This window comes from Staurois parvus, unplaced genomic scaffold, assembly GCF_062004578.1.
Source record: "Staurois parvus isolate SC_StPar_1 unplaced genomic scaffold, SC_StPar_1.0 ptg000195l, whole genome shotgun sequence".
Classification (NCBI taxonomy): Eukaryota; Metazoa; Chordata; class Amphibia; order Anura; family Ranidae; genus Staurois; species Staurois parvus.
The window spans coordinates 10,194,403-10,438,195 of NW_028317991.1; the positions used below are offsets into that span (position 1 = coordinate 10,194,403).

Genomic DNA, 243,793 nt, shown 5'->3' on the forward strand with positions numbered 1-243,793 from the left:
CAGGGCATTGTTGAAAACTGCATGAGAAGTAAAGGTACCCTATATGTGTAGAGTGATCCTGTTACAGTTACATTTGGCACCCAGTGAAGTGGGGAACATGGAGGGAGTGTCACACCCTACCCTACACATGCGTGTAATCAAAGTCCATAGGACAACAATGTGGTACAACTTCAGTCACCCACTGAAGGGTGCTGCACTGCTTCTCCCAAGGCCACAGAAGTCCATCCACAATTATCCAAAAATGGTGCCCATGCAATGGTAAACCAGCTTGACATTAGCGTGGCACAAGAGCAGAGACACAAGCTATAGCCCAACAGATGAATGCTCAAGTAGAGGAGTGTTGCCAGTCCCTGTGTTTCTTGTCCATTCCCAGTCCTGTATGATCATCCAGGGTGGAAAGAGGGGGTGTCCTGACAATAGTGGAAAGCCTGACCAGTTTCGCCAACATGATTTTTTTTTGCCAGGACCTATATCTTTTTCCACCAGATCTACAGACTCAATGAGTGAATGTAGAAGTCTACAATGCCACTTTACTAGTTTCTGATACTTCTTTAGCATTGACACAACATAAATGGGTCTGTTCCTTTCCACCTTGGGGTGCTCCAACCTCTCCTGACGCATTCTCCACAATATAAATAAAAAATTCAACAGGACGGTAGAAGCCTCTTGTGAGTTTAGTCGGATGTTTCAATTCCTGATAACTGAAGCCTAGAAATTCAATGACCGGACTCTTTGGGAGACATGAAGAAACAGTTGGACGATAAGGAAAACTTGTAAAATGTAACAGTTAACTTATTTGCCCACTTTTGGTCTATTAAATAAACCATAAAAAACATTTTGTTATATCTGTTCAATAAATGCAAACAAGACTCTCTTCCGTTGCAGGGGGAGCACTTACATAACCTGCCCAGGGAGATCCCCCCAATCATTCTACATTCTCAGTATGGCAACTGGGCTCCATGTCCACATATGATTTCATTTTCTGATAACTGCGGCGAACGATCATAAGGTTACCAGCATGTATACACACATTGAGGGTTCAAATTCTACTTTGTATGACTTATCTGTTCTGTGCAGTTGCCATTTTATTTTATATGTAGCATACCACTAAATAAAATAAATAAATAAAAGTAAACAAATAATTGTTTCTCTTGACCGAAATCCAGTGAGTTTCCCGTAGACCCTGCAGAAAAAAATTTAATAAAAGTAAAATTCCCTTATTAAATAAAATGCTTGGAGGGTGACTTGGCTTTTGTACAGCAGCAGCAACCCAATATGACTGATTTCCACCCCAAAAGAAATGGTAATAGGTAGTTTCTGCCAAAACATTTTTTTTTGTAGAACTAATAATTGAACATTGGAATTAGATGAGGCAATATAGCCAAAAGCTATCATAAGATATTCACTATAAAACAAAAAAGCTAAAAGCAATATAAATTGCCAAACTGGGAAAAAGAAGTCACAGAGTATAGCTTGTTGCGATCTTCTATTTAGTAACACAGTGTATTGTGTGCCAACCACAATCCACAAACCCACAATAAAACATGGCATTGGGATTATTTTTCTTGTTCAGCAAAACAACTGCCTCACCTCTGCAGAGACCAAAGCATACAATTTCACAGCAGCTAGAGAGTATGCAAGCAGTTTGAGAAGGGCCCAAGGCAACAATGTAAGTCACCGGTCACACTGCTGCGATTTAAAATTTGTGTGCAATTTCAGTGCGATTTCATGTGCGATTTCTGAAGACTTTGTTACTTGTGAAGATTTCCAATGATTTCTTGCAATTTGCAGTGCAATTTCCATTATATTCTATGTATGTGAAATCGCAACAAAACTGCAGAAAAAGTATTACAAGAACTACTTTAGAAATTGCGCTGCAGCAAATAGTACATGTTAAGACACTGACATTCATATTCATATTTTTTTCTATCTAAAAAAAAAGTATATTTCAGCTTATGTCACAGTAAATAGCCAGAAAATTTGTATAAACACGTGGCACACTATATAGGTGTTTTTCTTAGATCACAATGTAGGACAGAGAAGTTAGGCAGTTTGATCCTTCTAAAATAAAAAGAAGAATGTGCTTTTTTAGAGCAACAAGCCAGAAAACCTGAACTGGTTAGCTACTGGACGGTATGTACTCTATGTTTGCTAGGATTCTACGCCACGGGGAGATCCAGCAGATCTGATCTGGCATAATCTCAATTTCTACCTAAACAACGGTAAACATTTGATGCAAACTTCCTGAAACCTTTTTGCTTTTCAACTATTCCAGAGGGAGTGAGCAGGCAGATGTTTCACAACTTCAACACTGGGTCAATTCTGACTCTTCTCACATACATGCAAAAATCTACAATTTTGTTTGCTAGAAAATTACTTAGAACCCCAAAACATTTTATATTTTTTAAGCAGAGGCCTCGAAAATAAAGTGGGGGGTGTTGCAATTTTTTATGTTACATGGTATTTGCACAGCAGTTTTGCAAATTCAATCTGAAAAAAAAAAACACTTTAGTGAATTTTAACGCACAAAAACACAATATAATACCCAATTGTTTGGTAAAATATAAAAAATAGTACTATGCTCAGTAAATAGATACCTAACATGTCATGCTTTAAAATTGTTCACGCTTGTGGAATGGCGCCAAACTACGGTACTTAAAAATCTCCATAGACGACGCTTTATAAGCCTTTACAGGTTACCAGTTTAGTTACACTGGAGGTCTGGTGCAAGAAATATTGCTCTCGCTATAATGTTTGTGGCGATACATCACATGTGTGGTGTAAACACCATTTACATATGTGTACGCACCCTCAGGGGCGGGCTGACCATTTGGAAACTCGGGCACTGCCCGAGGGCCCAGGGTCAGTAGGGGGCCCCATGAGATGCCCCTGGTACCTTTTTCAAAGGCTTTTTTTAATTTGGGCAAGGACACAGGGGCCCCATGATCTCCTATTGCCCGGGGGCCCCATGAGTTGTCAGTCTGCCCCTGCGCACCCTATATATGCGTTCCCTTTGCGCATGAGTACATGGGGCGGGGGCTGCTTTAATTTCTTTTTTATTTTATTTAAATGTTTTTATTTTTACACTCTCTCTTTAAACTTTGATCAACTTTATTGCTACCACATCCCTTGTGATAGCATAGGCAGTGTCCGGTACTATTTACTATTAGACCCCAGATCTCTCCTCTGCTCCTAAACAACAAGATTGGTTTGATCAGATGCTTTCACAGGCCACTAATGGCCTGTGTACATTAGACCGAAACCAGAAAGGACAAAATGCTTGTCGCTTTCAGTTTTGTAGACCATAGAGATGATCGGGGACATTCCGGACATCGGGCATCTCTATGGTAAGTCAGCAGAACCACCAGCTTCAGTTCCAGGCTCCCCAGTGAGATGGGAGAGCCTGCGAAGGTGGCAGGATGGGTGGGGGGTAAATGTGAAAGCAATCCAGCTGCTTTTTAACATCTCAGAATGTATTTACATTTTTCAGCATCCCAAGCTAAAAAAGGTACCAGGGTCATGACTGCAGCTGCAACCATGGCCCCGGTATAACCCCTTCAACTCGAGACCGTACGGGTATGTCCTTTTAGGAAAGGGGATTAAAACAGAACATTTAGAACTATTTTCTAAGTCCGAAAACTGAAGACGGAACAATTTTAAAGAACACTTTTTAAGTCTTTCTCATGTAGGACACTGAAAGCTTGAGCGGGCATTTAGCATGCAAAAAAAATATTAGTGTCTTTTTTTTGGACACTGAGGATGGAAATAGCATACAGGTGTGCACCACAGGTAGAAAGCCTTTTTTTTTTTTTTGAACAGGCCACAATTTCTGAGAGACTGAGCAAGCATTTTGCATATATATATAAAAAAATATATATATACCGTATTTTTTGCTCCATAAGACGCACCTAGGTTTTAGAGGAGGAAAACAAGAAAAAAATATTCTGAACCAATGGACTGCAGACATTGTACAGGAGATGACCAGAGAGTGCGGACATAGTACAGGAGATGACCAGAGAATGCAGACACAGCACAGGAGATGACCAGAGACTGTGGATATACTACAGGAGATGACCAGAGACTGCGGACATAGTACAGGAGATGACCAGAGACTGCGGACATAGTACAGGAGATGACCAGAGTCTGCGGACATAGACAGGAGATGACCAGAGATGACCAGAGACTGCAGACATAGTACAGGAGATGACCAGAGACTGCGGACATAGTACAGGAGATGACCAGAGACTGCGGACATAGTACAGGAGATGACCAGAGACTGCGGACATAGTACAGGAGATGACCAGAGTTTGCGGACATAGACAGGAGATGACCAGAGACTGCATAGTACAGGGTTACCAGAGACTGCAAAGTACAGGAGATGACAAGAGACTGCAGACATTTGAGGAGCATGCTTAGTGGGCACCTGGCTGTGACAGCTTGCGGCTTCACACTAAAGATGCCGGCGCCAGTGAGAGAAGACGACCGGTGAAACCAGAGGTGGTGAGGAGAGTGCTGGACCGAGGAACAGGTAAGTGGCTGTATTTGACTTTTTTTTCTCAGCTGGAACTCCGCTTTAAGGGGCAGCTGCTTTGGGCCCTGCCTGGCACTGCCACAGAAGAGCAAAGAGGCCGGCCCGTTATTCTAACACTTTGGCGGCGACGGGAGGAACACCGGGCCGGTCGCTCCATATGACGCACAGACATTTCCCCCCATTTTTGGAAAAGAAAAAAAGGGTGTCTTATAGAGCAAAAATTATGGTATATTTGTGTCTTTTTTTTGGACACGAAGAATGAAAATAGCATAAAGGTTTGCAGCACAGCTAAAAAGCCTATTTGGACGGGCTGTAACTTCAGAGAGTCTGAGCAGGTATTTTGCATCTTAAAAAACGTTTTTTGGGGGGGAAAAAAGTGTACCTCAGCTATATAGCCTATTTTGAACAGGCTGCAATTTTTTATATATTGAGCAGGCATTTAGCATCTGTAAAAAAAATAAATATTAGTGTCTTTTTTGGACAATTAAGTCTAGTACACACGGGCCGAATGTCAGATGACATTGGCCAATTCAATAGAAGTCGACCGACATTCAGCCCGTGTGTACGGCAGTTGGTCCAACAGAAGCCAGCCATTCAGCCGGTTTCTGTTGAAGGGAATAAAGGTCTGGCATTCAGCTCCCAATCAGCGCTCTCAGCCAATGGCTGAGAGCGCTGATAGGAGTGTTCTGGTGGGGGGAGGCGTCCCCCCTGTCAGAACACAATAGCACTGCAGAGGATAGTTAGTACAGCAGTTTTTCCTGAGCTGTCAGGTTTTTTTTTTCGTTCAGCCCGCTGGGTTGAACGAAAATAAAACTAGTAGTGTGTTCCAGGCTTTAGGATGGGAATAGCATACAGGTGTAGTGTCATCTAGGTAGATATGATTTTTGTGGTTAGTCAGAGGCTTGTTAGAAGACTGGGTTGAGTCAGGTTGAGATTGAGGCAGTGAGGTTACCTCACGTCGGGCTGGGGGGCTCTACAGGTTAGGCAGCTGCAAACCACTAAACTGCAGGAGTAGGACAGTGTGAGTACTTCTACACTCTGGGCCACAGAAGGGAGAGGGCGGTCAGGTGCAATACTCAACCAGTTCTCATCTGGGACTGCTTCACAGTAGATTCTGGAGTTATTTGCCCAGGGATATCCTTGGGATGACCGTATGGATAAGGAGAGTTTAATCTGGAGTCTGAGGTGATACACCAAAGGAGACTCAGAGCTCCTTGTTAAGACTGTTGCTGATTCTGATCTACATTTTTGCTAAGAAGTTGTCCTCAAATTTAACAGTTTCTCAGGCATCCCATATACCCCTAGACCCCCATCCAAGTTGTTAACCCCTAATAAAAACAACAAAAACAAGCTCAAGGACTGATTTACTGACTCAGAGAGAAAGTGTGGAAAATGCATGTTGCATGGCTGTGCAAAGCTTAGGGGGACCCAGCAAAATGCAGTAGCCCTCAAGGGGGTAGCGCTACACAGGTTCCCTGTCAAACTCAGCAAGCCAAGTTAAATTTGCCATGGATGCAGAGCACCGAGGGTACAGCATGTGTACGCCCCCCTCTGGCTGTCTTTTTAGGCTTTCGGGGAGAACGGAAAAAAATTGTAATTTTTAGCACCTGTGTGTTTTGCTATATATGTTCAAATACTATAAATATGGGCAGCACAGTGGCTAAATGGTCAGCACTTCTGCCTGGCAGTACTAGGGTCATTGGTTTGAATCCCAACCACAGCACCATTTGCCTGGAGTTTGCATGTTCTCCCTGTGCCTGCGTGGGTTTCCTCCGGGTACTCCAGTTTCCTCCCACACTCCAAAGACATGCTGGTAGGTTAATTGGCTCCTGTCTAAATTGCTAGTATGTGTATGTATGAATGTAAGTTAGGGACCTTAGATTGTACGCCTCTTGAGGGTTAGGGACTGATGTGAATGTACAATATATATATATATATATGTAAAGTGTTACGTACATTGACAGTGCTTTATAAGTACCTGAAATAAATAAATAAATATACCTGTTGTACTGATAGGAATGTTGTAGGATGATAACTTCCTGTTCTCTCTGTCAGTTAGCATCATTCCCAATTCTCTCTGCGGACTATAGAACCAGGGGCGGACTGACAACTCATGGGTTCCCCGGGCAATAGGGGATCATGGGGCCCCTGTGTCCTTGCCCAAACTCAAAAAAGCCTATGAAAAAAGGTACCAGGGGCATCTCATGGGACCCCCTACTGACCCCGGGCCCTCGGGCAGTGCCCGAGTTTCCAAATGGTCAGTCCGCCCCTGTATAGAACACCTCTATTTCATGGATAAAAAAGTACACTGGAGATGTTTTATAGTTTTAAAGTGACAATAAACTATACCCTTACTCTCCAAAAATAATCGATACATTTCTACTACTTAATGGCCTTTTAATCTATTTACATGAAATTATTCCTTACTGTGTTTTTCTTCCTTCTTGTAACATCCTCCGTAAGCTCCTGAACCTCCCCGTTCCCCCATCACTTCCACTTCTGGAGTAAGCAGTGCATGTTATTTGTGGTCGGGTGCACTGCTTTTTGCACACTACAAGTCCCATATTCTATAATCCATAGTCCATTTCGGGAACAACCAACTGGGACAATGGAGAATGAATGTTAACAGGAAGTCAGATCGCAGGAGCAAAAAAAAAAAGGAATTTGGAGACTGAAAAGAGAATGAGAGCAATGGAAGGTATATTTCTGAGTTAAGAATACATAATTATGAATCAATTTTTTTTTTAAACCGGAGATTAGTGTCACTTTAACATATTCGCTTCCTAGAGTGACAACACTGTTCCTCCATCGATACTGCATAGTGAGGGAAGGTTGTCACTCTAGGACAGGAAGCATGTTACTGGCAGGGTCACTAGCTGAAAATAAAAAAAAATGAGCCTGAAAACAGAAAAAACTAATGCATCCAGCCTTATCTAATTATTGGTACATTGCAATATATTACATTTTTGTTTTTTGTTTAGAAGTTGAGTCTTCAAATTTCAGATTAATAAAAAAAATGAACAACAAAGCTTGGAAATCAAGTTTTAAAATATTTTACATGTTTTACAAATCTACCGTATTACAAAAAAGTTAAAAAATACAAATTAATAATTTAAGAGTCCATAGTCTTCACAATTTTTTTGAAATCCATTCCTCTTAGGAGAGCTAAAGAAGATACAAAACCAAACTCCAAAATTCACCTGTAAAGGATATAAAAAAAAAGACAATCATATAAAGAGAAAAGACCATGCATGCGTTTTCACAGCTCAAGATAACAAAAGTGCCTGAGAGTTGATGGATCATGCATGTAATTCTACTTGTCTTCTAAAATCTGTGGGCACCTTTTAGCTGGTCATGGGTATTAAAGTATATCCAAAGAGTAACTCCAATTTTGTTGGTAAAAAAAAAAAAAATCCCTTCTGGGTGTTCTATGTATGTTGCAAGAGCTTAAAATGGTAACTCCACTTTCATGGAAAAAAATTGCAAATATAAAAAAAAAAATTATATAACATACAATTGTTACATAGGTCAGATTGAAAAGGAAAAGCAATTTTTAATATCATTCAACTACAAAATTACAATCTGCAGCTCTGTACTTATCTGTGAAATGCAATATGGAAATCTAGAGGAGTTCTGTACACAGACGATGTACAGAATGTCCCCCAGAAATGTAATTTCCTGCTTGTGTAATTGGCTAATTTTCCCAGAAGTCTGCACTCAGATAAAAGTCAGATTTTGGGCTTCCCTTGCAGCAAAAATGTCATTTCTGCTGAGATACTCCCAAAGGGAAATAACATCTAAAGGGATGCAGACCCCGCCACTTTCCTCATTAGGACCCTGAAAGTGCAGCAGCTGATTGATAATTCTTTCATTTTGCACATGGACACAGACAAACAAACAGTCATTTCTCCAGAATAACAAAAAGTAGGAATCTGCAACAGTTTGTTAAAGGATAAGTATACCCCCAGAAAAAAATACACTTATCCTGTCTGCCCCTTTAACTTAACCAATCTCACCTCCCCTTTTCAGGCATGCATACATACCTTGCTCTGAAGGCCGATCCAACACCTGAAGTCCTCCGTCTGACTGTGCCTGTACAATGGAGCCCTGTGGAAGTCTATGGGGGCCATCTCCTGGCCAGAGACAGAGTTAAGTGGGCTCCATGGGCTCTACTGCACAGGCATTGCCAGGAGACGGAGGATTTGCAGTTTGATTGTCACTGCTGGGCAGCATAAATACCTCTCAATACCCCTAGATCCATCCACAAGAGGCAGAGCTTGGCCAATCTGGATACAAATATGAAAACAGCCATTGTGGACATGTTCTTGATGGTGCAACTCCTGGAGTTGTCACCTTCATCCCTGTGTACTACCTACTATGTCACTGACCTGGAACATGTATGGGCATATCAGGGGTTCTGACTCATAACTAGGTGTAAATTTGTGGCAGGTCAGTGATTAATGCCCCATGCACACTGGGTGTTTAGCCCACATGCAAGGGGCTCTGGTGTCTAGCTTTAGGTAGAGTTGCTCCTTCCATCCCTGCTATCTCTATGAGAGGCTGGCAGCTGCTGCGGCTGAATGGTTCACCTATCTGTATGGCAGTGTGTGCGCCAAAGAATGAATGCCGGAAGACAGACTTCTTGCATCCCAGGCATTTGTCCCTGGGCGCATACTGGCCTAAAGACCGACTATCCATCCAATTTCTGCTGCAGTAGCTGTCAGTTTGATAGGCTGCTGACAGCGGGGATGGATGGGGCAGCTGTGCCCTCTGCCTGCAGCTAAACACCACAGCCCCGTGCACTAGAGCAAAGCACCCTATATGCATGGGGGCCTAAGTGATGAAATATTGAAGGGGATGGGAGGCCCTGAACTTATATCTCCAAAAAAAGTAATCAGTGGAAGCTCCCATACTCCTATGCTGACAGGTCCTACAGAAGTGTAGCACTACCCTCATAAAGGCCGCTGGATTTGATCTGGGTCCCCCTATGCTCTGCACGGCCAGGCAACACACATTTCCCACACTTTGCAGACTGGAGTCAAAGAACAGTCCTTGAGTTTGGTTTTGTGATTTTATTAAGGGGTTAAGAGTTTGAATGGGTCTAGGGGTATATGGGATGCCCAACGAACTGCAGAACTTGAGGACAGACTCTTTAGCACTTTGTACAAAAATGTGAATAGCAACAATCTCTGTCCTTGAAGAGCACAAAGGACTCTTTCTAGAGTACCCCCTCAGCCCCCAGATTCCTCCTCCTGCACTGAGGCCATCCCTGGGCAAGGGGGCCCAAGATCTGTAATTTAGAACAGTCCCATATGAGAAGTTAATTGGGTCTTATCTGGCCCAGGGGGTGTAGGAGTACTCACACTGTCCTCTGATAGCTCAGTGGGTTGGTGGATGCCTTCAGTCCTTAAGCTGGGCTTGCTCCTTCCCTGCTACACAGGCTGTCCTCCCCAGGAGACTAAGGCAGTGGAGATCCTCTTTTCCAGCGACCTGCCTGTATGTGGGCTTCCCTCCCTGGGGCCCCTTCCCAGGCTCCACACTCCAGCTTTCCTCATCCCGTCTTCCACCCAACACTGCACACCTCCCCCCCCCCCAGGCTCTGCCACATTTTAGGGTTGCCCTGGCCTGGCACACCATGCCCAGCCTCCTGCCAGGGTTTTGGCCCTAGTCTCTCATATATGCAGATCTCGGCCTCCTCCCTTCCTCCACCCCTCTTCCAGAAACCTCTCAGGTTTCTGGAAAGGTGGGAGGCCTCCAGAAGCCTTCACCTGTCAGAGCCTCCCAACCTGTCCTGAGGCAACCTCACTACCTCACTCCCCAGGCTGATTCATCCAAACCAACTATCTAACTAACTATTACAGAAGTTTTATTGTAATCTTCCTATGGCAATTCATAGGGCTGATTATATGGTGTTTGTGTCTGTTAGGTACCATTCACATTAAGCGATTTGGAATTGCTGGCAGAATCCTGTTTGGGTGCCATTATTCTTAATGGCACCACAAACATAACGTAATCCTCCCACAATTATCGAATGACAAATTTGCTTGTTAATCGAGGCAAAGCATGCGTTTAAAAAATTGTGCTAAGCTTGTTACCCTAAAAGGAGCAAGAGCTTCTTTTGTGCAACAAATGGGCGTAGGGCACCCCACTGAAGTGAATAGGGTCCCCTTATGCACGCCACTCGGAAATGCGTGTTAATCCTGCTTTCAGAATCGCAGGCGGGAACGCTCGTTCTCAATCTTGGATATCAGAACGGGGCCTTATAGTGGATACTGGATAGACACAGTTACTGAGAGCCTGTCGACGTGTGGAAGGAAAGAAAATCGCTTGATTCCCACACAGTCAGTGTTGCTGAGGGAATTCCTTACGCGGAGCCATTGTGTTCTGCTGGTGGAGAACCTTCCTTGCTGGCAGAACACAATGATCACTGTTGGTAGCTATAGCCTTTGGCATTCATCACATGCAAATAATTTGATAGGCTGCTTGTAATGAAGTCAATCAATGGATTGACTTCAGTACAACCAGCTTGTCCATAGATGGATCGAATCTTGGCCGGCCCCTGCTGAACTGCCTGAGATTCAATCCATCTATGACTGGCTTTAGTCTGGTGACAGTTTGGTGCTGAAGTCAGCTTGTCTAGTAGTTGGGGGAATCTCCCTGACAAGGTCATTGGCAGCAGTAAGGCCTCATTCACACATACAGCCGAGGGATGGTAAAAATTGGCTGTTGATCTGCTTATTTACCACCCTGACCACTGAGATGCAAGTTAACATGGCCAGCGAACATGTTAATACACATTACCTTTTTTTGTAGCAAGGTAACATTTACAAAAGAAGGCCTAAATGTGTTACTAAACCCAGGACCCTGCATTCACTATACCTGGTCTCCCAGAGTACACAAAACATGAAAATACAATTATTTTAGTAAACATAAACTTCTAAATACCTTTTCTCATCAGCACTATATAGTAGTCATGTGACTTCTATCAGTGTCCAGCAGAGCACTGGTTAAAGCTTGTAGGAGGAGTTTTCATTCTGCCTGACTGTCCTGTGTTGTGGGTTTAGTAACACTTTAATGTTTTTAAAGGGTTGGTTCACCTGTAGCTCTGACTAAAGTTGGATAATGTTCTTGGTATAGGCGTAGGCCTATACAGAGGTCCCGTCCGACGATCGGTGTTTCACTGTGTCCGGAGGAGTTTCACTGTGTCTCCCGGGGAGTGCGCACAAGCAGGGTGGGGGGAGGCCGTTTATAAACGGCCACCCGACCCTGCACTGCCACCGTCCGGCCGTTTATATGCAACGGCCGGTCGGGAAGTGGTTAAGGGGACCATCTAAAATAACACACATGGAAGAAAAATATATTTGAAATATATTTTTAAAATATTCTTCCCAAATATATTGACACATATTTGAAATGCTACAATTTTGGCCATATTCAATATATTTCAATAAATACATATATACACACATATACACACACACACTGCATGTTGAAATGCATTTTTATTATATATTATTATATATATGAAAAAAAAATGCATTTCAGCATGCAATATATATATATATATATATATATATATATATATACACACACACACACATATACAGTGGGGCAAAAAAGTATTTAGTCAGCCACCAATTGTGCAAGTTCTCCCACTTAAAAAGATGAGAGAGGCCTGTAATTGGCATCATAGATAGACCTCAACTATGAGAGACAAAATGAGAAAAAAAATCCAGACAATCACATTGGCTGATTTGGAAAGAATTTATTTGCAAATTATGGTGGAAAATAAGTATTTGGTCAATATCAAAAGTTCATCTCAATACTTTGTTATATATCCTTTGTTGGCAATGACAGAGGTCAAACGTTTCCTGTAAGTCTTCACAAGGTTGGCACACACTGTTGCTGGTATGTTGGCCCATTCCTCCATGCAGATCTCCTCTAGAGCAGTGATGTTTTGGGTCTGTCGCTGGGCAACACGGACTTTCAACTCCCTCCAAAGGTTTTCTATGGGGTTGAGATCTGGAGACTGGCTAGGCCACTCCAGGACCTTGAAATGCTTCTTACGAAGCCACTCCTTCGTTGCCCGGGCGGTATGTTTGGGATCATTGTCATGTTGGAAGACCCAGCCACGTTTTATCTTCAATGCCCTTGCTGATGGAAGGAGGTTTGCACTCAAAATCTCACGATACATGGCCCCATTCATTCTGTCCTGTACATGCATTAGTCGTCCTGGTCCCTTTGCGGAGAAACAGCCCCAAAGCATGATGTTGCCACCCCCATGCTTCACAGTAGGTATGGTGTTCTTTGGATGCAACAGCATTCTCTCTCCTCCAAACACGATGAGTTGTGTTTCTACCAAACAGTTCTATTTTGGTTTCATCTGACCATATGACATTCTCCCAATCCTTTTCTGGATTATCCAAATGCTCTCTAGCAAACTTCAGACGGGCCCGGACATGTACTGGCTTAAGCAGGGGGACACGTCTGGCACTGCAGGATCTGAGTCCCTGGCGGCGTAGTGTGTTACTAATGGTAGCCTTTGTTACGTTGGTCCCAGCTCTCTGCAGGTCATTCACTAGGTCCCTCCGTGTGGTCCTGGGATTTTTGCTCACCATTCTTGTGATCATTTTGACCCCACGGGGTGAGATCTTGCGTGGAGCCCCAGATCGATGGAGATTACCAGTGGTCTTGTATGTCTTCCATTTTCTAATTATTGCTCCCACAGTTGATTTGTTCACACCAAGCTGCTTGCCTATTGCAGACTCAGTCTTCCCAGCCTGGTGCAGGTCTACAATTTTGTTTCTGGTGTCCTTTGACAGCTCTTTGATCTTCACCATAGTGGAGTTTGGAGTGTGACTGTTTGAGGTTGTGGACAGGTGTCTTTTATACTGATAACAAGTTCAAACAGGTGCCATTGATACAGGTAATGAGTGCAGGACAGAGGAGCCTCTTAAACAAGAAGGTGCAGGGCTGTGAAAGCCAGAAATCTTGCTTGTTTGTAGGAGACCAAATACTTATTTTCCACCATAATTTGCAAATAAATTCTTTCCAAATCAGCCAATGTGATTGTCTGGATTTTTTTTCTCTTTTTGTCTCTCATAGTTGAGGTCTACCTATGATGCCAATTACAGACCTCTCTCATATTTTTAAGTGGGAGAACATGCACAATTGGTGGCTGACTAAATACTTTTTTGCCCCACTGTACATACGCACATTGCATGTTGAAATGTGTTTTTTATATATTACAAAATATATGAAAAACATTGAAAAAAAAAAACTTTGTTAAATATATTCTTCAGATTTTTTTAACATATAAAAAAAAGTAATTTTAGCATATATTTTCTACATATATGTGTACATGCTTTTAAAAAAATGTGGATTTATATTTTTAAAGACATACGGTATATTTGAAATGTATTTTTAAAAATATTTTTCATATATATTGTAATAAAAATGCATTTCAACATACAGTATATATATATATATATATATATATATATATAAATATATTTTGAAATATATTGAATATGGCCAAAATTACAGCATTTCAAATATATGTCAATATATTTGGGAAGAATATTTTTCAAATATATTTTTCTTCCATATGGGAAGGCAATCAATTTCAGAATGATATATTCCTCAAAACATTTCAGAATTTTTTTTACCTCAATCTTCTTTTTTCTCAGTTTCATCTTTTTCTGCTTCCTCGGCTTTGAAGCGTTGAAGTCTTTCTGCCCGTTCCTGCTTTAGCTTCGCTTCAATTTTTTTACTTTGGTATATCTTGACACCGGCGAAGGCCAGACACAACAGCACAGTCTTTGCTGCTAAAATGTACATCAACAAGGGGAAATTCTCCAAGGCCTGCCGTAGGAAAACACATTTTAGTGATTTAAAACATTAGACCTCTTGCACATGGACATCTAAAAATGTGAGGATAGGCTGTATAGCACTTGCATGTATTTGCGCAAATTTGTGTGTATGCACACACACATACATACATTTTTTTTAAATTAAAATGTTACTAAATGCAGGACCCTGCATTCACTATATCTGGTCTCCCTGGACCCTGCATCCACTATATCTGGGCTCCCTGGACCCTGCATTCACTATATCTGGTCTCCCACAGTACACACAACATGGAAGTGCTATTATGTTAGTAAATATAAATTGCTAAATACCGTTTCTCATAAGCAGTATATAGCAGTCTTGTGACTTCTATCAGTGTCCAGCAAGGCAATGGTTAAAGCTTGTAGGAGGAGTTTTCTTTCTGCTGTAGGAAGATGCAGAACCCCTGTCCTCTGTCTGGACACTGCTGATTGGCTCTGTGCTGATCATATGCACAAGAAAAAAAAAACCTCTCTAGCAATTAGCAATACACACTGAGCATGTGCGTCTCCACGGTATGTCTTATCAGGAGATAAGAAGGGGGCACTGGAAGAAGGGGAGGATCAGAGAAGTCATGATCAAACAGCCATTTTACACAGTACAGAGGATTAACCCCTTAGGTTCCACAGTGAGTATAACAAGCACTGCATATACAGACTGATTTTACTGTTGTGGGTTTAGTAACACTTCAAGGCGCACTATAGAAACGCAGTCCAGATGCGTTTTTGCATGCACGTTTTGGACACATTTTTGCCTCGTTCCAATGTGGTTTTGATGCGGTTTTGTCGCATTCCAGTGCGTCTTTTATGCATTCAAGTTCATTCCCCCCCCCCATTCTTTTTCTGCAATTTAAAAAGGGACATGCGTTCTGGTGTGTTTTTTAATGTGTTTTACCGCGTTCCAGTACAGTTCTGTTAGAAAAAAATGCAGCAGCATGTTCTACTTTTTTTCCTGCAACTGGAACGCACTGGAACTACCAGCACTGATGTGAACTATGACATTGCCAACCATATAACCTACTTTCTGTGCGTTTTGGATGCAGAAAAAAAGCAACTGAACCGGATGTAGTGTGAACTGACGGGGTTATAACCCTCCCTACTGTATCCAAAAATGAATAAAACCTTTTTGCCTTTAGTTCTACTTTAAATGGTGTTTTGAATGTAGTCTTTGGTTCTCTTTTACATTTATGTTTCAGGAATGCTTTCAGCTTAAAAAACAAACACTAAGCGCTGGGCAGACGCTTACAGCAGTTAAAGAGTTAAACCTATGCTCCTCTTTGACCAATAGATGATGATTTCTTTTCAGCCCCTTGTGTATCCGTTTCAGCAGCCATTTTGGTTGAGTCCTCTCCTTACTCTTGCATTAGCGTGGTCTCCATAAAAATGGCGGACACCCCGGAGTTCAGGGCCCTGGATTGCGGACATATCAGTAAAATGGATCCAGCAGCCTTTACCACGTGTTTCATCTCTGCAGGCTGCAGGATGGTGTCTTTGTAATCGTTTTTATTTCCAAGGAGAAGGAGAAGATAGAGATCTGCTGATCCCTTATTATACACACGTGACAGCCCTGATCTGAGGTCAGTCAGGGACAGGCAGAGATCAGGAAGGGGATCTGGGGGTTTTAGAGACTTTATTGACCCCCCCCCCCTCCCCAGTCTGCTGCATCTTCCCATCATCTCCCCTCTATGAAGTCATGGCTGCCCCATTCTCTGATCCCTGAGCTCTCCATTCTCTGGTCTGTCTGCAGAGCATCATCTGGGTGAGATTGTCACCGTCTCCACGATCTGCCATTATCTGGGTGAGATTGTCACCATCTCTGCGATTCGCCATCATCTGCGTGAAATTGTCGCCATCTGTACGATCTGTCGTCTGTGCTTACCTTCCAATTGAACTCCATCGTCCTGGATTGTCAGCGAGAGGTCAGCACGGTGAGATCACAAGGCTTCCTATACCGATCAGACTTGTAGATGAACTGTATCTATATCCTCAGACTGGACCCACCACTGGGAGGAGCCCGACACCTTCCGGAATGTTCAGGCCTGCTCTGAAGATTGACAGGACAGATGTGTGTAGTAGTCGTAGTCACCATCTAGGTTCTGGTGTCCTATAGATCTATGGATGTCACAACGACAGACCAGAATAGCATCAGATGTACATTCCGTGACCTCCAAACTGAAACGTCACGGGCCCCGAAGAGTGATCAATTCTGATTTGTCTGATTATTGTATATCACACATTGCTATCCTACTACACAAGTAACATATCGGAATTTTGAGGATTATTAATAGCTTGCGGCGTTACTAAAAATAACAGGTTGAACTTTTTAATTCCAGGACGTTCCAAACTGATTTTCTGAAACCTGAACTTTTGGGTGATGTAGACAACAGAGGGATCTGAATTCAGTTGGTTGAAATCAATTTCTAGTCAATTTTCTATTGTTGGGTTTTGTTTTTTTTTTAAATAATTGTTGCTGGTTGTGTAAAGATGTCCACGGACCACGAGATCCAGTTCTGGTTGCTGGTTCTGGGTTATGTGGTGAACAAAAAGAGAAAGCGTAGACGGGAGACGGTGAGGAACTACTGGGTGCACCCGCTGACCAGCCAGAGGTTCTCCAAGGGACAGTTCCACCTTCGTTATGGAGACCTGCGCACGTGTCCCAAGAGGTTCTTCAATTACTTCAAAATGTCCATCGGAACGTTCGATGAGCTGCTGGAGTACCTGAGGCCGGCACTCATACGGAGCGACACGCAGATGAGACTAGCTATATCCCCCGAAGAGCGCCTCTGCGTCACTATAAAGTAGGTTGGTGGAGGATGTAAATGGATTTATGTAAATTGGTTCTGTGCGCATTTCCGGCACCACGTTCAAAACACACTGCAGATGCAATCTGCAGCAGGTGTCATTAGTAGGTTAATGATCTTTCAAATGCAGTGCATATGCCCGCACCACATTGAATGTTACCAGTATCATGCGATCCAGTTGCAGTGCATTTCTAAAAAGTAGGGTATGCACTACTTGTGTGGTGAGATTTCCGCCCATTAAAAATGAATAGTCTGAAATTGCATCGCACAGGAGTGCACAGCGTCTTCCTGTGTGGGTATGGTGTGAACTGGCCCTTAGTCCACAATAGGAACAGGTAGGTGGTTTTAAAGCGAACTTGTGCATCATACATTTAGTGCAAAGTGACAGGTTTGCTTTAATCCTCCACCCCTCCCCAACATATCCAATCGGAGCTGTCTCATAGTCCATAGTCTCCAAGAGACCAGCATGTTGTAATGGCAGTACAGTGGTACCTCGGTTTACGAATTTAATGCGTTCTCCGGGACATTTCTCATTGCGAAAAATTCATAAACTGAAATGCGGTTTCCCATAGGAATGCATTGAAAATCAATTAATCCGTTCTGAAGGTCAGAAAAAAGGGAAAAAAGTATTTTATCTCTTTATAAAGTGCACTTTAAAGGCATAAATACTGTACAGGGACATGTTAAAAAATGTCCAGAATGGCTCTAAAACTCGATGCAAAAACCTCTCCAACACCTCCACACTCGACGCCACGTGCTACCCACAGACTCCAACATGCACGGGGGCAGCCCTATAAACCTCCCAGGGCCAATGCATCCTGCGGAAACTTGCTTTGTATTGCGAAATTTTTTTTTAATAAACTGAGGCATTATTTTCAATGGATTTTCATTCGTAAATCGAACGTTACGTCAAACGAGGTGTTCGTAAACCAAGGTACCACTGCGTCTGACCAGTTCTGGGAGGGCATCATATGACATCCTCCCAGAACGCGCTTTCCTGCATGCCCCCGGCGATCTCCGTGATCACTGTGTCCTTAGGACACAGCTGATCACGTGGTGTGGTAAAAGGCCAATCACAGTGGCCAATGACACGCTGATCACCGGGAAATGTACTTGTCAGTTCTCAGCTGCACTTTCCTCACGCTGTCAGAGCGTGAGGAAAGTACTGCCGAGAACCGTCAGTTGTCAGAGCAGGGATCAGCACCAATCATCAGTGCCCTGATGATCGGTACCCTGATGATCGGTGTCCAGCAGTGCCACCCACCAGTTCCGCGCACCTGTGCCACCCAGCAGTGCCACATATCTGTGCCCAGAAGTGCCACCTACCTGTGTCCAGCAGTGCTACCCACCTGTGCCCACCCACCAGTGCCACCAGTCAGTGCCCAGCAGTTGCGCCAGTCAATGCCTAGCAGTGCCGCCAGTCAGTGCCCAGCAGTGATGCCAGTCAGTGCCACCTATCAGTGCTGTCTATCAGTGCTGCCTATCCGTGATACCGCTTTAGTGCTGCCTATCACATCAGTGAAGGAAAAAAATTACCTGTTTGAAAAATTTTATAATAGAAACAAAGAAACTTTTTTTTTTTTTCAAATTTTTTGCAATTTTTGTTTATAGCGCAAAAAGTAAAGCGCCCAGCAGCAATTAAATTCCACCAAAAAAGCTCTATTTGTGAGAAAAAAATGATAAAAATTTCATATGGGTACAATCTTGCATTACCGCGCAATTGTCAATCAAAGTGCGATAGCACTGAAAGCTGGCCTGGTAAAGAAGGGGGTATAAGTGCCCGGTAGGCAAGTGGTTAAAATGCATCTGTCGCTGTTTCCTGCATAATATTTGGGAGAGGGCTACAACCCTCATTAACTTTTTATTGCCGTCTGTATTCCCATTGGAGATCTCTTCTCACTTCCTGCTATGGTCGCATTATTATCACTGGAACAGGAAGTGCGGAGAACTCTCCCCAAAGGGGACATGGAGAGCAGAAAAACCTGACAGGGAATCTAGCTACAGCCTACTCAGACCCAAACAAAGATGCACTTAAAGTGGTATTGAAGTCATAATTTTCACTTTTCCCTACAGGTTTGCACTTATATAAAGCCTTACCTGTAGGTGCGGCCTGAACTCGCACAGTTTAGTAGATATTAACATTGGCTTCTGCTGACAATGTCACTAGCACTACTCTCTGCATTCTGGGCACACTCAGTGCAGAGAGCGCTGCCACAATGGTGACTCCTGTGCCCTTGCGAAGGAGTGGTGTCATCGTGGCTCAACCATTCAAATGGCTGGAGAGCCAAACCCAAAAGGAGGACTGGGTGAAGATGGCAGCGCTAGGAGAGGTGACAGCTCAGTGCTGGAGGGCTCTGTTCAAAAGTTAAGTCTGGTATAATGTGCCAATATGTGGTGCATATTTGTACGTTTTGGCATAAACCTGCAGGCAGTAGTGTATTTAGATCTTGTGCTGTCCTAGGCAACACTAAAATTAGGTGCCGCCTCTTGGTAATTGCTGCCCTAGGCAAAGACCGCTGCCTGCAGGGGGGCCAATTTTAACTATTTATTGTTGTAGAGTTTACTACCACTTTAAGGGCCTGTTCACACTTTAGTTTTGCGGTAATATGCACCTTACCCACGTTACATGCATTGGTGGCATGAGGTGCCATTTATTTGAAAGGCACCTCAAAGCACCTTGTTGACAAACACAGCAAGCACCAACGTAGGTGGTGGTGTGCTGCCAAAAAATGGTACATGCGCCATTGGTTAGCAGTGTATCACATCACCCATTAGGCTACATTCACACTACAGTAGCGTGTAAACATGCGCAAAATCATGTGATTTTTGTTCCTGTGCACAAAACACACAAAAAGTTATTTTCACGCTTGTGGTGTCATTCATTGTTAATAGCACTACAAACATGACCAGCAAAAAACAGTGTGAATAGGGGCTTGGTGTCTTGCAAGGGACTTCTGCAGGTAATGTGCACTGGGGTGCCATTGATTTAACATGCATTGACACGCTTTAACACAACATGATGCACAGCCACTGGTGTACCCACAGAAAGATGACCACCGGCTCAGGGAAATGATAATGATGAGACTGCAGACATAGTACAGATGACCAGAGACTGTGGACACAGTACAGTAGATGACCAAGAGACTGCGGACACAGTACAGGAGATGACCAGAGACTGCGGACACAGTACAGGAGATGACCAAGAGACTGCGGACACAGTACAGGAGATGACCAGAGACTGCGGACACAGTACAGGAGATGACCAAGAGACTGCGGACACAGTACAGGAGATGACCAGAGACTGCGGACACAGTACAGGAGATGACCAAGAGACTGCGGACACAGTACAGGAGATGACCAAGAGACTGCGGACATAGTACAGGAGATGACCAAGAGACTGCGGACATAGTACAGGAGATGACCAAGAGACTGCGGACATAGTACAGGAGATGACCAGAGACTGCGGACAGCACAGGAGATGACTACTGACCTTTGGGGAGGGGGGGGGAGCGGGTACCTGAATTTGACAGGTACCCGCTCTTACTTCCACAGAGTTGTTCTTTGATATTACCTGTTCCTCTATCCAGCGGCACGCTGTCTTCCCGGCTTCTGTAGTGTGGGCGCTCAGCATGACAGCCGGGTGCCCAGTGCGCATGAGCGAGAAGCACTTGTGATTGGTCCGGCGGCTTCTGGGATCTGTCATGTGTCCCAGGTACCGCCTTACCATTCACAAAAAGCACCGCTTCTTGCACATGCGCACTTGGCACCTGGCTGTCAAGCCCACACTACAGAAGCCGGGAAGACAGCGCGCCGCTGGATAGAGGAACAGGTAAGGTCAAAGAACAACTCCGCGGAAGTAAGAGCGGGTATCTGTCAAATTCAGGTACCCGCTCCCCACCTCCCCAAAGGTCAGCAGTCCTCTCCATAAGGTCCCGCTGCAGAGCTGAGCGGCCGGCCCGGTATTCTGACATGGCGGCGGTGGAAATACCGGACCAGCCGCTCCATATTCGCTCCATAAGACGCACTGACATTTCCCCCCCTTTTTTGGGGGGAAAAAAGTGCGTCTTATGGAGCGAAAAATACGGTATTTGATGTCCTGAATATTTTGTAAGTTTGCCCACTTACAAAGAAATGAAGGGTCTATAATTTTTATCATAGGTGTATTTTTAAATGATAGAGACAGAATATCATTCAAAAGTCCATAAAAAAACACATGATACAAATGTTATAAATTGAGTTGCAGTTCAGTGAGTAAAATAAATATTTGATCCCCTACCAACCAACAATAATTCTGGCTCCAACAGACTGCCTATGTGCTCATCTGGTACACAGATTAGTCCTGTCAATTTAAGAAGGTGATCCTAATGACAACTAGTTATTTGTATAAAAGACCCCTGTCCACAGAATCTCTTTCTTGGGCACCACCATGAAATGGGATACAAGACCATCAGCAAGAAGCTTGGTGAGAAGGAGATAACTATTGGAGCGATTAGTCTCAAATAGAAGAAATACAAAAAAACCATCTATCGCCCTCGGTCTGGAGCTCCATGCAAGATTTTGCCTCTAGGGATGCTCATGAGAAAAGTTAGGGCTCAGCCCAGAACTACATGGGAGAAGCTTGTGAATGATTTTAAGGCAGTTGGGACCACAGTCTACAAACAAACCATTGGTAACACAATATGCCGTTGCGCTTTGAAACCCTGCAGCAACCGCAAGGTCCCCCTCCTCAAGATGGCACATGTACAGGCCCATCTGAAGTTTGCCAATGAATATCTAAATGATTCAGAGAAAGATTGGGAGAAAGTGCTGTGGTCAGATGAGACCAAAATTGAGCTCTTTGCCATTAACTTGACTCGCCGTGTTTAGAGGAAGAGAAATGCTGCTAATGACCCTAAGAACACCATCCGTACAGTCAAGCACTGAGGTAGAAACATTATGCTTTGGGGCTGTTTCTCTGCTAAAGGTACAGGCCAACTTTGCCGCAGTGAACCAATGAACAGGGACATGTATTGTAAAATGTTGGGTGAGAACTTTCTTCCCTCCATAACACTGGAAATGGGTCCTCCAGCATGACAATGATCCAAAACATACTGCCAAGGTAACAAAGTATTGGTTCAAGAAGAAGCACATTAAGATCAAGGAGTGGCCTAGCCAGGCTCCAGACCTTAATCCTATAGAAAATGTATGGATGGAGCTAAAACTTTGAGTTGCCAAGCGGTAGCCAAGAAACCTTTAGGATTGAGAAGATCTGTAAAGAAGAGTGGACCAAAATCCCTTCTGAGATGTGTGCCAACCTGGTAACCAACTACAAGAAACGTCTTACCTCTGTGCTTTCCAACAAGGGTTTTTTCACCAAATACTTAGTCATGCTTTGCTTGGGGATCAAATACTTATTTTACTGAACTACAACTCAATTTATAACATTTGTATCATGTGGTTTTTTTTTTCTGGATTTTTGGTTGATTATCTGTCTCTATCATTTGAAATACACCTATGCTAAAAATTATAGACCCTTCGTTTCTTTGTAAGTGGACAAACTTACAAAACCTGCAGGGGATCAAATAATTATTTTCCCTACTGTGCAAAGAAAGGATAATGTAGGTTCCAGATGAACCGACCAAATTCAAGCCATTGGTTGCCCTGTTGGCATGCTCTGCCCAGCATCATTTGGCCTAAAATTGAAGAAGCCTGGTGGAAAACCATGCTTTACAGTGTGAATGGATTAATCTCCTGTTGTCCTGTACTGTCAGAAAAATTTCAGCTGAACAGCAGCTGTATCCAATTGGATGCAGCCATTGTTTGGAGCCAGTTGAAGCATGTCTGGTGGGAGTTGACCAACAGGGCCAACCACGTAGCAAATTTTGTCCAGCTCATCAGGAACTGGATAAAATTTGCATAGTGTGTGGTCAGCTTAACACTACCCCATCCCCAGATTGGCAATGCAGCTGGCTGAAGGTTTCTCCATTGCACCTCCATCCTAAGAGGACACACCCAAGACAGAAAGTGTGTTACTGGCCAGTTCGCCAGGTGAAAATAAAGAGGGAAAAAAAGACTAAAAAAAGAAAAGGAATGCAACCACCACATATAAGAATATATAAACTGCAAGGTATTCCATTTTTGCTTTTGGGTTCAATAATACTTTATACCATCTGAGGGTCTGTAGGCATGTTGCCAGCCAACATGTCAACAAACAGCTTTTATTAGAGAGCAGACCATATAGATTGTCAGATCACACCTTTCATTTTATCCCGTTCCTTTGGCTCTTTTCCAAGGCATCTATGCAAATACTATCCTGCATAGCCTGATTTGCATAGCCATAGGCATGTACAGAACCACTGCCTCCCACATTGCAAAGACCAGCCTTCCAATGGATCACTCATATTCTCAGAATTTAGCTTAAAGCAAAATTCCACTCACCCTGTAAAAAAATAAAAGTCAGCAGCTACAAAAATTGTAGCTGCTGACTTTTAAAAAACAGCCACTTACCTGTCCCACGATCCCGTGTTGCGCCCTCCGCAGGCAGTTTCACCGGCCGTCCTGTATTCCAGGTGCCGGCATCTTCAGTGTGGGCACCCGGCTGTCATAGCTTGTGGCTTCACAGCCGGGTGCCCACTGCACATGTGCGAGTAGCGTTGCACTTCCTGAATGGCCCCGTCGTCTTCTGGGACCTGTCACGTGTCCCACAAGACTTTGGGGGGGGAGGGTAGGAGGACAACTTCCGTGTTTCTGTTCGCATAGGCGATCGCAGCAGAAGTGGGAGCGTGTACCTGTCAAATTTCCCCCCCCCTCGCTCCCCAAAGGTGCCAATCCTTAATGGGGAGCAGAGGATCAATCTTTAAAGCGGATCTTCCCCTTTTGGGTGGAACTCTGCTTTAAAGTGTTAGTTCACATTTTCAGAAACAGTGGGGTGGGTTTGCTAAAGACAAATAGACTGTGCACCTTGGAAGTGCAGTTGCATTCATTTTCCCTAGAGCTTAGTGAATGTGGTGAAGCTTTGCTGATTTCCATCAATCATGTGCAAGCAAAAATGTAATTTTTTTATTTTTCCTGTACCTTATTGGGTATTCTTTGCAAAGTAAAACTTTACGACATTTCTGAAGCTCTGGATCAAAGTGTGCAGTCTTTTTGCCCCATGAAAAGGTGAGCTAACCCCCCATACACCCTTTCACCCCCCTCAAATCCCCACTGAACCTACCTCTTTGTTTGATGAGCTGACAGTACCCATGCAGCCTGTGTAGAAATCCTGGGATTTGAAATCCCTGTCCTCCCTCTTTCTGCAGTGATTCTGGGGTGGATCAGAGTGATTCTGATCAGTTAGCACTGGCACAGAGAATCGCTCTGATCCATCCCAATAGTACTGCAGAAAGAAGAGGGAAAAGAACAGGTATTTTAAATCCCCAGACTACTACACCAGCTGCATGGGCACTGACAGCTCATCACCCATGGAGGAAAGTATATAAGTACAGGCGGGGAAGGGGAAGATGGATAGATGTATGGTGTTAGGTCATCTTTTCAGAAAAAATGAAAACTTACACTTTAAGGATCAGATAGACAGGAGCAAGTCAGTTCTAGTTCTTGTGCTTATGAGCGTAAAGCGGTTGTAAAGGCTGAAGGTTTTTTACCTTCATGCATTATGTGCATGAAGGTAAAAAACCTGTGTGCAGCAGTGCCCCCAGCCCCCTCAATACTTACCTGAGCCTCATCGCGATCCAGCTATGTAAATGGCCTCGGCTGTCCTGGGTCTCTTCTTCCTCATTGGCTGAGAAGGCAGCCAGTCAGGAGAGAGAGAGGGGCGGGGCCAAATTGCAACTCTGTGTGTGAATGGACAGATGGAGCAGCGGGTGCCCCCATAGCAAGCTGCTTGCTGTGGGGGCACCCGACTGGAGGGAGCAGCCAGGAGAGCCTGCGGGGGACCCGAGAAGAGGAGGATTCAGGCTGCTCTGTGTAAAACCACTGCACACAGCAGGAAAGTATAGACATGTTTGTTTATTTTCCCCCCCCAAAAAATTAACCATTTAGAATCGCTTTAAACTTATAAAAAGTCCAATTGACCCTCTATAATGTAGTCAGGCAGCAAATACAAAAACATGCTTGTATGTTTGTGTGTGTAGCGGTTTTTTTTTTTGTTTTGTTTTTATTGTTACCTACTATGTGCTGCAGCTAGAAAAAAAATTCAAAAATCCTTTGGCAAGTAAAACATCTCTAATATATGTATTTTTTTTGTGTTTTTAACGGTTTGTCCAGAGTTCAGCTTTAAAGACAGTAGGTGTATTCTCTTTGCTTGTTTATGGTCTGTTCTATTAACTGATGATGTTATCGTTTGGCAGATACCTGGCCACGGGACACAGTTTCACCTCCCTCCATTTCCGATTTCTGATTGGAAAAGCGACCATCAGGTTAATCGTTCGGGAGACCTGCAAAGCGATATGTGACACTCTGTTTAAACTCTTTATGCCAGAGCCAACTAAAGAGAAGTGGATACAAATAGCTGAGGAATTCTATTCCACTACCAGCTTCCCAAACTGTGTTGGAGCTCTTGATGCCAAAGACATTCGAATGAAAATGCCACCAAATAGTGGGAAGAGGCACTGGGACGCCAGTAAACATTCCCTTGTATTGCTGGCCTTGGTGGACAGTAAGTACAATTTTATCACCATAGATGTTGGCGCTTACGGAGCCACAGGCTGTTGTAGTATTTTTAAGAAGTCTACCTTGGGTCGCAAGCTGAAAGAGGGCAAATTGAAGTTGCCGGAATACAAACCTTTGCCCGGGTCAAGTAGTGATCCCATGCCTTACGTCTTTGTTGCCGACGAGGCTTTTGGACTTTCAGAGAATATCTTGAGACCCTACCCCACCAGGAATATAACCCCCATCCGCAAAGTCTTCAACTACAGGCTGATCCGTGCCAGAAGGACGATCGATGGTGCCTTTGGGATCTTGGCCAACAAATGGCGGGTCTTCTATTCTCCCATTCAGTTAGAAGCCAACTTTGTCCAGGACATCATAAAGGCCGCTTGTGTTCTGCATAATGTGGTGCTTCTACGAGACGGTTTTGTGTTTGAGCACATCCTTAATAACCCGCTACATGACGTGTCATGGAGCACCGTCCGAGGGCCCGCTAGTGGCATGCTAGTCCGGAACACCTTTGCAGACTTTTTTGTATCCCCTCAAGGAGAAGTACATTTTCAGTATGAAAAGGTTTAAAACACTAGATGCTTTTTAGACCAACAAAAGACATCACTAGACATGACTTGCCTGTTTATTACTTTAGTAGCATTTAATTGGTGATTTTCCTGAAAAGAATTTAAAATCTTTTCTGTATTTTACCGTCCTCATGCTGTTAACATCCTTGAGAGAGCTGTGTAAAGTCTGAGCCGTTCCCTGAAATTATTTGGACTGGTTCTTAGAGAAATTGCTACTACAGCTACTTATTAATTTCCACATTTATAAATGTCACTTTATTATTTGATGGGAGTTTCTACCCAATGAAAAAGTTCAGTGTTGATTTTGCCATCCAGAATCAGTATAGTGTCATGCCAAAAACATGACCTTCACCCTAAACTAAGTCTCATATTGCCCTGCCTCCTACCCCTCTCTCTTTCACAATTGTAAATCATTTATTTTTTATTTAAGAGGTTTATGTTGCCCGCCCACTCTGAATTCTGCACATGGGTAGAAGTGCTGTAGGCCTTTGGCTCCCACTGAGACACTGAATCCTGTGGCACATCTCCAAATGCATGGTATTCCTCAGCACATTGCAAGGATGGCTATTATGGAATGCTCGAAACGTTGCCGCCTTTTCGTATGCATGTGCTGAAGGCCTCTGCTAGAGTCTGAAGACCAGGCAGAGTCCTTCCGACACATCTATGCACTTGCCATAATGGCGCCAGGGGCGGGGCCACTAAAAAGGGGACAAAAATTAGGGGATATTGCTATAGGCAGAAGAATATATAAACAGTATAAAAGTTGCTCCTGCTGACCTCCCTTCTAAAAATGCTAGTTGTCTGTTGTGTTCATTCACAGCCTTCAATTTCATAATTCCCAGGGCCAAAAGATGTATGTAAATTAGAAGCTCTGAATTTCCACTGACTTTACTTGCTGCATGTTTTGTTAAGGTCAGCGTTTCAAAAAGTGATTTGCTTTGGAGAAAATGTTAATTGTACCTAAGCAGTACCCTGAAAGTGTTTGTTTTGAATTATGCCTAAAAATAGTACAATTTCTTTGCCTTAGCACTACTGTGAATATGGCATCCATAGCTATCTGCAGTGTGAGGTCACCTAAGGCACTGCTGCCTCTGACTGCTAATCTCTCCAGATTAGGAGTGAGATTTGGTGATGTCAGAACTGTGCTGCTCACTGTTCTCCTTGCTGACGAGGAAGCTTTACCTGGGGACCTGCAGTGCAGGGTTCTCCATGCTTCTGCTTTATTCATTCTGTGGATCTGTGCTTCCTCCTGACAGTGCATGTTTACTCCCATTGAGCTAAAATAATGGACCATTAGTGAACATCCCTGGTCCTAGCTGATCTGGGAGGAAATAGCAATCAGCTGGTAAAATTAAGTCTGACTGAATGCTTGAAAGTACAGGGTGCAGCAACATAACTTCCATTTTTGAAATGCGTGCCATTCAGGCTGTAGCGGCCATAGCGGGGCGGGAGTGGTCTCAGGCAACAGGCGTAGTTCTAAAGTTTTTGAAATCAATTGTTACATGGATCACTACGTTCAGACAAACCGCGAGTACGACAAGACGAAGAGCTGGAGTCCCTCGACCCATCAGATCACCTGAGAACATCGAAGCAGTTAGAGCTTCAATCTTGCGATCCCTGCAGCGTTCTGCGCACAAACATGCGTCTGCCCTTGGATTTTTGGATCGTTCAGTGAGGCAAATTCTTCACGATGACCTTCATTACCATCCGTACAAGTTGGCGATTGTGCAGGAACTCTCCGAACGCGACTTCAATTCTCGGAGGAACGCATGTGAGGCAGTACTCGAAAACGTCCCTGAGGACGCAATTGTTTTTTACAGTGATGAAGCCCATTTTCACTTGACTGGATGCGTCAACAAACAGAACATGCGCTACTGGGCCGACACCAATCCTCGAGAATTGCATCAAAGGCCTTTGCATTCATCTAAAGTCACAGTGTGGTGTGCAATTGCCTCAGCTGGGATTATTGGTCCCTGGTTCTTTGAAGAAAATGAGGTCACAGTGACAGTGAATTCAGACCGGTATGTGAACATGTTGGAGGAATTTGTTTTCCACGACTTGATGAATTGGACTTAGGGGACATTTGGTTCCAACAGGATGGAGCAACGGCTCACACTTCAAGAGCATCAATGGCTGTTTTAAGGGAACACTTCCCGGAGCGCCTCATCTCAGTAAGGGGCGATTTGGAGTGGCCAGCCCGCTCCCCCAATTTGGCCCCTTGCGACTTTTTTTTGTGGGGTTTTTTGAAATCCCGCGTTTATGTAAACCATCCAAGGACCCTACAAGACCTGAAGGCCAACATCCGCGCAGAAATTGCCAACATACCCGCTGCTATGCTGGTAAGGGTCATGAAAAACGCCAGAAATCGGCTTATTCAGTGTATGGACAATGGGGGCGTCACCTACCTGATATGATTTTCAAAACTGTGTAAAACAGAACTTTAGATATGTACCTACATTATTAAAGACAATAAAAACAATTCTGATTCATAAAATGGGTTTTATTGCGTTTTGAAAAAAGGAAGTTATGTTGCCTCACCCTGTAGATAAGTGTAACCAGCTGGATTGTGTGATGATCATTTTAGATTTCTGGGATCCTTTTGTAGTCGGTTTGTGACTGTTTGGGCTCATAATGTTTCTTCCAGAGTAGCAAAGGTTTGCAGTGTTAAGCCTCGTGCACACGGGCATTCATGAGCATATGCCTATGTGGGAGCTGTGTTTGCTTGCCCAGGGATGCACAGGGGTTCCATGCATCCCGTACAGGCACTCCTATTCATGTCAATTGGGATGCAGCAGCTGCACAGACATCCGCTGTTCTCAGTTTGACATCCATTTGCAGGCGGGTGTGTTTCTCAATTCTTTCCAACAGTTACATTTATGTGTAGAAATAAAACCAAAAAGTAAAATGTCTAATGACTTGTAAGAAATCTACAATGCTCAGTAACTACTGGAAACTCCTATCAAGGCTTCAGTAATTCAGCGCAATCAGGCCACTGAAAGCTGGTGCCAATTAGTTGCATTGGGTTACTGTGCTCTGAATATTGCCCTCTGGTGCTACGACAGAGTTGCTTTAATCCTGCAGACATCTTGCAAAAGTGATTCCATGCAACAGGATATACTGTATACTCCCCTCTCCAGCGGTCCATATTTCCTACCTTCCCTCTATTCCAGCTCTGTAGCCTCCATCATCCTCATTATCATTTGACACTTCCAGGAGTGTCAGATACCTGTGCTGTGGTTCCTTCCATCTCACCTTGCATCGCTACAGGACTTGGCAGTGACATCGGGGTCAGAAGATAAAGCTGCAGTGTGTGGCAGGGGACAATGGCATTTGACACGCTTCATATTGTTGAATGCTGAAGAGTTTGATGGAAGCTGCATTGTGGAACAGAGAGAAGGTAGAAGGCACAGGCTGCTGGAGAGGTGAGTATACGGTTTCTTGCTTTTTTCAAATGTTTGATGTTTGGCTTTAACCAGAGGCTTTGAGCTGTGATGAGCAACGTACACTTATGTGCTATTTACTGTATACTGAAGCGGTTTTCTTGATGGTTCCACCTCCATTCCACCTCCAATGCTAATTGTTGTTACCAACTATAAAGGGAGTTTTAAAGTTGGTTCTCCTGAACCTGAAACGTAAATTTAATTCTTGAGCTATAGTGAAATCCACTGTTACATTAAGACTTAATGTTTTATGTGGGTAACCACAACTGTACTGTATGACATGTGGAGGTGTTGGTTATAAATAAAGTGACCAGATGTGAATAAAGATCTCCATTTTTTTCTGTTGCAGACTGAACAGACTACAAAAAATTTGGGCTGAGAATAGAGGCTGGCTTGCAGAAGTAGAATTTTAAGGGTCATAAAAATTTAGAATACCTTACCTTTCATATCAGCATGCCAATCAATTTGCTGACCCTGAAGACCCATCTGATTCATGTGCGAGTTGTCAAAGGCTCATTACAATATTCATTAATAAAACTGCTTAGTTGTCCCTAAGGCCCCTTTAACACAAGCAGACTCCTCCTGCTCAGCGGGGGATCTGGACACTGATCTCCACTGAGCTTTCCTCTATGGGCGGTTGGATGTAAATAGACTGTCTATCCGTTTACATCTGACTGTCATCCGATCCACTAGGTGGATGGGGAATGAATGGGAGGAAAAAAGGACAGCACCTCTGAGTGTATACTGTAATACAAGTTTAATTGTTAAAAAGTCCAAAGCCTTAATAAATTGTCGATTGTGAATCCATTGACAGAGAAGGGGATGAAAACAGTGAGTACCAGGGCAAGCTGTGGTAGAATGAAGCAGACTCTAATGTAGAGAAACAGAGGGAAAAACACAGCGCCTCTGAGTGCAGACTGTAATACAAGTTTAATTGTTAAAAAGTAAGTAGGCAACTCACATGTTCATAGTTATAAACAGGCTCATCATAAAAGGATGTACAGTCCGCCTCATCGCCAAGCTGGTAAACTGCAATATGATGTGTCAAAGTGGGACGGTAGGGAGCGCTGGAGAGGAAGGAAAGTGCTGGGTTGGTCCGCTGTGTTAGCCCACTGTAATGTTCAGAGCAGTGGTGTCGGCGTCTGACATCATAGAAGCGCGGCACGTTTCTGAGCATGCACAAGGTCCGGCATAGACCAGCGCGCTCCTTTGTCAAGCATGATGCCACCGCTCTGAACATTACAGTGGGCTACCACAGCGGACCAACCCGGCACTTTCCTTCCTCTCCAGCGCTCCCTACCATCCCACTTTGACACACCATATTGCAGTTTACCAGCTTGGCGATGAGACGGATTGTACATCCTTTTATGATGAGCCTGTTTATAACTATGAACATATGAGTTGCCTATTTACTTTTTAACAATTAAACTTAAAGGCACATGTTGGACACAACTTGTAAAAGTAGTAAAATAAATATTATACAAAATTAGTTACAACCACAGAGCAAAAAAAAGGTAAAATATTTTACATCAGTTATAGGTATAACCTCAAAAAAAGCACAGAATTGCATCAATAATGATAGAACAGCTAACAAATTTCAAGACAGAAATAAAATCTCTTCTTCAGAGGTACCTAGGTATAGACCATGATAGTCCTATATAGAAAAGCTGCTGCGAAATAACCGCCATAGTTTCAAACCAAGAAATATTTACTGTTGCCATCTGAAAATGTCTTCCAGATGGGGCCACAGGAAAAATTTACTGTTCTGGACCACTCCAGAGGATGGCTAAAAGGGACACAACTGGAGGGTTGTCATATGTAGAGCCCATGTATTTTGTCAAATATTAAATTTGGGAGAAAAACAGACAGGAGCCAAGCTGAATTTAAGGTGCCTCTATATGTAGGGCTGGAGATAGCTTGTTCAAAACCAAGGATATTGAAAAAAGGCCAGCAGAGGATAATTAAATCCGTCCGGTAATGGCACAGCTGCTGGGATACCTTGGGTCCTGCAATTCATGTGGTTGTTACTCTGACTGATATCACCTACCTAAATATCTTTGGTGACCAAGTACACCCTTCATGGGAACAGTATTCCCTGATGGTAGTGACCTCTTTCAGCAGGATAATGTGCCCTGCCACACTGAAAAGGAATGTTTGAGGAACACAATGAATTTAAGGTTTTGAGCTGTTGGCCTCCAAATTCCAATCCATCGAGCATCTGTGGGATGTGCTGAAAAAAAACAAGTCCGATCCATGCAGGCCCCACTTCACAACTAACAGGACTTAAAAGGATATGCTGCTGACGGCTTGGTGCCAAATACCACAGCATACCTTCAGAGGTTTAGTGGAGCCTCGACAGCTCAGGGCTGTTTTTGTGGCAAAACGGGGACCTACTCAATATGAAACATCACTACCAGTGGCTTTTCAGAACAGATGCCACCAGGAAGGCAAGTATAGAAATGCTTCTTTAACAAGTAGCCTTTTCTGTGAAAGTGATCCTGGGGTGACAGGACACACCAAACCGGTAAAAACAGTTCTTTACAGAGTGCTGAAACAACTGGTGGATGGCACCACTGCAATCACATGAAAATATATTGCCAGCACACCTTACATCTTTATTATTTCAGGTATTTTAAATGATGCTTTACATAATCAATTTAGTGCCTGCCCTCAAGATGCTAACAATCAAATGTCACATGCATACTAGAGTCAATTTACCTACCATGCCTTTTGTAGTATGGATGAACATAAAAAACATGCAAACTCCATGCAGGTAGTATCTTGGTTGGGACTTGAACGGAGGACACTATATACAGTGAAGGAAATAAGTATTTGATCCCCTGCTGATTTTGAATGTTTGCCCACTCACAAAGAAATGATCAGTCTAAAAATCGAATGGTAGGTGTATTGTTAAATCAAAGCTGTATAGGTAAAAGACACACAGTGAGCGCTCTCAAAGAAACAGCAGCTGAACATCCAGGATAAACACATGTAAAAATCCTCAGTAAAACATATACATATAAAAATGCAGCGCTGTAAAATTATCAAATCATGCAAATCAACACAATAATAGTCCTGAAAAAGTGCTCATTAATTCCCAGTGCCAATGGAAAAAATGCAAACTAACCAGAAGCGCATTTAAAATACGCATGTGTGTAAGAAATCCTGGAGATTCCCCTCTCTCCCTCTGGGCAGAAAATGGATATGTGCTGAAATGGATGACGATAGTGCCCTCTTGTGGGAAAACGAAATCCTGCAGGTCAGGAAGCTCCCAGGATAGGATATTCCTCTTCAATGGAACCAGGGCTGGGATTGAAATCACTCTGTGGCTGTGAAATTGGGGGAAAGACCCCTCACAGAGAACACAGAGAGATACTCATAGTGTAGTATATTACTTCAATTTATTTAAAAAAAAACAAGTAAAACATATAATCAGGTGGCAAGTGAAAGTGACCCACAGGTGTATTGTAACACTGAGAGACAGAATAGCAACACAAATTCTAAAGAAATGCATGTCTAACAAATGATGCACTGATTTGCATGTTCATGAGGGAAATAAGTATTTGATCCCCTATCATTCAGCAGGATTTTTGGCTACCAGGTGTCTTTCATAACGGTAACAAGCTGAGATTAGAAGCCGTTTCTTAAAGGGAGTGCTGCTAATCTCATTTTGTTACCTGTATAAAAGACACCTGTCTACAGAAGCAATCAAACAATTAGATTCCAAACTCTCCACCATGGCAAAGACCAAAGAGCTGTCCAAGGATGTCAGGGACAAGATTGTAGACCTACACAAGGCTGGACTGGGCTACCAAACTATCGCCAAGCAGCTTGGTGAAAAGGTGACAACAGTTGGTGCAATCATTCACAAATGGAAGAAACACAATACAAGTGTCAGTCTCCCTAGGTCTGGTGCACCATGCAAGATCTCACCTCGTGGAGTGTCAATGATCATGAGAACAGTGAGGAATCATCCCAGAACTACACGTGAGGATCTTGTCAATGATCTCCAGGCAGCTGGGACCACAGTCTCCAAGAAAACAATTGGTAACACACTACGCCGACAAGGATTGATATCCTGCAGTGTCCACAAGGTCCCTCTGCTCAGGAAAGCACATGTCCAGGCCCGTCTGAAGTTTGCCACTGAATATCAGAATGATGCAGAGGAGGACTGGGTGAACGTGTTGTGGTCAGATGAGACAAAAATCAAGCTATTTGGCATCAACTCAACTCGCCATGTTTGGAGGAGGAGGAATGCTGCCTATGGCCCCAAGAACACCATCCCAACTGTCAAACATGATCTTGGAAACATTCTGCTTTGGGGGTGTTTTTCTGATAATGAGACAGGACAACTGCACTGCATCAAAGGGACGATGGACGGGGGCAATGTACTATCAAACATTCTTCCCTCAACCAGGGCATTGAAAATGGGTCGTGGATGGGTGTTCCAGCATGACAATGACCCAAAGCACATGGCCAAGGCAACAAAGGAGTGGCTCAAGAAGAAGCACATTAAGATCCTGGAGTGGCGTAGCCAGTCTCCAGACCTTAATCCGATTGAAAATCTATGGAGGGAGCTGAAAGTTTCAGTTGCCAAATGTCAGCCACCAAACCTTAATGACTTGGAGATGATCTTCCAAGAGGAGTGGGCCAAAATCCCTCCTGAGATGTGTGCAAACCTGGTGGCCAACTACAGGAAACGTCTGACCTCTGTGATTGCCAACAAGGGATTTGCCACCAAGTACTAAGTCATGTGTTGTGAAGGGGATCAAATACTTATTTGCCTCATGAACATGCAAATCAGTGAATAATTTGTGAGACATGCATTTCTTTTGAATTTTTTGTTGCTATTCTGTCTCTGTGTTACAATACACCTACCATTCGATTTTTAGACTGATCATTTCTTTGTGAATGGGCAAACCTTCAAAATCAGCAGAGGATCAAATACTTATTTCCTTCACTGTATCTACCAACATGCCTGTGAAGTGTGGGAAGAGACCCGCGCAACCGCAACTTAAACATGCAAATTCCATGCAGGTAATTTTGTGACCCTAGTGCTGCAAGGAGTGCTAACCACTAAGCCACTGACGTGTCTTCAGAATGGCATACATAAAGTGTTTCAGGACCACCATGTTCCTTTGATGAAGGGAGCCCTGGTGGTTCCACTTTTTGCATGACATGCTGAGCAAATGTCAATAAAGGCAATTTGCAGAAGTCAGCAGTGACAGGGTCACTTTAAATTGTAGTTGCCTTTGGAAAACGTCTTTCTTAAAGATTTTATCACAGAGAAAAAATAATTACAAATTACTCCACATTTTTACCGTTTTAATACTCATCTCAGACAATGAGCCTATTATCTAAGGCACAAGACAAGTATTGTGAGAGCCTCCTCTGTATTCATTATGTATATTAGAATAAAAACCTTTATACTTCTTACAGAGCAGGGAAAAGACGATCAGCCTGAGTACAGATACAGAGACAAGTCTATAGGACGTACCCCAATTACAGTGAAACTCCGGCCAAAGCTTCTCTTCTGGACAGAATGAGACAGGGTTAGACTGCCTGTCAGGTTTTTATTGCTGTCCGTGTGCCTGCTAGGGAGATTTACACTCTCTTCCTGTCCCTGCATTGACAAATGTCGCACATAATGGTGTCCTCGTATGCGGATTTACCCTCTACTCCTGTTCCAGTAACAGCTTTAAGGGCCCTATTTATACTTATCCATTTTTAAGCTGAACTCCGAGATAAGCAAATATCTAAATACACGGCTCAAAAAATTAAAGGAACACTTTTTAATCAGAGTATAGCACCAAGTCAATTAAACTCCTGGGATATTGATCTGGTCAGTGAAGTAGAAGAGGGGGTTGTTAATCAGTTTCAGCTGCTTTGGTGTTAATGAAATTAACAACAGGTGCACTAGATGGGCAACAATAAGATGACCCCCAAAACAGGAATGGTTTTATAGGTGAAGGCCACTGACATTTTTTTTCCCCTACTCATCTTTTCTGACTGTTTTTCACTAGTTTTGCATTTGGCTAGGGTCAGTGTCACTACTGGTAGCATGAGGTGATACCTGGACCCCCACAGAGGTTGCACAGGCAGTCCAACTCCTCCAGAATAGCAGATCAATACGTGCCATTGCCAGAAGGTTTGCTGTGTCTCCCAGCACAGTCTCAAGAGCATGGAGGAGATTCCAGGAGACAGGCAGTTACTCCAGGAAAGCTGGACAGGGCCGTAGAAGGTCCTTAACCCATCAGCAGGACTGGTATCTGCTCCTTTGTGCAAGGAGGAACAGGATGAGCACTGCCAGAGCCCTACAAAATGACCTCCAGCAGTCCACTGGTGTGAATGTCTCTGACCAAACAATCAGAAACAGACTTCATGAGGGTGGCCTGAGGGCCCGATGTCCTCTAGTGGGCCCTGTGCTCACTGTCTGGCACCAAAGAGCTGGATTGGCATTTGCCATTGAACACCAGAATTGGCAGGTCCACCACTGGCTCCCTGTGCTTTTCACAGATGAGAGCAGGTTCACCCTGAGCACATGTGACAGACGTGAAAGGGTCTGGAGAAGCCGTGGAGAACTTTATGCTGCCTGTAACATCGTTCACCACGACCGTTTTGGTGGTGGGTCAGCATTTGGTGCACACAAACAAAATATTCGGCTGCTGATAACTTGCCACTCAATTATCATTGAACTAAAACCGTTTTAGTTTTTCCTCCAAGACTCAGCTATTCTCCTGTTGGGAGCAGCCATCTTGCCTTTTGCACAGCATAGAGAAGGTGAAGACAGACTCTCAATCAACGCCTGAGTGTCAAAGACACCCTACCCCGTCCCTATGACAGATACTTGGTATAAGCAGCATGTGCCTCAAACCACTTCCTTGCAGTTGGCTCTGGTGGTGCATATCAAGTAACTACTTAGGCTCCAACACCTTCAGATGGGAGCATGGAGAGGGTCCTCAGCCCTGGGTGGGCCCCAACTAGGATTGATCTTCAGTTTACACAGGACTTCTTCTCACTCCTGCAGACAGAATGGAGGGGGAGTGAAGGGAAGGTAAAGTTTCTGTGGTACCCAGCTTTAACTACTTCAGCTCTGGAAGGTTTTACCCAGTTATGACCAGACCATTTTTGCTATTTAGCACCGCCCTATGTTAACTGGTAATTGCGCAGTCATGCAACACAGTACCCAAATGAAAGTTATATAATTTTTTCCACACAAATGAGCTTTCTTTAGGTGGTATTTCATCACCACTGTTTTTTTATTATATAAATGAAAAAAAAGACCAAACATTTAAAAAAAAACAACAATATTCTTTACTTTCTGTCATAAAACATCACCATAACAGGAGGACATATTATTATTATTATTATTATACAGTATTTATAAAGCGCCAACAGTTTGCTCGGCGCTGTACATTACAATGGGAGACAGTACACGAGACAATACAATTCGATACATGAGGGGTTCGAGGGCCCTGCTCCTTGGAGCTTACAATCTAGGAGGGAGGGGATAGTGGTACAGGAGGAAATAGCTGTGGGGGATGGAGTGGTAGGAAGAGTGGAGGAGATCGGCAATTAGCTGAGGGCGGGGTAGGCTTCCCTGAACAGATGGGTTTTCTGGGTGCGCCTAAAGGAGAGGAGGGTAGGTGATAGTCTGATGGATTGGGGTAGGGAGTTCCAGAGGATGGGGGAAGTCCTGGAGACGGGCATGGGAGGAGGAGACCAGGGAACTAGAGAGTAGGAGGTCTTGCGAGGAGCGGAGAGTACGTTTTTGGCAGTATTTGGATATCAGGTCGGTGATGTAGTTCGGGGCAGTATTATGAATAGCTTTGTACATCAGTGTTAGGATTTTGAATTTGATCCGTTGGGCAATCGGAAGCCAATGGAGGGATTGGCAGAGGGGAGTGGCGGATATGGAACGGTTAGTAAGGTGGATGAGTCTGGCCGCAGAATTCAGGATAGATTGAAGCGGGGAAAGCCTGTGGTGAGGTAAGCCGGTGAGGAGGGAGTTACAGTAGTCGAGTTGTGATATGAGAAGGGAGTGAATGAGTTGCTTAGTAGTTTCCGGGGTTAGGAACGGACGTATTTTGGAGATGTTGCGGAGGTGGAGTCTACATGAGTTTGTCAGCGATTGGACCTGGTGCTGGAAAGACAGATTGGAGTCTAGGATGACACCTAGTACTCTGGTTTGCGGAGTGGGTCTGATGGTGGCATGGTTGGTCATGACAGAGAAGTCGGGGGGGGGGGGGCGCGGGGAAAACTAGGAGCTCGGTTTTGGAAAGATTTAATTTGAGGAAGAGGAGTGACATCCAATCCGATATGTCGTTCAGTAGGCTAGTGATTCGGGCGGAGACTGAAGGGGTGAGGCGAGGGGTAGAGAGATAGATTTGCGTGTCATCGGCATAGAGATGGTAGTTGAAGCCGTGAGAGTGTTGGCCAAGGGAGGAGGTGTAGATGGAGAAGAGAAGGGGCCCGAGGACAGAACCTTGAGGGACCCCAACAGAGAGGGGGAGTGAGGGGGAGGTGGCAGCGTTATAGGTAACACTGAAGGAGCGCTGTGAAAGATAGGAAGAGAGCCAGGAGAGAGCGGAGTCTCTGAGGCCAAGAGAGTGTAGTTTGAGGAGGAGGGGGTGGTCAACCATGTCGAAAGCCACGGAGATGTCGAGGAGTAGGAGCACTGAATAGTGGCCATTTGCTTTGGCGGTTAGCAGGTCCTTGGTGAGTTTGAGTAAGGCAGTTTCGGTGAAGTGTAGGGGACGGAAGCCAGACTGTAGGGGATCAAGGAGGTTGTTGTCGGTGAGGTGGGAACTCAGGCGATTATAGACTAAGCACTCAAGGAGTTTGGATGTAAATGGCAGGAGGGAGATGGGTCTAAGGTTGTTCAGGTCGGTGGGATCCAGGGAGGGTTTTTTAAGTATGGGAGTGATGTGCGCATGCTTCAGAGGGGAGGGGAATGCGCCAGTAGAGAGGGAGAGATTAAAGATGTGAGTGAGGGAGTGTAGGATGGAGGAGGAGGGTGATCGTAGAAGTTGTGAGGGGGCAGGTGGTGAGGCGGGCTTCAGAGAAGACCTTAGTGACCTCTTCAGTGGTAGCAAGGTCGAAGGAGAGGCATGTTGAGAGGGTTTTCGTGTGAGGGATGCTAGTTGGGGTGGAAGTCTGAGCAGTGACAATGTCCCTAGAATTGCGTCGATCTTGTTTTTGAAGTGATTGGCAATCTCGTGGGTGGACATAAATAAACAATGACCTCCAAACTATTTTTTTTTAGTACTACAATAAGAAAAATAGTAAATAAAACAAAAGATAGAGAAAAACAAGTTCCCACATCATAAATTAGCCATGCTGTGAAATTCAGAGTGGACATGCTAGGAAGGGTTTGGAGGTTAATGAGACTTTTGTTGTTGTGTGTAAATTCTTGGCTCTAAAAGGGAAATTAAATGACATATTAGCATTTTTTCTTTAGAGGATTGAGCCAGAGTTAATATTTTTGCTTCCTTGGTATTGTTATAATGACTTTAGTTTTCAGGCTATGAGCCTAGGTCACCCAATCAGGGGTACTAATGAGCAAGCAGTATAGATATTACCAGCCTGCTCTCTGTGTATGTGGGTAAGGGGCACAATGATCACATAGTCAGGACTAGGTAGAAATCTTAGTTACGGTCATACAGCAGATGATGAATTCTACTATATAGAAATCTTCCTATGTTGACACTCTGGGGAACTCTTCCATTGGGAAGCTTTACATGAATTGATCCTTCTGATCATTGCACTCGATTTAAATGATTGGTCCATATAAGTGTCATTGGTCTAAGCCACATGGAAATCATAGTTCCAAAAAACACATGTAGCTTTCCTCAGCTATGGGGACTCTGGCAGGACATTCTAAAAATTGTAGGAGTAAGATGCCTTGACCTTCAGAAGATGCTGACCTCCTGGTATTTATGGCAGCTCTCTGGCTCCATTGCTTTGGGGTCCGTTTATAAAACATTTGTTGGATAAATGCCACAAACATTCATCTAGATTGTGCATTTCCCCATATTTTGTCTAATACTTTGAGTTCCTTTGATTGTCAGCTCCATCTAGTGGCCAAAATGTATATTTTCTGATCAAGATTTTTTTTTAAATGCTGCATTTTGGCCACTAGATGGAGTTGCTACTCATAGGATGTCAGACTATTAGAGAAAATGTGGAAAAAAATTTGTGCAGCCTGGACCAATGCTTGTGACCTTTGTCTCACAAATGTATAAATAGACCCCATTGAGTCACTGACTTGGACCAGGTATGTAGATCAGAAATGTCATTGTAAGGCCCCTTTCACATTGATGCGCAGTGCGCTTCTCCCGCAGTGTGCTACTTACTCCTGACCCTTATTCTGTTTGTTACTTACTCCTGACCTAATCATTTTGTGCGTTACTTACTCCTGCATTCTGTGCATTACTTACTCCTGATCTGTGAACTTTTTGCATTACTTACTCCTGGCCCTGCATTCTGTGCATTACGTACTTCTGACCGGTGCACTTTTTACATTTGTTACTCCTGACCCCTGCGTTCTTTGCATTACTTACTCTTGACCCCTGCATTCTTTGTATTACTTACTCCTGGTCCCTGCATTCTATTCATTAGTTACTCTTTGTCAGGAATGGACTCACCACTGGTGGTGGGACTCACCTGCCGTGTGAGCTGCAGTACCAGGGCTGGCCAGCGGGTGCTCTCAGCAGCCAGAAGCTAACTCCTGCAATCAAGTCACCACCTGAGGCTGATTGCAGGAGGTGTATTTAAGGAGTGGCCAGGCCTGCAGTCAGGGCCTTGGTGTATGTTTCCCATGAGCCCCTGTACCTGCATCCTGTCTGCTTCCTGCCTGATCCTGATTCTGCTTTGATCCTGACTCTGAACGAACTCCGCCTTTCCTGACCTTGGCTATTCCTGACCACTCTTCCGCTCGCTCCTGGTACCCTGTTTGCCCGTTTGCTACCGACCCGGCCAGCCTGACTACGTTTGATTGTATATATGGTTATCTGTTGGAGGTTGGGTTGTTTCACTGCGTTATGTTTACCTTGCACTGCGTTTGTGTTGTTTAGTCTTTTAATAATTTGTCTTGTGTACTCTATACCTGAAGCCTGCAGTTCCCTGTGTCAGTCCACACACCTCTGGTCATACCCGGAGCCCTGACACTCTTGGTCCCCACATTCTGTGCATTACTTACTGCTGCCCTGTGCACTTTTGGCATTACTTACTCCTGATCCCTGCATTCTGTGCATTACTTATTCCTGACCCTGCATTTTGTGTGGTACTTACTCCTGACCTGTGCAATTTGTATGTTACTTACTCCTGACCCCTGAATTCTGTGCATTACTTAGTCCTGACCTGTGCACCTTGTGCATTACTTACTCCTGACCCCTGCACGTTACGTACTCCTAAGCTCTGCACCTTGTGCATTCCTCACTTCTGACCTGTTTACTTTGTGCTTTACTTAGTCCTAGTCTCTGCCGCCTGTGCGTTATGTACTTCTGCACTCTGTTTCGCACTCCTGACCCCTGCACTCTATAGGTTATGCACTCTTGACCCAAAGCAGAGTAGGCTCAGGTGTTATTTAACCATACCCCTTTAAGCGCCTCACACTCTTCCAGTGTGCAAGTTGGCCACATCCGGGATTCGGTACGGTGCGCTACTTGTGCCACGATCCTACTCCACCCCCAATCAGAAAAGCTGACTGCATGCAACAGGTGTGTGGGGATGGACATGGCCTTGCAGCATCATGGCCATACCTGCATCAATTACATGCGATTAGGACCTCTGACTGTCCCTGTGTTGTGGCGACTTGTGTTGGGTAAAGGTCTGTCACTCAAGAAAAAAAACATCTGCCGCTCACCAGCTTAGGACAATCACAAAGTGACAAGTTCCTTTTTTAACCATTTGCCCTCCAGAGGATTTACCCCCCTTCCTGACCAGGCCATTTTTTGCAATACGACGCTACGTTACTTTAACTGACAATTGCGCAGTCATGCAACACTACACCCAAATGAAATTTACGTCCTTTTTTTCCACAAATAGAGCTTTCTTTCGGTGGTATTTGATCGCCTGTGCATTTTTTATTTTTTGCGCCATAAACTAAAAAATACCAAAAATTGAGAAAAATATATATATTTTTGACTTTTTGCTATAAATTATATCCCATAAAAATTTTTTAAAAATTAAAATTTCATCATAAATTTAAGTCAAAATCTATTCTGCTACGTCTTTGTTAAAAAAAAATTCTAATACGTGTAAATTAATTGGTTTATGTGAAAGTTATAGTGTCTACAAATGGCGGTATATATACTGGGGGGAACTGACTAACTGCCACTGACATCCCCAGTGACACTAATACAGTAATTAGTGCTAATAAAAAGACTAACTTATAGTGGGACTGCGGTGGGCATTCTGACACTGGAGGGGAACAGTCACTGACATCCACACTGACACTAGTACAGTGACAAGGACTGACTCTATACTAATGGCACTGGGCAGGAAGGGGTTAACATCGGGGGTGATCAAAGGGTTAACTGTGTGCTGTGTGTGCATTTTCCACTGTAAGCACACTGCTATGCAGAGCCAAACCAAGCAGTGTGCAGGAGCTGACAGGGGAGAGATCTGTCTTGTTTACATACAGACCTCTCCACCGTCAGTGATACTCCGCGATCGCCCAGGTGCCGTGGAGAATCATCGGCCAGGACCCGGTGATGGACAACTGAAGCTGCCAATGGCGGTGCGGGTAGGACGCATGCGCCCCCTACCCGGAAATGCCAAATCATGTGTATATATATATATATATACAGACACACACACAAGATTTTGCGCAGCCGTGCCGCCCTGTAGCAGTATTTCTACTATAGGGTGGCGGGCCAGCAGTGTTTTCTCAGTGCAATGAACCCGAATATATTTCAGGACCAGGGGCGGACTGACCATTTGGAAACTCGGGCACTGCCCGAGGACCCGGGGTCAGTAGGGGGCCTCATGAGATGCCCCTGGTACCTTTTTCATAGGCTTTTTTGAGTTTGGGCAAGGACACAGGGGCCCCATGATCCCCTATTGCCCAGGGGCCCCATGAGTTGTCAGTCCGCCCGTGTTCAGGACATGATCCTTCTGCCATCCGGCGATCCACATAAACCCTCGGATTGGTGGGTCCCCACCTGCGGTGCCATCAGCGCACATTACAAAGCCGCGGCCGTGTTGATCTGGATAAAAGAGGTTTTCTTTGAATTCATTGGGCTGGAATTCCAGACTTTTTTGTGTGGGCTTGTTTATTTTTTTAGGCTCTTCGGCATATGACAAGCATCATCATCAGTCAGCTGTCCCTGACTCCTTCCATACATGGAGGGGTGGAGGAATCACAAGGCTTTAGGATTTTGTAAAATTCCACTGTTCTATCGGTCACATGACCACTTCTTTCTGGGTCTGCCAAAGGAACGCTGAACAAAACAAAAACAGAAAAACGACCCCCCCCCCCCGCCTTCCCCTTCCTCCCGTCCCTCCTCTCCGATTCATCGCGTCTTCATTTTGGGATTGGGGAGACGTGAAGCACTGCGTGTTATTTAACGGGCTGCTGTGTAAGGTAACACAGCCCCGCAGGTAGATGGGGCTTGATGTCATGACGCAGAGCTTGAAGGGTTGCCTAGCAACTCTGAAAGTCAGTAATTCACTGCCAATGAATCACATTGCCATTCAAGTCACTTTTTCAAATTGATGCAATTTCAGCTGCGATGTATTCTAAGTTGCTTGCAGGTTTACAGTAAATCTAGCAAGGATTCGACCAGATATAGTATACAGTGCCTTGAAAAAGTATTCATACCCCTTGAAATTTTCCACATTTTGTCAGGTGACAACCAAAAACGTAAATGTATTTTATTGGGATTTTATGTGATAGATCAACACAGAGTGGCACATAATTGTGAAGTGGAAGGAAAATGATGAATGGTTTTCAACATTTTCTAAAAATGAATATCTGAAAAGTGTGGTGTGTATTTGTATTCAGCCCCCCTTACTCTGATATCCCTTAGTAAAATCTAGTGGAACCCATTGCCTTCAGAAGTCACCTAATTAGTAGAGTCCACCTGTGTGTAATTTAATTTCAGTATAAATACAGCTGTTCTGCAAAGCCCTCAGTGGTGTGTTAGAGAACATTAGTAAACAAACAGCTTATAGGGTGGAGGGGAAGCGGTTACAGTGTTACTAAAGTCTACTTTTTTTTTAAATTAAAACAAACATGTTATACTCACCTGTTGTGTGCAATGGTATTACACAGAGCAGCCCTAATCCTCCTCTTCTCTGGTCCCCTGCCGGCAATCTTGGCTACTCCTCTTCTTCGTGTGTCCCCATAGCAGGACATTTGCTATGGAGGCACATGGTGTCTGCTCACTCCCTAGCTGTGTGAATGGGCTGCCATGGGCGGCCGTGACCAAGAAAATGCAGGCTGTATGGCCCGCACTAGTGTGAACCGAGCCTAAAAAAGTCTCAGTAAGTCACACTGCACTATAGTATAGGTTCATAACGCCCTTATTTATCTCCCTCCCCCTATGACCAATCCCTGCCATTATATTTTACCCTGTGTCCAATTCTCCCCCATTGTACAGTATATCCCCTGTGGCCAATCTCTGCCATTATACACTCCTCTGTGACCAATCTCTGCCATTATATATCCCTCTGTCACCAATCTCTGCCATTATATAATCGCACGGTGACCAATCTCTGCCATTATATAACCCCCCTGTGACCAATCTCTGAAATATATATCCCCCCTGCGACCAATCTCTGCCAATATACTGTATATTCCCCTGTGACCAATCTCTGCCATTATATATCCCCCTGCGACCAATCTCTGCCATTATATCTCCCCCTGCGACCAATCTCTGCCATTATATATCCCCCTGCGACCAATCTCTGGTCACGGGGATATACAGTATAATGGCAGAGATTGGTCGCAGGGGGAGATATAATGGCAGAGATTGGTCACAGAGGGATATATAATGGCAGAGATTGGTCGCAGGGGAATATATAATGGCAGAGATTGGTCACAGGGGGATATATAATGGCAGAGATTGGTCACGGGGATATACAGTATAATGGCAATCTCTGCCAATATATATCCCCCTGCGACCAATCTCTGCCATTATACTGTAAATCCCCCTGTGACCAATCTCTGCCATTATATCTCTCCCTGCGACCAATCTCTGGTCACAGTATAATGGCAGAGATTGGTCGCAGGGGGAGATATAATGGCAGAGATTGGTCACAGGGTGATATACAGTATAATGGCAGAGATTGGTCGCAGGGGGATATATAGTATAATGGCAGAGATTGGTCGCAGGGGGATATACAGTATAATGGCAGAGATTGGTCGCAGGGGGAGATATAATGGCAGAGATTGGTCACAGGGGGATATACAGTATAATGGCAGATATTGGTCACAGGGGGATATACAGTATAATGGCAGAGATTGGTCGCAGGGGGATATACAGTATAATGGTAGAGATTGGTCGCAGGGAGAGATATAATGGCAGAGATTGGTCACAGGGGGATATATAATGGCAGAGATTGGTCACAGGGGGATATACAGTATAATGGCAATCTCTGCCAATATATATATCCCCCTGCGACCAATCTCTGCCATTATACTGTATATCCCCCTGTGACCAATCTCTGCCATTATATCTCCCCCTGCGACCAATCTCTGCCATTATATCTCCCCCTGCGACCAATCTCTGTCATTATATACCCCCCTGTGACCAATCTCTGCCATTATATATCCCCCTGTGACCAATCTCTGCCATTATATATTCCCCTGCGACCAATCTCTGCCATTATATATTCCCCTGCGACCAATCTCTGCCATTATACTGTATATCCCCCTGTGACCAATCTCTGCCATTATATATTTTCCTGCGACCAATCTCTGCCATTATATATTCCCCTGTGACCAATCTCTGCCATTATATATCCCCCTGTGACCAATCTCTTCCATTATATATTCCCCTGTGACCAATCTCTGCCATTATATATCCCCCTGTGACCAATCTCTGCCATTATATATTCCCCTGCGACCAATCTCTGCCATTATATCTCCTCCTGCGACCAATCTCTGCCATTATATCTCCTCCTGCGACCAATCTCTGCCATTATATCTCCCCCTGCGACCAATCTCTGCCATTATATCTCCCCCTGTGACCAATCTCTGCCATTATACTGTATATCCCCGTGACCAATCTCTGCCATTATATCTCCCCCTGCGACCAATCTCTGCCATTATATCTCCCCCTGCGACCAATCTCTGCCATTATATCTCCCCCTGTGACCAATCTCTGCCATGATATCTCCCCCTGCGACCAATCCTTGCCATTAAATAATGTTATCCAAATCTATTAGGCATAAAATCATGTATTAATCTTGTGACACCCCTCTGGGATTTGATACAATCCCTGCAGCCTAACCTTGCTTTGTAGTAACAGGTACAGTAGTTCCGTTAGAAATTGGTAGAAGGATCCACAGAATGCTACCTGAAGATGGGCTGCTGGCCTGCTAGCACCTAACACAACTCTACAGATGTGTGAAAAAAACTACTATGATTTAAGTCATTGCACGTTTGTTTGCTTGTTATAGGAGGGAGGTGCATTGTAGTACGGCTCAGTTTGCAATGTGGTATCGAACCTTCCCATTTTAAGGAATACACTATTCAGAGTGGTATAAGTGGAGGAGATATTGAAGCACAAAGGGGGAGGTGTATTATAGTACCCCTTGCACTTACCAATTTATGCACATGTTTTGGTTCCATATATTTTTTTTTAAATATGTATTTTCAGGGATTATTGCACATTTGCACTTTCATTTGATTATAATACAGGGCAGTGCTTCACCATGTATTTTAACAGTAGTAACATTGCAGCTTAAAAGGCAAACTGATAATGTGTTGACATTAGGTAAATTGGCCTGGCTAGATTCCCATAGAAGAGACCAGGGGTGGACTGACCATTTGGAAACTCAGGCACTGCCCGAGGGCCGGGGTCAGTAGGGGGCCCGATGAGATGCCCCTGGTACCATTTTCATAGGCTTTTTTTGAGTTTGGGCAAGGACACAGGGGCCCCATGATCCCCTATTGCCCGGGGGTCCCATGAGTTGTCAGTCCACCCCTGGAAGAGACTCATGAAGAGGCCTTGCAAATGAAAATGCTATTCAGGAGATAACAGACAATCACATTGCCGCCACTGCTGCTTACATACTAGAGGGCTGGGCAACTGAGCTTGGCTGGTGAACTGGTGACAAAATTAAAAGCAACATTGCCGGGCAAGGTACGTCTATGACCAGTAACCTGATGTTGCCAAAAACAAAGAATGTGGTGAGTAAAGAGGAGGAGAGGTGTGTAGTAAAAGAAAAATAACTACAGGTGTTTTAACCAGTGACACCCAACATACCATTAACCACCATTTTGTGCTATTTAGCACTGCTTATACTGACAATTGCACGGTCATGCAACACTGTATGCACATTAAATTTATATCATTTTGTTTCACACAAATAGAGCTTTAATTTTGGCTGTATTTGGTCACCAAATTTGTATTTTTGTATTATGTTGGAAGAAAATTAAAAACAAACAAACAATATTTTCTGTTATAAAACAAATCTGATTAAAACAAAAATCTAATTGCTTCACAAATATAGGCCAAAATGTATTCTATATAAGACATGTAGATGTCTTTGGTAGAAAAAAAAACCCAATAAGTGTATATTAATTGGTTTGTGCAAAAGTAATAGCATCTACAAACTATGGTATATATATATATATATATATATATATATTGGAATTTTTACTTTTTTTTTTATACTAGTAATAGTGGTGATCAGCAACTTACAGTGGGACTGTGATAGTGCTGTGGGAAATCTGACAGTAACTGATGCTGGTTTGGAACTGACTAAAATAACACTGACATCTCCAGTGACACTAATACAGTGATCAGTACTGATAATACATACTGTCACTTTACTAGTGACACTGGCTGGGAAGAGGTTAACATCTACGGGAAATCAAAGGGTTAACTGCGTGCCTAATAATGTGTACTGCTTTTACTACTAGATTTGACTGTTTTATCTCCCTCCTTTGCAGGGAGAAAAAAACAGCCACATCTCTCTCTGATCAGAGCCCTGTGTTGTTAGTAAACACAAGGCTCTGAATACTGTGATTCACTAAGCCGATCAGAAGGTCCCGGCCATAAATCATTGGCTGGTCCTGCTGATTGGCTAGTGCTGTAGTGAATGACAACACAGACAAGTGCAAGGTGGACAAGTGCTCCCCCTACCCGGAAATGCCAGATCACATACATGTACATGATCTGGCTCAGCCAGTCTGCTCTGCCGCAGTAAAACTGCGGTAGGTGGTCCTTAATCACTTTCGTGACGCTCTATAGCAGAAATACTGCTACAGGGTGGCATGGGTGCGCAAAATCACGTATAGATGCGAGATTTTGCAGTTCCAGATAGAGGGTGCGCGCCATTTGCGGCCATGTCTGTCAATTCCCCGCTGGCACCTGGCGATTGCCGAGTATCACCGATGGGGGAGAGACCTGTGTATAAACACAGATCTCTCCCCTGTCAGCTCCTGGACACTGCGTTGTATGGCTCTGCATAGCAGTTTCATGGTTTGTTGTTTTAATATTTGCTACTGTTTTAAAATATTTATGTTTTTTGGGGGGGCGCAAGTAGCTGGTCTTGCCTAGGGTGCAAAATAGTCTAGCAGCGGCCCCGCGCAGGACCATTCATAGGGCAGCTCACGTATGTACAGTGAGGTGCCAGCTGTAAAGCCACACAGAGTTTCTGCTGTCTTCCCATAGTTAAGATGGCGGTGCCGGAGACCCAGCGAAGAACCAACCCAGGTAAGGACAGCGCTAGAACCCTGGACAGGTAAGTGTCCTTTTATTGAAAAGTTAGCAGCTACAGTATTTGTAGCTGCTAACTTTTAATGTTTTTTGGTGGAACTCAAGAACCTCTTCAAGACTCAAGCAGCTAGATCTTACACTGACCAAATTACAGTCTACCAACCACTGTCCACCAACAAAGTGGGGTACATTACCAGGGCTGGGACAAGGGGTTGGGATGCCGAGGCGGCTGCCCTGGGTGGTGGGGATGTGGGGGGTTGCAATAGAAGGGGTGCTTTGGAGGGGTTAATTTGTACCTGAAGGGTGGATTGATGTTAGGAAAGGAGATTTGGGGGAGAGGCATTGTACTAGCAGGAATGATTTGGGGGGATTTATGTTAGAAGGGGAAATTTGGGGGGGGGGGATTATTGCTAGCAGAAGGTTTTTATGGGGGATTTGTGCTCAGAGGGAAAATTTGTGGGGTAGAGGATTTGTGTAGGAGGGGGAATTTGAGAAGGGAGAGGATTTGAGGTGGGAGGGGGGATTTGTACAGGAAAAGGGGAATTTTTGTTTGGGAGAATTTTGGCTTACAAAAGGGAACTTATGCTTAGGGGGTACGTGTGAAGATTAGTGCCAGAATTTTGGGAGGGAGAGGGAGGGGATTTTGCTGACACGTAATGTTATACATTTTTTTGGGGGGAGGGGGAGTTGTTTGGCATCTTCGCCCTGGGCGCTAGATGACCTTGTCCCAGTAATGTACATTACCCCATAAAGACTGACAAGGAGGTAAAAGTAAAACAAGGAGTACATTGTTTTTATTGAGTCGGCCAACCTAATAATGCATATTGGGAAAAGCCACAGTAAAATACTACCACTGTGTAGCACTGCAAAGCAAGCAGCAGATCATGTAAATATAATGAGAAAATATACCGTTTAATTCCCAGACCCCATGGATCAAATTTGAATCTCAGTCTATACGCCCATTCTACGTACCGGGTATTCTATGGTCCAAACCCTCCCCCCGATCGCTTACCTTCCATAACTCCATAGTGACCCATTCACTGACGCTTTGGTCCAAATACAAAATTAAATTGAATCTAGTCTCTCTTATTCCCCCAGGTGTTTCATTTTTTGGTGATCCTACTTTTGTTGCAGCTTTTTCCTCCCCTCAAACGTTTCGTTGGTGGTATGATTGTTCCCTTATCAGATTATCTGATTTCCAGAAAGGAGGATCATACATTAATTTTGATATGCTGCACGAGCTTTTTGATATCCCTCTTCGTGAGTACCATCGCTACTGACAGATTAGACACTTTTTTAATTCACATTTTGGCCTTATACCATCCTCCCCGATTTCCTTTTTCGAACGTATCAGCCGTGACTCTCCCAGAGGTAGGGGTCTTATTTCTGATCTTTATCATCAATCTTTGACTTGTCTTTCTCATACACCCCCTTTATACAGACAAAAATGGGAGGAGGATAGTGGCGTCACCTTTTCGGATGAGGATTGGGATTCCATGGTGGATAACATATGTAAGTGCTGTTGATCCCTTTCTGTTTGTGAGACGGCCCTTAAGGTTTTGACCAGATGGTATTACACCCCATCAAGACTACATGTACTGTTCCCACAAACGTCCCCCTTCTGTTTCCGGGACTGTGGCCTTACGGGAACTTTGGTTCATATATTTTGGGATTGCCCGATAGTATCTGTGATTTGGTGCAAGATATCTGAGGTGGCTACCTCATTGGCGGGTACCCAGGTACGATTGTCTATGCAGACCTGCTTACTGGGGGCTCATATCCCGGGGGTCTCTGATGCCATTATGAGATTGATACATACTATATGTATTGCCATTTTATGGTCTATTGCCTTGCATTGGAAGTCCAATGCTGTACCCTTGACCTCCGTTTTACACAGAATTAATACTGTAATGCTCATGGAACGCATTCATTATACCCTACTGGATAAGATGCACTTATCTGATAAAAAGTGGGAGTCGTGGAGGGATTGTAGACATTTATTGCATGATTAATAACATTCCCAGTGAAAGTTGAATGGCATATATTGTTGACAGATGTATCATTTAATCTACCTCGTCATTTACACATTTCATGTTCCTGCAATCTTAATTTTTTTTTCTTTTCTCTCTCTTCTCCTTTTCTTTCTTACATTAATATACTTTTCTGTATTGTACTATTCAAAAATGCCTTGTTATTGCTGAAAGTTCTATTTGAAAATGTGCTGTTGTTTTACAGTCTACTTTCATATAACAAAATCGTTTGTAAACAAAAAAAAATATATACAGTAACTGCTCCAATGTATGTCTATAATAAGGATTATTAAACCTTTCATATTAGTAATGTAATTTACACCAAGCTGATCTTCATGTATATGAACATTAAAAAAATGACTGAAAAGTGAATACATTTCCTTTTAAAGTGAATCTGTGGCCCCCAGGTTCATAGAGCAGGCACCTCCAAGTGTTTTCTCCAATACTCCATGGCCGGATCTAGGGGGGTGCTGGGGTGGGCTATGCCCCCCCAGATTTTAGTTGTGCCCCCCCCCCCAGAGCCAATCCTAACCTTCCACTATACTACCCTAACCTGCCACTAAGCTGCCCTAAATGGACACAATACCACCCTAGTTTGACACTATACTGCCCTAGCCTGACACCATACTTTCTTGACTGACATTATACTGATCTCAGTTATGCATTGTGTGGGGAGGAGAAGCTCTGTTGCCTGTACCCAGGCTGTGTGCAGTGCAGGGATGGGAGAAGGAGCTGTGCCCCTGTCCTCTGCCCTGCCAGCAGCGACCCCTGTCCTCTGCCCTGCCAACAATGACCCCTGTCCTCTGCCCTGCCAGCAGCGACCCCTGTCCTCTGCCCTGCCAACAATGACCCCTGTCCTCTGCCCTGCCAGCAGCGACCCCTGTCCTCTGCCCTGCCAGCAGCGACCCCTGTCCTCTGCCCTGCCAGCAGCGACCCCTGTCCTCTGCCCTGCCAGCAGCGACCCCTGTCCTCTGCCCTGCCAGCAACGACCCCTGTCCTCTGCCCTGCCAGCAGCGACCCCTGTCCTCTGCCCTGCCAGAAGCGACCCCTGTTCTCTGCCCTGCCAGCAGCGACCCCTGTCCTCTGCCCTGCCAGCAGCGACCCCTGTCCTCTGCCCTGCCAACAATGACCCCTGTCCTCTGCCCTGCCAGCAGCGACCCCTGTCCTCTGCCCTGCCAGCAGCGACCCCTGTCCTCTGCCCTGCCAGCAGCGACCCCTGTCCTCTGCCCTGCCAGCAACGACCCCTGTCCTCTGCCCTGCCAGCAGCGACCCCTGTCCTCTGCCCTGCCAGAAGCGACCCCTGTTCTCTGCCCTGCCAGCAGAGACCCCTGTCCTCTGCCCTGCCAGCAGCGACCCCTGTCCTCTGCCTTGCCAGCAGCGACCCCTGTCCTCTGCCCTGCCAACAATGACCCCTGTCCTCTGCCCTGCCAGCAGCGACCCCTGTCCTCTGCCCTGCTGACCTCCCATCCTCTGCCCCCCTGACATTTTTTACTGCACCCCCACATTGGACAGGTTAGATCCAGCCCTGCCATACTCACATTATCATTATAGTGCCACAATATTTCCAAAACTCAGAATCTGTGTTCTGTATATATCAACCACAATTTCCACGGTTGACAATAACTAGCAAATAGAAAAGCCTATCCTGGAAAATGCAATGTCATGACAATACACCTGGTGTGAACTGGTCCTATAGTGGATAGCCCCTTTAATGACGCATACTGTGGAATGTAAACATGGAATGTCTCCTGATAATCCAGGCAGTTACATTTCACAATCTGTACCTTATACCCCATCAATTGATTATCCCATTGAGCGATGTGGAGGTACATAGTCCATGATAGCTATACACAACTTGATATCTGACCTGATGACATGGTGAAAATCAAAAGGAGAATGATGTTTGCTTTAAAAATGTTTCACAGGTAATCTTTGGGTGGATGCAACATATGCTCCTGCTGCTCGCTTTATATGTTGACATAGTTGTCTAGTTTGTTTGATGAACACTTGTCCAAGTTATAAATTCTAGCTGTCTAGAAGAAGGCAAAACCAAATTCTATGCCTTTCCCGGTGAATGCTGCCAGTATTAGGCTCCATGCACACTAGCGTTTTTTATAAACTCAAAAAAAAACAAATGCTGGATGAAAAATGCCGATAATGGCGTTCTTGTGCCGGTTAGAAGTAGCATTTTATTAGAAGTGTTTAGGAGTGTTAGCAGTTTATTAGCTTTTTTACATAAAAAAAAATAAAATAAAGCTCAAATAAAGCTGTTAGGAGCGGTCAAGTAATTTTTTTCTGCTGGTAAAACGTTTCCAAAAACTTTACAAAAACTTTTTTTTTCTTCTCCTAAACGCTGAAGCTTGAAAAATGCTTCTAGTATAAGATAGTGTGCATTGACACATAGGATAACACTATTAGCTTCTAGGAGCAGAAAAAAATGCTCATACTAGCTTCTAGGAGCTTAAAAAAGTTAGTGTACATGGAACCTTAAAGTACGAGCAGTCAAGTCAAACTGGGACTTTTAATTTTACAGGTATAAAAAGGGATGCTAGCGTGGAGGTACTACACGCAGTAGGAAACGGCGAAGGTTTCCGATTACTGATTGGCAGCACATATGTCAGGAGCCAGTCCAGAGACCGTTAATCAAGATGGCAGACAACAGTGTTAGTCCAAGCATGGAACAGCGTATGGTGATTATTGTTATTATACAGTATTTGATGAAGTTTCTTGGGAACAAAGGCGTAAAAGCTCCGGATATCTACAGAAGACTTCCAGCACAGTACGGTGATGAGGTGCTCGGTGGCAGTAAGACATTTGAATGGGGTAAACTTTTCAGAGATGGCCGTATGTTGGTCAGTGATGTTCCCGGCCATGGTGGTTCCCAGCACACAGCAGTCATTCCTGTGAACAATGCCTGATCCTGGATAGTGGACGCATAACGTGTCGGCGAATCTTTCTGTGGGAACGGTGAACGTGAAGCAGACTGTCGTAGGATGGTTCAGGCACGCTGACAAATCTTTCTATGCCGAAACTTTCCAGGCATTAGTTAAATGCTGGGATAAGTAAATAAATGTGGCAGGGGAGGATGTTGAAAATAAATGCAGTTTCCACTTCTTGAAATTAGTTTTTTTATTATATAAACTTAAAAGTCCCAGTGCCTGAAGTCTTCTGTAGATATCTGTGAGTTTTACAGCTTTGTTCACAAGAAACTTTATCACCACACACACTTCCATGTGTAGCACTAACTCTTTAGGTGTTGCAAGGAGATTTCAGGTCCTCCTATAGTCCTGCAAAGCCAGGCAACACATATCTTCACACAGGGTTGCATCCAGTGATGAGTCAGAGATCAGTTCTTGAGCTTTGTTTTTGTGATTTTATTGGGGTATTTGAACTGGGATAGGGTTAGGGGCATACAGTAGGCCCAATGGAACCGATGAACTGAGGACAACTTCCTGGAATTATTTACAAGCCTTCACTGAAACATAGTCTCTGTAGGAGATCCAGTCAGCGTCTCCTAATGTACCACCTCAGACCCTAGATGAACTCTTCTTCCTTTACTCAGCAATCTGGGAGGTATCCCTGAACAGGGAATCTGGTGCCTGTCTCTTTAAGAAATGGACAGTCCCAGGCAGGTGGCAAATCTGGTTTTGCACCAGACAGCTCCATCCTCTATGTGCCCAGGGGGTGCAGGGGATCCTCTTCTGTACTACTGCTGGGTTTGTGGCTGCTACCAGGCCTTCTAGCTGGGCCGCGCCTTCCCTGCTGTACAAGTGGTCCTTGCTCTGAGGGGGTCAGTGAAGCTCTGAGCTTTCCTCCTGTCCAGCTCCACTATCTGTCTGTGAACCCCTCTGTCCATCTGGGCCCCCTCCCAGGCTCCTGCCTTCAGCCACACATCTTTTTCTCTGTCTTCCATCTGAACTCTCCCACTAGCTGAGCAAGCTCAAACACTTTTGAGGGTTGTCCTAGCCCCTTGCCAATCCTCCTGCTGGGGATTGGCCAGGATCCCTTCAGAGTACAAGCCAGCCACTCCTCAGATCCACCCACTGCTTCTAGAGCTCTCTCTAAAACTCTAGAGCAGGGGGAAATTCCAGAGGGGCTGGCCTGCAGTGCCTCTCAGTCCTGACCACAATCTGACCTCCTGACTATTGCACCCAGGCTGCTATTCAGTCCTTCTCACTAAAAATCAGGACTCTAGCTCTCCCTAGCTAACTAGGAGGGTGCTACACATGCACACACTAACACTGTTTTTTTTTATTCCAAAAAAGTTTTATTGAAGTAAGAAAGACAAAACAGATCATAGACAGATACGGATCGCAGTCCGTGCACATCTTCATATATGTTCTCCCGTATCGCAGACGGGAATAGGACGTTAGAATAGATTTTAGAGCAACATGCATCCAATTCCCACAATAAAGCATATGCAAAAAGTATAACCATAGTAATAATATTTACCATCTGTAATGTTCGATAAATATGGTATACAGTAGTCTCTATGTAGAGAGAGCTCAAGCAGCAAGACTATGAGGCGCAAGACAAACGAATTATCTCAAGGCACATATGTCTGCTATATCCGTATCCAAAAATCGTGGGTTAATTTTCTAAAGTATTATCACACTTGTACATCTAGAAGTGTTCTGATCCTTGTAAATAATATTGCTATTTAGAATATGAGAAAAAGGGTTGCTAAAACGAGAAAGAAAAGAAAAGAAAGAGACTCGAGTGGAAATGGAAAAGGAGTATGGGAAGTAATATCAGAGTGAGGAGGAGTGGGATAAGGAAGACATATAAATAGGGGGGGAGAGAGAAAAAAAAAAAAAAAAAAAAAAAAAAAAAAAAGGGGGGGGGGGGAGTTGGGGATTAGAATTAAATAAGTATAACTAAACCAATCACATCACATAGTATCGGCCTGGTTATAACAGATGCTGTCTTAAATTAAGGTTATAATCTCTTTAAAGTCCAGTAAAGGAATTATTCCTGGGGTGAAAGTTCTAGAGGTTCTCCAGTTTACCAAATCTGCTCGCTCATTCCTTCATTAAGCCATGATAAGTCTCAGTAGATAGGAAGTGAGTCCAACATGCCCATGTCTTCCTGAATCGCTCGGGGTGTTCTTTCGCCACTGAGATCAGCTCCTCCATTTCCGCGATCTTATTGATCCTAAGAATCCACTCTCGCATGGTGGGAATATGGTCTGATCGCCAATGAACAGGAATACACTGTTTTGCCGCATTTATCATGTGTAAAGCAAGCGACTTACGATAGGTCTTCACAGGAAGAGAGGAATGATGGAGTAGACATTGTGCTGGGGTAAAGTCTAGGGCGTATGTAGTGACTTGTGCGATTATGTCCAAAACATTTCTCCAGAAGGGCTGCAGTTGCGGGCACTCCCACCATATATGCAAAAGAGTGCCTGTTGCCTGGCAACCTCTCCAGCATAAGTTAGGAACACTAGGATCAAATTTATGAAGCACAGATGGAACTCTGTACCACCTGGAAAATACTTTGTAGTTGCCTTCTTGTGTAGAAACACACATGGAACCTTTATGTATGTGATCATAAATCCGGTCCCAGTCCTCTGGAGAGAGTGGGATTTGTAGATCACGTTGCCAGGCTATACAAGCCCTCTGCAAATGAGAGGTATTGGAACTTTCCAAAAAAGAATATATCTTAGATATTACATGCCGCTGAGGGGAGTCTGTAAAGCAGAGCTTCTCAAATGCAGTAAGCGATCTTGACAAATCCTGTAAATGTGGGGAGTTACGCAAAAAGTGGTGTAATTGTCTATACATCCAAGGCGTTAGAGTGATGGAGGGCCACGCCCGAGTAATGTCTTCGCTAGATAAGAGCTTAGAATCTTTGAAGAGTTGACGTACTGTCAGGTCATCATCACGGTTATACCCAGCGAGAAATGTTGGAGACATCCCTGGAACAAAGTCTGGATTCATTTTGATCGGAGTGAAAGGGCTCGGAGAGGAAGAAAGTTCTTTTTTCTGGAATAATTGTGAGCTACAGCGTAATGTGGGACCTATAAGTGGATGACTCCGAAACTCAGAAGGGACGTGGGAAGTTTTCAGCCATGGGGAGGTAGAAAGAGGCGTCTGAGAAAAATCAGCCTCCAAACCAACCCAGACCTTAGGAATGTGATTCGTGGTCCAGTCTACTAACCTGGCTAGGTGGCAAGCCCTGTAATAACGGTTAATATCTGGTAATCCAATACCTCCATTCTGCTTGGGCATAGTGAGTTGGGCATAGCTAATTCTTGGACGTTTATTATACCACAGAAAGGAGGAGCAGAGCGTTTTATACGATTGAAAGAACGAATTTGGCAATTGAATTGGTATTGTCTGTAGTAAATATAATATTCTGGGGAGCACGTTCATCTTAAGAATTGCTGCTCTACCAAACCACGAGAACCAAGGTTTGTTCCATGTCTGGAGGTCTTTGGAGATGTTACGTAAGAGGGGAAGAAAATTTTTTGTATACAGTTCTGTAAGATGGGATGGTAGTTGGATACCTAAGTAAGTGATAGCTTCACGTTGCCAGGTAAAGGGAAAATTTAGTGTCGCCTGTCTAATCACATCTGGAGTCAATGATATATTAAGCGCTTGGGATTTAGAAAAGTTGATTTTAAAATTAGCCAAATACTGAAATAATTTGAAATCTTGTAACAGATTAGGTATCGTGATATGTGGGTCAGTCAAGAAAAGTAACACGTCATCAGCAAAGGCTGCCACTTTATGCATTTTGCCATTGATCAAAATCCCCTTAATGTTATCATTATCTTTTATGCAGTTCAAGAAAGGTTCCAGAGTAAGAATGAATAAGAGGGGTGATAGTGGGCATCCCTGTCTAGTCCCATTGCGGATTGAAAAGGAATCCGAAAGGCAGCCATTCACTCGCACTCGTGCTGTGGGGGCATTATATAAAGACAGAATAAATGACAAAAAACGCAAAGGTAGTCCAATGCCAATCAGAACTGCCTCTAGGTAATCCCATGCTAGTCTGTCAAACGCCTTTTCGGCGTCTAACGAGAGAAAGAATCCAGATCGTTGATTTTGGGTTAACCAATGATGTATATTCACGGCCCTTATAGTGTTATCTCTGGCCTCTCTCCCTGGAACAAAGCCCACCTGGTCCGGTGATATGATGGAATCTATTACCTGTTGCAAACGGGTAGCCAGAATCTTGGCAAAAATCTTTAGATCAACATTCAATAGAGAGATCGGACGATAATTTGCAGGTGATGTATGGTCCTTATTCTCTTTGGGTATAACCGTGATGTGAGCCTCGGAAAGATGGCGCATAGACTGCCCTGGCGTGTCTAGTGAGTTGAAGGCCTGTAGAAATGGAAGCCCCAAGACGTCAAGAAAAGACTTGTAGTAAGAATTGGTAAAACCGTCAGGTCCTGGACTTTTACCCGGTTTCAATTGCGCAATAGCTTGTTGAAGTTCATGCGACGTCAGAGCTCCCTCTAAATCCTTCACTTGTGATCTAGATATCGATTTAGGAAGATATTGTTTAAGGAATTGCTGTATAATGGTCTTACGTGGCCTAGTATCACCTGTTGGTTTGGATGGTAGGGGTAAGTTATAAAGGTTAGAATAATACTCCTCAAATTCCTTCGCAATATCCGACGACAATTTCAGTGAGTTACCAAATTTAGAATGGAGCAGATATACGTGCCGAGCAGCTTTTTTAGATTGTAAAGCCCGGGCAAGAAATTTTCCACTCTTATTGCCATGTTCATAGAAAAGTTTTTGTTGTAGAGTAAAATTGCATTTCGTTTTCTTTTCCACTAACTCGCGGAGTTGTTTACGTGCGTGCTCTAGCTCAGTAGCGCATCTTAAGGCCATTGATCGTTTATGAGAGCACTCAAGTGTACGAACTTTATGCAATAAAGAGTTGAACGATGCTAGAGCCTGACGTTTTCGTGTTGCTGAGATAGACATTAGAAGACCACGTATCACACATTTGTGTGCTTCCCACCGTATGAGAGGGGACGTTTCCATGGATGTGTTTTCCTGAAAATAGTTTTTCAGGGCATCACGGATCTGGGGGACAACCGATGCATCCGTAAGGAGAAATGGGTCCAGTCTCCATATTTTGGAAATACCTGGTGTATCCGGAAATTGCAAGGTTATCATAATTGGATGATGATCCGAAAGGATCTTTGGTTCGATCGAGGCAGACTTCAGGGTATATAGATCGTTTTGCGAGATGAAGAAATAGTCTATTCTAGAATAGCGGTTGTGAGGAGCAGAGTAAAATGTATAGTCTTTGCCCGATGGGTGAAGAGTACGCCAGGTATCATGTAGGAGAAGATCTTTCAGTTCAATTTTTATTTGTTTAAGTGCTTTGAATGGAATGGATGAGACCCCTGAGGAGGTATCTTCCAATGGATTCAGCGCTACATTAAAATCGCCACCAAAAATCAAGATACCTGATTGAAACGTAGCAAGTAACTTGGCGATTTTACGAAAAAAACATACCTGTGCTGTATTGGGACTGTAAATGTTGACTAAGGTAAGTGGTTTATTAAAGAGGGTGCCTTTGAGAAAAAGGAACCTCCCCTCAGGATCCTCGAGCGATTCAGTAAGTTCAAACGGGAGCGTTTTAGAGAGTAAAATGGATACCCCTTTGGCCTTCACCTCCGCATTAGCTGAATGATATGCCGTGGGATAGTGAATATTTGAGAATCTAGGGACTTGGTCTGCCCGAAAATGAGTTTCTTGGATAAAGAGCACATCTGCATGAAGGCTTTTCATATAAGTGAGAAGTTGCGAACGTTTTCCAGGTATATTTAGGCCCCTTGCATTAAGAGAGGCCACGGAGAGTGTACGAGTCGACCGATTAGATATGTGGTTAGTAGTCATCATGTCATTTACCCAAAAGGGTTGCTTAAGGGCTATAAGTATACCAGATGAGTATCACAGCAGCAGGGAGAGAGAAAAAAAAAAAAAAAAAAAAAAAGGGGGGGGGGGAAGGGAGGGGGGTATAGAGGGGGGTGGGTTAAGGGAGGACAGGGAAGGTGATGAGGAGGGGAAAGAGACTAGTATACAGATTAGAAAAAGGCTAGTAGAAAGTTTCAGAATGTTGGAGAAGAGGAGAAGTTATTACGGGAAAGAGTCAAGGAATGTGGCAAAGAAGAAGAGAAGTGTCAGGTGTATGTCATATAAACCCATATTCATGTATTGAGCTATCTTCTTTCAATTTCCTGTAAAGACTAGAATCCAGAGGCAGAATAGTCCAGCTATTCTTTCTCATAATACAACTCCCAATACTTAGTTGTTAGCAATATGATAGCTGGGAGTCTGAAATTACAGTCGGAGAAGTGTCAAACCCAGAGACGGCCGAATTGGCAATGTTAAGTACAATCTGAAAGAGGCCAAACTCTCCTGAATAAAAAGGTGTAGAGGGGAAATAATCCAACATGAGGCGTCCTTGACACATATACAGTCATGGCCGAAATTGTTGGCACCCTTGATATTTCTCCAGGAAATCATGTATTTCTCACGAAACGTATTGCATTAACACATGTTTTGCTATACACATGTTTATTCCCTTTGTGTGTATTGGGACAAAACAAAAAAAGGGAGGAAAGAAAGCAAATTCGACATAATGTCACACAAACCTCCAAAAATGGGCTGGACAAAAGTATTGGCACCCTTTCACAACTGCGGATAAATAAGAATGTTACAAGCATGTGATGCTCCTGTAAACTCACCTGGGGCAAGTAACAGGTGTGGGCAATATAGAAATCACACCTGAAAGCAGATAAAAAGGAGAGACGTTCACTTAACCTTTGCATTGTGTGTCTGTCTGTGCCACACTAAGCATGGACAACAGAAAGAGGAGACGAGAACTGTCTGAGGACCTGAGAACCAAAATTGTGGCAAAATATCAACAATCTCAAGGTTACAAGTCCATCTCCAGAGAACTAGATTTGCCTTTGTCCACAGTGCGCAACATTATCAAGAAGTTTGCAACCCATGGCACTGTAGCTAATCTCCCTGGTCGTGGACGGATGAGGAAAATTGATGAAAGATTGCAACGCAGAATAGTCCGGATGGTGGATAAGCAGCCCCAAACATGTTCCAAAGACATTCAAGCTGTCCTGCAGGCTCAGGGAGCATCAGTGTCAGCGCGAACTATCCGTCGACATTTAAATGAAATGAAACGCTATGGCAGGAGACCCAGGAGGACCCCACTGCTGACACAGAGACATAAAAAAGCAAGACTACAGTTTGCCAAAATGTACTTGAGTAAGCCAAAAGCCTTCTGGGAAAACGTCTTGTGGACAGATGAGACCAAGATAGAGCTTTTCGGTAAAGCACATCATTCTACTGTTTACCGAAAACGGAATGAGGCCTACAAAGAACAAAACACAGTACCTACGGTAAAATATGGTGGAGGTTCAATGATGTTTTGGGGTTGTTTTGCTGCCTCTGGCACTGGGTGCCTTGACTGTGTGCAAGGCATCATGAAATCTGAGGATTACCAAAGGATTTTGGGTCGCACTGTAGGGCCCAGTGTCAGAAAGCTGGGTTTGCGTCCAAGATCCTGGGTCTTCCAGCAGGACAATGACCCCAAACATACGTCAAAAAGCACTCAGAAATGGATGGCAAAGAAGCGCTGGAGAGTTCTGAAGTGGCCAGCAATGAGCCCAGATCTAAATCCCATTGAACACCTGTGGAGAGATCTTAAAATTGCTGTTGGGAAAAGGTGTCCTTCCAATAAGAGAGACCTGGAGCTGTTTGCAAAGGAAGAGTGGTCCAAAATTCCGGGTGAGAGGTGTCAGAAGCTTATTGATGGTTATAGGAAGCGACTGATTTCAGTTATGTTTTCCAAAGGGTGTGCAACCAAATATTAAGTTAAGGGTGCCAATACTTTTGTCCAGCCCATTTTTGGGGTTTTGTGTGACATTATGTCATATTTGCTTTTCTGCCTCTGTTTTATATTTGTTCCAATACATACAAAGGGAATAAACATGTGTATAGCAAAACATGTGTTAATGCAATACCTTTTTTGTGTGAAATACTTGATTTTCAGGAAAAATATCAAGGGTGCCAACAATTTCGGCCATGACTGTACGTAGGTGGGAAGTAGCTAATTTGTATCGAGAGATGAGAGGTGTGTAACAGGGGGAGTATGCAGACTAGAAGTAAAAGAAGTAACAGCATATTAAGCAAAATATTATAGGTAAGCACCTAGACCACATCAAGGCTCATAAACAAAGATGTGTAATGTTAGGTACGGGAGAGAGTGCATATCTAAGGATAAGACCTGTACGTTATGGATATACATCAGAAAACTTTGGCCAGCTCCAGAAAATGTAAAGTTCAGTTGCGTGAACCATAAATTTAAGTATTGATAAGTTATGTCATCAGTTAACCATAAAGTAATCTCTAAACTGTCTTAACCTGAAAGGTACATTAAACCATGCCTATTAAGTAAGTGAGTCACTTGAAAGTGGTCATCATAGGCCATATGCATTTCAACTACTAATATTTACTTTACATGAAACAGTGCATAACAGTAGCAATAACATCACTTATGATTGTTCTAGGAAGTAGGTCACCGACCAAACATTGTCAGTCACCCTTTCCCAGATACAATGTAGATCTTAGTTCCAAACGAGGAAACTTGTTTAGTGCCTCACTCTCCACCACCCACAAAACATAGATAGGTTATTAGAGGGGAAGAGTCCACGATCCGTGACCCAACACAAGCTCCCAGTCTAAACAGGTAACTGTGTAGGGCCAAGTTGGACCCGTCTACATAGTGAACTATAAACGAGAATATCAAATAGAACGATCCCAAATTTCAAATCTAAAACACCATCATAATCATAGCTAGATAGAGGGTATGTAACCTGTCAGAAACCACATTGGCAATTAAGGTATTCCAAATGCTATGTAGGGAGAGAACAATTTAGGAAGAGCGAAGGAATAGTGCGAGTATCAAACGAATACTTTGTCTACCTTGATCCAACTATAAGAGAAGGGTCAGGGGAAGGTTTGTATAATGGTACAAAAAAAAATGGCATTGAGTCCTATGAATCAACCCCATTATATCATCTCTCAAGGCACAGCAGGAGCGAGAGACACAACATATTACGAGATTGATCTGCGTAAGCCAATATCCCCTGCCACCTTAAGGATAGGTAAAATAAATGTAAAGGCTAGTCCGGAAATCTCAATGCTCCCACAGAATCTGTTTCCAAGATCATGACAAGGAACATTGCGGAACCATGATCCTAAGAAACATAAAACCTAGGATCCCAGAGACTCCCCATCCAAGTGCACCATGTACCCCTACATTGGGATTTGGAGAGGAAGGCAACAATCCAAAAGAGGGCCTAGCCCATGTCCCCGGAACTCAAGCCTAACTTCACTCCTGTAACCGGCAGGGTTCGTAAGGTAATGTGGTAGACCCTTACCGACCAAGCAGATAATCTTTAACACCCCTAGGTGCACAATCAAGGCCACCAGAAAACTTATCCCCACCTCGTTCTTTTTTATCACACAATAGGATACCTTAGCTGATATATGCCAACAAAACCAACATTTACCACAGATAGACAGCATACATATAAAATTTGACAATGTGATGCGATACACATACCCTTAAGTCCAGGCTTCAGAAGTATGAATGATGTCAAATAAAGCGTATAATGGAACCTTGGCTAAAATCAACAGAAAAGAGAAAGAAAGAGAAAACAACTAAAAAAAAACAATTCTTTCTTTCTCCTTTTTCTTTCCCCTAAACGCATACGATCCACCAGTAGAGCAGCTTCAGGGTACGGGGGAGTGTTTACTCAGAAGCATTGAGAAGTGATAACAAGGAGAAGTCATTCATGACGTGCCTTGCGGTGCGCAGGTGAAGATGGTAGACTGTCGCCGGTAATGAGCCTTCTACATACCGGAGAAGTTGAGGTTTGGTGAGATGATTTGCGTCGTCTGTCTCCGGTAGAGAGGCCATTAGACTGTGCCTCCATGGGGCCTTCATCTAGTTGCACTTGTCGAATAGGGTCATTGGACCAATTAGGTATGATCGGTAGTGGGATATTCATGGTTTCACAGAATGGTGCAAGATCTTCCGGAAATCTCATGAGAGCAGATCTCCCTAAATGTGTTGCAGAGAGGCCAAACGGGAACTTCCAACGGTAGGCAATACCTTTAGAGCGAAGTATATCTAGAAGAGGGCGCAGGTCTTTCCTGCGTTGCAGGGTGAGATGGGAGAGATCTTGAAACAATTTGATTTCAACGTCTTGGTATAGCAAGCGTTGTTTGTCTCGAGCTCTGCGTAAAATATCCTCTTTAAGGCGGAAGTCGACGAGACAGCAAACTATATCTCTCGGTGGGTCAGAATCTCTGCCTTTAGGCCGCAAAGCCCTGTGTAGGCGCTCGAACTCAATTGGAGATTCATGCGGCCTTTCTAAAAGATCATTAAAGATAGATAAAATAGCTTGGGTTAATTGGCTAGGCTCTATTGCTTCAGGCACACCGCGCACTCTTAAGTTATGTCGTCTACCCCTATTGTCCAGGTCTTCAATGTGACGATCGAGCTCTCTTAAGTGCGAGGTGTGCGAGTCAACCTGCGTGCGCATATCATGAAAAGCAAGACCTTGCATATGAACTGTGTCTTCTACTGCGTCCAGTCTGTGAGCCACTGCCTGCATGTCGATATGTAACTCAGCTATCGCCGCAGAAAGGGTCCCTTTAATATCTGATGCAATCGCTTTCAAATCCCCCATGGTGAGAGGGGGAGGATCAGAGCGTCCAGGTGCAGTAGCTGTTGACAAGCTCATTGGCTGCGAGGGAATTTCTTTTGCAGGCGAATGTAGTGGGGAGGCAAGGGTGGAAGAATCTGTTTGATCCGGAGTGAGAGAACGGAATAATTCCGGGATGCCTCGATTAGCAGGACCACCTGTACGGCGTGGGGATCTGGAGCGAGGAGCGTTAGCTTTCCTGTCTGCTTTCCCCATTTTAGCAGCGATTCCTTGTCATGTAAGCGTAGCCCCACCTACGTGTGTCAAGGCTCAGGGTATTAAGTTGCCATTTTCTTTGGGGTCATGCTGGAACCCCCAAAACAGGAAAATGAAGATGTGGGTAGGTAGATGCAAACACGCCCTAATTCGCACTGAAAACCTCCACGGGCTGGGGAGGATAGGCAAAGCAGGGGAGACACTGAATATTGCTGTGTGGATATAGTGATTATCACTGTCGTCTCTCTATATGAATCTACAGGGGAAGAATCTTCAGTAGGCCTAACCTCAGCACAGCTCCCTGCTGTGTGGGCTATAGCAAGGCCTCTACCATGTGCCGGTGGTCCCTGGGTTTGTGTGGGGGCTGCCCCGATGGGCCCTGGACTACTGACAGAAGACTTTGGGAGGAGGTATAGGTGCCTGGGTAGTGCGCTGACCGTGATTAGGATCACCTTCAATCTGTGCTCTGGTGGTGAAGGATCTGTGCTCACTGGGCCGCACTAGGCCTCACCACCCCTGTGTCACTGATGGGGGGGAGGGAGGAAGATGATGATGCCCCTCCGGCGCGGATCGCCAGACCCAGAGGGGAGACAAGTAAGCTGCTCCCTGCACGCGCGGAAGGGGGGGTGACCAGCCGTCCCCCTTCCCGCTCCCGACTCACCACCACCAGCTGATCCGTAGGAGGATGCCGCGGCTGCACCTAGCCGCAGCAGGCCGCACCGGGTCGTCACCGCAGGACGGCGCCCGAAGCGCTCAAGACTTCCCAACCGCACTGCAGCAGGGACGGGTGAGTAACCCGCTCGCCCCCGCCCTCCTATACGACCTGGATGCCCGAGGTTGGAGAGGAATCCCGCCGGAGCTCCCTGTCATGCGACTCGTCCGGTCGCCATCTTGGACACGCCCCCCACACTAACACTGTTGTCTGCCATCTTGATTAACGCTCTCTGGACTGGCCCAGGACATGTGTAACAACTATCAGTAATAGGACACACTTGCCACCTACTGCTGCATGTAGTACCACCATGCTAGCATCTCTTTTTATACCTGTAAAAGTCCCGGTCTGACTTGAACGCCCCTCGTATTTAGTAATAGCTTAAAAATGTTAAAACTAAAATACGATTGACCCTAAAACCTTAAAGTTTCCCTTTAAAGGATAAGGTCACCTTTTAACAAAAAAATAATAATTGCACATTTTTCGCAGGTAAACAAAATGTGCATTTATTATTTTTTGTTTCTGGAGCCATTAAAGCATTGCACCAGCGATCAGTAGATGCCATGCAGGTCTCCTGCAGACCTGTCAGTGTGTCTGTGTGCCTGTACATCGTACAGATAGTCACTGACAGGAAGAATTAATGAACTACCATGGAGTTGGGCAGCACTGTGGTAGTTAATTGAGAACTACAAGCCGACAGCCGCAAAGGTTGCTGGGACTTGTAGTTTTTTCGTAGCTTTAGAGTGACACAGCTGGTGCGAGTGCAGCCCCACACGGCTGCGTTTTTTAACACCTTCCCGCCCGGCCCATTGACGGGTGGGACACTCCACTTTGTGACTGGGTGCCATATGACGCCTGTAAAAACGAGCCGCTCATGCGGCCGCAGGCCCGCGCAGCCTGTCGCCATCTGTGTCCACGGGACACAGCTGATGACATATCACTACACCAGCCCATTGCCAGTGTCATGTGACCGCTGTGACCAATCACAACAGATCACATGTCAACACTGTGGCCAATCACAGCCCATCTGTATCATGTGATCAGCTTTGCCCAATCACAGCTAATCACAACAAAAGACTGAATGATTGAGTTTCATTCAATAACAATGATTGCAAATATAAATGAAATGCATTGGTATTAGCTATCATAATGTATTAAAAAAAAATCCTGACCACTTGCCCAGGGCAGTTCAATGTTACTATGTTAACATTGTATTGCTTTGGTCACAGTGTGTTGGAAAAAAAAATAGTAACAAAAAAAAAAAAAATAGAAAAATTTAAAAAAATATATAAATTAAATTACTATTTTTTTTTTCCATACTGTCACCAGTCAGTGTCTCTGATCACCACCACACCAGTTATATAATAACACTGCAGTGGACTGGTGACAACATGTAAAAAACATTTTCTACATTTTCCAAAAAATTGTAACAAAAAATTACAACCTCCAAAAAACTCACCATGCCTCTAAATACCTTGAACTGTCCATTTTCCAAAAATGGGTGATTTGGGGGGGGGGGGGGTATTTGTACTATCCTGGTGTTTTTGGGCCTCAAGAAATGAGATGGGCCGTCAGTAGATCAGGATTTATCAATTGTCAGATACATACACTTAGGTCCAGTTATATTTGGACACAGGCACAATTTTAGTTTATTTTTTCAAATATTTACCAAAACGTATTCAAGCTATAGTTATATAATGGATATGGGCTGAAAGTGCACACTCTCAGGTTTAATTTGAGGGTATGTACATCCAAATTGGAAGAAGGTTTTAGGAATTACAGCTCTTAAGAGTAGCCATCCCCCCTTTTTCAAGGGACCAAAAGTAATTGGACAATTGAATCAACAGCTGTTTTATGGCCAGGTGTGGGCTACTCCATTATTTCTTCATCAATTAAGCAGGTAAAAGGTTTGGAGTGGATTCTAAGTGTGGTATTTGCATTTGGAATCTATTGCTGTGAACCTACATCATGCGTTCAAAAGAGCTGCCCATGCAAGTGAGACAGGTTATTGTAAGGCTTCAAAAACTAAACAAATCCATCAGAGAGATAGCAGCAACATTAGGAGTGGCCGAATCAACAGTTTGGTACATTCTGAGGAAAGAAGAACGCACTGGTGAGCTCAGCAACATAAAAAGGCATGGACGTCCATGGAAGACAACAGTGGTGGATGATTGCAGGATCCTCTCTATGGTAAAGAAAAACCCATTCACAACATCCAGACACGTGAAGGACACTCTCCAGGAGGTGAGCGTATCATTGTCAAAGTCTACAATCAAGAGAAGACTTCACGAGACCAAATACAGAGGGTTCACCGCAAGGTGCAAACCATTCATAAAGCGTGATGAATAGAAAAGCCAGATTAGACTTTTAAACAAATATTTATGTCTTGCGAGCCAAACTATGTCTACTAAATAACCACCCTAAATATTCATACCATTGACAAAAATTCATATAGTGATGCACAATTGGTTTAATAATAATTAATTTTGTAATCACGGATATGTATTAATATTATGAGTTATTGAGGTTTTTTAATTAGAATAATTTTTTAAGTATATTAAGTTATTATTATATATGAATTTTTGTCAATGGTATGAACATATGTTTAAATATTTTTGCAAATTAGATCACTTGTTTATATATGATTATTAATTTTGGGTATAAATAAGGGATTATAAGTATTAAAGAGATATAAATTAATAAGGAGCGCAACACACTATGGTGAAACAGATTAGCCTTTTGCCAAAAAAATCTAAAACAGCCAGAACAGTTCTGGAAAAGCATTCTTTGGATGGATGAAACTAAGATTAATCTGTACCAGACTGACAGGAAGAAAAATGTATGGAGGAGGCTTGGAACAGCTGAACCAAAGCACACAAAATCATCTGTAAAACATGGTGGAGGCAGTGTAATGACATGGGCATGCATAGCTTCCAGTGGCACTGGGTCATTGGTGTTTATTGATGATGTGACAGAAGACAGAAGCAGCTGGATGAATTCTGCAGTGTTTAGAGAGATACTGTCAGCCCAGATTCAGCCAAATGCAGAAAAGTTTATTGGACGGCACTTCACAGTACAGATGGACAATGATCCAAAACACACTGCAATAGCAACCCAAGAGCTTTTGAAGGAAAAGAAGTGGAATATTCTGCAATGGCCGAGTCAATCACCTGATCTCAACCCAATTGAGCATGCATTTCACTTGCTGAAAGCAAAACTAAAGGCAGAAAGACCCACAAACAAAGAGCAACTGAAGACAGCTGCAGTTAGAGCCTGGCAAAGCATCAGAAAGGCGAAAACCCAGTCTTTGGTTATGTCCATGGGTTCCAGACTTCGTGAAGTCATTGCCAGTAAAGGATTCTCAAAAAATATTAATAATGAACATTTTATTTATGATTGTATTCATTTTTTCAATTACTTTTGGTACCTTGACAAAGGGGGGATGGCTACTCTTAAGAGCTGTAATTCCTAAACCCTTCCTCCAATTTGGATGTACATACCCTCAAATTAAACCGGAGAGTGTGCACATTCAGCCCATATCCATTATTATTATTATTATTATACAGTATTTATATAGCGCTAAAAGGTTTGCTCAGCGCTGTACATTATAGTGGGGGACAGAACATGAGACAATACAGTAACGAAACAAAACACGAGGGGGTCAAGGGCCCTGCTCTTTCGAGCTTATAGAACTATAGCTTGAATGTGTTTTCGTACATATCTGAAAGAAAAAAAAATGGTGCCTGTGTCTAAATATATGGACCTAACTGTATATGCCATGGTTTGTGGATTCTATAACTTTCCTACAGACTAAATAATGTACACTAATTTGGGGTAATTTCACCAAAGAAAATGTAGCAGAATACATTTTGACCTAAAATTTATGAAGGAATGTTATTTATTTGCAACATTTTATAACAGAAACAAAAAAAAATGTGCTTTTTCTTTAAACGTTTCAGGGTTTTTTTTTCTAGCATAAAATAAAAACTCAGTGGTGATTAAATAACACCAAAAGAAAGCTGTGTGTGAAAAAAAAAAGGATAAAACTTTCATATGGGTACAGTGTTGCATGACCTCGCAACTGTCATTCAAAGTGCGACAGCGCTGAAAGCTGAAAATTGGCCTGGGCAGGAAGGGGGATAAAGTGCCCTGTGTTGAAGTGGTTAAAATTGTAACAGCTAGTGGGAGGGGAGGCAGTGGAACCAATATGACCTCTCGATTATTAATGACACAATATGCTGGAGCTGTGCAGCGCTCCTAAATTAGAGCATTCACTCTCGCCATCTTCTGAGCATGTCTCTCACCATCTTAGAAGCAGGAGTCAACAATGTCACCCTGTACCCCTCCCACCATAGCTGGACCCTTTGATGTCTAGAGCCACCAACTCCCATTGAAGAGCCTACCTCTGGTCTGTCCCATTTTCTGCTCCTAGACTATATTGTGCAGAAGCAGGAAAGTGCAGCAATTCAGTTGTGCATATTTCCTCTCGTTCACCTTCCATGATGTATGAGAAAGTAGGCAAGAGAAATGGGAAGGAGAGTAACAAGCTGTTGATGAAGAAGTGGTGCAAATCTGCGAATAGCACGTTTTCTTCAGAGACCTGCTGACTTGAAACAGGAATGTGTGTGATCGTGCTGGAGGACAGTTAATCAGGGTCATTCATTGCCAGGCACGTCGCTCTTTTGGAGTTTGAGGCAATGTTGCAGGTGTGGAATAATGAAGGGCCCTAATGTGGATGGGACCAATAAGTTATGCTAGGTTTGTCAACATCGAAAGGTCTGCACGTTGTCCAGTGAAGAAACGGCTGAGGAGAGGACAAGCGTGGGCTACAAACCCATTCCCCACCATTTAGTCTAGATAGCAGAAGAAATCAGAAGAGATCAAAAGTAAAATAACTGCTTTTAAAATCATACGGAGGTCTCTGATCAATGCTCAATACATTTGGACATATACTGTATGTAGAAGTCACATGACATTATTTCACGGTACCTCTGCATCATAGGCATGGGCGCAGGGTGTGCCTGGGCACACCCTAATTAGCCCATGCACATCGCTCTGCTTGGCCCTGATAATTCAGCAGGGGGGCCTGGTGGCAGAAAGAGGAGCCTGACTAACAAATTCTGAGCACCCCCCACTCTGCAACTATTAAAAAAATGCACAAAAAACAAAAACTTCCCAGGTCCCATTGTTCAGCTAGGGGCCTGGGAGCAGAAAAGGGATTATTTAACCACTTTTACTGCACTGCAGTTCCTGACAAATGAAATTCCCAGCCTCTTCTTTAGCAATCTGCTGGGGCAGGCTAAGGCTTTAATATAATTGTAGAAAAATGCTGAGACAGAATACTCCGCCTGCACACGAAAGTGGTTAAATAGTCCTCTTTCTGCCATGCACCTCGTTGCCCAGCTCGGTTCCCAAGAGGACGGAATGTTACCGGTCCCAGCTCTCGAGGATCCTCTAGAAGAAGCACTACACATTCCCTGGATGCCACGTAGAGGAAGCCAACTGGACCAGGTGCTGGGGGAGACAGCAGGTTGCCACCTGTCCGGAATTCACCCTGTGATGGCTCCCTGCAGTGTTGCTGGCTTCCCTCCTCTCCCGCCAACTGCTGTGGGAGGGGGGGATAGAGCGTTTCAGGATTGAGAGCAGGGAAGGAGCCAGTAAATATGCCATTTACCAGCCCCTTGCTCTTCTAAGTGAACACAATAAGAGATAGATACCAACCACTCACTGTGTTGATTCATAACTGAAGCATAGTAAACTGTGATTATTATGGTTCAGTTTATGAATGTAGAGGACCCTCTGTCTCCTATTTAATCATCTGCAGTGCAGCTGAAGCTACAGAGAAAGGGACTGGGGAATGTATTCTCTGTCCTTTCCTCTGTCTCAAAGGTGAGACATCAGGAGTTTGTTTAGACCCCTGATATTTCACCAAGCCCCCTAATGGGGCTCCTAAAAAAATAAAAATAAAATATTGTTAAAAAAATAAAAAAAAAACAACTACTGACATCGTCCACTGCTCTAGTGACCCTATCAAATGAGCTATTGACTGACACCGACAACTGACCTACGGACACCATCCACTGCCCTAAGTGTGTGTTTACATTTATTTATTAGGAGAGCGTGTATACATACATATACACACACACACACGCATGTGTGTTTGAGCTTTGGGGTGCACACCCTAATGCAATAGGCTTCACACACCTTTGCCCTGCATTAATCTATGGGAGGGCCATAGGAACATACACACACATAAATTTATCCGAGGGTTGTACCAAAAGTGACCATAACTTTTTAAATTAACTTACATACAGTAGGTTTGTTCATAGTTCATCCAAATTTCACATGTAGGTAGCATAACTATACAAAAAGGTACTACTCAAGATAGTCTCCATAACAAGCGATGCATTTGGACCATCGTTGATAAAACTCTCGAATCCTCTTTGAAAAGATTCAGGTGTACACTGTTGTACTGGACGTACTTCTTCATAGCCACTTTCACGTCGTCCGTGTCAGCAAACCTTTGTCCCCGAAGGATGTCCTTCATTGGACTGAATCAAGAGGAAATGGGAGGGCTCTAAATCTGGGCTGTATGGTGGATGAGGGACCAGTGACCAGCTGAGTTTGCCAATTTCCTAATTTGTTGCCAAAGGTGTGTAGTTGTTCATTGTCATGGTGAATGAAGATAGTTTTCAGATTCTTGCTCAATCTCTTCCTTCTAATAGTATCTCTTAGGCTGGACATAGACAGATTAAAATTTGGCTGGTTCAGCAGGAACTGGCTGAATTTCGATCCATCTATGGGCAGGCAGGTTGTACCAAAGTTGATCTATTGATAGACTTCAGTACAACCAGACAGTCAGTTTTTTTGCATGTGATCACTGCCAACAGCTATAGCCGCCAACTGTGATCATTGTATTCTGACAGCGAGAAAAACTCCCACTGTCAGAATACAATGGCCCATTGGGAGGGATTACCCCATCAACACTGACTGTGTTGATGGGGGAATGGAGAAATTTTCTTTCCTTCACTCCGGGGTTGAAAGAAAGATAATTACATAATTCATGAATTGCTTAACCACTTCTGCACTGCAGAAATATTGCTACAGGGCGGCACAGGTGCATACAATCACGTATATATACGTGATTTTGTAGTTCCGGGTAGGGGGCGCGCTGCCCGTGCGCCCCACCCACGCTGCCATTCGCGCCCTTGGCTGTCAATAATCTGGTCCCAGCCAGTGATTCCGCACCACCACCTGTGCGATCTCTGAGGATTTCCAACAGGGGGGAGACCTCTATGTTAACAATACAGATCTCTCCCTTGTCCGCTCCTGCATACTGCTTAGCAGAGCCATACAAAGCAGTGCACTCACAGTGAAACACACAGCACACATAGTAAAACAACACAGTTAACCCTTTGATTGTCCCAGATGTTAACCTCTTCCTGCCCATTAGTACAGTGCCAATGCTTTTTATTAACACTGATCACTGTATTAGTGTCACTGGGGATGTCAGTGACACCAGGTTAGTTCCCCCCAGTGTCAGAATACTCGCCGCAGTCGCTGATCGCCGCCATTACTAGTAAAAGAAAACAAAATTCTCCTAGATTGTAAACTCGAAAGAGCAGGGCCCTCGAACATCTCGTATATTGTTTTGTTACTGTATTGTCTCATGTACTGTCCCCCACTATATTGTACAGCGCTGAGCAAACTTTTTGGCGCTATATAAATACTGTATAATAATAATAATAGTACAGTGAAGGAAATAAGTATTTGATCCCCTGCTGATTTTGAATGTATGCCCACTCACAAAGAAATGATCAGTCTAAAAATCGAATGGTAGGTGTATTGTACCACAGAGACAACAGCAACAAAAAATTCAAAAGAAATGCATGTCTAACAAATGATGCACTGATTTGCATGTTCATGAGGGAAATAAGTATTTGATCCCCTATCATTCAGCAGGATTTCTGGCTACCAGGTGTCTTTCATACAGGTAACAAGCTGAGATTAGAAGCAGTCCCTTCAAGGAAGTGCTGCTAATCTCATTTTGTTACCTGTATAAAAAAAAAGACACCTGTCCACAGGAGCAATCAAACAATTAGGTTCCAAACTCTCCACCATGGCAAAGACCAAAGAGCTGTCCAAGGATGTCAGGGACAAGATTGTAGACCTACACAAGGCTGGACTAGGCTAAAAATATTGCCAAGCAGCTTGGTGAGAAGGTGACTACAGTTGTTGCAATCATTCACAAATGGAAGAAACACAAAACAATTGTCAGTCTCCCTAGGTCTGGTGCACCATGCAAGATCTCACCTCGTGGAGTGTCAATGATCATGAGAACAATGAGGATCTTGTCAATGATCTCCAGGCAGCTGGGACCATAATCACCAAGAAAACAATTGGTAACACACTATGCCGACAAGGATTGAAACCCTGCAGTGTCCGCAAGGTCCCTCTGCTGAAGAAAGCACATGTCCAGGCCCGTCTGAAGTTTGCCACTGAACATCTGAATGATGCAGAGGAGGACTGGTTGAAAATGTTGTGGTCAGATAAGACAAAAATCAAGCTCTTTGGCATCAATTCAACTCGCCATGTTTGGAGGAGGCGGAATGCTGCCTATGACCCCCAAGAACACCATCCCAATGGTCAGACATGGTGGTGGAAACATTCTGCTTTGGGGTGTTTTTCTGCCAAGGGGACAGGACAACTGCACCGCATCAACCGGACGATGGACGGGGCAATGTATCGTCAAATCTTCGGTGAAAACCTTCCCTCAGCCAGGGCATTGAAAATGGGTCGTAGATGGTGTTCCAGCATGACAATGACCCAAAACACATGGCCAAGGCAACAAAGGAGTTGCTCAAGAAGAAGCACATTAAGGTCCTGGAGTAGCCTAGCCAGTCTCCAGACCTTAATCCAATTGAAAATCTGTGGAGGGAGCTGAAAGTTCGAGTTGCCAAACGTCAGCCACCAAACCTTAATGACTTGGAGAGGATCTGCCAAGAGGAGTGGGCCAAAATCCCTCTTGAGATGTGTGAAAACCTGGTGGCCAACTACAGGAAATGTCTGACCTCTGTGATTGCCAACAAGGGATTTGCCACCAAGTACTAAGTCATGTTTTGTGAAGGGGATCAAATACTTATTTCCTTCATGAACATGCAAATCAGTGCATCATTTGTTAGACATGCATTTCTGCTGAATTTTTTTGTTGGTATTCTGTCTCTCAGTGTTACAATACACCTACCAATTGATTTTTAGACCGATCATATCTTTGTGAGCGGGCAAACATTCAAAATCAGCAGGGGATCAAATTTCCTTCACTGTGTATATACCGCCATTTGTAAACGCTTTAACTTTCACATAAACCAATTTATTTACACGTATTGGGACTTTTTTTTTTAGCAAAGACATGTAGCAGAATACATTTTGGCTTAAATTTATGACGAAATGTGATTTTCAAAATTTTTTTACTGGACATGTTTAATAGCAAAAAAATCAAAAATATAGTTTTTTTCTTCAAAATTGAATTTTTTTTGTTTATAGCGCATAGTATATAGTGATCAAATACCACCGAAAGAAAACTATTTGTGGGAAAAAAAGGATGTAAATTTCATTTGGGTGCAGTGTTGCATGACCACGCAATTGTCAGTTAAAGTAACGCAGCGCCGTATTGCAAAAAATGGCCTGGTCAGGAAAGGGGGTAAATCTTATGGAGGCAAGTAGTTACAGTGGTTGTAAAGGCTCAAGGTTTTTTACCTTCATGAATTATATGCATGAAGGTAAAAAACCTTGTGTGTAGCAGCCGCCCCCCTAACACTTACCTGAGCCCCATCCTGATCCAGCAATATCCACGGTAGCATCAGTTCTCCGGGAATTCTCACTTCTGATTGGCTGAGGCCATTGGCTCTTGCTATCAATCACAGCCAGTGAGCCAATCAGGAATGGGAGGGGTGGGGCTGAGCCGAGGCTCTGTTTGTGAATGGACACGCAAAGCCGTGGCTCAGGAGCATGCCTGCTCGGGTGCCCCCATAGCAAGCTGCTTGCTATGGGGGGCACCGACAGGAGGGAGGGGCCAGGAGCGTGCCTGCTCGGGTGTCCCCATAGCAAGCTGCTTGCTATGGGGGCACCCGACAGGAGGGAGAGGCCAGGAGCGCCAGTGGGGGGCAATATTGATTCCTCTGTGCAAAACCACTGCTGTAGGACATGTTTGTTAAAAAAAAAACAACACAAGACTTTAGCATCACTTCTTACATGTATAAGTGTACGCCTCACTGGTCACAATATGGTGACATTCCGGAAAATCAAAGAGAATGACGCCCTTGTCATTCCAAAAAGTGGTCGCCATGACTTAGTGCTGATCGCTGGTTCTTGAACTTCTAGGCCTTGAGGAAGACTAGACATGAACTGATTCTTTGTTTCCAGATCATAAAGATGCACCCATGCCTTGTCACTAGATTGGCAAAACCCGGATCTGATAAAATGCTAAGTGCCAATCCCAAGATAGAGAAAGATGTTGATGCGATACTACCACTATATGGGTCAAGCGGACCAATCACTATATGATGTTCTGAATATATCCTATTACCACTGTAGAGAGTTCAATACAGATTGAAATTTGCAACTGACAGATCTTGCTCTGATGCCCAACCGGTAATCTGCAATATATTGCATTTTCTTCTTGGATTTATAATACTTTATCATTGCAAATTATATCTGATGCTAGGTCCATTTTAAAACATCTAAACCTAATCCCCTGAACAAAGAATGTGTTGTGCTCCTCATATGCAGTGGATGAGTTAATCCTCCATGAATTGTTATTCTGTCAGTGACATGTGTTTCCAATCCAGAGAGAATTTCATTTTACGGTTACAATGGGTATAATACATCTCAGTTTTGGATCTCACTACATTATTTGGCTCCTCGGTGGATCTGAAAGCAGAAACTCTCATAAATTAGCCCAGGGTCCAGCTTACAAGACTTGGATCGACTCCCTGACTGAGAAACAGGCACTCTGCTTCCAAATTAGTTTTTTTGTCACAAATATATGAGTAAGGGTGACCGGTGACAAATAATAATGACTGTAAAACAGCAGGGGATATTAAAGTGGGACTTAACCTGCAATGTATGAAGCTGCTAACAGATTGGTAGTTATAGTGAAGAGATTCTGTATGCCTCTTCTACCATAAAATCTTTATCCCTGCTTGATATTGTTTTTTTATGAGAGTAAGTGCCAGGATAAATGAATGTCCATGTGCATGCCAGTCAGTCATCGGGACCTGACCAGAAGACTCCTGAACTTAGAAGATGGAAGTGCTGGCAATGGATCAATGAGGAAGATCAAAGACATCACAGCACTGGAAGGGTGCACTTTACAACCCACATGGAAGAAAAATATTTTTCAAAAATATTCTTCCCAAATACAGTCACATATATTTTAAATACTACAGTTTTGGATATATATATATATATATATATATATATATATATATATATATATATACACACATACACACACATACTGTATGTTGATATGCTTTTTTTTTATATTTATTTTTAAAAATACATTCAAATATACTGTATGTCTTTAAAAATACATTTATTCTAAATTTTTGGAATGCATTTACAAATACAAGTAAAAATATATGTTAAAATAACTTTTTTATATGTAAAAAAAATCTGAAGAATATGTTTTAAAAATATATATTTAAAAAAATATTTTGTAATATATAAAAAAAAGGCATTTCAAAATACAGTGTGCGTAATATATATATTATATATAACATCATATTATATAATTATATATAACATCATATATATATATATATATATATATATATATACACATACACACACACACACACTGTATTTTGAAATGCATTTATATATATATATATATATATATATAAAATATATGAAAAATATTTTTTTTTAAATATATGTTGGATACACCTAGGCTTGCCCCTCTTCAGTTAATTGTGGATCAGCTTTTGCAGGTGTACATTTTTATGTCAGGCGTGTAGCTCCACTTATCCCCCTTAGGGGAGATCACGTACATCCCCAATTTTCTCTGATGAGTTGTCTCAGGTAAACAAGATGTTTTTTATTGATGGTATGTTCTTGGCTTTGTTCCTTTCCCCCATTTATGCTTACATCTAAAAAGGGGAAGAAAAAAAAGGTAAAAGGAATAAATAAGATATTGTCAAGATGGCCATGGATCCTGATGTTCTCTGTTTTGATTGTTACTATTTCTGTTATTCTGTCCAGTACGGGATCTGCGTATCCACATTGTTCTATTTATGTGTAATCCTGTTGTTGCAGTAACATCATTGTAGATTCTGTAAGCACTGTACCATTTTTTTAAATTTTCTTGGCAATAAAAGTTGTTTGGATTTAAAAAAAAAAAAACCTGGAAGGAAGACTGGGTGAAGATGGAAACCCTGTCAGTGGTGACAGTGTGCCGCTGGAGGGCTTTGTTCTAAGGTAAGTCTTTCATAATGTGCTAGTAAACGATTCATACTAGCCCATTATGCTATTATTTTGCAGGGGACCATTTTTTGTGAAATTTTTTTGGGCACCCTAACCATTTGCTGCTCCTAGCAGTAGATTTGCTGGTAGAGGGCCACAGCTGCAGGCTCAGCAGCGTATCCATGTGTCGCTTAGCACATGCACACTGGCGCACCTCCTGGGGCTCAAAGCGACGTAATCCTGTGACTGTAGTATCTGGTGTCCACAACGGACCACGGTGCTCAGTACCCAGCCTCTGTGAGCGGCCAGGGTAACATACGATAGCTATGTCCAATCATAGCAAGCACATGATAACTTATATGCAAATTGTTATGAATGGCCATCATTCATGACATTTTGCTTACTGTTGTGAAGCTGTGATTGGTCATTATTGATTACATGGTACCTGGGCCAATCATAGCACCCTGTACCATGTGATAACTTGTGACCAATCAAAGCATCACAACAGTAAACACAAGTTGTGCAGAATGTTAAAGGGTGCCTTGAGATTGTCCATAATTTTAAACGGTGCCTTGACTGAAAAAAGGTTGAGAAACAATGCCTTAGATCAGGGGTCTCCAAACTTTCAAAACAAAGGGCCAGTTTACTGCCCTTCAAACTTTAGGGGGGGACATTGTTGGTGTCACTGGGAGGAATAGTGACCCATCGTGGGCGTCGGTGGGAGGAATAGTGCCCCCTCATGGGCATCAGTGGGAGGAATACTGCCCTGTCTTTGGTGTCAGTGGGAGGAATACTGCCCCAAGGGCCAGGTAAAGGCAAGGAAAGGGCCACATTTGGCCCACGGGCTGCAGTTTGGAGACCCCTGCCTTAGATGATCTCACACTGCAGATATACAGCTATGAGACTAGAGTGTCTAGGCACAGGAGTGTCCAAGTACAAGAAGTACAATACTATCAAAAGAAATCCAACTCAAAAAATGTAAATCTTTCAGGGTAGTGCTTAGGCAAAATTAACATTTCTAGATGTTTCTTTGAACATCTATTTATTTATTGGATTAAATAGCGTTAGTTCAGAAATTGGGGTTACCCTTTATTCAGAAAATAAGAAGCTCCTTAGCCTTACATAGAAATATGAAAAACAGATTCCTCTATTTCTATTATTTTGAGCACTGTGCATTCTCAGCCAGCCTGCTCACCCAATGCGGGGATTCCAGCCAGCATTGGCTTAACACTTCATAAAATGTAACAGATCACTGCCATAACAACCACTGTGAAATAATCGTTTTAACAGCTAAAAGACTGGAACTTGTATAATAAAAACAAACATGCTCCATCTGCTGAGGGTAGACAAAAGTCAACCATATTGTAGCTCAGGGGTGTCAAACTGGTGGCCCTCCAGCTGTTGCAAAACTACAAGTCCCATCATGCCTCTACCTTTGGGAGTCATGCTTGTAACTGTCAATCTTGCAATGCCTCAGGGGACTTGTGGCTTGGCAACAGCTGGAGGGCCACCAGTTTGACACCTGTGTAGCTGGACCAGTACTTAAAGCCCAACTCCAACCAAACCATTTCATTTTAGATTTGGACCTAGGAAGGTATTCCTATTAAAGAATAGCTAAAACAACACTTTTTTTCATAGATTTGGATAGCATGGTGAAGAGTTAGAAGCGCTGCTTGATTTTTATTGCTGGTTGTGTCCCCATTAGGGTATTCGCCCTCTCTAACTGTCCTAATCACTAGAAATGAAAGAGAAGGTACATCCAAAATTTGGAGTTCCCTCCAGCACAGGAATAGAGGAGAAATCCTCCAATGGCGTCATTGGTTCCTGTGACAACCGACTAAGAGGGGATTGCTCTCACATGGAAAGATATCTTCTACTGAGTGTACAAGATGGGAAATGAAGGAAAACCTCACTAATGAGACAGGTGATTTAAAAAAAAAAAAAATTTTTTTTTTTTAAACAGTGGTTTGAACCCTCTCCTACTTTATCTAAAGCCAAAGCTTTTATTTTCATTTTAAAGATACTTTACTCCAACATTTCATATTCCTGATATGTGTCTGCTGCACCATGTACTTGCCATGTAAAAAAGTATCCTGTTCTCTTTGCTTTGCTTCCTTTGCGTGAAATACTTGGTGATCCTGACAGTTCCCCTGCTTTCCTATTTCAGACTGACTTAAGTCAAAGTCAAATCACCATGTGATCAGTTTTCTGGCTGTGCTGGGTGCAAAGCCTACCTGTCCTCCAATGGCCAAGACTTGTGCTGACATGCCCCCTGTAGAGTCATTCACCAGGAAGATCAGTGAATTGCTACTTCTCTGCCTCCTGCTGACACACCCTCTGCACTCTTCACCTCCAATACAGCTGAGGTTATGTGATCACTTATAACAAAGTTATTTCTAATACACACACACCTCAATAAAATATTAGAATAATTCAATTCAAAAAAGTGAAACTCATATTATATAGATTCATTACACAGAGTGATCTATTTCAAGCATATCTTTCTTTTAATTTTGATGATAATGGCTTACAACTAGTGAAAACCCAAAATTCAGTAACTAAAAAAATTAAAATATTACATAAGACCAATAAAAAAAAAAAAAAAGGACTTTTAATACAGAAATGTTGGCTTACTGAAAAGTATGTACAGTACAGTATAGTATGCACTCCTTTTACATGAATTACTGCATCAATGCGGTGTGACAGGCGATCAGCCTGTGGCACTGCTGAGGTGTTATGGAAGCCCAGGTTGCTTTGATAGTGGCCTTCAGATCATCTGCATTGTTGGGTCTGGTGTCTCTCATCTTCCTCTTGACAATACCCCATAGATTCTTTATGGGGTTTAGGTCAGGCAAGTTTGCTGACCAATCAAGCACAGTGATACCATGATCATTAAACCAGGTATTGGTACTTTTGGCAATGTGGACAGGTTCCAAGTCCTTCTGGAAAATGAAATCAGCATCTCCATAAAGCTCCTCTGCGGAAGGAAGCATTAAGTGCTCTAGAATTTCCTGGTAGAGGGCTGCGCTGACTTTGGACTTGACAAAACACAGTGGACTTCACACTGGACCTCATGCAACTTGGATTCTGTGCCTCTCCACTCATCCTCCAGACTATGGAATCTTGATTTCCAAATTAAATGCATAATTTACTTTCATCCGAAAAGAGGACTTTGGACCACTCAGCGACAGTCCAGTCCTTTTCCTCCTTAGCCCAGGTAAGATGCTTCTGATGTTGTCTCTGGTTCAGGAGTGGCTTGACACAAGGAATGCAACAGTTGTAGCCCATGTCTTGGATACGTCTGTGTGTGATAGCTCTTGATGCACCTACACCAGCCGTAATCCACTCCTTCCAATCAACTTGCCATTAATATGCTTGGATACTGCACTCTGAACAGCCAGCTGTTCTTTAGCAATGACCTTTTGTGACTTACCCTTCTTGTGGAGGGTGTCAATGACTGTCCTCTGGACAAGCAGTCTTCCCCATGATCGTGTAATCTACTGAACCAGACTTAGAGACCATTTAAAGGCTCAGGAAACCTTTATAGGTTATTGAACTTTTTCACAATATTCTAATTTTCTGAGAATCTGAATTTTGGGTTTTCACTAGCTGTAAGTCATAATCATTAAAATTAAAATAAATAAATGCTTGAAATATATCACTCTGTGTGTAATTAATCTATATAATATAGGAGTTTCACTTTTTGAATTGAATTACTGAAATAAATACATTTTCTGATGATATTCTAATTGAGATGCACCTGTATACAGTATATGTTAGGCATTGCATTTCATTTAAAACTGAATGGGTTGTTTTACAAGGTAAGGGTTCCAATATACTTTAACCAGTTGCAGACTCTGGACATGTGACACATTTAATGTTTTTTTGTTTTTTCATTAATATTTTTACAACTTTAACATATATTTACAAATTTCTCATTTAAAAAAGTGCATAATTGAAAAAAAAAAACAAAAAAACACACCACTTTATTTCATTTGTAAATTGCCAGATCCTCTGGAGATTTATAGGGATTATTCAAATTCACTGTATTTGAGTGTAGTCTAAAACTGACATTTTGGCCACAACCATCATGTGTGGTACATGGTACCCTTGGCTTAGCAACCCCAAAGCATGTAGAAGAAGCTTCAAGTTTTAATTTTGATATTTTTGTGGGGACCAGATACCAGCTCAGCATTAGTTTCACTTTTCATATACTAAAAAAATATTGGTTGAAAGTTTGGATATATCAGCCATCAAGTTGGTCCACTTAGAAAGCTCAAAGGCCTTGTTTCCAAAGGGTCATCTCATGTAATAACAAGTTGTGGAAATGTGACCTTTAATCTTGGTTTAATAATTTCTTACATAGCATTGCAGCTTGGTAATATGTAGTCATTTGTGGCAAACCCAAACCTCCAGGGGCTTTGGTGCAAACAGCGTCTTCTTATTCACTCGGTGACCCTTGGAACCCTAAAGAGTAAAGCTTTCTTAAATCCATCAAGGTCTTTCCTAACTAATGGGACAGGAGGATTCCTAAACAATTTATATAAAGATTTATCTTTATAACTGCGATTCTGCAGAACCAGGAGGGTGGTGAAATCATCCATTTCTGGAGGTCCTACGTAAGGCGTATAAACACCTGGGAATAGATCACTTTATAAACAGACTGCACCCCAGGTGTGCGATAAATACCTAAATAGGAAATGGTGGACATTTACAGATGGAAGTGAAAGTGTACTTTAACCCCTTGCCTACAGGGCACTTATACCCCCTTCCTGCCCAGGCCAATTTCCAGCTTTCAGCGCTGTCACACTTTGAATGAGAATTGCACGGTCATTCAACATTGTACCCATATGACATTTTTATCATTTTTTTGTGACAGATAGAGCTTTATTTTGGTGGTATTTAATCACCTCTGGGTTTTTTATTTTTTCTTAAACCAAAAACCACTGAAAATTTAGAAAAAAAAAACAAAAACGTTTTTTCTTAGTTTTTGTTATAAAATTTTGTAAATAAGTGATTTTTCTCCTTCAGTGATATACGCTAATGAGGCTGCAGTGATGGGCACTGATAGGCTGCACTGATGGGCATTGACAGGCATCACTGATGGGTACTGAAAGGCAGCACTGATACATGGCACTGATAGGCAGCGCTGATAGGCGGCACTGACAGGCACTGATAGGTGGCACCGATTGGCAGCACTGATAGGTGGCACTGATTGGCATTGATAGGTGGCACTGACTGGCACTGATGGGTGACACTGAAAGGCAGCTCATATGGGCACTGATATGTGGCATTGATGTGCACTGGTAGGCACTGATATGTGGCATTGATGTGGCACTGGCACGAGGCACTGATGAGCACTGACAGGTGGCGCTGCTGGGGCTACACTGATCATCAGGGAACACTGATGATCAGTGTACATGTTCCCTCCGCGGAAAGCCGATTACCGGCTCTCCTCTCCTCTCGAGCTGTCAGCGTGACAGCTTGTGAGGAGAGAAAGACATCTTCGGCTCTTTCTGTGAGCGGTGAGCCACTGTGCTGCGCGGTGAGAATGGGAGGACGTCATATGACATCCTCCCAGAATGAGAGAACCACCTTGCATCCGTCATATTACTATATGGCGGGCAGGAGGCGATTAAAGAAGAACTACACTGCATCTCGGATGGGGCGGCACAGTGGCTTAGTGGTTAGCACGTCTGCCTTGTAGTAAATGGGTCATGAATTTGATTCCCAACCATGGTGCCTCCTGCATGGAGTTTGCATGTTCTCCCTGTGCTTGCATGGGTTTCCTCCGGGTGCTCCGGTTTCCTCCAACACTCCAAAGACATGCTGGTAGGTTAATTGGATCCTGTCTAAATTGGCCCTAATATGTGTATGAATGTAAGTTAGGGACCTTAGATTGTACACCCCTTGAGAGTTAGGGACTGATGTGAATGTTCAATATATATGTGTAAAGTGCTGTGTAAATTGACGGCGCTATATAAGTACCTGAAATAAATAATCTGAACACCAAAAACATTTAATTAATTTTTATTACTCGAAGCAAACTCCCCCAACCATGTCTGCATGCTTTATTTTGCTGTGAAATCACTTGGAAAAAACACCCCCTAGCATTTCTGGCCCTGGCCATCTTGAGTAAGGGCAGATGAGTCATGCAGCATTTACTTTCTGGAACCCATCTGCCCTTAGCTCAGGTGTGTAGACAGGAGGAGTATGCTTAGCTGAGAAAGTCCCTTCCTTCCCCCTGAAGACTCCTGGGATGTATGACATCATTTGCCTAGGCATGGAAACCTTGAAGTAACTGAAGAAATATAAAAACAAGTTTAAAACAAGTAAATGATATATTTTCCTATCTATTTACTAATGGTAGTTGCATAAGGATTGAAAATAGTCAATGTTGTTTGAGAAAGTGAACTTCTACTTTAAGGTCTCATGCACACTGTGTGTTTAGCCCTGAAGCATGAGGTTCCGGAATTTAGGTGTGGGTAAAAGGTACAGGCTCACAGTACAGCCCTGCAGCCAGTAGCTTTTCAACAGCTGTCAGCCTCTGGTAGAGTTTGACAGGGTGCTGGAGGGTCAGCCTGTACCTTCTACCTGGAGCTTCATGACATGGCTCAATCCTGCTCCCAGCTCCCTCCTCATTGGCAGTGATTGACAGCAGCAGGAGCCTCAGCTCTCATGCACATCGCTGGATCGGGATCAGGCAGGTATTTGGGGGGCTGCAGGGGAAGCTGCACACTGAAGGTTTTTTACCATCATGCATAGAATTTCAGCCTTTACAACCACTTTAAAGTTCACATTGACTTCCATAGGCCAATGTCCACCATTTCCTGTTTAGGTATTGACCTCACAGTCTGTTTATAAAATGAGGTACCCCCAATTTTTTAAACCTGTTACATGGGACCTCCAAAAATGGTTGATTTCGCCACCCTCCTGGTTCTGCAGAATCTCAGTTATAAAGAATAATCTTTATATACTGCCCGCACCTAAACACTGAAGCCTCATGCACCGGGCCTAAATGCCCAGTGTGCAAGAGGCCTAGGAGAATCGGCTACTTCCCTAGGTAAATGAAGATTTAAAAAAGGATAAGTTCAGCTTTGCAGGTAAAAAAAAAATGTGCATTTACTATTTTTTGTTTTGGGATCCTCTGTAGCATTGCACCCACAATCAGCAGATCGCTGGTGCCATGCAGGACTCCTGCAGACCTGTCAGTGTATCTGTGTGCTCATACCTCATACAGGCAAGCAGATACACACTGACAGGAAGACTCAATTAACTACCACAGGGCTCCACAGTGCCATGGTAGTTCACTGAGAACTACAAACTGACAGCCACAAAGGCTGTTGGAACTTGTAGTTCTCATTCATAGAATACTGTGAAGGAGTGATGTGGCCGTGTAGGTGGAGCCCAGCATGGCCACTTTTTTTTAAATTGTGACAACTAGCGGGGGAGAGGATCCTCTGGTAGCTGTCAAAATGGGGGATCAGGGATGATTGGGGGCCAGTTCTTTTGTAACATATTACATGAATATGGGTTTAACATGTTACAAAAGGTGAACATGTCCTTTAATGTATGGGATCCATTCCTTGGGGTCTTCTTTCACTTTAACCACTTCAATACCGGGTACTTTCACCACCTTCCTGCCCAGGCCAATTTTCAGCTTTCAGCGCTGTTGCACTTTGACTGACAATTGCACGGTCATGCAACACTGTACCCATGTGAAATTTTTATCATTTTTTTCACACAAATAGAGCTTTCTTTTCGTGGTATTTAACCATGACTGAGTTTTACATTTTTTTTCTTAATAAACAAAAAAAAGAATGTAAATATTGAAAAAACGTTTCCTAATTTCGACAATAAATTATTGCAAATAAATCTTTATTCATAAATTTATTCCAAACTATATTCTACTACATTTCTTTGGTGAAAGTAACCCAAATCAGTGTACATTATTTAGTATGTAGGAAAGTTATAGAGCCCAAAAACCATGATCTATATATATGAAAATTGATCAGTCCTGATGGCCTATCCTATTTCCTGAGGCACCTAAAATTCCAGGACAGTAGAAATACCCCTCAAAATGACCCCTTTTTGGAGAGTAGCCAGTCCAAGGTATTTAGTAGGAGGCATGGCGAGTTTTTTATAAAGTTGTAATTTTTTTGTCACAATTTTTTGGAAAAATTATATTATAAAAATAGTTTCACAATTTTTTTTTCTTTACATGCTGTCACCAGTGCAGTACATCAGCATCATATAACTGGTGTGGCAGTGATCAGGGACGCCGACTGGTAACAGTATGTTTAAAAAAAAAAAAAGAGGATGTCATATGACATCCACCCAGAACAACAAATGTCCAGCCCAGCCATAGACGATAGGCTGGGCAGGAAGTGGTTAAAGGATAATGGAGTTTAGTTCTGTGTGTGTAGTGTATGGTGACTCTTAGTGACAGTGACTATATAGTTGATATCCAAACAGTTGGGAAGTTACAGATCCCAAGTCCGATAAAGTATTGCGAAATAAGATTTCTGATCCGTCATTGTTTAAGAGAAGATCTGAAACTTTGCCAATGGTTTTTAAAAAGCTTAGATTAGGTCATGTAATCCGTGTATGAGCTGAAAATCAACAGCGAAGATGTTTGCCTTGTATTCTCTGCTATTTATTTTATTCAAGAAAGGTATACATTACCAGGAATGTGAGGTAGGAGGTTCCATTGCAGGTGAGAACACGGCTAAGGAGAGGAGCAGCCATCCCTGGTGCCTCTGTAAATGATTACTGGGGTATGGTGGCAGCAAGGGTACCAGTATTTCAGAGTGTTAAAGTGTACTGTATGTAAAAACTACATTTTATTTCTCAGTATGTTTGGCATCATGCTGCACTCTATACAGTTTGACTGAGCAAATCTTTTTTCAGGAATCTGTTGCAGAGTTTCATACATGGAGATCCTGCCAGTAACAGCAGTTCCTGTTATCACCCACATGGAAGAAAAATATAGTTTAAAAAAAATCCTTTCCAAATATATTGACATATTTGAAAATACTACAATTTTGTCCATATTCAATATATTTAAAAAAAATAAATGTAAAAATTCATATTTATATATACACATACACACTATATGTTGAAATGCATATTTATTAGATTAAAAATAAATTTTCATATATTATGTAAATATATTCTTCAGATTTTTTTTAACATATAAAAAAAGTAATTTGAAAATATATATCTACATTTTTGGAATGCATTTACAAATACAGTGGGGCAAAAAAAGTATTTAGTCAGCCACCAATTGTGCAAGTTCTCCCACTTAAAAAGATGAGAGAGGCCTGTAATTGGCATCATAGGTAGACCTCAACTATGAGAGACAAATGAGAAAAAAAATCCAGACAATCACATTGGCTGATTTGGAAAGAATTTATTTGCAAATTATGGTGGAAAATAACTATTTGGTCAATATGAAAAGTTCATCTCAATACTTTGTTATATATCCTTTGTTGGCAATGACAGAGGTCAAACGTTTCCTGTAAGTCTTCACAAGGTTGGCACACACTGTTGCTGGTATGTTGGCCCATTCCTCCATGCAGATCTCCTCTAGAGCAGTGATGTTTTGGGGCTGTCGCTGGGCAACACGGACTTTCAACTCCCTCCAAAGGTTTTCTATGAGGTTGAGATCTGGAGACTGGCTAGGCCACTCCAGCACCTTGAAATGCTTCTTACGAAGCCACTCCTTCATTGCCCGGGCAGTGTGTTTGGGATCATTGTCATGTTGGAAGACCCAGCCACGTTTCATCTTCAATGCCCTTGCTGATGGAAGGAGGTTTGCACTCAAAATCTCACGATGCATGGCCCCACTCATTCTGTCCTGTACATGGATCAGTCGTCCTGGTCCCTTTGTGGAGAAACAGCCCCAAAGCATGATGTTGCCACCCCCATGCTTCACAGTAGGTATGGTGTTCTTTGGGTGCAACTCAGCATTCTCTCTCCTCCTAACACGACGTGTTGTGTTTCTACCAAACAGTTCTATTTTGGTTTCATCTGACCATTTGACATTCTCCCAATCCTCTTCTGGATCATCCAAATGCTCTCTAGCAAATTTCAGACGGGCCCAGACATGTACTGGCTTAAGCAGGGGGACACGTCTGGCACTGAAGGATCTGAGTCCCTGGTGGCGTAGTGTGTTACTGATGGTAGCCTTTGTTATGTTGGTCCCAGCTCTCTGCAGGTCATTCACTAGGTTCCCCCGTGTGGTCCTTGGATTTCTGCTCACCGTTCTTGTGATCATTTTGACCCCACGGGGTGAGATCTTGAGTGGAGCCCCAGATCGAGGGAGATTATCAGTGGTCTTGTATGTCTTCCATTTTCTAATTATTGCTCCCACAGTTGATTTGTTCACACCAAGCTGCTTGCCTATTGCAGATTCAGTCTTCCCAGCCTGGTGCAGGTCTACAGTTTTGTTTCTGGTGTCCTTTGACCGCTCTTTGGTCTTCACCATAGTGGAGTTTGGAGTGTGACTGTTTCTGTTTGAGGTTGTGGACAGGTGTCTTTTTATACTGATAACAAGTTCAAACAGGTGCCATTGATACAGGTAATGAGTGCAGGACAGAGGAGCCTCTTAAAGAAGAAGGTACAGGTCTGTGAGAGCCAGAAATCTTGCTTGTTTGTAGGTGACCAAATACTTATTTTCCACCATAATTTGCAAATAAATTCTTTCCAAATCTACCAATGTGATTGTCTGGATTTTTTTTCTCATTTTGTCTTTCATAGTTGAGGTCTACCTATGATGCCAATTACAGGCCTCTTGCATCTTTTTAAGTGGGAGAACTTGTACAATTGGTGGCTGACTAAATACTTTTTTGCCCCACTGTAACTTGCAAAATCTGCAGGGGATCCAATATTTTCCCTACTGTACCTTTGTGTCAGCAGCAGTGAAACTCCATGCTAGATAAAACAGAGCCAGACCAACATGTGATTAGGTCCGGCAAGACCGCCTACAAATACTTAGACCCATTCATAAATGAAATAACAAGTATTTGTTGACTTCTCTTTTAAAGCAGTATTAAACTTGAAACCAAAATGCATTGTATTGCAGCTTACCAATCATCAGGTTTGGTGGCTGCATTTTTTTTGTTTCCTTCTATTTTCACCTGGTGATCTGGCCAGTAACCCACCTCCTATATGAGGATGTGATGTATATACTCTGGATGACAGAGCAACAGACACACCCTTACACAGGGGTATTGTTAATCTGGGGGGAGGGGAGTGTTAGATGTACTAGCAGATTTAGATAGACTAAAAAATTGAAGCCAAACGCCAACTAACAATTTATAAGCAGTTACAGTAACAATTTTGTTCCTTTTGAGATAAAGGTTTTACATAAATAAATAAAAGTTAAGCATTGTAGGTGCATCTGTCAATAGTAAATGCTTTGTCTCAATCCTCTAAGCGCTACATCTTTTTCTATTGAAAAAACAACAGACTTACTGGCAGGATCTTTAGGTAAAATTAAGGAAAGGAAGCCTAAAAAAGAAAAACAAATGCAGCCATCACATCCAAGAATTGGTAAGCTGCAGTAAAACCGCTTTCCAGCCCTCCTATTGCAGATTTACTGCTACAGGGCAGCAGCTCTGTGCAAAATCACATAAATATATGTGATTCTGCATTTCCAGGTAGAGGGAGTGCACACACCACCCCCACTTACCTACGCTGTCATTGGTTCCTGTACATGTCTGCACCGTACATGACCTGGCGATCAGCAGAGCAACTGACAGGAGAGAGACCTGTGAATGTAAATACAGATCTCTCTCCTGTCAATGGGAAGGTGCTGGTTTTTAAATCTTCCTGCAAAACGGAGAGAAAAACCAGCACATCCTCTAGTCAAACACCGCACAGTAATCACACTCCCTAGCACACAGTTAACCATTTGTTCGCCCCATATGTTAACCCCTTCCTGCCCAGTGCCATTAGTACAGATCACTGTATTAGTGTCACTGGAGATGTTAGTGGCAGTTAGTCAATTTCCACCCATTGTCAGAATGCCCGCCATTAGATCACAGTACCGCTATAAGTTGCTGATCGCTGCCATTACTAGTATAAAAAAAAGTATTCCAATATCTATCCTATTGTTTGTAGATGCTATCATTTTCACACAAACCAATTAATAAACACTTTTTTTCTATTAAAGTTGTGTAGCACAATACATTTTGGCCTAAATTTATGAAGATTTATTTTTTATTGAATATGTTTTATAACAAAAATTAAAAAATGTTTGTTTTTAATTTTCTGTATTTTTTTTTTCATTTATAGTGATAAAAAAAAAAAAAAAAATTAAAAAACCCCAGTGGTGATCAAATACCACCAAGAGAAAGCTCTATTTGTGTGAAAAAAAAAAATTATATAAATTGCATTTGTGTCAAAGTAACGCAGCACCACAAAGCAAAAAATGGCCTGTCATGGGAAGATAAATCTTCTGGAGTGCAAGGGGATAATACATATTTGTTTTGGGGTTTAATACAGCTTTAAGCCATCATTGCAAGAACTGCTTAGTAAAATGTAGGATATTTCACATATAATATGCAATCATCAGTTACAATGCTCTCTGAATGCAATAGGCTCTTTTGATACTATTGCCGTAATGACCGTTCTTACATCCAATATGTGTTAGAAGCAATACACGCAGTCCAAGAAGGAAAAGAATGATGTTGTTTAATCCCGGAGTTGCGTCCAATCACAGCGGGGGGTTTGTAGGGGCACTCTGTGGCTCAGTGAGACTGCTACCATTAACCTCCCGCAGCGCAGAGACGCCAAAAGATTAAACAACACGTGTTTTTTATTATTTTTGGCCCCAACATTTTTTAAAAGTAATACAACAATTTAGGATTAATCATTCCTTGTATGATAAAAATATGTGCAGCTGCTGTACCCTGTTTAAAGGTTAGTTGTATAAAACATTGGATGTTAATGGTCTTAAAGCACAACTCCATATAAAAAAAAAAAAAAAGGAACCACGTCTTTTTCAATTCTCCCTTCCTACCTGCAAAATCTTCTTTTATTATGGATGTCCAGCATTGCAAGTTAAAGGTCACTGCCTTGTGAACAAAAAAAAAAAAAAAAAAAACCACCCAAAAAACACACATTTTGAACTCTTAAAATTTGTCATGCATAAAATAAAAAACATACTTACTAGTAAGTGCAGTTCAGCATGGTTTTGCTTTTAGGCAGGGCTGCTGCTGGAAATCACGGGGTTCTGTACAGCCTACCTGACAGCTCCCCCCCCCCACATTTGGGACTGACTATAAAATTCTTCAGTCCCTTTCTCTGAAGCCTCAGCTGCAATGAACAATGAATGAACGGCAAGCACTTTGAGGCTGTTCTTTCATAAACTAAAGCATAGTATAAACAGTTTACTATGCTTCAGTGACTAATGGACACGGGTGCGATCAGTATCAATCGCTCAATGTGTTCATTCAGAAAAAGAGAGCACCGGTAAATACATCTCCATCCTGAACCCAATCCTCCTGTGTGCTCTCTGCAGCTTCTGTCAGGAGTGGAGAGAAGGGAATCTGGCTGCAATGCGGGGGAAGTGGGGGCTCATAGGTGGGATTGAACAGTAAGTGGAACATGGCACAGATTCCAGAGCGGATCCCCCTGCAGTGCAGCTAGAGGGAAAAGCCAGTAACACTGCAGGGGCAGCCACAAGGCAGTACATCTAGCCCTCCTGCTTGGAAGGTGTCCGGGCCCCCCCTTTGAACTGATAGGTTCTGGGCCCAGTACAAGGAGGGCTGGCTGTACTTCCTTGTAGGAAAAGTTCTCCTGCTGATCAGTGCCCTGATCAGTGTAGATGTCTCCTCTGAAGATTGCTGCTTATTGGCTCTCCTCTCCCTTACGTGCTGTCAGCATGAGGAGAGGACTACCGATAACCAACATTTCCTGTTTGCATGTGATCAGCTGTGATTGGACACAGCTGATCACATGGTAAAGAGCCTACGTCATTGGCTCATTACCGTAATTGGTGATCTGCTGTGTCCTAGGGACACATCGCACCAGTGATCGCAGCGCTGCACGCCCCCGGGGCACGCAAGCGCGGCTAGAATGTTATACGACGTTCTCCCAGGACAAGAGAGCTCATTTGTCAATAAAATGCTAAAAGGTCTGCTTTAAAGTATAACTAAAAGAAAACAGGTTTTATTTGGATAAGAGTGGTGATGGGATAGAACTTGTCAGGCTTTTATTGCTGTATCCCCATTACAGAGGTTCACCCTCTCTAACTGTCCTGATCTCCAATGTCCCTAGAAATGAAAGTGAGGGGTAAATGCAAAATTTTGAGTGGCTACCAGAACAGGAAGAGAGGGGAAATTTTCCAATGAGGACACCTGTTCTCTGTCACACCTGTCAAACAGGTGATTTCCTTCACATTGGAAAAATATCTGAAGTGAAGGGAAATCTCCCTAATGAGAGACAGATTCCAAAAAAACTGGCAGCAGCTCTGCTCTGCTCTTTGCCACCACATGTTGTAACAAAAACACACACACCGTCCACAGCATCTGCTGTTGCAATAGTGACTTAAAAGAGCTGCCTGCCTCAATTGCTGCCACGCCCAAACAGAAATGTAACAGTTTACAATATACAGTGGTACCTTGGTTTACGAATGCTTTGGTTAACGTAATTTTCAGTTTATGAATGAAAATAATGCCTTGGTTTGCAAATTCTTTTTCACAATACGAAGTAAGTTTCCGCAGGATACATTGCACCTGGGAGGTTTATAGTATCGCCCCTGTGCATGCTGGAGTCTGCGGGTAGCAAGGGGCATCGAGTGTGGAGGTGTTGGAGTGATTTTTGCATTAAGTTTTGGAGCCATTCTGGAAATTTTCTAACATGTCCCGTTACAGTATTTATGCCTTTAAAGTGCACTTTATAAAGAGTTTTGAACAGATAAAAGACTGGTTAAAATTTTTAAATGATATAAAGTGCAGCGCTAAACCTACAATCCCATATAGAATAATAAATAAATATGTAAAGTGCTAAAAATATGTGCAAAATCTTGGTGCAATATACAATACACTAATAATGTACTCAAAATATCAATATAATAAATATACATAAAATAGTGAATAATTAATACAGTGCAACACGTGTATTCCCACCAGGGATATTTAAAGTGTTAAAAGTGATAACAATAAATAAAATCACTGCAAATATAATTAGAATGAATCCATATGAAACTTAGTGTCCAAACAAGTAAACAAAGAACTCTCAATCTTCATGCATGTGATCAGGTGTCCACACTGTGCAAATCCAAACACTAGCTACAGTGGCCCCTCACCTCCTTGCATAGACCCCACAGGGTCAGCTTGCTTTAAGAAAAAACCTCTGATGAATCACCGGTTCTCTCAGCAGCCTCCTCCTCGGTTCATGTATAGATAGAAACTCACATAGTGTAAAACTGTATTTATTCAATTTACTGCATAAATATACAAAAATGCCCACTCACATTTATATCTCCAATATCAGGCTTCTATACCACATGCTATGAGTCTCCTGCATGGGTATTGTATATAGGGGTTTCACAATATGGCCACCACGCCGGAAATGACGTCACCGCGCTCCCAGAATCCTCCTCGCGTACCGACGCGTTGCGTCACGATAAACACGTGACTTCCTCAGGGTTCAAATTTTTTCTGACCTCAGGAACAGATGAATTGGTTTTCAATGCATTCCTATTGGAAACCGCGTTTCAGTTTACAGATTTTTCACAATACGAAACGTCCTGGTGAACGCATTAAATTCGTAAACCGAGGTACCACTGTAGTGCTTTCATTTCTGGTTAGAGCATTCAGAGATTCAGCCTAACAATTTCTAAATAAATGTTTTAGTGAAAGAAACAAAGTTAAAAAAAATTGACAGAAAAGATTACACAACAAACAACTGTAAAACAAATGGTAGAAAAGTGAAGTCCAAAATTTGATTGTACATTTGAGCTATCAAACTTACTGGCTCTCATAAATGACTGTCACGGTCAGGGGTCAGGCTGGCAAACCAGTAGCTATAGCAGTAGAGAGACTACCAACTGGATAAGTACACAAGCAGGTCACCCTGGAGGATGACGCAGGCTCACCCAAGGAGTGGGGTCTAAGCACTAACTGGCATTCACCAGAGTTCCTGAAGGTGGAGATGGGTTTTGCTGTGTGTTAGTACCAGGCTGTGGTCCTTTAGGATTGACCCACCAGGAGGTGAGCAAGTCGGGATCCAGTAACTAATATAGCAGGTAGGGATCAAACAGAAGCGTGGTCATCAAACAAGCCACAGGTTGGTAACAAATGTGTCAGGAATGGACTCGCCAATGGTGGTGGGACTCACCTGCCTTGTGGGCTGCAGTACCAGGGCTGGCCAGCGGGTGCCCTCGGCAGCCAGAAGCTCACTCCTGCAATCAAGTCATCACCTGGGGATGATTGCAGGAGGTGTATTTAAGGAATGGCCAGGCCTGCAGTCAGGGCCTTGGTGTATTGTTCTCATGAGCCCCTGTACCTGCATCCTGTCTGCTTCCTGCCTGATCCTGACTCTGCGTGCACCAGGTCGGCTACTCCTGACCAATCTTCTGCCTACTCCTTGTACCTTGTCTGTCCGTTAGCTACCGACCCGGCCCGCCTGACTATGTTGTGCTCCATATTATATATATATATATATCTATCAGTTAAGGTTTGGGTTTGTTGTACGTATTTGTGTTAGTTTTTGGTTTGGTTTGTTGCACTGCGTTTATGTCTGTGTTGCCTTAATAAATTATATTGTTTTACACGCTATACCTGAAGTCTGTGTTTCCCTGTGTCAGTCCACACACCTCTGGTCATACCTGGAGCCCTGACAAAATGATTGCAGGTAGGGATCAAGAGGAAGAGTAGTTTAGGAACAAGACAAAGTTCAATAACAAAATGGTTGCAGGTTGGGATCCAGCAAAAGCTTAGTTAAAAAACAAGCCAAAATGTCGGTAACAAGCGGTAGTGGAGATAAGGACAGCAGCAGGTATGCAAAGGAGCAAGATATCGTCTGCAGAGAGCATAATAATCTGACAAACAGGGACTACAGAGACATGGCTTAAATCAGGAAGTTCATAGGAGGTGCAAGGAGTTTAAGGTTCACCAGAAACAAGAGACAGGGCAAGACTGTCCATAGAGTTCAGACAGGGAGCTGTCCAGCTTTTCGGGTGGCACAAGGAGAAGAGCTACAGCCAGACACCACAGAGGTCTGTGGACCGTGATAGACTCTTAGCCTTCCTTAATAGTTTATATATACTGTAGGTTAGAGCTTCAAATGCATTCAGACCACCCTATGTAAGGCCTACGTGTGATGCTGAGCTTCCATGATTGAAAACAGTCGAGAAGAGGTTTGTGTGGTTTAATGGTTGAACTGGATGGACTTTTGTCTTTTTTCAGCCAGACTAACTATGTGCGTCTAAACAGTGGTCATTTGCTGCATTTTATATTATATAGATTTAGCGCTTTATAACATTTAGCAGTAATGAATCTTACATAAATGCTTTTTTTATGTAATGATTTTTTATTGATGCAATTGCACTTTAAAGGAATGTGGAATTAATTTTGATCTATTGTACAAGTTAGGGGGTTAAAGGATGCATGTTACAGGTTACACCTATATTTGGCCACCAGCATTCTCCACTCTGTTACAGCGGGAGGGGAATCCTCTTCCCGCACCTACTGTCACAATTTGAAAACGGTGCAGCATTTTGGGGCTTCGTCCACATCATTCATTCACATTTATATGTGAATGAATAAACTAGAAGTACCGCCAACCATTGCAGCTGACCGCTTGCAGTTCTCAATGAACTGTGAGGGTGCTGGTGAGTTCATTGATGCTTCCTGCCATTCAGGAACTGCCTGCCTGTACAAGAGGTAGGGGCAGACAGCCGATTGAGAGTCTGCAGGTTCCTGGCATTGCACTCGTGATCTTCTGATCACGGGTGCATTGCTTTTCAGGCTGCAATGCAAAAAACTAATAAATGCACTTTTTTTTACCTGTAAAAAAATTTGCATTTTATATCTTTTTACAAAAGGTGAACTTAGACTTTAGATCATTTTTCAAGTGCTGTATTATTGGTTGGTCCCTGATTGAAATAACTCCAATGAATGAAAAGGGTGGGTCAAGAACAGTCAAGAAAATCAAAGTTACACTTACGGTAATGCCTTTTCCAGTAGTCTTTTAGGACAGCACCTTGAGAGACCTCGGCTCCTCCCCACCTGAGGAAACACCTCCATCCTAAATAAAAATACAGTCACTCCCCTCCGACCTCAGTTCTTGGCATAGTACCTCCGGTCACCTGGGGAGACATAATATGAGACACAAAAATACTATAAGAAATCTCTCCTAAATATTATACAACAGAGGGTGGGTAACCGGTGCTGTCCTGAAAGACTACTGGAAAAGGCGTTACCGTAAGTGTCACTTTGATTTTCCCCTTTCATCTTTCAGGACAGCACCCTCAGAGGATAGGCGAGTACTCACCCCTAGGGTGGGCCCACTGCTTGCAGCACCTTACGTCCAAAGGCCTGCCCTTGCACCGAGACCAGGTCAAGTCTGTAATGCCTAACAAACATCCCGTAACTGGACCAAGTCGCAGCCCTACAGATCTGACCAGGGGAGGCCCCTGCCTGTTCCGCTTGTGTGGCCGCCATGGCACGTGTAGAATGCACCCTGGTTCCCTCTGGGACCTCTAGATCCTCGGCCCTATAAGCCTGCTCTATTGCTAGTCTCAACCATCTGGCCTCTGTGCGCCTGGAGGCTTTTTGCCCTTTCCTAGCCCCCGCAAAAGAAATAAAAAATGAATCTGTACTACGATATTCCTTAGTCCTCTCCAGGTAAAGGAGTACACACCTTCTTACATCCAACATGTGAAATTTCTCTTCTTTCACCCGAAGGATTAGGGCAAAATGAAGGTAAAATGATATCCTGTCCCATATGAAAATCTAAAGCCACTTTGGGAACAAAGGATGGGTCAGTCCTGAACACCCTATCTGAAAAAATCTGCAAATAAGGCGCTCTGATAGACAGAGCTTCCAGCTCACTCACCCTTCTTGCTGTGGTGATTGCCAAGAATACTGTTTTAAACGTGAGGGCCGTAAGGGAACTGGAACCTAAGGGCTCAAACGGTGGCTCCATTAACACTTTAAGCACCTTCGCCAAATCCCATTTCGGAAAAGGTCTATTTCCCGCCGGTCTCTGTCTTGACAGAGCCCTAAAAAAAACCTCATGACCAAAGCCTCCTTTGCTAAAGGGGATTCCAGAAACACACTTAGAGCCGATATCTGGCTTCAGAGTGTGCTGATTGCTAGCCCTTTATTGGCCCCCGCCTGCAAAAATTCTAACACCGATACCAGGCTATGGGTATCTGCTGAGACCCTGGAGCACCATCCGTTAAAATACCTCCAACCCTTCCTATAGATGGCTTGGGTTTCCTTCATCCTACTAGTTAGGAGTGTGGACACCACCCTGGCTGAGAATCCCTTTGCTAGCAGGAGTTGTTCCTCAGAAACCACGCCGTCAGTTTCCATCTCTCCACCCTGGGACATAGGACCGGGCCCTGCGATAGCAAGTCCTTCCGTAGCGGCAACACCCAAGGTGGCCGAATAGCTAAGGTTTTCAACGCTGAGAACCACGCTCGACGGGGCCAATACGGACCTATCAAGATCAGAGAGGTTCTTTCCGTTCTGAACTTCCTTAACACTGGCGACAGTAAGATGACCGGGGGAAAAGCGTAACACGGGGAAATCCAACTTTTGCGCTAACGCATCCACCACCTGAGCCCCGTCCCACCGGTTTAGTGAGAAGAAACTCGAGACTTTGTTGTTTCGACCCGACACAAATAGGTCTATGTCTGGGGATCCCCATTTTCTTACTATGGATTGGTAAACCTCCCCATTGAGAACCCACTTCAACTCTCTCAATTGCCGTCTGCTTAGATAATCGGCCACCTGATTCAATTTCTCTTTTAGGTGGACGGCCGATAAGGAGGCGAGATTCACCTCCGCCCATGACAGAAGCACCACCGTCAGAACCCAGAGGGACTTGCTTGTCTGTTCACATAGGCCACTACCGTCGCATTGTCCGAAAGGATGCGGACATGATGGCCCCCAATCAAACCCTGAAAGGAATGAAGTGCTTCCCAAACAGCCCTTAGCTCCTTCCAGCTTGAGGATTCCCCAATTTCTTCTCGAGACCACGTGCCCTGTACCACCGACTCCCCCAGGTGCGCCCCCCATCCCTGGGCGCTTGCGTCTGTCAAGATCTCCCTGATCACCGGAAAACTCCACAGTAGCCCCTGAGATACGTTGGCTGTCTTCCTCCACCACCAAAGGAATCTCTTTACCTTGGAGGGAATCCGCACCCGGGAATCTAATGACCGCTGTTGCCGGTCCCAAATGCTCAAAATGAACAGTTGCAGGGCACATAGATGCAACCCCGCCCACTGTACCGCTGGAATGGATGAGCTTAATAGCCCTAACACTGACATGCCTCAAAGATATTCCCCCCCTTTCCAGTAGCCGCCTGATCCCCCCCCCCCGTCCAACTTGTTGAGCTTCTCCGGGGTTAGCAAAGACTTTTGACAGGCGGAGTCCAGTATATACCCCAGATAAGTCATCCTTTGGGATGGAATAAGACTGGACATGTCTAGGTTCAGCAGCCATCCCAAGCTCTCCAGATGGCTCCTCACCACCGCTATGTCCTGCACAAGCTAATCCTCCGAGCTTGCGAACAAGAGAAGATCATCTAAATGGGCTACTACTGAAATTCCCTTCAACTGAAGAGGAACCAGCACTTTGGACATAACCTTGGTGAAGATCCTTGGTGGAGGATAGTCCGAAGGGCAAGGCCCGGAACTGTAGGTGACACGTCCCTCCTAGACTCTGCACCGCTAGCCTGAGAAATTTCTGAAATGCCTCCGCGATGGGTATGTGCAGATAGGCATCTTTCAAATCAATTGAGGCTAGGAAGGCCCCGGTGGAAGCAGGGCTCTGACTGTGAAAATTTAGTCCATCCGAAACTTTTTGTATCGGATGGTCTCGTTCAGGGGTTTCAAATTTAGAATTAATCTGTACGCCCCCGAAGGTTTCTGGACCACGAACACATGTGAGTAGAAACCCTCCCCTATTTCTGCCTTGGGGACTCTTACTACAACCTTTTGTTCCTCCAACTCCCGTAGAGAGGCCAGTAAGGCCGAAGCCTTCTGTGGACATCTGGGCAGGCTTGTCACCAATAGCCTTCGCGGTGGTGGCCTCGAGAACTCCAGGCGGTACCCCCTTCTCATGATGTCCAAAACGAAGGGGCTAGAGACCTCCGCTTCCCACCGTGGGAGGAAGACCCCCAATCTTCCTCCCACTAGGGGAATAGAGTCACCACGGCTTCTGGGGCTGCTCAGGAGGATGGAATATTGCTCCTCCTTTGCCCCTCCCTCTCTGCCCCCATGTCCTCCCCTGAACTTCTGGTCTAGGGGTCTGTCTCTTTGGGAGACGAAACTTCCTTCCCCCTTGATCCTGCATTTTCCGCATCAGGGGAAAGGACTTCTTCCTGTCCGCCATGCGGTCTAACACAGTTTCTAGCCCTGGCCCAAACAGATTACCTGAAAACGGGATGCCACATAACTTCACCTTAGAAGCGATATCCCCCTGCCATGTTTTTAGCCAAAGGGCCCTACGGGCTGAGTTGGTCAGGGCCGCCGACCTTGCCAACAACCTCACCGACTCTGCTGAAGCATCCGCAATGTGCCCCGCCCCCTGCAATAACGTTTCAAACAACGCTAGGATCCTATCCTTAGGGGAATCGGCTACGATATGCGCCTGTAACTGTGTGAGCCAGTATTCCATATTCCTGGCTACTACCGTGGTGGCCATAGCGGGCTTCAAATTGGACAGGGTCGAGTCCCACGATTTTTTAAGGAGGGATTCAGCCCTCCTATCCATAAGATCTGGCAAGACTCCCATGTCCTCAAAAGCTAAATCCATCTTTCTAGCGATCTGGGAAAATGCTGCGTCCAGCTTGGGATTTTTGTTCCACAAGGTGGACGGATCCTCCTAAAAATGGAAATCGTTGTTTGAGGGACTTAGAAAAAAAAGGGCTCTCTCCGGATCCTGCCACTTCTTCCTTATTGTGTCCACCAAAACTTTGTGCACAGGAAAAACTCTCCGCTTTTGTTCCTCCATGCCCAGATACATCTGATTGTGTAGAGACAGGGTTTTTTTGTCTTCCTTAATGTCAAGCGTGGCATAGATTGCCCCCAACAAATCGTCTACCTCCTCCAGGGACAGTTTGTATACCGAGGGGCCTCTGGGATCATCTGAGGGGCCCTCCCCTTCTGAATCCTCTTCCGACTGGGAGTCCAAGAATGGCTCACCTTCCCCAGCCTCCTGGCCCTCCCTACCCTGACTAGTTGATGGAGTTGCTTGCTGGGGGGGGCGCCGCCTGGGGTGAGGCTAAACTCTCAACCAGAGTTTTGAAGGAGTCTAAGGCGTCGGTTAATTCCTTAACTGATTTAACCAAGTCACCCTGTACCGGACTCTCCTCCCTCACTAGCCCCTCTATACAGGGCCCACATAGCACCTTTCCATGATTCCTTGAGGGTCGCCTTACAAGACGGGCATTTCTGTTTAGGCACCTGGTGCTTAAGCTTTTCACGGGCTTTACCCTGAAATGACAAGAGGGGGAGAACCAGGGAACCTATTACCCCTTAACCAAGCCACCTGCCCCCCCCTTTTTCTTCCCTCCCTGGCAGGGAACAAGGGCCTGACCTTGCAAAAGACCGCCCCCCCGCCCTAGACCCTCTGACCACAAGGAGGGCCGGGGAACACCCCTTGGAGCTAGGGGCCCATAGGTAGGGGAAAGCCTCCACTGAGTCACCTACCTGTGCCTGTCTGGTGCTGGTCTCGCCTGGTCCCGGCGCCTCTGCTCCAGATATCTGTGCAGGAGGGTGGTCATCTCTTCCCGCAGTATCGCCTGCCCCTACAGGCTATCATACCGCACAGCACCGCCATCTTGCCGCTGTCCTCGGTGTATAGGGCCACGGCCGTAAGCAGAAGCCGCAACCCTGGGAGAATCCCTGCCCCTTCCGCCAGAAGGGACGTCTCCCGTCATCCAGCCCGGCGCGCTCCAAAGCCGGCACGTATGGGAGGAGCGGGACTCCTCCCCGATCCTCACCAGATCCCACTCGAGGACGCCCTGGCTCCTGCAACTCTCCAGAGTGGGCCGGGGGTGGCTGACAGGTTAGTGCCGCTCTCCTCTGTCCCCCAGAGACCGCAGCCCTGTCACGCAGCCTTCCCTGGGGGATAGCAGCCGGCTCTCCGGCCTTCACCCCACACTGCTCTGCCCTCTCATACCAGACCCCAGGTACCGCTGTCCCCTGACAGCACCTGGAGAGGCTTCCCAAAGATGTCTCCCCACTGGAGGAAACACCCAAAACTGAGGTCGGAGGGGAGTGACTGTATTTTTATTTAGGGTGGAGGTGTTTCCTCAGGTGGGGAGGAGCCGAGGTCTCTCAAGGTGCTGTCCTGAAAGACGAAGGGGGAAAGTGCTAGTCGATACTGGATGTCCTCCAGCAAGGCAATGAGGTAAGCTGTATCTTATTTGCTGCAACTTATAAGGTCTCATGAATATGGGTGGTGTGGCCTATATAAAAAAAAACAAAAAACAAAAAAAAGCATTTTGGGTGCATGGAGGACATAGTGTAAAGCCCGCTGGCAGCAGCATGTGAGAATCAATGACAGGTTGAAATATGTAGCAGGGGTATGGAAATTTTTGAAAAACAAAAAAAACTACTTGACCAGGGACTGAAATGGTGTCCCAATCTACTTGTCCCTCATGACAATCTATTTGTCCTGATAAAAAAACAAATTTTAACCAAAACCAAATTTAAATCTGCTTTAAGTAATGTCTGGGGCTTTTAAAAAACAAAAAGGGGCTTTATGGCAACTTAAACATTTAATATTTTTAACATTGCGCTGTTTATCTCTTCATCCCCTCCCTGCCCATCTCCAGCACCGGGACTAGCAGGGAGGGGAGAGACCTTGCAGTGTAATGAGCACCGATTGGCTGCTCATTAGGAAAGAGGAGTGTCCGGCTTATCCTTTATCCCTGTCACTGTCAAAGACGTTTTTGCACACGTTTAAAAAAATAATTTAAAGCCTGAAGAGGACACAAAACCCCCAACATGATATATGTTTTGAAATCAGAGATCCTAGAGAATAAAATAGCGGTAGTTTAAATTTTTTATATCACGCGATATTATCACAGGAGGTGTAGGAAACGCAATCTTTCAGTAAAAAATACACTGAAGTTAATTTTAGGGCAAAAAAAAGCAATGAATTATAACATTTTTAAAAAATATAAAAGATGAGGTTGCATCAAGTAAATAGATATCCAACATGTCAAACCTTAAATTTGCATGCGCTTGTGAAACAGCAACAAACTTTAGTACCCTATATTAGCATACATATGTGGGGGTGGGGGGGTGGAGTTATATGCTAGGTGTAACTTCCATTTTTTTACTTAACTACTTTTTTTTTTTTATCACTTAACGTACAAAAAGCCCCCTATGTGATGATTTTTTTTGGGTGACAGGTTCTCTTTTTTAAGACATCCGGGGTCTAAGAGACCCTGGATATCTCCCCTGTGCTCTCCTGACTGTAATGATGTGCACATCGCACCGCATTACATTTTTTCCCGGCCTCAATGACCGGGAATCTGTCAAACAGGACCCGGAAGTGACGTCACATCACTTCTGGGTCAGGACAAGGGAAGGGGAGGGGAGCAGAGCCTAGGACATAGCGGGTAGGGGGGGAGAGGCTGGCACCATAGTGGGTTGTGTGGAAGCAATCGGGCGGCAGCGCTGCCACCCGAATGCTTCCTCCTGAGAGGTGAGCCTGCTGCTTGCCCACAGCAGGGATAAAGGCAAAAAAAACCCTACCTGCCCCGGAACTGCATGTCCCGGGCGTCGGGTGATAGGAATTGCACATCCCTGGGTAGCTAGTGTACGCAGCTGAACAGGGCAATGTGAGTACAGGGAAGAATACTCAAAACATGGATGTTCTACGTATGGGGCACAAGTCCCTGTGTGCATATGGCCCTGTATGAAAGTGTCACACAGGACAGCCCTGCTGCTGCATAAATTCAGGCTGCCATTGATGTTGACAGGCTGTGGGCAAAAAGCTGTGCACTGGACCTCTACTTCTGGGGGTTCAAAAACAAACAACTTTTTACAGGCAACTGCCTACATACACCAGATTTTCCACTGCATGTGCAGCATGCCTCAGATTGCACTGAAGCCTCCTTGGATGGATGATGTGTATCTTTTGGGAGGGAAAATATATTGTTCTTGTCTATGTGAGATAGGGGGTCCCAAACCAAGTCTTCTGCCCTAGGTATTTAGGAAAAAATGTTAGTACCTGAATTTGTAACAATAAGTGGGGAGGAAGAATAATAATAATGTAACTTGGCCTGTAGCTTATAACTGCTGCAGAACCTTTTCCTTTGTTGCTGCTATATTATCCTTCTACATTGTGGACAGGGTTAAACTGAATATTCATTAATGCAGCAGCCATCTTTAAGGAGATCACGTTGCAATGTTTGTCTATGGAGTGTTTCCAGTGCAGAGGGCAGCCATATTGGCTGGGTCTGGATCAATTTTGAAGGACTGAGTCTGGTTGAGGAAGGGGGAGGAGTCAGTAGAGGAAAGGAGGAGCAAAGAGGGAAAAGAGGAGACAATCACAAAACTATCAGGGGTGTCAGAAAAGACTGTGCAGCTGGCTGAATAGACCCCTACCATAGTTGACTGCAATCGAGTGAGATTCGAGTGAAGTAAAGAGACTACTTATTGCACAGAACCTTTCAGAAACTGGGAACATTCTCCATTGGAAGGTGGGAGGTGTGATCATACCAGGGGCGGACTGATAACTCATGGGGCCCCCGGGCAATAGGGGATCATGGGGCCCCTGTGTCCTTGCCCAATCTCAAAAAAGCCTATGAAAAGGTACCAGGGGCATCTCATGGGGCCCCCTACTGAGCCCAGGCCCTCGGGCAGTGCCCGAGTTTCCAAATGGTCAGTCCGCCCCTGGATCAGACTGTCCTAGAAAGCACTCCCACTGCTTGTAAGGAAGGAAAAGAGGGACTGTCTGAGCAGGATTAAAAGAGAGAAATCACAGCATCCCCTATTCCAGGCCTTAAAGCAGAGCTGTACCCAAAAGGGGAAGTTCCGCTTTTATGCATCGTCCCCCGCTCCCCGTTAAGGATTGGCACCTTTGGGGAGCAGGTACCCGAATTTGATAGGTAACCGCTCCCATTTCTGCTGCGATTGCCTAAGGTGATCGGAAGTGGAAGTTGTCCTCCCCCCTCCCTGCCAGTAATCTTCTGGGATACGTGACAGCTCCCAGAAGACTACAGGAAAATTCACAAAGCGCAGCGCTACTCGTGCATGCGCAGTGGGCACCCGGCTGTGAAGACGCGTGCTGTCACAGCCAGGTGCCCACACTGAAGATGCCGGTGCTAGAGAGAGAAGATGGCTGGTGAAACCAGCCATGGTGAGGACACCACTCGATCATGGGACAGGTAAGTGTTTGTAGTTTAAAAGTCAGCAGTTACAGTTTTTGTTGTAAGGTGGGTATAAGTGAGCGCTAAAGGTAAGACAGCTGCTGGACACAAAAGGTACCAAAAAAACAACCTCCAAAATTCACATAAAGATAAGAGTGCAGCGCTTATAAAAACAAATAAAAACACACAAAATTACATATCAAAGTGCAAAGGTGTATAACTGCGAAAACGCAGGTATATTAAAGTTCTTATACTGTCACTAATAGAGTGACTCGATATGGTATAGGTGCTCAGTTCACAATCTCCTCAATAGGTGGAGTGAAGTGGGGGATCAGTTGGATCCCTGTTGGTATATGGTGATGACCAGAAAACGATATATGGCAATATCCAAAATTGGTATAAGATTGTGCACTCACCAGATGCACAATCAATATGCGCATGTAAGAGATAACCCCTCTTAAGGTATGACTCCAGGACTCATCTGAAGCAAGGTCTGGTCTAATTCTGCGTTGTGGACCCTCAGCTGTCATGCATGGCTCTGTCCCCTATTGCTCTTGACTCTGTAGGTAATTGGAAGCTCACCCAAGAGCCCCAGAGAGAAAAGGAGGCCAGAATAGCGTGATACCGTTTGAACATGCGTGTGTTTATTCCATCCAGCAAAAAGGGTATAAAAACACAATACTGACCAGACAAGAAAGTAAGTTGGCTGCCGGGACCCCAGTGGTGCCGGCGGCAGTAAAATGTCACTGTGCCGCAGTTCCTCCATGACGCGTTTCGTGCAACCGCACTTACTCATAGGGGGTATGCTCTGGGCACAGGACAATGCATTTATATACGAAAATTTGCGCACGTGCAATAATCGTGCGACATTTTGTGGTAGACAAATGTCTCTAGAAATGCGCCATTTTGTTGAAGTCCGCGCACGCGCAGTAGTCATATGCGGGGAACTGAAGTGTGCTAATGCGCCAAATCCACCGTCTCAATCGCGCATGTGCGGGCGCCATTTTACTGGAGTACAACAAAAGGGGGGACTGTGTCACCACCAACAATCGAGACAACCAAGGGAAGGGAAGAAAATTGTATTGAGTGAGATATCCTCACTATTACACACCAGGGTAATGTGTATGGACCACCGGATGTATTTCCCGGGATGGGTCATACGCAAATATTATGGCATCATTTGCGCATATATATATATATATATATATATATATATATATATATATATATAAAGTAAACACCATATATAAAATGACAGCAATCACGCGAATGTGTAGTAGAATCCCCTATATACACCAATATTGCTAGTTAAAAGCTGACAGGTATCGGGATTGTTTATAAGGATGCAAGAATAAAACCATCCTTATGTACTTAGGTGCTTGCATGGAGCACCTGCTGGATCTCACCCCAAAGATATATAAATATGAAAATAATGGTGATCTCTGATTTGGGATGGTGACACACGGAGACATACATAAAGATAGATAAAATCAAAAAAATACATAAAATATAGGTCAGAAAAACATAGAGTGTGGTCAGGATTATATCTCATGTACTTTGTAGCTGCTGACTTATTTTTTTTAAAATCAGCTTGAACTCCGCTTTAACCTGAATCAGAGCACGTGTCCGGAGACCCAGAAGAGGGTATCCTGGGTCTGGAAATAGAATAACATTGTACAAGTTAATCTGTTGTCTGTTGAGTATTCTTGTGCTTTATTTAAGGGCCCCAACTTTGCTGACCAACATTTTCACTCTGTTCTATCAAAATCTAAAAAAAAAGAAACAGTCCTTAATTATACTTTGGAGATGTGTGTAAGGACTCTATTACCTCTGAAAGGAAACAAACTGCTTCTTCCTTTTTTAATTTATAATAAAATAGAGAAGGATATACAGTAAGAGGCGTTCATCTTCTCAAGTCTGTTACATTATGCAAAGCACTTGTATGTGTAGGGCGTATAGATGATGAGCAGCCCCCACTCACATTGGATTATTTCATAACGTCTGGCCATGGCTTGACATCTTACTGCCATCTCTTGTGTCCAGACCGGTTTACAATTGGAATTTCTGGAATTGCTGTATGAATCAGCTTATGGTATTTTCTCTAGATAAGAGATGGAACAAGTGGTATTTGACGTGGGAATTGCCAAAAGCCAATAACTGGAGGTATGTTAGGTCATGATACAGTTTCATCATCATTGGTTTTCATCTGACATTTCTCTTTGGTCTTCAGATCTCAGACTAGATATACAGTATACCATCACAGTCCTAAATCTGACATCCAAGGGCGTAATTATAAACCGTCACACTAAAGTATTGCATGCTAATAAATCATCTTTAACTGACCCAACTGCTGACTAATGAGAAGTGAACCCTGACTGGCCACTGGGCATTTTTGTGATTTGTACATAATCACTGATCTCTAGACATGCCCTAAAGAGATCCCATCACAACATTGCAGGAGAAAGTACAGACAAATCTTCTGTACTCATGTTCCTAAAACTGGAGAGTGCAAAATCTGGTGCAACTCTGCATAGAAATCAATCAGCTTGCAGGTTTTAGCCCCCCGATCACATCAAAGCCGATTCTGAAATCGTGCCACTTACAGTGAAGTCGTACAATTTCAAAATCGGGTGACCTGTCAATTTCAGTTGCAATTTGCAAGATCTATGCAAAATCGCAACAAAAGTAGTGCATGCACTACTTTAGAAATCGGTGCGGTTCCAACCAAGTCGGAACAGCACCAATATGACCGCTCTAATAGCAGACAATAGGTACGATTTGCAAGTCATAGGGCATGCAAATCACATGCCAAGTCGCACCCGATGTGATTGGGGTGTTATTGCCAAAGATTAGTTGAACAAGCTGAAGTTAGAAGCGGATTGGCTACCATGCACAACTGCACCAGATTTTGCACTCTCCAGTTTTAGGAAATCAACACCCATGCGTACGTCTTGTATTTTCCTTTCCATAAATTATTTTTTATTCACTTGTATTGTTCCTTTGAATTTGCTAGTGTTTAAGATTCGGGCCCCCTCTTCACCCAACCTTCCATAATTATACCCTGTTCACTATATATTATACCTTCTGTATTACTCATACTATAAATGGCTGTAAACATATATGCAGGAATAGATTTAAGCTCTTCTACCTTCTGTATTGTTCCTTATACCACAATAGAGTGTAATCTCATCCATCTTCTGTATCCGCCCTAATCGATTGCAAGCTCTTCCATTTTCTGTATTCTTCTCTTCCAATTTCTGGATCCTCCCTTACCCCAAGTTCACACCTAAGCATTTTCCGCAGCATTTTGCAGAAAACGCACTACAGTCCATTTAACATTTTTCTTTGGGATACTTTCACATCTCCGTGTTTTCACCCAGTGCATGTTTTGGAAAGGGTCAGGGAGTTTTTTGAACGCAAAAAGTTGCATTTTTGGTTCTATAGACTTGAATGGAAACGCTGCAGAAAAGCATGTACTGCATTTTGCATTTTAAGCTGCTTAGCAACAAGAAGAAGAAAAAAAACAAAACAAAAAAAAAAACGCGGCAATAACGCACGTGCACAAACGCAAAATGCAATGCGGAAATGGGTCAAACGCAAACTGCATAGGTGTTAACCTACCCTAGTAGAATGTAAGCTCCTTCACATTCTGTAGTCTAGCTTATACCCTGAGAGAGTATACGTTCCTCTGCCTTCTGAACCTTCCCTTATACTATAATAGAGTGCAAGCTCTTCTGCCTTCTGTGTCCTCTCTTATACCATAATAGAGTGTAAGCTCCTCAGCTTTCTGTGTCCTCTCTTATACCATAATAGAATGTAAGCTCTTCCATCTCCTGTATCCTCCCTTATACCCTAAAAGATTGTAAGCTTCTTAACATTCTTTATCCTCCCTTTTACCATAAACACTTTAAGAAACGTAACTTTTACTATCCATAGGAGATGCTTTAAGCCTTTCACCTGCCAGGTCTGTATGTCATATGCAGGGGCGGACTGACCATTTGGGAACTCAGGCACTGCCCGAGGGCCCGAGGTCAGTAGGGGGCCCCATGAGATACCCCTGGTACCTTTCATAGGCTTTTTTGGGTGTGGTTTAAGTGTGGGCGAGGACACAGGGGCCCCATGATCCCCTATTGCCCGGGGGCCCCATGAGCTGTCAGTCCGCCCCTGGTCATATGGTAAATAAGAAAAGGATCAGAGGCTCATTAATATAATATAATGTAATGTATCGCCAGACGTACATTTTCTGCCCAGTAACCAAAAAACAGGCATACAAAAAGGAGGGAGTGAAAAGAGAAAAGTGGATACATTATGGACAGAATGTGATACAAAAATTAGTTCCAAAAATTATGCTTTATTACACAATACACATGTGAATCACCTCAGTATGAGACAATACAAAAACAGACCTAAAATCACATAAAAACAATATCAAGACCGGTCTTTGTAATGTGCTGCAGAAATAGTGACAAAATACTGTCTAATACATTTGCAGCACCAACACATCGGTTACACCACCATGTAGGGAGTGTATCAAAACATTATACCATATAGGCATGACATGCTTAGCAATAATGGCTGATAACAAGCACCAAGTAACAATTATGTTATTACCTATAAATCTAACCAGGCAATGTGGGTGAAAAATAGTAAAAACCAGGGGCAAACTGACCATTTTGAAACTCGGGCACTGCCCGAGGGCCCGGGGTCAGTAGGGGGCCCCATGAGATGCCCTGGTACTTTTTTCATAGGCTTTTTTGAGTTTGGGCAAGGACACGGGGGCCCCATGATCCCCATTGCCCGGGGGCCCCATGGGTTGTCAGTCCGCCCCTGGTAAAAACCATATATAGGGATGCGGATGCCTCTATTTAAACCAGATGAGGTATTGCAAAAATGATGATTTAAGGCAAGAGTAGGTGGTGAAATATAAGAGTGCAGTAGATATGTCCATATTGTGTGGATACAGAGTCAGTAATAAGAGAATCACCGTTTATGTCCTCAATATAATAGAGGTAGCAGGGCCCTGCTCCAAGGGTTTCTTCACCGCGACATGCGGGCTGTTAACCACCTTAGTATTGATGTGATTGTATAAATTGCTGGGTCCTCTGTGTCTTGAAATAAATGTAAGGTGCCTTGCACCTATATAGTAAGACATACTGTCCCCATCCTGTAACAAATAGGTAACATATGGACAGTCAATCAATGTATATTCCTTGTAGTAAACATATAAATGGCGGGCATGTGCCTTATTCCTTTTTGCTGTACAACAATTCACTCACCACCCAAGCCATAGGTAATACTCTGAGTTCCCTTCGTCTGGGTTACCAGGCGTAATTCCAGAGGCAGCCATTACCATCAGGACTATGATCCGGTAGGTTCTGCTCCTCACTTGGTGATTGTGCAGCTTGCACCGCTCGTGGCCAGCGTGCAAGGCACCTTACATTTATTTTAAGACACGGAGGACCCAGCAATTTACAGTATACAATCACACCCCTCCTTTTTGTATGTCATATGGGCCTGACAGCAGGGAGATATATATATATATATATATATTTTTTTTATAAGCAGCCGGGCAGCTGCCACCCAGTTGCTTCCACACACCCCGGTAATGGCACCATACACACGTCAGCTCTCCTACCCTTCTTGCTGTGACATGGAAAGTGTCATGTATGACGTCACCTCCAGGTCACAGCTGTCACTTTCCCTGGCTAGAATAGCCAGGGAGAGATGTATTGCAGTGCAATAGATTCAGTGGTTAGTGGTTCAGTGCAATAGATTCAGGGGATCTGTACATTATAATACAGTGTACACTTCCATAGAGGACACCCAGGAGGAGGACACGGGGAAGGGATTGTACATTATAATGCAGTGTACACTGCCATAGAGGACACGGGGAGGGGATTGTACATTATAATGCAGTGTACACTGCCATAGAGGACACGGGGAGGGGATCTGTACATTATAATACAGTGTACACTTCCATAGAGGACACCCAGGAGGAGGACACGGGGAAGGGATTGTACATTATAATACAGTGTACACTGCCATAGAGGACACGGGGAGGGGATCGTACATTATAATACAGTGTACACTTCCATAGAGGACACCCAGGAGGAGGTCACCGGGAGGGGAACGTACATTATAATACAGTGTACACTTCCATAGAGGACACCCAGGAGGAGGTCACCGGGAGGGGAACGTACATTATAATACAGTGTACACTTCCATAGAGGACACCCAGGAGGAGGTCACCGGGAGGGGAACGTACATTATAATACAGTGTACACTTCCATAGAGGACACCAAGGAAGGGGACAAGGGGAGGAGAACGTACATTATATTACAGTGTACACTGCCATAGAGGACACCCAGGAGGAGGACACAGGGAGGGGATCGTACATTATAATACAGTGTACACTGCCATAGAGGACACCCAGGAGGGGGACACGGGGAGGGGATTGTACATTATAATACAGTGTACACTGCCATAGGAGGACACCCAGGAGGAGGACACGGGGAGGGGATTGTACATTATAATACAGTGTACACTGCCATAGAGGACACGGGGAGGGGATCGTACATTATAATACAGTGTACACTGCCATAGAGGACACCCAGGAGGAGGACACGGGGAGGGGATCGTACATTATAATACAGTGTACACTGCCATAGAGGACACCCAGGAAGAGGACACGGGGAGGGGAACGTACATTATAATACAGTGTACACTTCCATAGAGGACACCCAGGAGGAGGACACGGGGAGGGGAACGTACATTATAATACAGCGTACACTTCCATAGAGGACACCCAGGAGGGGGACACGGGGAGGGGATCTGTACATTATAATACAGTGTATACTTTGCGAGAACTAACATCGCGGGTAGAGCTTTTGAAGCACACACACTTTGAAATCTCCAGATCCCAAAACGGACTTTACGAACAAATGAGGAAACTGAAATGTCAGTTTCCTCTGCATTAAATAAACACTATGGAGCCCCTCAATCTGTTTAGTTGAGAATCCTGGGATATAACCTTAATTCTCACAGTGACAGTGCCTAGAACTGCCACATATCCCCCCACCTTGTTTTGACCCAGAGGGGGTGGAACACAATTCTAAACTCCTTGCTTTAGCCCCTCTGTGCCGGCTATCACCTGCAAAGGTCCAATCCTGTCTGACTTCATTTTCAGCAAAGTTAGCCTCTACTCCCTGTCCCAAGAGGTGACTTCCCCTGTCTCTCCTTACTTGGGCTCTACGAGATCCCTGTGCCTTTTTACAAGTGAGCTTCCAAAAGCGCGGTCTTTCTAATTTCCTTGAGACTACATTAGTCCTTTTACCATTAGGGGTTTTACAAATCTCGGTAGCCTTTGTAACCTGAGGTGGACTCCTAAGCTTTAAGTGCCAGGCACCTGTAACGTTACAACGTGCTCCCTCAATTTCCTCTAGACCAGCCCTTTTTGCTTTATTTATTACTAAAGGGTTTAAAAATATAACCCCTTCAAAATTAGACGTGGGCTCTTATTTGGGAATCAAACTCTTTTAAGGTCACCTTGTTAAGCTTTGGGCCAGTTCCTTAGACCTTTAATTCTTAAAACATGGGAGTTTCCTGGACCTTTGGAAATCTTTCCCAGAATGACCTTCTTGAACCTGTAGGGGGCCTACTACTATAGGCTTTACCGCTCTCATGTCTGTTAAGCATGCACTACCTTTTTCAGGATGAGCAGCTACCATGTCAACCTGATCACCAGGCCTACCATTCTTTTTGTCACACACGGTAACCAAACATCAAAATTCACCAATACATTTACCTTTTTTATCATTGTCAAAAATATCACTTTTGTCAGAGCTCATTCCACCAGTAATTGGCATGGCAGTGTCTGGAGAGGAATTACACACAGCGGAGTAGATGTCTCCCATAGAAACTTCACTATCCACTGACTTCACTGCCACAAAAGACTCTGCCAGCAACTGTTCTGACGCCAACCCATCCTTACATAAATTCTACATTGGGGTTGACGACACAAATCACATATACATATGTCTTCTGGCACTTCTGCCCAAACCTGTGCCCTGTCCTACAGTACTCTGGTGTTCCTCTCATACAGAACACTGCTTTGAGGCAACCTGGCAATGCAGAGAGACAATTTTCAATATTACTAACAAGGGCGGCATCACAGAATTCCTATATTGGCCACCTTTGTCTTGTAAAGTGGTACCTTGACCTATGAGTTTAATTTGTTCCGTGGCCGAGCTCGTAGCTCAATTTGCTCGCACATCAATCCAATTTTCCTCATTGAAAATACTTAAAATGCCTTTAATCCGTTTCAACCCTCAAAATGCTACCCCATATTTTTACGTTTCAGGTTATTAAATAAGGAAAATAAATTTCTAAATAACAAATATTGTATAAAAACATAATAGAAAGAGTATGCAAAGAAATAATAAGGTTTTATACAGTGTACTTACCTTGGAGATGAGATGACTTGAGTCAACGAAGACTCTGGCGGAGGTGGAGGATAGAGGAGATAGACGGAGGAGGATGGAAGACTCGTTTTATGCTATCACAACTGTACACTACGTATCCCTAAAAACTTAATTGCTACTTAACAAGTGTTTTGTTTGTTTTGTTTTTTTTTTACACAAAGCAAGAAACCGCGAGAATAACGAATCACAGTGTTTACTCTACGAGGTGAGCACGGGAAGAGAACGAGAGAGCGTGTTGGAGGCTGGGGGATGCTGTGGCGTCACTGCTCACTACGCCATCTAGCAGCGGCGTCTCGAGGTCGTACCTCAATTTTTTGCTTGCGTAACAAAAAAAATAAAAAAATAAATAAATATTGACTGAGTGACGACTCGTACATGAATTCACTCGTAGGTCAAGGTACCACTGTATTCCCATCACTTAGTTCAGATACACTCTGGTCCACCAGAGCAACAGCATAGTTGTCCTGGGTTACCTTATCCACCATTGCTAGGGTAGATAACACATCCTGCTTAGTGGTCACTCCGACTACATTTAATTCAGCATTCTGTTTATATGACATTGGTGCAACCCCAATATCAGTACACTTCACATTGATGTTTTTATCCTCATGGCTACTCATTTTTACACCCGCATTTTTAACCCTTGCCTCCCCACTAAACAGAGCATGGTACAGAGGCAAGTCTGTCTCAAGATTACCCGCAGTAGGTTTCCCAACTGGGAGTACCCCAGGTATGGCGGTAACCAGGGTGCAGGCCAGGTGCAGGAACATAGGTGCAGCAGGCAGGTATGGTGGTAACCAGGGTGCAGGCCAGGTGCAGGAACGTAGGTGCAGCAGGCAGGTATGGCGGTAACCAGGGTGCAGGAACATAGGTGCAGCAGGCAGGTATGGCGGTGACCAGGGTGCAGGCCAGGTGCAGGAACGTAGGTGCAGCAGGCAGGTATGGTGGTAACCAGGGTGCACGCCAGGTTCAGGAACATAGGTGCAGCAGCAGGTAAGTATAGCGGCAACCAGGATACAGGCCAGGTGCAGATACAGGTATGTATGTGAAACAGTGTCAGACCAGCCGGGTCCGGATCAATTGAACGGATCAGGTACAAGGGAGCAGGCAAGTGGATAGTCAGGGGTAAGCCGGGGTTGGTGCAGGCGGAGTTCTTTTTTAGTCAGGGTCAGATCAGATACAGGCAACAGAATCAGTTTATGGAGTGCATAATGTTATAGACCAGAAGGCATAAGCTAAACTGTTCTGGTGGTTTAAATAGCCCACCTTGCAGTGACGTGTACGCTAGTACGTATGCATGCACTCCCACGCATGCACACTACTGCGGCCAGAAGGGATCCGGCACCGACGCAATGCTGCCTGAGGGAGAGATCCCTGACATCTAGTATCTCCCACATTTATCTCAATAGTACCAGTCTTACCTGCCACTGGAACAGGCTACATCTTCTTCACTTGAGTGTGTGGGATCTGGATCCGGTTATCTCCTCTGCTTGGCTTTGGCCAGCCAGTTCATCCATAGGATGATATTGTGGCAGGTATTTCTGACTCCTTGGCACCCCCTGCAGGCACAACAGGTACTTCCTCACTGTTGCCAGAGGTGGCTGCCAACATTTTTAAACAAGAATCTGGGCTTGAAGATGAAGACGGTTGCCCAGTAGCACCATCATCAGTGGTATTCCAGAATCTGGGGCAGGTAAAGATAGCATACCCCAACTGACCACATTTCAGGCAGGGTACGTTTCCACACATATCTTTCTTGGGACACTGAACCACATCTCCCTTGTAGCTCCTTCTCCTGGTTGGCAGGCTTTCTCCTGTTGGTATTGCAGATGGCACTCTACCAGCTGAACTTTGTGGATTCTTCCAGATGCGCTGAATTCTCATCTCTGTGTTGCCACAATCCTCTGCAGACGACACTTCTCTCACAAGGTCCACAGGCCTGAGGTTACAGGGGTTGATATGAGCAACCACGTTCTTCTGAAACTTTTGGGCAGCCTGTTGCTCATTCCTGGAACTCCAAGCAGGCTTCTCAATTGAACACCCAGACATTTGTCTGGTTGTGTCACCTTGTACTGGAAGCTGGGATAAAGGGCACTTGGAGACAATGTGCCCCCATTCACTGCACAGCAAATAGCGCTTTTGCCGCAGTATCTTGGCTGGACTTCCAACACGGCATCCTCTTTCAAGCTTAGTACTCCGCACAAAGAAAGCTGGTTTCCTTTCACCAACGTTGCCAGGGGCAACAGCATGCACTTCCCCTTTAATTGGACTCACTGCTGCCAGCAGGCGCTTGCACCAGTCCACAGCAGATTCACCCACATTTGCATTTCCCAGCTTGGCCGGGGCATGTGGTATATGACCCTCTACCCACAGGGCTCCTTCAGCAAGGATTGCATCCTTTCTTCACTTTGACCGCCTCATCCTTGCAGTCACACACACAGCATTTAGTTACACCGATCAGCAACACCATGGAACCTGGTCTCGTTAAGGTAAGTTCCTTTGCTCTTGCAGGTTCTCCTCACCTGCACACACCAATTGTGTCTCAAACATAAACACAGTTCATATATCTGATGAGCTTACTTCTTTCACAGGGATCGCCAATTCTGCCCACTGCATCTGCCACCATATGTGAGAACTAGCATCACAGGTAGAGCTTTTGCAGCACAGAGCCACTCACTTTTCTTTTTAAGGGCCATTTTTGCCCAATTTTATTTAAAAGTTCCACACAATACAGGCTTCCCACACAGGGGTATCCACCATCAATACAAACAAACATTCAGCCTCCTGGTTTTCAGGTATACAGCTAACAGCCCCTTGCTGCTCTGGCTCCCACCTCTCTTAGGTAGCGCCCCCTGGACTCCTAGGCTATGACCTGTCTGCCAGGGTGGAGCCCAGAACACTAGTCTGGTTATTATTTAAAGCCCTGCACACACCTGTACAATTAGTGTGCTGGGGGTTAAGAAAACGGGGACCCAGGATTGGAGATTTCATCCCTCCCAGATCACTTTGAAATCTCCAGATCCCAAAACGGACTTTACGAACAAATGAGGAAACTGAAATGTCAGTTTCCTCTGCATTAAATAAACCCTCTGGACCCCCTCAACCTGTTTAATTGAGAATGATGGGATATAACATTAATTCTCACAGTGACAGTGCCTAGAACTGCCACAACTGCCATAGAGGACACCCAGGAGGAGGACACGGGGAGGAGGACACGGGGAGGGGATCGTACATTATAATGCAATGTATACATCCATAGAGGACACCCTGGAGGGGGACACGGGGAGGGGATGGTACATTATAATACAGTGTACACTTCCACAGAGGACACCAAGGAGAAGGACACCCAGGAGGAGGACACAGGGAGGGGATGGTACATTATAATTATTATTAATATACAGGATTTATATAGCGCCAACAGTTTGCTCAGAGCTTTACAATATAACGGGAGACAATACAGTTCAATACAAGAGGGATTTGAGGGCCCTGCTCCTTGGAGCTTACAATCTAGGAGGGAGGGGCTAGTGGTACAAAAGGTAGTAACTGTGGGGGATGCACTGGTTGGAAAAGTAGAAGATTCCAGTATTAGCTGAGGGCAGGATAGGCTTCCCTGAAGAGATAGGTTTTCAGAGATCGCCTAAAGAGCAGAGTAGGTGATAGTCTGATAAATTGGGGTAGAGAGTTCCAGAGGATGGGGGAAGGTCTGGAGAAGTCCTGGAGATGAGCATGGGAGCAGGAGACAAGGGAGCTAGAGAGTAGGAGGTCTTGCGAGGAGCAGAGAGTACGGTTTGGGTGATATTTAGAGACAAGATCAGTGATGTAATTTGGGGCAGAGTTATAAATGGCTTTATACGTTATTGTTAGTGTTTTGAATTTTATCTGTTGGGCAATGGGAAGCCAGTGGAGGGATTGGCAGAGAGGGGTGGCAGATACAGAACGGTTAGTAAGGTGGATGAGTCTGGCAGCAGCATTCATGATAGACTGAAGAGGGGATAGCCTGCGATGAGGTCAGCCAATGAGGAGGGAGTAACAATAGTCAAGGCGAAAGATAACAAGGGAGAGAATAAGTTCCTTAGTGGTTCCCGAGGTTAGGAACGGGCGTATCTTGGAGATGTTGCGGAGGTGAAGTCTACAAGATTTGGACAGTGATTGGATTTGGGGCTGAAAGGACAGATGGGAGTCTAGGATTACAACTAGTACCCTGGCATGAGGGGAGGGACTGATAATTGTCTTATTGATCTTGATGGAGAAGTCAGGGGAGGGGCACGGGCTGGAGGGAATACTAAGAACTCAGTTTTGGAAAGAATGAGTTTGAGGAAGTGCAGTGCCATAAATGCCGATATGTCACTTAGTAGGTTAGTAATGCGATAGGAGACTGAAGGGGTGAGGTGAGGGGTAGAAAGATAGATTTGCGTGTCATCAGCATAGAAATGGTACTTAAAGCCGTGGGAGTTTATCAAGTGACCAAAGGAGGAGGTGTAGATGGAGAAGAGAAGGGGTCCATGGACAGGACCTTGAGGGACCCCAACAGAGAGAGGGAGTGAAGCGGAGGAGGCAGCGTTATAGGTAACACTGAAGGAGCACTGCGATAGGTAGGAGGAGAACCAGGAGAGAGCAGAGTCTCTGAGGCCAAGAGAGTGGAGTTTTTTGAGGAAGAGGGGATGGTCAACCGTATCAAAAGCCGCAGAGAGGTCAAGTAGCAAGAGTATGGAGTAGTGGCCATTGCTTTTAGCTGTTAGTAGATCATTAGTGAGTTTTAGTAGGGCAGTTTCAGTGGAGTGTAGAGAGCGAAAGCCAGACTGTAAAGGGTCAAGAAGGTTGTCGGTGAGGTGGGAGCTCAGGCGATTGTTGACTAAGCGTTCTAGGAGTTTAGAGGTAAATGGCAGCAGGGAGATGGGTCTTAAGTTGTTCAGGTTGGTGGGGTCCAGGGAGGGCTTGTTAAGTATGGGAGTGATGTGTGCATGCTTTAGAGGGGGGGGGAGGCACCAGTAGAGAGGGAAAGATTGAAGATATGAGTGAGGGAGCATAGGACTGAAGAAGAGGGTGACCGTAGTAGTTGTGAGGGGACAGGATCCAGGGGGAAAGTAGTGAGACGGGCTTCTGAAAAAACCTTAGTGATCTCTTCGGTAGTAGCGAGGTCAAAAGAGGAAAGTGTTGAGGGAGGTTTAGTATAAAGTATGTGTCAGGGATCCCCGCGGCGCTGGTCCCGGCGCAGACGCAGTGCGCCGCTCTCTGCAGGGACGCGGGCACCAGTTCCTGGCCGACCGCGGCATTCAGGCTTGCGCATGCGCAGTAGGAACCGCGGTCGCGCGCCGGGCACCAATGACAGCGCAGGGCGCGATATTTAAACGGCCCTGAACTGTCATTGAGTGCCTTCTGGTCTCTTCTGCATACCTGTACCTGTGATCCTGTTTCCTGTAAGTTGCTGACCCGGATTGGACCTGACCCTTGCTGTATTCTCCCACTCTGACCCCTGGCTTGCCTGACCTCTCTCCTGGATGCCCCTTACTAGATCTGACCTCCTGTTGCTGACCTGGCGTGTGACCCGACTACTCTCTGCCCGCCGCTTTGTACCGCACCGACCCCACTGTTACCGACCCGGCTTGTCTGACCTTCAACCTGCTCATCCATCCATCCATCCATCCCACCGGGGTCTCCCGACCTCCTCACATCAGGCTCTTCCCCGTGGGAGCCCCTGGCGAATACCCCTACCACTGACAGGCGTACTCAGGAGCCACGACCTGGTCTCAGGGTACTCCAAGTCCATCCCCACCATCAGGGGCTCTGGTGAACAAGTACCCTGGGGCTTAGACTCCGTGCCCTGGGAGCGCCTAATCAGTGGAGCGCTAGTGGTACCGCCAGGCGGTCCATTACAGTACCAGAAGGCCATGACTGAGCCTGGAGGAGGGTCCGCCCCGCTGGAAGAGATTTGCAGGCACCTTTCGGCCCTGACACAGGGTATAGCGGCCTTGCAGGACAAGTGCACGCATCTGGAAAACCGCTTCCAGACCCTCTCGGTATCTGATCCTACCCCACAGGCCTCTGACTCTGCGCCTCCAGCTGGAGAGGCTGCTGAGCCGGCCACAGAGGCGTCTGCTTCACCTGCTATGGCAGAACCCCGAGTACCCTTGCCGGAACGTTTTCGCGGAGACCGCACTCGCTTCCGGTCTTTTCATGATTCATGCCTCCTATTTTTTGAGTTACAACCCCGCACCTTCGTAACTGAATCGGTTAAAGTGGGATTTATCATCTCCCTATTACAGGACGAACCCCAGGACTGGGCCCATCGGTTAAGGGAAAACCATGACCCTCACCTGGGGACGGTAAATGACTTTTTTGGGGCAATGGCCATCTTGTACGATGACCCACAGCGGGCAGCCTCCGCCGAAGCAACGCTATACACGCTTAGACAGGGCCGCAGGGCGGCGGAGGAGTATGCCTCAGAATTTAGACGTTGGATGGGGGACACACGCTGGAACGAGGTCGCTCTGCGGCACCAGTTCCGTATGGGTCTTTCAGAATCCCTGAAAGATGAGCTGGCCCGAGTAGGGGTACCCGAGTCCTTAGAAGACCTTATTACGCTGACAATTCAAATCGACCGGAGACTGCGGGAACGCAGATGTGAGAGGTCCGGTCAGGGTTGCGGAATTACATGGGCTCCGGTCCAAGGGCCCGGTCCACTAACCAGACTGAATACTCAGAGCCCACCGTCCGGAGACACTCAGGGACCAATGCAGCTGGGTCTGGCTCGGCCTAAATTATCACCCGAGGAACACCAGCGGAGAAGATCCCTGAACCTCTGCCTTTACTGCGGCGAAGCCGGTCATATGGTGCGATCCTGCCCCCTAAAAATGAGTAAGTCAACCTCTTTTTCTTCCCTTTCTATTGGCAATATCAGTCCCTCCCAGTACTTGGTTGTCCCCCTCTCCTTTCAGCTCCCAGAAAGGATCGTGGAGGTGACAGCCATAGTTGACTCGGGGGCGTGTAGTTGTTTTTTGGATTTAGACTTCGCCCACCGGCAGGGGATTCCCCTTCAGCCCAGAAAAAGGGGTCTTAACATATTTTTGGCAGATGGCTCCCAGATTAAATCTGGAGTGGTTAATCAGGAGACCCCCCTTATTGCCACCACAATCGCCAATCAGCACAAGGAGTTCCTCCGCCTAGATGCCATTGCGTCACCTCTTTTCCCAGTCATTCTGGGGCTCCCTAGGTTGCGGGCCCATAACCCCCAGATTGACTGGGAGACTGGCTCTATACAGTTCCCTTCTCCATACTGTCAGGGACACTGTCGCACATCGGGCCCAGCAACCCCCCAGGTCTTGCTATGCTCTGAAGGGGACTCAGACCTTAAACAGGTTATTCCTGCAGTATATCATGATTTCTTGGATGTTTTCAGTAAGCGAGGGGCAGAGATCCTGCCCCCCCACCGCCCCTATGACTGTCCCATCGACCTGTTGCCTGGGGCCAAGATTCCTTTTGAGCGGATTTTCCCCCTATCTGAACGTGAATTGGGGACCCTGAAGGAATATATTGAGGTTAGTCTCCAAAAGGGATTCATCCGCCCCTCCACGTCTCCAGCAGGGGCGGGAATCTTCTTTGTGGAGAAAAAAGACAAATCACTAAGACCCTGCATCGATTATCGTGAATTAAACAAAGTCACGATTAAAAATCGTTACCCTTTGCCCCTGGTCCCAGAGCTATTTCAGAGCCTGAAGTCTGCGGCCGTATTTACTAAATTGGATCTGAGGGGGGCCTATAACCTGGTCCGCATAAGGGAGGGGGACGAGTGGAAAACGGCATTCCGTACCCGGTTTGGGCACTTTGAATACCTGGTCATGCCATTTGGGCTGTGCAATGCCCCAGCCACATTTCAGCATTTCGTGAACGATGTGTTCAGGGATTACCTCGACATTTTTGTAATCGTATACCTAGATGACATACTGATCTTTTCACCCTCGTTGAAGGATCATAGGATACACGTGGCAAAAGTATTAAGGAGGTTGCGCCAGCATGGGTTGTATGCCAAGGCTGACAAGTGCAGCTTTGAGCAGTCTAGCATCACGTTTTTGGGTCTGATTATCTCCACCACGGGGGTCGTGATGGACCCTCAGAAGGTCTCTGCAATTTTGGATTGGCCTGCGCCCACGGATAAAAAGGGTGTACAGCGTTTTGTTGGGTTCGCAAATTTCTATCGGAAATTCATTAGGAACTTCTCGGGTCTGGTCTCCCCCATAACTCAATTAACCAAGCTTGGAACCCGTTTCCGATGGACACCGGAGGCCCAGGGAGCTTTTGAGGCCCTGAAGAAACTGTTTACTACGGCACCCATTCTGGGCCATCCAGATGCTTCCCTGCCATACATCTTGGAAGTAGATGCGTCAGAGAACGCAGTGGGCTCCATCCTGTCCCAGCGGAGAGGCACCAAAGAACTCCTACTGTCAGGGATCTCCTCGATCCCCGCCGCGATGGGCTCGGCGCAGGCGCACTGCTCCACCCAGCGCACGGGCACTAGGTCCGGGCCGGCCGCGGCGTTCGAGTTCGCGCATGCGCAGTAGAAGCCGCGGCCGCCCGCTGGGCACCAATGGCAGCGCAGGGCGGGATATTTAAAGGTCCCTGAGCTGTCATTTCGTTGCCTTCTGGTCTTACCTGCTTCCTGTGTTCCTGTACCTGTGCCTAGTAAGTTATTGACCCGGATTGCCTTTGACCTTGCTGATTTCTCCTGCCCAGACCCTTGCTTGCCTGACCTCTCTCCCTGGATGCCCCTTATTAGATCTGACCTCCTGCTGCTGACCTGGCGTGTGACCCGACGATTCTCTGCCTGCTCCCTTGTACCTTACCGTCCTCTACAATACCGACTCGGCCTGTCTGACTACGCACTTGCTCAGCCATCCATCCATTCCATCGGGGTCACCCGACCTCCTCACATCTGGCTCTCCCTGGTTGGAGCCCCTGGCGAACACCACTACCACTGACAGGTGTGCTCAGCAGAGGCGACCTGGTCTCGGGGTACTACAAGTCCATCCCCACCATCAGGGGCCCTGGTGAACAAGTACCCTGGGGCTTAGACTCCGCGCTCTGGGCACGCCTGACCAGTGGAGTGCTAGTGGTGCCGCTCGGCGGTCCCTCACACCTACATCCAGTAGCGTTCTTTTCCAGGAAGCTTACTCCAGCCGAGAAGAATTATGATATTGGCGATCGTGAATTGTTGGCCATCAAGACGGCATTAGAAGAATGGAGGTACTTGTTGGAAGGTGCCACACACCCTATTCTGATCTTCACCGACCATAAGAACCTCGAGTACCTGAGAACTGCCAAGCGGTTACGCCCACGACAGGCAAGATGGGCACTGTTTTTCTCCAGGTTCACATTTCATATTACTTACAGACCAGGGTCCAAGAACACGAAACCCGACGCGCTGTCCCGCATGTTCGAGGACCCCAAGGAAGAACAAAGTCCCGATACCATTCTGTCCTCAGGGAACTTCTTGGCCCTCCAGACAGACCTACGGTCAAAGCTGATGGACGCATCCACGGCTATGTCACCCCTTTCTGGGGTGTCCCTCCAGAACAAAGGGGGACTCCTATGGAAGGAGGGGTTGATCGTGGTGCCTGAAGAGGTCCGAACCCAGGTTTTGGGACATTGTCACGACCACCCGATGGCGAGACACTTTGGTCCAGCAAAGACCCTGGAGCTTCTTCAACGTTCTTTTTGGTGGCCGAACATGGCAAGGGACTGCAAACGTTATGTGAATTCCTGCACTCTCTGCCAAAGGAACAAACCTTCAAGGAGCAAGGCTTGGGGACTGCTGCGACCTCTGCCGATCCCCGAACGACCATGGCAGAGGATCGCAATGGACTTTATAGTCGAGCTCCCTCCGTCCGAAGGCCACACCGCCATCCTCGTGGTCATCGATCGACTATCTAAGATGGCCCATTTCTTGCCATTGAAGAATACCCCGTCAGCATCCGAAACTGCACGAGTTTTTATCCAGGAAGTTGTAAGACTACATGGAGTCCCAGAAGACATTGTATTCGACCGAGGGGTACAATTTACGTCAAGATTTTGGAAAGCCCTATGCAAGGCATTGGATATCAAGTTATCCCTCTCCTCCGCATTCCACCCGCAGACCAACGGACAAACAGAGAGGACTAACCAGACCCTGGAGCAATACCTGCGTTGTTACACATCCTTCCTACAGGATAACTGGCTATCGCTCTTACCCTTGGCAGAATTTGCCTATAATAACACTAACCATTCAGCAACGGGGCAATCCCCGTTTTTTTCGAACTACGGATTTCATCCTGTCTTTCTCCCTGATCTGGTCTCGGAATGCCCAGTTCCAGCAACACAAGACGCACTTGCATTTTTCTCCTCCAACAACAAACTACTGCAGGAGGCCATCGCGAGGGCCCAGGAGGATAACAAGAAGGCGTTTGATAAGAAACGAAGGGGTGACCTGGTGCTGCAGCCTGGGGATAAGGTCTGGTTGGCAACGACAAATTTGAAAATGTTGTGTCCGTCAAGAAAATTGGGACCAAAGTTTGTAGGCCCTTTCTGTGTGAAGCGAATGATCAACGAAGTGGCATATGAGCTCATCCTCCCTGAGACGTTCAAGATCCACCCAGTGTTCCACGTATCCCTGCTGAAACCAGTTGTCCCTGACTCTTTTCCAGATCGAGAGTCCAGACCTCCGGAGGCCATAACTATCGAAGAGCAGGAGGAATTTGAGGTAGAAGCAATCCTGAAGTGCCGGGGAGGGGATGGTACATTATAACACAATGTACACTTCCATAGAGGACACCCGGGAGGAGGACACGGGGAGGAGGACACGGGGAGGGGATGGTACATTATAACACAATGTACACTTCCATAGAGGACACCCGGGAGGGGGACACGGGGAGGGGAATGTACATTATAATACAGTGTACACTTCCACAGAGGACACCCAGGAGGAGGACACGGGGAGGGGATGGTACATTATAATACAATGTATACTTCCATAGAGGAGGGGGGGTCAGACCCAGTTCCTAATTAAATGGAAGGGTTATGGTCCGGAGGACAACTCCTGGGAACCTACCCAACATGTCCATGCACCTAGGCTTGTCCGGGAGTTTCTTCGTGATCACCCGTGGTGGAGAGATCGGGTGGGCACCCGGAGGTTGCCCGTAGGGGGGGGGCAATGTCAGGGATCCCCGCGACGCTGGTCCCGGCGCAGGCGCAGTGCGCCGCTCTCTGCAGGGACGCGGGCACCAGTTCCTGGCCGACCGCGGCATTCAGGCTTGCGCATGCGCAGTAGGAACCGCGGTCGCGCGCCGGGCACCAATGACAGCGCAGGGCGCGATATTTAAACGGCCCTGAACTGTCATTGAGTGCCTTCTGGTCTCTTCTGCATACCTGTACCTGTGATCCTGTTTCCTGTAAGTTGCTGACCCGGATTGGACCTGACCCTTGCTGTATTCTCCCACTCTGACCCCTGGCTTGCCTGACCTCTCTCCTGGATGCCCCTTACTAGATCTGACCTCCTGTTGCTGACCTGGCGTGTGACCCGACTACTCTCTGCCCGCCGCTTTGTACCGCACCGACCCCACTGTTACCGACCCGGCTTGTCTGACCTTCAACCTGCTCATCCATCCATCCATCCATCCCACCGGGGTCTCCCGACCTCCTCACATCAGGCTCTTCCCCGTGGGAGCCCCTGGCGAATACCCCTACCACTGACAGGCGTACTCAGGAGCCACGACCTGGTCTCAGGGTACTCCAAGTCCATCCCCACCATCAGGGGCTCTGGTGAACAAGTACCCTGGGGCTTAGACTCCGTGCCCTGGGAGCGCCTAATCAGTGGAGCGCTAGTGGTACCGCCAGGCGGTCCATTACAGTATGCTAAGTGGGATGGATGTCTGTGCAGTGGCGATGCCCCTACGAATTGCGTCAATCTTGTTTTTGAAATGATTTGCAATCTTGTGAGCAGTGAGTGAGGTATTGGGTGGAGGTGGAGAAAGTAGAGAGTTAAAAGTAGAGAAGAGATGACAAGGAATGGATGAGAAGGTATTAATAAGAGTGACAAAGGCTTGTTTGGCAGCATGAAGGATGGAATTGTTTGTTAAGAAAGCAGATTTATATCGGGTGAATGCTTGTTGAGATTTGGTTTTACGCCACATTCGTTCCAGCGCACGACTATGTCGTTTAAGATTTCTGGTGTCGTCAGTCTGCCAAGGTTGTAACGGTCGGGACCCGATGCTTCGTGTTGTTAGAGGAGCAAGTGAGTCTAATGTGGATGAAAGCGAACTGTTATAGACAGCAGTGGCCAGGTCAGGGCAGGACAGGGGAGAGATTCTGTCATAGAGTTGTTCAGTTGCAGAGTGGAAAGGAGCAGGGTTCAAGTTGTGAAGGTTTCTGCGGGTAATTGTTTGCTGCTTGGAGGGATAGGTGTTTGAAGATGAGGACACTGTGAAGGTGATGAGATTGTGATCAGAGAGAGGAAAGGGGTGTTTGTGAGGTTGTAGGGAGTGCAAAGATGGGAGAAAATTAGGTCTAATGTATTCCCATCAGAGTGAGTGGAGGACTGTATACATTGTGCTAATGCAAAAGATGAGGTTATGTTGAAGAGCTGGGATGTAGCTGGGTTGTTCACATTAATGGGGATGTTAAAATCTCCAAGAATAATAGTGGGTAGTTCAGAGGAGAGAAAGTAGGGTAGCCAAGCAGAGAAGTCCTCAAGAAAATGGGACATCGGTCCAGGAGGCCGATAGATCACTGCAATCCTCAGAGAAATGGGAGAAAACAGCCAGATACAGTGAGTCTCAAATGAAGAGAAGGATAGAGAGGGAGGGTTATGGAGGACTTGAAAGGTGCTCAGTGGGGATAGATGCAAACCAACCCCACCTCTTTTCCTACCACTGGGTCTGGGTGAGTGGGTCCAGAGAATTCCTCAATAGGAAAGTGCTGCGGGAGAAGCAGAATCTGCTGCTTGAAGCCAGGTTTCTGTAATTGCTAGTAGGTTAAGGGAGCGAGAGACAAAAAGATCATGGACAGAGGTGAGCTTATTACAGACAGAGCGAGCATTCCAGAGCGCACATGAAAAAGGGAGGGTGGTTTTTGGGAGCACGGGGACTGATATTAAATTGAGGGGATTGCGGCTATTCCTGGAGGAAAGAGGGTGCCTGATGTGGGGGTGAAATAGTGGAGGACCAGGGTTTGGGGAGATATCCCCAGAGGTTAGGATAAGAAGGAGGGTGAGGAAAGTAAGATGGGAGCGGGATGTACACGAGTGCACATGCCTTCCAGTCCTGGTGTTTGGGTCAGCAGGAGAGTAAAGTATCAGCAGGAGGTGATGAGAGCAGTAGTAGGGAGATGGTGGCAGTGAGGGTGAGATGTATAAGCCTTGGGGTGGAGCAGAGGGGTAAAGAAGTGAGATTTTGGGAACGCAGGAAAGTAATATGAAAAGGAGGAGTAGAGGGGACATAATACAAAGGTACTCGGAGTGGGACTCAGACTTGTAAGAGATGTTTCCCGGGGTGTTTGCTTGCAGTCTGTCCAGCATGCAGTAGTTTCTTGCTGTTGTTGTATCTTCCTGCTGCTTGAGTTCCCCTGCTTTAGTTCAACTGCTGTGTTTACCTGCTTCTTCGCAGTCCATCAATGCAGCACTCACACAATACAGCACCCCCATCAGAGACTGTGCCCCCCCATCAGATAATACAGTGTACACTTCCATAGAGGACACCCAGGAGGAGGACACCCAGGAGGAGGACATGGGGAGGAGGACACGGGGAGGGGATGGTATATTATAACACAATGTACACTTCCATAGAGGACACCCGGGAGGGGGACATGGGGAGGAGGACACGGGGAGGGGATGGTATATTATAACACAATGTACACTTCCATAGAGGACACCCGGGAGGGGGACATGGGGAGGAGGACACGGGGAGGGGATGGTATATTATAACACAATGTACACTTCCATAGAGGACACCCTGGAGGAGGACACCGGGAGGAGGACACGGGGAGGGGATGGTACATTATAATACAATGTATACTTCCATAGAGGACACCCTGGAGGGGGACACGGGGAGGGGAACGTACATTATAATACAGTGTGCACTTCCATAGAGGACACCCTGGAGGGGGACACGGGGAGGGAAACGTACATTATAATACAGTGTGCACTTCCATAGAGAACACGGGGAGGGGATGGTACATTATAATACAGTGTACACTTACATAGACACCCGGGAGGAGGACACGGGGAGGGGATGGTACATTATCATACAATGTATACTTCCATAGAGGACACCCGGGAGGAGGACACGGGGAGGGGATCTGTACATTATCATACAATGTATACTTCCATAGAGCAGCGTTTTTCAACCACTGTGCCGCGGCACACTAGTGTGCCGTGAGATATTGTCTGGTGTGCCGTGGGAAAAATTCCAATTTCATCTGTAACATGTGGCTTCGGCTCACAAATAGACCAATCATTAGAATCTAATGATTCAGTGGTCGGCAAGCCGCGGCTCGCGAGCCACATGCGGCTCTTTACCCAGTCTAATGCGGCTCTTCTGTGTGCCGGGCGCCTGCTCCCCTCCCTCCTCTCGGTCGGCCGCTCCCCTGCCTCCTCTCGGTTGGCAGCCCCAAAAGTCCGCGCGGACCTTTTAATCCGGCTTGCGGATGTGGCTGTCAGGATGTGTGTAGGCGGGGCAGCGTGCCGAACGTGAGGGGAGGGGAGCTAGGCTCCTCTCACAGTCCGCCCTGAAGACCCGAACGGCGCGGGAAGACAGCGAGAGGAACGCAAAAGGTAAGTGAATTGACACGGGGGACTTGGCTTACTAGAAGGGGGGGGGGGGAATAGTACTGTGGGGGATGAAATACTATATGAGGGATGAATTACTTTATGAGGGATGAAATACTATATGAGGGATGAATTACTATGGGGGATGAATTACTATATGGAGGATGAATTACTATATGGGGGATTAATTACTATGCTTACTATGGGGGAATATTGCTATACTTACTATGGATGACACATACACATCATTCATCTACTCTTGGTCCGGCCCCCGGGTCCAATTATAAAATACTTTATTATTTCATAATAAAGTAATTATAAAATAATTTCTTTGTGTTTGATTCCTATTCAAGAGAATTACTTTATATATAGTCAATATAGGCACAGAGGTAAATTTTTTTAACATTTTCTAATGGTGGTGTGCCTCGTGATTTTTTTCATGAAAAAAGTGTGCCTTTGCACAAAAAAGGTTGAAAAACACTGCCATAGAGGACACCCAGGAGGGGAAGTATTGTATATGTTATATGACACTGAATGGGGCGTGCACATGAGGAGGGGCAGATATGACATCACAGGGGTGTGTGTACAGCCATTCTCCCGACAGGGAGGAAGGGGCGTGTCCCCAGGAGGAGGGGGGCGTGTCTTGTTGTCATCTCTGTCCTTCCTCTAGGCGCTTATACCGGATCGCTCTCACTCCTGTCTGGGCTGAGCTGGGATCGCAGAGTCCTGCTGTCCTCCACCCGCCATGCCCAGATATGAGATGGCTCTGATCATCAAGGCCATGCAGAGGGTGAGTGTCATTCATTGTCCGCCTTCTACCCGACAGGCAACGTGCTCGGCTCTGATTGGCACACGGCGGGGCTCCTTCCCAGGGGCCTCACGTGTCTCGTGCTGCCAACAGGTAAGTGTCCCCGGGTGAAGCGGTATGTGATCCCCGACTGTATGTGGTCAGGGGATCGGAGCCATGCTGGAGAGGGGCGACAGACACCAACCCCACCGGTGTCATACAATGTGATCCACCACTGTATACAGGGAGCTCTGTCCAATGCCGTGTGTGTGTATATATATATATCATACCGTGTATGGACACTATACGTCACACCATGTGTATATACTATATATAATAGCATGTGTATATACGATGTGTATGTACTACATATTTTATACTATACACACACTGTATGATATAGTATATACACATTGTGCTTCATACAATGATATCTACTGTACACATGGTTCCATACATAATATTGTGGATGTATACTATATATGAAAAAATAAATAAATGGATTTATACCATAGATATAATGTATATACTATATATGATACAATTGATATAAAATTGTGAGATTTAATGTACACTGGGCTTCATATATGATACAAAGTGTATAGATATTATAAATGGTGGGGGGGGAATATATATATATATATATATATATATATATATATATATATATATATATAGATGTATACTATAGATACAATGTGTATATATAATAGGTTTAATGTACACATGGCTCTATATATGATACAATGTATATGTGTATATAAATTGTATGAAATCGGATATACAGTATTATACAATGCATATATACCATAGACTCAATGTGTATGTATATATTTATTACATTGTGTCTATGATACAGCGAGGTTTACTGTACACAGGCCTATGATAAAACAATGTATATACTACATATGATAGTGACATGTACTATACTTATGGCGGGATGATATATACCTATATAATACAATGGGATGTACTTTATACTATATCCATGGCAATATTATGACATCTTCTATAGCCAGAGCTTTGTGATACAATGTATACACTATATATGATATGACATGTACTGTACACATGGCTCTGTATATGGCATATACTATAAGCAGGCTGTATGATATCTGATACAGGGTGATATAGTATATTCATGGCAGTACTATTACATTACAGAAGAGTGGGATATACTATATAACATACAATGACATGCACTATACATGTCTCTTTCATATAAAGTTTTTTTGATACCATAAGGTACTTTATGTATACATGGCTTTAATACACACACAGTATATACAATGTATGATGTAATGAGATCTATACTATGCACATGGCAGTATATCTGTATGGCAGTATACACTACATATGATACAATGTATATACTATATATCACACAGTGGGCTATACGATATTCATGGCCTTATTATGACCTCTACTATATGTGGAGGTCTGTACTGTAGTGGGGTATACATACATATCTCAATGCCTCCACATTATATTCCTAGTGGAAGTATATTATCTATTCCGAGGTGTGTGGTATAATGCCATTTACATTATATCATGCAGTAATGAGGGATGAGTGAATATGCGTGTTCAAAATCCAGCAAACCTGAATATAGTGGGGAATCCAATTGAAGTCAATTGGGGTGCGTGTGTCTCTGGGTGGGTGGGGGGTAAATAACATTGGGCCATTTTGTGGGCTAATATGTAAACAGTTGTGGAAAAAAAAACCAAAAAACGCTGGAGGTGGGCATTACTATAGGGCACATGTACTGATGCCAATACACTTTTATCCAATGGGGAGCGTCTTTTTATGCAACTTCAAGGATAATGCTGAAAATACACAAATCCTCTAAATTAACATACTGGAGGAATGTCTTCCAGCTGTACATGGTGTCATGGAACAGTACGGGTGTCATGGACAGTCTCTGGCTATGGAATTGATGTTTTTTTTCACTTAGTTCGGTGTATATACAGCACCCCGATCTGATCCATTCCAGACAACCTGTCTGCCTAACAGAGTCTTCCTGAGTAAAAAAGAAAAAATAGAGTATCCTGCCCAAAAAAAAAAGAAAGAAAGAAAGAAAATAGTTTTCCTCTTGCCACTGAGCATATGCACAGTTTGAGGAGGGTCACTGACAGTTCTGGGTCTTGTACTAACAATCAGGAGGCGGGAGGACCGCCTCTCAATCAAATGATCCCTGTGATCGCCTCCAATTGGCTATCGCAGCAATCAATAACTGCACAGTCTGCCCCTGTCATTTTTTTTCCTCTTGAATATAGAAAAAAAAAAAGATACATTGTGTCTCTTTCTCCTTGCTTAGAGGATTAGAATGTAAATCAAATACACTGTGTGAAAGAAATAAAACATACAAAAAAGGTAAAACAGATCAGGGTGTCAGATAGGTCTGTATCTGTGCCTAGGTCAAAGGTCAGGGTCAGTATGTTTTAAGTAACATAAAAAAATTAAAATGCAGGCCATAGTTTCTGGGTCATACTGTGGCTACAAACAACAAATAATATACACATGTGGTTTTGCTGCGATTGTCAGGAGTGGAATTAATTACTTTGGGTCGTTCTTTGGTGGTTGGTTATGGTAATGGAAAAAAGCAATAACAATTTGGTAATAATATAAACTTAATATTTTTTAAATTTTTGGGGGGAATTGACACCATTACCCTAAGATCATACCTGTTATCTGGTTTTGATAGGTACTTGTTCCACTTTCGCTTGAATCACCTAGGCGATCTGAGCGGAAATTCTTTCCATTAACACCCCCCACCCCCCATCTCATCGCCATCCCATACACTGCTACCAGGTGCAGTCTTCTGGTGGGACACGTCACAGGTCTGAGAAGACTGTACATGTACAGTGGGCACCTGGCTGTGAAGCCAAAAGCCAGGTGCCCACAGTTGAGATGGCGGCACCAAGGACCGAACACAGTCCACAGCAAGTCCTTGGGTGAGTACATCACTGGATCCTGTTACAAGTAATTGTCTGCCTGATTATTAAAAGTCAGCAACTACAGTAGATGCTATCTTTAGTCTTCAGAAAACTGACTGGAGCTCCTCTTTAATGTATTATCTGCATTAAGGTAAAAAAAAAACCTTAAGCCACCCCCCCCCCCCAATATTCACCTGAGCTCAATCTTGATCCAACACTGTACATGAGAGCAGTGGTGCTGCCCTATTTTTCCCTCCTCACGTAATTCAGTGAGAGCAGTGGGAGCCATTGGCTGCTGCTGCTGCCAATCAATTCCAGCATGGGGGGGGGGGGATGTTGAGTGAGACAGTGTCACACAGTGAGGCTTAGGATTGAACTTGCACAAGTGCACCCCTAGCAAGTGGGGCAGGAGTACCAGCAGGGGGCCCCTAGAGGAGGATCGGGGCTGCTCTGTGTAAAACCATTACACAGAGCACGTAAGTATGACATGTTTTTTTGTTTTTGTTGTGTTTGTTTTTTTGAGTGTTTGTGTTTTTGTTTTTTTTTCCCCAAGATCCTTTACAATTCACTTGAATTTTTTAGTAAACCTCCCTCTCTACCTCTGAGCTTTTTGCAGTGAATAGGGCAGTAATGACTTTTAAAGTGCCATTACCCACAAGAACCAATGAAAAGTCATCTTAGCTGATCAGCTCATAATAAACTGAAATCCGCCTGCTGGGGAATGTAATATTTCCTCGTATCTTTTAAAGCTTTTTGTTTTATAGTGGTTTTATTGCCTTTATAGGATTCTGTGTCAGTGGGGGGGATGTTGGCATGGGTTTTAATTGCATTCAGCAAAAGCTTTCTTGCGGAGAAAACTTGCCATATTTCTCAGGGGTCGTCTAGATTAGAAGATTACTTTCATCAACAGATTGACTAAAAACCAACATAAGTTTGAATTTTGAAATTCATTATTATTATTTTTTTTTTTTTTGCACTGTGAAGAGAGTAGAAAGTTCCCGACCTGCTGTTTCAAAGCTGGGATGAAATGTTGTATTCCAGGGTTAGGGTAGAATGCGTGAACGAATGTGTAGTGCAATTAAAGCGTGGATGACTCTAATGGCAATACTTCATTCCTGTCTTCCTGTTTAATGTTTAACTTGGTGTCCTAATATCTAAATATAGAAGTGCTATAAATATCAAACAATGAGATAGCCCTATTACCTGGATTCTTGGGTTACTACGTATGACACTGATGGCAGTCCCTGTGTTATTACACGTCAAAAATCGTGACCGTGGTCAGAAAGTGATCTGATATCCTATCTAGTCGGCATTTTTAATCAGCAGATAGATGGCCCTATTGGGTGACAGCGTCAGGTCCATGGTGGCAGGTGATTGGACAGGTTAGAAAACGTGTTCTTCTTCCAGATTATTTGGCACTGCTGCCATATCCTGAAACACTCGCCTCCTTTCTGCGGTGATATAAAGTTTACAAAGTGCTCTGCAGTGATGGGATGTAGTGTGGTCCTGAGCTCAGTCCAATTGTCTGTATGCCTATGCACTCTCTAATGCAGTCTTTGTCCGCTAGGGTCCTGTGAAGTCTTAGAGTTCCTCCAGAGATTAGTAGGGAAACATTGAGCAGTAGCAAACTTGATCTCCCATATGATGGCGCCTGCTTAGTTCTGGGGCCGTTGCTACTTGGTACAGCCATTGGATTGGGTCTACTGGTGTTTCTCTTTTCATCTCTCAGGTAAGTGACCACTGACACCAAATATCCTTTTAGCAGTCTGTGAAGGGGAGCATGCTTCCTTCTAAGAACCAAAGTCAAAAGGGCATACCTCCCAATGACAACCAAATGACCCTTCCTCGCCAGGCCCCACTGTAAAGGGGGGGGACCCTTCCTCGCCAGGCCCCACTGTAAAGGGGGGGACCCTTCCTCGCCAGGCCCCACTGTAAAGGGGGAACTCTTCCTCACTGGTGGCCAGTATACGGGAGGGGATCCTGCCTCACCGGGCGCCAGTGTAAGGGTGTGGGGACCCTTCCCCACCTGGCGCCAGCATGAGGGCAGAGATAGATGAGCTCTGTAAGTCTAAATGCCAAATTGTTGTTCTTGATTGCCATGTCCCTCCTAATAGGAAGTCTGGAATATACAGTGCCTTGCAAAAGTATCCATACCCTTTGAAATTTTCCACATTTTGTCATGTTACAACCAAAACCGTAAATGTATTTTATTGGGATTTTATGTGATAGACCAACACAAAGTGGCACATCATTGTGATGTGGGCAGGAAAAAGATAAATGATTTTCAGAATTTTTTACAAATAAATATGTGAAAAGTGTGGCGGCATTTGTACTCAGCCCCCCGGAGTCAATAATTTGTAGAACCACCTTTCGCTGCAATTCCAGCTGCAAGTCTTTTTGGGAATGTCTCTACCAGCTTTGCAGATCTAGAGAGGGACATTTTTGCCAATTCTTCTTTGGAAAATAGCTCAAGCTCTGTCAGATTGGATGGAGAGCATTTGGGAACAGCAATTTTCAAGTCTTTCCACAGATTCTCAATGGGATTTAGGTCTGGACTTTGACTGGGCTATTCTAACACATGAATATGATTTGATCTAAACCATTCCATTGTAGCTCTGGCTGTATGTTTATGGTCATTGTCCTGCTGGAAGGTTAACCTCTGCCCCAGTCTTTTCAAGACTGTAACAGGTTTTCTTCTAAGATTTCCCTGTATTTGGCTCCATCCATCTTCCCATCAACTCTGACCAGCTTCCCTGTCCCTGCTGAACAAAAGCATCTCCAAAACATAATACTGCCACCAGCATGTTTCACGGTGGGGATGGTGTGTTCAGGGTGCTGTGCAGTGTTAGTTTTCAGTCGCACATAGTGTTTTGCTTTTAGGCCAAAAAGTACAGTTTTGGTCTCATCTGACCAGAGAACCTTCTTCCACATGTTTGCTGTGTCCCCCACATGTCTTCTCGCAAATTGCAAACAGGACTTCTTATGGCTTTCTTTCAACAATGGCTTTCTTCTTGCCACTCTTCCATAAAGGCCAGATTTGTGGAGTGCACGACTAATAGTTGTCCTGTGGACAGATTCTCCCACCTGATCTGTGGATCTCTCCAGCTCCTCCAGTTACCATGGGCCTCTTGGCTGCTTCTCTGATTAATGGTCTCCTTGCCTTGCCTGTCAATTCAGGTGGACGGCCATGTCTTGGTAGGTTTGCAGTTGTCCCATACACTTTCCATTTTTGGATCATGGATTGAACAGTGCTCCATTAGGAGTTCAAAGCTTGGGATATTTTTTATAACCTAACCCTGCTTTAAACCTCTCCAAAACGTTTTCCCTGACCTGTCTGGTGTGTTCCTTGGCCCTCATGGTGATGTTTGTTAACTAATGTTCTCTAACAAACCTCTGAAGGCTTCACAGAACAGCTGTATTTATACTGAGATTAAATTACACACAGGTGGACTCACACATTGGTGGATTTACTAATTTAGTGACTTTTGAAAGCAATTGGTTCCACTAGATTTTAGTTAGGGTTATCAGAGTAAAGGGGGCTGAATACAAATGCACGAGACACTTTTCAGATATTTACTTGTAAAAGATTTTGAAAACCATTTATCATTTTCCTTCCACTTCACAATGATGTGTCACTTTATGTTGCACTATTGCATACAATCCTAATAAAAAGCTTTCATGTTTTTTGTTGTAACATGACAAAATGTGGAAATTTCAAGGGGTATGAATACTTTTTTCAAGGCACTGTATAATTTATAGGGCCAGTTTACTATCCTTCAGACTTTAGAGGGGCCGGACTGTGGCCAGTAGGAGTAAAAAATGTCCTGCCGTAGGTAACCATTTCTCAACATTAGTGTCAGTGGAGGGAATAGTGCCCCATCATTGGTGTCAATGGGAGGAGTAGTGCCCCATTGTTTGTGTCAGTTGCAGGAATTATGCTCCATTGTTGGTGTCAGTGAGGTATTGTGGCCCAAGGGCCTTCTAAAGGCAGGCAGCCTCTGGGCTTCTGTTTGTTAACCACTGCTCTAGTTTATAGAATATCTTGGAGTTAGAACTATTTATTGGTTAAAGTCCTTATTGACTGGCCATGTCAGCATTATCAGCCGTGGGCAGTTTTTAGCATTTACTTCAACATTCCTATAAGCTGGTCCAAAGTTCAAACTATATTTTTAACTGTTTAGTTTAGCAAATAAATATAAGTGCATACTTCACTGGTAACCTCTCAGAGGCTACTGCAGAATAGATGAGCTCGGGTTAGAGGGAAATTTGGTTAGTTTTTTGCTGGTTTCTGATGAACCATCCAAAATCCAAGTAGTTGGTGGCCCTGTCGGCACCCTTCTACCCAACATTCTTCGATCTGATAATTAGAGGAGCTGGGTGGCTAATTTGTGACTAAACAGTGACTGCAGCCAATCGGCTATGGTCACTATTTGGCGGTGACCAATGTATTCTTCTAGCTGTCGGCACTACGTGTATTTTTTTTTTTCTTTTTTTTTTAGAAAATAACCGCCTCAGCGGGAGATTTGTCTGCAGGTGGCACAGGAAAAATTATTATGAGCAGCTATACATGATAAAAGAAGGGTGGCCATGTCTTCCCATTGGGGTAGTGAAGATTCATAACACCCTGTCACACAAGTTGCAGAGCTGCACTATCTTTAAAATATTGGTGTCAGCCCCCCAGGAATGTAGCTTGGCTGGCCTTTGTAAATATAGTTTGGCTGGTACTATGCTTTAAAGAGAAACAGCTGGCACTGCAGTTTTCTCACCCTACCAATCCTGCCAACGACTGTTCGTTCTTTGATCACTGAATATGAAGCTATGAATGTTGGGTGCAGTTATTAGCCCTCCTAGCAGGTAATAATGTGGTTTGGTGTGTATAAGAGCAATGAGTAAAAGGAATCCTTTCAGTTGGCCATAGATGGATCCGAAATTCAGGACCGGACGAATTTCGATCCATCTATGGCCGTTCCCATTCCAGGGGAGTCAATCTAATGATGGACTCCTCTTGGATGGGACTATTGGTAAATTTTTGTTCGATCAGCGCTTGCAGCCAATCAGCTATTGTGCTGATCAGTGTATTCTGACTGAAGGAATCCTGCTGTCAGAATACAATAGCTCATTGGGTAGGATTCCTCCATCTACCTTGAATGTGTGGATGGGGAAATCTGTTTACTTTTTTTTTTTTTTTTATTAGCAGGCTGGCTGATTAAACAAAAATAAATAGAAATCTATGGCCAGCTTAACAAAGTATTTCCAAACTTTTCAGCCTTGTTGGGAACATCTCATATAGGACTCCTTTTCATGCTTAGGCAATTCCAAATAGCGGCAAAATGCACATTTGGGTGCCATTCATCCTTAATAGCACCCCAAACGCAGAGCGATACGTAAAGTGTGAATGGGGCCTGAAGCTGGCCATGCACTGATAGAAAATCAGCCACTTCAGCAGCTTTTTCCTAAGAAATTCGATCATTTTTAGTTGTATTACAAAAGGTAGATAATGCAATGTATTTGGATTCTTGATAATCCATAACTATAATGGAATTTATTATAATCGGTGTTTCTATAGTTACTGGATAGCACCTTTTTCTGATTTGATTTAGCAGCCAAGCAATGAACTAAAACAGGCTTGCAGACGCCCTAAGCAAAGTTCACCTGCCGAGAAGAACCATCAGCCTCAAGGTGATGAGACTTTAGTCTTCAGTCACACCAATCTGATTTTGAAATTGTGCGACTTCCAGTGAAGTTGCACGATTTCAAAGTCTGATATCGGTCTGACTTCAGGTACGACTTGCAAGATGTCTGCACCTTGCAGGACACAGATGTGTATGCAAGCCGCACCTGAACTTGAAAAAAATAGTGCATGCGCTACTTTCAAAATTGGTGTGACGCCAGCAAAGTCGGAATTGTACCAATATGATTGCTTCAATTGCGGACAATAGGCTGCGATTTGTGGTGCGATTTTTGTCATGCGGTTTGAAACTATCAAACTGCATGATTAAGTCCCACCGGTATGACTGGGCACTTAGGATGAAATCATACCTACAACTGCACCTGTAGTCCGATTAGATGCAAGAACCCAAGCAGGAGTTCCTGCAATTAGCTGAGGGAGGCAGCCCCATTGAAAGCAATGGAAGGCTGCTGGCTCCCGCCACTCATCACATCACTTATTCACATGTAATCTCTCATGCAGCAGTCACATGCAAGTGATTGACCCTAAAAGCAAGCAGTCTTCGTCCAGAACCAATCGCTGCATGAGCCTTTACATGTGAGTTGCCATGGGAGCCAGCAGCTTCTCATTGCTTTCAATGGGGTTGCTTCCTTGCAGCTAATTGCAGGGACCCCCGCTGGCTGTGAATGCACCCTTTGTATGCTGGAACAGTGCTGGCCATTGTTTGATGGTTCTGATAGACCCAAAGCCACGTGTTTCCAGCCTCTTTTGGAGAAACCTATTTTCTAATTGCCGTATTAGGAAATCTGATGGGGCAGGAAAATAAAGGCTTCCCTCACTTACCCCTGACTTCAGTGTTTACACGTCTAGAACAGCTATATAAGGCCAGTAAGGTCTATAAAATAATTAAAAAAAAAAAAAAGGGGCGCACAAGCCTTTCGCATTGCGTCAATAAACACTTTCAAACTTTTATCCTAAAATATAGCAGAAAGCTTTATATATATATATATATATATATATATATATATATATATATATATATATAGCTATATACTCAGAAACATCAAATGTACACAGGCATATCATGACCGACAATGGTCCATGGTCTGGAATAGAGCGTGAGTCCCATAAGCAAGAGGATGGTTGAAAAATTGCTGACGGGTATCGAGGGGCAATCCAATATAGACTCTGAGGAAGAGGGGATCGCCCCTCGAAACGTGTCAGACATTTTTCAAGCGTCTTCTTGCTTGTGGGACTCTCACACTATTCCAGACCATGGACCTTTGTCGGTTATGATATGCCTGATGTACATTGGATTGAATTCTGAAGTTTATGAAGACCCTTCCACATATGCCTTATCCGGCCCTTTTGAGCGCAGAAGGGTTTTTCCTCTTCTTTTTGATGCCAGTATGGTCCTCTGATGCTTCTTTAATGCTTGTGATCTACTTTCTTGTTCTGCAGAAGTTTCGCAATTAATAGTTACATATTTAATCTGGCTGAAAAAAGACCACAGTTCAACCATAAAAAAAAAAGTTATAATCCTACACCCACAGTTGATCCAGAGGAAGGCAAAAAAAACCCAGCAAAGCACGATCCAATTTGCTCCTGCAGGGAAAAAAATTCCTTCCTGATCCCCTAAGAGGCAATCGGATATTCCCTGGATCAACTTTACCTATAAATGTTAGTATCCAGTTATATTCTGTGTATCTAGGAAAGAATCCAGGACTTTTTTAGAGCAATCCACTGAGCTGGTCAGAACCAGATCTTGAGGGAGTCTATTCCACATTCTCACAGCTCTCACTGTGAAGAAACCTTTCCGTGTTTGGAGATTACATTTCTTTTCCTCCAGACGTAAAGAGTGCCCCCTTGTCCTCTGTGATGACCTCAGGGTGAATAGCTCTACACCGAGTGCACTATATGAACCACTGATGTATTTATACATGGAGATCATATCCCCCCTTATGTATTCTACATGGAGATCATATCCCCCCTTATGTATTCTACATGGAGATCATATCCCCCCTTATGTATTCTACATGGAGATCATATCCCCCCTTATGTATTATACATGGAGATCATATCCCCCCTTATGTATTATACATGGAGATCATATCCCCCCTCATGTATTATACATGGAGATCATATCCCCCCTCATGTATTATACATGGTGATCATATCCCCCCTCATGTATTATACATGGAGATCATATCCCCCCTTATGTATTCTACATGGAGATCATATCCCTCCTTATGTATTCTACATGGAGATCATATCCCCCCTTATGTATTCTACATAGAGATCATATCCCCCCTTATGTATTCTACATGGAGATCATATCCCCCCTTATGTATTATACATGGAGATCATATCCCCCCCTTATGTATTATACATGGAGATCATATCCCCCCTCATGTATTATACATGGAGATCATATCCCCCCTCATGTATTATACATGGTGATCATATCCCCCCTCATGTATTATACATGGTGATCATATCCCCCCTCATGTATTATACATGGAGATCATATCCCCCCTCATGTATTATACATGGAGATCATATCCCCCCTCATGTATTATACATGGTGATCATATCCCCCCTCATGTATTATACATGGAGATCATATCCCCCCTCATGTATTATACATGGAGATCATATCCCCCCTCATGTATTATACATGGAGATCATATCCCCCCTCATGTATTATACATGGAGATCATATCCCCCCTTATGTATTATACATGGAGATCATATCCCCCCTTATGTATTATACATGGAGATCATATCCCCCCTTATGTATTATACATGGAGATCATATCCCCCCTTATGTATTATACATGGAGATCATATCCCCCCTTATGTATTATACATGGAGATCATATCCCCCCTTAATCTCCTCCTCTCAAGAGAGAATAAATTCAGTTCCTCTAATCTTTCCTCATAGCTGAGCTCCTCCATGCCTCTTATCAGTTTGGTTGCCCTTCTCTGTATTAAATCCAGTAGGCCAGCCAGGCAAATAGCATTTTCAGACTCCACCTACACCCTTAAATAATGGCCAAATACTTAGACCTTCATCTGAGCCTAACACTTAAAGCAGAACTCGTTTTTGTTTTCCCCGTGCTGTGGGGCTGTGCCCACACTGCATAGGTTTTGTTCTAGGGGAGAGGACCGTGCAGATATACTTACCTGATGCGCTTATCCTGCCTGCGCAAGACTGGTCCCTTCTGGCTCTTTTGCTCTTTGCCCTGAATCCTCAACGTTTTATCTCCACCCTAAAACTTTCAAATATAAAGTGAACCTGTGGCGGAGTTATGGAATCAAAGAAATGATCATAACAGCATAAATAACTTTTAAACCAGCATGAATATTTAAGCTTTACGAAAGGCATTTTTTTTTTGTACTATAACATGTTATGTACCTGCTCTTTGTGGCCCCAATCCTCTTCTGGGGGTCTCCAGCTGGTGCTGTCCATGCCTTCTCTTCTGTGTTTACCAGACGTTTCGGGCTCGTTCCCAAGCAGGTTTAGCATATTTCCTAAAGTGCATTGTTGCACTTTAGGAAATCTGCAACAATCACGCAGGTATTACAGGTTGCTGATGAACGATACCAAAACTTATCTGTCAAGGCGTTCTCATTGCAATATGTGTCGTCTTGAATAAACCTCCGTTGTCCTTCATTGCACTTGTAGACTTGATTTTCCTGTATGGTTGGGTTACTGAGCTTGGTATACCTAGTGTGTCTGAACAGTCTGATGGGGTGGATGTGCACGGTTTCCCTTATAACAGTGTTTCTCAACTCCAGTCCTCATGGACCCCCAACAGGTCATGTTTTCAGGATTTCCCTCAGATGAAACAGCTGTGGTAATTACTAAGGCAGTGAAACTGATCAAATCACCTGTGCAAAATAATGGAAATCCTGAAAACATGACCTGTTGGAGGTCCATGAGGACTGGAGTTGAGAAACACTGCCTTACAGGCAGCAGTCCTTTCTCTGTACATTGTGATGGCAAACACAGAGCTCCATATTAACTAAAGCCGGCCATAGATGGATCGAATCTTGACCAGTTCAGCAGGGACCGGCTGAGGTTAGATCCTTCTTTGTGCAGGCTGGTTGTACCCAAGTCGATCCATCAATCAGCTTGGGTACTACTAGCCTGTTAGATTTTTTTTTCTACATGTGATTAGTGCCAAGGGCTCAAGCCACTAGCTTTAGCCATTGTCTTGCTGGCCTTGAAGGTAGTCCCCCCCCTCACCCCTTGGCAGAACATAATAGTGGTCAATGTTGATGGGAGAATTGAGTGATTTTTCTTTTCTTCCATGCGTGGTGAAAGAAAATTGCATACTGTATGGGCTTTAAGGCTCTATTCACACTAGTGCAATTTCAGATGCGATTTGAGTCGCACAGGATCTCATGACGATAGAAATCACAATGTTTTCAATGTTGGCCGTTCACAGCAATGCAACTCAGCACAGCAATGTTTTTGGAAAAGGTTCCTGTATTACTTTGGTGTGATTTTTGGCCCTATAGAATATGCAAAGCACATGCAAGTTGCACTGTATAATCGCACTGAAACTCAGATTGCACTAATTGGAACCTTGCCTAAGGCAAAGGGCAGGAATCGTCCAGAATTCATCTTTCCAAAGTTTTGAACAGCCAGGAAATGTGGAGTGAGGGGGGGAAGTAGGGTTACCATGCCTGGCAGATGGAGCAGCTTGAATGCAGGTTGTTCTGGCTCTGAAATACCAGATTCAGTGTTCAGCGTCTTTGGGATTTGGAAATGGGAAGAACATGCAGAACTGACCAAGCCTCTTTGTAAAAAAGAAGAAAAAAAAGATAGAAAACACTTTTAATTAGTTTTTTTCTTTTTATATCTGTCTAGAGTTTAGCTTTGTGATATCAGTAGCCTCCCACTTAGGAAAATATCTAACTTCAAGATAGGCAATGAATCACTCCTTAGGACACTCCCTACACAGATCACTAATCCGTTGATACAATTTTGAAAGTCCTTACCATTGAGGAGAAAAGTCTAATTGAATTTTCATGACCTCTAAAAGGAAACTACAGTTCCCATCAACCACAGGAAATTGTATTGAATGTGGGCAGGTACACTAGGCCTGTAAATGTTGAATGTGTCTGAGAGTCTCGGTCTGCCCACCACTGCAAGTGGGGCTGAATGACATCACTGCTTCCCGGAGAAAGAACTACAGAAGGGATGTGCCAAGACCAATGGCTAGGGGTATAGGAGGCATAGCAGCCACTGGTCTTGCAACCTGAAACCAAAGAGAATTAATGGTTTGATTTGAAAATGAATAGACTGTCAGAGCAACTACTCAATGAACCAGATGGATTACATATTCTATAAAGGTAGGAAATCCGCAACAAGGACATGTAAAGACATTTTTGCCCGGGGTTCTGCTTTAGTGCTTTTATACATGCAGCGATTGTCCACAAGTATAACAGCACACCCAACAAGTCTTTCCTCATACCTCACTTGGGCAGGTATGTTCATCAACAACTCAGGTCTTAGATATTCAAGCTGTTTTATTTGCAAAATCTGATCTTGCGTGTAAAGAATTCATAAATACTCTCTTGACTTCTGTCACACTATCTGCAAACATTCTGTATCTGCAACCTCTTTATATGGAAACATCCGGTATACTTGAATTTGTTGCGGAAGGCATAGTGGGGGGTACTTTGTGCAGCTCGGTAATGCACTGCCTAGTGTTGCTCCCTGCCCGTCCACTGTGCCTGTCGAAGCCTGATGGTGAAGTTGAGAGACTAGTTCCCTGCCAGCTTCACCTTCCATGTGATTGACAGCAGATGGCAATGGGTGGATTCCATAGCTTCTGGACAGCCGAGTAGTGGCTATGGAATCTGCCCACTGCTGTTCACATTCCATCACAAGGAAGGCAGACCTAATGAGAAACTCTGAGAGATTGTGCCCCATTCAGCTGTTGACCAGGAGATGATTGTCATTGCCGTGTTTGGGTAATGATGCTGGGCATTCTCGGCCTCTTTGTCTACTGTCTGGTGCTGGCCAGATCCAGTGACAACGAGGGATTCCCTCTCTTTGAAGGGATTTCCCCTCACTTCCTGTTTTGGCTATGAGACAGGAAGTGAAGGGAAATCTCCCCAATGGGACATACTGTAAATGGCAAAAGAACCAACAGGGGTTACGCTATCCAAAATGAAAAAAGTAGTTTTGCCTCTAGTTCTACTTTAAGCCTTCTGTGGCTTCCAAAAAAATGCTGTAATAAGGAACAGACATTGTTTCACCTATAAGAAATTTTTTATTTACTAAAATTTTGTTGGCATGCATTTTTTGCATTAATTATTAAAAATGAGTATCCTTTTGTCATGCTCTTTATTTTCACTTTCTAATGAAGGAGGTTTGCGCTGTTAAGAGTAGCTTACTGAATGCAAAAGAAAAACAAAAAGAGGGCGCACCGGCCTAGTGCATTATCATTCAAAATATTTAATGAAAGAATAAAAAAGGTATCATGCTCACAATGGACATATAAAACACAGGCACATCACAATGAACAAAAGTGTTTAATCCATATAGCATCTGAGTCCACAATGATGGAACCCTGGATGACCAACTGACTGACGCGTTTCGAGGACTCGGCCTCTTCCTGAGAGCTCTGAGGAAGAGACTGAGTCCTCGAAACGCGTCAGTTACCCCGGTCCATTGAGGGCAACAAGCAGTGCATATTCCAGAACATATACATTTGTCATCCAAGTCTCTGTTGAGTCCATCCCCAGTGCAGCTGTAAAGTGTTTGCTGTTTTAGAGCAGCTTACATTGCGTTGTCAGTTTTTCAGGTTTTAAAATGATTATGACTGCGGAGAACATCTGTCCATTGTGTTTCTTGCAGTTTATTACTGTATGCTGGCAGTTTATATCAAGGCTCTTCAATATTTTATTGACAGCTCTTAAACCTTCATTAGATCCATTAACAGAAACTGTGAGCGTGCATGGGAATGTTCTGCCGCTGTGCATGTTCCTGTGTTCTGATTGTCGCTAACAGTGATGGCCAGAAATATGGGGCCTGACCACCATTATCCAGCTGGTAATCTGTCATTTGTCAATGATCATCTATTAAAATTGTTAGCTGGACAGACTGCCATCTGCATGCTTTGTACAGGCACTAAGGGGTAGTAACTAATATTGCACAGTGCAATATATGTTGCAGCTCTGCACAGAAACCAATCAGCTTCCAGGTTTTATTTTCAAAGTTTAATTGAACAAACTGAAGTTAGAAGCTGATTGGCTACCATGCATAGCTGCACCAGTTTTAGTAGATCGCCCCCTAAATATCTAGTATCCAACCTGCAACCCATTTTGGCCTTCGGCACCTGTTATGAGGCACTTGGGGCCTTTGAGGATAGGAGCCAGTGTTTTGATGCTGACCCCAAGAAAATATTCTTTAGGGCTCGTTCACATGGGCAGCCTGGAGGCAGTAAAAGCAGGTGGTTGAGCCATAGGTTGACTGCCCACCGAAACAAGGGCATGAAGCTGCTCTCGGGGCTCTATACATGCTGCTGCAAAAATTTGAAGGAGACGTTCGAGAGCCGGAAAACACAAGCAAACATACTCCCTTCTGTGCTGCAGCACCAGTCTGATGCTGCAACTGTCCCCCGCCAGTACAAAAAAAAGGCCGGGAAGTCCACCAAAGGTAAATGTAAAGTGAGGTGCCACCAGATATGTCTGGTAGTATGTTGCTTAGGACAATACAAGAAAAAAACTAAAAGGAAAAGAGAGGCTACACACCTGAAAGGCTACTCTCAAAAACATTTATTATAAGTCAATGAACCATACAAAGTAAAAACCCATTGCATCGGAGGTCCAGGAGCTACGCCCGGCCATACAACCCCCTACCCCCCACACAGGAGGGGACCACCCAAAATGAGCACTCCCAAGATCTTACCACTTTTTTCTTTTTGCTTTTTTTTTTTTCCCCCGCCAGCTTAAGCCAGAGAACTAGCAATTGCATGACCACCGATCGCTTAGTTCTTGGTCTTCCCAGAGCAGAGAGCAGTGACTATCTGCTGTTCTTTACTCTGCCCCTCCAGCACTGGGCGGGGGAGGAGGCAGGAGTGGTATGCTGAGAAGGCCGAGCCAGCTGCCGATCAGTGTTCTGGGTGGATCCTGACAATATGGTCAGGATCCTTCCAGAGACTGAAACCGTTTTTGTGATGTCAGCTGACGACTGACTTCAGTCCATTGTCAGCTGATTCTGGGTGACAGGAGAGCACAATTAAGTACATTCCTGTAAGCCACAAGAAAAGTATGGTCGAAAACGTTTTTATTCTTTCAAATGGTGGTGCCACTGCCAAACACGACCCTTTCAATGCACATGGTTGTGGCACAATAGGTATGCACTTTCATATTTAAAACCGGTGGAAAGGAGGAAACATTATGCCTCCTCACTGCCTGTCAAACACCCGTAAAAACCTGATACTGTGGATCACGTGTAAGACAGTTGGCATGGGCTTTCGCATGTAAAAGAGTGAGACATTAGACTAGCTTCTTGTGGGTAAATAGTTGCCTTCATTTCTTTTACAATACTGTATCTTACTTTTTTCTGTGCTATCAGTTTTTATATTATTTATTATAGGTACTCTTCTAGAGTCAATTTTACACCGTTCTTTACATTAATATTGTATATTCGCATCAGTTCCTGCCCTCGACAAGCTTACAATCTGAGGTCCCTAACTTACATGCATGCTAGGACCAGTTTAGACAGGAGCCAATTAACCTACCAGCATGTCTTTGGAGTGTGGGAGGAAACCAGAGGAAATCCACACAGGCACAAGGGCGAATATGCAAACTCCAGTCAGGTTGGGATTCAAACTGACAACCCTGCCAGGTGGAAGTGCTAATCACTTAGCCACTGTGCTGCCCAGTTTTTTCCTTATGTTTTCTTGTTTTGTTTTTTTTTCTCTCCTGATCTTTAAGTTTCCATGCATACGGGGCATTTTAATAACGCTGGTAACGTTAGCTGTGTAAAGTCCCATTAAAAACGTATGTTTTTCAGCGTATTTGTATTAGTGTTTTAGCTGTGTTTTGTTTAATTTTTTTCACATTTTTTTAGAGGTTCGGTTTTTTTTTTTTTTTTTTTTTTTTGTTTCTTGACCCCCAGAAAAATGTTTTTGTAGTCCAGAAATGCTAGTTTGCTGCATTTTTACCACATTTTGCCACTTTTTTTTTTTTTTTTTCAGTGTCAGAGCGTTTTTACAGCTAAAAAAAAAACCCATCAGTTCTGTTTTTTTTTTTTTTCCAGCTAAAAAACGTCCCTGCCAAAAAATGTTGATTACAGTCTGTGTGCATGGACACATTCTGGGGTGTTTACTTGCTGTAGAAAAAAAACGTCAAAAGCCAAAAACAGCCGCTGTAAAAACATCCAGGGTGCATGAGGACTTCTATTGATGAGAAAAACACAAAATATGGCCCAAGTCAATTTTTATGGGGCTGTTGGGAGCAAAAAAAGTGGAAGCATTAAATTATTGATGTAACATGGCTTCAGTCTGTCTCCCGAATTATGTACCCAGCTCCCAACAACTCCTACATCATGTTTGTAGTCTGACAGTCTCCTGTTCTATTTTTGTACTCTCTGGCAATTTTCTGCAGCATTGCATTCTTTGAATATTATGTGCAGAACTTTGGGATATCAGGGGCTGCACTCGAGGCCCCTATATCAAGTAAGTTGACCAGCTGTGCACCCAATGTACCTAATAATAAGGTGGTTAAAGCATATCTAATCCCGAAACAGAAATGTAGTATATTGCAGTGTACCAATCTGTAAATATTGCTGCATTTGATTTCTTTTTTCAGACTTTTTCATTTTTTATTTTCACCTGGTGCTAATAACGCATGTCCTGTCTTCATGTTTACTTTTTTTTTTTTTTTTCCAAATTGTCCACATAAGCAGCCATGATTGTCACCCTGGCAGGACTTCAACACATCTTTGTTCATTCCCATTACATGATGGATTGATGGGACTAGTAATATTTCTGGCAAGATAAACAGGAATTTTTTTGTACTTGCTGAGAATGTTTCTAGCCTGAAAAGTGAAAACTAATGCATCCACCACAACAACTGGTAAATTAAAGTATATTACATTTTTGTTTTGGGCGTGGATACTCTTCACCACTGATGTTTATGATAAGATATATACAATGTGATGTGCCTAAGCAGTGCAAGCATTTTGACAGTTATGTAGTACCTGGTGCTGGGTGTGAGAAATCCAGGCACTGGAAGGCCACTTATTACTGATCTTTTATGGTTTTGAAATTATCCATGGCAGAAGTAGGAAGCAGCAATCGAAGCAGAGTGAGGATTGATAGGACTTCCTATTCATCAATCACTCAGGGGTTGATTTACTAAAGCAAGAGTCTTCAGCTTTCTAAGCAAAGGGCCAGTTTACTGTCCATTGAACTTTAACGGGGCTGGATTGTGACCTGCGAGAGTAGACAATGTCCTTGTGTCAGTTTGAGTAATAGTGCCTCATCCTTGGTATCGGTGCGAGGATTAGTGCTCCATTGATGTTATCAATGGGGTGGTATAGTGCCCGATCAATGGGAGGAATAGTGGCCCTTCATTGTCAATAGGAGGAGTTGTGCCCTATCATCTGTTTCAGTGAGAGGAATGGTGCCCCACCAGTGGTATCAACGGGAGGTGTGGTGCCCCACCATTGGTATCAACGGGAGGTGTGGTGCCTGGTATCAACGGGAGGAGTGGTGGCCCACCGGTTGTATCAACGGGAGGAGTGGTGGCCCACCGGTTGTATCAACGGGAGGAGTGGTGGCCCACCGGTTGTATCAACGGGAGGAGTGGTGGCCCACCGGTTGTATCAACGGGAGGAGTGGTGGCCCACCGGTTGTATCAACGGGAGGAGTGGTGGCCCACCATTGGTGCCAGTCGGAGGAATAGTGCCCAGTCATTGGTGTCAATTAGAAGACTAGCGACCCATTGTCAGTGGCAGGAACTATGCCACACTGTTGCTGACAGTGGAGTTTATAATGCCCCAGGGGCTGGGTAAAAGCAAGCAAAGGGCCACATCTTGCCCCTGGGTGCAGTTTGGAGACCACTGTACTAAAGGAATAGAGACTATGGGGTTGATTTACTAAAACTGGAGAGTGCAGAATCTGGTGCAGCTGTGCATGGTAGCCAATCAGCTTCTCACTTCAGCTTGTTCATTTAAGCTTTAACAAATCCTGGAAGCTGTTTGGTTTCTGCGCCAGATTTTGCACTCTCCAGTTTTAGTAAATCATCCCCTAAGAATGTTCCTTGAGATTTAGTAAATGAGATAAAGCTTTGTTCACTTTAGTCACCCATTCCTGGATGAAAAATCCTGTTTTTCCCATTGCATATGATTGGGTATTCAAAGTGAATACTGCTTCACCTTATTTACTAAGTTTCGGGAACAATTAGCTTGCTAAGTGAACAGATTCTCCTGCTTTGTAAGTCAACCCCACTGTTGAAGTGTCAGAACTTCAGTTACGTATTACTGCTTGGTTGGGAAGATTCCCCTTCATTTCTTGTCTTGGTGACATGTCACCTGCACAGGAGGGTAGTAGAGAAATCTTAGAGGAAGACAGACCATATATCTATCTATCTGGCTGACATTGTCCCCTGGGGCAGGAAGTGGGATAGTATCCTCCTAACAAGGCATTTGTTGGCTGGAGTAAATCTTTTATTAGCTGTATATCATAATACAATGTAATGTATTACTTTTAGAAGACTTACAGACTAAGAAGAGGTCTGATTGTCTTTTTAGTAGGTTTAACAAATAGAACGCCTGTGGGTAGCCAAATATCCTTTCCACTAATTATGCCTCTAGACATTGCTTTAACTGACTTTTTCTAATTAGTCTTTAATATCACGTCCACCTAAAATTGATATTTTAACTATGTCTGGTCTCTGCTGGACCAAAATATGATTTGTTACGATTTGTTGGGCTAACTTTTTGTATAATAGATCGTTTGGGGGGGGATAAGTGACAAGACATCTTTTAGCAATGCCAAAGCCGAGAGATCTCTCCATTGAAGGTCCCAGTCCTTCACGATATTCAATTAAATTATGTAAAATTATTGAAAAATCTAAAATACTGAAATTCACTTGATGACCTTGTAAGATGGATAGATATGAAATCTTGGGCTTATGCTGCTGAAGTCCATACATTATATAAGAAGCCATTAGGTGACTGTGATTAATACACTGCTAAGATAAATGTAAGAACAGATATAAAAATAGGTAGACAGACCATAGAGAAACAGAAAAAAAACAAGAGCGCCAGACCAAATGTTCAGCAACCTTGAAGAGTTTTTTTTCCATCATAAAACATCGAAAGGACAGCATGTTCCAGAATGTTCAGCTGCTGAAGTTTACTCTTATTACTGAGATTTTAATGTTTTCAATTTTTTTCAAGTCCAAGACTATCCAGATTCTTATTCCCTAATAAAGAGCACCCAGTAGAACCCTTGGAAATAAAACATTGGCTTGGGCTTTTGATATTTTGTTATGAAATAAACTCCTCATGGCCTTTCAATATTTGGTTTGGATCTCATACAGGTGCCCCTAGATGGGTTTCCCTTCTTTATTTTTTTATTTTTTTTTTTTTTAACTTGGGATGTCACCTGAGCCCTGTGTATGGTTTATATGTTTAATATAATTTAATTCTTGACTATAAAATCAGTCTACTGTTTGAACTAGCCATATTATTGAACCTGACATTAAGATATTTTACATTGTTGTATACTGGTTTTAGGAAATGTATAATTATAACCCAAAAAGTTATGTTGGGAATGTGTTAAAGTTACTAAGAACGCCTTCACTTATCTAGTGCAAAGCACAGTAGAGCCTTCTTAGAAGAGATGTGCTATGCACTGGTTCAGTGGAGGGCATTTTGGTTCTTCTCAGTCCATACTTTGTTTTGTTGGTCCACAAGCCCTACCCCATAGAAGCCATGATTTCTGTACACTGCTTTGATGATGGCCTACAAGCTTGAAACTCCTGTTTGCAGGTGGGAATAATTGCTTTATATTAGGCTGAATCTGTGTTATTCACAAATGGCTCTGGATGCACAGTTGGCTATGGGTATAAAGGAATCATTTACATGGTTTCATCTGCTATCCTTAAATGAGGAATAATCCCTTTATTTTTGTGATATGATGGAATGGGGCATATGAATTCCTTCTGTGCTAGGACATGTATTGAAAATTTAGCCTTTGCTCTTTTAAATTGATAATCCAGTGATATATTTATCTGATATACCATTTTGCCTAACTCTTCTCAGGAAGTTGTGCCCTGTCTTCCTTTATTTTGGCATGTCTTAGCACCCTATGACATCAGTTGCCCATATGATGGAAGGAGGCATAAGACACCTTATCCAAGGATAGGATTACTTCCCAGCTGAGGCATAAGTGGGAGTTCAACAGAGCAGTACCTGATGTCAGGAGGATGTAGATAAACCTGGTAATGGAAGCAGAGATACAACTCTTTCTTGAAAAATGTCTTCTCTTTTGGGTTAAGAAATCCATGCTGTTATCATTTCAAGTTACACGTAATCAGGTGCTTCATTGTTCAGCATATATACATATATATATATTTTTTTTTTTAATTGGAGTGTCATTGTCTCCACAATGACTACCTTTTCTAATTTTTGTCTTTTTGTCTTTTTTGTTTTTGCTACCTTGCAGGGTTCCTTGCCATAAGTCCTGTCTTCACGTTCAAAAAGCCGATGGCTTTGGGAATGGTCGATTTAAATAAAAACTGCATGCTAAGCATCGGATATTGCAGGAACCAACATCAAGAGAGCAAACCAAAGGACAAAGACGTTTTTTGCACTGTTTTACATTAAAGCACCTGTCCTTTTTAAAAAGGATTGTACAAAAATTTAAAGAACAGCAGCATCTAATCATGAGGGCTTCATTGGAAGCGGCAGATATCGCCATAGTGGCGCTGTACTTTGTGTTGGTGTTATGCTTTGGATTTTTTGCAATGTGGAAGTCCAACAGGAGTACTATAAGTGGATACTTCCTGGCAGGTCGATCGATGACCTGGGCAGCTATTGGTGCCTCCTTATTTGTAAGCAATATCGGTAGTGAACATTTCATTGGACTCTCAGGATCTGGAGCAGCAAGTGGATTTGCTGTAGGGGCCTGGGAACTAAATGCCTTGTTACTTTTGCAGCTTCTAGGATGGGTCTTCATTCCAGTCTATATACGTTCTGGAGTTTACACTATGCCGGAGTACTTATCTAAACGTTATGGAGGACATAGAATCCAAGTGTACTTTGCTGTTTTGTCTTTGATTTTGTACATTTTTACCAAATTATCTGTAGACTTGTATTCAGGGGCATTGTTCATTCAGGAATCTCTGGGATGGAACCTTTATTTATCAGTGATTTTGCTCATTGGGATGACTGCTGTTCTCACAGTGACAGGGGGCTTGGTGGCTGTTATTTATACGGATACACTCCAAGCCTTCCTCATGATTATAGGGGCCTTGACATTGACAATAATAAGCTTTGTGGAAATCGGAGGATTTGAAGAAGTTAAAAGGAGATACATGCTTGCAACACCCAACGTCACATCTATATTGCTGACCTATAACTTTACCAATACAAATTCCTGCCATGTCACACCAAAGCCAGATTCACTAAAAATGCTTCGTGAAGCTACCGATGAAGACATTCCATGGCCTGGATTTATATTGGGTCAGACGCCAGCTTCAGTATGGTACTGGTGTGCGGACCAAGTCATCGTGCAAAGGGTTTTAGCAGCAAAAAACATTTCTCATGCCAAAGGATCAACTCTTATGGCGGGCTTTTTAAAGATACTGCCAATGTTCTTAATAGTAATTCCGGGAATGATATCTAGAATTATGTTTGTGGATGACATTGCTTGCATTAATCCAGAGCACTGCATGGCAGTGTGTGGCAGCAGGGCCGGGTGTTCCAACATTGCCTACCCTCGGTTAGTTATGAAGGTCCTCCCAGTTGGCTTGCGTGGTCTCATGATGGCTGTAATGATTGCAGCTCTTATGAGTGACCTTGATTCCATATTTAACAGTGCAAGTACCATCTTTACTCTTGACATATACAAATGTATCCGGAAAAGTGCAACATCTCGTGAACTTATGCTGGTGGGGAGGGTCTTTGTAGCATTTATGGTCATTATCAGTATTGCATGGGTTCCCATCATCGTGGAAATGCAAGGAGGTCAAATGTACCTTTACATTCAAGAGGTTGCGGATTACTTGACTCCTCCTGTTGCTGCTTTGTTCCTGTTGGGCATATTTTGGAAACGCTGCAATGAACAAGGAGCCTTCTATGGTGGCATGATAGGTTTCATACTTGGGGTAACTCGCCTCATTCTTGCCTTTATTTATCGTGCCCCAGAGTGCAACTTACCAGATAATAGGCCCAGTTTTATAAAAAATATTCACTATATGTATGTGGCAACTGCGCTGTTTTGGATCACTGGTATCATTGCTATCGTAGTGAGCCTATTGACAGCACCTCCAAAGAAAGATCAGATCAGAACCACCACTTTCTGGGCACTAAAAAACAAAACCATAAAAGAAAAAACGCTCAAAGACCATTCTTATAAAGAATGTGAAAAAAATTCCTCACCAATCACAGAAACTAATATAAAGCAAGCGCTGCCCAATGGGAAGTCTGATGATCACATTAAGAACATCCAAAATGAAGATGTTAACCTTCTAATGACTTACAAAGATGACTCTAACCCTCTGAGCTCCTTGAGTGTCTCTGAGGCTGAGACACCCGTGGATTGTTATTCCAATGGGCAAGCAGCTCTTATGGGTCAGAACCCCACTGATAGGGTTAACGAGGACCAGGGCAGGTGCTCCAAGTTTTTGGACTGGTTCTGTGGCTATAAAAGCAGCACAGCCAACAAAAGAACCATAAAGGAAGAAGCAGAGGATGAAGCAGCATGTCTAAAAATGCTCGAAGAGAAGCCAGCTATTCAGCGAATTCTCAACACCGGACTGGTCTGTGTGTGTTCTGTAGGAGTGTTCATGTTTATTTACTTCTCTTTGTAAGGGTAAAATGGACCTTTGTATGGAGCAAAAGAAAGCAATCTGACTATTACAAAAGCATAGCCTTTGAAATGCCGAACAAAGGTAAAGGGCCATTCCATATTTGGAGGTGTTGTTTACTTTGAAAAGGCCTTTTACCAACTTGTTAATGACCATGCAGAGCACTTCCACACGTGGAATCCCTTAAGGACCTATGCTTATGTCTACCAAATAAATAATTTATTTAAATGGAATGTTTACTGGCAGGCAGATCAACTTCAAAATAATCTTTCTGTACTTGGTCCAAAAGAAGGAGTTATTTGGCACACCCAAAATGTCATTTATGTATATATTTTAAAGTATTTTTACTTTGCCTTAGTTTTTAATCATGAACTAACAATGGGTGTTCAGTGTATTTTTACAATGTGAATTTCAAAACTACATGATTATTTCTACAACGTGCTAAATTCACGTTGGTTAAGAAAGAACTGGACTTGGGTACTGTTGACTTTTAAGTTGGTAACTAATTTAATTTCAGGAAAGAACTGCATAAACGCCCATAGACATATTGAAGAATTTATCATGGGAGGAAAAGACCTGCTTCTGGGTTTCACTTCTGTCCCATGTTATAGCTGTTGGTGGTGGGAGTGCAAGGACATTGCATGGCCTTCACTGATGCCTGTTGATTTTAAAGAGACCCTGTTAATAGTTTATTAATTTTAGCAATCTTCCATTAAAATGATACTTTTATGCATGTTATTTACCTGTAGAATAGAATAGTACCTGCCTTCTTCCAAAAACCCTAAGACTGCTGCTTGGCACCACAGTCTTGGATGTGATGTCAGCGGCTCCAGTGGACTCAGAACTGTCTCTCGGGGACACTCTATAGAATTCCCTTTGCTCATCCTTTCAACAGCTGCATAACAGTTATGTAATGAGGTGTAGTAAGCGGTGGAGGTGCTGGGTCCATGGAGATTGTAATAGGACACTTCCAATGGTAGAGAAGGATGTGCTGTGCATGGAGAGTGGGGGCTGAGCTAGAAAGTCTCTTCCTGAAGAAGTCAAATTTGCTAGCAAGTTCAAAGGCATATTAAAGTTGAATAAAAATGTATTTAAAGAAAAATCACCAAAATAAACTTTCAAAATACTTGATTTTCTGTGCTTATACCTGCAATATTTAAGTTGGTGACAGGGTCTCTTTAAAGAAAGGCACAGACAATTTTTTTTTTATCGGTCAGGCTTAGAAGACCAATTTAATAGACACGTCAACAGCCTTTCCGGTTTCAGAAACCGACGAAACCTGTCAGAGAATCATGGCAGTTGCTGTTGTTAACTTCACCTTCTGAAAATGCTAGTTGCCTGGATGTTATAGTAATGAATAGACTTTCATGCTTCCTAAGGCAAGCCATAGATTATACAGGAAAGAAAATTGCTCGATTTCCCCCATCAACACAGTGTTGGGGAAATCCCTCCCACAGCACTTTTATGTCCTGCCGACAGGGAACCTTCCCTGCCGGCAGAACACAATGCTCACTCTGGCTGCTATAGCTGCCGGCAGTTGTTGCATGAAAAAAAAAAAAATAGGCTGGTTGTGCTGAAGTCGATCGATGGATTGACTTCAGGACAACCAGCCTGCTCATAGATGGATCAAATCCCGGCTGGTCTCTGCTGAACCAGACGAGATTCGATCAATCTATGGCTGGCTTAAGTTGCTCACTTGGAACTAGTACAGATATAAGCAATTCTGACACGTATACAGTATGTATGTTTTCAAGATTTGTGACTCAAAGTATTGACCTTAAGACACAACCAAGCAACAAGCATCCCTCCTAAGGAGCCCACAAGGGCAGGTCCCAAAAAACGAATTTAGTTGACCTGCGTACTCTGAAGTAAATGGTTATTGGGTGCCATTTGGTTGTTGCAAAGCACTGCTCTGTGTAATAATGGGATATACCAAGGTCATATGGGTAAGGCCATCATGAAGCACACAATTGTGAAAAATTTTAAATAATCAAGGGCCCCGGTTAGATCAGGATTTTGCATCTTTGTTACTTTGGCATTTTGTGTAAATGCTTGCGTGCATTGTGTTTTGGTCTCAAAGTCATGTATCCTGGCTATTTGGTGGGATTAAGCACCTAAATACCACTGTGTGCGCACAGCCATAGTACTGCTGTTTTTACGTAGCCTGTCTGAATTTCTATAGAAGTGTGTGTCCCTATTTTAATTCTGTGTGTTTTTTGTGTTAATATTTATTTTCTTATATATTATAACAATTGCACTTATTGCAGTTGTTTTTTTTTGTTTTGTTTTTGGGGGTTTTATATTTCTGTGCTTTACTTCTACTGATAGTTTTTACATTTGTTATGTTTTTCTAATTACCGAAAATATAATTGCCTTTTTTCAACTTTTTGATTTAAAGGATTACAAACTTTTTTGCAAACATTGGTGTTGCCTGGAGTTTACGCATATGAAAAAGGATAATATTTGATGTGTTACTTGGCTGCCAGTAAAGTGAACCAGTCATACAAATATGGGCATTGCCATTGGTGACTGATTTTAGAAAGACCAAGAAGGTACACTCAATCTCCACTTCTTAGGGAATCATTTGCATTGATAGGCATGTAGCCAGTAAGAGACCCTATCGTCTGACCATTAATTTTTTTTGCATTACATAGTTCTTTAGCTGTAAATTCCTCCCTTGTGTAAAGGCCTGAAATTGCTGTTGGGACACCAGCATCTTGGATGTGATGTCAGCAGCCACAGCAAACTCAGAGCTGTCATTCAATAACCTTCTATAGCAGTGGTCTCCGAACTGTGGCATGGGAACAGGGTTGGGCCCTTTGGTTGCCAGTGTCTGTCCCTTGGCACACTATACCTCCCACTGACACCAGTGATGGTGCGCCATTCTTCCCACTGACACCATCAATGGGGCACTATTCCTTCCACTGAAACCAATGATGGAGCATTGATTACTCCCACTGATGCCAGGGCATTTTCTCCTTCCATTGGCCACAGTCTGGCCCTCTAAAGCCTGAAGGATTGTAAACTAGCTCTTTGTTTGGAAAGTTTTGGGACTCCTGCTTCATAATATTCATCTTTGCTCCTTTCCAGGCAACTAATTAAAAAGGTTATATAGGGCAGTGAGGGGAGGAGTGAAGGACCAGGACCAACACGGACAGTAACTAGATTCTCCTGGAAGAGAAGAGGGCTATGGTGTGCAAGGAAGGAGAGGGCTATGCTAGAGAATTAACTTGCCTGTAGTAGGCACATTATCTAGCAAGTTTAAGGGCATTTTTATCAAAAGGGTTTAAAATAATGTATAGAAAAGAAAAACGCTTAAGTAAGCATTTAAAATACTTTAATTTTTCTCTACATTTGCCTGTAATTTTTTAAGTTGGTGATAAGGGGTCCTAAGCATAGGGAGTCAATAACCCAGACAACTACATATGTAATAAAGCCGAAGGCTAAACATGACTGCCAGTCAGTTAGCAACTGCTTTAAATAATCAGTAGCAGCACCCATATTCTGTTATGACAGGTTCACTTTAAAGGGAATTTACAACATTTAGGTTTACGCCAGAACTTCAATGTTTATTGGAAAATTATTATAACTGGGCAGATTTACATTTAAAAGTAAAATTCTCCCCCTATTTAGCTTTGCCTACTTAAGGAGAATGCAGAAGCTGAGAACCCGCCTGAGTACTGAGCATTGCTGTCAACTTTGTAACCTTGTGTGCGCTCTCTCAAAGGTCTAAATTGTGCAGTATCAAACCGATCTCTGTGGTTGGCCTGAATTCTTTGTTGTTGGAAACTGTTGTGCCCATTCAGGAGCTGGGAGTCTCTCTACTCCAGAGTTATCCTTAAGTACTCATACGCTAAATAAGGGAACAAATGTGAATCTAAGTAAGCTTAGACAATTGCACAATAACCGTTTTGGGTAAAAGTAGAAACACCCCATGGTAATTGCTGACATTTTATATTTTTTTTAACACTATTTAAACAGACTAACACTAAAAAGTCATTCAATCAGTACCCACAGATGAAGATGATATACTTTTTAATTAAAAAAAAAAAAAAAAGTCAATTTTGCCTTTACAATTACAAATTCAACAATATCTGTCTATCCATACATACACAGTGGGGCACAAAAGTCAGCCACCAATTGTGCACGTTCTCCCACTTAAAAAGATGAGAGGCCTGTAATTGACATCATAGGTAGACCTCAACTATGAGAGACAAAATGAGAAAAAAAAAATCCAGACAATCACATTGGCTGATTTGGAAAGAATTTATTTGCAAATTATGGTGGAAAATAAGTATTTGGTCAATATCAAAAGTTCATCTCAATACTTTGTTATATATCCTTTGTTGGCAATGACAGAGGTCAAACGTTTCCTGTAAGTCTTCACAAGGTTGGCACACACTGTTGCTGGTATGTTGGCCCATTCCTCCATGCAGATCTCCTCTAGAGCAGTGATGTTTTGGGGCTGTCGCTGGACAACACGGACTTTCAACTCCCTCCAAAGGTTTTCTATGGGGTTGAGATCTGGAGACTGGCTAGGCCACTCCAGGACCTTGAAATGCTTCTTACGAAGCCACTCCTTCGTTGCCCGGGCGGTATGTTTGGGATCATTGTCATGTTGGAAGGCCCAGCCACGTTTCATCTGCAATGCCCTTGCTGATGGAAGGAGGTTTGCACTCAAAATCTCATGATACATGGCCCCATTCATTCTGTCCTGTACATGGATCAGTCGTCCTGGTCCCTTTGTGGAGAAACAGCCCCAAAGCATGATGTTGCCACCCGCATGCTTCACAGTAGGTATGGTGTTCTTTGGATGCAACTCAGCATTCTCTCTCCTCCAAACACGGTTTCATCTGACCATATGACATTCTCCCAGTCCTCTTCTGGATCATCCAAATGCTCTCTAGCAAACTTCAGACGGGCCCGGACATGTACTGGCTTAAGCAGGGGAACATGTCTGGCACTGCAGGATCTGAGTCCCTGGCAGCGTAGTGTGTTACTGATGGTAGCCTTTGTTACGTTGGTCCCAGCTCTCTGCAGGTCATTCACTAGGTCCCCCCGTGTGGTCCTGGGATTTTTGCTCCATACTGGTTGCATCATGGTTGGGATTTGAACCAATGACCTTGGTGCTGTATGTCATTAGCAAGAGGAAAACTAGACCCTTGATATATGCGGTTTAAAAAAAGACCAATTCCACCTTGCATATTCCCTAAGGAGGTTCTAATCATTAACGCCTAATCTGAAACAGCAGATTCTAATTTTTTAGTTAGTGGTGGTAACTGTAGGGGCACACTTAATTTTTCCACACGACAAATCAGCATTTTCATTCATTTAGATTTGAGACTGAATACATCATGTCAGTTTTATGAGTTATTTGTTTAGATGTAGATCACCTTTACGTGAAACCACTCTGAAGAAGGTTTAATGTTTTCCTGTTCAAATATGCTCAAGTCAAATCCATTTGGTGTACTTACTCTTTAATGTGACTTTGTAGTAATTTAAGAATGGTTATTCAAGTTGTTGTGTAAGTCCAGGTTCTCTCTGAAGTTTTCTTGGTGTGTCATTGCACTTCTGCTTCTGTTTGAGGAACTCAAGGAGTGATGGCGAGGTTGTCAACCACATGTAGTTCCCATTCAATGAGCTGGGAAGCAGCACTGGATGACCTTTAACAGGATTGTGTTGGTAAGATCGAGGAGCACAGTTGAAGCCTATGATACATATGAGGTGCCTATAGAATTTGTGGTGTTCTGCCTTTTGACAGGTTTTTGGTTATACAGTTGTGACCAAAATTATTCAACCCCCACTGAAATTGAGTGTTTTGGCCAGTTTGACATTGCTTTTGATCATTCAGTCATCTTGCTTACATTTACATTAAAGAGGCACTTGTAGGTCAGACAAATATAACATAACAGTTATAATGAAATAACCACAAATGTCTTTTCTGTGCTCACAGCATTATCAGTTTTATTCAACCCCCAAGTGACATTCAATCTTAGTACTTAGTACAGCATCCTTTTACAGTTATAACAGCTTTTAAACGTGAAGCATAGCTTGACACAAGTGTCTTGCAGCGATCTACGGGTATCTTCGCCCATTCTTCATGGGCAAAGGCCTCCAGTTCAGTCACATTCTTAGGCTTGCGCACTGCAACTGCTTTCTTTAAGTCCCACCAGAGGTTCTCAATCGGATTTAAGTCTGGTGACTGCGATGGCCACTCCAAAATGTTCCAGCCTTTCCTCTGCAACCATGCTCTAGTGGACTTGGAGGTATGCTTGGGATCATTGTCCTGTTGAAAGGTCCAACGTCTCCCAAGCCTCAGGTGTGTGACGGACTGCATCACGTTTCCATCCAATATCTCCTGGTACTGAAGAGAATTCATGGTACCTTGCACACGCTGAAGCTTCCCTGTACCTGCAGAAGCAAAACAGCCCCAAAGCATGATTGACCCTCCACCATGCTTCACAGTAGGCAAGGTGTTCTTTTCATCATAGGCCTTGTTCTTCCTCCTCCAAACATAGCGTTGATCCATGGGCCCAAACAGTTCTAATTTTGTTTCATCAGTCCACAGAACACTATCCCACAACTTTTGTGGTTTGTCCACATGGCTTTTGGCATACTGCAGTCGACTCTTCTTATTCTTTGGAGACAGCAAGGGGGTACGCCTGGGAGTTCTGGCACGGAGGCCTTCATTACGCAGTGTGCGTCTTATTGTCTGGGCTGAAACTTCTGTACCCACATCTGACAAATCTTTTCTCAGTTCCTCAGCAGTCACACGGGGACTTCTCTCCACTCTACGCTTCAGGTAGCGCACAGCAGTCGAAGTCAGCATCTTCTTTCTGCCACGACCAGGTAGCGTTTCAACAGTGCCCTTTGCCTTGAATTTGCGAATGATGCTTCCTAAGGTGTCTCTTGGTATGTTTAACATCTTTGCAATCTTCTTATAGCCATTGCCCTTCCTGTGAAGAGAAATCACCTCTTCTCTTGTCTTCCTGGACCATTCTCTTGCCTTCACCATGTTTGTAACCACACCAGTAAATGTCTAGAAGGAGCTGAGTATCACAGTCATTTTAAAGCTGCCTAATTGGTGCTTATTATGCTTGATTGCTGCTCGGTGACATCCACAGGTGTTTTCAATACCTGATGGAAAGCACCTGTATGAACCTCTGTTCTTCAGAGTGGTAGTCTTTAAGGGGTTGAATAATTGTGGCAATGAAGAAACCACATAAGAACCATTTACTACTGTATTACATAAACAATTGATGTCATTTTAGTTGCATTTGGGTAGTTACAACGTCCTTGTAGGATTTGATTCTGAATACAATTCCAAATGTACACTATAGTCCCTAAACCCCTTTACAGCATTGGGGGTTGAATAATTTTGGTCACAACTGTAGTTCACTGAAGTCTTCACTAATCTTGTATTACAGCTTGACCTTTTTTATTTAGTTTCAAATTGCACAGTAGTACTTCCGTAGACACATCAGAGGCATTGTCTGAGCAGCTGAGAGGCTGTTTTGGGTCATAGCCTTCTCTAAACCAAACTTCAACTCTTCTACAAGTATGAGTAATGACAATTGTGGGGGAGAAGCCAAGCCTGAATCATGTTCATATTTTACAGTTTAATAAGGAAAATGTATTCGTTTAACAAGTAATGTTGCACATGGAAATCCTTTTCATTTCGTCATGGTCTAATCAGAGTATATTGGTCTTTAATGGTGGTTTTGTATAGAGTGTCTGCATTATGCAGTTTCAGCATTGAGTGGCCTTATCTAGAATCACGCAAAATTGACAGGATTCTAAAAACATATTTGAAAGTATTAAAACTAAACATTGAACGTATGATACTGTACCCAATAATGAGCACAGTTTAGTTATTAAAGCAACCAATCAGAATTCACTCTAACGTCTTTAAGGCAGGCCATAGATGGAGCAAATTTCTTTCATGCAACCAGTGTTGACAGAGTAATCCCTCCCGCTGAGCCATTGTGTTCTCTCTGTGGGTGAAGCCATCCCCGCTGAGAGAACACAGTGGTTATTGCTAGCGGCTATCCGACAGGCTGGTTGTACCCAGATTGATTGATCAACTTGGGTACATTCAGCCTGCCTATACATGGTTCAAATCTCTGCCTCTTTCTGCTCAACTAGCCGAGATTTGAACTGTCTATGGTCAGCTCAAGAGTCTTTATGGGTTATTGTGGTTAATGATCATTCATAACTGAGTAAGGATAAATATGGCCCCAACCATGCCACCATTTATAATAGTTCCAACCTAAAAAAGATTCATAACTTATCAACTAAAGATATTTCTCATTGTAATTAACGTTTCCTGTAGTTCTTTGCACTATGATATAGAATAGAGGCCTTCGTGTGTTGCTGAGTACAGCTGCTTGTTCTACTCATTGATGAAGCCATTTTATGCTCTATAAAGGCTAATCTCAGGTTTCTGAACTACTGTTTTTGGAGCTCTTGGTGTCCTCTAATGGAATATGTCCACAGAAAGTCATCATGTATCCAAATATTCCTTCTCCTATAATAACCATTTTAAATATTGTAATGCTCCGTTGTACCTGGAGTTTAACTTTGCTAGATACATTCAAGTTGCTACAAAACAAAAGGTGTTACATTTTTTACAGTTTTTCTTTCTAAAACAGCTACAGCTTAAATAGAAAAGCCTGCCCCTTCCAGCAGCAGAAGAGTAGAGCTTTCTGTCCGTACTAAAGCGGTGGTTTCACTGCAGGAGTCTGACCCCCCCCCCCTACTGAATCGCCTATAGCTTTGCAACAAGCAGAATTCCTGATCTATGTTGATTGTAGAAGGTCCGTAACATACCTGGCCATGCAGAAGACAGCCCCTCCACTGCCAAGGGTGGGGGGATTGCTGGTGCGACTTGACACCCTCATGGGGGGGGGTGCAGCCTTGGTTTCACCAATGCTGTATGAGATCCTGTCCCTGGCCTGGCTCTCCTCCCTCCCCTTCTCCTTTGTGACCACAGAAAAGGAAGGGAGAAGGGGAGAGGGTGCCCTCTGGTGGTGGGAGGGTGGCAGTGCAGGTTGTGCTGGCTTACTCTGCTCACCACCAACCCCCACCCCTGCCACACAGCCCGGCCCCCAGCAGGCCCAAGGACTGGCACCATCCAGGGCTTGGGGACCCCTGTTGTAGATTACTTTCTCAGTAGGGTGGGAGGGGTTTCAGACTTCTGCAAAAAAATTAAACAAAAAGATCTCTGCTTCCCCACAAAGAGCAAGGGTCCAACTCTGGCAGGGGACAAATTTTTTTTACTCAAGATAGAGCTGGAAAAAAAAACCCTGTAAGACTTTGCGCACCTCCCTTTTTTTTTTTTTTTTTTTTTTTTTTTTTTTTTCTTGGAATGTGGAAACTAGTTTTAACTGAAGGTTCAATGAACTTGTGATACTATCTGTAAAATGTTATTTGTGTTTTCTTTATTAATGGAACTATTTGTACTATGTGTATTTCCTTATCCGCATACCTGACAGCACCACCATGAGAGATACACAGAGGATCTGTTGAGTGTGGTTAAATTGTCCCTCCCACTCTGCCCCCCCCCCCCCTGTCTTTTCAGAAAGAACGTACAAGTAGTTGTAGCAATGGCAACCAGGGGTCCTACACAGTCATCTCTTTGAGGCTCCATAGACAGTAGTCTCTAATGGTGAACAGACAAGGATTGCACCCACAATTTCTCTCTTTGTAGAGTCATGTAGGACCTTTTTCATTTTGAGGACATTAAGATTTCTCTGAAACTCCGTGTAGAAGTCGCAGGGTTTCCAAGACTATGGAGAATGTTGATCTTTTTTTATTTCAGACATCTTTGCAAACAGAAGTAGCTTACCTGGCTTATTCTGGCCAGTTTGGGTTGGCTCCAAAATTCAAATCTGTCTCATACCCATAAGAATTTCGGATTTGTGGTAGATCTGAATTTGGGATTGCTGATCTACTTTCAGAAGAAAAGATAATCCTAGCTAAAAAAAATTGGGTTAGACATTTTCCAAAAACTCAAGAAAGCAATGCTGTGGATGTGGAGATATGAAGATTGCCGGCACCACGATACGTTGCAGTAAAACATCAGCCTTAGGCAAGAGTGAATACAGCACAAAACTGTGAACACGTTTCTGCCAGGATGGCCTTACTCATGTGACTGTTTTGTGCTGCATTCACCATTGCCTAAATAAAGCTATTTTACTGCATCATACTCTTGGCGATCTTCGTATCTTGGTGTGGCCAGGAGGACAAAGCAAATCTTTAGAAAGTGGTAGTAGGCAACCCTTCAGTGATTACCAAATGTGAGCAAGTAATGCTGTGGTGGCATTCCTACCAAAATATTCTGGGAAAATAATTTTTGGGATAATCTAACTATAGGGTCATGATAAATGCAGATCAAACAAAAGTAAAATACCATAGGTGATTCTGAAACCTGTGGACAGCTTATAACTTGGAAGCTACTTGAGGGTTATTGAATCCTGTATCATCTACCACTCCAGCTGGTTATGGTTGGTTCGGGCATTGAATTTATACATATAGGCCCTCTTTGAGCCCAGCTTGGATAAAGAACCGATTACCCTAGATTTTCCTTGGTGATGACTATATTGGTCCCCAAGGCATGTCAGTGCCTGATTTGTCATACTTTAGCCATCAAGCAAATATTTGTCCAGAAGCTTCTTTCATATGGAAGAATATTCAGTGGTTAAATTATGCCCACTTGCATTCTGCTATCTAGAGCAGGGTTCCTCTGTGTTGAAAAGGTTGAGAAAGGTTGGTCTAGAGCAGCGGTTCTCAACCTGTGGGTCGTGACCCCTTTGGGGGTCGAACGACCCTTTCACAGGGGTCGCCTAAGACCATCGGAAAACACACATTTCCGATGGTCTTAGGAACCTAGACACCACTCCTCTATCTGTCTCCAGGCGGGTCTGGCCACATGCAGATACGCCCACATACGAGTACCCGGCGTGATGATATCATCACGCCAACACCATCACATACACCCCGTACAAATACAGGTGTATGTGACAGGATTGGCGTAATAATGTACTTATGTGGACCAGTCACACATGTTTAAAGAGCAGATACTGTGTAGAAAGCAGCTGCTGTGTTGAAAGCAGCAGTGTTGGAGGTAAAATGACGCTTCATGAATTATAATTACTGGGTAAATGTAAAATCATGTACTGTAAAATCATCTTCAAAAAAATAAATCCTGCATATCAGATATTTACATTACGATTCATAATAGTAGCAAAATTACAGTTATGAAGTAGCAACGAAAATAATTTTATGGTTGGGGGTCACCACAGCATGAGGAACTGTATTAAAGGGTCGCGGCATTAGGAAGGTTGAGAACCACTGCTCTAGAGGTACCTTAAAGGATAAGTTCACCTTTTGGACAAAAGTAATGGACATTTTATTGCAGGTAAAAAAAATATGCATTTATTTTTATCCAAAGGAGCCTGGAAAGCATTGCACCAGCGATCAGAAGATCGCTGATGCCATGCAGGTCTCCTGCAGACCTGTCAGAATATCTGCTTCCCGTACAGGATGTATGGACAAGCAGATCTACTGACCGGAAGCTTCAATGAACTACCACAGCGCTGTGGTAGTTCCTTGAAAACTACAAGCCAACAGCTGCTAAGGCTGCTGGAACTTGTAGGCACTCATTCACAGAACTCTGAATGAGGGATGCGGCCGTGTGGGCGGAGCCCTGTGCTGTTTGCAAATCTGACAGCAGAGGGAGAAGTTTCCCCGTACTATCTGTCAGAGGGAGGGGGGGCGGCATTCGTGGCTGTTGCTATGGGAACATAAATGTGAATAAGTAGGCGCTAAAACACCCATGCAGCAAAATTGTGAAAACAAATCAACTCTGCATCTTATAGCAGATAATCGTACCAAATTAAATGTGATATTACATATTCCCAATAACATCTAGCCAATAATAAACATCACAATTTTATGTGTGTATATGTGTGTGTGTGTGTGTGTGTGTATGTATGTGTATATATATATAAATAAAATTAGTGACAGTCCCATTATAGATTAGTTGCTGTAGACCAAAATCTGCGCTCTCACCACGTGCTGATGAAATAAGTGAATTTCTCCCTCACCAGAGATAGTTGACCCCAATTAAGGTGGTCAAATGTTGCATTGTTATAATAAGAATAGGAGACCAACAGCAGGCTCTCCTGGGATGTTCCATTCGTTCATCATAGATATTGCCCCCAGTTGGATATTGACAAGATTCCAGATATAGCAGTAGTGAATGGGCTCTTAGTACCAGGCTCTCCTTACCATGGCGGTGATGCTCCAAGCAGCTCAAATTAATTAAATAGGTTAAGCTTTCTAAGTGTAATATTTATTAAAATTGCATAGTGAATATGCATATGGCTTTACACTCACATGTAAAAGGTGCTCAAACAGACCGGCACTGATGCGTGATCCCGTCACTTCCGGGTTCCTGTGACGTCACATCCGGCCCAGCGAAAGCAAGGCTTGGAATGCACTCTGGCCATTTTTTTGGATTACACTGGCTATACAAACTGGTGCCGGTCTTTTTGGGCACCTTTTATATGTGAGTGCAGTCATATGTATTTTCACTATGCAATTTTGATATACTAGTACTGGTATTTTCATATTTTCAGTTTCCATATTTATTTCCATGATAGGATTATCGTGTGAAACAAGACAGAAATGACTTGTGGGTTAACTTTTATCTACAGTAGAAACTGAATAATAGGAAATATTTTAAGTGGGAAAACCCTTTAACTGCATTTGTGCTGCCCTGTAGCAGAAATACTGCTACAAGGTGGCACGGGTGTGCAAAAGCACGTGTATGTATGTATGTATGTATGTGTGTGTGTATATATAAAATATATTTTGCAACCGGGTTGGGGGCCGCCATTCGTGGCCTTGGCTGTTAATCACTGGGTCCCGGCCGGTGGTTCCTCGCCGACACCTGGTGATCGCCGAGTATTACCGATGAGAGGCAGACCGCAGAGTAAACAGCAGAGATCTTTCCCGTCAGCTCCTGCACACTGCTTTTGTATGGCTCTGCTATGCAGAGCCATACAAAGCAGTGTGCGTATAGTGAAACACACACACAACCCCCATAGTAAAATAGCACATAGTTAACCCTTTGATTGCCTCACATGTTAACCCCTTCCTGCACAGTGCCATTAGTACAGTGTCAGTGCTTTTTATTAGCAATGATCACTATATTGGTGTCACTGGGGATGTCAGTGACACCAAGTCAGTTCCCCCCAGTGTCAGAATGCCCACCACAGTCCCTCTATAAGTCGCTGATTGCCGCCATTACTAGTAAAAAGTAACTAGTACTAATTACTAGTAAACGCTATAACTTTCACGTAAACCAATTAATTTACATGTATTGGGATTTTTTTTTTTTTTTAGCAAAGACATGTAGCAGAATACATTTTGGCTAAATTTATGACAAAATTAGATTTTTTTTAAAACAAAATTTTACTGGACATGTTCAATAGCAAAAAGTCAAATATAGTTAGGTGTTTTTTTTTCAAAATTGTTTTTTTTTGTTTTATAGCGTAAAAATAAAAAAAAAAACACAAGCAATCAAATACCAGCAAAAGCTCCATTTTGTGGGGGGGAAAAAGGCTGTAAATTTTCATTTGGGTGCAGCATTGCATGACGGCGCAATTGTCAGTTAAAGTAACGGAGCACCGTTTTGCAAAAAATGGCCTGGACAGGAAGGGGGGTAAATCATCTGGAGGGCGAGTGGTTAAGTAGTGCCCTTTATTTACAGTCCTTTATTTTGATTCCAGCTGACTATCCGAAAACTTTTGGGCCAGTGAATACAATGAGATAAGTAGAAGTGCAGCTGGTATTTTATTAGCTGTCAAAAAGGCAACCTGTTTATTTAGATCTGTTATATCACTAATGTATAGCCTAGTCATCAGATGGAGACTGTCAACATCCCTGTACATACAGCCTAGCCTTTCATGAAAGATGATTGGCATGCAGGCTATCCCTTCAGGAGACCAATGACATCAGAGAATGCAGCCCATCCGTTCACTGATTACCGCATTTGCCGGCGTATAAGACGACTTTTTGACCCTTGAAAATCTTCTCAAAAGTCGGGGGTCGTCTTATACGCCGGTACACATGTTAGGGGGGCTGCGGCATTAAGTACAGGGGTTTGCAGGGGCTGACGTCTCTTACCTGGATCCAGTCCCACGACGATCCGGTCCAGGAAGCGCGGCGTCTCCTTCAGTTCGGCCACTGGATGTTCGTGCGGCTGCGCGGCTCCGCCTCCTCACCGGTGATTGGCCGCCAGAACTGTAGCTCAGGAAAGGCACACAGGCGGCCAATCACCGGCGAGGGGGCGGAGCCGAGCGGCCCCGCGAAAATTGAGTGCCGAAGCAGCAGGTAAGTGCTCTGTGTAGAGGTGCTGCTGCAACCACATATGCTGGCTGCAGCAGCACCATACGAGAACAGGGTCAGCAAGTCTCAGTGGGAGGAATAGTGCCCGATCATTGGTGTCACTGATACCAACGATGGGGCACTATTCCTCCCACTGACACCAACGATGGGGCACTATTCCTCCCCCCCACTGACACCAACGATGGGGCACTATTCCTCCCCCCCACTGACACCAACGATGGGGCACTATTCCTCCCCCCCACTGACACCAACGATGGGGCACTATTCCTCCCCCCCACTGACACCAACGATGGGGCACTATTCCTCCCCCCCACTGACACCAACGATGGGGCACTATTCCTCCCCCCCACTGACACCAACGATGGGACACCATTCCTGCCACTGATACCAACGATGGGGCACCTATTCCTCCCACTGATACCAATGATGGGGCACTATTCCTCCCACTGGTGTGCATTGGAAGAGGGGTAGTCTTATACGGCGAGTATAGCCCAAACACTACATTTTAGCAGGAAAAGTAGGGGGGTCGTCTTATACGCCCAGTCGTCTTATACGCCGGCAAATACGGTAGGTAGTTTCTCCATTCATTGGAGACAGGTGACCTCACTGATTATGTGGCCTATCCATTCATTAAAGAGACAGGTGACCTCACTGATTATGTAGTCTATCCATACATCAGAAACAGGTGACCTCACTGATTATGTAGTCTATCCATACATCAGAAACAGGTGACCTCACTGAGCATGTGGCCTATCCATTCATTAGAGACCGGTGATATCACTAATCATATAGCCTATCCATTCACTAGGGACTAGGGCTGCACCAATACCGGTTTCTTATCAGCAGGGACAGATACTTGTGATCAAGTACTCGCCGATTACAGATTACCGATACCTTTTGCGGTGCGATTTGAGCCCATACATAATGAACGGGATCAAACTGCACTGCAAAGAATCGCATGTGGTTTGAACAGGAATGCAGTATGATTCCTGATATAAAAGCAAACGAATTTCTGAAGCTCCTGTGCTGGACGATGACCTCCACAATGTCAGTGACTCCACATGGAGTAATTATTGGGAATGCAAGCCTTGCCGCCCTCAACGGACTAGGGGAATCCAAAGGAACTGTGTGCAAAGAAACAGAGGGCTCACAGACCTAGTGCATTACCTTCTAAAAAATTAGGATTTATTGAATAAAAAGAGCTTCCTCAGAGCTCCGAGGAAGAGGTTCTGCCTCGAAACACGTCAGCCATTTGGAGGTCTACAGTCCCCTATTAGCTACCATCTAGGGAGATTGGACCATGCTGTCTTTCTTGTGATGTGCCGTTGTTTTTATTCTTTTGTGAGTATACTACTTTTTATTCAATAAATCTCAATATAAAATGTTTGTTTCTTTGCACACAGTGTGATCTCTGAGTCAAATGCGGTGTCCCTTTGGATGCAGTTGAGCCATACAAAATGAATTACTCAAATCGTATCTGTTTCAGGTATCTGAGCGAATACCAGAGTACTCATGCAAATACTTAGTATCGATATCGCAATCTGTGCAACCCAACTAGGGACCCATCTGTTCTCTATAGATCATTGACTTAAGTTTATCCATTCATTTTACAAAAGTCGTATAATTAAGAATGTGGCGTATGTATTCATTGGAGACCATTGACCACGAAGAATTATTAAAAGAAGAATTTGTGAGAAAAAAAAATTTTTTGTAATATTGTCAGGTCAGTCCAGTCCTCTGATCTAAGCATGCATGCCAGATACCACAGCCATGTCTGTGACCTCTTCCCATCTTTTTTTTTTTCCTCTCTGCGTCTGAGAAGCAAAACGTTTTGGTCACTGACCTGCCTGCTGATTGGACTGTGAATGAGCATAATCACAGTGATTTAGAGACCTCACTCTGCTTTCTCCTCCTCTCAGTGAGGTCCAAGTGTTTATTACCAACAGTGTGCAATACATTACAGTCTGACTGTCTTACAGTGCAGTTATTCCTGCACCCAATCTGGCTGTGCTGGGATTTTAAAAACCAAAATAAAGATTTGGCTACTTACACTGCATTGAAAAAGTATTAATATCCCTTGAAATTTTCCACATTTTTTCATGTTACAACCAAAAACATAAATGTATTAAATTGGGATTTTATGTGATAGACCAACACAAAGTGGCACATAATTGTGAAGTGGAAGAAAAATGATAAATGTTTTTTTATTTTTTTACAATTATCTGAAAAGTGTGGCGTGCATTTGTATTCAGCCCCCTTTACTCAGATACCCCTAACTAAAATCTAGTGGAACCAATTGCCTTCAGAAGTCGCCTAATTAGTAAATAGTCCACCTGTGTGTAATTTAATCTCCGTATAAATACAGCTGTTCTGTGAAGCCCTCAGAGGTTTGTTAGAGAACATTAGTGAACAAACAGCATCATGAAGGCCAAGGAACACACCAGACAAGTCCAGGGATGAAGTTGTGGTGAAGTTTAAAGCAGGGTTAGGTTATAAAACAATATCTTAAGCTTTGAACATCTCGTGGAGCACTGTTCAATCCATCATCCGAAAAGGGAAAGTGTATGGCACAACTGCAAACCTACCAAGACATGGCCGTCCACCTAAACTGACAGGCCAATCAAGGAGAGCATTAATCAGAGAAGCAGCTAAGAGGCCCATGGTAACTGGAGGAGCTGCAGAGATCCACAGCTCAGATGGGAGAATCTGTCCACAGGACTACTATTAGTCGTGCACTCCACAAATCTGTCCTTTATGGAAGAGTGGTAAGAAAAAAGCTGTTGTTGAAAGAATGCCATAAGTCCCATTTGCAGTTTGCAAGAAGCCATGTGGGGGACACGGCAAACATGGAAGAAGGTGCTCTGGTCAGATGAAGCCAAAATTGAAGTTTTTGGCCTAAAATCAAAATGCTGTGTGTGGCGGAAAACTAAGACTGCACATCACCCTGAACACACCATACCCACCATGAAACATGGTGGTGTCAAGATCGTGTTGTGGGAATACTTTTCTTCAGCAGGGACAGGGAAGCTGGTCAGAGTTGATGGAAAGATGGATGGAGCCAAATACAGGGAAATCTTAGAAGAAAACATGTTAGAGTCTGCAAAAGACTTGAGACTGGGGCTGAGGTTCACCTTCCAGCAGGACAACGACCCTAAACATCCAGCCAGAGCTACAATGGAATGGTTTAGATCAAATCATATTCATGTGTTAGAATAGCCCAGTCAAAGTCCAGACCTAAATCCAATTGAGAATCTGTGGCAAGACTTGAAAATTGCTGTTCAGACGCTCTCCATCCAATCTGACAGCTTGAGCTATTCTGCAAAGAAGAATGGGCAGAAATGTCCCTCTCTAGATGTGCAAAGCTGGTCGGGACATCCCCAAAAAGAGTTGCAGCTGGAATTTCAGAAAGAGGAGGTTCTCCAAAGTATTGACTCAGGGGGCTGACTACAAATGCACATCACATTTTTCACATTTATTTGTAAAAAAAAATTTTGAAAACAATTTATCATTTTCCTTCCACTTCACAATTATGCGACACTTTGTGTTGGTCCATTACATAAAATCCCAATAAAATACTTTTACAGTTTTGGCTGTCACATAACAAAATGCAAAAAATTTCAAGGGGTATGATAACTTTTTCAAGGCACTATATACCAGTTGTTTTTAAAATACATTTATTTTGATGTGAACCGAAAGGTGTTTATTTGCCTAGAGATCAATTTTAAAGGGACTGTGTTTTGTCATATATTTCATATTTCCCATTTGCAGTCAGCAGGTGGCAAAAGTGATTCTGGTACAGCAGTGTTAAAGCTGGAATACTGCTGTTTTATAAATATAGACCTAAATAACAGGATCTCAGAATATGCATGAATAATGCTGAAAGACTCATTGAATAGAACAGGGGCGGACTGACAACTCATGGGGCCCCCGGGCAATAGGGGATCATGGGGCCCCTGTGTCCTTGCCCAAACTCAAAAAAGCCTATGAAAAAGGTACCAGGGGCATCTCATGGGGCCCCCTACTGACCCCTGGCCCTCGGGCAGTGCCAGAGTTTCCAAATGGTCAGTCCGCCCCTGGAATAGAAACGCTTCCCTCCTCCTTTCAGACAAGTCAATTTTGTTTGCATCTAAAGTTTGCAGGAGAAATCAAGAAGTGCTTAGCTAGTCGTGGGCTTTTTCTGACAGAATACATGCACATCCTGAAGCACCGCATAGCAGGGTTTTCTTCTCTGGGAATAGGTGCAGGTACTATCCCCTCCCACACTCGTCTCCGCCCCTACACACCTCCGAGCAATATCCCCTGATTCCAACACTCGCCCAACTCCCAGTACCGCTCCTCCGAGAGAATACAGAACCAAGTAACATTTTATGGTGGTAAGTAATATATATGGAATTTGTTGATAACAAGAAAAGCAGTAAAATAGATCCTCAGCAACAGAAACAATAGACACCATCAGCAACAATAGACCCTACAGCAGCCAGCAACAATAGACTCCTCCCTCAACAGTAGATCCCTCCCAGGAACAATTGACTCCCCTGCAAAATAAGACCTTTAATCAATAATCGTTCCGCCACCCTCCCCAGCCATTAAATACATTCCGTATTGGAGGTTACTGGAACTGCGTTCCCCTACATTCCTGATGAAAAAATAAGTCCTGCCCCATAATAAATACTCAACTTGATGAAAAACCGCCATATTTTACCCTTTTCAAATGCCAGTGCTTTATTACTGTAGATCAGAAATGCCAGAAGTCTCTCTCCCTCTCATATCACTAAAAATCGGCAATTGGGAGCAATTGTAATGATGGCTGGTACCAGGAAACATTTAATACGTGTCAAGGGTGGACATTTTCAAATCTTCAATTGTTCATTTTATTAGTGGATGTTTTTATAAGCAAATCAAGTTCCTGATAAACAGAATTAGTAATGGGTGTATATCAAAGTTCCGCTTTTGAAAATTTTCTATTAAAGACACATATCCGTATGTAAGAAAAAAAGCCTTCGCTAGGCACTTGGTTGTAAAACACATTGGTATCTATTTAACCAAATGTGCCGGTCTTTTCTATTGCTTTTTCAGTGTTGAGCACAAAACAATATTTCATACTAAGTATTGTGGCAATGTTGCATATGTTGCACTATGTTCCTATGACTTTATGTATATTTTATTCGCTCAAGTGCCCTAAAAGCAGATATTGGCAGACCATTCCTATTGTCAAGGATAATGTTTGATAAATTGGTGAAGGATGAATGGTGGAGTGGTCCATAGCCGCCAAATGGAAAGTAAAATAATGTCATTTGGTTACCATGAGCACCCTGGCCTTATGGCTTTAACCTCCCTGGCGGTCTGATTATGTCAATATTTTTGAATGTCAAAGTGGTACATTGTTTTGCATGGAAATTTGTTTTATATTGTAGGCTTGTAATTCTTAAGAATAACTCACTTAAATCTGCCCAAACGAGTCTAGTAAACATCCCGGGTATAATAAAGTTTGAAACACAATCATAAATTTATAATATAATAATTATAAAAAAATAATAAAATTTAGTTCAATAATGTAATCAAACCAAAAACACTGAAATTTGTCCAAACAAGGGTGCAATATTACTAGACACTGCATATTGGTTTGGTAAACATCCCGGATATGAAAAATTTAGAAACCTGGGACAGCACAAAGTCCAACGTCACAATCAGGCGCTTCCTGATCTGTACCACAGTCAATAGAGCACCAAGTTCTCCTATCACTGAGCTCAGTTGCAGAATCGTCACTGTCTCCACTTTCAATGTCTGATGACGACTTTCCCCACGAATCATCGCTCAATTCTGCAAGTGATTCTGATTCACTATCGCTGTTTTCTAGCTGGTCACTACCTCACCTTCTGAACACTTGTGATGAACCAGAGCTCTCATCCAAACAGTACCTGACCTCACAAATGTATTTTTTGGTTGTATGGGCACAAATTCCCATAGACACTCCAAAATCTTGTAGAAGGCCTTCCCAGAAGAGTGGAGGGTTTCCTTCCCTGCGTTGCGGCCCTCGCAGGGAAGGGAACCTGGAAGACTGATGCTGGCATTGGCGGGAGGACATCGGGGGGATCGCACGGACAAGGTAAGTTACACTACAGTGTAATCCTGAGTGTGGCTCGGGGTTACCGTTTTTAGTACTGAAAATTAATCCCGAGCCACACTCTGGAATACCACAAGGGAGGTTAATGACGCTGACTACACACATTACTTTATGATGGTACATTTTTTTTATGGTTTTTGAACAGAGATTGTACAAAGTTTTATATCAACTTAACTATACGTTCTTGCTCTTTAGTTGTTGGAAAATCTAAAGTAGGTTACGCAATTCGATTTTAATCAGATGTGCACCTTTATTACTGTATGTATGTGGCCAAGTGTTTGTGGACACCTGACCATCACACCTAGACATCATTCCAAAACCATGCTCATGAATATAGATTTCCTTCTTTGCGGCTACAACACCCTCCACTCTTCTGGGGTGGCCTTCTACAAGATTTTGGAGTGTCTAAAAAATTCATTGCAGGCCACTCCAAGTTTCTCTACATTAAACCATGTCTTTATGGAGTTGGCTTTGTGCACAGGGCAGAATCCTACTGGAACAAAAGAGCCTTCCCCAATCTGTTACCACAAGGTTCGTAGTACGCCATTGCCTACAATGTCTTTGTATGCTGTAGCATTAAACATTATCCCTCACTGGAATCACCTGTACTCAATCATCTGGAGATGTATCCACATACTTTTGGATATATAGTAAGATCAATGGTCAAGTGTTCACAAAGTTTGAGCCATCCACTAGAGGTTCATATAACAGACCTGGTAATCATACATGATCAGAGAGAGATTGAGATACCTGAGATTGGAAGTGTGGTGATCTTTACATTTTGGCTTGTGTGTGCCTGAACAGCATATCCAAAGTGGACCTGTCTCAGATGCACATCGGTGGCAGATAATTTATATGCAAGACCAAGTTTTCAAGCTCCAGTTTCGTTATTGATTGGAGGCTTTTTTAGAAATGGTTGCTCATACAATATTACTTTCCCCACGCACTTTAGTTGTCTATCTTAAGCAGGGAAAAAATGTAAAGTGTATATCAATCTTTCTAACTATTTTTGAATTTCATAACTACTTGAGAACATCAGTCAGGGCAGTGAGACAACTACTTTGTAAATAGCATACATTTTGCCCTGTAAAGTGGTATCTACTCTGTCAGCAGCGGTCTTTGGTGGCCCATAGTGGAACATACATGGACACGTGTTTCAGCATTGTAGAGGTTTCTTTAAAATGAGCAGTGGATGGTAGTTGTGGTCATGTGCATTGCTCTATGCACACTACAAATCCCATAGTCTTTAGTCCATAGTCCATCTCAGGAGTGCGCAAGAGAGGGCAGCTACATTCCTACTTATACTGGGACCATGAACGTAGTCATCCTCTAACAGACAAAGTCGAATCTCAGCAGCAAAAAAAATTGGTAGTTTGGAAAAGACTGAGAGCAATAAACCGTAATAGGAGGCCATAGTTCTACTTTTTCATCAACTGCTCCTTCATTGTTAACAAAGAAGGTAAAAAAAGTTTTACCTGATGCTGGCCATACACACAAAATCGGTCGAAAAAAACCTGTTAAATTTATAAAGATCTGTCGAATGTGGATGTGATAACGCCATCATTTGTATCAAAATATTTCCCCCAATTGTCAACATATTGTTGATTGTTAGCAACAAAAATGTTAAATTTTTGTTGTTGCTTCTACTTCTGGGGTAATATTTTAACACGTGCATTGGCTGTAGATTTTTTTCTGTTTTCAATTGATTCCACTACTAATGTTTTTAGAAAATTTATTGTTTTGGCTCAAAAAATCAAACTTGACGGTTCTTCTTTTTTTTTTTTTTTTTGCCATAAAACTTTGCATTTTGATAACTGAAATTGGCCCACTAACATTTTGAAAGTCGAATGATCGAGCGTATCAAATGATTTTTTGAACAATTTTCTAACCATGTTTGGCCAGCATAATTGTATTTTGGTTCTTTCAAAATCATCTTGTTTGTTAATTTCCTCTTCTCTCCTTAATCAAGAGTTCTTTAATAAGTAGAAATGTGAGTGTTTTTCTAACCTTTTTGTAGTTTAATATGTGTCTGGCAAATAAACTGTGCCTAAAGAGAAAACGTTGAAAGAACAAACCTGTGTAACTGTAGTCATCACCCTAGTCAGCTGGGGTGAATATTATGGATTAACAAAAAATGTTTTCACAGTTTTTTTTTTGTTTTTTTTTTGAGGGGGGGGTGGTTGGTTGTGTTCTTTTTATATTATTTTTTTTCTTTTTTTGCTCAAAAAAATGCAAGAGGCCTTTTTTCAATCAATCTACCAGGTTAGAGACTTAGGGTGGAAATTGCCTTTATCTGCAGCAGGACAGGCCTGCCACTGCAACTGCTTTACCATGGTGGAGCAAGGCAGTATTTTTTTCAACCACAGCATTGTATGAAAAGAAGAAGAAAAAATTGCTCCCAATGAGTAATTTATATTCTGACAGTGTGGAGACTTCCCCGCCGTCAGAATACAATGATCAGTGCTGCCAACTATAGCCTACAATACTGATTGATTGGGAAAACCAGATGGGGTGGTTGTACAGAAGTCCCCATATATGGCCACTGTCCCCATACATGGATTGAAATTCAGCTGCTCCCTGCTGACTGGCCAAATTTCAATCCTTTTATGGCTGGCTTAAGTAGCTTGAGAGTCACAGAATAGAAGTTTTTGTTCTTCATTTTTTTAGGGGCACTTTTTTAGAACGCATGCTTCCTTGCCATAGACCCCCCCCCCCCCTTTTCACTGCAAGGGCTAAATGTTTGTTTAGGTCTTACCAATTTTTTTTTTCTTTTCTTACCCAATCCTTCGCTGCTACAGGTTCCCTCCAGGCTGTAAGTCCAATCCTTGCAGCCTCCTCTTCCCTATGGGCTGACAGTCACAGGTCCTCTGACATCATCAAGTCCAAAGCAGAATCTGTAGCTCTGCATTGGACTTAAAGGATAATTTCACCTTTGGGAACATGTTACATGTTCCACCTGTATTTTTAGGGTGGAACATGTAACATGTTCCCTTAACCGCAGCCGTCGCCCCCCCCTTCCTCTGACATATAGTATGAGGAGAAGTTTCCACGTACTATCTGTCAATTTTGAAAACAGCGGCCATGCAGAGCTCCACCCACACAGCCCATGTCATTCGTGAATGAATGAACTGCAAGTCCCGACCGCCTTAGCGGATGTGGGCTTGTAGTTTTCAATGAACTACCACGCCGCCGTGGAGTGCCATGGTAGTTTATTGAAGCTCCCCTTTAGTATATCTGCTTGGCCATAGATCCCATATGGCAAGCAGATATTCTGACAGGTCTGCAGGAGACCTGCATGGCATCAGCAATCTACTGATCCCTAGTGCAATGCTTTCCGGGCTCCTGTAGACTAAAATAATAAATGCACATTTTTTTACCTGCAAAAAAAGTGCATTTATTATCTTTCTCTAAAAGGTGAACTTACCCTTTAAGGGCACCTAGTCTAAGGCTGAAGTGGAGGAGAGGAGAGCACTGGCTCCCATGGGAGGGATCAGGTAAGTAAAGTTGCTTTTGCAGCCCCCCAAGATCTAAACCAACATTGCACCCTTGCAGTGCAGTGGCAGCACCAGTGCAGAAGTGGGTTTTTTTCTTCTTTTTTTAACCCGCAGGTGAGCATTTAATACATCTGCAGTCAGGTGTTGTGGCTCAGAAGCTAAACAAGCCAAGTCCATCCATTAAGAGAGAATTGGAGCTGCAGAGGGAAGTTGATGATATGGGGACAAAACCCAAACTGCTGTAGACACTGGAGGCACGTTTTACTAAAGAGTGGACAACCCGTTTTAAGTACATTGCCGTTACACACAGCAACAGGTTTTAAACACCTTAAGGTAGACTTGTAACAAGAAGCAACATTCACAAAATAAGGTTTACTGTTAAATTTTCATCGGTTAGCTAAGAATATCTAGTATGCAAAAGACAAAACATATTTGTATCCGGGATTCACTCTTAATATAAAGGAGTTTGACACAAATTAGCCTTCTTGTCATTCCATTATTGTTATATAACAAGATCGTTCTATTTTTAGGGCATGTACATGGAAATGTTAGATGGGGAAAGTCAAACATTTTCACGGCAGGAGAGAAGAAATTTACATTGGGCAGATACATAGTGCCTGCCCGCCATAGCCATGTGTACTCCACTCTCCAGCTTGGCACAGCAGTCTTTCCAACCCCAAATTTACCCATTCAATACCGGGCACTTTCACTCCCTTCCTGCCCAGGCCAATTTTCAACTTTCAGCGCTGTTGGACTTTGAATAACAATTGCACGGTCATGCAACACTGTACACAAAGTTCTAACTTTTTTTTTCACACATTTCTTTTGGTGGTATTTAATCACCACTGTGTTTATTTTTTGCTAAATCTATGAAAAAAAGACTGAAATTTTGGGGAAGAAAATGTGTTTTTCTTCATTTGTTATATAATTTTGCAAATATTTTTTTCATAGGTTTAGGCCTAAATGTATTCTGCTCTATTTCTTTGGTGAAAGTAACCCAAATCAGTGTACAGGCAGTCCCCGGGTTACGAACATGATGGGGTCTGTAGGTTTGTTCTTAAGTTGAATTTGTAGGTAAGTTGGAACAGGAACATTTTTTTTTAGTGTAGCTCCAGGCAAAAATAAAAACATTTTTAAAATGTTTTTGGTATCCCTGTTCAGAAGATTTCACCGCGCTTTTTGTCCCTGTGACAATTGGATTTTGAAAATTGTGTGTAATTGTGGAGACAAGGATGCCTCATGTCGAGTCAGGAGGAGCAACTGTATTGGGAACTGAGGTTCCTGTGAGGGCTGCGTTTTCCAAAGAAGTGCAGGGACTTCTTCCCTGCGTGTCACGGGCATGGGAGTCCATTCAAATGAATAGGCGTTTGTGCCCATGCAAAACGCGGCCCGCACGGCCGCATAGATGTGAACCGGGGGTAAAAATTGATCATCCTGTTGTACTGAAAGCCTATCTCAGTTCTTGAGGCCCAAAAATGTCAGATCAGTACAAATATCCTACAAATTACCCCTTTTTGGAAAGTAGACCATCCAAGGTATTTAGTAAGAGGCATGGCTAGTTTTATTTTTTATTTATTTTTTTTGTCATACATTTTGTTTTGCTTACATACGGTCACCAGTGCAGTATAGAGTCATCAAATAACTGGCGTGGTGGTGATCAGGGACACTGGCAGGTGACAGTACGGAAAAAAAAGTTGTAATTTGCTTTTAACCAGAACAGTATAATGTTACCACAGTAATCGTACTACTCTGGGGACGTAATCAGGAGTTTTTTTTTGTGTTTTTTTACTTTTTTAAACATTAATTGCTTGTAGCTTGAATTTCACTGCTATAAGCAATAATTTTTACTGAATTAATTAAATTACTTCCGTATGTACTGTGATTGGCAACAGCTACTCACATGGTACAGGTGGGCTATGATTGACCCTGTCTGTACCATGTGATCACTGTGACCAATCACAGCTAACAACACAATTGTACACAGTGTCTGGTAGACACAGCTGGTGACAAATTGTGCTTGCAACACATTTCGGGAGGATGTCATATGATGTCCACCTGGAATGGCGAAAATCCCATCCACCCATCATTTTGCTATAGGCGGGGCAGGAAGTTGTTAATGGACGCTTGACAGGCATTGGAACCCTATGAAGAGCGTTCCATTTCAAAGCTCGTATGAATGAACAACTACAGCCAACTCCTTTCAGTTTTGGTTTGTTATGACACCTATTTGAACAAAACATTAGGGGAAATCTTCAAGATCCTGGCAGAGGTTCTAAAATGTCATCGCTACAAGAAAATGTAAATGTACAGGACTGAAAGCTTGTATTCATAGGCCATGGGTTATATGCAGGCTACCTTCAGGTGATCGGACACCTTGCTAGGGCTGCTCCTAGTGTACGCTCATATAATCCTGCACAAACCATGACTCCGTTTTTTTTTTTTAGTTTTTTTTATTGCTGTCTGTGTCATTAAACCTTAAATGAGTTTTCCCTTCAGTTCTTGATCCGGCTGTACCTGCCGAATGAGGCAAGAGACGGAATCTCCAAAATAGGGACAGCGACCACAATAAAAAGTTGATAGAAGTCTTATCCTTTCCAGGTTTGCATGGATAATGACTTTCTCTTGATCTTGTTCCACTGTACTTTATCTATTTTTCTGGTGAGATAAAACTTTGATATGTTAAAAATAAAATGTATCGGCTTAGGTTGAACAGAATAGATTTACAGCACAGCACCTTCCAAGGTAGAAGAGATGGATTTCAATACTGGGTTGGGTACTAAACACTTAAGCTGGCCATACACGTATAGATTTTCATACAAGAATTTTCGTTTGATTTTCTAATCGTTAGTGGGGTCAAATCATTGTTTGTTTTTCAACCACAGTGACGGGAAAATTCGAAGGGGCAGGAAGGAAAACTTTTTTCTCGATCAAACAAATTTTCGACCAGTATATGTGGTTATCATTCAGAAATTACATTCATTTTAAACTCGAATGTTAAAAGCAAAAGACAGTTTTCGAACAACATTTGTCAATTCACCGAATGTTCAAAAAATTCTCGTACGACTTTTTCGTACAAATATTCTCGTCAGAAAATCTACACGTGTGGCCAGCTCTAGTTTATTATTACTCTCCAGTGGTCAGGATTACCAGTAGCATCTACATTTCCTATAGTAGACAATGGATGTGACCCCACCTTTTTGGTTTTGTAGGGACCTAGGCAATTGGGAGGAGAACTGTAGTGGAGATTTACCAACCTTTTAGGCTGTGTTTTAAGTTTATGGCTCTTGTATACCAGCATTTTGTTGTGTTTAGAAGCTACAACACATCAACTAATGTAGTTCTGTATTTAAGAAAAAAAATTTTTTTTTAAACATTTCTAGTATAGGTATTTTTGTCTTGAGACTTGCCTCCTGTGATCTGTCACAACATCTCTGGCTTCTAGTGCTGGCGTTCCTTCTCCTAGCCAATCAGGCCCTGCTGCATGCACATGAGCTGATGGTAATCCATAGTTGACAGAAGAGTGATCTTTGTCCAGTCAGTAGTTAAAGGTTCTCAACCAAGCCCTGTTATTGTGGCTGCGCTCTCTGTTAGGGGTGTCTAGTTGCCTGAACAGAATTACAAACCTTTGGTGGGCAACATTGTTTACATATATGTATTGCAACTGTGCTTTTAACAGCTTCCTTGGAGACCACCTTAAAGATTCAAGTATCTTGTCCATACCGGACTGGATGTAAGAGAACAGACATAGTTTTTGGTTTCGTTTGTTGTGAACAGGAACAGATATTTATCATTTTTCGTTTGTTGTGAACAGGAACAGATATTTATCATTTCTCTGTACCTTGACTGACAGTGGCCCTCTGTAAGGACTGAACTCCAACAAGTTGGAAAAACTTTCCAGCCAATATCTTTTTCTTTTTTTTTTTTTTTTTTTGTTAGTGGTTGGCATTCATTTTGTGCTTGGAGCCATTTTTTTTTTTTTTTACATTTGTCAGATTTTTTTGAAAAATTGGAACTTTAATGGTCAGCCTAATAGAATGAGTTTAACAGTCAACTAAGGCAACCTGCAGCTCTCTAGCTGTTGTGGAACTACATTTCCCATGAGGCATTACAAACGTGACAGTTACAGCTATGACTTGCAGAGGCATGATGGAACATGTAGTCCTGCAACAGCTGGAGAGCCACAGGTTGCCTACCCCTGGGCTAGCCTCACTGGTCTTAAAGGGTCAGTCCTCTAAAAAGGAATATTTTAGTTATGGCCAATACTTATAATTTTTGGGCATTCCTCCAGAGGGATCTCACTGCCGTGATTTTTTTCCACCTATCTGGGAGTTATGGGTGTTCCTGTCCAATTTTGTCTGTGTATTTCATATCCTTTTGATATATTCTTCATAATGTGAAAAAAAACATTTGAAGATATCTCATAAATAGATTATTCAAGAAATCCAAGAGAGGTAGTTTATCCATTTGCAATCTACCAAAACTGAAATACCAGCTTTGCATAGAGTGACCCTTTAACAAGGTGTACATCTTTGATTCAAACAATTCTTGGAACACACTGAGATCAACCAAAAAATGGCATTGTAGAGGTAAAAGTTGGTGGTCCATTTTTGGTTGGATAAATGGCCTTTCAAGGTGTGTTTAAAGCCCATGCCAACCATGTTTTCAGCTTTGGGTAGGGAAGGTGTTAAACTTTTGTTGGGTTTTGATGCTTTCTGTCTTCACGTTTGGAGATATTTACCTTCACTTCCTGGTTGGGTGACTACTTGAGAAGTAAAGGAAATTCTACTACACAAAAAAAACCTTACCTTTGTTCTTATCCTGCCCTACTCTGCTCAACAAATGTGCTTTAAATAATAGAGAGAGATTTCCCTCACTTCCCATCCTTGTGATCCCTCAAGAAGTAAAGATCTCCAGTCGGGTTACAAGCAGCAATGAAAGGATGATGTAGGTTCTAATTCTTCCCAACTCCATCCAAAATTAAAAAAAAATAAAAAATGGCTGGGCTTCAAGGAAAAATTGATGATGATGTAAGACAATTGCGTGGTTTCTGTAGATGGAAACCTTTTTTTGATGATATTTGGTAAAGCTGTGTGTAGTTTTTGGAAAGCACAGTTTTTCTGGTACAGAGAAAAATAACTGTTGATTAATTGACCTTTTTGTTTGTTATTTCGGCCACAAGTCTCATGAGGTGCCCTTTTATGTCTTGGTAGCCGAGGTACTATCAGTTAACCATCCTTGGCAAGCCGTATGATCTGCCTGTTAGTGGCGAGTCTTGCAATGTTTCTGGGCATAGGGTACAGGACAATGTTTAAATATTTTTTTTTATATATATACATTGCAGTTATTTGTGTGATTTTTTTTTTTTTTTTTGTCTATTTAATACAGTGGAGTTGTTAACCGTATTTCTTGTCCATTTTAACTCTGTGGACTATTTTTTGTGAAACAGTTAACAAAAACATGACTTTGTATTGTTGATGTTTATTACTAAGTAAAAAAAAAAAATAAAAAAAGTTCTGTGTTTCCCCAAGTGCCAAATTAAAGCAATTTATATATATATTAATGTTGTGCATAGAAGTTATTTTGTGTGTTTTTTTTTTTTTTTTTTTTTTTTTTTTTTTTTTTTTTATACTCCCTAATAATTTCTAAAGTGATAGATATCTCATCAACCAGTAGACAGGCTCTGAATTCTCAAGAATTTGCATGGCCATCACAAATAATCCCTGTGTTTTGCATAATAAGTTTATCCTAGTGGCCATAGTGCTGTATTTTCCTGCTTGAGGTATTTCAGGAAAATACCACATTATTACCACTAGATGGAGCTAACAGTAGAAATCTGCCCACATCTTCAGTGTGGGCACCTGGCTGTGACAGCTTGCGGCTTCACAGCCGGCTACCCACTGCGCATGCGCGAGTAGTGCTGCTCTTCCTGAATGGTCCTGTAGTCTTCTGGGACCTGTCACGTCTCTCAGAAGACTACTAGGAGGGAGGGTAGGAGGACAACTTCCGCTTCTGATTGCCTAGGTGATTGCAGTGGGAGTGGGTACTTGTTAATTTTGGATACCCACTTCCCAGGGGTGCCAGTCCTTAATGGGGAGCGGGGGACCAGTCTTTAAAGCAGAACTTCCCCTTTTGGGTGGAGCTCCGCTTTAAAGTGGTTCTAAGGGCTGAATGTTAGAAGGTTTTTTACCTTTATGCATAGAATGCATGAAGATGAAAAAAAAAAAGTGTGCAGCAGAACCCTCCAGCCACCACAATACCTACCCAAGCCCCGTCCATCCAGCAATGTGCATGGGAGAGGAAAAAAGATGATAGTGCAGAAGCCCTATGCTGATTGTCAACACAGGGCTCTGGACTGTGATTAGACACAGCTGATCAGCAGATCCTGGAGCTCAATAAGTGGCCAGGATCTGCTGTCAAAATCCTAATCGCAGAGAGAGTTAGCGGGGGCACACTCCCTGTACCCAGAAGTGCCCAGCCACTTAGACACGTTGAAGTGCCTGTATGGGCCGCCCATCCGCACTACATTGAGGACAGGAGATCCTTAAGTGGTTAACCATTCTAACCAAAATGTAAAAAAAAACTGTGGCAGGTTTCATTGCTGACTTTGAAATTGCTAGTTGCCTGGCTGTAACCCTGATCCAGAAATGACAGTGCTCTGAATTCAGACAAGTACACACTATAGAGGGATATGCTTTGTTCATATTTCATGTCCGAGGTTTGCAACCTCTTTAAGTGCAACACAGATGATGCTTTTTATTTGATGTTATTTTTACATCCTAATAACACCCAGTTGGTCTGGGATAAAAATGACAAAATTATCATGCAGTTGTGGCAAATCACTTCTTTTTCTGTAAAAGTCTGTTTGTCTGTATAGAAGCGTGCTGTTCTTCTGCACTCTAATAGCTTTGACATTTACTTTTCAATTTGCAGTTGCAACCTGCAATCAGCCGCAGTCAGATTTGTCCATACTGGAGACGTGCGAGAAGCAACAAGTGCTGTGAAGGAGAGACTCTTCCATTCCAGGCTTGTTCACTAAAGCTGGCTATACACTGATAGAAATTCAGAGGGTTCAGCAGAGGGGACCGGACAAATTCCAATCGGTGTGTGGCCATCCCTGGGATTTGCTGACACTTTTTTTTTTTTTTTTTTAAATCAGCAGCTGCAGCAACTGATCTATATATTCTGACAGCAGCAAGAGCTGCTGTCCAAATGTCAAGTCCTAGCAGGGATGAGGGAATTCCTTCCTCCACCTTGTTTGTGTGGATGGAGGAAACTTTGTTTTTATAGTGTGTAATGCCAGCCTAAAGTCATCGTTCACCTTTACAAAGTTTACTTAAAGAAGAACTCCAGGCGAAAAATTATTTTCCCATGCAGTAGGGCTGTGCCAGCACTGCATGGGTTAAATGCTTGTTTCTGTCTAGGTGCTTGAAAAACAGAGATACTTACCTATTCCACCGATCCTCTGAGCGCAAGACCGGTCCACGCCGCTCCTGTCCCCCCTCCCCCTCTTCCCCATATACACACACACTAGCAGTCTTGTGAATGGACTGTTCGTGACATCATCACGGTGAAAGACCGGCTCCGGATGTGAGGACGGTAGGAACAGTCCACCGATGGACCGAGGACAGGGTAAGTATAGCTTTTTCCTTAAACCCTGGACAAAACTAGCAGTTAACCCATGCAGTGCAGGCACAGCCCCAGTGCATGGGGGGAAGGGGTTCTTGTGTGCCAAACTGGAACAAAAATATTCTCATTCTTGTGTAACTAATCTTATCACCCCCACGTATTGAAGATGAGCAACAATAAATACAGTATGTTTAACCTCCTCGGCGGTATGATTATTTCTGATTTTTTTTGTGCTGAAAGCGGTACCATTTTTTTGCATGGAAATATGTAGTTTTTTATTGTAGGCTGTAATTTTTAGGAATAACTCACTGAAATCTGTCCGAACAAGAGTCTAGTAAACATCCCGGGTAGGATAAAATTTGAAACACGAAATCATAAATTATAATTTAATAAATAATCATAAAAAATAATAATAAATTTAATTCTATAATATAATCAAACCAAAAACACTGAAATTTGAAATACAGAGGCAAATTTGCACATCGCTGAGTAAAGTCGCAAAATCGTTTTCAGTGTCTGATGAAGAATTTCCCCCACGAATCATCACTCAATTCTGCAAGTGGTTCTGATTTTACTATCGCTGTTCTCTAGCTGGTCTAAAACTGCTTTTGACGTAAAGGGACGCTTTTTGGACGCCATGGACTTTTCTAAGTATGCAGGCAGGGCACAGGACAAAGCAGTAGGGACAAAATGTATGTGAAATGCATTGAAACAGCAATGTTTTACTATGTAATCATTTTTAAAAAAATGACATTTTTTAAAAATTTCAAATTTGATGCTGGTTCCGGCGCCCGTACGTCCCGCCGTCACAGGGACTGGATGCCGGAGGAGATGGCCGGGGGCGCTGCAGGGGACACATCGTGGGAACGAAGGACAAGGTAAGTGCTGCAGGGACTCCCTGAGCAACGCCGCATGGTAAGCCCGAGTGTAGCTCGGGGTTACCGCTCTTGGTACTCAAATTTTACCCCGAGCTACACTCGGGAATACCGCTAAGGAGGTTAAAGTCCAGCATGGACAACAGCCATGGCACCTTCCATAGATACAGTGGAGTAGTGAACATTACCACCTTTTATAGGCATAGTTCACCTTTACAAAGTTTTATTTAAATAGCCACTGAACTGGAACAAAAATATTACAGTTTCTTGTGCAAATTACTAATCTCATCATTCCCCCCCCCCCCCAACCCAAATACTGAAGATACCTACATATAGTGTATATGTTTACAGTCCAGCCTGGATAACGGTCATGGCACCTTCCATAGTTACAGTGGTGTACTTAACATAGTCACCTTAGGACAGAAAATGTGGTATTGGCAGAGTCACCAGGTAAAAATGGGGAAAAAAAAATTTAGCAACCACATGTACAAACCTAGTATGATTCAATATATTTTTGTTGTTGGGTTTAATCTCAACCTAATGCTAAAAATTGAACCGAACACTAATCCTAAACCTGGAAAAGTTATTTTATCTCAACAGTGTGTTGACAATCATGTAAGGTTTGCTGCCTACACACATTATTATTATACAGATATTATATAGCCCTCTAATCCCTCTTGTATTGAACTGTATTGTTGCTGTATTGTCTCCCACTATCAGGGTGGATAAAAATCAATGATTTTTTTAAAAAAATAAAAAAAATCGGATTATTTTTATTTAAATTGGATTTTTTTTAAATAAAATGCTTTTTGAGGAAAATATATTCCCATCCAAAGGTTATTCCATCATGAAATAAAGATTAGTTTTTTAATTATGTAGAATAAGGCTGTATATGTTTAATTTTTTTGGTAAATAAATTCCATGAATCCATTCACAATGTCATGCTCTTCCAGAGGTTTCTGTAATATTATTGGGCAGTTTCTCTGCCTACAAGATATTATCACAGATGATTGGTTTACTTTTGCAGTTCTCAAAACTGAATTTGACTCAGCGGAGATCACATGCCTCTTCTTCACAGCAAAAATGTTATAACATGAACAGAGTTAAGAAAAAGACCTTCATCCTAACTTCTACAAACCTATGAATACAGAATCAACCCCTTCAGTGCTAAGTTTCAAGAAGTTCAGTGAATAGAATAGAAACAATATTTTTCTGATTGTTTGGAGTAGAATAGATCTGCACAAGAAGAAAGTGAAACTAAGTGTGAGGAGGAAGGGGCTGACAGTCTACGTTTCTTAATATATATATATATATTTTGTTTAGCCAAATTAGTTAACAAACATGGATGTTTGTTTAAGCAAATAACATATGCTGGAATGTTATTGTTTCAGCTGAATAAATCTATTGAAATTGTTATTAAGGTAATGATTATTTTTCTCCTTCCTAAGTACAACAGAAAAGTTGTCCAAATATGAATGATTAACCTATTAAACTGGGGATAAAAAAACTAATATGAAAAGTTGTTATTCTAAAAATCTTCATCTACTTGCATATTAAAGTTATACCAGCAAGAATTAGTCTTTATGTACAAAACTAGGATTTAAATCAAGCCTTACTGACTAGTGATTTAAATCGTGATTTAAATCAGTTTGATTTAAATCAAATCCACCCTGCCCACTATAATGTAAAGCGCTGAGCAAACCGTTGGCGCTATATAAATCCTGTATAATAATAATATAGCGCAACAGTTTGCACAGTGCTTTACAATATAAAAGGAGACAGTACAGTTACAATAACAATACAAGATGGTTAAGGGGGCCCTGCTCAAAAGAGCTTACAATCTAATAGGGTGTGGCAAGTGGCAAAAAAGGTTGTAACTGTGGGGTGAGCTGATAGAAGTGATAAAAGTTCAGTTGGAGGTGTGATAGGCTTCCCCTAAAGTCTCCTAGCCAACATTGCATTAATTACATTGCAAACATTGTTGCAATTCCTCATGAGCATAATGGATAATGTTGCCCATGTACACATTGTAACTACTCACAAACTGATTATTTTTCTTTTCTGTCCCTCTCGATTCCCGCTGTGGCCATGCAGGATCTAGCCAGCCTGGCTTAATTTCCCCGATTTCGTGCAGCTGGCTACCCAGCATACACCTCTGCATCTCGCACCTGCGCAGTAATGACACTGCAAGGCGTGCTTTTGTACCTGCATTAGATACCCAAAGGATCATGGGATCGGTGAAGCAGATATCCCAGGAGTCAATGGGCCAAGCTGAAAACTTAATCGCCTAGGTGGCTGAAACCAGAAATCACAGGGGATACTACTGAATAAAAAGGTATTTTCTGCAGAAATTTCTACAGATCTATATCCAAACCTTAATTCTTTGTTGGTGTACATTAAAAAGTAATACAAACCAACATATATAAAGTCAGCACTCCCTACTAGTGTAAAAATAAACAGCTTGTAAATACAGGTAAATATACTGTACACCACGCTTCACGTGAACTCTAATTAAAATTGCAGCACTATAAAGTCACATTAATAGCCAAAAAATGACAGTCCCATCAACTTGATATATCCAAAATTAGTTTGTAGTCCCTCTGTGCAATATATGTGGTGTTTGTACTCCAATAAAAATCGGACTATCCTCCCCTGGAAATCAAAAGAATTGCCAACTCACCACAAATATGATAAAAAAAAGTGCAGCATCAGTTTTAATTGATCATCACAAGACCATCCATCTGCTTGTGTGGCTCCTGGGGGACTGCACCACTCCTTCCTCCTTTGCAGTATTAGATTTTTATCCATGTGACATCAAAAACAAATAAAAAGATATAGTGTAGCCCTCTTGGGGTCTTCATGAGGAATTTGAGGTGTGAATGGTCATTAACTTATCTTTTGTTTCCAAGCGTCGGAGAGGTCTGAGATGTGAATTGGTCATTACAATGTGTGACAAGCTTGGTAGGAACATCCTGTGTTCAGTGTTTTGTCCATTTGAGTACCTTGAAAACGCTTTGCATGCATTTTTTATGAGGAAAAAAGGCTCTGGACAGCATAGGGAACTGGAAGAGTTAAAACAAAAACAAAATTTCAGATGCAGACGCTTATAAGCGTGATTTGCCACGTTTACAAGCATTTTGCGTTTGAAACGCTGATAAAATCGACTACTAAACGCAGGTTTTCTGCATTAAAAAAAGACTGTAAACTGAAATGCCTGTAAATGACTGTAAACGAAGATGTGTGCATGGACACATAGGAAAACATTAGGGAGAGTTCAGGGACTGCTGAAAAAAAAAAACGCTGAACAGCTCCTAAACGTGAGTTTATCAGCTGCAGTGTACATGAGCCCTAAGACTGAAGAGTCCCTGTTTTTGCTGTGTGGACATTGAGAACTCGTACTACAATAAAGGGTCACAAGGGGATATCTATTCAGATTGGAAGTCGGCAGAATTGTAAGTTCTACTGCAGCCAGTCTGTTCTACAGATAAAACACAGTTTACAAACAGGAGGGATTTTAAGACCAACTGTCGCCTTAAACAGTCTAAGCTGCTGCCCTAGTTATGTCATCTCTGGAAGATGTGTCTAGATATTGTGATAACTCCTCCATTATTCCTGTCTGGGCATTATATAGTTTAGTGGGTCCCATTCTAGATGGAGGCTGGCTGATAGAACAGGTACGTGGCTCCTGCAGAGTTTAAATTATTGGCTACTTTTCTTTGTAATATAAAGAACTTTAGGGATTGCATATGTTAAATATACCCTTCAGAATGAAAACTACTGCTAACAACTCACTGTTCAATATCACGATAGTGGGGTGGACAGACTGCATAGGACTGCGGGCTCCTTCCCTAACTCCACCATTAGGGCCGCATGGTACTCTTCTTTTTCTTTTTTTTTTTCTTCCTTTGCCTTGTCTGCACACCCAACGGAGAGCACCTTCCTCCCCTTTTTCTAACTAACTTCCTCCTGCCCCTCTCCATTCCTTTCAAATCCCCAACCTGCAGGCAAGCAGCAGGGCTCACTGTTTCCACAGTGCCCCCCTGCCCACTATGTCTCCCAAGCACCGTTCAGGACCTGTTCTGTGGGTGCCGGCAGGTATGGGGGAGGGAGAAAAGACATATCCATTCCCCTCCCCTTCTTTTCCTAGCCTGGAAATGACGTGACCTCACTTTCGGGTCCCCGTTGACAGATTTCCTGGCCATCGAGGCCAGAAAAAGAATGTTATGCAGTGTGGTGTGCACTGTATTACATCCAGTGGAGTACAGGGGAGACATCACCAGTCACTGAAAATCATCACATGGGGGGAAAAAAAAAAAAGGTAAAAAAAAATGTACTTACACCCAAGCACATAAACCCCCATCCCCACATAGTATGTACACACGTGTGAACGTAAACACACACGTCAGGGCGCCTATACATGAAACCTCTGATTGCAATACACATTACATATTGCTACTCACACTGGAGTAAGAGCAATCATTCTAGCAACACTAAACTGATGACCTATAAGGGGATTTAAAAGTGTTGCCTATAGAAAATATAGAGTATTAAAGTTTGTCGCCATTTCAGTAGCGCACGCAAATTTAAGGTTTGACATGTTGAATATCTATTTGCTCGGTGCAACCTCATCTGGTATATTTTACCAAAAATTGGGCAATTTATTGATTTTTTGTGCCCTAAAATTAACGCAAGTGTATTTTTACTGAAATTTGGTGTTTCTTAGACCATTGTGATATCGTATGGCATACAAAAAATTGGATTTACCACTATTTTATTCTCTAGAATGTTTGCTTTCAGTAAATATATAATGTTTGGGGGTTATGTGTAATCTTCACTCCCTAAAGTAATTTTTTTTTTAAACGTGTGCAAAAAATGCAAAAGGAGCTCTGGCAGCAAAAGAGATAAAGGATAAGCCCGACACTCCCCTTTCCCGATGAGCAGCCAATCAGTGCTCATTACATTGCATGGTCTTTCTCCTTCCTGCTAGTCCCTAGGTGCGGTGCTGGAGACAGGCAGGGAGGGGAGGAGGAGATATACAATGCAATGTTAAAAATATTAACCGTTGTGTATGTCGCTATAAAGCCCCTTTTATTTTTAATAGCCCCAGACATTCCTAAAAGCACATCAGAGATTTAAATACGGCTTTGGTTTAAATGTATTTTTTTATTATCTTGGCAAGTAGATTGTCATGAGGGACAAGTAGATTGGGACACCGGTTTAGTCTCTGGACAAGTAGTTTTTTCAAAAATTTCCACACCCCTGCATTATATTTATAGCTATTGCATGACAATTGGTAGGTTCAATTGGACACGACATGCCCAGCTTTTTTGGAAAAGGGCCCCTGGATCTCCATTGTCATACCTACCACTCCACAATTGTATTCCCAAGATCAGGGCTGTTCTTCGTCTGACTTTACAGTGTCTTGGATCGAGTGGAAAAGGTTGCACCACTTTAGAGTTGTCATCATAAGAGAAAGAAGTGAGCGGAAATCCTCCAATAGGGACAAGTGTTCCAACGACAACTAAGATGGAAATTTGCTTCACTTCACTGGAGAGTTTTCCTCTCATTTTTGGAGAAATTTGGCTATCATGCGTCTTCAAGACAGGAAGCAAAGGGAAATCTCCCTAGCAAGCTGCAAAAATAACCTGATAGGAGCTTTAACCATTCCCTACTCTCAACCACCAAAAAAGGTTTGGGCTTTTTATACCATATAATCCAGGAGAAAGCAACCCGAAAAAAAAAAATTTCAAAGATAACTGAGCATTGAAAAGGTAATTTTGGTCCCTTTCAAGGCTCGCAAACATATTCTGCTTTATTGGAAGTCCACAACTCCACCTACCCCCCCCCCCCCCCCCAGGCCTGGATAGAACATGGGTGTCACCTAAAGATACAAGCGCCTGATTAATCAACATCGTGGTTGCCCAGCCAAATATGATAAAGTGTGGGGCAGTTGGTTGGCTACGCCCGATGTGGCACCGCTGGACCTGGTGATGGATAGACTGTTACTTTAACATATGGGTAAAATACGTTGAGGCACTTGGGATCTATGACGGGGTGAGGTGTCCTGCATAATGTATTCATAACATACTATACATAACTCTGTGGCTGAATGGATATTGAATCAAAAATTTCTACTGTTAATGTTTGATGACTGTTATAGCTATGTGGTCCATACAGACCGTCACTGTATGGACACTCTGGCATGTTATGTCTTTGTTGCTGTTTTTGAGTATGTTTAGCCTCCCTGGCGGTATTCCCGAGTGTAGCTCGGGGTAAAGTTTCAGTACCACAAGCGGTAACCCCGAGCTACACTCAGGAACACCATGCAGCGCTGCTCCGCGATCCCTCGATCACTTACCTTGTCTTGCGCTCCCGCGATGTCCCTCCTGTAGTGTCCCCGGCAATGTAATCCGGCGGATGCTGGCATCTGGCATCTGGGTTACGTTCCCTGCAAGCGTCGGGACGTATGGGGGACGGAACTGGCAGGAAATCTGAAAATGACAAAAAGTGACATTCACTAAAATCACATAGTAAAACATTACTGTATCAAACCATTTCACATACATTTTGTCCCGAGTGCTTTGTCCTGTGCCCTGCCTGCATTTTTACTCTTCTTTCTGCCTGGAAACTTAGAAAAGTCCATGGCGTCCAAAAAGCGTCCCTTTAGGTCAAAAGCGGTTTTAGACCGGCTAGAGAACAGCGATAGTAAATTAGAACCACTTGCAGAATTGAGTGATAATGATTTGTGGGGAAATTCATCATCAGACACTGAAAACGATTTTGCGACTTTGCTCAGCGATGTGCGAACTTGGCGCAATATTTAAAATTTTCAGTGTTTTTGGTTTGATTATATTATTGAATTAAATGTATTATTATATTATTATTTTTTTATGATTATTTATTAAATTATAATTTATGATTTCGTGTTTCAAGTTTTATCCTACCCGGGATGTTTACTAGACTCTTGTTCGGACAGATTTCAGTGAGTTATTCCTTAAAATTACAGGCCTACAATAAAAAAAATACATATTTCCATGCAAAACAATGTACCGCTTTGAGCACAGAAATATGGACATAATCAGACCGCTAGGGAGGTTAATAAAAAAAACTCTTTGATTTAAAAAAAAAAAAAAAAAAAAGTTAATTTCAAAGTGTTTAGGGGTCATTAGTAAGTTATCCACCTTCAAATAGCCAAGGGCAGGACAAATATGGGCTGATGGATCTATAGAGAGCCTCAAATGACCTTTCCTGGCCAATAACGAACCCACGTGTGTGGATTCTGTAAAATGCCTCATATAATGCGATTAACAGGGTTCACCTTGTTCTGATGGTGGTAATAAGACGAGAACGATACAATCGCTATAAATTCAGATTTATTGTTTTAATAGTGTTTTGTCCTGTCAGGCGATAGCTAGATTTTAGAATGATTTACCATAACATCTGTCACTGAGACAGCAGTGAAACAATATTTTCTTTAACTCCAGTCTAAGCTATGCCAAAAACTAGTAACTGGTCCAGTTTATGAGTGAGAATCTGCAGTTCGCTGTGCAAAAAAAAATAGACCGATGTTTAGCAGTTGCATGATACTCTGTGGGTGGCTTATCTTGTTCTTGATGTTCTCACACTAGGCATTACCCATGGTGGGACCCATGCTCTGTAAAAGGGCAGGATCTGTGTGTTTTCACAGCAATTGATGTCTGATACTACTACTTGAAAAGGAACTATATAGTCCATGACAAAAAAAAAAAAATCAATCAAATGGATGGCCAATGATCAGTCACTAGCATTGCCTGTAGGCTCCTGCAGCTGATCTTTTCCCTATTACCAATCTACCATGCTATGTTCCGCACTGTATTTCGGTGTGGAGGTGGCCATATTGATATTGGCAGGGCTTTGCTTCCTCATGTCAAGAGCTGTCTCCCTGATGAGTGGTTGACTGATGTGTTGTGTTGGGTGGGGGGGGGGGGGATCAAGAAGCAGCAGGAAAAGTGAACCCAGCAAGGGACATTCACTTTGATTTATATTTTGAATGTATATTTGGTTCACTTTATATTTATTTATACATTGCAGGTTTATTCATTTTATTTAACACTTGCTGGGAGTAGGTGTTTATCTTTTGGAAACTGGGAGTTGGTGATAGGTAGGCACAGCTGTTTTATCTTCTTATATATAATTATCTAATCATGTAAAAAAGCAAATTCCTGTTCATTTCATGCACACATGCAGGGGCGTATTTACTACAAGGCAAACAAGGCATTTGCCTAGGGCAGCATTTTTTCAGGAGGGGAGCGGCATTTTTCTGAGGGGACGTGCCGCTCCCCCCAAAAGAAGGGATGGAAGAAAGAACACAAGCAGCCTGGGGACCAGGTGGGATCTGAGAGGGGCTGCTTGATGGTGTATGCAGAGCCTGACTCTTGTTCCTGGGGATGATAGGCGCTGTGAAGGTAAGTGTCTTCTCTCTTGCCGGGGTGGGTTACCAGTGTATGGGGGGCGGTGGTAGTGGTAGGATCTCTCAGGTGGGGTGTTTTTGGTCAATGTCAGGCTCTTTTCATGGGGGTTGGGGGTGTTTGTCAGGGTCTCTCTGTGGGGGGGAGCCAATTTTTGTGTTGCCTAGGGCAGCACAAAACCTAAAAACACCACTGCACACATGATTGTGTACCCCAAAGTGAACCGATTAGTCCTTTACTCTCTGCTTGCCTTTTCCAGGCACGGCTTCCACAGTCCATGTCCTTTTAAAGGTTTCCAAAACTTGGGTCCTCACCTTTTAAATCCAGTACAACGTACAAGTCCAATTGTGCTACTTATGAGACTTTCAGCTTTCCCTGAAAATTTCAGACCCTCTCTAAAACACGAAGGTGTCATTTCCAGCTAGATTCAAGTATTCGCTATTCTGTTTATTCGAATCGAAAAATCATTTACAAAAAATGACTTTGGGAGTAAGGTTACCTTCACCCTGATCTGTTTTTCTTCCACTTTTGCGTTAAAAAAAATCATGTGACCATGGATTGCTATGGAATTCTTCACACTGATTCATTGCGGGTCTGATTTGTTTGTGTTTTTTTAAAATCTTGCTGCTTGTTTGGTGCAGTAAAAAAACCCCACCAAAAACTCACCTCCCTATTAAAATTCTTTTAAAACGTGGCAAAAACGCACCTGTGTTGTGTTTTTGTTGTGGTTTTTGAGTCACATGTCATGTAAAAAAAAATGGCAAAAATGTATGTGTTTTTGACTCGTTTTTGCAGCAGATCAGTGTGAAATTAGCCTGGAGGGCTAAGCAATTAAGACACTAGAAAAACCTGATTTTCACCCGTTATTGGACACCTTAACCATATTTACACTATTAAGCAAATACCGCCCTGACTTCTTTAAAGAATTCTGGTGAAAAGCCAATCTTCATTCAATCATCTTTTACAGATCATAATTAAACAGGAACAGCAGGCAAGGAGCCAAATCCCACGGCCAAATACATACTGAACAGTGGCGTCCCGAGGCAGGTGCGGGGGGTGCGGTACGCACGGGGGGACACCGACACCGGACCTGCTCCACAAAAAGGTAAGTTGTAAAGCAAGCCGACGATCATCTGCTTTCCTTACAACTTACCTTTTCTTGGAGCGGGTCCGGTGTCACCCCGTATAGGTTGCATACGGACGATCCTGCGGGGTGACACCGGTGTATCGGTAAGACGTGTCTCCCATGCGGGGGCGTATCCACCACGAGGCAAACAAGGCGTTTGCCTAGGACACCCGAAGAAGGGACCCTTTGAGCAGCGGAGGACAGCAGGAAGATCGATGTGGGGGAGGGCAGTTGCAGAGCGATGATCGTGCACCTCTCCAGCAGCTGACAAGCCAGGACTAGGGGAATGCCTGGAGCAGGAAGAGAAGCGATGAAAGAGCCCAGAGGAGGTGAGCTGTGTTGTCTTCTGTGGGCTCTCCCTCCTGTCATCCATCCAGCAGATTACACTGATCACTGACAGATCGTATGGGACTGCACACACCCCCCTTCCTGCTGCATGGAGATCAGCAGCCCTTGGAGAGGGGGGAGGGTTGGGTGTGTGTGTGTGGTGGCATACGATCTGAGGGAGAGGTGGGGGGGAGAGAAAGAAAGGTGAGAGGAATGGAAGAGAGAGAGAGAGAGAGAGAGGAAAAAGAGGGAGGGAGGGAAGGAAGAGAGAGGAAGGAAAGAGTGAGGGGGGGGGGGGGGAGAGAGGGGAGGGAGAGGGGGATAAAGAGAGAGAGGGGAGGGAGAGGGGGATAAAGAGAGAGAGGGGAGGGAGAGGGGGATAAAGAGAGAGAGGGGAGGGAGAGGGGGATAAAGAGAGAGAGGGGAGGGAGAGGGGGATAAAGAGAGAGAGGGGAGGGAGAGGGGGATAAAGAGAGAGAGGGGAGGGAGAGGGGGATAAAGAGAGAGGGGGATAGAGAGAGAGGGGGGGAGGGAGTGGGGGATAAAGAGAGAAGAAGAAGAGGGAAGACAGAGAGGGAGGAAGATAGAGGGAAAAAGAAGAGAGAAGGATGGGGGAGAAAGAGGGAGAGATAGAGAGAGGGGGGAGAGAATCATATGTACAGAAACACACTTATTGAACTCTCTCATTGGGGGGGGGGGGGCGCAAAATTTTTGTGTTGCCTAGGGCAGCACAAAATCTAAATACACTACTGCTCCCATGTAGATATGTCCCCCTGAAACAACTGCATGTTCCAGTTTCAGGCACGATCAGTTGATGATAGAACTACTGCTATCATCGATTGATCGTCCCTGAAACCGGGACGTGCGCAGTTGTCCCGGACCCGATCCAAGAAAAGGTAAGTTGTAAAGAAAGCCGACGATCCCCGCAGGATGGATCGGATCTGTGGATTGAGCATAATGAATCGGAGTCTGATCCATTATGCTCAATCCGCAGATCCGATCCATTCTGCGGGGATCGTCGGAGGGGGTGTCACCAAGTGTTACCGCACCGGGTGACACCAACCCTAGGGACGCCTCTGATACTGTATATACATAAACTGCATTTGCAAAGGGATTTTATGATTCTGTTCAGCCAGTCTTGTACAGCCATTCAAGTGATACTAGTATTTTCGTGTGCCATATAAAGCTGTAAATCTAGATTCAAAATAGTTCTCACCTGCTTGGTTATGCAGGGTAAAGAGAGATCTGTGAATCAAAAAACAGAATGTTATAATAATATTCCAAATTTCATGAAGCAAGACATGGCACCTTTGTGTTTTAGAAAGGAGTAGATGGATCTTTAGATAAATCAGAAAAACCTATTAGTAGCACACATGGAGTTTTGATGGTGATGCATGACAGAACCAAGTTTTGGAAAATACTTGTTAGGCAGGCCATAGATCGGTGGACAGCAACCAGTAGATCTTGGGTAGGTGACTGGTAGATCATGTTCTGGGCTTGCTGACCCACTATCCAAGAGCATCAAACAGAGCCACATAAGTTTATGTCTTCTCTGTAGTGCTGGCTCTCCTATGCCCTGTCATGGTTGGTGGGTGTAGCACCTTGGACCCTACAGAAGCATGCAGTTGAGGGGCACTTGCAGAGTGGCCCCATTTACTTGAATTCGTCTCCACACAGTGGACACAGACAAATCCCGCCAGGCGAAAACAAACTGGTTGTCAGTTTACACCCAACTGCCCTCTGATCCAATCCACCTAGACGGACAGGTCCTCTTCTTTTACACTTGCCAGTCCATAGGGATACATGGACCATCTGACCAGGTCTACCTCAAACTGACAGGTGGACCTGATCAGCTCGACCATGTCAAAGGGGCCTTACTGACTTACAGACACACCACAGAACAAGGTATAGTATGTGGATATGGTCATCTTGGTAGACGCAGGGCTGTGCTTTCTCATCTCAGAACTGCCCCCTGACGACTGGTGATTTAATAGGGGTATATTGAAGAAACAACAGTAGCAGTGGAGGAAGCACACATCCACAAAATGAATGAGGTGGAGGCAGGTGGATCCTTGAACTGCTGGTCCTCAGGTACAGTTCCTCTCCAGCAAATCGAACAGTTAGCACCATCATAGTGACATCAAATGTCTCTAAATTTTCTGAGACAAGCAGTCAGGGACAGCAGTACCTTAGATGAACTCAGATATACAGATATGAGGTTTGCCTAGGCCAGAGGGTCTCCAATCTATGGCCCTCCAGGTGTTGAGGAACTGCAAGTTCCATGAGGCCTTGCAAGACTGACAACCACAGGCAAGATTCTCAGAGACATGATGGGACTTGTAGTACTTCAACAGCTGGAGGGCCATAGTTTGGAGACCCCTGTCCTAGGCTAACCGAAAGCACAGACAAAAGGTAACTTTCTAGTTTTTGGATAGGCACATTAACATTTCTAGCTGTTCCCTATAAGATAGAAAATGTATTTTATTTAAATTTAAGTCCATTCTAACTAAGCATGTCTCTCAGAGCCGATATCTTAGTCATTTGTTCTTATGCCTCCTGCAGAAACATGATTTGGATGTTTGAGAAGTCACAATGGCCTGTTTATTGTTCTGCAAGTAAGGGGAAAGCCCCATGGGAAGCTAGGGGGCCATTTATTAGGTTTGTCAGTAGCGTTGGCAAAGTGCAATCAGTGCAACACAAAAGTAGGACCAGCTTAGTAGCTTGCCAAGCAGATATACCATTTGCTCTTCCATCAATTTGTTTTGCTGCCCAGGGAATAGCCTGCCTTTTCTATTCCAGGGCACTCCTCTATGATGAATAAAGCCCAGTTGCAAGAGATTTGTGATTAAGTATTTCTCTGAATGACTTCAAAAATGTAGTCTGATGATCAACTGTGTTAGAAATAAACCATTAGGCAAAATGTCATTATGTTACAAGTTTAATTTATAAATGAACAGGTTTATCTTAGTTTACCCGAAGGCAGGCCATATGGTCCAATTTCTCAAACACTGGGAGGAAGACTTATGAACCACCCGCACTCCAGAAAAATGCCAAAAAACTCTTCACTCTAAAAACCTCATTATGTGCCAGATTCCAAGACCCAACTATAAAAAAACATCTCAATGGTATCAACCCCGACGGTTCTCCAGAAATACAGCCCAGAGGTTTCTAATAAATGCTTCCACTGCAGGACTGAAAAAGGGCTCAACCCTCCATGTGTTGTTGGTCCTGCCCAAAATTCAGACCCTTTCGGATGAAGATTAGAGAAGTCTCCTAAAAAAAAAAAAAATTTAACCAGATTCCGCAGGCCTTCTTCTTTCTATGTCATTCTACCATCCCCACTACAACTCTGTCCACACCTACCTCAAATGCTGCCAAATTCTTTATCCCTCTGAAATGGAGACCCTTCTCTCCCTATATTCCTGTGGCTACCTGAAATCGAAAATGTTAGAGAAATAGACTTAAAGCCTTACACAACTTAAAGCCTGACACAAAGGCCACACCTAGCCTCCTAATTGGCCCCCTCCTCCCCCAGATATCCCCAGTCTCCCCTACCCCCAGTTTCTCTCACCCTTCTTCCTCTGTAGCTCCATCTTGCCCCACACACTCCGCCGCCTCACAGATGTTCTATGGGCGCCGCCATATTGGCCGCTTCAGGCATGCACTGCATGAATGGATCCTCCGGGGGACCAAAACTGGCCAATTCACGATAGGCTGTGGAGGTAGGGGTAGGACTGAAGAGGCAGAGTGTCCAGAGAGGCAGAGAATTAAAAATTTTGACCCAATAAAGGTTCCAGGAGCCTTTCATGTGGCAGGGACCCCTACTGCCCATGGGTCCTCAAGCAGTGCCCGAATGGTCAGCCCGCCCTTGGAACAGTTTATTTCTGAACCATTAGGTTCTCAGTAGAACATGTATCCGTTTTAGTCTATTTAAACTGAATTTCTACAGAATTTTGGAGTTACCGTAAAATTATGCCACAGTAGAACTCTAGGCAAAGAAGTAATACACAGTTAAATCCATATACGGTAACTGTTTTCCATGCCAAGGCATTGTCAATGCTCTGCAGCTAGTTTTTTGAAGCACAGACCTCTGATATGCTGCATAAACAGGCAGGTAAGAGCCCTACTTCCTATGGCACATCTTTGACTTCAGCCAGCTAACTCCAGCAGGTATCCAGGATAAGGGTCCAATGAACAGGTTTCTTACATGGGAACTTCAGAAAGAAATATTGGTATTGCTTGACTGACTGTGAAGTGTAGCAGTGAATCACTGGGCTGGCTGAACAGAATCATTATTCTGACTCAACTACGAGGCCATAAACTTTCTCCAGTGACGTATACAGCTATACCACGTGGTGTTGAATTAATCCCTTGCATTGGGTCAGATAGTTTAACTCAATGAATAAACTCACATGTTGAGGAAGTCAGATGAGGAAATACATTCGAATGTTCCGTTTAATGGAGAAAAATCATAGGTAGAAACGTTAATGTTGTAGCCTCATGGAAAGACGCATTCAGTAAGACCGGATACAGTGGAATGACTACCAGAGAGAGGCAGAGGGGAGGGATATACACAAGTATGGTGAGAGACTTCAGCTTAGACAGAAGGAGAAAGACACAGAGCAATAATAAACAAGTAATGGTCACAGAGAAATAATCAAATAGTAGCACAACACTCCCCGTCTGAAATCTTTAGATTTCATAACTTCAAAATATATATATTCAATAAGTCCAATTCTGAAGAATGTCTTGGAACCTGTAACAAGAAATATGCAACAAGCAAACCTAACATAAGTTCAACTGGATGGCAGAACATGTAGTAATCCAGCATAGGGCATCTTCAGAGAATACTAAAGTTCCAACTAAAAAAAAAAACCATGGTTATCTGTAATCTACTCCCTTCCGTCCAATAGCATGGCATAGTGGTTTCATAAGTCAGTCACCTGGCAAAGGGAGTTCTAACTCTGTAATTGGTCAAGTAAATATTTGTGTTGATCCTCCCTTGGTTACCTTGTCCTCTACGTTCTGGACTTTGTCATCACTGGGCATAACTTTAGTAATAAGATGCATAGGCCATTCATTCCGACAAACTTCCTTGTCCTTTAGGAGAATGAGATCTCCAACCTTAAGGTTAGGCTTAGATGTTTGCCACTTGTGACGACCTTGAAGATGATGAAGATACTCCTGCCTCCAGCGATGCCAAAACACATAGGCTAGATGTTGCAGCTGTTTCCATTGACAGCTGTAGATATTCTGAGAGTCAATTTCACTTGAAGATATTGCAGAATTCTTCATGCTACTCCAATCATTCGTTCCGAGGATCCTCCCATGTGTGAAGAATGTGAAGGGTTAAACAACCAAGTACATCCATTGTTGGCCAAGAAATTGTCTAATTGCAACTCTTTACATGCTCCAACAAAGTTAGTACCACAGTCAGATCTCAGTTGTTTGACTGGTCCTCTAACAGAGAAGAATCTTTGTAGAGCACAGATGAAGGAAGAAGAATCCACAGACTCAATCACTTCTATATGTATCGCTCGGATGCTAAGACAGGTAAACAATACAGCCCACATTTTACTATTGGCAGCTCCACGACGCGTTCTCCGAGTGATGACAGACAATGGACCAAAAACGTCTGCTCCAACGTAGGTGAAGGGTGGATCTGTACTTAGGCAATCAGCTGGGAGACTCGCCATTTGTTGCTGCTGATGTCTTCCTCTTAACTTGTGACACTTGACACACCGGAAGAGCAGGGAGGAAACCACCTTTTCATACCAACAACCCACAAGCTGGCTGATCTGGTAGCACCTTCTGTAAACCGACGGCCTTGGTGTTGCACCCATTCATGGTGGTGACGAACCAGAGGAGTAGCAACCTGATGTTGATTTAGTATGATTATAGGATTCTGTTCCTTGCTGCATAGGCCAGATTTCCCTATACGACCACCAACTCTCAGTAGCTGATTGGTGTCAATTATAGGGTTTAGATTCTGATCCTGATACACCTCTTGTTGCACACAACAGATAATTACCTCTTCTGCGTGTGCAATATCTGCTGCTGTGGGGCATCTGGAACAAATGTGCCAGCCATGACACTCTGATGTAGAGTTCTTCGCAAAGCAACAAGCAATGTGAATTAGGCGAGCCAATCAGTACTGTTAAATCACCTATTAAGAAGTGGAAAGTTCAGGATCTCTTGATACCAAGCCAAGGTCAGGTAGACCAAGAAAGATTGCAGCCACAACTGTCAGAAGAATTGTTTGGGATACAAAGGGAAACCCATAGGTAACCACAATAAAAATACAGGCTGCTCTGGAAAAAGACAGTGTGGTTGTGTTGAAGGAGCACAATATGATACTTGAACAAATATGAGCTGCATGGTCGAGGTGCCAGAAAGAAGCCTTTACTGTATCAATGACACAAAAGGCCCAGTTAGGCATGTTAAGGTGTTGTCAGGCATATTGTAACCGGGCTTTTTTGTGTCATTGGTGCAGTAAAAGCTTCTTTCTGGCACCTCCACCAAACAGCTCAATTTTGTTCAAGTATCACCGTATTGTACTCCTTAAAAACAACCACACCATCTTTTTCCAGAGCAGCCTGTATTTCTATTGAGGTTGCCTGTGGGTTTTTCTTTGAGTCCTGGACAATTCTTCAGTTATGGCTGCAATCTTTTTTGACCTACCTGACCTTGGCTTGGTATCAAGAGATCTCCGAACTTTCTACTTCTTAATAGGTGATTTAACTGTACCGATTGGCATATTCAAGGCTTTGGACATCTTTTTATGTCATTTTCCATCTTTATAAAGTTCCATTACCTTGTTACGCAGGACTTTTGACAGTTCTTTTCTGATCCCCATGGCTCAGTATCTAGCCTAGTCAGTGCTTCCACATAAGAACTAACAGACTCACTGACCCGAATTGCAATTTAAAAAGCCACAGATGTGGGACATTAACCTCTAATTGGCATTTTAACCCATGTGTGTCACCTTGTGTGTCTGTACCAAGGCCAAACATTCCAGGGGATGTAAACTTTTGATCATGGCCATTTGAGTGATTTTTGTTGTTATGTTTTAAAAAGGAGCCAAACAACTACTTAATAATAAATGGCTTTATGTGATCATCATCCTTCAATAAAAGATCATTTTTTGGCATGATCTGTCATATTTTCAATACCAATGCCAAAATTTCACAATTTCTGCCAAGGTATGTAAACTGTCGGCACAACTGTATACATATACAGGGTCCAATTAGACAGGAGCCAATAACCTACCAGCATGTCTGTGGATTGTGGGAGAAAACTAGTGTAGCCAGAGGAAACCCATGAAGGCACAGGGAGATTATCCATGCAGATAGTGTCCTGGTCAGGATTTTAACTGAGGACGCAAGAGCAAGAATCTGTTCTTATTTAATAAAGACCCGAAGGGAGTGGAATTTTCAGACACCACCTGGGGCCAAATTATTGACTAGAGACCAGTGTTATCAGACAACATCTTCTCTTAGCACTATTTATTGCCTATGAGAGGCTTCAGCTGTCAGTGCTTGTGGATATCTCCTAAACTGGAGATTTATTCTAAAATTTGAAAAAAAAAAAGTTAAGGCAAACTCTTAGCTGCAAATCGAACATCAAAATGTTTTTAATTCTTTTGATTTATTTATTTATTTATTTTTTTACAGCCTGAGACTGTAGCCACTGTGAAACGTACAATGGAAGCTCTGTTTGAAAGAGGAGCCATCATTCGAAACCTGGAGAGCCTTGGAGAGAAGAACCTTCCTTTCAGGATGTCTAAGCACAGCCAATATCACAGTCGAGGAGGGTATGACACCCTTTTTTTTTTTTTCTTCATCATACTTTAGTAAACGAAAACGTATTTTTTTTTTTTAAGTGTTGGGTTATTGTTTGCTTCCTGTGTCTTGTTGGCGAGGTTTCAAATGACTTAGTGATTTTAACGGTTATTTTTTTTTTTTTAATAAAAAACAAGTCTATACTTACGTGCTGTGTGTAGTGGTTTTGCACAGAGCAGCCTGGATCCTCCTCTTCTCAGGTCCCCCACAGGCTCTCCTGGTTCCTCCTTTCTGTCGGGTGCCCCCACAGCAAGCAGCTTGCCGTGGGGGCACCCGCTGCACTGTGTGTCCATTCACACATGGAGCCGTGGCTTGGCCTTGCCCCTCTCTCTCCTCATTGGCTGACTGGCTGTGATTGACAGCAGTGGGAGCCAATCGCTCCTGCTTGCTTTTTCAGCCAATGAGGAGGCAGAGACCGGGGACAGCCGAGGCTGTTTACATCGCTGGATCGCGAGGAGGCTCAGGTAAGTATTGAGTGAGCGGGGGGGGGGGGCACTGCTGCACACAGAAGGTCTTTTACCTTCATACATAGAATGCATGAAGGTAAAAAACCTTCAGCCTTTACAACCGCTTTAATGTCCTGGAGGTACAACAAGAAACCAAAGGAAATCCTTACAAAGTGAAGAAAATAGGTGTCCCCATGGGAAGCCTTCCACTCACATGCTGATTTGGTGACTTCTTATAAATGTTGGATTCCCCATTGCTTTCTGTTTCAGTGGCTATGGTCACCAGGACAAATATAGAGAGTGAATGCCTCTAGTATGGCTATAGATGTCAATAAAAACCCGACTGGCTTTGTTACTCCTCTATCCAAAACTAAAGAAAAAATGGCTATACATATACTTAATTAGGTGCATAGCTCCCAACCTCCTGAGATAGGTTTTCTTTTAGCAAGTGTGTGTTGGTAAAGGCTACACCATCCACTAAGAAAGTCATGAATAATTCATATGTAGAGAATGATTGGTTGGTTGGCTGGCTCATTTTCTTACTTTTTTGTGTTTGTACCTTTTTGCTGGTAGGTCAATTGACCCCTGTCTAAAATTTGCCCTATGATATTCTACTGAGCGCACCCAAGGTGGCTACCCCTGTATACAACTCTCTTGGGTGCGCTCAGGTAAGCATCTGAAGTGTATAATGCAATAATCCATCCGCTATATTACTTCCCTTGTTATTTACAGGTTTACACATTGGATCTAAATACCATTGAAGATGGTAGCGAAATGGGGGGTTGGTTTGACAAAGAGGAATTGTCCTTCCAAGACAGATAGGAGCTGCATACAGGGGTAGCTATCTTGGGTGCACTCAGTAGAACATCATAGGGAAAAATTAACCTGCCACCGTGTCTTTGCAATGTGGGAGGAAACTGGGGTACTTGTAGGAAACTCATGCAAGCACATGGAGAACGTGCGGATGGTGGTTGTCCTGACTGGGAATCAAACCAAGGACCCCATTGCTGCCAGGCAGATGTGCCAACCACTAAGCCACTGTACTGCCCATATCACAGTGATCACGTTCTGGAGGCCACCTACTGCCCTCCAGCATAAGGTACCCCTCAAAGGGCTGTCGGAAACCTGCAGTAAAGGATGCAGCAACATGGAAGCTCTGACCTTTTACCTTTTTAATGGACTGCTGACAATCACACAGATATGAGCTTGCTGGACATCTCAAAGCCATATAGTGTATAATTGTGTAGGTATGTTTGTGATTTAAAGGGTTAGTTTACCTTAACCAAAAAACTGCCTGTGCAGGAGGTAAGGGGAGACTGCTTATATAACCAAAATGTGCAGCTTTGACTAAAGTTAAATAATGCCTTTGCTATAGGTGTAGATCATCTATGTACCTCCCAAAGCCTGGCTAAAAAAGCTCCCAGCGATGGTAATGTCTTGTTGCTAGGAGGTTGCTAAGGCACTACCAGCGGTTGCTTGTCATCCCCTTCATTACAGGAGTGAACTCTCAAACCTCTTTCTCTGTCATAGCATCACTGAGCTTAGAGCTACTACACCGGGGAGTAGTTGCAGGGGGAGTTTGAGCTTGCTCCTGTGATGTTGGAGGAGAGCAGTAATGGCTGGGAGTGTCTCAGCAACAAGGGAGGACAGATTGACCCATCTCTGGGAATTTTCCATTCATGCTTCTAGAGGTTTGTGAACCGCCTACACCTATTGCAAGAGCATTATTCAACTTTGGTCACAGCTGCACAGTTTTTTTGTTTGTTTTTTTTTACCTACAGGTGACCCTTACCTGCATAGGCATTTTCTGAAAAAGATGAACTAATCCTTTAACTTAGGTTTTTGTTAGGTTGTAGGTCAAAAGAAAACAATATTTTATTTATGTTTAATATTAAAAAAAGGATCAGAGCAAGGCATGCTGCTAAATAAACAATATCATATGTTTCTGTGAACTGAGCAAGTCATGGATCCTCTATGATGTGGAAACTTCCATTTATCTGGGCCTGACGGATTTAATTAGCACAATTTAGTCCCTTTTGTAAATTATCCGTTGTCACTTTTTGTTAGTTGCTAAAGTCTTTGTTAGTGCGGAGATGTAAGACCACCTCGGAGGGTATCCCTGGTGGTTGCTTGGCAACTGGTAATGCCATGAAGTCAGCTGATCAGAAGTGTATAGCGGGAGGAAAGGGGTGTCTGCTTTGGGTTTAACCCTTGTATACAGTAAGGGGGGAGGGCAGCGTCCTATCTCAGGACAATAGCACACACTGGCATTCCAGGCTTGTATAGTAAGACCGTGATGAAATAAATTCCCAACCCACTAGAAAAGCAGAAGTCTGATTGTTAGCTGTTGGCAACTCTTCAACTCTGCTGATGTAATCCTATAATTAAGGGGATTTTTAGTGAAACAATGCTAAGAACTGGGATAGCTGGCGATCCGAAATGACCCCTTAAAGAGGAACTTTATCCTCTCCTTTACCTTTTTTTTACAGGGTTTTTTTACAGGGTTATCCCCAAGAAAAGCATACTCACATGTCCGATGATCCAGAGGTGTCCTGTAGGGATCCGGAGCTTCACTGCTTTACACCCAGCCCCATGCTGCCATCTTCTTCTCTGAAGACCACAGGAGCTGGCTCTAGCTTCTGGGTTCTTGCAGCTAGCCCCCTGATGACATGCACTGCAACACATCAACAGGGGGAAGTTTACAAGAACTCAAAAGTGACCCCCCCCCCCCCATCCTCCCAGCTGTACATTCACAATAGTATACTAGAGTACCCAGTAGAGACATGAGTCCATGGTGTCGCCAACATCCCCACCTTTTTTTGTTGCTTGCAGCTGCAGGATAGGGAATCCAATGGCCATAGTTGATTGAGCCCATGTCCTGCTATCATGTGACCGTTTTCCGTAGGTTTGCCCATATAGTAGCTCATCCCTACTCCAAATCTGTTATAAAGAGGCACATAGGATTCAAGGTTTTAAAATTAAGTCAGTGTATTAATACCATCCCAAATGAAAGCAGCCCTCTTTTGCTCAACTGCCATGAATCCAAGTTGTGTTTCTCTATTGCAACTGCCAATTTACAATTTCCATGGCAGGTTTGAACCTGATTGGTGGTCAAGGGACAATAAAGGAAGTTCTTCACACTGCCACCTGGACTGAAAGGTGTGAACGTGGCCAAAAGTGTCTTCAGATCTATTGGTTTACACCTGAGCTGGCCTGGCTCAGGTGTAAACTGGGTATAAAGCAGTGAAGAGCCAAGGATATGGTTCTTCAGTGCTTTACACCTCAGTCTGACTCCGCCATCATTTTCTTTGAAGTTGTTGGGAGCAAGATGTATCTTCTGAGATTTTCCATTACCTTCCAGAAAGTGAGGGGAAATCTCTCCCAACAGGAACACAGACACCCACAACAACTAGATAGCAACTCTAACATTTACCTGTTTTAACCAAAATTGAATAAAAAGTTTTGGCTGGAGTTGGGCATTAAATCCCATCAATATACCCCGCCTCTTTCTGTCCATCAATGAACAGAACAATGAAAGTTTCTTGAAAAAATGAAGGGAAACCCCGCACTAATGGTAGTAACAGTATAGGAATACAAAAATAAACCAGAAAGAAATATATGAATATAAGGCTCATATGTTACCATTGCGCAGCTACCACTAAAGTGCACTCACCACACTCCTACAGTCGTAAACCAAAGCAACTGGTAGCTGGTTTATGGCAGCATTATAAACTTGGGTTTTAAACTGCTATGCTAACTAAAAAAAAGTGATTACCGTAGTTTAGAAGCAATGCCTAGGTCAGTTTTATATGTTTAGGCTATTGGGAGCTGTATTTTAAAGTTATTTTCTATCATTTATTTGTAAAAGCAAATGAATTATACTAAAAACGTCTGTTTGGCAGCTACTCATGGAACAAGTGCCAGGGCTTTGGTCATGTGGTTACTGCTGGGAGGTATTGCTATCCAGGCAAAGCCTGCCATTCAGTATACAGTATCATAATATGCCTAAATAATTGACTCAATTTCTAAGGCAATGGAGCCTTGGTACTGGTCACATGCTCCCCCCCCCCCAGGCTTTTTGAGTTAGTTTTACACCTCTTTAGTTTAGGTTAACACTTGCTCCTGCGCATTAGGGGTACAGCAGCCCATTCATTTGAATAGGCAGCTTTACCCACAAGAAACGCAGGGAAAGAAGTCCTAGAATCTTTTTTGCAAACATGCCAAACGGAATCTTATGGCACCCCTGTGTGTCTGCTGAACAGCAGTGCATTTTGCCTGCAGGTTGGGAACGCGTGCGGTTATGCACACTGTCGACTTGCACGTATGTGCACCTGGTGTTAAGAAGACCGTGTTGCCAACTAAAATAATTGCAAAGTAATTGTCACAGAGAAAAATCTATTATTTTAAATGCATACTTGCAGATTTTTTTCTCCATAAATTTCCAGATATTGCAAAGGAATGTCCCCCTCTCCTCTGCATTGCTTGGTTATTGGGACTGCTGGTGTCCTAACAATAAGTGATGTAACATAGGTCCCCAACCCCCAGCATCATCATAGGAGGATAAAAGTAGAACTTCCATCCAGACCTGCAGCCTGCTCCACCCTCTGCCTCCCTGACACTAAAAAGATGTAGGGGCACTCTGATGGGGACACCCAGTGTAAGTGGGCGCTCTGATGGGGACACCCAGTGTAAGTGGGCGCTCTGATGGGGACACCCAGTGTAAGTGGGCGCTCTGATGGGGACACCCAGTGTAAGTGGGCGCTCTGATGGGGACACCCAGTGTAAGTGGGCGCTCTGATGGGGACACCCAGTGTAAGTGGGCGCTCTGATGGGGACACCCAGTGTAAGTGGGCGCTCTGATGGGGACACCCAGTGTAAGTGGGCGCTCTGATGGGGACACCCAGTGTAAGTGGGCGCTCTGATGGGGACATCCAGTGTAAGTGGGCGCTCTGATGGGGACACCCAGTGTAAGTGGGCGCTCTGATGGGGACACCCAGTGTAAGTGGGCGCTCTGATGGGGACACCCAGTGTAAGTGGGCGCTCTGATGGGGACACCCAGTGTAAGTGGGCGCTCTGATGGGGACACCCAGTGTAAGTGGGCGCTCTGATGGGGACACCCAGTGTAAGTGGGCGCTCTGATGGGAACACCTGATGTAAGGGGGCGCTTTTATAGGGAAGCTTGATGTAAGGGGGCGCTCTGATAGGGAAGCCTGATGTAAGGGGGCGCTCTGATAGGGAAGCCTGATGTAAGGGGGCGCTCTGATAGGGAAGCCTGATGTAAGGGGGCGCTCTGATAGGGAAGCCTGATGTAAGGGGACGCTCTTATAGGGAAGCCTGATGTAAGGGAGCGCACTGATAGGGAAGCCTGATGTAAGGGGGCGCTCTGATAGGGAAGCCTGATGTAAGGGGGCGCTCTTATAGGGAAGCCTGATGTAAGGGGGCGCTCTTATAGGGAAGCCTGATGTAAGGGGGCGCTCTTATAGGGAAGCCTGATGTAAGGGGGCGCTCTTATAGGGAAGCCTGATGTAAGGGGGCGTTCTGATAGGGAAGCCTGATGTAAGGGGGCGCTCTGATAGGGAAGCCTGATGTAAGGGGGCGCTCTGATAGGGAAGCCTGATGTAAGGGGGCGCTCTGATAGGGAAGCCTGATGTAAGGGGGCGCTCTGATAGGGAAGCCTGATGTAAGGGGGCGCTCTGATAGGGAAGCCTGATGTAAGGGGGCGCTCTGATAGGGAAGCCTGATGTAAGGGGGCGCTCTTATAGGGAAGCCTGATGTAAGGGGGCGTTCTGATAGGGAAGCCTGATGTAAGGGGGCGCTCTGATAGGGAAGCCTGATGTAAGGGGGCGCTCTGATAGGGAAGCCTGATGTAAGGGGGCGCTCTGATAGGGAAGCCTGATGTAAGGGGGCGCTCTGATAGGGAAGCCTGATGTAAGGGGGCGCTCTGATAGGGAAGCCTGATGTAAGGGGGCGCTCTGATAGGGAAGCCTGATGTAAGGGGGCGCTCTGATAGGGAAGCCTGATGTAAGCAGGGTGCTCTGATAGGGAAGCCTGATGTAAGGGGACGCTCTGATTGGGAAACCTGATGAATAGGGGATACCTCATGTATAGGGGGGGGGGGGACACTCTAATGGGGGCACCTGATGTAAGGGAACACTCTGATGGGGACACTCAAATGGGGACACCTGGTGTAACGGGGACACTCTGATGTAAGGGGGCACTCTGATGGGACACCTGGTGTAACGGGGATACTCTGATGTAAGGGGGCACTCTGATGGGACACCTGGTGTAAAGAGGATACCCTGATGGGGACACCTGGTGTAAGGGGGGCACTCTGATTTGGACACCTGATGTAAGGGGGCACTCTGATGGGGGCATGCGATGTAAGGGGGCGCTCTGATGGGAACACCAGATGTAAAGAGGACACTGATGTAAGGAAACATCTGATGGGGGCACTCTGCTGAAGATGCCTGATGTTAGGGGGTGTTTGAATGTCTAGACAAGAATGGGTTCTTCAGGTAAATATGTATAAAAAATGTTATCTTCTGCATATAATCTTGAAGTGAATGGTTTGGAAACCAGATGTCATTAACTCTTGCTTGTAGCAAGGGAACTGTGGATTGTTTTTTTACTAGGTGCATTTGGAAATATAAGCAGCTGGCCATGTTACAGGTAATTAGATGCATCCATTGATTTTTTCACCTCTACTCCCTTTTGTCATTGGTTGCCCCACACCTTCACTAGCCACCTTTATTTTGCTTGCTTGTCTTCTGGGAAGGATGCTGGAAGTATGCCCCCCATCATCCTCCTCCTGCTCAGCACATTGCCATCCAAGTCTCGGAGCGGTGGGAAAGGCACACAGACAGGCTGGGTGAGAGAGGGAGCACAGGGGCCAGCTCATTTCCCCGCCGCCCTCGCCCAGCTCTCTCCTCGTAGTGGAAATTTCCAGTGTCTTTGTGTTACCAGCTGCCGCAGCTCTGACACGGCTTCTCAGAGGAATGAGGCATTGCAGTTTCCTGGCATTGCGGCTGCGGGCAGAGCCGTGTTCCCTGCCCATAGTGTGCTGTGTGTCTCCTCGCCTAAATGGCTTTAGCTGTCAGCCTGGCTAAGAAGACAGAATATAGATTTGGATAAGAAGATTTGTCCGAATATCGTCAGGGATTTACAATATTTATTCAAGCTTAGCTCTTTCCCACAAATGGCCCTTTTATTCTACGGCTGAATATAAAGTGGACCTGTCGCTCGGTCGCTGCTATGCTATTTAGCTGCCTGACCCAGCAAACCGTTCATAAAGAAGTGCCAGGAATTGTATTGTGTGTGTATTCAGGTCGGCATCTCCACAATCACAATATATCTACACAAAAGAACAAAAATGTGCGCCTATTACATCTTACCAGTTCTTAGATTGGGTAGCTGGTTTCATATCCTTTTTTTTTTTTTTTTTGACTTTTTCTGCTCCTTTTATTTTACCCTGATGATCCTGCCAGTAATACACTTCCTATCCTAGGGTGACAACACTCACTCACTTTACTGTATATGGAGGAGCAGCATTGTCACCATTGGCTGCTTGTAGTACAAGACTACAGTTGTTTTGACAGCCCTGTTCAGCTCACCTCTGAACTACAGGACACCATTATTATGGAGATGAGTATATGGGGAGGTGTTCTGTAGATCAGACTGATGGCACAACTGAAGAGTTCAGTTAAGCGCAGGTAGAGCGTACAGGAAGATACAAGCCCACTGGATTACTAGCAGGATCACCAGCTTTTTTTTTTTTTTTTAGTTATCAACAAGATAAAATGCTTTTAATAATATACAGTCCAGTCCATAAATATTGGGACATTGACACAATTCTAAGATTTATGGCTCTATACACCACCACAGTGGATTTGAAATGAAACTAATAATTCCTACACCGTTCACCTGATTTGGATGTAAATACCCTCAAATTAAAGCTGACAGTCTGCAGTTAAAGCACATCTTGTTTGTTTCATTTCAAATCCACTGTGGTGGTGTATAGAGCCAAAAATCTTAGAATTGTGTCGATGTCCCAATATTTATGGACCTGACTGTATTTAACAGACCAAAAGGGAGCAAAGAGATGTTTCAGTTTTTATACCCCTTAGGGCAGTGGTTCTCAACCTTTCTAACGCCGCGACCCCTTAATATAGTTCCTCATGTTGTGGTGACCCCCAACCATAAAATTATTTTCGTTGCTACTTCATAACTGTCATTTTGCAGTAGGAGGAATAGTGCCACGTCATTGGTGTCAGTGGGAGGAATAGTGCCCCATCATTGGTATCAGTGGGAGGAATAGTGTCCCGTCATTGGTGTCAGTGGGAGGAATAGTGCCCCGTCATTGGTGTCAGTGGGAGGAATAGTGCCCCGTCATTGGTGTCAGTGGGAGGAATAGTGCCCCGTCATTGGTGTCAGTGGGAGGAATAGTGCCCCCTTCATTGGTGTCAGTGGGAGGAATAGTGCCCCGTCATTGGTGTCAGTGGGAGGAATAGTGCCCCGTCATTGGTGTCAGTGGGAGGAATAGTGCCCCGTCATTGGTGTCAGTGGGAGGAATAGTGCCCCGTCATTGGTGTCAGTGGGAGGAATAGTGCCCCCTTCATTGGTGTCAGTGGGAGGACTAGTGCCCCGTCATTGGTATCAGTGGGAGGACTAGTGCCCCGTCATTGGTATCAGTGGGAGGACTAGTGCCCCGTCATTGATATCAGTGGGAGGACTAGTGCCCCGTCATTGGTATCAGTGGGAGGAATAGTGCCCCGTCATTGGTGTCAGTGGGAGGAATAGTGCCACCTTCATTGGTGTCAGTGGGAGGAATAGTGCCCCGTCATTGGTGTCAGTGGGAGGAATAGTGCCCCGTCATTGGTGTCAGTGGGAGGAATAGTGCCGCGTCATTGGTGTCAGTGGGAGGAATAGTGCCCCGTCATTGGTGTCAGTGGGAGGAATAGTGCCCCGTCATTGGTATCAGTGGTAGGAATAGTGCCCCGTCATTGGTGTCAGTGGGAGGAATAGTGCCTCGTCATTGGTATCAGTGGGAGGAATAGTGCCCCATCATTGGTGTCAGTGGGAGGAATAGTGCCCCATCATTGGTGTCAGTGTGAGGAATAGTGCCCCATCATTGGTGTCAGTGGGAGGAATAGTGCCCCATCATTGGTGTCAGTGGGAGGAATAGTGCCCCATCATTGGTGTCAGTGGGAGGAATAGTGCCCCATCATTGGTGTCAGTGGGAGGAATAGTGCCCCATCATTGGTGTCAGTGGGAGGAATAGTGCCTCATCATTGGTATCAGTGGGAGGAATAGTGCCACATCATTGGTATCAGTGGGAGGAGGAATAGTGCCCCGTCATAGGTGTCAGTGGGAGGAGGAATAGTGCCCCGTCATTGGTGTCAGTGGGGGGAGGAATAGTGCCCCGTCATTGGTATCAGTGGTAGGAATAGTGCCCCGTCATTGGTGTCAGTGGGAGGAATAGTGCCCCGTCATTGGTGTCAGTGGGAGGAATAGTGCCCCGTCATTGGTGTCAGTGGGAGGAATAGTGCCCCATCATTGGTGTCAGTGGGAGGAATAGTGCCTCATCATTGGTATCAGTGGGAGGAATAGTGCCTCATCATCGGTATCAGTGGGAGGAATAGTGCCCCATCATAGGTGTCAGTGGGAGGAGGAATAGTGCCCCATCATAGGTGTCAGTGGGGGGAATAGTGCCCCATCATTGGTGTCAGTGGGGGGAATAGTGCCCCATCATTGGTATCAGTGGGGGGAGGAATAGTGCCCCATCCTTGGTGTCAGTGGGGGGAGGAATAGTGCCCCATCCTTGGTGTCAGTGGGGGGAGGAATAGTGCCCCATCCTTGGTGTCAGTGGGGGGAGGAATAGTGCCCCATCATAGGTGTCAGTGGGGGGAGGAATAGTGCCCCATCCTTGGTGTCAGTGGGGGGAGGAATAGTGCCCCATCCTTGGTGTCAGTGGGGGGAGGAATAGTGCCCCATCCTTGGTGTCAGTGGGGGGAGGAATAGTGCCCCATCCTTGGTGTCAGTGGGGGGAGGAATTGTGCCCCATCGTTGGTGTCAGTGGGGGGAGGAATTGTGCCCCATCGTTGGTGTCAGTGGGGGGAGGAATTGTGCCCCATCGTTGGTGTCAGTGGGGGGAGGAATTGTGCCCCATCGTTGGTGTCAGTGGGGGGAGGAATTGTGCCCCATCGTTGGTGTCAGTGGGGGGAGGAATTGTGCCCCATCGTTGGTGTCAGTGGGGGGAGGAATCGTGCCCCATCCTTGGTGTCAGTGGGGGAGGAATAGTGCCTCATTGTTGGTGTCAGTGGGGGGAGGAATCGTGCCTCATTGTTGGTGTCAGTGGGGGGAGGAATAGTGCCCCATCGTTGGTGTCAGTGGGAGGAATAGTGCCCCATCATTGGTGTCAGTGGGAGGAATAGTGCCCCATCATTGGTATTAGTGACACCAATGATGGGGCACTATTCCCACTGACACCAGTGATACTTACCTTGCAGACCCCTGCTCCAGCCTGGGCTCGCTCGCTCCCTCCCTCTCCCATGGTACCGACACTTACCTGTCAGCTGTCTTCCTTCTCCGGCCGCTCTCCTCCTCTTCACTCGCTCGATCTTCGCGGTGCCGCTCGGCCCCTCCTCTCCAAGCTCCACCTCCTTGCCGGTGATTGGCCGCCTGTGTGCCTGAGCTACAGTGCCGGCGGCCAATCACAGGTGAGGATTGATCTCGAGGTGTGTCCAGATGACAGGGGCGGCATGTCATCCCGCCCACACCTGGAGACGGCGGTGGCGGCGGCGGCGAGGAGCGGTGTCTCGGTTCCTAAGACCATGGGAAATATGTGTTTTCCGATGGTCTTAGGCGACCCCTGTGGAAGCGTCGTTCGACCCCCAAAGGGGTCGCGACCCCCAGGTTGAGAACCGCTGCCTTAGGGCCTTTTCACACTGCATGTGATTCACATGATTCAATGCAGAGCAGTTTCAGCGCATTCATTTTAATTGGGCTGAAACTGCACCACACCGCACCAAAATTAGTGCATGCACTAGTTTTTGAAATGCGCGGCAACCGCAGGGTACTTTTGTACTATGCAATTCTGCGCGGACTGGTGCGGGCAAACATACTGCGTTTGCAACCTGCGTTTGGAGTGTTGTTAACTTTGTTTCGACACCTGCTGCAGATCGCAAAGACTGTGACTGGAATGCGGTGTGGGAAACTGCACAGGAACATGGGTTTCCCGCACCGCCTTACGGTGAGAAAGGGCTATTTAACATACCCTGTATGACCAAAGACTGTTCTAGACAGCATTCTTTATTATTATTATTCTGCAGGATTTATATAGCGCCAACAGTTTACAATACAATTCAATATAATACAATTCTAAGGGGTTGGCTTTTGAAACCTTGCAGTCTTTTACCACTTGCCTACCGAGCACTTATACCCCCTTCCTGCCCAGGCCAATTTTCAGCTTTCAGCGCTGTCGCACTTTGAGTGACAATTGCGCGGTCATGCAACACTGTACCCATATGAAATTTTTATCATATTTTTCACACAAGTAGAGATTTCTTTTAATGGTATGTACTCGCCACTGGGTGTTTTATTTTATGCGCTATAAACAAAAAGCAAAGAGCAAAAATTTTGGAAAAATAATTTTTCTTTGCTTCTATTATAGAATTTTGCGAGCAGGTAATTTTTCTCCTTCACTGCTGTGCGTTGATGAGGCTGCACTGACGGGTAGCACTGATAGGCGGCACTGATTTTATTTTCAGGTACTTATATAGCACCATCAGTTTACACAGTGCTTTACATTATACATTCACATCAGTCCCTAACCCTCAAGGGGCGTACAATCTAAGGTCCCTAACTCACATTCATATACAAGGGCCAATTTAGACAGGATCCGATTAACCTACCAGCATGTCTTTGGAGTGTTGGAGGAAACCAGAGAACCCGGAGGGAACCCATGCAGGCACAGGGAGAACATGCAAACTCCAGCCAGGAGGTGCCGTGGCTGGGATTCGAACCAATGACCCTAGTACTGCCAGGCGGAAGTGCTAACCATTTAGCCACTGTGCTGTTCATATGATATGTAACAATGATGGGCAATGATAGGCGGCACTTGTGGGTGGCACTGCTGGGTACCAATCATCAGGGCACTGATGATCAATGCCGATCCCTCCTCTAACAATTGCCGGGTATCGGCAGTACTATCCGTTGTGACAGCGTGAGGAAAGTGCAGGCAATAACCAGCAACTGCATTTACCGGTGATCTGCTGTGTCATTGGACATGGCTGATCACGTGGTAAAAGGATGCTGTGATTGGCCTTTTACCACATCACGTGATCAGCTGTGTCCTTAGGACACACCGATCAAGGAGATCGCTGGGTACACGCCCCCGGGGGTGCATGGGAGGGCGCGTTCTGGGAGGACATCTTATGACGCCCTCCCAGAACTGGCCGGCCGCAGTGAAGCCGTCATTTGGCTATCTGCGGCTGGCAAGTGGTTAAAGAGTAACTCCACTTTTATTGAGAAAAAAGCTTTCCCCTCTATGTACAATGCAAGGGTTTTAACAAACTTTGTTGCAGATTCCTGCCTTTTGTTATTTTGAAGAAATAGTGGTTTGTCTGTGTCCATGTGTAGAGTGAATCAGTATGGGAGTGACTTTATAATGCTCAAGCAGTTGCTGCACCTGCAGGGCTCTAATGAGGAAAGTGGCAGGGTCTGCATCTGTTTAGACATGATTTCACTTTGGGATTATATCACCAAAATTGACATTTTTATTGCAGAGGATGCCAAAAATTTTATTTGTATCTTAGCGCAGACTTCTGGGGAAATCAGTGAGCCAATCACACAAGCAAGAAATGACATTTCAGGGCGGTGTTCTGTACCCCATCTGTGTACAGAACACCTACAGGTTGCCATTTTGCATTGCACAGAAAAGTACAGCTCTGCAGATAGAGAAAAAGCATTTCCTTTTCAGATAACATTCAATTGCAATACGACTTGTATAGCAATTGTATAGACTAGTATTTTTTTTTTTCCCCACAAAAGTGGACCCTTTAATCCGTTGCCACCTACAGTATGTAACACGTGTGGCAGAAAAGGGGGCTTTAACACCCATATGCTACACCTATGTTTTTGTGCTCCCAACACAGAGACTGAGCTGTGAAATACAGCTCATGTTCATTTTAATGATCAGCACGTGGTCACATGATCGGCCAATCTTTAATAAGAACAAAAAAACAAACTGGATTTTGTGACCTGTTGTCTCTGCGTTGATGCTGGTTTTGTCAAACTATGGAGTGTCTCATATGGAGGATAATCCGTGATCAGGTGCGTTTGGTTCTGAATCTGCTGCTCCTCTGGAGATAAGGGATGTCTTAAAGAAATAAAAAGAGGAATCAGAGAGGGCGCAGCTAAGTGCAGTATTATAAAACGTTTATACTGTTATTATACTTAAAAATCGTCAATCACATGTCCAATACTTGATAAAGGGATCCCCCAAAAACACATAGCCATACCCACAGACATTCTCTGGTCTGGATGACGTTACGGGGCTTCCCCAGAGCCGTTTGCATCGGGTCCAATCAGTGGGAGGGACCTCCTGACAGTGGTGATCCTCCTTCCGGCTTGTTGAGCAGATTTAGGCTGGATGAGAAGCTGAATGGCGCTTGTACATTGGAAAACATTTATGTGCTTTTGCCTTGCAATGTACATGTGACTAGCTATTTTTAGGTATAATTGTAGAATAAAAGTTTTATAATACTACACTTAGCTGCGCCCTCTGTTTCTTCTACATAACACCTGCCTCTCTACTCCATAACAAGTAGAGGTGTTTTGTAGTCATGGAAATGACTATATGATAACAGTCCAGAGGCGGAGAGTAAAGCTGGCCATAGATGGTGCAATCGCTCGCTCGATTCCTTACTGTGTTGATGGGGGAATCCCTCCCGCAGCGTCATTGTGTTCTCCTGTCAGGGACAGTAATAGCTGCTAGCAATAATCACAGACAGCACATGTGTGAACCAAGCCTAGGAGAAATTTATTGTGAGAGCTTGCATACACTTAAAATTGTATATCACTCTCATGGGAAGTTTTTTTTTTTTTTTTTTTTTGTTAATTACAAACCCTTTATGCTCAGGTCATATTATGTGCACTACATGTTTAAAGAGCTACCTGCAGATTTTCTCTGTTTAATGAAAGTGAAGCACGAAGCTGTGAAATTGAAGAGGATCCAACTGATGTGTCAGTAAATGTTTGAGGTTTCATGCCTGATTACTACCCTCAAGCTATTAATTGCGGAAGCTCAATTCACAAAGCCTGAACACGTGTCTTTTGCTGTAGTAATTGTTCTATTGAGCACTGAAACTTTTATTTTTAGCCCTTACTGAAATATTGTTCACTGTAGTTTTATGAGCTCAGCCTCTGCTTTAATTCCAATGAAAAAAACATGCTGTACACCTGTAGATTGGTAATCAGATCATTTTCTTGTATGTGTATATGTGTGCATGTGTATATATATATATATATAGTGTGTGTGTGTATATGTATGTAGATAGATAGTGTGTGTGTGTGTGTGTGTATGTATGTATGTATATGTGTGTGTGTATATATATATATATATATATATATATATATATATATATATATATATATTATGTATGTATGTATGTGTGTATGTAGATAGAGAGTGTGTGTATATATATGTGTGTGTGTGTGTGTGTGTGTGTGTGTGTGTGTGTGTATATATATATATATATATATATACACACCAAATATGAGTTCAGCGTGATGAGCATTTGAAAAAACTAGAATACACTGTGTACACATGCATTTTAGTTGCTTTTTTTTCTGCATCCAAAATGCACAGAAAGTAGGTTGTAGAGCATGCTGCATTTTTTTCTGCATAGAACTGTACTGGAACGCATCAAAAACGCACCAAAAATGCCCTGGAACACACGTCCCTATTTAAATTGAAGAAAAAAAAGGGGAACAAATGACCTGGAAAGCATAAAAAACGCACCTGAACACACCAAAAACATGTCAAAAACCGCGCATGCAAACACGCATTTGGACTGCATGTCAATAGTGTACACCGGACCCTAAGGGCCAGTTCACACTACATGCGTTTCAGTTGCTTTTTTTCTGCATCCAAAATGCACAGAAAGTAGGTCATATGGTATTCATATCATAGTTCACATCAGTGCTGACAGTTCCAGTGCATTGCGGTTGCAGAAAAAAAAAAAAGAACAGGTTGCATTTTTTTTTGTACAGAACTGTACTGGAATGCAGTAAAACACATCAAAAACACACCGAAATGCACCAAAAATACACCGGAACACACATCCCTATTTGAATTGAAGAAAGAGAGTGGTGAAAAAATGACCTGGAATGCATAAAAAATGCACCTGAACACACCAGAAATGCGTCAAAACACATTCGGAACGCATCTGGACTGTTTCTATAGTGTAAACAGGCCCCAAGGACCAGTTCACACTACATGCGTTTCAGTTGCTTTTTTTTCTGCATCCAAAATGTACAGAAAGTAGGTTATATGGTTGTCAATGTCAGTTCACATCAGTGCTTGCAGTTCCAGTGCGTTCCGGTTGCCTTTTTTTTCTGCATAGAACTGTACTGGAAGGTGGTAAAACGCACCAAAATGCACTGGAACACACATGTCCCTATTTAAATTGAAAAGGGGGGGGGGATAATGAACTGGAATGCATAGAAAAGCACTGGAGCGCATCAAAACGGATCTGGAGTGCATCTGGACTGCGTTTCTATAGTGTGAACCGGCCCTAAGGGCTAGTACACACTAGATGCAGTTCAGTGCTCTTTTTTTTTTGCATCAAAAATGCATGCACAGGGTTTTCCATGTATTCCAATGGCCCTAGTTCACACTAGTGCAGTCAGTTTCCGGTGCAGAAAAAAAAAGTAGAACAAACTGCATCAAAACTGCGCCGGAACTGCATGTGGTGTGAACTGTAAGCAAAAATGTGTGCGGAATGCATCCAGAGTGCGTTTTTGTAGTGTGAACTGACCCTTAGAGCGATTCACACCAGAATTGCACAAGAACATGGTCTGCATTCCTGTGCGACTTAATGCAGGGTGATTTTCAGCCATTTCATTTGAATAGGCTGAAATTCCACAAAAAAGTAGTGCATGCACTACTTTTCAAAAACAGCCCCACAAAATGCTACTACGGTACCATCCGATCTGGTGCGGGCAAATGTACCGTGCTTACGATCTGTGTTTGGAGTGTCGTTGGGGATATATTGACACCCGCAGAAGATCGCACCCCCAATGCATTTAGAATGTGATGCAGAAAATACACGCAGAATAAGAAATACACAAGCTAGTAAGGTTTTTGCGGTTTGTGAACAAAGGAAATGTGCAATGGGGGTCCTGTTACTGACAATGTTACTAGCATGTCACTGATCACGAATTTGGTTTCCATACCCCCAAGGAAGGTATTGATACTCCCAGTTGGGGAAAAAACAAAAAACACCCTACTGTAGATGTTTCATGTAGGTTTTCATTCTGAATGGCACCCCGACATAACCTCGTAGCAGGTTGATATTGCACCGCGCCACAACGCAGGATCACTAATGTGAGTTATGGTGCGCTGCACTTCAAAAAATGGTGCAAGCACATTATTAGTGCTACCTGATGCATTGGTACTCCATTCAAATGAATCGGCTGCTACATTTTAATGCATGGTATAATGGACAGCACAGTGGCTAAATGGTTAGCACTTTCACCTGCCAGCACTAGCGTCATTGGTCGAATCCCAACCACGGCACTACCTGCACAGAGTTTGCATGTTCTCCCTGTGCCTGCGTGGGTTTCCTCCGGATTCACCGGTTTCTTCCAGCACTCCAAAAATATGTTGATAGGTTAATTGGCTCCTTTCTAAATTGGCCCTAGTATGTGTATGAATGTGAGATAGGGACCTTAGATTGTATGCCCCTTGAGGGTTAGGGACTGGTGTGAATGTATAAGTGAAGTGCTGCGTAAATTGACGGCGCTTTATAAGTACCTGAAATAAATAAATAGTGTATGTTAACAGAATGCACCAGATACAATGGTGTGAATGGGCCCTCAAGGAATCACTGCAGTAACAAGAACCTAGATCCCAACATGTCATTCCTAAAAAATAAACATCCCTCTTTTGGCTCCCCTTTATCTGTTAAATACACAATTGGAGGTTGTTATGTCTCTCCAATCTAAGCATTGAAAGTGTGATCTCTGTAACTTACAGTTGTGATGAGATAGCGATAACTTCAACCTCAGCTGGATACCACAGTCAGTGATTCAATCGATAAGACATCTTGTAGATCTTGTGAAGTTTATTCCATAAACTGAGAGAATCTTACAACAATGAACATTCGATAGGTCAAAAGATCATAACGTTTCCTGCTCCATGACATGAGGCTAGAGATGCAATGCCTTCCTGGGAAAAGGGGCGGGATATCTATAAAGCATTAACTAAACCAAAGGGAAAGGGAGGAGCAAGATATAGAAAACACTTCAAGGCATATGACCGTCAATATGACAGTCATGTGAAACATGACAGAGGTATTTTGTTAAACATGTTTGATAATTAAAAAAAAAAAAAAAAAGAAAAGTCTGTAGGTCCTGCCAGAAATCAATCTTGTTCTGTTGTCTTGATACAGTACAGCAGCCTTTCTCAATCAAGGTTCCTTGGAACCCAAAGGTTCTTCCAGTAGCTGCTAGGGGTTCCTTGAACAATAGACCCTGAGATCTGAAGATTGTTTCAACGGTTCCGCCATTTGAAAAAGGTTGAGAAATACTGCCGAACATGGAGTAAATGTTGTCAGCCTAGAACAAGAAGTGTTAGTTTCAGAATCACCAGAAGAATTTCCCCACCATCATCCTCGGGGACTTCAACATCCCCATCAACGACAACACCCCGGCTACTTCCCAATTCCTCCACCTAACCTCCTCTTTCGCGCTCACACAGCACACTCAATCCTCCACCCACCTCGGAGGGAACACCCTGGACCTCGTCTTTTCCCACCTCTGTACCCTCAACCAGTTCGCGAACACCCCCTTCCCTCTCTCCGACCACCACCTCATCACCTTCTCCATCTAATCCTTCCCCCAACTCCCCCCCTCAAAAACGCCAAACCATCACCAGCCGCAACCTCCGCAACCTGAACCCGGCCCCCCTCCACTCTGCCGCCGACTGCCTACACGACAGCATCCTCTCACTGTCATGTCCTGACATAGCCACCACCTTGTACAATGACTCACTGTCAGCTGCCCTAGACTCTCTGGCACCCCTTACCACACGCATCATCAAACCCAGACCGCTTCAACCCTGGCAGACCGACAGCACTAAACGCCTCAAACGTCGCAGTCGCGCACTGGAGAGACTGTGGCGCAAAACCAGGTCCCCTCATACTTTCTCCCTCTACAAATCTGCATTTCTTATCTACACCTCCTCCCTCCACGCCGCCAAGCAGGCCTACTTTGTTAACCTAATAAACACCCTCTCCTCCTGCCCCCGCCGACTCTTCTCCACCTTCAACTCCCTGCTCTCCCCCCCCCCTCCTCCACTCAGTACCTCTCTCACCGCCCACGAAATTGCCACCCATTTCCACAACAAGATTGACGCTATCCGTAAGGACATCGTCAACTTGCAATCTACCTCCCCACCTAGCCTCCTCGCCCCCGTCACCCCTTCATCTCCCCCCTCCTCTGCCCTCACAACCGCACTGCCCCCCTCCTCTCCCAATGCCCCGCCCACCATAACCCCCCCCCGCACTGCACTCCCTCAGCCCTGTCACTACTGAGGAAGTCGCCAAAGTCCTCTCAAAAGCCCGCCTCACTACCTGCCCCCTGGACCCTATCCCCTCTCAACTCCTCCGGTCACCCCCCTCTTCCCTCATCTGCTCCCTCACCCACATCTTCAATCTCTCCCTCTCTACTGGCGTATTCCCCTCCCCCCTAAAGCACGCGCATATCACCCCCATCCTCAAAAAGCCCTCCCTGGATCCCGCGGACCCCAACAACCTCAGACCCATCTCCCTGCTGCCACTCACCTCCAAGCTCCTTGAACGCTTAGTCTACGATCGCCTAAGCTCCCACCTTACTGACAATAACCTCCTTGACCCTCTACAGTCCGGCTTCCGTCCCCTACACTCCACTGAAACCGCCCTCCTCAAAATCACTAACGACCTACTCAACGCCAAAGCCAAGGGCGACTACTCTGTCCTCCTTCTCCTGGACCTCTCTGCGGCCTTCGACACAGTTGACCACCCCCTCCTTCTTAATAAACTACTCTCCCTTGGCATCGGAGATGCTGCTCTCTCTTGGTTCTCATCCTACCTATCCCGACGCTCCTTCAGTGTCACCTACAATGGTGCCACCTCCCCCTCCCTCCCCCTCTCTGTTGGGGTCCCCCAAGGCTCTGTCCTTGGACCCCTTCTCTTCTCCATCTACACCTCCTCCCTGGGCAAACTCATACAATCTCACGGCTTCAACTATCACCTCTATGCTGACGACACCCAAATCTACCTCTCCACCCCTCACCTCACCCCCACTATCTCCGCCCGCATCACTCACCTCCTAAATGACATCTCAGACTGGATGTCGCTACATTTCCTCAAGATTAACCTCTCCAAAACCGAGCTTCTCGTCTTTCCCCCTGCCCACACCCCCCCCCATCCTATCCATCATCACCAACAACTCCACTATCACTTCCGCCCCGCAAGCCAAAGTCCTTGGCGTCATTCTTGACGCGAACCTCTCCCTCCAACCGCATGTCAAATCACTCACAAACACATGCAGGCTCCATCTTCGCAACATTGCCAAGATCCGCTCCTTCCTCACCCCAGACACCACCAAACTTCTAGTACACTCCCTCATCATCTCACGCCTTGACTACTGCAACTCCCTCCTCGCTGGCCTACCCAAGTGCAGGCTCTCCCCGCTCCAGACCATCCTGAACTCAGCTGCCAGACTCATCCACCTTACCACCCGCTCCACCTCTGCCACCCCCCTCTGCCTCTCCCTCCACTGGCTCCCGATTGCCCAACGCATCAAATTTAAACTCCTTACCCTGACCTACAAAGCCGTTCACAACACTGCCCCTGACTACCTCACCAATCTGATCACCAGGTACCACCCTACCCGTACCCTTCGCTCCTCACAGGACCTCCTTCTATCCTGCTCCCTGGTCTCCTCCTCCCATGCACGACTGCAGGACTTCTCCAGGTCCTCCCCCATCCTCTGGAACTCACTGCCCCAATCCATCAGACTGTCGCCTTCTCTATTCACATTCAGGCGCTCCCTCAAAACCCATCTCTTCAGGGAAGCCTACCCCACCCTCACCTAACGGCCATCCTCCCTCATTCCTCCTACCACTTCATCCCCCCCAGCCACTTCCTACTGTACCTTTACCCCCTCCCTCCTAGATTGTAAGCTCGTAAGAGTAGGGCCCTCTTACCCCTCGTACGCTGTCTGTCTTTGTTGTACTGTGCCATGTATTGTCCCCCCCTATTGTACAGCGCTGAGCAAACCCTTTGGCGCTATATAAACTCGTAGTAATAATAATAATAATAATAAGAATAAAAACATAAGAAAAAAGTTTGAAAAAAAAGAAAACTAATGCAGCCATCACAATATAGGACTGCTAATTTGCAATATTGTTTTTAGGATTAGATATGCTTTGTTGTAGTGCTGTGCCTTGTGCCTGTATATACACTGAAATGTACTTTATTTACTAACGATATATAACTTAGAATTGGCATTTTCTTATTTTCTAGGTACTTCTTAGTTGACTTCTATGCTCCGCCCACTGTCATTTCCAACTTCCTGGATCACCTAAGTCGTGATACTGACATCATTAGGCCAACTATACTAAAACATGAAGAAGAGAAGAGACCAGAGACTTCTTGCACAGGAATGGTGCCCCCCAATCTGGAGGAGAAGTTCAGGACCAGAAAGCGGAAGTGACTCCTATCCCTCACGTGGATCTACTGCAGCTGTGTAGCCATTTTTCTTTTGTACAAATCAGTATATGTATTTTTTTTCTTATACCTATTAAAGGAATAAATATTAAACTACTATCATATGAAGTGCTGTATTAATAAAATTCTATAGTGGAATTTTACCGCATACTACAGAAGGGTTCCGGTAGGGTTTTTTGTGTATGTTTTGGGTATAATATACGGAAATAAACATTTGGGGGTACAATTGCTCAGGCTCCCTACTGAAATCCCTATAATCTGAGACATACAAAGAGAAATCACAAACCTGGCATTTTTATGGTACTCTACTACAGGGCTTTAAATTTCAAGTCTAGACCTACTAGCCAGGCACAAACCTTACTCTCCACCAGTTGCCGCACCCAACCTTGCCCAGGTTTGCCTCCAACCCCACCCCCAGACTGCCCCCCAGCCCTGCCCCCAACCACGCCCCCTTAAAGCTTATGAAATTACATTTTTCTTTAGAATAAAGAGTCCAAAATATAAAACTGTACACAGTAATGTATATCCCAGCTCCCCTGTACTCCATTATAGTGATATGACATGTATACAGTAATGTATATCCCCCCTCCCCTGTACTCCATTATAGTGATATGACATGTATACAGTAATATATATCCCCCCTCCCCTGTACTCCATTATAGTGATATGACATGTATACAGTAATGTGTATCCCCCTCCCCTGTACCCCATTATAGTGATATGACATGTATACAGTAATGTGTATCCCCCTCCCCTGTACTCCATTATAGTGATATGACATGTATACAGTAATGTATATCCCCCTCCCCTGTACTCCATTATAGTGATATGACATGTATACAGTAATGTATATCCCCCCTCCCCTGTACTCCATTATACCATGAGACCTAAACATTCAATAAGTTCAGGAAGATATAGGCTGCAGAGCAGGGGCGAACGGACAACTCATGGGGCCCCTGGGCAATAGGGGATCATGGGGCCCCTGTGTCCTTGCCCACACTCAAACCACACCCACAAAAGCCTATGAAAGGTACCAGGGACATCTCATGGGGCCCCCTACTGACCCCGGGCCCTCGGGCAGTGCCCGAGTTCCCCAATGGTCAGTCCGCCCCTGCTGCAGAGGTTATATGCAAATTTTGAATTTTCCTGTAAAAGGTGAGCTTTCCCCTCCTTCCTCTCACATACAGTGGGGCAAAAAAGTATTTAGTCAGCCACCAATTGTGCAAGTTCTCCCACTTAAAAAGATGAGAGAGGCCTGTAATTGGCATCATAGGTAGACCTCAACTATGAGAGACAAAATGAGAAAAAAAATCCAGACAATCACATTGCCTGATTTGGAAATAATTTATGTAAAAATTATGGTGAAAAATAAGTATTTGGTCACCTACAAACAAGCAAGATTTCTGGCTCTCACAGACCTGTACCTTCTTCTTTAAGAGGCTCCTCTGTCCTGCACTCATTACCTGTATCAATGGCACCTGTTTGAACTTGTTATCAGTATAAAGGACACCTGTCCACAACCTCAAACAGTCAAACTCCACTATGGTGAAGACCAAAGAGCTGTCGAAGGACACCAAAAACAAACTTGTAGACCTGCACCAGGCTGGGAAGACTGAATCTGCAATAGGCAAGCAGCTTGGTGTGAACAAATCAACTGTGGGAGCAATAATTAGAAAATGGAAGACATACAAGACCACTGATAATCTCCCTTGATCTGGGGCTCCACGCAAGATCTCACCCCGTGAGGTCAAAGTGATCACAAGAACGGAGAGCAAAAATCCCAGGACCACACGGGGGGACCTAGTGAATAACCTGCAGAGAGCTGGGACCAACGTAACAAAGGCTACCATCAGTAACACACTATGCCGCCAGGGACTCAGATCCTGCAGTGCCAGATGTGTCCCCCTGCTTAAGCCAGTACATGTCCAGGCCCGTCTGAAGTTTGCTAGAGAGCATTTGGATGATCCAGAAGAGGATTGGGAGAATGTCATATGGTCAGATGAAACCAAAATAGAAGTGTTTGGTAGAAACACAACTCGTCGTGTTTGGAGGAGAGAGAATGCTGAGTTGCATCCAAAGAACACCATACCTACTGTTAAGCATGGGGGTGGCAACATCATGCTTTGGGGCTGTTTCTCTGCAAAGGGACCAGGACGACTGATGCATGTAGAGGACAGAATGAATGGGACCACGTATCGTGAGATTTTGAGTGCACCCTCCTTCCATCAGCAAGGGCATTGAAGATGAAACGTGGTTGGGTCTTCCAACATGACAATGATCCCAAACATACCGCCCGGGCAACGAAGGAGTGGCTTCGTAAGAAGCATTTCAAGGTCCTGGAGTGGCCTAGCCAGTTTCCAGATCTCGACCCCATAGAAAACCTTTGGAGGGAGTTGAAAGTTTGTGTTGCCCAGCGACAGCCTCAAAATATCACTGCTCTAGAGGAGATCTGCATGGAGGAATGGGCCAACATACCAGCAACAGTGTGTGCCAACCTTGTGAAGACTTACAGGAAACATTTGACCTCTGTCATTGCCAACAAAGAATATATAACAAAGTACTGAGATGAACTTTTGATATTGACCAAATACTTATTTTCCACCATAATTTGCAAATAAATTCTTTCCAAATCAGCCAATGTGATTGTCTGGATTTTTTTTTTCTCATTTTGTCTCTCATAGTTGAGGTCTACCTATGATGCTAATTACAGGCCTCTCTCATCTTTGTAAGTGGGAGAACTTGCACAATTGGTGGCTGACTAAATACTTTTTTGCCCCACTGTACTTGGCTTGTAGATGATGAGTGACAGTGATGTTGGAAAATGTATGAAGAAAATGCAGAGAAACTACAACTGTGTGTCCAAACCCTTACTACTCATGAAATAGTTCACTCTCTTTCAAGGGAGGACTAACAACTCATGGGGCCCCCGGGCAATAGGGGATCATGGGGCCCCTGTGTCCTTGGCCACACTCAAAGCACACCCAAAAAAGCCTATAAAAGGTACCAAGGGCATTTCATGGGGCCCCCTACTGACCCTGGGCCCTCGGGCAGTGCCCGAGTGCTCTAATTAGTTAAACATATTAAAGAAGGAGAAAGGGCAGGATTACTTAACAAAAAGGAAGGTAAATATCTGGTACCTAATGCTCCAAGAGTACCGTTCATATATCAACTGCCAAAAATTCACAAGAATTTGGAAAAACCACCTGGAATACCCATCATTAGTGGGATTGACTCCCTGTTTTCCAGATTGGGTGAATATGTTAATAAGTTTTTGCAACCCCTGGTCCCTAGTTTTCCTGCATACTTGAGGGACAGTGGTGATCTGATTAACTCACTTAAGGGTATTAGAGAAGAAGAAGATTGCATCATGGCAAGTGTTGATGTAAATTCTCTCTATACGAACATCAGACATGGTGATGCACTGGGGTCAGTCAAGTGGGCATTGGAGACTAAATCAGGACTGAAATTTGAGCAAATAAATTTTATACTTAAGAGTCTTGATCTAACTATGACACACAACTTCTTTTGGTATTCCAATAAATTCTATAGGCAGGCAATGGGTGTGGCCATGGGAGCCAAATATGCGCCGTCAATGGCGAACCTGTTCATGAGTAGGTGGGAAAGTAAAGCCATTTTTGAGAATAGGAACCAGGAACTGCTCGTATATAGAAGGTTTATAGATGATATTATTATTATATGGAAAGGTAGTAGAGAAAGATTGGAACAATTCATTCAGGAGATGGGTAATAACCCTTTTAATATATCATTTACTAATAATATCAGTGATAAAGCAATAGATTTCTAGATCTCACGGTTTATAAACAAGGTGATAAATTTTGCACTAAAACGCATTTCAAGGAGGTTGACAGGAATGGTTACATTCCGAGTCACAGCTACCACATAGGAACTGGTTACAATCCATTCCCAAGAGTCAGCTTATCAGATTGAAACAGAATTGTGATGATGAAAGCATATTTCAAAGTCAATCAGATATGTTGTTAAACAGGTTTAGAAAGAAGGGGTATAAAGAAGAAGTTCTAGCATGCTCTTTAGAACAGGTTAATAAAATCAAGAGGGATGACTTGCTGGTGAAGAAACAAAAAAATAGAAAAGTAGGGGATTTGGCCTTTGTTACAGGTTACTCAAGTCAATTTAAACTGGTTGAAAAGATCATCAAAAAGTATTGGCCAATTTTAAAAAGGGATGAAGTCCTTAGTAAAATGCTATCGAGGAAGCCCATGTTCATTTATAGGAAGCCACCAACACTAAGAACTAGATTAGTAAAAAAATGTCCCTGATGCACCTAGGAAGGTGGTAACTTTCTTGGATAAGGTTGGGTTTTTTAAATGCAAAAGGTGTATAGCATGTAACAATCTGAAAGGCGATAATAAAAGATACTATGATAGCTTCCAATCGTGTTCCAATGGTTCATCATATAAAGAAGTTCATATCGTGTGACAGCACCCATGTTACCTATCTGCTGGAGTGCTCTTGCAACTTCCAGTATATAGGTAGAACTACTAGGAAACTCTCTGTGAGACTGGGAGAGCACATTAGAAATATAAAGAAAGGATTTAAATATCACAGTTTGTCACACCATTTTAGATTATATCATAATAGGGATCCGACATCTTTAAGGTTTTGTGGGATCGATAGGATCGATGTCCCATGGAGAGGGGGTGATATGGTTAGAAGTATATCACAAAATGAAACGAAATGGATCTACTAAATGGGAACATTAATCCCCAAGGGGTTAAATGCAGAGATCGATATAAATTGTTTCTTATCTAATTGGTAAAGGATATGCAAATTATATTTTTCATATGTCTTATTTTGTCTTATTTTTTCTTTTATATTTATTTTTGTATTTATTTATTTTCTTTTTTTATTTTTTGTTATTTTTCTCTTTTTTTCATATTTAATTTTATTTATTTATTGATATTTAATTTTTTATTTTATTTTTTTATTTTATGTTTATTTTTATTTAATATTTTATTGTTTATTTTTATTTTTTGAATTTTATTTATATTTCTGTTTTTGGATTGCGGATATGGGGACAGATGTGTGTGTACATTGAGTGTACAGAGATCATGGATGAGCACACATTATATGTGGATTCGCAACTTATATTGTTTTGTGGGAATTCCTCTGTTTTAAATATATAAGTATGTGATTTAATCATTGGTCAAGTGATTTTTGGGGTTATTTTTATAATATTATTTTAATAATAAAATAGGTCTAAACAATTTTTGTTGAACCGTACATCGGGTTACCGAGTGTGAAGGAATCTCACGCTGGTGAGCAGAGGATGACAGCTAAGGAGTAAGCGTCATATGGGGAATTAGCATATGGGAGAAGAGGGGAGGGGTCCTGTGCTGTATAAAAAGCGGCTGATGACAGGAAGTGATGTCTTGAGAACGCCCTGTGGGAGGGGCGAAACGCGTTGACGCACTTCCGGTCTGCTGTCCATACATCCAGTGTCACTTCCGGTGAGTGGAACGCACGCTGAGCGGTGCGTTCCAGGCAGCCATCTTTGTTGTTGGAACTGTGTGTTGTTATCCTCTGCAAACCAAAAGGCAGTGAGGTCTTTGGATTGAACGATGGTTCTGTGGATCTGTGTGAGCCGATGAAGGCAATAAATCAATGCTTTTAATTATCCTAGAACATGTGAGTGGCCTGGTATTATTTTAATACTGTATATGGTATTGGCAATATCACAATATGGTATTATTTTTTTCTCTTGCACTGCTGGGGAGCTCTTCCTAGGAGTTAGTGGAAGGAGAGCATCAAGCCATTCAAAGCGGATAAGGAGCTCTGGAGAACATAAAGGGGGTTTAGGATCCCTAAAATCCTAAAAGGCGCAATACTCACCAATATCTGGTGAGTGCGGTTGATGTTGATACTGCACTGGTGGATGATGGAAGCACATTTCTTTGGGAGAAGATTATTTTGATTATATATTTTGGGAAGAAGGGCTTTTTATTATATTTTTTTATTTTTGTATACACACTATATATATTTTTTGGACACATTAAACTTATATATATATTTTTATATTTTATTATTGAGGTTTATTGATGCTATTTTGGTGAGGAGGTTTTTTTGCGCTGTTTATTCATTATTATTTATACTGCTTGGTGTATTGCACCGGTGCGCAGCAGCATACCTTTATCACTTATTGTAAGGTTTTCTTGTGCGCTGGGGTTTGTGACATATTTACAAATATGCATATTGCCTTGTTTAGCATACAGTATTCCATCAACATCCAAAAAAAGTGTGAGGTTTACACTAGAAAAAGTTCTGAAAAGCAATTCATAGTGGATCGCTTTCAGAGCGTGGCCAAGCAGCCCCTATGAAGTGTTCAGGAGACAATCCTGCCGCCTCTTGAATGCCTGTCTTTTTCTCCTGTTAAGGCAGTTTATAATGGGGCTGATGCAAGCGATTGGCTTTTGGTTGCTGCGCTGCCCCATTGACTTTAATGACCAAGTTTGACAGGCAGTGCCGTCTGTCCACAATCCACAGTATGTTGTAGCCGCTGTATGTGAACAGCCTCCTCCAGCTGTTTTTTTGCCTTTAGGTGGGTTGCCAAGCGCCCCCCCAGACTGCCAGGCTTCTGAGTATTTATGGGTTGTTTCCACCCCTGCTGTGCCCTGCCTCCCCAGGGATTGGTGGAAACTCTATGAATATTTGGGCTGCACCCTCTGTCCCTCCACCCACTAGGTTCTAAAACTATCCAGAGAGTTCTAGAAGTTGGGAGAAGGAAGGGGGGGGGGGGGGGTTAACAAGGCCATGGTCTGTGAATCTCGGCACAGCCTCCCTACCAATTAACCCCTGCCCCTCTGCCTACAGAGGAGCTAAAATAAATGTACCTACTCTAGCAACCTAGCAGGGTGCTACATAAATGCATGCAGTTAATTACAATGTCCAGGCTAGGTTGGTCACCCACAGAAATAAAACTTTATGGAATGCTGGGTCCACATTGGATACTCAATCATAGCAAATTTCATTTGTAAACCAAAGGATGAAAACAGCTTATGTTGACACAATCCCTGAACTAAAATACCACATACTGTATTTTATTTATAATCCAAATATCATGAAACCATCATAGGTTGGTAAATCAGGCATAGAGACAGGATATGTCCTTTAAAAAGGAACTTCAGCCCATCCCCCTCCCATTTTTTTCCCTACTTACCTTTTACTGTCTTCTGCACAATAAGGATACTCACCCAGCCATTGGATCCAGTGTTGAGCTGCTGGGATCCTCCTCTTTGCAGCCACTGCACAGGTCCGATGCCGACATTTTTTCTGTGACAGCGGTTGGCTCTTCTGGATGAAGGCGCCTCTAGGCCCACCCCCAACTCCTAATGAATGGAACTGCACGTAATGCATCCCAGGAGGCACTGGGGGCACTGCGCAATTTGCCTAGATGAATTATGCAAGTTGGGGGTTGGGCCGAGCCTTTTAAGCCAAAATAACCCCAGTACGTATGTAGTATTACCCCTTTAGGAGTCACTAGAAGATTTCTGTCCCCCTACAGTCCTGCACAGCCAGGCATCACGCATCTTCACACAGGGTTGCATCCAGAGTCAGAAATCGGTCCTTGAGCTTTGGGTTTGTTGTTTTATTTAAGGGATTTGAACTGCGATAGGGTTAGAGGTGTACAGGATGCCCAAGGGTACCGATAACTGAGGACAACTTTCTGGAACTATTTACAAGCCTTCTCTGCAGCACAGTGTCTGTTGGAGAGCTAGCCAGTGTCTCCTTAGTGTACCAACCCAGACCCTAGATGAACTTCTGCTCTTCACCCAGCAATCTGGAGGTATCCCTGAACAGGGGATCCCATTCCTGTCACTTTAAGAGTTGAACAGTCACTAGGAGGTGGCTAATCTGGTTTTCCACTAGAGTGCTCCTTCCCCTGTCTGCTCAGGGGGTGCAGGTGTACTCACTCAGATCTTCTCCTGTACCCCTAGTTGGTTGGTGGTTGTTTACAGACCTTCTAGCTGGGCTGCTCCTTCCCTGTCATATAAGTTGTCCTTGCTCTTGCAGCCATTGAGCTCTGAGTTTTCCTCTTTTCCAACTTCAGGCCTGCAGGTTGGCCTTATCCCACTAGGCCTCCTCCCAACCTCCTGTCTTCAGCCTCACATCTTCCTCATTATCCTTCATCCGAACTCTCCTCACTGGACAGGCTCACTCATATTTAAGGGCTATTCTGACCCCTTGCCAAGTCTCCGGTTGGGGATTGGTCAGAGTCCCTTGAATATGCAGATCAGTCACTCCTTACATCTGCCCACTGCTTCTAGAACTTTCTCCAAAGTTCTAGGCAGGGGGAAGTCTCAGAGGGCTGAGTCTGCAGAGGCTTTCAGCTCCTTACCAAAATATGACCCCTCTGACTATAATACCTGGGCTGCTATTCAGCCCCTGTCTAACCATTGGAGTCAGAAGGCCCGTCTCGTAGGAGCTTACAATCTAAATAGGAAGGGGCAAGTGTGAGCGATGAGTTGACGGAGAAAGTAAAAGTTCTGTTTTTAGGTGGAGGTGGTATAGTTTTGCCTTTAGATCTACTTTAAATTATTAAGACAATGCTTTTTTTTTTTTTAACATTGACATGTCTCCCACTCTGCACCCTCGCAGTAAACTGAGATTCCTCTGATCCACAGACATTGCACCATTGCCAAGATATAGAAGGTGTGATCAGTAAGAGGAGACGTGGCAGAACAAAGGAGAAGAGGCAGGGGAGAGAGCTCACATAGGGTAGTATTGGTTTTCCCATGATCTCAGTGTGTGCGCTGCAAGTACTACACTGCAGGAGCCAGACATACAGGTCAAACTCGAAAAATTAGAATATCGTGCAAAAGTTTATTTATTTCAGTAATGCAACTTAAAAGGTGAAACTAATATATGAGATAGATTCATTACATGCAAAGCAAGATAGTTCAAGCCGTGATTTGTCATAATTGTGATGATTATGGCTTACAGCTCATGAAAACCCCAAATCCACAATCTTGGAAAATGAGAATATTACATGCAATCAATAAAACAAGGATTGTACATAGAACAATATCGGACCTCTGAAAAGTAGAAGCATGCATATGTACTCAGTACTTGGTTTGGGCCCCTTTTGCAGCAATTACTGCCTCAATGCGGCGTGGCATGGAAGCTATCAGCCTGTGGCACTGCTGAGGTGTTATGGAAGACCAGGATGCTTCAATAGCGGCCTTCAGCTCTTCTGCATTGTTCAGTCTCATGTCTCTCATCTTTCTCTTGGCAATGCCCCATAGATTCACTATGGGGTTCAGGTCAGGCGAGTTTGCTGGCCAATCAAGCACAGTAATCCCACGGTCATTGAACCAGGTTTTGGTGCTTTTGATAGTGTGGGTAGGTGCCAAGTCCTGCTGGAAAATTAAGTCAACATCCCCATAAAGCTCATCTGTGGAAGGAAGCATGAAGTGCTCCAAAATCTCCTGGTAGACGGCTGCGATGACCCTGGACTTAATGGAGCACAGTGGACCAACACCAGCAGATGACATGGCTCCCCAAATCAACACAGACTGTGGAAACTTCACACTGGACTTCAAGCATCTTGCAGTGTGTGCCTCTCCATTCTTCGTCCATACTCTGGGTCCATGGTTTCCAAATGAGATGCAAAAGTTGCTCTCATCAGAAAAGAGGACTTTGGACCACTGAGCAATAGACCAGGTCTGATTTTCTTTAGCCCAGGTAAGACGCTTCTGACGTTGTTTGTTGTTCAGGAGCGGCTTGACAAGATCTGTCTGTGTGTGGTGGCTCTTGATGCACTGACTCCAGCCTCAGTCCACTCCTTGTGAAAGTCCCCAACACTTTTGAATGGCCTTTTCCTGACAATCCTCTCCAGGCTGCGGTCATCCCTGCTGCTTGTGCACCTTTTTCTTCCACACTTTTCCCTTCCACATAACTTTCTATTAATGTGCTTTGATACAGCACTTTGGGAACATCCAACTTCTTTTGCAATTACCTTTTGAGGCTTTCCCTCCTTATGGAGGGTGTCAATGATGGTTTTCTGCACAACTGTCAGGTCAGCAGTCTTTCCCATGATTGTAATTCCTACTGAACCAGACTGAGAGACCATTTAAAGGCTCAGGAACCCTTTGCAGGTGTTATGGCTTAATTAGCTAATTAGAGTGGGACACTTTGAGCCGAGAATATTGCACCTTTCCACAATATTCTCATTTTCCGAGATTGTGGATTTGGGGTTTCATGAGCTGTAAGCCATAATCATCACAATGATGACAAATCACGGCTTGAACTATCTTGCTTTGCATGTAATGAGTCTATCTCATATATTAGTTTCACCTTTTAAGTTGCATTACTGAAATAAATGAACTTTTGCACGATATTCTAATTTTTTGAGTTTCACCTGTAGACAGGGGAGGATAACATGTAACATGGTCCTCTGTTATGCTACCTTTTCTACTCCTAATGGCCACAGTTTGGCCCCCGTAAAGTCTGAAGGACAGTTTACTGGCCTTTTGTTTAGAAAGTTTGGAGACCCTTGTTCTAAATACAACATATCACAGGGCACCTGCATAGGTATGATGGGAGCCTTAGGCCGAATTCACACCCTGTGCCATGTGACACACTTTTCACTGCGTTTTTTGGAGCACAACAGCATAGGGCGGTCCATTGAAAAATGTGTCAAAGTAGCTCATGTACCTTTCTTTGGCACTAAGCCGAGCACATTTTGAGATCGACATTTTTTCACATTTGTTTAGCAGGTTTTGTTGCACAGTAAACACACAAAATGCACGTCTGCTGTCCACATTTGGGGTGCCATTAAGAATGAATGGCGTCGCAAGCACGATGTGCGTTTTGCAGCTTTTTTCACACCTTTCTGAAAATGAAACGCGTGTTTCTGTCCACATTCCCAGAAGGCTTAGGTGTGGATGCAGCCTTAGACTCCGTTTCTAGGTGTAGTTTATTAGTGATGAGAGCCCATGTAATGTGGAATTACAGACAGTATATGCTTTTTTCAGAACACTATTAAGGTCTGATGGCATGGGGCGCTTTACTGTGGGCCCTGTGCAGATCCATGTTTTCCCGGCATGGAGATACACAGGTGTTGGGTGCATCCCCGTGCCAGCATCCCATTTATTTTGGGACATGCAGCTACATGGTAACAGCCAGGTTGATAAAGTCCGGATGTGACGAAACGCGTCCGGGGCACATGACGTAGTGACGCATTGACGTTGCCGAAAATGCCATGGTGGCCATTTTGGAGTCTGGAACACATGGTTGGTCATATCCCTGGGACTTTCAGTCTCTATCTGGCATCCCTCTAGAGCTTAAGGACCATCGTTTTGGATCCATCGTTGGGTATTATCGCTGTATATACAACCTATATGATCTGGAAGCTGTTTTTATCTATTTTAATGTTTTTTTTCTTTGAGGTATATGAAGAGTGTTTGGGGATTCATCACCAATCATCTGGATCAGTGTGTATCTATTGATCAAGACTGAGGACTTTATGTGCATATCTTTTTCAAATTTTGGACTTTTTTTGGACTTTGGGTGTATTTATCTACGTCTGTTTGTATAATTTTCTTTTTATGTTGGTACTTCAGGGGAAGGATTGTAAAACGACTTGTTTTTTTTATTAAGGTGGGTGCGTGCTGTTCCATATTTATTCTACATGGTAACAGCCGCTGTGTCCTAATATGACATACAGGCGGGTGCTGGGACCCGTACCTGCGTTCATCCGCATGTCATATTAGGACACATCAGCTATGTCCGTGCAGCCTTGTTTCCCGATAGAAATGAATGGGACTCTGAGACAAAGTTGCAAATGCTAATCTCCTTATATCTTGTTTATTCTGACAGCACGGCCATATACTGTTTTGGCAGAATCCACAGGCAGCTTAATTCTTCAATAAGAAACAGATGTTGAATCCAAAATACAGTAGCTTTGCTTCAGACAGGTGCAATACAAAGGATGTTTTTTTTTTTTAAAGTGTAAGACGACATTGACCTTCCTAAGTCCTGTCTCTGTAGTGAAAACCTGAGACTAAATGAGGCGCATGAGAAAAACAAGGAGGGACCAGCTAGATCTAAACTAATTAGCACTAAACAGGAGGGGAGAATACAAAATTCCTCAGATAAACAGGTTGTAGCAGCAAAGCACTACCACAAGGTGTCAGTAGATCCCTGAGCATCCTCAATACAAAGAAATACAGCAGCTATTGTAGGATAGGTGGGACACAAGTAGAAATCAAACAATTTCCTGTGTGGTTGGTCCCAGTCCATGTGTACAGATTAGTGTGTTTTGAAAATGGAAAGTTATATGGCACCATTTGCACGTACACATGCGTGTTACACATGGGCACTCGGCTTCCAGTGCGGCCTAAGCAGCAGCATCTCCAGCTACATAGAGCAGGTTTGCTGGTCTCCTTCCACATCTGCAGCCATACAGAAAGAGTTCACCGGTCGGCCCTCTGCATCTCCAACCATACAGAACAGATATTCCGGTCTCCTTCTGCATCTGCAGCCATACAAAGCTTGTTCACCGGTCTCCTTCTGCATCTGCAGCCATACAGAGTGGATACTCCGGTCTCCTTCTGCATCTGCAGCCATACAAAGCTTGTTCACCGGTCTCCTTCTGCATTTGCAGCCATACAGAATGGATACTCCGGTCTCCTTCTGCATTTGCAGCCATACAGAGTGTTCTCTGGTCTCCTGCATCTTCAGCTATACAGAGCAGATACACCGGTCACCTGCTGCATCTGGAGCCATACAGAGCAGGTTCACTGGTCTCCCTCTGCATGCCCAGCCATACAGAGCTGATTTGCAGGTCTCCTTCTGCATCATCAGTCATATAGAGCTTGTTTGCCGGTCTCCTTCTGCATCATCAGCAATACAGAGCATGTTTGCCGGTCTCCTTCTGCATCTGGAGCCATACAAAGCAAGGTCACTGGTCTCCTTCTGCATCATCAGTCATACAGAGTGTGTTTGCCGGTCTCCTTCTGCATCATCAGCCATACAAAGCAGGTTCACTGGTCTCCTTCTGCATCATCAGTCACATAGAGCGTATTTTCAGGTCTACTTCTGCATCATCAGCCATACAAAGCAGATGCACTGGTCTCCTTCTGCATCATCAGTCACATAGAGCATGTTTGCAGGTCTCTTTCTGCATCTGGAGCCATACAAAGCAAGTTCACTCCTTCTGCATCATCTGTCATACAGAGCATGTTTGCCAGTCTCCTTCTGCATCATCAGTCATACAAAGCAAGTTCACTGGTCTCCTTTTGCATCATCTGTCATACAGAGCATGTTTGCTGGTCTCCTTCTGTATCATCAGTCATATACAGCGTGTTTGCCAATCTCCTTCTGCATCATCTGTCATACAGAGCGTGTTTGCCGGTCTCCTTCTGCATCATCTGTCATACAGAGCGTTTGACGGTCTCCTTCTGCATCATCAGCCATACAGAGCGTGTTTGCCGGTCTCCTTCTGTATCATCAGTCATATACAGTGTGTTTGCCGATCTCCTTCCGCATCATCTGTCATACAAAGCGTGTTTGCCGGTCTCCTTCTGCATCATTTGTCATACAGAGCGTGTTTGCCAGTCTCCTTCTGCATCATCTGTCATACAGAGCGTGTTTGCCGGTCTCCTTCTGCATCATCTGACATACAGAGCGTGTTTACCGGTCTCCTTCTGCATCATCTGACATACAGAGCGTGTTTGCCGGTCTCCTTCTGCATCATCTGTCATACAGAGCGTGTTTGCCGGTCTCCTTCTGCATCATCTGTCATACAGAGTGTGTTTGCCGGTCTCCTTCTGCATCATTTGTCATACAGAGCGTGTTTGCCGGTCTCCTTCTGCATCATCTGCCATACAGAGCGTGTTTGCCGGTCTCCTTCTGCATCATTTGTCATACAGAACGTGTTTGCCGGTCTCCTTCTGCATCATCTGCCATACAGAGCGTGTTTGCCGGTCTCCTGCATCATCTGTCATACAGAGCGTGTTTGCCGGTCTCCTGCATCATCTGTCATACAGAGCGTGTTTGCCGGTCTCCTTCTGCATCTCCAGCCATACAGAGCAGGTTTGCCAGAACTCAAGCCATCGATCCATGAGGGGCCCCTTTGCTGTCAGTATCCACAGTTGAAGCACAGGAAGTGAGACTGAGCCTGGCACCATTTGCCCTTTCAGTTCCTTAGACATTGCCGTACTCCTTTGGCATACCACTGAGCAGTGCCACATGCAGTCCCAGTTCAGGATTGTCCCTTTGACTCAGGTTCACATTAACTTCTCCTTGAACTTGTTGCATGTTCTCTCATTACCGTTAGGCCTTTCTGCAAGTTATTCCCACCAAAGCTCTTCCTCAATCTCCCGCCCTCTTGAACTAGGAATATCCAGAAGCTACTTCGCCATTAGTGCACCACAGAAAGGGCCCCAACCTAGCAGCCCCAATAACTAGTTTTTGTTTTTCCTTTTTTTTGGAGACCATCCAATCCTGTCTCATGGTACTCACACATACACACACTTTGTCAATTTTTACTTTCCTGGAGTTGTGAAGTCCTGCAGGCAGACTTGGACCTTGCAAAGTCACTCCATAGCAGAGCCATAGAAAGCATACACACAGCCAACATATGAAACAGCACACAGTTAACACCCCATCACCCCAGATGTTAACCCCTTCCTGCTCAGTGCCATTAATACAGTGCCAGTACTTTTTATTAGCACCGATCACTGTATTGGTGTCACTGGGGATGAAAGTGACACCAAGTCAGTTCCCCCCAGTGTCAGAATGCCCGCCGCAGTCCTGCTATAAGTTGCTGATCGCTGCCATTACTATTAAAAAAAAAACAATTCCAGTATATATACCGCCATTTGTAAATGCTATAAATTTCACGTAAACCAATCAATTTACATGTATTGGGATTTTTTTTTAGCAAAGACATGGAGCAGAATACATTTTGGCCTAAATTTATGACGAAATTAGATTTTTTTAATGGACATGTTTAATAGCAAAATGTCAAAAATATAGTTTTTTTTCTCAAAATAGTTTTTTTTCGTTTATAGGGCAAAAAATTAAAAATGCAGAGGTGATCAAATACCACCAAAAGAAAGCTCTATTTGTGGGGAAATAAAGGACATGGGTGCAGCGTTGCATGACTGTGGAAATGTCAGTATGGCCTGGTCAGGAATGGGGGCCTATCCTCTGCAGGGCAAGTGGTTAAGGCAGGAAGTGTGTTACTATCTCCAGCTGAAAAATAAAGGGAAGAAAAACCTTAAAAAAGAAAAACTAATGCAACCACCACACCTAAGGATTGGTAAGCTGCAGTATATTTCATTCTGGTATTGGGTTTAGTTAGGCTATAAAATTGTCCTTTTATTCCGTACAGCAAAGTGCCATTGTCAGCTCTGTGCGCAACAAAATGACAGCTGGAATCTTACTGGTTATGGTCGGCAATACAGAAGCGTGTTTTTAGTCTCTTTCATGGGATGAAACAGATGTGTGTTTTTCTATAAATACCATCTGTTTATGGTGTGGCACGTCTATGCGAATTTCTGCATAATCAAAGTGAGATGGAATTTTACAGCATCGTGTCTCGGTGTCAGCCTCCGTCCCTGTCTGCTGCACACACGGGATACATAGACGGCTCTCTCCTCTGTAACACACAGACACACACGGGATACATAGACTGCTCTCTCCTCTGTAACACACAGACACACACGGGATACATAGACGGCTCTCTCCTCTGTAACACACAGGCACACACACGGGATACATAGACGGCTCTCTCCTCTGTAACACACAGACACACACGGGATACATAGACGGCTCTCTCCTCTGTAACACACAGACACAGAGACACACACGGGATACATAGACGGCTCTCTCCTTCGTAACACACAGACACACGGGATACATAGATGGCTCTCTCCTCTGTAACACACAGACACAGACACGGGATACATAGATGGCTCTCTCCTCTGTAACACACAGACACACACGGGATACATAGATGGCTCTCTCCTCTGTAACACACAGACACACACACGGGATACATAGATGGCTCTCTCCTTTGTAACACACAGACACACATGGGATACATAGATGGCTCTCCTTTGTAACACACAGACACACGCATGGGATACATAGATGGCTCTCTCCTCTGTAACACACAGAAACACACACAGGATACGTAGATGGCTCTCTCCTTTGTAACACACAGACACACACGGGATACATAGATGGCTCTCTCCTCCGTAACACACAGACACACACACGGGATACATAGATGGCTCTCTTCTCTGTAACACACAGACACACACGGGATACATAGACGGCTCTCTCCTCCGTAACACATACACACACACGGGATACATAGACGGCTCTCTCCTCCGTAACACACACACACAGACAGACACACGGGATACATAGATGGCTCTCTCCTCCGTAACACACAGACACAAACACAGACACACACGGGATACATAGATGGCTCTCTCCTCCGTAACACACAGACACACACACAGACACAGGGGATACATAGATGGCTCTCTCCTCCGTAACACACAGACACACACGGGATACATAGACGGCTCTCTCCTCCGTAACACACAGACACACACGGGATACATAGATGGCTCTCTCCTCTGTAACACACAGACACACATGGGATACATAGACGGCTCTCTCCTCCGTAACACACAGACACGCACACACGGGATACATAGATGGCTCTCTCCTCCGTAACACACAGACACACACGGGATACATAGATGGCTCTCTCCTCCGTAACACACACACACAGACACACAGGATACATAGACGGCTCTCTCCTTCGTAACACACACACGGGATACATAGACAGCTCTCTCCTCCGTAACACACAGACACACACGGGATACATAGATGGCTCTCTCCTCCGTAACACACAGACACACACGGGATACATAGACGGCTCTCTCCTCCGTAACACACAGACACACACACGGGATACATAGACGGCTCTCTCCTCCGTAACACACAGACACACACACGGGATACATAGATGGCTCTCTCCTCTGTAACACACAGACACACACGGGATACATAGATGGCTCTCTCCTCCGTAACACACAGACACGCACACACAGGATACATAGATGGCTCTCTCCTCCGTAACACACACACACGAGATACATAGATGGCTCTCTCCTCCGTAACACACAGGCACACACGGGATACATAGATGGCTCTCTCCTCCGTAACACACAGACACAAACACAGGCACACACGGGATACATAGATGGCTCTCTCCTCCGTAACAGACAGACACACACGGGATACATAGACGGCTCTCTCCTCCGTAACACACACACGGGATACATAGATGGCTCTCTCCTCCGTAACACACACACGGGATACATAGACGGCTCTCTCCTCTGTAACACACAGAGACACACGGGATACATAGATGGCTCTCTCCTCCGTAACACACACACAGACACACACGGGATACATAGATGGCTCTCTCCTCTGTAACACACACACAGACACACACGGGATACATAGATGGCTCTCTCCTCCGTAACACACAGACACACACAGGATACATAGACGGCTCTCTCCTCTGTAACACACAGACACACACGGGATACATAGATGGCTCTCTCCTCTGTAACACAGACACGACATTTCCATCGTTGTCAGACGGATGGTGATTGTAGACACGGGGGACTCCTTATACAGTCATGTCAAATCATCTCACTTTATGGTTTCTTTGTATGTTCAAACATGTGAACTGATACAAAATAGTATGTGAACCTTCAGAACAGAGGTCCCTGAACCTTTCAGTAGGGGGGTCACACTAGATTTTACAGATTTTCAGGAGCCTGAAAAAAATGAGTTTTATAAATGAATGACTACAATTTATTCAGCATGATATGATTCAGAACAACAGAGAAGAAACTTCCATAAAGCAAAGCAAAGACATTCCAAATAAACTTATGCCCATCAGAGTCCCCATTAGAGTCCCCCCCATACATTAGGGTCACCATCAGAGTGCCCCTACATCATGATCCCTATCAGAGATGCTCTTACATCAAGGACCCCATCAGAGTCCCTCCTTACAGCAGGGTTCCCATCTGTATCTGAGTCCTCCTTACATCAGGGTCTTCATCAAAGTACACTTTTACATTAGGGTCCCCATCAGAGCCCCCCTTACATCAGGGTTTTCATCAGAGTACTCCCTTACATTAGGGTCCCCATCAGAGCCCCTCTTACATCAGGGTTCCTATCAGAGTTCTTCTTACATTAGGGTCCCATCAGAGCCCCTCTTACATCAGGGTCTTCATCAGAATAATCTCTTACATTAGGGTCCCCATGAGAGCCCCCATTACATCAGGGTCCCTATCAGACTTCCTTTTACATCACAATCCCTCCTTACATCAGGGTTCCCGTCTGCATCTGAGTGTCAGGGAGCGAGGAGTCAGACACACAAGGAGGTGCAATTAAAGGTAGGTTTATTTACACAGAAACAAGGCAAGAGTCTATGCAAGTCCAACAGCAACAGCGGATGACTTGGTAGGACAGAAGTTCTCCTGCCGAGGTTGTCTTCCAGGATAATCAAGTCGAGAACCAACGGGAATTGTAGCCAAAGCCGGGGTCAGAAACCAGGAAGAATGGTCGCCAGAGCCGGGGTCAGAAACCAGGAAGAATGGTCGCCAGAGCCGGGGTCAGAAGCCAGGAAGAATGGTCGCCAGAGCCGGGGTCAGAAGCCAGGAATAGTGGTCGCCAGAGCCGGGGTCAGAAGCCAAGAATAATGGTCGCCAGAGCCGGGGTCAGAAGCCAGGAAGAACGGTCGCCAGA

The 243,793-nt window shown here is 43.9% G+C and overlaps 3 protein-coding genes across 5 annotated transcripts; 2 read left to right on the forward strand and 1 right to left on the reverse strand.

Annotated features, from left to right (window-relative positions):
* Positions 1 to 7,214: 7,214 nt before the first annotated feature.
* SMIM11 (small integral membrane protein 11) lies at positions 7,215 to 16,456 on the reverse strand. Its single transcript, XM_089677939.1, has 3 exons — positions 16,298 to 16,456; positions 14,200 to 14,395; positions 7,215 to 7,731 (listed from the first exon to the last, which is right to left on the reverse strand). The coding sequence occupies exons 1-2, from the start codon at positions 16,313 to 16,315 to the stop codon at positions 14,201 to 14,203; spliced, it is 213 nt and encodes a 70-aa protein (XP_089534065.1). The 5' UTR covers positions 16,316 to 16,456; the 3' UTR covers positions 7,215 to 7,731; position 14,200.
* A 111,985-nt stretch (positions 16,457 to 128,441) lies between these two features.
* MRPS6 (mitochondrial ribosomal protein S6) lies at positions 128,442 to 225,059 on the forward strand. 2 transcript variants are annotated; one of them, XM_089677944.1, is made up of 3 exons: positions 128,442 to 128,581; positions 203,356 to 203,495; positions 224,759 to 225,059. In XM_089677944.1, the coding sequence occupies exons 1-3, from the start codon at positions 128,537 to 128,539 to the stop codon at positions 224,946 to 224,948; spliced, it is 375 nt and encodes a 124-aa protein (XP_089534070.1). In that variant the 5' UTR covers positions 128,442 to 128,536; the 3' UTR covers positions 224,949 to 225,059. The 2 variants fall into 2 exon arrangements, with proteins under 2 accessions (XP_089534070.1, XP_089534069.1); XM_089677943.1 differs by having other exon boundaries at positions 128,537 to 128,692.
* SLC5A3 (solute carrier family 5 member 3) lies at positions 128,446 to 155,667 on the forward strand. 2 transcript variants are annotated; one of them, XM_089677941.1, is made up of 2 exons: positions 128,446 to 128,581; positions 150,884 to 155,667. In XM_089677941.1, exon 2 carries the CDS (start codon positions 151,104 to 151,106, stop codon positions 153,249 to 153,251), a length of 2,148 nt encoding a protein of 715 aa, XP_089534067.1. In that variant the 5' UTR covers positions 128,446 to 128,581; positions 150,884 to 151,103; the 3' UTR covers positions 153,252 to 155,667. The 2 variants fall into 2 exon arrangements, with proteins under 2 accessions (XP_089534067.1, XP_089534068.1); XM_089677942.1 differs by having other exon boundaries at positions 128,559 to 128,692.
* Positions 225,060 to 243,793: the final 18,734 nt, after the last annotated feature.

Excerpts from the sequence above, each read along its gene's own strand:
- MRPS6 (XM_089677943.1), top strand. The coding sequence starts at position 128,537 with ATGCCCAGATATGAGATGGCTCTGATCATCAAGGCCATGCAGAGGGTG. Across the intron at positions 128,693-203,355 it reads GTGTCTCGTGCTGCCAACAG|CCTGAGACTGTAGCCACTGT; the intron begins GTAAGTGTCCCC and ends ATTTTTTTACAG. Across the intron at positions 203,496-224,758 it reads CAATATCACAGTCGAGGAGG|GTACTTCTTAGTTGACTTCT; the intron begins GTATGACACCCT and ends CTTATTTTCTAG.
- SLC5A3 (XM_089677941.1), top strand. The coding sequence starts at position 151,104 with ATGAGGGCTTCATTGGAAGCGGCAGATATCGCCATAGTGGCGCTGTAC.